Source organism: Stegostoma tigrinum, unplaced genomic scaffold, assembly GCF_030684315.1.
Source record: "Stegostoma tigrinum isolate sSteTig4 unplaced genomic scaffold, sSteTig4.hap1 scaffold_100, whole genome shotgun sequence".
Classification (NCBI taxonomy): Eukaryota; Metazoa; Chordata; class Chondrichthyes; order Orectolobiformes; family Stegostomatidae; genus Stegostoma; species Stegostoma tigrinum.
In genome coordinates, this window is record NW_026728052.1 from 685,769 (window position 1) to 972,633 (window position 286,865).

The following is a 286,865-nucleotide window of genomic DNA, read 5'->3' on the forward strand; positions in this document are numbered from 1 at the left end:
CCGCAGCCCTGACCGGCTCACAGGGACTGGTCCCCGCAGCCCTGACCGGCTCACAGGGACTGGTCCCCGCAGCCCTGACCGGCTCACAGGGACTGGTCCCCGCAGCCCTGACCCGCTCACAGGGACTGGTCCCCGCAGCCCTGACCCGCTCACAGCGACTTGTCCCCGCAGCCCTGACCCGCTCACAGGGACTGGCCCCCGCAGCCCTGACCCCCTGACAGCTATTTGCCACCGCAGCCCTCACCCGCTGACATGGACTGGCCCCCGCAGCCCTGTCCCGCTCACAGGGACTGGCCCTCGCAGCCCTGGCCCGCTCACAGGGACTGGCCCCCGCAGCCCTGGCCCGCTCCCAGCGACTGGCCCCCGCATCCCTGACCCGCTCACAGGGACTGGCCCCCGCAGCCCTCACCCGCTCACAGGGACTGGCCCCCGCAGCCATGACACGATCACAGGCACTGACCCCTGCAGCCCTGTCCCGCCACATTGACCGGCCCCCGCAGACCTGACCCGCTCACAGGGACTGGCCCGCGCAGCCCTGCCCGCTCACAGGGACTGGCCCCCGCAGCCCTGACCCGCTCACAGGTATCTTCCCCCGCTGCCCTGTCCCGCTGACAGCTTTTTGCCACCGCAGCCGTCACCCGCTCACAGGGAATGGCCCCCGCAGCCCCGTCCCACTGACAGCTATTTGCCACTGCAGCCCTGACCCGCTCACAGGTACTGTCCCCCGCAGCCCTGACCGGCTCACAGTGACTTGTCCCCGCAGCCCTGGCCGGCTCACAGGGACTGGTCCCCGCAGCCCTGACCCGCTCACAGGGACTGGTCCCCGCAGCCCTGACCCCCTGACAGGGACTGGTCCCCGCAGCCCTGACCCCCTGACAGCTATTTGCGACCGCAGCCCTCACCCCCTCACAGGGACTCGCCCCCGCAGCCATGACACGATCACAGGCACTGTCCCCCGCAGCCCTGTCCCGCCAAAGGGACTGGCCCCCGCAGCCCTGACCCGCTCACAGGCACTGGCCCCCGCAGCCCTGACCCTCTGACCGCTATTTGCCACCGCAGCCCTGACCAGCTGACAGGGACTGTCCCCCCCAGCCCTGTCCCGCCACAGGGACTGTCCCCCGCAGCCCTGGCCCGCTCACAGGCACTGGCCCGCGCAGCCCTGCCCGCTCACAGGGACAGGACCCCGCAGCCCTGACCCGGTCACAGGAATCTTCCCCCGCTGCCCTGTCCCGCTGACAGCTATTTGCCACCGCAGCCCTCACCCGCTCACAGGGAATGGCCCCCGCAGCCCCGTCCCGCTGACAGCTATTTGCCACCGCAGCCCTCACCCGCTCACAGGGACTGGCCCCCACAGCCATGACACGATCACAGGGACTGGTCCCCGCAGCCCTGACCGGCTCACAGGGACTGGTCCCCTCAGCCCTGACCCGCTCACAGGGACTGGTCCCCGCAGCCCTGACCCGCTCACAGGGACTGGTCCCCGCAGCACTGACCCGCTCACAGGGACTGGTCCCCGCAGCCCTGACCCGCTCACAGGGACTTGCCCCCGCAGCCCTGACCCCCTGACAGTTATTTGTCACCGCAGCCCTCACCCGCTCACAGGGACTGGCCCCCGCAGCCATGACACGATCACAGGGACTGGCCCCCGCAGCCCTGTCCCGCTGACATGGACTGGCCCCCGCAGCCCTGACCCTCTGACAGCTATTTGCCACCGCAGCCCTGACCCGCTAACATGGACTGTCCCCCGCAGCCCTGACCCGCTCACAGGGACTGGCCCCCGCAGCCCTGACCCGCTCACAGGGTCTGGCCCCCGCAGCCCTGACCCGCTCACAGTGACTGGCCCCCGCAGCCCTCACCCGCTCACAGGGACTGGCCCCCGCAGCCATGACACGATCACAGGCACTGTCCCCTGCAGCCCTGTCCCGCTGACCTGGACTGGCCCCCGCAGCCCTGTCCCGACACAGGGACTGGCCCCCGCAGCCCTTGCCCGCTCACAGGCACTGGCCCGCGCAGCCCTGCCCGCTCACAGGGACAGGCCCCCGCAGCCCTGACCCGGTCACAGGTATCTTCCCCCGCTGCCCTGTCCCGCTGACAGCTATTTGCCACCGCAGCCCTCACCCGCTCACAGGGAATGGCCCCCGCAGCCCAGTCCCGCTGACAGCTATTTGCCACCGCAGCCCTCACCCGCTCACAGGGACTGGCCCCCGCAGCCATGACACGATCACAGGGACTGGTCCCCGCAGCCCTGCCCGGCTCACAGGGACTGGTCCCCGCAGCCCTGACCCGCTCACAGGGACTGGTCCCCGCAGCCCTGACCCGCTCACAGGGACTGGTCCCCGCAGCACTGACCCGCTCACAGGGACTGGTCCCCGCAGCCCTGACCCGCTCACAGGGACTTGCCCCCGCAGCCCTGACCCCCTGACAGTTATTTGCCACCGCAGCCCTCACCCGCTCACAGGGACTGGCCCCCGCAGCCATGACACGATCACAGGCACTGTCCCCCGCAGCCCTGTCCCGCTGACATGGACTGGCCCCCGCAGCCCTGACCCTCTGACAGCTATTTGTCACCGCAGCCCTGACCCGCTAACATGGACTGTCCCCCGCAGCCCTGACCCGCTCACAGGGACTGGCCCCCGCAGCCCTGACCCCCTGACAGCTATTTGCGACCGCAGCCCTCCCCCCCTCACAGGGACGCGCCCCCGCAGCCATGACACGATCACAGGCACTGTCCCCCGCAGCCCTGTCCCGCCAAAGGGACTGGCCCCCGCAGCCCTGACCCGCTGACAGGGACTGGCCCCCGCAGCCCTGACCCCCTGAGAGCTATTCGTCACCGCAGCCCTGACCCGCTAACAGGGACTGTCCCCCGCAGCCCTGACCCGCTCACAGGGACTGGCCCCCGCAGCCCTGACCCGCTCACAGGGACTTGCCCCCGCAGCCCTGACCTGCTCACAGGGACTGGTCCCCGCAGCCCTGACCCGCTCACTGGGACTGGTCCCCGCAGCCCTGACCGGCTCACAGGGACTGTCCCCCGCAGTCCTGACCGGCTCACAGTGACTGGTCCCCGCAGCCCTGACCCGCTCACAGGGACTGGCCCCGCAGCCCTGACCCGCTCACAGGGACTGGTCCCCGCAGCCCTGACCCACTCACAGGGACTGGTCCCCGCAGCCCTGACCGGCTCACAGGGACTGGTCCCCGCAGCCCTGACCGGCTCACAGGGACTGGTCCCCGCAGCCCTGACCCGCTCACAGGGACTGGTCCCCGCAGCCCTGACCCGCTCACAGCGACTGGTCCCCGCAGCCCTGACCCGCTCACAGGGACTGGCCCCCGCAGCCCTGACCCCCTGACAGCTATTTGCCACCGCAGCCCTCACCCGCTGACATGGACTGGCCCCCGCAGCCCTGTCCCGCCTCAGGGACTGGCCCCCGCAGCCCTGGCCCGCTCACAGGGACTGGCCCCCGCAGCCCTGGCCCGCTCCCAGGGACTGGCCCCCGCATCCCTGACCCGCTCACAGGGACTGGCCCCCGCAGCCCTCACCCGCTCACAGGGACTGGCCCCCGCAGCCATGACACGATCACAGGCACTGACCCCTGCAGCCCTGTCCCGCCACAGGGACCGGCCCCCGCAGACCTGACCCGCTCACAGGGACTGGTCCGCGCAGCCCTGCCCGCTCACAGTGACTGGCCCCCGCAGCCCTGACCCGCTCACAGGTATCTTCCCCCGCTGCCCTGTCCCGCTGACAGCTTTTTGCCACCGCAGCCCTCACCCGCTCACAGGGAATGGCCCCCGCAGCCCCGTCCCACTGACAGCTATTTGCCACCGGAGCCCTGACCCGCTCACAGGTACTGTCCCCCGCAGCCCTGACCGGCTCACAGTGACTGGTCCCCGCAGCCCTCACCCCCTCACAGGTACTCGCCCCCGCAGCCATGACACGATCACAGGCACTGTCCCCCGCAGCCCTGTCCCGCCAAAGGGACTGGCCCCCGCAGCCCTGACCCGCTCACAGGCACTGGCCCCCGCAGCCCTGACCCTCTGACCGCTATTTGCCACCGCAGCCCTGACCCGCTGACAGGGACTGTCCCCCCTAGCCCTGACCCGCTCACAGGGACTGGCCCCCGCAACCCTGACCCGCTCACAGGGACTGGCCCCCGGAGCCCTGGCCCGCTCACAGGGACTGGTCCCCGCAGCCCTGACCCCCTGGCAGGGACTGGTCCCCGCAGCCCTGACCCGCTCACAGGGACTGGTCCCCGCAGCCCTGACCGGCTCACAGGGACTGGTCCCCGCAGCCCTGACCGGCTCACAGGGACTGGTCCCCGCAGCCCTGACCCGCTCACAGGGACTGGTCCCTGCAGCCCTGACCCGCTCACAGCGTTTGGTCCCCGCAGCCCTGACCCGCTCACAGGGACTGGCCCCCGCAGCCCTGACCCCCTGACAGCTATTTGCGAACGCAGCCCTCACCCCCTCACAGGGACTGGCCCCCGCAGCCATGACACGATCACAGGCACTGTCCCCCGCAGCCCTGTCCCGCTGACATGGACTGGCCCCCGCAGCCCTGTCCCGCCACAGGGACTGGCCCCCGCTGCCCAGTCCCGCTGACAGCTATTTGCCACCGCAGCCCTGACCCGCTCACAGGGACTGTCCCCCGCAGCCCTGACCCGCTCACGGGGACTGTCCCCCGCAGCCCTGACCCGCTCACAGGGTCTGTCCCCCGGAGCCCTGACCCGCTCACAGGGACTGGCCCCCGCAGCCCTGACCCGCTCACAGGGACTGGTCCCTGCTGCCCTGACCCCCTGACAGGGACTGGTCCCCGCAGCCCTGACCCGCTCACGGGGACTGGTCCCCGCAGCCCTGACCCGCTCACAGGGACTGTTCCCCGCAGCCCTAACCCGCTCACAGGGACTGGTCCCCGCAGCCCTTACCCGCTCACAGGGACTGGTCCCCGCAGCACTGACCCGCTCACAGGGACTGGTCCCCGCAGCCCTGACCCGCTCACAGGGACTTGCCCCCGCAGCCCTGACCCCCTGACAGTTATTTGCCACCGCAGCCCTCACCCGCTCACAGGGACTGGCCCCCGCAGCCATGACACGATCACAGGCACTGTCCCCCGCAGCCCTGTCCCGCTGACATGGACTGGCCCCCGCAGCCCTGACCCTCTGACAGCTATTTGCCACCGCAGCCCTGACCCGCTCACAGTGACTGGCCCCCGCAGCCCTCACCCGCTCACAGGGACTGGCCCCCGCAGCCATGACACGATCACAGGCACTGTCCCCTGCAGCCCTGTCCCGCTGACCTGGACTGGCCCCCGGAGCCCTGTCCCGCCACAGGGACTGGCCCCCGCAGCCCTGGCCCGCTCACAGGCACTGGCCCGCGCAGCCCTGCCCGCTCACAGGGACAGGCCCCCGCAGCCCTGACCCGGTCACAGGAATCTTCCCCCGCTGCCCTGTCCCACTGACAGCTATTTGCCACCGCAGCCCTCACCCGCTCACAGGGAATGGCCCCCGCAGCCCCGCCCCGCTGACAGCTATTTGCCACCGCAGCCCTCACCCGCTCACAGGGACTGGCCCCCCCAGCCATGACACGATCACAGGGACTGGTCCCCGCAGCCCTGCCCGGCTCACAGGGACTGGTCCCCGCAGCCCTGACCCGCTCACAGGGACTGGTCCCCGCAGCACTGACCCGCTCACAGGGACTGGTCCCCGCAGCCCTGACCCGCTCACAGGGACTGGTCCCCGCAGCCCTGACCCGCTCACAGGAACTGGTCCCCGCAGCACTGACCCGCTCACAGGGACTGGTCCCCGCAGCCCTGACCCGCTCACAGGGACTTGCCCCCGCATCCCTGACCCCCTGACAGTTATTTGCCACCGCAGCCCTCACCCGCTCACAGGGACTGGCCCCCGCAGCCATGACACGATTACAGGCACTTTCCCCCGCAGCCCTGTCCTGCTGACATGGACTGGCCCCCGCAGCCCTGACCCGCTAACATGGACTGTCCCCCGCAGCCCTGACCCGCTCACAGGGATTGGCCCCCGCAGCCCTGACCCGCTCACAGGGTCTGGCCCCCGCAGCCCTGACCCGCTCACAGTGACTGGCCCCCGCAGCCCTCACCCGCTCACAGGGACTGGCCCCCGCAGCCATGACACGATCACAGGCACTGTCCCCTGCAGCCCTGTCCCGCTGACCTGGACTGGCCCCCGCAGCCCTGTCCCGCCACAGGGACTGGCCCCCGCAGCCCTGGCCCACTCTCAGGCACTGGCCCGCGCAGCCCTGCCCGCTCACAGGGACAGGCCCCCGCAGCCCTGACCCGGTCACAGGTATCTTCCCCCGCTGCCCTGTCCCACTGACAGCTATTTGCCACCGCAGCCCTCACCCGCTCACAGGGAATGGCCCCCGCAGCCCCGTCCCGCTGACAGCTATTTGCCACCGCAGCCCTCACCCGCTCACAGGGACTGGCCCCCGCAGCCATGACACGATCACAGGGACTGGTCCCCGCAGCCCTGCCCGGCTCACAGGGACTGGTCCCCGCAGCCCTGACCCGCTCACAGGGACTGGTCCCCGCAGCCCTGACCCCCTGACAGGGACTGGTCCCCGCAGCCCTGACCCGCTCACAGGGACTGGTCCCCGCAGCCCTCACCCCCTCACAGGGACTGGCCCCCGCAGCCATGACACGATCACAGGCACTGTCCCCCGCAGCCCTGTCCCGCTGACATGGACTGGCCCCCGCAGCCCTGTCCCGCCACAGGGACTGACCCCCGCTGCCCAGTCCCGCTGACAACTATTTGCCACCACAGCCCTGACCCGCTCACAGGGACTGTCCCCCGCAGCCCTGACCCGCTCACAGGGACTGTCCCCCGCAGCCCTGACCCGCTCACAGGGACTGGCCCCCGCAGCCCTGACCCGCTCACGGGGACTGGTCCCCACAGCCCTGACCCCCTGAAAGCGACTGGGCCCCGCTGCCCTGACCCGCTCACAGGGACTGGTCCCCGCAGCCCTGACCCGCTCACAGGTACTGGTCCCCGCAGCCCTGACCCGCTCACAGGGACTGGTCCCCGCAGCCCTGACCCGCTCACAGGGACTGGTCCCCGCAGCCCTGACCCGCTCACAGGAACTGGTCCCCGCAGCACTGACCCGCTCACAGGGACTGGTCCCCGCAGCCCTGACCCGCTCACAGGGACTTGCCCCCGCAGCCCTGACCCCCTGACAGTTATTTGCCACCGCAGCCCTCACCCGCTCACAGGGACTGGCCCCCGCAGCCATGACACGATCACAGGCACTGTCCCCCGCAGCCCTGTCCCGCTGACATGGACTGGCCCCCGCAGCCCTGACCCCCTGACAGTTATTTGCCACCGCAGCCCTCACCCGCTCACAGGGACTGGCCCCTGCAGCCCTGGCCCGCTCACAGGGAGTGGCCCCCGCAGCCCTGGCCCGCTCACAGGGACTCGCCCCCGCAGCCCTGACCCGCTCACAGGGACTCGCCCCCGCAGCCCTCACCCGCTCACAGGGACTTGCCCCCGCAGCCATGACACGATCACAGGCACTGTCCCCTGCAGCCCTGTCCCGCTGACCTGGACTGGCCCCCGCAGCCCTGTCCCGCCACAGGGACTGGCCCCCGCAGCCCTGACCCGCTCACAGGGACTGGCCCGCGCAGCCCTGCCCGCTCACAGGGACTGGCCCCCGCAGCCCTGACCCGCTCACAGGTATCTTCCCCCGCTGCCCTGTCCCGCTGACAGCTATTTGCCACCGCAGTCCTCACCCGCTCACAGGGAATGGCCCCCGCAGCCGCGTCCCGCTGACAGGTATTTGCCACCGCAGCCCTGACCCGCTCAAAGGGACTGGCCCCCGCAGCCCTGACCCGCTCACAGGGACTGGCCCCCGCAGCCCTGGCCCGCTCACAGGGACTGGCCCCCGCAGCCCTGGCCCGCTCACAGGGACTGGCCCCCGCAGCCCTGCCCGCCACAGGGACTGGCCCCCGCTGCCCAGTCCCGCTGACAACTATTTGCCACCACAGCCCTGACCCGCTCACAGGGACTGTTCCCCGCAGCCCTGACCCGCTCACAGGGACTGTCCCCCGCAGCCCTGACCCGCTCACAGGGACTGGCCCCCGCAGCCCTGACCCGCTCACAGGGACTGGTCCCCACAGCCCTGACCCCCTGACAGCGACTGGGCCCCGCAGCCCTGACCCGCTCACAGGGACTGGTCCCCGCAGCCCTGACCCGCTCACAGGGACTGGTCCCCGCAGCCCTGACCCGCTCACAGGGACTGGTCCCCGCAGCCCTGACCCGCTCACAGGGACTGGTCCCCACAGCCCTGACCCGCTCACAGGGACTTGCCCCCGCAGCCCTGACCCCCTGACAGTTATTTGCCACCGCAGCCCTCACCCGCTCACAGGGACTGGCCCCCGCAGCCATGACACGATCACAGGCACTGTCCCCCGCAGCCCTGACCCGCTCACAGGGTCTGGCGCCCGCAGCCCTGACCCGCTCACAGGGACTGGCCCGCGCAGCCCTGACCCGCTCACAGGGTCTGGCCCCCGCAGCCCTGGCCCGCTCACAGGGACTGGCCCCCGCAGCCCTGACCCGCTCACAGGGACTGGCCTCCGCAGCCCTGGCCCGCTCACAGGGACTGGCCCCCGCAGCCCTGGCCCGCTCACAGGGACTGGCCCCCGCAGCCCTGACCCGCTCACAGGGACTGGCCCCCGCAGCCCTGGCCCGCTCACAGGGACTGGCCCCCGCAGCCATGGCCCGCTCACAGGGACTGGCCCCCGCAGCCCTGACCCGCTCACAGGGACTGGCCCGCGCAGCCCTGCCCGCTCACAGGGAGAGACCCCCGCAGCCCTGACCCGGTCACAGGTATCTTCCCCCGCTGCCCTGACCCGCTGACAGCTATTTGCCACCGCAGCCCTCACCCGCTCACAGGGAATGGCCCCCGCAGCCCCGTCCCGCTGACAGCTATTTGCCACCGCAGCCCTCACCCGCTCACAGGGACTGGCCCCCGCAGCCATGACACGATCACAGGGACTGGTCCCCGCAGTTCTGACCGGCTCACAGGGACTGGTCCCCGCAGCCCTGACCCGCTCACAGGGACTGGTCCCCGCAGCCCTGACCCCCTGACAGGGACTGGTCCCCGCAGCCCTGACCCGCTCACAGGGACTGGTCCCCGCAGCCCTCACCCCCTCACAGGGACTGGCCCCCGCAGCCATGACACGATCACAGGCACTGTCCCCCGCAGCCCTGTCCCGCTGACATGGACTGGCCCCCGCAGCCCTGTCCCGCCACAGGGACTGGCCCCCGCTGCCCAGTCCCGCTGACAACTATTTGCCACCACAGCCCTGACCCGCTCACAGGGACTGTTCCCCGCAGCCCTGACCCGCTCACAGGGACTGTCCCCCGCAGCCCTGACCTGCTCACAGGGACTGGCCCCCGCAGCCCTGACCCGCTCACAGGGACTGGTCCCCGCAGCCCTGACCCGCTCACAGGGACTGTTCCCCGCAGCCCTAACCCGCTCACAGGGACTGGTCCCCGCAGCCCTGACCCGCTCACAGGGTCTGGTCCCCGCAGCACTGACCCGCTCACAGGGACTGGTCCCCGCAGCCCTGACCCGCTCACAGGGACTTGCCCCCGCAGCCCTGACCCCCTGACAGTTATTTGCCACCGCAGCCCTCACCCGCTCACAGGGACTGGCCCCCGCAGCCATGACACGATCACAGGCACTGTCCCCCGCAGCCCTGTCCCGCTGACATGGACTGGCCCCCGCAGCCCTGACCCTCTGACAGCTATTTGCCACCGCAGCCCTGACCCGCTAACATGGACTGTCCCCCGCAGCCCTGACCCGCTCACAGGGACTGGCCCCCGCAGCCCTGACCCGCTCACAGGGTCTGGCCCCCGCAGCCCTGACCCGCTCACAGTGACTGGCCCCCGCAGCCCTCACCCGCTCACAGGGACTGGCCCCCGCAGCCATGACACGATCACAGGCACTGTCCCCTGCAGCCCTGTCCCGCTGACCTGGACTGGCCCCCGCAGCCCTGGCCCGCTCACAGGCACTGGCCCGCGCAGCCCTGCCCGCTCACAGGGACAGGCCCCCGCAGCCCTGACCCGGTCACAGGAATCTTCCCCCGCTGCCCTGTCCCACTGACAGCTATTTGCCACCGCAGCCCTCACCCGCTCACAGGGAATGGCCCCCGCAGCCCCGTCCCGCTGACAGCTATTTGCCACCGCAGCCCTCACCCGCTCACAGGGACTGGCCCCCGCAGCCATGACCCGCTCACAGGGACTGGTCCCCGCAGCCCTCACCCGCTCACAGGGACTGGTCCCCGCAGCCCTGACCCGCTCACAGGAACTGGTCCCCGCAGCACTGACCCGCTCACAGGGACTGGTCCCCGCAGCCCTGACCCGCTCACAGGGACTTGCCCCCGCAGCCCTGACCCCCTGACAGTTATTTGCCACCGCAGCCCTCACCCGCTCACAGGGACTGGCCCCCGCAGCCATGACACGATCACAGGCACTGTCCCCCGCAGCCCTGTCCCGCTGACATGGACTGGCCCCCGCAGCCCTGACCCCCTGACAGTTATTTGCCACCGCAGCCCTCACCCGCTCACAGGGACTGGCCCCTGCAGCCCTGGCCCGCTCACAGGGAGTGGCCCCCGCAGCCCTGGCCCGCTCACAGGGACTCGCCCCCGCAGCCCTGACCCGCTCACAGGGACTGGCCCCCGCAGCCCTCACCCGCTCACAGGGACTTGCCCCCGCAGCCATGACACGATCACAGGCACTGTCCCCTGCAGCCCTGTCCCGCTGACCTGGACTGGCCCCCGCAGCCCTGTCCCGCCACAGGGACTGGCCCCCGCAGCCCTGACCCGCTCACAGGGACTGGCCCGCGCAGCCCTGCCCGCTCACAGGGACTGGCCCCCGCAGCCCTGACCCGCTCACAGGTATCTTCCCCCGCTGCCCTGTCCCGCTGACAGCTATTTGCCACCGCAGTCCTCACCCGCTCACAGGGAATGGTCCCCGCAGCCGCGTCCCGCTGACAGCTATTTGCCACCGCAGCCCTGACCCGCTCAAAGGGACTGGCCCCCGCAGCCCTGACCCGCTCACAGGGACTGGCCCCCGCAGCCCTGGCCCGCTCACAGGGACTGGCCCCCGCAGCCCTGGCCCGGTCACAGGGACTGGCCCCCGCAGCCCTGGCCCGCTCACAGCGACTTGCCCCCGCAGCCCTGGCCCGCTCACAGGGACTGGCCCCCGCAGCCCAGGCCCGCTCACAGGGACTGGCCCCCGCAGCCCTGACCCCCTGACTGCTATTTGCCACTGCAGCCCTCACCCGCTCACAGGGACTGGCCCCCGCAGCCATGACACGATCACAGGCACTGTCCCCTGCAGCCCTGTCCCGCTGACCTGGACTGGCCCCCGCAGCCCTGTCCCGCCACAGGGACTGGCCCCCGCAGCCCTGGCCCGCTCACAGGCACTGGCCCGCGCAGCCCTGCCCGCTCACAGGGACTGGTCCCCGCAGCCCTGACCCGCTCACAGGGACTGGTCCCCGCAGCCCTGACCCCCTGACAGGGACTGGTCCCCGCAGCCCTGACCCGCTCACAGGGACTGGTCCCCGCAGCCCTCACCCCCTCACAGGGACTGGCCCCCGCAGCCATGACACGATCACAGGCACTGTCCCCCGCAGCCCTGTCCCGCTGACATGGACTGGCCCCCGCAGCCCTGCCCGCCACAGGGACTGGCCCCCGCTGCCCAGTCCCGCTGACAACTATTTGCCACCACATCCCTGACCCGCTCACAGGGACTGTTCCCCGCAGCCCTGACCCGCTCACAGGGACTGTCCCCCGCAGCCCTGACCCGCTCACAGGGACTGGCCCCCGCAGCCCTGACCCGCTCACAGGGACTGGTCCCCACAGCCCTGACCCCCTGACAGCGACTGGTCCCCGCAGCCCTGACCCGCTCACAGGGACTGGTCCCCGCAGCCCTGACCCGCTCACAGGGACTGGTCCCCGCAGCCCTGACCCGCTCACAGGGACTGGTCCCCACAGCCCTGACCCGCTCACAGGGACTTGCCCCCGCAGCCCTGACCCCCTGACAGTTATTTGCCACCGCAGCCCTCACCCGCTCACAGGGACTGGCCCCCGCAGCCATGACACGATCTCAGGCACTGTCCCCCGCAGCCCTGTCCCGCTGACATGGACTGGCCCCCGCAGCCCTGACCCTCTGACAGCTATTTGCCACGGCAGCCCTGACCCGCTAACAGGGACTGGCCCCCGCAGCCCTGACCCGCTCACAGGGACTGGCCCGCGCAGCCCTGACCCGCTCACAGGGTCTGGCCCCCGCAGCCCTGGCCCGCTCACAGGGACTGGCCCCCGCAGCCCTGACCCGCTCACAGGGACTGGCCCCCGCAGCCCTGGCCCGCTCACAGGGACTGGCCCCCGCGGCCCTGGCCCGCTCACAGGGACTGGCCCCCGCAGCCCTGACCCGCTCACAGGGACTGGCCCCCGCAGCCCTGGCCCGCTCACAGGGACTGGCCCCCGCAGCCCTGGCCCGCTCACAGGGACTGGCCCCCGCAGCCCTGACCCGCTCACAGGGACTGGCCCACGCAGCCCTGCCCGCTCACAGGGACAGGCCCCCGCAGCCCTGACCCGGTCACAGGTATCTTCCCCCGCTGCCCTGACCCGCTGACAGCTATTTGCCACCGCAGCCCTCACCCGCTCACAGGGAATGGCCCCCGCAGCCCCGTCCCGCTGACAGCTATTTGCCACCGCAGCCCTCACCCGCTCACAGGGACTGGCCCCCGCAGCCATGACACGATCACAGGGACTGGTCCCCGCAGTTCTGACCGGCTCACAGGGACTGGTCCCCGCAGCCCTGACCCGCTCACAGGGACTGGTCCCGCAGCCCTGACCCCCTGACAGGGACTGGTCCCCGCAGCCCTGACCCGCTCACAGGGACTGGTCCCCGCAGCCCTCACCCCCTCACAGGGACTGGCCCCCGCAGCCATGACACGATCACAGGCACTGTCCCCCGCAGCCCTGTCCCGCTGACATGGACTGGCCCCCGCAGCCCTGTCCCGCCACAGGGACTGGCCCCCGCTGCCCAGTCCCGCTGACAACTATTTGCCACCACAGCCCTGACCCGCTCACAGGGACTGTTCCCCGCAGCCCTGACCCGCTCACAGGGACTGTCCCCCGCAGCCCTGACCTGCTCACAGGGACTGGCCCCCGCAGCCCTGACCCGCTCACAGGGACTGGTCCCCACAGCCCTGACCCCCTGACAGCGACTGGGCCCCGCAGCCCTGACCCGCTCACAGGGACTGGTCCCCGCAGCCCTGACCCGCTCACAGGGACTGGTCCCCGCAGCCCTGACCCGCTCACAGGGACTGGTCCCCGCAGCCCTGACCCGCTCACAGGGACTGGTCCCCACAGCCCTGACCCGCTCACAGGGACTTGCCCCCGCAGCCCTGACCCCCTGACAGTGATTTGCCACCGCAGCCCTCACCCGCTCACAGGGACTGGCCCCCGCAGCCATGACACGATCACAGGCACTGTCCCCCGCAGCCCTGTCCCGCTGACATGGACTGGCCCCCGCAGCCCTGACCCTCTGACAGCTATTTGCCACGGCAGCCCTGACCCGCTAACAGGGACTGGCCCCCGCAGCCCTGACCCGCTCACAAGGACTGGCCCGCGCAGCCCAGACCCGCTCACAGGGACTGGCCCCCGCAGCCCTGACCGGCTCACAGGGACTGGCCCCCGCAGCCCTGGCCCGCTCAGAGGGACTGGCCCCCGCAGCCCTGACCCGCTCACAGGGACTGGCCCCCGCAGCCCTGGCCCGCTCACAGGGACTGGCCCCCGCAGCCCTGGCCCGCTCACAGGGACTGGCCCCCGCAGCCCTGACCCCCTGACAGCTATTTGCCACCGCAGCCCTCACCCGCTCACAGGGACTGTCCCCCGCAGCCCTGTCCCGCTGCCATGGACTGGCCGCCGCAGCCCTGTCCCGCCACTGGGACTGGCCCCTGCAGCCCTGACCCGCTCACAGGGACTGGCCCGCGCAGCCCTGCCCGCTCACAGGGACTGGCCCCGCAGCCCTGACCCTCTGACAGCTATTTGCCACCGCAGCCCTGACCCGCTAACAGGGACTGTCCCCCGCAGCCCTGACCCGCTCACAGGGACTGGCCCCCGCAGCCCTGACCCGCTCACAGGGACTGGCCCCCGCAGCCCTGACCGGCTCACAGGGACTGGTCCCCGCAGCCCTGACACCCTGACAGGGACTTGTCCCCGCAGCCCTGACCCGCTCACAGGGACTGGTCCCCGCAGCCCTGACCCGCTCACAGGGACTGGCCCGCGCACCCCTGCCCGCTCACAGGGACTGGCCCCGCAGCCCTGACCCTCTGACAGCTATTTGCCACCGCAGCCCTGACCCGCTCACAGGGACTGTCCCCCGCAGCCCTGACCCGCTCACAGGGACTGGCCCCCGCAGCCCTGACCCCCTGACAGCTACTTACCACCGCAGCCCTCACCCACTCACAGGGACTGGCCCCCGCAGCCATGACACGTTCACAGGCACTGTCCCCCGCAGCCCTGTCCCGCTGCCATGGACTGTCCCCCGCAGCCCTGTCCCGCCACTGGGACTGGCCCCCGCAGCCCTGACCCGCTCACAGGTACTGGCCCGCGCAGCCCAGCCCGCTGACAGGGACTGGCCCCCGCAGCCCTGACCCGCTGACAGGGACTGGTCCCCGCAGCCCTGACCACCTGACAGGGACTGGTCCCCGCAGCCCTGACCCGCTAACAGGGACTGGTCCCCGCAGCCCTGACCCGCTCACAGGGACTGGTCCCCGCAGCCCTGACCCGCTCACAGGGACTGGTCCCCGCAGCCCTGACCCGCTCACAGGGACTGGTCCCCGCAGCCCTGACCCGCTCACAGTGACTGGTCCCCGCAGCACTGACCCGCTCACAGCGACTGGTCCCCGCAGCCCTGACCCGCTCACAGGGACTTGCCCCCTGACATGATCACAGGCACTGTCCACCGCAGCCCTGCCCCGCTGACATCGACTGGGCCCCGCAGCCCTGACCCGCTAACAGGGACTGTCCCCCGCAGCCCTGACCTGCTCACAGGGACTGGCCCCCGCAGGCCTGACCCGCTCACAGGGACCGGCCCCCGCAGCCCTGACCCATTCACAGGGACTGGTCCCCGCAGCACTGACCCCCTGGTAGGGACTGGTCCCCGCAGCCCTGACCTGCTCACAGGGACTGGTCCACGCAGCCCTGACCCGCTCACAGGGACTGGTCCCCGCAGCCCTGACCCGCTCACAGGGACTGGTCCCCGCAGCCCTTACCCGCTCACAGGGACTGGTCCCCGCAGCCCTGACCCGCTCACAGGGACTGTCCCCCGCAGCCCTGACCCCCTGACAGCTATTTGCCACCGCAGCCCTCACCCGCTCACAGGGACTGGCCCCCGCAGCCATGACACGATCACAGGCACTGTCCCCCGCAGCCCTGTCCCGCTGCCATGGACTGGCCCCCGCAGCCCTGTCCCGCCACTGGGACTGGCCCCCGCAGCCCTGACCCGCTCACAGGAAATGGCCCGCGCAGCCCTGCCCGCTGACAGGGACTGGCCCCCGCAGCCCTGACCCGCTGACAGGGACTGGTCCCCGCAGCCCTGACCACCTGACATGGACTGGTCCCCGCAGCCCTGACCCGCTCACAGGGACTGGTCCCCACAGCCCTGACCCGCTCACAGGGACTGGTCCCCGCAGCCCTGACCCGCTCACAGGGACTCGTCCCCGCAGCCCTGACCCGCTCACAGGGACTGGTCCCCGCAGCCCTGTCCCGCTGACACCGATTTGCCACCTCGGCCCTGACCCCGCTCAGAGGGAATGTCCCCCGCAGCCCTGACCCGCTCACAGGGTCTGTCCCCCGCCGCCCTGACCCGCTCACAGGGACTGTCCCCCGCAGCCCTGACCCGCTCACAGGCACTGGCCCCCGCAGCCCTGACCCGCTCACAGGGACTGGTCCCCGCAGCACTGACCCCCTGGTAGGGACTGGTCCCCGCAGCCCTGACCCGCTCACAGGCACTGGCCCCCGCAGCCATGACGTGATCACAGGCACTGTCCACCGCAGCCCTGACCCGCTCACAGGGACTGGTCCCCGCAGCACTGACCCCCTGGTAGGGACTGGTCCCCGCAGCCCTGACCCACTGACGGTTATTTGCCACCGCAGCCCTCACCCGCTCACAGGGACTGGCCCCCGCAGCCATGACATGATCACAGGCACTGTCCACTGCAGCCCTGACCCGCTCACAGGGACTGGTCCCCGCAGCACTGACCCCCTGGTAGGGACTGGTCCCCGCAGCCCTGACCCGCTCACAGGGACTGGTCCCCGCAGCCCTGACCCGCTCACAGGGACTGGTCCCCGCAGCCCTGACCCGCTCACAGGGACTGGTCCCCGCAGCCCTGACCCGCTCACAGGGACTGTTCCCCGCAGCCCTGACACGCTCACAGGGACTGGTCCCCGCAGCCCTGACCCGCTCACAGGGACTGGCCCCCGCAGCCCTGACCCCCTGACAGCTATTTGCCACCGCAGCCCTCACCCGCTCACAGGGACTGTCCCCCGCAGCCCTGTCCCGCTGCCATGGACTGGCCGCCGCAGCCCTGTCCCGCCACTGGGACTGGCCCCTGCAGCCCTGACCCGCTCACAGGGACTGGCCCGCGCAGCCCTGCCCGCTCACAGGGACTGGCCCCGCAGCCCTGACCCTCTGACAGCTATTTGCCACCGCAGCCCTGACCCGCTAACAGGGACTGTCCCCCGCAGCCCTGACCCGCTCACAGGGACTGGCCCCCGCAGCCCTGACCCGCTCACAGGGACTGGCCCCCGCAGCCCTGACCGGCTCACAGTGACTGGTCCCCGCAGCCCTGACACCCTGACAGGGACTTGTTCCCGCAGCCCTGACCCGCTCACAGGGACTGGTCCCCGCAGCCCTGACCCGCTCACAGGGACTGGCCCGCGCACCCCTGCCCGCTCACAGGGACTGGCCCCGCAGCCCTGACCCTCTGACAGCTATTTGCCACCGCAGCCCTGACCCGCTAACAGGGACTGTCCCCCGCAGCCCTGACCCGCTCACAGGGACTGGCCCCCGCAGCCCTGACCCGCTCACAGGGACTGGCCCCCGCAGCCCTGACCGGCTCACAGGGACAGGTCCCCGCAGCCCTGACACCCTGACAGGGACTGGTCCCCGCAGCCCTGACCCGCTCACAGGGACTGGTCCCTGCAGCCCTGACCGGCTCACAGGGACTGGTCCCCGCAGCCGTGACCGGCTCACAGGGACTGGTCCCCGCAGCCCTGACCGGCTCACAGGGACTGGTCCCCGCAGCCCTGACCCGCTCACAGGGACTTGTCCCCGCAGCCCTGACCCCCTGACGGTTATTTGCCACCGCAGCCCTCACCCGCTCACAGGGACTGGCCCCCGCAGCCATGACATGATCACAGGCACTGTCCACCGCAGCCCTGTCCCGCTGACATCGACTGTGCCCCGCAGCCCTGACCCTCTGACAGCTATTTGCCACCGCAGCCCTGACCCGCTCACAGGGACTGGCCCCCGCAGCCCTGACCCCCTGACAGCTATTTGCCACCGCAGCCCTCACCCGCTCACAGGGACTGTCCCCCGCAGCCCTGTCCCGCTGCCATGGACTGGCCGCCGCAGCCCTGTCCCGCCACTGGGACTGGCCCCTGCAGCCCTGACCCGCTCACAGGGACTGGCCCGCGCAGCCCTGCCCGCTCACAGGGACTGGCCCCGCAGCCCTGACCCTCTGACAGCTATTTGCCACCGCAGCCCTGACCCGCTAACAGGGACTGTCCCCCGCAGCCCTGACCCGCTCACAGGGACTGGCCCCCGCAGCCCTGACCCGCTCACAGGGACTGGCCCCCGCAGCCCTGACCGGCTCACAGTGACTGGTCCCCGCAGCCCTGACACCCTGACAGGGACTTGTTCCCGCAGCCCTGACCCGCTCACAGGGACTGGTCCCCGCAGCCCTGACCCGCTCACAGGGACTGGCCCGCGCACCCCTGCCCGCTCACAGGGACTGGCCCCGCAGCCCTGACCCTCTGACAGCTATTTGCCACCGCAGCCCTGACCCGCTAACAGGGACTGTCCCCCGCAGCCCTGACCCGCTCACAGGGACTGGCCTCCGCAGCCCTGACCCGCTCACAGGGACTGGCCCCCGCAGCCCTGACCGGCTCACAGGGACAGGTCCCCGCAGCCCTGACACCCTGACAGGGACTGGTCCCCGCAGCCCTGACCCGCTCACAGGGACTGGTCCCTGCAGCCCTGACCGGCTCACAGGGACTGGTCCCCGCAGCCGTGACCGGCTCACAGGGACTGGTCCCCGCAGCCCTGACCGGCTCACAGGGACTGGTCCCCGCAGCCCTGACCCGCTCACAGGGACTTGTCCCCGCAGCCCTGACCCCCTGACGGTTATTTGCCACCGCAGCCCTCACCCGCTCACAGGGACTGGCCCCCGCAGCCATGACATGATCACAGGCACTGTCCACCGCAGCCCTGTCCCGCTGACATCGACTGTGCCCCGCAGCCCTGACCCTCTGACAGCTATTTGCCACCGCAGCCCTGACCCGCTAACAGGGACTGTCCCCCGCAGCCCTGACCCGCTCACAGGGACTGGCCCCCGCAGCCCTGACCCGCTCACAGGGACCGGCCCCCGCAGCCCTGACCCACTCACAGGGACTGATCCCCGCAGCACTGACCCCCTGGTAGGGACTGGTCCCCGCAGCCCTGACCAGCTCACAGGGACTGGTCCCCGCTGCCCTGACCCGCTCACAGGGACTGGTCCCCGCAGCCCTGACCCGCTCACAGGGACTGGTCCCCGCAGCCCTTACCCGCTCACAGGGACTGGTCCCCGCAGCCCTGACCCGCTCACAGGGACTGTCCCCCGCAGCCCTGACCCCCTGACAGCTATTTGCCACCGCAGCCCTCACCCGCTCACAGGGACTGGCCCCCGCAGCCATGACACGATCACAGGCACTGTCCCCCGCAGCCCTGTGCCGCTGCCATGGACTGGCCCCCGCAGCCCTGTCCCGACACTGGGACTGGCCCCCGCAGCCCTGACCCGCTCACAGGGACTGGCGCGCGCACCCCTGCCCGCTCACAGGGACTGGCCCCCGCAGCCCTGACCCGCTGACATGGACTCGTCCCCGCAGCCCTGACCACCTGACAGGGACTGGACCCCGCAGCCCTGACCCGCTCACAGGGACTGGTCCCCGCAGCCCTGACCCGCTCAGAGGGACTGGTCCCCGCAGCCCTGACCCGCTCACAGGGACTGGTCCCCGCAGCCCTGACCCGCTCACAGGGACTGGTCCCCGCAGCCCTGATCCGCTCACAGGCACTGTTCCCCGCAGCACTGACCCGCTCACAGCGACTGGTCCCCGCAGCCCTGACCCGCTCACAGGGACTTGCCCCCGCAGCCCTGACCCCCTGACGGTTATTTGCCACCGCAGCCCTCACCCGCTCACAGGGACTTGCCCCCGCAGCCATGACATGATCACAGGCACTGTCCACCGCAGCCCTGTCCCGCTGACATGGACTGGGCCCCGCAGCCCTGACCCTCTGACAGCTATTTGCCACCGCAGCCCTGACCCGCTAACAGGGACTGTCCCCCGCAGCCCTGACCCGCTCACAGGGACTGGCCCCGCAGCCCTGACCCGCTGACAGGGACTGGCCCCCGCAGCCCTGACCCGCTCACAGGGACTGGTCCCCGCAGCACTGACCCCCTGGTTGGGACTGGTCCCCGCAGCCCTGACCCGCTCACAGGGACTGGTCCCCGCAGCCCTGACCCGCTCACAGGGACTGGTCCCCGCAGCCCTGACCCGCTCACAGGGACTGGTCCCCGCAGCCCTTACCCGCTCACAGGGACTGGAGCCCGCAACCCTGACCCGCTCACAGGGACTGGCCCCCGCAGCCCTGACCCCCTGACAGCTATTTGCCACCGCAGCCCTCACCCGCTCAAAGGGACTGTCCCCCGCAGCCCTGTCCCGCTGCCATGGACTGGCCCCCGCAGCCCTGTCCCGCCACTGGGACTGGCCCCCGCAGCCCTGACCCGCTCACAGGGACTTGCCCGCGCAGCCCTGCCCGCTCACAGGGACTGGCCCCGCAGCCCTGACCCTCTGACAGCTATTTGCCACCGCAGCCCTGACCCGCTAACAGGGACTGTCCCCCGCAGCCCTGACCCGCTCACAGGGACTGGCCCCCGCAGCCCTGACCCGCTCACAGGGACTGGCCCCCGCAGCCCTGACCGGCTGACAGGGACTGGTCCCCGCAGCCCTGACCCGCTCACAGGGACTGGCCCGCGCACCCCTGCCCACTCACAGGGACTGGCCCCGCAGCCCTGACCCTCTGACAGCTATTTGCCACCGCAGCCCTGACCCGCTAACAGGGACTGTCCCCCGCAGCCCTGACCCGCTCACAGGGACTGTCCCCCGCAGCCCTGACCCGCTCACAGGGACTGTCCTCCGCAGCCCTGACCCGCTGACAGGGACTGGCCCCCGCAGCCCTGACCCGCTCACAGGGACTGGTCCCCGCAGCCCTGACCCCCTGACAGGGACTGGTCCCCGCAGCCCTGACCCGCTCACAGGGACTGGTCCCCGCAGCCCTGACCCGCTCACAGGGACTGGTCCCCGCAGCCCTGACCCGCTCACAGGGACTGGTCCCCGCAGCCCTGACCTGCTCACAGGGACTGGCCCCCGCAGCCCTGACCGTCTGACCGCTATTTGCCACCGCAGCCCTGACCCGCTCACAGGGACTGGCCCCCGCAGCCCTGACCCGCTCACAGGGACTGGTCCCCTCAGCCCTGACCCCCTGGCAGGGACTGCTCCCCGCAGCCCTGACCCGCTCACAGGGACTGGTCCCCGCAGCCCTGACCGGCTCACAGGGACTGGTCCCCGCAGCCCTGACCGGCTCACAGGGACTGGTCCCCGCAGCCCTGACCCGCTCACAGCGACTGGTCCCCGCAGCCCTGACCCGCTCACAGCGACTGGTCCCCGCAGCCCTGACCCGCTCACAGGGACTGGCCCCCGCAGCCCTGGCCCGCTCCCAGGGACTGGCCCCCGCAGCCCTGTCCCGCCACAGGGACCGGTCCCCGCAGCCCTGACCCGCTCACAGGGACTGGCCCGCGCAGCCCTGCCCGCTCACAGGGACTGGCCCCCGCGGCCCTGACCCGCTCACAGGTATCTTCCCCCGCTGCCCTGTCCCGCTGACAGCTATTTGCCACCGCAGCCCTCACCCGCTCACAGGGAATGGCCCCCGCAGCCCCGTCCCGCTGACAGCTATTTGCCACCGCAGCCCTGACCCGCTCACAGGGACTGGCCCCCGCAGCCCTGACCCGCTCACAGGGACTTGCCCCCGCAGCCCTGGCCCGCTCACAGGGACTGGCCCCCGCAGCCCTGGCCCGCTCACAGGGACTGGCCCCCGCAGCCCTGACCCGCTGACAGGGACTGTCCCCCGCAGCCCTGACCCGCTCACAGTGACTGGCCCCCGCAGCCCTGACCCGCTCAAATGGACTGGCCCCAGCAGCCCTACCCGCTCACAGGGACTGGTCCCCGCAGCCCTGACCCCCTGACAGGCACTGGTGCCCGCAGCCCTGACCCGCTCACAGGGACTTGTCCCCGCAGCCCTGACCCCCTGACAGGGACTGTCCCCGCATCCCTGACCCGCTCACAGGGACTGGTCCCCGCAGCCCTGACCCGCTCACAGGGACTGGTCCCCGCAGCCCTGACCGGCTCACTGGGACTGGTCCCCGCATCCCTGACCGGCTCACAGGGACTGGCCCCCGCAGCCCTGACCCGCTCACAGGGACTGGTCCCCGCTGCCCTGACCCGCTCACAGCGACTGGTCCCCGCAGCCCTGACCCGCTCACGGGACTGGCCCCCGCAGCCCTTCCCCGCTCACAGGGACTGGTCCCCGCAGCCCTGACCCGCTCACAGGGACTGGTCCCCGCAGCCCTGTCCCGCTGACATGGACTGGCCCCCGCTGCCCTGTCCCGCCACTGGGTCAGGCCCCCGCAGCCCTGACCCGCTCACAGGGACTGGCCCGCGCAGCCCTGCCCGCTCACAGGGACTGGCCCCGCAGCCCTGACCCTCTGACAGCTATTTGCCACCGCAGCCGTGACCCGCTAACAGGGACTGTCCCCCGCAGCCCTGACCCGCTCACAGGGACTGGTCCCCGCAGCCCTGACCCCCTGACAGGGACTGGTCCCCGCTCACAGGGACTGGTCCCCGCAGCCCTGACCCGCTCACAGGGACTGGTCCCCGCAGCCCAGACCGGCTCACTGGGACTGGTCCCCGCATCCCTGACCGACTCACAGGGACTGGTCCCCGCAGCCCTGACCGGCTCACAGGGACTGGTCCCCGCAGCCCTGACCCGCTCACAGGGACTGGTACCCGCAGCCCTGACCCGCTCACAGGGACTGGCCCCCGCAGCCCTGACCCCCTGACAGCTATTTGCCACCGCAGCCCTCACCCGCTCACGGGGACTGGCCCCCGCAGCCATGACACGATCACAGGCACTGTCCCCCGCAGCCCTGTCCCGCTGACATGGACTGGCCCCCGCAGCTCTGTCCCGCCACAGGGACTGGCCCCCGCAGCCCTGTCCCGCCACAGGGACTGGCCCCCGCAGCCCTGACCCGCTCACAGGGACTGGCCCCCGCAGCCCTGACCCTCTCACAGGGACTGTCCCCCGCAGCCCTGACCCGCTCACAGGGACTGTCCCCCCCAGCCCTGACCCGCTCACAGGGACTGGTCCCCGCAACCCTGACCCGCTCACAGGGACTGGTCCCCGCAGCCCTGTCCCGCCACTGGGACTGGCCCCCGCAGCCCTGACCCGCTCACAGGGACTGGCCCGCGCAGCCCTGCCCGCTCACAGGAACTGGCCCCGCAGCCGTGACCCTCTGACAGCTATTTGGCACCGCAGCCCTGACCCGCTAACAGGGACTGTCCCCCGCAGCCCTGACCCGCTCACAGGGACTGGCCCTCGCAGCCCTGACCCGCTCACAGGGACTGGCCCCCGCAGCCCTGACCCGCTCACAGGGTCTGGTCCCCGCAGCCCTGGCCCGCTCCCAGGGACTGGCCCCCGCAGCCCTGACCCCCTGACAGCTATTTGCCACCGCAGCCCTCACCCGCTCACAGGGTCTGGCCCCCGTAGCCATGACACGATCACAGGCACTGTCCCCTGCGGCCCTGTCGCCCTGACCTGGACTGGCCCCCGCAGCCCTGTCCCGCCACAGGGACTGGCCCCCGCAGCCCTGACCCGCTCACAGGGACTGGCCCGCGCAGCCCTGCCCGCTCACAGGGACTGGCCCCCGCAGCCCTGACCCGCTCACAGGTATCTTCCCCCGCTGCCCAGTCCCACTGACAGCTATTTGCCACCACAGCCCTCACCCGCTCACAGGGAATGGCCCCCGCAGCCCCGTCCCGCTGACAGCTATTTGCCACCGCCGCCCTCACCCGCTCACAGGGACTGGCCCCCGCAGCCCTCGCCCGCTCACAGGTACTGTCCCCCGCAGCCCTGTCCCGCTGACAGCTATTTGCCACTGCAGCCCTCACCCGCTCACAGGGAATGGCCCCCGCAGCCCCGTCCCGCTGACAGCTCTTTGCCACCGCAGCCCTTGCCCGCTCACAGGGACTGGCCCCCGCAGCCCTGTCCCGCTGACATGGACTGGCCCCCGCAGCCTTGTCACGCTGACATGGACTGTCCCCCGCAGCCCTGGCCCGCTCACAGGGACTGGCCCCCGCAGCCCTGGCCCGCTCACAGGGACTGGCCCCCGCAGCCCTGGCCCGCTCACAGGGACTGGCCCCCGCGGCCCTGGCCCACTCACAGGGACTGGCCCCCGCGGCCCTGGCCCCCTGACAGCTATTTGCCACCGCAGCCCTCACCCGCTCACAGAGAATGGCCCCCGCAGCCCCGTCCCGCTGACAGGTATTTGCCCCCGCAGCCCTCGCCCGCTCACAGGGACTGTCCCCCGCAGCCCTGTCCCGCTGACAGCTATTTGCCACCGCAGCCCTCACCCGCTCACAGGGAATGGCCCCCGCAGCCCCGTCCTGCTGACAGCTATTTGCCACGGCAGCCCTCGCCCGCTCACAGGGACTGGCCCCCGCAGCCCTCGCCCGCTCACAGGGACTGGCCCCCGCAGCCCTGTCCCGCTGACATGGACTGGCCCCCGCAGCCCTGTCCCGCTGACAGGGACTGGCCCCCGCAGCCCTGGCCCCCTGACAGATATTTGCCACCGCAGCCCTCACCCGCTCACAGGGAATGGCCCCCACATCCCCGTCCCGCTGACAGCTATTTGCCACGGCAGCCCTCGCCCGCTCACAGGGACTGGCCCCCGCAGCCCCGTCCCGCTGACAGCTATTTGCCACCGCAGCCCTCGCCCGCTCACAGGGACTGGCCCCCGCAGCCCTTTCCCGTTCACAGGGACTTGCCCCCTGCAGCCCTGACGTGCTCTCAGCGACTTTGCCCCCGCAGCCCTGACTTGCTCACAGGGACTTTGCCCCCTGCAGCCCTGACGTGCTCACAGCGACTTTGCCCCCTGCAGCCCTGACGTGCTCACAGCGACTTTGCCCCCGCAGCCCTGAGATGCTCACAGGGACTGGCCCCCGCACTCTTGACCCACTAACAGCGACTTGCCCCCGCTGTCTCGACCCGCTCACAGCGACTTGCCTCCTCTGTCCTGACCTGGTCACAGCGACTGGCTCCTGCAGTCCTGACCCACTCTCTACCACCCCACCCTCCTCCTCCTCCCCACCCACCCTCCTCCTTCTCCCCCCCGACACTCTTCCTCCATCCCCCCCTACACTCCTCTTCCTTACCCCCCCAACACCCCCTTCCTTCCACCCCCGCACCCTTCTCCTCCTTCCACCCCCCCACTCTCCTCCTCCTTCTACCCCCCCACTCTCCTCCTCCTTCCACCCCCCCACTCTCCTCCTCCTTCCACCCCCCACCCTCTTTCTCCTTCCACCCCCTATCCTCCCCCTCCTTCCACCCCCCCGCCCTCCTCTTCCTTCCACCCCCCAACCTCCTCTTCCTTTCCCCACCACCCTCCTCCACAACCTCCTTTGCCCCCACCCTCCCCCCACCCCCCTCGTTTCTCCCCCCAACCCCCCTCGTTTCTCCCCCCAACCCCCCTCGTTTCTCCCCCCAACCCTCCTCCTTTCTCCCCCCAAACCCCCTCCTTTCCCCCCCAACCCCCCTTTCCCCGACCACCCTCCTCCTTCCCCCCACCCTCCTCCTCCTTCCACCCCCTACCCTCATCCTCCTTCCACCCCCTACCCTCCTCCTCCTTCCACCCCCTACCCCCCTCCTCCTTCCACCCCCTACCCCACTCCTCCTTCCACCCCCTACCCTCCTCCTTCTCCTCCCCACCCTCCTCCTCCTCCCCACCCTCCTCCTCCCCACCCTCCTCCTCCTCCTTTCCTCCAACCCTCCTCCTTCCCCCCACCACCCTCCTCATTCCCCCCCCACCCTCCTCCTCCTCCTTTCCCCCCAACCCTCCTCCTTCCCCCTACCACCCTCCTCCTTCCACCTCCTACCCTCCTCCTCATTCCCCCCCCCACCCTCCTTCTCCCCCAACCCTCCTCTTGCTCCTCCTTTGTTATCACGGAGTAGGAGGAGGGTGGGGTGGAAGGAGGAGGAGTGGGCTGGGTGGCAATGGAGGAGTTGAGGAGGAGGAGGAGGAGGAGAGATCAGGGGAACTGCAGACGCTGGACAATCCACGTGAACAAACTGTGGAGCTGGATGAACAGAGCAGGCCAAGCAGCATCTCAGGAGCAAAAAGCTGACGTTTCGGGCCCAGACCCTTCATCGGAGATGGGGATGGGGAGAGGGAACTGGAATAAATAGGGAGAGAGGGAGAGGCGGACCGAAGGAGGAGAGAAAACAAGATGGGTAGAGAGGAGAGTATAGGTGAGGTCGGGAGAGGATAGGTCAGTCCAGGGAAGATGGATAGGTCAAGGAGGCAGAATGAGGTCGAGGTAGGAAATGGAGGTGTGGCTTGAGGTGGGACAGAGGGATGGGTGAGAGGAAGAAGAGATGCAGTGGGGGGAGGGGACGAGCTGAGCTGGTTTTGGGATGCAGTGTGGGGAGGGGATGAGCTGAGCTGGTTTTGGGATCCAGTGGGGGAAGGGGAGATTTTGAAGCTTGTTTTCTCTCCATCTTGGGTCCGCCTCCCCCTCTCGCCCTATTTATTCCAGTTCCCCCACCCCATCCCCGTCTGTGATACAGGGTCTGGGCCCGAAACGTCAGCTTTTCTGCTCCTGAGATGCTGCTTGGCCTGTTGTGTTCATCCAGCTCCACACTTTGTTAAGATAATAAAATGAGAGGCTGGATGAACACAGCAGGCCAAGCAGCATCTCAGGAGCACAAAAGCTGACGTTTCGGGCCTAGACCCTTCATCAGAGAGGGGGATGGGGGGAGGGAACTGGAATAAATAGGGAGAGAGGGGGAGGCGGACCGAAGATGGAGAGTAAAGAAGATAGGTGGAGAGAGTGTAGGTGGGGAGGTAGGGAGGGGACAGGTCAGTCCAGGGAAGACGGACAGGTCAAGGAGGTGGGATGAGGTTAGTAGGTAGCTGGGGGTGCGGCTTGGGGTGGGAGGAAGGGATGGGTGAGAGGAAGAACCGGTTAGGGAGGCAGAGACAGGTTGGACTGGTTTTGGGATGCAGTGGGTGGGGGGGAAGAGTTGGGCTGGTTGTGTGGTGCAGTGGGGGGAGGGGATGAACTGGGCTGGTTTAGGGATGCAGTAGGGGAAGGGGAGATTTTGAAACTGGTGAAGTCCACATTGATACCATATGGCTGCAGGGTTCCCAGGCGGAATATGAGTTGCTGTTCCTGCAACCTTCGGGTGGCATCATTGTGGCAGTGCAGGAGGCCCATGATGGACATGTCATCAAGAGAATGGGAGGGGGAGTGGAAATGGTTTGCGACTGGGAGGTGCAGTTGTTTGTTGCGAACTGAGCGGAGGTGTTCTGCAAAGCGGTCCCCAAGCCTCCGCTTGGTTTCCCCAATGTAGAGGAAGCCGCACCGGGTACAGTGGATGCAGTATACCACATTGGCAGATGTGCAGGTGAACCTATATCACAAACCATATCACAAACAGCAGAAATCACATCGATGCGGAACACCACTCGTCACTGAACTGCAGCCAGAAAAACAGCTTTCCACCACTGAGACGGCAAGAACTGCAGATGCTGGAATCAGAGTTAACCAAGTGTGGAGCTGGAGGAACGCAGCAGGTCAGGCAGCATCAGAGGAACAGGAAAGCTGACATTGTTGATGCTGCCTGGCCTGCTGTGTTCCTCCAGCCCTATACTGTGTTCTCTTTGTTCGCCTTCCACCGCTACCGTCTGCCTTATATGGGCAGGCCAAGTCACCACGGATCTCATGGATCTTAATCTTCTGGATGAGCATACCATGAGGGACCTTATTGAAAACGTTCGTAAAATCCATGTATATGTTATCAACTGTTCTACCCGAATTGATCACCCTTGTCACCTCCTTGAAAACTTCAACTGACTTGGTAAGACATAACCTGCCTCGCATAATACCATGCTGGCTGTCCCTTATTAGCCCATACTTTTGAGACATGAGACACTCACCAGTCTGTAGTTTCCTGGAAAGTCCCTCTTTTCCTGCTTGAACAGAGGAATGACTTTATCCACTCACCAGTCTCCGCAACCCCTCCAGTGCCTGGCAAGGATATCAGATCCTGTTGAAAGTGGTGTGTTGATGCATTTGTGTCATGATTGTGTTTTGTTTCAGCCCTAACATTGAAAGCAGTGTAAGAATGTCTTTGTGCAGCAGGCGAGGTGTGATGAGACTGAGCCTTCATACAATTGCAAGATGTTGAAAATTTGCCATTATTTATGAAAACAGTGATAAATTTCCATGATCAACATTTCTGTTACACTGCAATGATTATCCCGTGGCATGTAAAATGAGAAAGATACGATAAAATGAGACTGGGTCATATGCAGGGAGAATGTTTGCCTTTCATGTCTATCGAAGGAGTGAAATATTTCCATGAATCTAAAAGTCACTTTTCCGTTCATTGAAGGACACAATCATCGCCTTGGAAGCTTCATCACGATACTACTTTGCATTTCTGAAGAGGGAAGAAGAAATCAACATGCAAATTCAATTCCATGGTTTTGGAAGTCCCATTGAGAACACGATTCATTTGCGCCGGCATAATGCTCTGACCGAGAAAGAATTGAAGGTGAGTTTGTAGTTTAGAAGATCGCAGCAATTTATGCATCAACTTCTTCATCGATAATGTTCCATTGCTTTCAAACTGCATTTTCCACTCTGCGAGATAATAACTGTTAGAACAAGCAACAGCATCGGTAGATGGTCTATGGGGGATGCAATGTTACAAAACCCAATCCATTCAACAACATATTTCAGATATGTCAACAAATTAAATATTCCAGCACAGGATAAAACAAGGAAGATGAGAGTGAGGAGGCAATAGCTCTGATGACAAAAGAACAGAAATTTACCTTTATCCATTCGAGCAAAAAAGCAGGCACGCAAATAAATAATCATCTAACAATGCACATGTGCAACGGAGACTACAGGGGGACTAAAAATGCCGAATTGTTGTCATGCGTATTGCTGAAAGGATGATTGAAACAGAATCTGTGGTAAATTTGAAGAAATACAGATGATGCATCTCAGGATGTTGGAGGAAGAACATTTATGGACTGAGGCAAATTGTATTGCCCTTTTCAGGAGTTATTGGGTTCATAATGAATTGAAACACTTCCTTCTGTGCTGAAAGCTTTAGTTTAGTTGCAGCTGGATGACAATTTCTGTTCCTGGTAGTATTTCGCAAACTGTTAAAAGTGAATGTCACTGCACAGAATTCCAAACATGACTCCAATCAGTAGAGAAAATATCCAAGGGGTGTGATGAGTTGTATCCTCTCATGTTGAACAGCGCAGCTTCAGATACAATGGAGGCACTGATGATAATGTTCCAAGAATCCTTAGATTGTGGAAAATTCTCAGAGGATTGAAAGATGGTGAACATAACACCATTATTACAAAGATACTTTGACAAAATAGTAAGCAAGTATTGCCAATTTAGGTCAACCTGGGTAGATGTTCATGCCGGCAATGAAAGATGAAATAACAGGGTACTGAGTGTGCTATAACATCCGACAGAGTGAACATCCTTTCATAACGGGGAAATAATACTTGACAAACTTGCTACAGTGCTTTGAGAAGGAAACAAACATTACTGATGAAGGACCACCAGTTGATGTCGTACATTGAGATTTCAACAAAGCATTTGATAAGGTACAGCTCGTAAGGTGTCTCGAAGGAAAAGAGCCCGTGTGTTCAAGGGTAGTATGTTCGGATGGACAGAGGACTGCATCGTTAATAGAAGTAGAGTTGTAGCAGCAAGATGGTAACTTAAAAGTCATGTACGGCCACAGAGCGAATGCTGCGGAGGCCGTACACCTCATGTTGACTGGGTTGATTTCGGAAATGGCGTAGGGGATTGCTATGCTTAGGAAAGTTGGGCAGGCAGGGACTACGTTCATTGGCGTTTATAAGATTGAAAACAATCTTATTTTTTCAACATGTAAGATTCTTAAGAGGCTTGATAGTGTATATCCGTAGAGATTACTCCCATTTGTGAAAGATTTTATGACCAGAGGCCACATTTTCAAATTGGTTGCCCATTAATTCAGGGAAGAATTACTTCTTTCAGGTTGTAGCAATTTATTGAACACTTTAGCCAAGAAGGTTTTAGAGGTAATGCCATTAATCATATGCTAGGCTGTAACGGCCAGGTTAATTTTTAAATCAAGAAACAATGATAATGAGAAAAGGGTCTCGGCCTGAAACGTCAGCTTTTGTGCTCCTGAGATGCTGCTTGGCCTGCTGTGTTCATCCAGCTTCACACTTTGTTATCTTGGATTCTCCAGCATCTGCAGTTCCCATTATCAGTGATAATGAGAAAAGGGTAGTCTTTACAGTGGAAGATACTTCAAGGATCCCCTTATTACTAAAGAAAACAGGGAGGAATTAAACACATCACTACCACACCATCAGTACCATGAGAGAAGTAGCAGTCGACAATCTCATGGAGTGAAAGCAGATTAGACTCTTTGCCGTGATGGTTTACTTTCTAATATTCTAAACAATGAGCTTCAGAGTCGGTGTATGCATTGATTGTAATTTCCCAAAAAGGTTTAGATTCCAGAGAAGCATCTGAGGGCTGGAAAACTGCCGATGTGACATCCCTGTTTAAAAAGGAGAGAGGCAAAAAGAAGATAACTACAACCGAACCAGCCTAACATCTATTGTTGGTAATATGTGGCAATCAACTATGAAGAAAATAGTAGCAGAACATGTGGAAAATCAGAATCTAATCAAACAGAATCACCATAGCCTGATGAAAGAGAAATTATGTCTGGCTAATTTGTTTGGGTTTTTGGAGGAAGTTTTGGGAGGAGAATTAATAGAGGAAAACCAGTAAATGTGTTGTGTTTGGACTTGGAGAAAGCATTGAGAATGTACTCAAAAGTAATAAGCTAAGAGCTGAGGTTTTGAAGGTAGTATATTGCTATGGATCAGTATGCTCTGCACGTTCTGGAAGGAGACATGACATCTCGAGTGAAATGCACCAAGTGAATATATATTTTGGGGAACTTGGTGGCAATGCGGTAAGTCAGTGCAGAGGGTAAGAGGTGCCATTTGCTTGCTTTTTTTGCCTGATAGTTGGTAAGCATTTTTTTTGAGACAGGGTGAATTGAAGCCAGAATCAGGGACCGAGAGGGTGAACCAGTTTCATTGGTTGGTGATCGCTCCTGGTTTAAGAATCTATTATCGGTAGCTTTCAGATTGAAAGTAAATCGGAGAAATATTTCCAGGCTACAAACTAAAAGACCAGAATGTTTTCAAATCAAATTAAGATCGAAGTAATTGAAATGGAGATGCCAGGCCAGATGATGATTTGTACCTACATGACGGGCGAGTGGTCAGGCCCCATACTCCAGCTTAGGGTTGATGAACTGGAATGTCAGTTTTTACCAATCAACAAATCATGTGGGGGACAGTTACTGGGGAATGCTGTGCTTCAGGAGGCAGTCACACACCTCAGATTAACTCGCTGAAACTTGGTCAGTGGCCAATGACAAAGAACAGGGCAGGTGGAAGGATTCAGGATGTAGTGCAGAAGGAACCTTGGCCTTTGATCTTATCTAACAGGTTTGAGATTCTTTCTTCGTGTGTGGATGAGAGTGCAGGGTACAGGGAAGATGAGTAAACTGACTGTAGCACTGTGGTACAGGGGGACATTGAAGCGGGAATAAAAAGTGAAATCTAGTTATAATCAGAGGTAGTATAGTTAGGGGAATGAACACTGTTCGTTGTGACCAGGATCGAGAGTCTCGAAAGCAGTGTTGCCTGCCTGGTGCCCAGGTTCAGGATATTCCATCTCGGCTACAAAGGAACTTGAAGTGGGAGGAGTAGAAATCCAGCTATCATGGTCCACACAGGTACCATTGATATGGAAGAAAGAGGAAAGAGGTTCTCCTGAGGGATTATGAGCACCGAGGTGTTGAGGTGAGAAAGCAGAACCAGAATGGTAATAATCTCTGGATTATTATCTGAGCAATTTGGCACGGTGTGAACATAATTATAGATGTACATTGTTCAAATGGTGGCATGGCAGAAATGTGTTTGAATTCATGGGACATTGGCATCGGTATGGGGAAGGAGGGAGTTGTTCTGGTGTTCTCGGCTCGACGAGAATCATATTGGGATAAGTCTCCTGGCAAAATACAGACCTAGGCCTGGGGCTAGGGCGTTAAAATAAAAAGTGTGGAGTGGGTGAGCTCAGTTGCATGGAAAATTGTGGAAAAAGTTAGAAGCTGGTAAGTGCTCAGCAAAGTTTCCAGAGCAAGTAATAGGACAAAAAGTATGGAAATGGTCAGGAGTCTCACTTCAGCTGCAGCAGATAAGAAGGGTGGCTGTAAATGCCAGACTGAAGATCTTGTATTGAATTGCAGGGAGTGTATGAAACAAAGTGAATGAGTTTGTGGTGCAGATTGAAATTGACAGATACATCACTCTGGGTATCACAGAGAGGTGGTTGTTAGGGGATAAGTGTTGGGAACGAAATAGCCAATGATTCATGTCCGATAGAAAGAACAGGCAAATGGACAGAGATAACAAAGTGTGGAGCTGGATGAGCACAGCAGGCCAAGCAGCATCTCAGGAGCGTAAAAGCTGACGTTTTGTGCCGAGACCCTTCTACTTCTGTGTGTTCATCCTGCTGTGTTCATCCAGATCCACACTTTGTTATCTTGGATTCTGAAGCATCTGCAGTTCCTATTATCTCCGATACAAATGGACAGAGATGCCAGGGTTGGCTTGTCAGTAAGAAATGAGGTCGCGCTGAAGGAACCACAGCTCTTGTGCTTGTTTATTAATGACTTGGAGGAAAGAGGTGCATGTGCTGTGGCGAAATTTGTTGATGACTGAAAAAATATTTAGAAAGACAAGGCATGGCCCAGAAACAGAGATTTACCAGGATGTTACTTGGATCAGCATGTATTAGCTATAAGCAGGGTTTGGTGGAAATGCTGTGTCATGATACATGTAATGAGATCAACCATGATCTCACCGAATGATGGAGGAATATTCAATGGGCCAAATGACTTTTTTTGTGAGTCTTCTTGTTTGACAATGCATTCATGAAGGTGTTTTTTTTTCTCTCTTGGATAAGATGTGAAAATGAAATGTATACGAGATAATGGGAACTGCAGATGCTGGAGAATCCAAGACAACAAAATGTGAGGCTGGATGAACACAGCAGGCCAAGCAGCATCTCAGGAGCACAAAAGTGCTCCTGAGATGCTGCTTGGCCTGCTGTGTTCATCCAGCCTCACATTTTGTTGTCATGAAATGTATACACTTCCTTTTCATCTGGGAATAAATAATTGTTCTGAACGATTTCCATTGACTAATAGCAATCTGACAAGCTTCGCAATGTAAAGAGATTTTTAGCTTCTTTTTAATTGTAAAGGTATTCTTTGGAATTAATTTGGCATATATTATTTGCATCTCAGGAAGTATGTTCATCACTGCATCTCAAAAAGTGCTCTGTTGTATGACAGCAGCTTTTTAAAGCTCACTTCAATGGTTGTGATTTTGAGTTGCCATAACACACATTAAATTACACTGTTGGCCAATCTGTCCATGATTATTTCATTATGCTATGCTTCAAACAGACAAGGAAATATTGGTGATGCAATGAAGTGGTTGACTCTCAAATATAATTGCTGTTATAGTTTCCACTTGGAAGAAAGATTCACATCAAATTGACTGGTCAAGGAAATGGGACACTGACTGTGAGTACTTTGAATGTTCGAGTTATTCCTAAAATGAAAGTTATGACCTTGATGATTTCTCTTTCATGCAGATATGAAGAGACTCTTTTAAAATATCCTCTCGGTTAGTGGTTCAGGCATAAAAGTGCAATATGTATATTTATGTATATACATGTACATGCGTCATCTGAAAAGATAATGAGGAAAAATCACTTGTGACAAGGTGAGAATGAGTTATCCAGATAGTAAGAACTGCCAATGTTGGTGTCTGAGATAACACATTGTGGAGCTGGAGGAACACAGCAGGGCAGGCAGCATCAGAGGCTCAAGAAAGTTGGGGTTTTGGGTCAGGACCCTTCCTGAGAAATGGAGGGTGGAAGGGAGCTCAGAAACAAATAGTGTGGAGGGGGAGGAGGTGGTAGGGAAGGTAGGTGGGATGGTGATAAGTGAGTACTATCCAGATTGGAACAGATTTTCCCCAGGGGGTATTGAGTACGAATTCCAAATCACTCTCAAAATCTTAGTGACTGTTAACATTGATGTTTTTTGTCTGTGTGTTTCAGTAATTGCATGACAGTTGAATGGTTCGTTGAGAGTGAGGAACCTATGGACTCTCACACACCAAGATGGAATTTAGTTTGAAGAGTGACTTCAAAATAGTTGCTTGCTTTTAAAATCTTGACCGTTTTTGCTGTCCAGTTGAATGAATTTAGCTTCATACTGCTTCAATAGGAATTAGTGTTTAATAGGAACATATTTGTGAAACTTACAGTTCCGTAAGTTTTAGCATAAACTGGTGCAGCCTTTCGGTGCTTGCAAAAAGGCTCACCTCTCCATTAATACCGAAGGAAAATTGGAGTTTAAAAGTAAGTTCACCCGCTGTCAGGGAATGAAATGTTAATGTTGACTCGAACATAATTTTTAAAAAAGTCATATCTTTGTGTAACACTGAACTCAAATTAAAATTTGGATATGCTAGTTTTACAGATGGTTGGATATTGAATTCATTTTAAATGAGGGTGAAGATCACTTTAAATCCAGCATATTTGTGAAGAAAAGAAATAGCATGTCAAATAAAATTAACTGCATGACTCTTCATAGCCCTATCTGTAGAATTTCATTCTGAACTGTGAGACAGTTGTGACCCCATACTACCTCAGTGCTCATGGCAAGAGTAAGACTCCTGTTTGACGTGCTGTGCACTGCATGGAATGGCGGCAACATCAGATTCATTGATGCTTGAGAATCAAAAGAATATGACGATAAGATTTAAAATCAAAATTTCATTGAACACTTCAAGGAATGTATTACAGGAAGAGGGGGAAAGCATGTATGACTAATAGAAGGTGGTGGCGCAGATCACATAGACCTGTGTGCTAAAACTTATCACAAATTTCACATTGAATGGAACAGTTTAAACAGGCTGGAGGAAGCAGACATGCCAGCCCAAACTTTTTCAATTTGAGCATTCTGTTCATAAACATCAGCAAAATTGTTGGAAACATGTTTATTCTTTCTCTTTTATTGCACAGAACCATACGATTGGACTGTTTTGATGAGAAATTTAAAGATTACGTGTCCCATCCGTTTGACTCACCGTTTGGTACCACAGGTTGGTACGATCTTCGTTCGAGAAGGAAAGGGGATGTTCCAGATACAGAAAATCGTCAAACCATTTACTACAAAGTCCGTTTCTGATTAGTATTAATTAATGCAGTTAACATTTTTAGCTCGACATGATTGCACAATCGAGTCAATAAGAAAATTCCATCTGATATTCCACATAAATTTTAAGTGGATATTAAAGCAGCTCATTTCTTTTTCATGCCGTCTGCTGCTTTGAAGAATGGTTGTCTTATTGTCGAAATGTTTAGCTTTGACTCCATGGCTTCTTCCATTAGCTCACATTGAAACACATGTTTCTTCAGCCAAAAATGCACGTTTACCCGGTGTTGACTAACCTTCCCCTGAAATCCCCTGCGGTCGCTCCCCTGAAAAACAACTATACCGTTTTGGATACTGTTCCGGGGGACGACTTACCAGGGGTATGCAGTAGGGTGCAGGTCTCTGGCACAGAGTCTGTCCCTCTTGCACAGAAGGGAAGCGGGGATAGGAAGAGAGTGATAGTCATTGGGGACTCAATAGTGAGAGGGACTGATAGAAGATTTGCCGGGAACGAAAGAGACTCACGATTGGTGTGTTGCCTACCAGGTGCCAGGGTCTCTGATGTCTCGGATCGTCTCTTTCGGGTCACGAGGGGAGAGGGTGACCAGCCCCAAGTCGTGGTCCACATAGGCACCAACGGCATATGTAGAAAGAGGGATAGGGATGTCAGGCAGGATTTGAGGGAGCTAGGGTGGAAGCCGAGAGCTAGAACAAACAGAGTGGTCATCTCTGGTTTGTCACCCGTACCACATGATAACGAGGCAAAGAACAGGGAGAGATTTCAGCTGAAGACGTGGCTGCAGGGATGGTGCAGGTGGGAGGGCTTCAGGTACATGGATAATTGGGGCTCATTCTGGGGAAGGTGGTACCTGTACAAACAGGACGGTCTCCACTTGAATGAGAGGGGCACGAATATCCTGGGTGGGAAATTGGCTAGTGCCATTCGGGTGGATTTAAACGAGCTCAGAAGGGGGATGGGAAACTGAGGTGTAGTCCTCGTACACAGGAGGATGAGCGTAGGGAGGACATGGTCAGGACCTCACTGTCACAGAAGTGTGCTGGCAGACAGCAAGCTGGATTGAAGTTTGACGACTTTAATGCCGGGAGTATCCGGAATAATGTAGGTGAGCTTGCAGCTTGGATAGGTACCTGGGACTTCGATGTTGTGGCCATTTCGGAGGCATGGATAGAGCAGGGTCAGGAATGGATGTTGCAGGTTCTCGGGTTTAGATCTTTCATTAAGGTCTGGGAAGGTGGAAAAAGAGGGGGAGGTGTGGCTTTGTTGGTCAAGGACAGCATAACGGCGGCTGAAAGAACCTTTGAGGACTCATCTACTGAGGTGGTATGGGCTGAGGTTGCCAAGGAAGGTTTGTTGACTGAGTCAGTGTGGGTGTAAGTTCGGAACAGCAAGGCAGCAGTCACTTCACTGGGGGTTTTCTACAGACCCCAAATAGCAGTTGGGAGATCGAAGAACTCATTGGCCGGCAGATTGTTGAAAAGTGCAAACGTATCAGGGTTGTTGTTATGGGTGACTTCAACTTTCCCAATATAGATTGAAACTTCCTGAGTGCAGATGGTTTGGATGGAGCCGTTTTTGTCAGGTGTGTTCAGGAGGGTTTCCTGACTCAGTATGTGGACAGGCCGATGAAGCGGGAGGCCATTTTGGATTTGGTGCTCGGCGATGAGCCAGGACAGGTGTCAGATCTTGTGGTGGGAGAAGACTTTGGCGACAGTGACCGCAAGAGCCTCCCATTTACCATAGCCATGGAAAGGGAAAGGAGCAGTTACCAGGGGAAGATATTTCACTGGGGTCAACGAAACTATGATGCTATCAGACAGGAGTTGGGAAGTACAGATTGGGAGCAATTGTTCCACAGAAAGGGCGCAGCAGACATGTGGAGGCTGTTCAAGGAGCAGTTGTTGCGAGTGATGTATAAATTTGTTCCTCTGAGACCGGTAAGAAGGGGTAAGATTAAGGAGCCTTGGATGACGGGTACAGAGGTGCTTCTTGTCAAAAAGAAAAGGCAGCGTACGTAAGGTGGAGGAAGTGAGGGTCTGGCACAGCTTTAGAGTATTACAGGCCTGCTCGGAAGGAGCTCAAAAGATATTGCCTGTGCAATTGTTACCTGTTACAACCTTTGCGTCCACGCTTGCTCATTCAATGGTGTCAAGATGCCAGCAGTGCATGTACCTTCTCCATCCCCCAATGCCGTCAGCTCACACAAGACATAGTCCTTACTTAAAATCTTCTGATCAACCAAAGTTCATTGTAATGGACATTTTAGTTATCTGTCATGAAACGAAAACTGATTCTGACTGGCATGACCTGCAGTACAAATGAATATAATCTGCGAAATGAGATTTCTTATGGGCTTGCAGCCGCGACAAATAATTGCTTTTCAAAGACGTTGCATACATACATTTTTTTCTCCTATCACCTTAGATTATTTTTTTGTTTATGCATGTTGTGTGGGTTTCCAGTCAGGCCCATAAACACAGGTTGATGCCGTCACTGTTACAACACGGTATTGAAGGAGAATTTGTGATCTTTGGTGTTTCATTCCAGTGTCTGAAGGAGTGCACCATCACGCCACTTCAGAGCACTACTGGCGACGAATTGTTGCAAGTTTTCAAGTGTTACCGATTGTCACATAAAATATGGCCTTTTTGTTGTTGCACTATTCATCTTACCTGCACCATATCTCGTGTTTAGGCTTGGAAACTATTTCAAGTTTTTTGATTTACTTGTTCAAAATCATTTATGATTGTTGTCATGATATCTACAATATGTTATTTTGATTGGACATAGAGGATTGGATCTGTCTTAATGGAAATAATGTATGCGCTTATAAAAGCCCTTCTGGGCAAGGTAGTTGCTCACTGGTTAGAGCTGCTCATGCACTGGGGAGCCAATTGAGATTCCAGTCTTGGGTAAATATCTGTGTGGAATTGACACGTCCTCCCCGCGTCTGCGAGGGGTTTCTGCCAGGTGCTGCAGTTTCCTCCCATTGTTCAAAGATGTGCAGGTCCTTATATGTGATTTGTGAAGCATTTCTTAAATGTTTCAATCCTGCCAGCATCCAGTGCCTTGGACAAAATAACTGGAGATGAATAAAAGATACTGTGCCTTTTTTCACCATTTCCTGCTGGATTTTCATCAATCCTGCTTTATATCGGTGACAACTTCCATGACCTTTTTTGATGCTATGTCTGAATTGACAGTCTAGTTCCAAATATTTGTTGTGCAGTATTTCAAGGTCTCTGTTACAGCATACCCATGAATGTCCACTTCAAAAGATACTTCCATATCATAGAATCCCTACGGTGTGGAAACAAGCCCCTTTTGACCCAAGAGGTCCACAGCCACCTTCCAAAGAGCATCTCACCCTGACTCATCCCCCAACCCTTTCCTCAGTAACCCTACATTTCCCATGACTAACACACCTAATCTACACATCCCTAAACACAATGGGCAAGTTTGGCATGGCCCAGACACCTAGCCTGCACATCTTTGGACTGTGGGAGGAAACCAGAGCACCCAGCAGGAACCCGTGCAGGCTTGGGCAGAATGTACAAACTCCGCATAGAAAATCGTCCAACGGTGGGATCGAACCTGGGTCCCTGGCGCTGTGAGTCAGCAGTGCTAACCACTGAGCCACCGTGCTGCCCTTGGAGTTAGACAGAGCTTGCTTGTTCCTGGGTGGCCTCAAACTGCCAACCTCCACTTCGTGGCAAAAGTGCTGACCAACTGCACTCATCTTCACTGGTTTTTGCTTTTTATCATTGAATTCAATCCTTCAAACTCTATGATAAATATTTAAATTTCCATTGATATGTGAGCGTTGTTTTTAGTACGCAGTATTGGTTTATTATGTTTCATTGGTACATAATGAATATTGTATGTGTATGCAAATGGGCAAGTTGGTAATGATGCAGTCCACAGACCTGGAGGATAATAACACTGTCCTTCAATCGCCCACGATGCCCTCTGCAAATTGGTAGAAAACAAAAATTTCTATAAAATTCATCTCTCCTCCCGTCAGTCGATCAAAATTAATTCAGGATTTTGTACAGGCCAATAACCGTAAGATTACACGAGCCTAAACAAAACTACTGGCTCATATTAGTTCAGTAAAGTGAAAGGGCAACAATAGAGGTAGTAGGAACTGCAGATGCTGGAGAATCTGAGATAAGAAGGTGTAAAGCTGGATGAACACAGCAGGCCAAGCAGTATCATTCGGCTCTACACCTTGTTATCTCAGATTCTCCAGCGCCAATTTTCTGAAGCAGGGTCTCGTCCCGAAACATCAGCTTTCTTGCTTCTCTGATGCTGCTTGACCTGCTGTGTTCATCCAGCTCTCCACCTTGGGCAACAATAGAGTATGCTTTAAGTCACTAGGTATGTTACGTGGGTTTGTCTTCCTTAGGGTGGAGTTAGTGGAACCGAAAAAGATGTCTCCCTCACAGCGTTTGTGACAAAAGAATTGCATCGTTCCTTGGCGGCCTTTCAACAGAAGAATATTCAGAGATTTCACGAGTGGTAAGAATGTAACTTCTTTTACTTCTCTTTTTCTCACTTTTTCCAACAATTGGAAAATAGATTTTAGAAATAACATTGAGCTGATGAAGTGTGAAAAGAAGAATAATTCCAAGCAGTGGTGGGAGTTGGTCAGTGAGGTGGGAGGAGTGGATAGGTGGGAGAGAAGGCGGACAGGTCATGGAGGCGGGGATGAGGGGAGGAACTAGTCTTGGGATGAGGTTGGCGGGTGGGGAGATTTTGAGGGTGGCCAAGTCCACATTGAGGCTGTTGAGTTGGAAGCTCCCGAGGCGGAATATGAGGTGCTGCTCCTCCAGTTTCTGGGTGGTTTGGTTGTGACACTGGAAGAGGCCCAGGATGGACATGTCATTCAGGGAGTGGGAGGGGGAGTTGAAGTGATGCAATGATTTGGACATGAAAATAGAAGGTGTGGTTAGTAAGTTTCCCAATGATTGAAGGTGTCGTAGCCAGCCAAGAAGGTCACCTCAGAATACAATGGGACATTGACAAGGGCCAATAAACTGAGGAATGGCAGGTGGTGTTGAGGTTAGACAAATGTGAGGTGCTACATTTTGGAAAGGCAAATCAGGGCAGCACGCTGGAGTGCAGTTTCGTAGTTCCATCAAAGTACAGCCACCGGTAGAAAGGATATGAAGGAGACATTTGGTGTGCTCGCCTTTATCGGTCAGTGCATTGAGTATAGGAGTTGGGAGATCACTTAGCAGCCATGTAGGACGTTGGTTCGGCTGCTTTTGGAATACTGCAATCGATTTTGGTCTCCTTGCGAGAGGAAGGATGTCGGCGCAACATTGAGGGCCGAAGGGCCTGTTCTGCGCTGTATTGTTGTATGTTGTAAACTTGAAAGGGTTCAGAGAAGCTCTAAAAGGATGTTACCAGCATCGGAGGTTGGAGGTATACCGTGGGATTGAACAGGCAGCTATTTCTTGGAACTTTGGAGTTCAGGGCTGACCATATAGAAGTTTATACAATTACGAGGGACGTGGATAGAGCGAACAGCCAAGATCTTTTCCCCGGATTGCTGGAAGCCAAAACTGGAGGGAATAGGTTAAAAATGAGAGAGGGAAGATTTAAAATGGACCGGATTTTTTTCATAGTGGTGCATGTATGGAGTGAGCTGCCAGAGGAAGTGATGGAGGCTTGTACATTTAAAAGGCATGTGGATGGGTATATGAATAGGCTGGGTTGAGAGGAATATGGGCCAAATGCTGGCAAATGGGACTAAATTAATTTAGGATATCTGGTCAACATAGACAAATTGGGCCAAAGGATCTGTTTCCCGACTGTACATCTCTGTGATTCTAAGTGTCTTTTTTCTTAACCACGTGGCCCATAATTAGAAAAACGTGAATCAGGATTTGGGAATGTGACAATTCTAATTGGATCTGTTTGATGAAATTAACTCTGTAGGTAATGGTGGTTAATTTATGATTCGTCAAATTTGAGTTTATTGCAGCGTCCTATAGAATAGAGGAGACACATGTAATCAAAATTGAAAATCAAAACTTGGTAAAATTTTGCATTGGAAATACATGACCAACCATTGGAGGAGATTCATGACCATTGCATTCAAGTGAGAACAACAAATGTGATTCAGTGACTCAGTGAAACGGGATGCAGTGACTCAGTGAAATTGGATGCAGTGACTGAGTGAAATAGGATGCAGTGACTGAGTGAAGTGGGATGCAGTGACTGAGGGTAATGGGATGCAGTGACTGAGGGTAATGGGATGCAGTGACTGAGGACAATGGGATGCAGTGACTGAGGGTGATGTGATGCAGTGACTGAGTGAAATGGGATGCAGTGACTGAGGGAAATGGGATGCAGTGACTGGGAAATGGGATGCAGTGATTGATGGAAATGGGACGCAGTGACTGAGGGTAATGGGATGCAGTGACTGAGGGAAATGGGATGCAGTGACTGAGGGAAATGGGATGCAGTGACTGAGAGAAATGAGATGCCGAGACTGAGTGAACTGGGATGCAGTGACTGATGGAAATGGTATGCAGTGTCTGTTGGAAATGGGATCCTGCGACTGAAGGTAATGGGATGCAGTGACTGAGGGTAATGGGATGCAGTGACTGAGGGTAATGGGATGCAGTGACTGAGTGAAATGGGATGCAGTGACTGAGGGTAATGGGATGCAGTGACTGAGTGAAATGGGATGCAGTGACTGAGGGGAATCGGATGCAGTGAATGAGGACAATGGGATGCAGTGACTGAGGACAATCGGATGCAGTGACTGAGGGCAATGGGATGCAGTGACTGAGTGAAATGGGATTGCCGTGACTGTGGAAAGGAGATGCAGTGACTGAGGAAATGGGACACAGTGACAGATGGAAATGGGATGCCCTGACTGAGTGTAAAGTGAAGCATTGAGTGAAACGGGATGCAGTGGCTGTGTGAAATGGGATGCACTGGCTGTGTGAACTGGGATGCAGTGGCTGTGTGAACTGGGATGCAGTGACTGTGTGAATAGGGATGCAGTGACTGAGGGAAAGGAGATGCAGTGTCTGTTTGAAATGGGATGCTGTGACTCAAGTGAATGGGATGCCGTGACTGTGGGGAATGGGATGCAGTGACTGAGATAAATGGGATGCAGTGACTGAGATAAATGGGATGCAGTGACTGATGGAAATGGGATGCAGTGAATGTGGGAAATGGGATTCAGTGACTGTGGGGAATGGGATGCAGTGTCTGAGGGAAATGGAATTCAGTGACTGAGATAAATGGGATGCAGTAATTGGTGGAAATGGGATGCAGTGACTGAGGGAAATGGGATGCAGTGACTGTGTCAAATGGATGCAGTGACTGAGTGTAATGGGATGCAGTGACTGATCAAAATGGGATGCAGTGACTGACAGTAATTGGATGGAGTGACGGACGGTAATGGGATGCAGTGACTGAGGGAAACGGGACGCGGTGTCAGAGTGAAATAGGATGCAGTCAATGAGTGAAATGGCCTGCAGTGATTGAGTGAAGTGGGATGCAGTGACTGAGTTAAATGTGATGCAGAGGCTGAATGAAATGGGATGCAGTGACTGCTTGAAATGGGATGCAGTGACTGCTTGAAATGGGATGCAGTGACTGAGTGAAATGGGCTGCTGTGACTGAGTGAAATGGGCTGCTGTGACTGAGCGTAATGGGATCCAGTGACTGAGGGAAATGAGATGCAGTGTCTGTTTGAAATGGGATCCTGCGACTGAAGTTAATGGGATGCAGTGACTGAGTGAAATGGGATGCAGTGACTGAGTGAAATGGGATGCAGTGACTGAGTGAAGTGGGATGCAGTGACTGAGGGTAATGGGATGCAGTGACTGAGGACAATGGGATGCATTGACTGAGGGTAATGTGATGCAGTGACTGAGTGAAATGGGATGCAGTGACTGAGTGAAGTGGGATGCAGTGACTGAGGGTCATGGGATGCAGTGACTGAGGGTCATGGGATGCAGTGACTGAGGGTAATGTGATGCAGTGACTGAGGGAAATGGAATTCAGTGACTGAGATAAATGGGATGCAGTAATTGGTGGAAATGGGATGCAGTGACTGAGGGAAATGGGATGCAGTGACTGTGTCAAATGGATGCAGTGACTGAGTGTAATGGGATGCAGTGACTGATCAAAATGGGATGCAGTGACTGACAGTAATTGGATGGAGTGACGGACGGTAATGGGATGCAGTGACTGAGGGAAACGGGACGCGGTGTCAGAGTGAAATAGGATGCAGTCAATGAGTGAAATGGCCTGCAGTGATTGAGTGAAGTGGGATGCAGTGACTGAGTTAAATGTGATGCAGAGGCTGAATGAAATGGGATGCAGTGACTGCTTGAAATGGGATGCAGTGACTGCTTGAAATGGGATGCAGTGACTGAGTGAAATGGGCTGCTGTGACTGAGTGAAATGGGCTGCTGTGACTGAGCGTAATGGGATCCAGTGACTGAGGGAAATGAGATGCAGTGTCTGTTTGAAATGGGATCCTGCGACTGAAGTTAATGGGATGCAGTGACTGAGTGAAATGGGATGCAGTGACTGAGTGAAATGGGATGCAGTGACTGAGTGAAGTGGGATGCAGTGACTGAGGGTAATGGGATGCAGTGACTGAGGACAATGGGATGCATTGACTGAGGGTAATGTGATGCAGTGACTGAGTGAAATGGGATGCAGTGACTGAGTGAAGTGGGATGCAGTGACTGAGGGTAATGGGATGCAGTGACTGAGGGTAATGTGATGCAGTGACTGAGGGAAATGGGATGCAGTGACTGTGGGGAATGGGATGCAGTGACTGTGGGGAATGGGATGCAGTGATTGAGATAAATGGGATGCAGTGACTGATGGAAATGGGATTCAGTGACTGTGGGGAATGGGACGCAGTGACTGATGGAAATGGAATTCAGTGACTGAGATAAATGGGATGCAGTGAATGAGGGAACTGGGATTCAGTGACTGAGATGAATGGGACGCAGTGACTGATGGAAATGGGATGCAGTGACTGAGGGTAATGGGTTGCAGTCACTGAGTGAAATGGGATGCTGTGACACTGTGGAATGGGATGCAGTGACTCAGTGGAATGTGAAGCATTGACTGAGGGAAAGGAGATGCAGTGAATGTGGGAAATAGGATGCTCTGTCTGAGGGTAATGTGATGCAGTGACTGAGGTTAACGCGATGCAGTGACTGTGGTTAATGGGATGCAATGACTGAGGGAAATGGGATGCAGTGACTGATGGAAATCAGATGCACTGTCTGAGGGAAATGGGATGCAGTGTCTGAGGAAAATGGGATGCTGTGACTGAGCGTACTGGGATGCAGTGACTGAGGGTAATGGGATGTAGTGACTGATGGTAATGGGATGCAGTGACTGAGGTGAAATGGGCTGCAGACACTGAGTGAAATGACATGCAGTGATTGAGGAACGGAGGTGCAGTGACTGTGGGAAATGGGATGCAGTGACTGATGGAAATGGGATGCAGTGACTGAGGACCATTGGATGCAGTGACTGAGTGAACTGTGATTCAGTCACTGAGTGAACTATGATTCAGTCACTGAGTGAACTGTGATGCAGTGGCTGAGTGGAATGGGATGCAGTGACTGGGAAATGGGATGCAGTGATTGATGGAAATGGGATGCAGTGACTGAGGGAAATGGGATGCAGTGACTGAGGGAAATGGGATGCAGTGACTGAGGGAAATGGGATGCAGTGACTGAGAGAAATGAGATGCCGAGACTGAGTGAACTGGGATGCAGTGACTGATGGAAATGGTATGCAGTGTCTGTTGGAAATGGGATCCTGCGACTGAAGGTAATGGGATGCAGTGACTGAGGGTAATGGGATGCAGTGACTGATGGTAATGGGATGCAGTGACTGAGGTGAAATGGGCTGCAGACACTGAGTGAAATGACATGCAGTGATTGAGGAACGGAGATGCAGTGACTGTGGGAAATGGGATGCAGTGACTGATGGAAATGGGATGCAGTGACTGAGGACCATTGGATGCAGTGACTGAGTGAACTATGATTCAGTCACTGAGTGAACTATGATTCAGTCACTGAGTGAACTGTGATGCAGTGGCTGAGTGGAATGGGATGCAGTGACTGGGAAATGGGATGCAGTGATTGATGGAAATGGGACGCAGTGACTGAGGGAAATGGGATGCAGTGACTGAGGGAAATGGGATGCAGTGACTGAGGGAAATGGGATGCAGTGACTGAGAGAAATGAGATGCCGAGACTGAGTGAACTGGGATGCAGTGACTGATGGAAATGGTATGCAGTGTCTGTTGGAAATGGGATCCTGCGACTGAAGGTAATGGGATGCAGTGACTGAGGGTAATGGGATGCAGTGACTGAGGGTAATGGGATGCAGTGACTGAGTGAAATGGGATGCAGTGACTGAGGGTAATGGGATGCAGTGACTGAGTGAAATGGGATGCAGTGACTGAGGGGAATCGGATGCAGTGAATGAGGACAATGGGATGCAGTGACTGAGGACAATCGGATGCAGTGACTGAGGGCAATGGGATGCAGTGACTGAGTGAAATGGGATTGCCGTGACTGTGGAAAGGAGATGCAGTGACTGAGGAAATGGGACGCAGTGACAGATGGAAATGGGATGCCCTGACTGAGTGTAAAGTGAAGCATTGAGTGAAACGGGATGCAGTGGCTGTGTGAAATGGGATGCACTGGCTGTGTGAACTGGGATGCAGTGGCTGTGTGAACTGGGATGCAGTGACTGTGTGAATAGGGATGCAGTGACTGAGGGAAAGGAGATGCAGTGTCTGTTTGAAATGGGATGCTGTGACTCAAGTGAATGGGATGCCGTGACTGTGGGGAATGGGATGCAGTGACTGAGATAAATGGGATGCAGTGACTGAGATAAATGGGATGCAGTGACTGATGGAAATGGGATGCAGTGAATGTGGGAAATGGGATTCAGTGACTGTGGGGAATGGGATGCAGTGTCTGAGGGAAATGGGATGCAGTAATTGGTGGAAATGGGATGCAGTGACTGAGGGAAATGGGATGCAGTGACTGTGTCAAATGGATGCAGTGACTGAGTGTAATGGGATGCAGTGACTGATCAAAATGGGATGCAGTGACTGACAGTAATTGGATGGAGTGACTGACGGTAATGGGATGCAGTGACTGAGGGAAACGGGACGCGGTGTCAGAGTGAAATAGGATGCAGCCAATGAGTGAAATGGCCTGCAGTGATTGAGTGAAGTGGGATGCAGTGACTGAGTTAAATGTGATGCAGAGGCTGAATGAAATGGGATGCAGTGACTGCTTGAAATGGGATGCAGTGACTGCTTGAAATGGGATGCAGTGACTGAGTGAAATGGGCTGCTGTGACTGAGTGAAATGGGCTGCTGTGACTGAGCGTAATGGGATCCAGTGACTGAGGGAAATGAGATGCAGTGTCTGTTTGAAATGGGATCCTGCGACTGAAGTTAATGGGATGCAGTGACTGAGTGAAATGGGATGCAGTGACTGAGTGAAGTGGGATGCAGTGACTGAGGGTAATGGGATGCAGTGACTGAGGACAATGGGATGCATTGACTGAGGGTAATGTGATGCAGTGACTGAGTGAAATGGGATGCAGTGACTGAGTGAAGTGGGATGCAGTGACTGAGGGTAATGGGATGCAGTGACTGAGGGTAATGTGATGCAGTGACTGAGGGAAATGGGATGCAGTGACTGTGGGGAATGGGATGCAGTGACTGTGGGGAATGGGATGCAGTGATTGAGATAAATGGGATGCAGTGACTGATGGAAATGGGATTCAGTGACTGTGGGGAATGGGAAGCAGTGTCTGAGGGAAATGGAATTCAGTGACTGAGATAAATGGGATGCAGTGAATGAGGGAACTGGGATTCAGTGACTGAGATGAATGGGACGCAGTGACTGATGGAAATGGGATGCAGTGACTGAGGGTAATGGGTTGCAGTCACTGAGTGAAATGGGATGCTGTGACACTGTGGAATGGGATGCAGTGACTCAGTGGAATGTGAAGCATTGACTGAGGGAAAGGAGATGCAGTGAATGTGGGAAATAGGATGCTCTGTCTGAGGGTAATGTGATGCAGTGACTGAGGTTAACGCGATGCAGTGACTGTGGTTAATGGGATGCAATGACTGAGGGAAATGGGATGCAGTGACTGATGGAAATCAGATGCACTGTCTGAGGGAAATGGGATGCAGTGTCTGAGGAAAATGGGATGCTGTGACTGAGCGTACTGGGATGCAGTGACTGAGGGTAATGGGATGTAGTGACTGATGGTAATGGGATGCAGTGACTGAGGTGAAATGGGCTGCAGACACTGAGTGAAATGACATGCAGTGATTGAGGAACGGAGATGCAGTGACTGTGGGAAATGGGATGCAGTGACTGATGGAAATGGGATGCAGTGACTGAGGACCATTGGATGCAGTGACTGAGTGAACTGTGATTCAGTCACTGAGTGAACTATGATTCAGTCACTGAGTGAACTGTGATGCAGTGGCTGAGTGGAATGGGATGCAGTGACTGGGAAATGGGATGCAGTGATTGATGGAAATGGGACGCAGTGACTGAGGGAAATGGGATGCAGTGACTGAGGGAAATGGGATGCAGTGACTGAGGGAAATGGGATGCAGTGACTGAGAGAAATGAGATGCCGAGACTGAGTGAACTGGGATGCAGTGACTGATGGAAATGGTATGCAGTGTCTGTTGGAAATGGGATGCAGTGACTGGGAAATGGGATGCAGTGATTGATGGAAATGGGACGCAGTGACTGAGGGAAATGGGATGCAGTGACTGAGGGAAATGGGATGCAGTGACTGAGGGAAATGGGATGCAGTGACTGAGAGAAATGAGATGCCGAGACTGAGAGAAATGAGATGCCAAGACTGAGTGAACTGGGATGCAGTGACTGATGGAAATGGTATGCAGTGTCTGTTGGAAATGGGATCCTGCGACTGAAGTTAATGGGATGCAGTGACTGAGGGTAATGGCATGCAGTGACTGAGGGTAATGGGATGCAGTGACTGAGTGAAATGGGATGCAGTGACTGAGTGAAATGGGATGCAGTGACTGAGGGGAATCGGATGCAGTGACTGAGGACAATGGGATGCAGTGACTGAGGACAATCGGATGCAGTGACTGAGGGCAATGGGATGCAGTGACTGAGTGAAATGGGATTGCCGTGACTGTGGAAAGGAGATGCAGTGACTGAGGAAATGGGACGCAGTGACAGATGGAAATGGGATGCCCTGACTGAGTGTAAAGTGAAGCATTGAGTGAAACGGGATGCAGTGGCTGTGTGAAATGGGATGCACTGGCTGTGTGAACTGGGATGCAGTGGCTGTGTGAACTGGGATGCAGTGGCTGTGTGAACTGGGATGCAGTGGCTGTGTGAACTGGGATGCAGTGGCTGTGTGAACTGGGATGCAGTGACTGTGTGAACTGGGATGCAGTGACTGTGTGAATAGGGATGCAGTGACTGAGTGAAATGACATGCAGTGACTGTGGGACATGGGATGCATTGACTAAGGGACATGGGATGCAGTGACTGAGGGAAATGGGATGCAGTGACTGAGTGAAATGGGATGCAGTGACTGAGGGACGTGGGATGCAGTGAATGAGGGACATGGGATGCACTGACTGAGGGAAATGGGATGCAGTGACTGAGCGTAATGGGATGCAGTGACTGAGGGACGTGGGATGCAGTGAATGAGGGACGTGAGATGCAGTGACTGAGGGACATGGGATGCAGTGACTGAGGGAAATGTGATGCAGTGACTGAGGGAAATGAGATGCCGAGACTGAGTGAACTGGGATACACTGAGTGAAGGAAATGGTATGCAGTTTCTGTTGGAAATGGGATCCTGCGACTGAAGGTAATGGGATGCAGTGACTGAGGGTAATGGGATGCAGTGACTGAGTGAAGTGGGATGCAGTGACTGAGTGAAATGGGATGCAGTAACTGAGGGTAATGGGATGCAGTGACTGAGTGAAATGAGATGCTGTGACTGAGGGAAAAGGGATTCAGTATTTTTGGGAAGTAGGATGCAATCACTGAGTGAAATGCGATGCAGAGACTGAGGGAAAGGAGATGCTGTGACTGTGGGAAATGGGATGCAGTGAGTGTGGGAAATTGAAAGCAGCGTCTGTGAGATACGGAGAACAGTGAGTGATGAAAATGGGATGCAGTGACTGTGGTGAAGGAGATGCAGTGACTGAGTGAAATGGGATGCAGTGACTGACTGAAATGGGATGCAGTGACTACGTGAAATGGGATGCAGTGACTGATGGAAATTGGATGCAGTGACAGAGTGACATGAGCTGCAGTGTCTGAAGGAAATGTGATGCAGTGACTGAGGGAAATGGGATGCAGTGACTGAGGGAAATGGGATGCAGTGAGTGTGGGAAATTGAATTCATCGTCTGTTGGATACGGGAAACAGTGACTGATGGAAATGTGATGCAGTGACTGCTTGAAATGGGATGCATCAGTGAGTGCAATGGGATGCAGTGACTGGGTGAAATGGGATGCAGTGACTGATGGAAATTGGATGCAGTGACAGAGTGACATGAGCTGCAGTGTCTGAAGGAAATGTGATGCAGTGACTGAGGGAAATGGGATGCAGTGACTGACGGAAATGGGATGCAGTGACTGAGAGACATGGGATGCAGTGACACACGGACATGGGATGCAATGACGCACGGACATGGGATTCAGTGACTGAGGGAATTGGGATGCAGTGACTGAGGGAAATGGGATGCACTGACTGAGTGAAATGTGATTCAGTCACTGAGTGAAATGGGATGCAGTGACTGAGGGACATGGGAAGCAGTGACTGAGGGAAATGGGATGCAATCACTGAGTGAAATGCGATGCAGAGACTGAGGGAAAGGAGCTGCTGCCACGATGGGAAATGGGATGCAGTGAGTGTGGGAAATTGAATGCAGCGTCTGTGAGATACTGGGAACAGTGAGAGATGAAAATGGGATGCAGTGACTATGGTGAAGGAGATGCAGTGACTGAGTGAAATGTGATGCAGTGACTGAGTGAAATGGGATGCAGTGACTGAGTGAAATGGGATGCAGTGACTGAGGGAAATGGGTTGCAGTGACTGTGTGAAATGACATGCAGTGACTAAGTGAAATGGTAAGCACTGACTGAGTGAAATGCGATGCAGTGACTGAGTGAAATGAGATGCCTTGTTTGATGGAAATATGATGCAGTAACTGACGGAAATGAGATGCATTGACTGAGTGAAATGCGATGCACTGACTGATGGAAATTGGATGCAGTGACAGAGCGACATGAGCTGCAGTGACGAAGTGAAATGAGAAGCATAGAATGCACTGTCTGTGAGATACGAAATCAATGACTGATGGAAATGGGATGCACTGACTGTGGTGAAGGGGATGCAGCGACTGAGTGAAATGGGATGCACTGACTGACTGAAATGTGATGCAGTGACTGTGTGAAATGGGATGCAGTGACTGTGTGAAATGGGATGCAGTGACTGTGTGAAATGGGATGCAGTGACTGCGTGAAATGGGATGCAGTGACAGAGTGAACTCTGATGCAGTGACAGAGTGAAAGTGGATGCAGTGACAGAGTGAAATGGGATGCAGTGACTGAGTGAAATGGGATGCAGTGACTGAGTGAAAAGGGATGCAGTGACAGAGTGAAATGGGATGCAGTGACAGAGTGAAATGGGATGCAGTGACTGAGGGAAAAGGGATGCAGTGACTGCGTGAAATGCGACACAGTGACTCAGTGAAACGTGATTCCGTCACTGAGTGAAATGTGATTCCGTCACTGAGTGAAATATGATGCACTCACTGAGTGTACTGTGATTCAGTCACTGAGTGAACTGTGATGCAGTCACTGAGTGAAATAGGATGAAGTGGCTGAGTGAAATGGGATGCAGTGACTGAGTGAAATGAGATGCAGTGACTGAGTGAAATGAGATGCAGTGACTGAGTGAAATGGGAAGCAGTGACTGAGGGACATGGGATGCAGTGACTGAGGGACATGGGATGCAGTGACACACGGACATGGGATGCAGTGACACACGGACATGGGATGCAGTGACTGAGGGAAATGGGATGCAGTGACTGAGGGAAATGGGATGCAATCACTGAGTGAATTGCGATGCACAGACTGAGGGAAAGGAGATGCTGTGACGATGGGAAATGGGATGCAGTGAGTGTGGGAAATTGAATGCAGCGTCTGTGAGATAAGGGAAACAGTGACTGATGGAAACGGGATGCAGTGACTATGGTGAAGGAGATGCAGTGATTGAGTGAAATGGGATGCAGTGACTGAGTAAAATACGATTCAGTGACTGCGTGAAATGGGATGCAGTGACTGTGGTGAAGGAGATGCAGTGACTGAAGGAAATGGGATACAGTGACTGAGTGAAATGGGATGCAGTGATTGAGTGAAATGGGATGCAGTGACTGAGTGAAATGGGATGCAGTGACTGAGGGACATAGGAAGCAGTGACTGAGGGAAATGGGATGCAATCACTGAGTGAAATGCGATGCAGAGACTGAGGGAAAGGAGCTGCTGCCACGATGGGAAATGGGATGCAGTGAGTGTGGGAAATTGAATGCAGCGTCTGTGAGATACTGGGAACAGTGAGAGATGAAAATGGGATGCAGTGACTATGGTGAAGGAGATGCAGTGACTGAGTGAAATGTGATGCAGTGACTGAGTGAAATGGGATGCAGTGACTGAGTGAAATGGGATGCAGTGACTGAGGGAAATGGGTTGCAGTGACTGTGTGAAATGACATGCAGTGACTAAGTGAAATGGTAAGCACTGACTGAGTGAAATGCGATGCAGTGACTGAGTGAAATGAGATGCCTTGTTTGATGGAAATATGATGCAGTAACTGACGGAAATGAGATGCATTGACTGAGTGAAATGCGATGCACTGACTGATGGAAATTGGATGCAGTGACAGAGCGACATGAGCTGCAGTGACGAAGTGAAATGAGAAGCATAGAATGCACTGTCTGTGAGATACGAAATCAATGACTGATGGAAATGGGATGCACTGACTGTGGTGAAGGGGATGCAGCGACTGAGTGAAATGGGATGCACTGACTGACTGAAATGTGATGCAGTGACTGTGTGAAATGGGATGCAGTGACTGTGTGAAATGGGATGCAGTGACTGTGTGAAATGGGATGCAGTGACTGCGTGAAATGGGATGCAGTGACAGAGTGAACTCTGATGCAGTGACAGAGTGAAAGTGGATGCAGTGACAGAGTGAAATGGGATGCAGTGACTGAGTGAAATGGGATGCAGTGACTGAGTGAAAAGGGATGCAGTGACAGAGTGAAATGGGATGCAGTGACAGAGTGAAATGGGATGCAGTGACTGAGGGAAAAGGGATGCAGTGACTGCGTGAAATGCGACACAGTGACTCAGTGAAACGTGATTCCGTCACTGAGTGAAATGTGATTCCGTCACTGAGTGAAATATGATGCACTCACTGAGTGTACTGTGATTCAGTCACTGAGTGAACTGTGATGCAGTCACTGAGTGAAATAGGATGAAGTGGCTGAGTGAAATGGGATGCAGTGACTGAGTGAAATGAGATGCAGTGACTGAGTGAAATGAGATGCAGTGACTGAGTGAAATGGGAAGCAGTGACTGAGGGACATGGGATGCAGTGACTGAGGGACATGGGATGCAGTGACACACGGACATGGGATGCAGTGACACACGGACATGGGATGCAGTGACTGAGGGAAATGGGATGCAGTGACTGAGGGAAATGGGATGCAATCACTGAGTGAATTGCGATGCACAGACTGAGGGAAAGGAGATGCTGTGACGATGGGAAATGGGATGCAGTGAGTGTGGGAAATTGAATGCAGCGTCTGTGAGATAAGGGAAACAGTGACTGATGGAAACGGGATGCAGTGACTATGGTGAAGGAGATGCAGTGATTGAGTGAAATGGGATGCAGTGACTGAGTAAAATACGATTCAGTGACTGCGTGAAATGGGATGCAGTGACTGTGGTGAAGGAGATGCAGTGACTGAAGGAAATGGGATACAGTGACTGAGTGAAATGGGATGCAGTGATTGAGTGAAATGGGATGCAGTGACTGAGTGAAATGGGATGCAGTGACTGAGGGACATAGGAAGCAGTGACTGAGGGACATGGGATGCAGTGACTGACGGAAATGGGATGCAGTGACTGAGGGACATGGGACGCAGTGACTGAGTGAAATGAGATGCACTGTCTGATGGAAATGCGATGCAGTGACAGAGTGACATGAGCTGCAGTGACAGAGGTACTGGGAAGGAGTTTCTGAGTTAATAGGGAATCAGTGCCCGAGCGGGCATGGGGTGCAGTGACTGAGGGAAATGGGATACAGTGCCTGACCGAAAAGGGACGCAGTGACTGAGTGACATGGGATGCAGTGACTGAGTGACATGGGATGCAGTGACTGAGGGACATGGGATGCAGTGACGCACGGACATGGGATGCAGTGACACACGGACATGGGATGCAGTGACACACGGACATGGGATGCAGTGACTGAGGGAATTGGGATGCAGTGACTGAGTGAAATGCGATGCAGTCACTGAGTGCAATGTGATGCAGTGACTGAGTGAAATGTGATGCAGTGACTGCTTGAAATGGGATGCATCAGTGAGTGCAATGGGATGCAGTGACTGGGTGAAATGGGATGCAGTGACTGATGGAAATTGGATGCAGTGACTGAGGGAAATGGGATGCAGTGACTGAGGGAAATGGGATGCAGTCAGTGTGGGAAATTGAATTCATCGTCTGTGAGATACGGGAAACACTGACTGATGGAAATGTGATGCAGTGACTGCTTGAAATGGGATGCATCAGTGAGTGCAATGGGATGCAGTGACTGATGGAAATGTGATGCAGTGACTGCTTGAAATGGGATGCATCAGTGAGTGCAATGGGATGCAGTGACTGAGGGAAATGGCAGGCAGTGACTGACGGAAATGGGATGCAGTGACTGAGGGAAATGGGATGCAGTGACTGAGGGAAATGGGATGCAATCACTGAGTGAATTGCGATGCAGAGACTGAGGGAAAGGAGATGCTGTGACGATGGGAAATGGGATGCAGTGAGTGTGGGAAATTGAATGCAGCGTCTGTGAGATCAGGGAAACAGTGACTGATGGAAACGGGATGCAGTGACTTTGGTGAAGGAGATGCAGTGATTGAGTGAAATGGGATGCAGTGACTGAGTAAAATACGATTCAGTGACTGCGTGAAATGGGATGCAGTGACTGTGGTGAAGGAGAGGCAGTGACTGAAGGAAATGGGATACAGTGACTGAGTGAAATGGGATGCAGTGACTGAGTGAAATGGGATGCAGTGACTGAGGGACATGGGAAGCAGTGACTGAGGGACATGGGATGCAGTGACTGAGGGAAATGGGATGCCGTGACTGAGGGAAATGGGATGCGGTGACTGAGCGAAATGAGATGCACTGTCTGATGGAAATGCGATGCAGTGACAGAGTGACATGAGCTGCAGTGACAGAGGTACTGGGAAGGAGTGACTGAGTTAATAGGGAATCAGTGCCCGAGCGGGCTTTGGGTGCAGTGACTGAGGGAAATGGGATACAGTGCCTGACCGAAAAGGGCCGCACTGACTGAGTGAAATGGGATGCAGTGACTGAGGGACATGGGATGCAGTGACTGAGGGACATGAGATGCCGTGACTGAAGGACATGAGATGCAGTGACTGAGAGACATGGGATGCATTGACACACGGACATGGGATGCAGTGACGCACGGACATGGGATTCAGTGACTGAGGGAATTGGGATGCAGTGACTGAGGGAAATGGGATGCACTGACTGAGTGAAATGTGATTCAGTCACTGAGTGAAATGGGATGCAGTGACTGAGGGACATGGGAAGCAGTGACTGAGGGAAATGGGATGCAATCACTGAGTGAAATGCGATGCAGAGACTGAGGGAAAGGAGATGCTGCCACGATGGGAAATGGGATGCAGTGAGTGTGGGAAATTGAATGCAGCGTCTGTGAGATACTGGGAACAGTGAGAGATGAAAATGGGATGCAGTGACTATGGTGAAGGAGATGCAGTGACTGAGTGAAATGGGATGCAGTGATTGAGTGAAATGGGATGCGGTGACTGAGGGACATGGGAAGCAGTGACTGAGGGACATGGGAAGCAGTGACTGAGGGACATGGGATGCCGTGACTGAGGGACATGGGATGCCGTGACTGAGGGAAATGGGATGCAGTGACACACGGACATGGGATGCAGTGACACACGGACATGGGATGCAGTGACGCACGGACATGGGATTCAGTGACTGAGGGAATTGGGATGTAGTGACTGAGGGAAATGGGATGCACTGACTGAGGGAAATGGGATGCACTGACTGAGTGAAATGTGATTCAGTCACTGAGTGAAATGGGATGCAGTGACTGAGGGACATGGGACGCAGTGACTGAGTGAAATGAGATGCACTGTCTGATGGAAATGCGATGCAGTGACAGAGTGACATGAGCTGCAGTGACAGAGGTACTGGGAAGGAGTTTCTGAGTTAATAGGGAATCAGTGCCCGAGCGGGCATGGGGTGCAGTGACTGAGGGAAATGGGATACAGTGCCTGACCGAAAAGGGACGCAGTGACTGAGTGACATGGGATGCAGTGACTGAGGGACATGGGATGCAGTGACTGAGGGACATGGCATGCAGTGACTGAGGGACATGGGATGCAGTGACACACGGACATGGGATGCAGTGACACACGGACATGGGATGCAGTGACTGATGGAATTGGGATGCAGTGACTGAGTGAAATGGGATGCAGTGACTGAGTGAAATGCGATGCAGTTACTGAGTGCAATGTAATGCAGTGACTGAGTGAAATGTGATGCAGTCACTGAGGGACATGGGATGCAGTGACTGTGGGACATGGGATGCAGTGACACATGGACATGGGATGCAGTGACACATGGACATGGGATGCAGTGACTGAGGAAATTGGGATGCATTGACTGCGTGAAATGCGATGCAGTCACTGAGTGCAATGTGATGCAGTGACTGAGTGAAATGGGATGCATCAGTGAGTGCAATCGGATGCAGTGACTGGGTGATATGGGATGCAGTGACTGCGTGAAATGCGATGCAGTCACTGAGTGCAATGTGATGCAGTGACTGAGTGAAATGGGATGCATCAGTGAGTGCAATCGGATGCAGTGACTGGGTGAAATGGGATGCAGTGACTGATGGAAATTGGATGCAGTGACAGAGTGACATGAGCTGCAGTGTCTGAAGGAAATTGATGCAGTGACTGAGGGAAATGGGATGCAGTGACTGAGGGACATGGGATGCAGTGACTGAGGGACGTGAGATGCAGTGACTGAGAGACATGGGATGCAGTGACACACGGACATGGGATGCAGTGACACACGGACATGGGATGCAATGACTGATGGAATTGGGATGCAGTGACTGCGTGAAATGGGATGCAGTGACTGAGTGAAATGTGATGCAGTGACTGAGTGCAATGTGATGCAGTGACTGAGTGCAATGTGATGCAGTGACTGAGTGCAATGTGATGCAGTGACTGAGTGAAATGTGATGCAGTCACTGAGGGACATGGGATGCAGTGACTGAGGGACATGGGATGCACTGACACACGGACATGGGATGCAGTGACACATGGACATGGGATGCAGTGACTGAGGGAATTGGGATGCAGTGACTGCGTGAAATGCGATGCAGTCACTGAGTGCAATGTGATGCAGTGACTGAGTGAAATGGGATGCATCAGTGAGTGCAATCGGATGCAGTGACTGGGTGAAATGGGATGCAGTGACTGATGGAAATTGGATGCAGTGACAGAGTGACATGAGCTGCAGTGTCTGAAGGAAATGTGATGCAGTGACTGAGGGAAATGGGATGCAGTGACTGAGGGACATGGGATGCAGTGACTGAGGGACATGAGATGCAGTGACTGAGAGACATGGGATGCAGTGACACACGGACATGGGATGCAATGACTGATGGAATTGGGATGCAGTGACTGCGTGAAATGGGATGCAGTGACTGAGTGAAATGCGATGCAGTCACTGAGTGCAATGTGATGCAGTGACTGAGTGCAATGTGATGCAGTGACTGAGTGCAATGTGATGCAGTGACTGAGTGAAATGTGATGCAGTGACTGAGGGACATGGGATGCAGTGACTGAGGGACATGGGATGCAGTGACACACGGACATGGGATGCAGTGACACACGGACATGGGATGCAGTGACTGAGGGAATTGGGATGCAGTGACTGCGTGAAATGCGATGCAGTCACTGAGTGCAATGTGATGCAGTGACTGAGTGAAATGTGATGCAGTGACTGTGTGAAATGGGATGCAGTGGCTGAGTGAAATGGGATGCAGTGGCTGAGTGAAATGGGATGCAGTGGCTGAGTGAAATGGGATGCAGTGGCTGATGGAAATGAGATGCAGTGACTGATGGAAATTGGATGCAGTGACTGAGGGAAATGGGATGCAGTGACTGAGGGAAATGGGATGCAGTCAGTGTGGGAAATTGAATTCATCGTCTGTGAGATACGGGAAACACTGACTGATGGAAATGTGATGCAGTGACTGCTTGAAATGGGATGCATCAGTGAGTGCAATGGGATGCAGTGACTGATGGAAATGTGATGCAGTGACTGCTTGAAATGGGATGCATCAGTGAGTGCAATGGGATGCAGTGACTGAGGGAAATGGCAGGCAGTGACTGACGGAAATGGGATGCAGTGACTGAGGGAAATGGGATGCAGTGACTGAGGGAAATGGGATGCAATCACTGAGTGAATTGCGATGCAGAGACTGAGGGAAAGGAGATGCTGTGACGATGGGAAATGGGATGCAGTGAGTGTGGGAAATTGAATGCAGCGTCTGTGAGATCAGGGAAACAGTGACTGATGGAAACGGGATGCAGTGACTTTGGTGAAGGAGATGCAGTGATTGAGTGAAATGGGATGCAGTGACTGAGTAAAATACGATTCAGTGACTGCGTGAAATGGGATGCAGTGACTGTGGTGAAGGAGAGGCAGTGACTGAAGGAAATGGGATACAGTGACTGAGTGAAATGGGATGCAGTGACTGAGTGAAATGGGATGCAGTGACTGAGGGACATGGGAAGCAGTGACTGAGGGACATGGGATGCAGTGACTGAGGGAAATGGGATGCCGTGACTGAGGGAAATGGGATGCGGTGACTGAGCGAAATGAGATGCACTGTCTGATGGAAATGCGATGCAGTGACAGAGTGACATGAGCTGCAGTGACAGAGGTACTGGGAAGGAGTGACTGAGTTAATAGGGAATCAGTGCCCGAGCGGGCTTTGGGTGCAGTGACTGAGGGAAATGGGATACAGTGCCTGACCGAAAAGGGCCGCACTGACTGAGTGAAATGGGATGCAGTGACTGAGGGACATGGGATGCAGTGACTGAGGGACATGAGATGCCGTGACTGAAGGACATGAGATGCAGTGACTGAGAGACATGGGATGCATTGACACACGGACATGGGATGCAGTGACGCACGGACATGGGATTCAGTGACTGAGGGAATTGGGATGCAGTGACTGAGGGAAATGGGATGCACTGACTGAGTGAAATGTGATTCAGTCACTGAGTGAAATGGGATGCAGTGACTGAGGGACATGGGAAGCAGTGACTGAGGGAAATGGGATGCAATCACTGAGTGAAATGCGATGCAGAGACTGAGGGAAAGGAGATGCTGCCACGATGGGAAATGGGATGCAGTGAGTGTGGGAAATTGAATGCAGCGTCTGTGAGATACTGGGAACAGTGAGAGATGAAAATGGGATGCAGTGACTATGGTGAAGGAGATGCAGTGACTGAGTGAAATGGGATGCAGTGATTGAGTGAAATGGGATGCGGTGACTGAGGGACATGGGAAGCAGTGACTGAGGGACATGGGAAGCAGTGACTGAGGGACATGGGATGCCGTGACTGAGGGACATGGGATGCCGTGACTGAGGGAAATGGGATGCAGTGACACACGGACATGGGATGCAGTGACACACGGACATGGGATGCAGTGACGCACGGACATGGGATTCAGTGACTGAGGGAATTGGGATGTAGTGACTGAGGGAAATGGGATGCACTGACTGAGGGACATGGGATGCAGTGACTGAGGGAAATGGGATGCACTGACTGAGTGAAATGTGATTCAGTCACTGAGTGAAATGGGATGCAGTGACTGAGGGACATGGGACGCAGTGACTGAGTGAAATGAGATGCACTGTCTGATGGAAATGCGATGCAGTGACAGAGTGACATGAGCTGCAGTGACAGAGGTACTGGGAAGGAGTTTCTGAGTTAATAGGGAATCAGTGCCCGAGCGGGCATGGGGTGCAGTGACTGAGGGAAATGGGATACAGTGCCTGACCGAAAAGGGACGCAGTGACTGAGTGACATGGGATGCAGTGACTGAGGGACATGGGATGCAGTGACTGAGGGACATGGCATGCAGTGACTGAGGGACATGGGATGCAGTGACACACGGACATGGGATGCAGTGACACACGGACATGGGATGCAGTGACTGATGGAATTGGGATGCAGTGACTGAGTGAAATGGGATGCAGTGACTGAGTGAAATGCGATGCAGTTACTGAGTGCAATGTAATGCAGTGACTGAGTGAAATGTGATGCAGTCACTGAGGGACATGGGATGCAGTGACTGTGGGACATGGGATGCAGTGACACATGGACATGGGATGCAGTGACACATGGACATGGGATGCAGTGACTGAGGAAATTGGGATGCATTGACTGCGTGAAATGCGATGCAGTCACTGAGTGCAATGTGATGCAGTGACTGAGTGAAATGGGATGCATCAGTGAGTGCAATCGGATGCAGTGCCTGGGTGATATGGGATGCAGTGACTGCGTGAAATGCGATGCAGTCACTGAGTGCAATGTGATGCAGTGACTGAGTGAAATGGGATGCATCAGTGAGTGCAATCGGATGCAGTGACTGGGTGAAATGGGATGCAGTGACTGATGGAAATTGGATGCAGTGACAGAGTGACATGAGCTGCAGTGTCTGAAGGAAATTGATGCAGTGACTGAGGGAAATGGGATGCAGTGACTGAGGGACATGGGATGCAGTGACTGAGGGACGTGAGATGCAGTGACTGAGAGACATGGGATGCAGTGACACACGGACATGGGATGCAGTGACACACGGACATGGGATGCAATGACTGATGGAATTGGGATGCAGTGACTGCGTGAAATGGGATGCAGTGACTGAGTGAAATGTGATGCAGTGACTGAGTGCAATGTGATGCAGTGACTGAGTGCAATGTGATGCAGTGACTGAGTGCAATGTGATGCAGTGACTGAGTGAAATGTGATGCAGTCACTGAGGGACATGGGATGCAGTGACTGAGGGACATGGGATGCACTGACACACGGACATGGGATGCAGTGACACATGGACATGGGATGCAGTGACTGAGGGAATTGGGATGCAGTGACTGCGTGAAATGCGATGCAGTCACTGAGTGCAATGTGATGCAGTGACTGAGTGAAATGGGATGCATCAGTGAGTGCAATCGGATGCAGTGACTGGGTGAAATGGGATGCAGTGACTGATGGAAATTGGATGCAGTGACAGAGTGACATGAGCTGCAGTGTCTGAAGGAAATGTGATGCAGTGACTGAGGGAAATGGGATGCAGTGACTGAGGGACATGGGATGCAGTGACTGAGGGACATGAGATGCAGTGACTGAGAGACATGGGATGCAGTGACACACGGACATGGGATGCAATGACTGATGGAATTGGGATGCAGTGACTGCGTGAAATGGGATGCAGTGACTGAGTGAAATGCGATGCAGTCACTGAGTGCAATGTGATGCAGTGACTGAGTGCAATGTGATGCAGTGACTGAGTGCAATGTGATGCAGTGACTGAGTGAAATGTGATGCAGTGACTGAGGGACATGGGATGCAGTGACTGAGGGACATGGGATGCACTGACACACGGACATGGGATGCAGTGACACACGGACATGGGATGCAGTGACTGAGGGAATTGGGATGCAGTGACTGCGTGAAATGCGATGCAGTCACTGAGTGCAATGTGATGCAGTGACTGAGTGAAATGTGATGCAGTGACTGTGTGAAATGGGATGCAGTGGCTGAGTGAAATGGGATGCAGTGGCTGAGTGAAATGGGATGCAGTGGCTGAGTGAAATGGGATGCATTGACTGATGGAAATGAGATGCAGTAACTGAGGGAAATGGAATGCTGTGACTGAGGGTAATGGGATGCACCGTCTCAGTTCAATGAGATTCACTGTCTCAGTTAAATGGGATGAAGTGACTGAGTTAAATGCGATGCTCTGACTGAGGGAAATGGGATGCTGTGACTGATGGAAAGGAGACGCAGTGACTGTGGGAAATGGGTTGCAGTGACTGTGGGAAATGGGTTGCAGTGACTGTGGGAAATGGGAGGCAGTGATTGAGTGAAATGGGATGCAGTCACTGAGTGAAATGTGATGCAGTCACTGAGTGAAATGGGATGCTGTGACTCAGGGTAATGTGATGCAGTGACTGAGTGAAATGGGAAGCAGTGACTGAGTGAAATGGGATGCAGTGACTGAGTGAAATGGGATGCAGTGACTGAGTGAATGGGATGCAGTGACTGATGGTAATGGGATGCAGTGACTGAGGGAAATGGGATGTCGCGACTGATAGAAATGGGATGCAGTGACTGAGGGAAATGGTACGCACTGAGTGAGTGAAATGGGACGGAGTGACTGCATGAATTGGGAGGCAGTGACTGAGTGAAATGGGGTGCTGAGACTGAGTGAAATGTGATGCAGTTTCTGTCGGAAATGTGACGCAGATACTGAGGGAAATAGGATGCAGTGTCTGAGGAAAAGGAGATGCAGTGACTGTGTGAAATGGGTGCAGTCACTGTGCGAAATGGGTGCAGTCACTGTGTGAAATGGGTGCAGTCACTGTGTGAAATGGGATGCAGTGACTGAGTGAAATGGGATGCAGTGACGGATGGTAATGGGATGCAGTGACTGACAGAAATGTGATGCAGTGACTGACAGAAATGTGATGCAGTGACAGTGGGGAAATGCTATGCAGTGACTGAGGGAAATGAGATGCAGTGACTGACTGAAATGGTAGGGAGTGACTGACTGAAATGGTCGGGAGTGACTGACTGAAATGGTAGGGAGTGACTGACTGAAATGGTAGGGAGTGACTGACTGAAATGGTAGGGAGTGACTGACTGAAATGCGAGGGAGTGACTGAGTGAAATGCGAGGGAGTGACTGAGTGAAGTCGGAGGAAGTGACTAGGTGAAATGGGATGCAGTCCCTGAGTGAAATGGGATGCAGTCCCTGAGTGAAATGGGATGCTGTGACTGATGGAAATGGGATGCTGTGACTGAGGGTAATGTGATGCAGTGACTGAGGTTCATGGGAAGCAGTGACTGAGGGTCATGTGATGCAGTGAGTGAGGGCCATGGGAAGCGGTGACTGAGGGAAATGGTATGCAGTGACTGTGGGGAATAGGGTGCGGTGACTAAGGGAAATGGATGCACTGTCTCAGTTGAATAGGATTCACTGTCTCAGTTAAATAGGATGTAGTGACTGAGTCAAATGGGATGCAGTGACTGCGTGAAATGGGACGCAGTGACTGAGAGAAATGGGACGCAGTGACTGAGGGAAATAGGATGCAGTGACTGACTGAAATGGGAGGTAGTGACTGAGTGAAATGGGATGCAGTGACCGAGTAAAATAGGATGCAGTGACTGACTGAAATTGGAGGTAGTGACTGACTGAAATGGGACAGAGTGACTGAGTGAATTGGGAGGCAGTGACTGAGTGAAGTGGGTGGCTGTGACTGCGTGAAGTGGGAGGCTGTGACTGAGTGAAAAGTGATGCAGTGACTGAGTGAAATGCGATGCAGTGACTGAGTGAAATGGGATGCAGTGACTGATGGTAATGGGATGCAGTGACTGAGTGAAATGGGATGCAGTGACTGAGGGAAATGGGATGCGATGACTGAGGGAAATGGAATGCGGTGACTGTGGGGAATGGGGGGCGGTGACTGACGGAAACGGATGCACTGTCTCAGCTGAATCGTATTCACTGTCTCGGTTAAATGGGATGCAGTGACTGAAGGAAAGGAGATTCAGTGAATATGGCAAATGGGATGCAGTGACTGAGGGAAATGGGTTGCAGTGACTGACTAAAATGGGAGTGACTGAGTGAAATGGGAGGCAGTGACTGAGTGAAATGGGAGGCCGTGACTGAGTGAAATGGGAGGCCGTGACTGAGTGAAATGGGAGGCCGTGACTGAGTGAAATGGGAGGCTGTGACTGAGTGAAGTGGGAGGCAGTGACTGAGTTAAATGCGATGCAGTTAATGGCGGAAGGAGATGCAGTGACTATGGGAAATGGGATGCAGTGACTGAGGGTAATGGGATGCAGTGACTGAGTGAAATGGGGTGCTGTGACTGAGGGAAAGGAGATGCAGTGAATGTGGGAAATGGGATGCCGTGACTTAGGGAAATGGGATGCAGTGACTGACTGAAATGGGAGGGAGTGACTGAACGAAGTGGGAGGCATTGACTGACTGAAAAGGGAGGCAGTGACTGACTGAAATGGGAGGCAGTGACTGACTGAAATGGGAGGCAGTGACTGAGTGAAATGGGAGGCAGTGACTGAGTGAAATGGGATGCAGTGACTGAGGGAAAGGAGATGCAGTGAATGTGGGAAATGGGATGCCGTGACTTACGGAAATGGGATGCAGTGACTTAGGGAAATGGGATGCAGTGACTTACGGAAATGGGATGCAGTGACTTACTGAAATGGGAGGGAGTGACTGAACGAAGTGGGAGGCATTGACTGACTGAAATGGGAGGCAGTGACTGAGTGAAATGGGAGGCAGTGACTGAGTGAAATGGGAGGCAGTGACTGAGTGAAATGGGATGCAGTGACTGAGTGAAATGGGATGCTGTGACTGAGTGTAATGGGATGCAGTGACTGAGTGTAATGGGATGCAGTGACCGAGTGAAATGGGATGCAGTCACTGAGAGAAATGGGCTGCTGTGACTGATGGAAATTGGATGCTGTGACTGAGGGTAATGTGATTCAGTGATTGAGGGTAATGGGATGCAGTGACTGAGTGAAATGGGATGCAGTGACTGAGTGAAATGGGATGTAGTGACTGAGTGAAATAGGATGTAGTGACTGAGTGAAATGGGAAGCTGTGACTGAGGGTCATGGGAAGCTGTGACTGAGGGTCATGGGAAGCAGTGATTGAGGGTCATAGGATGCAGTGAGTGAGGGTCATGGGATGCAGTGACTGAAGGAAATGCGATGCGGTGACTGAGTGAAATGGGATGCGGTGACTGAGGAAATGGAATGCGGTGTCTGTGGGGAATAGGGTGCGGTGACTGAGGGAAATGGATGCACTGTCTCAGTTGAAGAGGATTCAATGTCTCCTTTAAATAGGATGCTGTGACTGAGTCAAATGGGATGCCGTGACTGAGTGAAATGGGATGCAATGGCTGAGTGAAAAGAGATGCATTGGCTGAGTGAAATGGGATGCAGTGGCTGAGTGAAATGGGATGCAGTGGCTGAGTGAAATGTGATTTCTGTGACCGAGGCTAATGGGATGCAGTGAATGTGGGAAATGGGATGCAGTGACTGAGGGAAATGGGATGCAGTGACTGACTGAAATGGGAGGGAGTGACTGAACGAAGTGGGAGGCATTGACTGACTGAAAAGGGAGGCAGTGACTGACTGAAATGGGAGGCAGTGACTGACTGAAATGGGAGGCAATGACTGAGTGAAATGGGAGGCAGTGACTGAGTGAAATGGGATGCAGTGACTGAGGGAAAGGAGATGCAGTGAATGTGGGAAATGGGATGCCGTGACTTACGGAAATGGGATGCAGTGACTTAGGGAAATGGGATGCAGTGACTTACGGAAATGGGATGCAGTGACTTAGGGAAATGGGATGCAGTGACTTACTGAAATGGGAGGGAGTGACTGAACGAAGTGGGAGGCATTGACTGACTGAAATGGGAGGCAGTGACTGAGTGAAATGGGAGGCAGTGACTGAGTGAAATGGGATGCAGTGACTGAGTGAAATGGGATGCAGTGACTGAGTGAAATGGGATGCTGTGACTGAGTGTAATGGGATGCAGTGACTGAGTGTAATGGGATGCAGTGACCGAGTGAAATGGGATGCAGTGACTGAGTGAAATGGGATGCAGTGACTGAGTGAATGGGATGCAGTGACTGATGGTAATGGGATGCAGTGACTGAGGGAAATGGGATGTCGCGACTGATAGAAATGGGATGCAGTGACTGAGGGAAATGGTACGCACTGAGTGAGTGAAATGGGACGGAGTGACTGCATGAATTGGGAGGCAGTGACTGAGTGAAATGGGGTGCTGAGACTGAGTGAAATGTGATGCAGTTTCTGTCGGAAATGTGACGCAGATACTGAGGGAAATAGGATGCAGTGTCTGAGGAAAAGGAGATGCAGTGACTGTGTGAAATGGGTGCAGTCACTGTGCGAAATGGGTGCAGTCACTGTGTGAAATGGGTGCAGTCACTGTGTGAAATGGGATGCAGTGACTGAGTGAAATGGGATGCAGTGACGGATGGTAATGGGATGCAGTGACTGACAGAAATGTGATGCAGTGACTGACAGAAATGTGATGCAGTGACAGTGGGGAAATGCTATGCAGTGACTGAGGGAAATGAGATGCAGTGACTGACTGAAATGGTAGGGAGTGACTGACTGAAATGGTCGGGAGTGACTGACTGAAATGGTAGGGAGTGACTGACTGAAATGGTAGGGAGTGACTGACTGAAATGCGAGGGAGTGACTGAGTGAAATGCGAGGGAGTGACTGAGTGAAGTCGGAGGAAGTGACTAGGTGAAATGGGATGCAGTCCCTGAGTGAAATGGGATGCAGTCCCTGAGTGAAATGGGATGCTGTGACTGATGGAAATGGGATGCTGTGACTGAGGGTAATGTGATGCAGTGACTGAGGTTCATGGGAAGCAGTGACTGAGGGTCATGTGATGCAGTGAGTGAGGGCCATGGGAAGCGGTGACTGAGGGAAATGGTATGCAGTGACTGTGGGGAATAGGGTGCGGTGACTAAGGGAAATGGATGCACTGTCTCAGTTGAATAGGATTCACTGTCTCAGTTAAATAGGATGTAGTGACTGAGTCAAATGGGATGCAGTGACTGCGTGAAATGGGACGCAGTGACTGAGAGAAATGGGACGCAGTGACTGAGGGAAATAGGATGCAGTGACTGACTGAAATGGGAGGTAGTGACTGAGTGAAATGGGATGCAGTGACCGAGTAAAATAGGATGCAGTGACTGACTGAAATTGGAGGTAGTGACTGACTGAAATGGGACAGAGTGACTGAGTGAATTGGGAGGCAGTGACTGAGTGAAGTGGGTGGCTGTGACTGCGTGAAGTGGGAGGCTGTGACTGAGTGAAAAGTGATGCAGTGACTGAGTGAAATGCGATGCAGTGACTGAGTGAAATGGGATGCAGTGACTGATGGTAATGGGATGCAGTGACTGAGTGAAATGGGATGCAGTGACTGAGGGAAATGGGATGCGATGACTGAGGGAAATGGAATGCGGTGACTGTGGGGAATGGGGGGCGGTGACTGACGGAAACGGATGCACTGTCTCAGCTGAATCGTATTCACTGTCTCGGTTAAATGGGATGCAGTGACTGAAGGAAAGGAGATTCAGTGAATATGGCAAATGGGATGCAGTGACTGAGGGAAATGGGTTGCAGTGACTGACTAAAATGGGAGTGACTGAGTGAAATGGGAGGCAGTGACTGAGTGAAATGGGAGGCCGTGACTGAGTGAAATGGGAGGCCGTGACTGAGTGAAATGGGAGGCCGTGACTGAGTGAAATGGGAGGCTGTGACTGAGTGAAGTGGGAGGCAGTGACTGAGTTAAATGCGATGCAGTTAATGGCGGAAGGAGATGCAGTGACTATGGGAAATGGGATGCAGTGACTGAGGGTAATGGGATGCAGTGACTGAGTGAAATGGGGTGCTGTGACTGAGGGAAAGGAGATGCAGTGAATGTGGGAAATGGGATGCCGTGACTTAGGGAAATGGGATGCAGTGACTGACTGAAATGGGAGGGAGTGACTGAACGAAGTGGGAGGCATTGACTGACTGAAAAGGGAGGCAGTGACTGACTGAAATGGGAGGCAGTGACTGACTGAAATGGGAGGCAGTGACTGAGTGAAATGGGAGGCAGTGACTGAGTGAAATGGGATGCAGTGACTGAGGGAAAGGAGATGCAGTGAATGTGGGAAATGGGATGCCGTGACTTACGGAAATGGGATGCAGTGACTTAGGGAAATGGGATGCAGTGACTTACGGAAATGGGATGCAGTGACTTACTGAAATGGGAGGGAGTGACTGAACGAAGTGGGAGGCATTGACTGACTGAAATGGGAGGCAGTGACTGAGTGAAATGGGAGGCAGTGACTGAGTGAAATGGGAGGCAGTGACTGAGTGAAATGGGATGCAGTGACTGAGTGAAATGGGATGCTGTGACTGAGTGTAATGGGATGCAGTGACTGAGTGTAATGGGATGCAGTGACCGAGTGAAATGGGATGCAGTCACTGAGAGAAATGGGCTGCTGTGACTGATGGAAATTGGATGCTGTGACTGAGGGTAATGTGATTCAGTGATTGAGGGTAATGGGATGCAGTGACTGAGTGAAATGGGATGCAGTGACTGAGTGAAATGGGATGTAGTGACTGAGTGAAATAGGATGTAGTGACTGAGTGAAATGGGAAGCTGTGACTGAGGGTCATGGGAAGCTGTGACTGAGGGTCATGGGAAGCAGTGATTGAGGGTCATAGGATGCAGTGAGTGAGGGTCATGGGATGCAGTGACTGAAGGAAATGCGATGCGGTGACTGAGTGAAATGGGATGCGGTGACTGAGGAAATGGAATGCGGTGTCTGTGGGGAATAGGGTGCGGTGACTGAGGGAAATGGATGCACTGTCTCAGTTGAAGAGGATTCAATGTCTCCTTTAAATAGGATGCTGTGACTGAGTCAAATGGGATGCCGTGACTGAGTGAAATGGGATGCAATGGCTGAGTGAAAAGAGATGCATTGGCTGAGTGAAATGGGATGCAGTGGCTGAGTGAAATGGGATGCAGTGGCTGAGTGAAATGTGATTTCTGTGACCGAGGCTAATGGGATGCAGTGAATGTGGGAAATGGGATGCAGTGACTGAGGGAAATGGGATGCAGTGACTGACTGAAATGGGAGGGAGTGACTGAACGAAGTGGGAGGCATTGACTGACTGAAAAGGGAGGCAGTGACTGACTGAAATGGGAGGCAGTGACTGACTGAAATGGGAGGCAATGACTGAGTGAAATGGGAGGCAGTGACTGAGTGAAATGGGATGCAGTGACTGAGGGAAAGGAGATGCAGTGAATGTGGGAAATGGGATGCCGTGACTTACGGAAATGGGATGCAGTGACTTAGGGAAATGGGATGCAGTGACTTACGGAAATGGGATGCAGTGACTTAGGGAAATGGGATGCAGTGACTTACTGAAATGGGAGGGAGTGACTGAACGAAGTGGGAGGCATTGACTGACTGAAATGGGAGGCAGTGACTGAGTGAAATGGGAGGCAGTGACTGAGTGAAATGGGATGCAGTGACTGAGTGAAATGGGATGCAGTGACTGAGTGAAATGGGATGCTGTGACTGAGTGTAATGGGATGCAGTGACTGAGTGTAATGGGATGCAGTGACCGAGTGAAATGGGATGCAGTCACTGAGAGAAATGGGCTGCTGTGACTGATGGAAATTGGATGCTGTGACTGAGGGTAATGTGATGCAGTGATTGAGGGTAATGGGATGCAGTGACTGAGTGAAATGGGATGCAGTGACTGAGTGAAATGGGATGTAGTGACTGAGTGAAATAGGATGTAGTGACTGAGTGAAATGGGAAGCTGTGACTGAGGGTCATGGGAAGCTGTGACTGAGGGTCATGGGAAGCAGTGATTGAGGGTCATAGGATGCAGTGAGTGAGGGTCATGGGATGCAGTGACTGAAGGAAATGCGATGCGGTGACTGAGTGAAATGGGATGCGGTGACTGAGGAAATGGAATGCGGTGTCTGTAGGGAATAGGGTGCGGTGACTGAGGGAAATGGATGCACTGTCTCAGTTGAAGAGGATTCAATGTCTCCTTTAAATAGGATGCTGTGACTGAGTCAAATGGGATGCCGTGACTGAGTGAAATGGGATGCAATGGCTGAGTGAAAAGAGATGCATTGGCTGAGTGAAATGGGATGCAGTGGCTGAGTGAAATGGGATGCAGTGGCTGAGTGAAATGTGATTTCTGTGACTGAGGCTAATGGGATGCAGTGAATGTGGGAAATGGGATGCAGTGACTGAGGAAAATGGGAAGCAGAGGCTGAGTGAAATGTGATTTCTGTGACTGAGGCTAATGGGATGCAGTGAATGTGGGAAATGGGATGCAGTGACTGAGGGAAATGGGAAGCAGTGACTAACTGAAATGAGAGGGAGTGACTGAAATGGGAGGGAGTGACTGACTGAAATGGGAGGGAGTGACTGACTGAAATGGGAGTCAGTGACTGAGTGAAGTGGGAGTCAGTGACTGAGTGAAGTGGGAGTCAGTGACTGAGTGGAACGGGATGCAGTGACTGTGTGGAACGGGATGCAGTGACTGAGTGAAACGGGATGCAGTGACTGAGTGAAACGGGATGCAGTGACTGAGGGTAATCTGATGCAGTGACTGAGGGTAATCTGATGCAGTGACTGAGGGTAATGGGATGCAGTGACTGAGTGACGTAGGAGGCAGTGACTGAGTGAAATGGGATGCAGTGACTGAGTGAAATGGGAAGCTGTGACTGATGGAAATTGGATGCTGTGAGTGAGGGTCATGGGATGCGGTGACTGATGGAAATGGGATGCGGTGTCTGAGTGAAATGGGATGCGGTGACTGAGGGGAATGGATGCACTGTGTCAGCTGAATAGGATTCACTGTCTCCGTTAAATAGGATGTAGTGACTGAGTCAAATGGGATGCCGTGGCTGAATGAAATGGGATGCAGTGGCTGAGTGAAATGGGATGCAGTGGCTGAGTGAAATGGGATGCAGTGACAGAGGGAAATGGGATGCCGTGACTGAGTGAAATTGAATGCAGTGACTGAGGGTCATGGGATGCAGTGAGTGAGGGTAATGGCACGCACTGACTGAGTGAACTGGGACGCAGTGACTGAGGGAAATGGGGTGCAGTGACTGAGTGTAATGGGATGCAGTGACTGAGTGACGTAGGAGGCAGTGACTGAGTAAAATGGGATGCAGTGACTGAGTGAAATGGGATGCAGTGACTGATAGAAAGGGGATGCAGTGACTGAGGGTAATGGGATGCAGTGACTGAGGGTAATGGGATGAAGTGACTGAGGGCAATGGGATGCAGTGAGTGAGGGTCATGGGAAGCGGTGACTGAGGGAAATGGTATGCGGTGACTGTGGGGAATAGGGTGCAGTGAATAAGGGAAATGGATGCACTGTCTCAGTTAAATGGGATGCAGTGACTGAGTGAAATGGGATGCTCTGACTGAGTGAAATGGGATGCTCTGACTGAGTGAAATGGAATGTAGTGACTGCGTGAAATGGGATGCCGTGACTGCGTGAAATAGGTTGCAGTCACTGCGTGAAATAGGATGCAGTGACTGAGTGAAATGGGATGCAGTGACTGAGTGAAATGAAATGCAGTGACTGAGGGAAAGGAGATGCAGTGACTGTGTGAAATGCGATGCAGTGACTGTGTGAAATGCGATGCAGTGACTGTGTGAAATGCGATGCAGTGACTGAGTGAAATGCGATGCAGTGACTGATGGAAACGGGATGCCTTGACTGTGTGAAATGTTATGCAGTGACTGTGGGAAAGGAGATGTAGTAACTTGGGGAATGGAGATGCAGTGACTGTTGGAAATGGGATGCAGTGATTGAGTGAAATGGGATTCAGTGACTGATGGAAATTGAGTGCAGTAACTGATGGAAATTGAATGCAGTGACTGCGTGAAATGGGATGCAGTGACTGCGTGAAATGGGATGCAGTGACTGCGGGAAATGGGATGCAGTGACTGAATGAAATGGGATGCAGTGAATGAGTGAAGTGAGATGCAGTGACTCATGGAAATTGAATGCAGTGACAGAGTGAAATGAGCTGCAGTGACTGTGTCAAGTGCGATGCAGTGTGTCATGGAAATGGGATGCAGTGAATGAGTGAAGTGAGATGCAGTGACTCATGGAAATTGGATGCAGTGACTGTGTGAAATTGGATGCAGTGACTGTGTGAAATTGGATGCAGTGAGTGAGGGAAATGGGATGCGGTGACAGAGTGAAATGGGATGCAGTGACAGATTGGAATGCGATGCAATCACTAAGTGTAATGCCATGCAGTGACTGAGTGGAATGCGTTGCAGTGTCTGAGTGAAATGCGATGCAGTGTCTGAGTGAAATGCGATGCAGTGACTGTGTGAAATGCGATGCAGTGTCTGAGTGAAATGCGATGCAGTGACTGTGTGAAATGCGATGCAGTGACTGTGAAATGCGATGCAGTGACTGATGGAAATGGGATGCCGTGACTGTGTGAAATGTTATGCAGTGACTGTGGGAAAGGAGATGCAGTAACTCGGGGAATGGAGATGCAGTGACTGTTGGAAATGGGATGCAGTGACTGAGTGAAATGGGATTCAGAGACTGAGTGAAAAGGGAGGCAGTGACTGATGGAAATGGGATGCAGTGACTGAGTGAAATGGGATGCAGTGACTGAGTGAAATGGGATTCACTGACTGAGGGAAATGGGATTCACTGACTGAGGGAAATGGGATGCAGTGACTCTGGAAATGGGATGCAGTACCTGACGGATATTGGATGCAGCGTCCGTGAGAAATGGGATGCAGTGACTGAGTGAAATGGGATGCAGTGACCAAGGGAAATGATGTGCAGTGACTCGGGGAAAGGAGATGCAGAGACTGTTGGAAATGGGATGGAGTGACTGAGGTAAATGTAATGCAGTGACTGAGTGAAATTCGACGCAGTGACTGAGGGAAGTGGGATGCAGTGACTGACTGAAATGGGATGCAGTGACTGAGCGAAATGGGATGCAGTGACCAATGGAGTTGGAGTGCAGTGACCACATCAGATTTGATACTGGGTCATGAGCCCGGCCAGGTGTTAGATTTCGAAGTTGGTGATCACCTTGGTGATAGCGATCAGAATTCTGTTATGTTTACTTTAGTGATGGAAAGGGATAGGTGTACACCACTGGGCAAGAGTTATATCTGGGTGAAAAGCAATTACGATGAGATTTGGCAAGATTTAGAGAGCATAGGATGGGGAAGGAAACTGCAGGGGATGGGCACAGTAGAAATGTGGAGCTTATTCAATGAAAAGCTCCTGTGCTTTCTAGATAAGTATGTACCTGTCAGGCAGGGAGGAAGCTGTAGAGCACGGAAGCCATGGTTTACGAAGGAAGTGGAATCTCTGGTCAAGAGGAAGCAGAAGGCTTCTGTTACTATAAGATGTGAATGCTCAGTTGGGGTGGTTGAAGGTTACAAGGTAGCCAGGAAAGACCGAAAGAGAGATCTCAGAAGAGCCAGGAGGAGACATGAGAAGTTGTTGGCGGACAGGATCAGGGTAAACCGTAAACTTTTCTGTCGGTATTTAAGGAATACAAGAATGACAAAAGTAAGATTAGGCCCAATTAAGGATAGTAGTGGTAAGTTGTGTGTGGAGTCAGATGAGATAGGGGAAGCGCTAAATGAATATTTTTCAACAGTATTCACTCTAGAAAACGACAATGTTGTCGAGGAGAATGCAGAGATACAGGCTACTGGACTAGGTGGGATTGAGGTTCACAAGGAAGAGGTATTTGAAATCCTACAGAGGGTGAAGATAGCTATGACCCCTGGGCCGGATGGGATTTATCCTCGGATCCTCGGGGAATCCGGGGAGGAGATTGCCGAGCCTTTGGCATTGATCTTTAACTCATCATTGTCTGCAGGAATAGTGCCAGATGACTGGAGGATAGCAATTGTGGTTCTCCTGTTCAAGAAGGGGAGTAGAGACAACCCTGGTAATTATCGGCCAGTGAGCCTTACCTCAGTTGTTGGTAAAGTGTTGGAAAAGGTTCTAAGGGATAGGATTTACAATCATCTAGAAAAGAATAAATTGATTAGGGATAGTCAGCACAGTTTTGTGAAGGGTAGGTCGTGCCTCACAAACCTTATTGAGTTCTTTGAGAAGGTGATCAAACAGGTAGATGAGAGTAAACTGGTTGATGTGGAGTATATGGATTTCAGCAAGGCATTCGATAAGGTTCCCCATAACAGACTATTGTACAAAATGCAGAGGAATGGAATTGTGGGAGATACAGCAGCTTGGATCAGAAATTGGCCTGCTGAAAGAAGACAGAGGGTGGTAGTTGATGGGAAACGTTCATCCTGGAGACCAGTTACTGGTGTTGTACCGCAAGGGTCGGTGTTGGGTCCACTGCTGTTTGTCATTTTTATAAATGACCTGGATGAGGGCGTAGAAGGATGAGTTAGTAAATTTGCAGACGACACTAAGATAGGTGGAGTTGTGGATAGTGACAAAGGATTGGTTGCAGAGAGACATAGATAAGCTGCAGAGCTGGGCTGAGAGGTGGCAAATGGAGTTTAATGCAGACAAGTGTGAGGTGATGCACTTCGGCAGGAGTAACCAGAAGGCAAAGTACCGGGCTAATGGTAAGATTCTTAGTAGTATAGATGAGCAGAGAGATCTCGGTGTCCATGAACACAGATCCTTGAAAGTTGCCACCCAGGTTGACAGGGCTGTTAAGAAGGCCTACAGTGTTTTAGCTTTGATTAATAGAGGGATCGAGTTCTGGAACCGAGAGGTTATGGTGAAGCTGTACAAAACTCTGGTGCGGCCGCACTTGGAGTATTGTATACAGTTCTGGTCACCGCATTATAAGAAGGATGTGGAAGCTTTGGAAAGGGTGCAGAGGAGATTTACGAGGATGTTGCCTGGTATGGAGGGAAGGTCTTACGAGGAAAGGCTGAGGGACTTGAGGGTGTTTTCATTAGAGAGAAGAAGGTTGAGAGGTGACTTAATTGAAACATATAAAATAATCAGAGGGTGAGATAGGGTGGATAGGAAGAGCCTTTTTCTTAGGGTGGTGACAGTGAGCATGAGGGGTCATGGCTTTAAATTGAGGGGTGAAAGATACAGGACAGATGTCAGAGGTAGTTTCTTTACTCAGAGAGTAGTAAGGGATTGGAACGCTTTGCCTGCAATGGTAGTAGATTCACCAACTTTCGGTACATTTAAGTGGTCATTGGACAAGCATATGGACGTACATGGAACAGTGCAGGTTAGATGGGCTTGAGTTCGGCATGACAGGTCGGCACAAGATCGAGGGCCGAAGGGCCTGTACTGTGCTGTAATGTTCTATGTTCTATGTTCTATGGCTAGCTCTCCCTGTGCTCCGTGTGATTTAACTTCCCTACTGGACCTCTGTGAGGAACCTTCTTGAACGCCTTACTGAAGCCCATATACGTCCATGTTTCTGCCTTCATCAATGCTCTTCATTACTACTTTAAAAAACTCATTCAAATTACATGAGTTATGATTTCCTGTGCACGTGTCCTTGGATCCCATGGACTGTTTCCTGTTCTAACAGTCTTCAAATGGGGGATCTTGTCAAAAGCTTTGCTGAAGCCCAAGTAGACTGTATCAAATGCATTGCCCTCATCCACACACCTAGTTAGCTCTTCAGTCATAGATTCATAGAGTCATACAGCACAGAATCAGGACCTTCAGCCCCAATCATCTGTACTGACCAGGTGTCCCAAACTTAACCGGTCTCATTTGCCTGCGTTTGGTATCCATCTAAACCTTTCCTCATTGTGTACCTGTCCAAATGTCTTTTAAATACAGTAATATTATCTGCCTCTACCACGTCTGTTGGCAGCTCATTGCATTCACGCACCACCCTCTGTGTGGGACAAGTTGCCTCTCGGGTCACTTTTAAATCTTTCCCCTTTCACATTTGAACCTCCTCCCTTCTAGCTTTGGACTCCCCGACCTTGGTTATTCCCCTTATCAATGCCCATCATGATTTTTTACACCTCTGGAAAGTCACCCCTTCGTCTCCGATACACCAGGGAAAAAGTCCGAGCCTATCCACCACTCCTCGTAAACCCTCCAGTCCCGGCAATGACCTTTTGTAATTATTTTTGCACTCTGTATAGTTTAACAGCATTCTTCCTACGGCAGGGTAACCAGAATTCACTGAAGTATTATGACATAGAACATTACAGCGCAGTACAGGCCCTTCAGCCCTCGATGTTGCGCCGACCTGTGAATCCAACCTGAAGCCCATCTAACCGACACTATTCCATTACCATCCATATATTTAGCAATGTTCATTTAAATGCCCTTAAACTTGGCAATCTACTCCTGTTGCAGGCAGGGCATTCCGCACCCATACTACTCTCTGAATAAAGAAACTCCCTCTGACATGTGTCCCATATCTATCTCACCTCAATTTAAACCTTTCTCCACTCGTGCTCGCCATCACCATCGAGGAAAAAGGCTGTCGCTGTCCACCCTATCTAATCCTCTGATTATCTTGTATGTCTCCATTCAATTGCCTCTTCACCTTCTTTTGACAAAAACAGCCTCAAGTCTCGAAGCTTTTCCTCATAAGACCTTCCTTCCACACCAGACAAGATCCTAAGAAACCCCCTCCAAATCCTTCGATAATGTGGCGATCAGAACTGTACGCAATACTCCAAGCGCGGCTGCACCAGTGTTTTGTACAGCTGCAACATGACCTCATGGCTCCGAAACTCAATCTCTGTACCAATAAAACCTAACACGTCGTACGCCTTTTGAACAAGCCTATCAATCTGCGTGGCAATTTTCAGGGATCTACACACATGGACACCGAGATCTCTCTGCTCATCCACACCACCAAGATTCTGGGCAGCACGGTGGCTCAGTGGTTCGCATTGCAGCCTCGGGCAATCGTCTGTGCGAAGTTTGCACGTTCTCCCCGTGTCTGCTTGCATTTCCTCCGGGTCCTCCGGTAAAGGCGGATAAGGGAGAGGAGGGGAATATGTGTCTGGTGGCGGCATCCTGCTGGTGGTGGTGGAAATGGTGCCTGATGTTTGTATGGATGTGGGCATGTGGGTTGATAGGTAAGGTCAAGTGGAAGCTTATTGTTGTCTTGGGAGGGAAGAGAAAAGGTGAGGGCAAAAGTGCGGGAGCTGGGTTGGACACAGTTGAGGGCCTTGTTGACCGCGGAGCCGGGGAATCCTCAGTTGAGGAAGAAGGTGGACATTTTGGAGGCTCCCTTGTTGATGTTGGCCTCATGAGAACATATTCGATGGAGATGGAGGAAGTGAGAGAAGAGGTTGGAGTCTTTACAGAAAGTGGGGTGTGAGGATATATAGACCAGGTAGCTGTGAGAGTCAGAGAGTTTGTAATGGATATTAGTGCGAAGCCTACCCCCAGGAATGGAAGCAGAAATGTTGAGGAAGGGAAGGGTGGAGTCAGAGATAGAGCAGGTGAAAGTGAGGGCAGGATGGAAATTGGAGGCGTAGTTGATGAAGTTTTCCAATTTCAGACAAGAGAGAGAAGCAGTCGGATGATATCATTGATGTATCGGAGAAAGTGTTGTGGGTGGGAATGTTCCACGTACCCCGTGAAGAGACAGGTATAACTCGGGCCCATGCAGGTGCCCGGAGCTGCTCCTCTTACCCGAAGAAAATGAGAGGAGTTAAAAAAGAAGTTGTTGAGGGTGAGGATGAGGTTGACCAAGTGGAGGAGGGTGGTGGTGGGAGGGGAATGTTCAGCTCTTTGCTCCAGGAAGAAGAGGACAGCCCGAAGAACCTCCCGGTGGGGAATGGATGTGTAAAGGAATTACACGTTCATGGTAAAGAGAACGCAGCTGGAACCGGCAAACTGATGTTTTTAAACCTGCATAAGATGTCAGAGTATTTCTGGATGTACGTGGGCAGGGCTTGGACCAGGGGACAGAAGATTGAGTCAAGGTCGGAAGAGATGAGTTCTGTGGGGCAGGAACAGGCTGAAACAATGGATCTGCCAGGACACTCTCATTTGTGGATTTTTAGGGGGCGTAGGAGCAACCTGTGGGGAGCTGTGGCCTTTCAGCTTGGAAACAGAGGGGGAAGATCACCGGATAGACCAAGATCAGTTACTGTAGTAGATACAATGGCCCGGTGCGGTCATGGTCCAGGAGAAGTTGGAGGAAGTATCTGAGAGCTGGCGCTCAGCCTCTGCAAGGTAGACTTCAGCTCACCAGACCACAGCAGCAGCACCTTATCGGCAGGCTTAATAACAAAGTCAGGGTGAGATATGAGTGCGTGGAGGGCAGTCAGTTGGGCAGGACGTAGGTTGGGTTTGGTGCGGGGAACAGAGAAATTGAGGTGATATCACATCGACAGTTCTCAATGAACAGATTGAGTGCACCTGCATCCCCACCTTAACAATTCTGCACTGAGGGGTGCCATTAACTGTATATTTTTCCATTATAGTTGATTTCCCAAAGTGGAGCATCTCACATTTAATGGATTAAAATCCACTTGCCGTTTCTGCAACTGATCTGTATCCTTTTATGACGTCTACACTCATCACGATTCTACCAATCATTCTATTGTCTGCAAACTTGCTAACCCATCCATCTATATTTTCACCTCAGTCATTTTGTATAGACCACAAACGGCAGAGGTCCCAGCACAGATCCCTGCGGAACACCAATCCTCCTGGATCTACAGCCTGAAAAGCACCTTTCCACCACTTGCCTCTGTCTTCTCTGGGCAAGCCAGTTGTGAATCCAAGCATCCAAGCCACCATGGACTCGGTGCATCTTAATTTTCTGGATGATCCGACCATGAGGCACCTTGTTGAAAGTATTGCTGAAATCCATGAAAACAATATCCACTGCTCTACCTTCATTGATCACATTCGTCACCTCCTCAAAAAATTCAGTCAAGTTCGTAAGACGTGACCTGCCCTGCACAAAGCCATGCTGACTGTCCCTAATTAGGCCATGCTGTTCCAAATACAGATAAATACAATCCCTAAGAATTCTCTCCAATAGCTTCCCAATGAACGATGAGAAACTCGCTAGTCGAGTTTCCTGGATTGACCCTATTTCCCTTCTTGAACAGAAGAAGAACATTTAGCAACTTGCTAATCCTCCAGTACCCCTCCAGTGGCTACCAAGGATACAAAGATCTTGCTGAATGCCCCGACAATCTCCTCTCTCACCTCGCTCAGAAACCTTGAGTAGATACCACTGGGTCCTGAGGACTTATCCACCTTAATGCTCTTTCTTGATTTCAAAATGCTGTTATCATTTTCGCATGCTCCACACAAATCCCACTATCCTCCATACCCTTCGCCTGAGTGAATAGTGATGCACAGTACTCATTTAGGATCTTGCCCACATCCTCTGCTTCCAAACACAAGTTCCCTCCTTTATCCTGAATGGTCGTACCTTCTTGCTATTTATCCCCTTGTTTTAGATGTATGCACAGAATGCCTTGGGATTTCCTTCAACCCTCCTTGCCAAGGTCATTTCATAGCCTTTCTTTTTCTGCTTTCTTTATGTCGGCCCTGTTCGATTTTAGCTTCGTAAACCTGACATATTTTTGTTTTTCCCTTTTGACGAACTTCACAACCTCCCCAATTATCCAAGGGTCTTTTACCTTGCCATCCTTGTCCTTCCTCCTTCCTGATCCTAAACTCATAAGCAGGCCTTTAAACAATTCCCATATGGCAAATGTGACAGCTCCTCCCAATTAACACACCCCAGCTCCTACCTAAAATTGATATAATTTACTCTTCCCCCAAGGTCCTGACTTATCCTTCTTCATAGCAATCTTAAAATTGAAGGAGTTGTGATCACTATTTCCAAAATGCTTTCCCACCCTTCTCACCAGTTACCTGACCAGGACAAAGTCCAGTATGGCCCATCTTCTATCCACACACTGTGTCAAGAAACTCTCTTGGATAGTCTTAACAAATTCAGCCTCATTTAAACTCTTGTTGTAAGGGAGTCCCAGTCAATACCGGGGAGGTTAAATTCACTGACTGTGACAACTCTGAGTTATTGCATCGTTTCAAAAGCTGCCTACATATTTGTTCCTCAGTGTGTCAGTGGCAACAGGGGAGCAGGCTATTAGTTTAATCTGATCAGAGTGAGTGTGTCTATCTTATTTTTCAATGCTACCTCTGTTGCCTCAGTGGGCAAGCCCTCCAGAATGTCCTTTCGAGGTGCAGATGTAACATTTCCCACAGGTTAGGAGTGCACCTCCTCCTTTTATCTTCCCCTCTATCTTGTCTGAAGCAATGAAACCCTGGAACATTGAGCAGCCAGTCCTGTCTCTGTCTCAACCAAGCCTCTGTAATGGCCTCAACATCAGAGTCCCATGTACTGATCCAGGCTCTAAGCTCATCTGCCTTACCTGTAATACTCCTGGCAGTGAAATAAACATATTTCAGCTTGTTCGTGCCATCATGTTCATGTACCTGTCTCTGACTGCCATTCTTTTCTGATTTATTGGTCCCAGCATGTACCTGCCATCAATTCATCTACTTGCTGACCTGCTGCTCTGGTTCCCAGCTGCCTGCCAGTCTTTAAATCCTCCCAAGTAGCACTAGCAAACCTCCCTGTGAGGGTATTTGTTCCCGTTCAGTTTAGGTGCAACCCATCCCTCTTAGACAGGTCACCCCTTGCCCAAGAAGCGGTCGCAATTATCCATGAACCTGAAAGCCTGCCCCCAGTACCAGCTCCTTAACCAATGCATTCATCTCTCACCTATCTTTCTCTGACTTAACTCACTAACATGTGGCACTCGTGGCAACCCATAAATTATTACCCTCTAGGTCCTGCCTTTCAGCCTCTTTGCTAACTCCTTGTACACAGTCCGGAGGATCACATCCCTCTTTCTACCTACGTCATTGGTACCAATGTGCAGAATGGCCTCTGGCTGCTCACCCTCCCCGTTAAGAATTTGTTGCAACCACTCAGAGATTTCCTTGACCTTGGCACCAGGGAGGCAACACACAGCCCTGGTATCTCAAATGTGGCTACAGAAACTATGCCCCCAACGAATGAGTCTCCAACCACGATCACTCACTTGGATTTACCTGACCCTGTCCCACAGCAGGGCGGTTTGTACAACGGACCTGGCTACTGCTGATTATATAACCGTTCCAGTTTGGTTTTAGATCAGTGTTAACCTTGATGAAGTGGATAGCCAAGCACCTCAGTGGTCTACAGTACAGGAGAAATAAATTCTGAAGCTCACGGATTCTGTGACAGTCAAAGACAAGCACTGAATTGTTCTAACCTCATTTCCAACACCTGGCCCATAGCCTTGCATGGCTTGGATAACACTTGCACATTTAAAAAAAATGTAAGGATGATGGTAAGGACATGGAATTTTGTGATATGGTCATATTCTCTCTTGTTGGAGCTGATTGCTGCTTAGCACTTGTATGGTGCAAATGTTACTTATCCTTTGTCAGGCCAAGCCTGATAATTGTCCAAGTCTCACTGTATTTTCTCATCGTTGACTTCACTGTTGGAAAAGTCATGAATTCTGCTGGACACCTGGACAATATTCAATGAACATTCATGTCTCCACTTTGGTTCAAGTGAAGACATGACTTCAACCAGTGCAGGTATCCAGTGAATGCCACTGACTCAACTTCCTATAACTCTGCTGAACACCACATTCAATCAGAAGTTGCCTTGGTGGAAATGACAGATTGCAGTTTCCTTCCTTTTCAAGCTCAGGATCTCTGATCATATTTGTGGTAAATCCTGAATGAGGTTGCGAGAAGTGTGGCATGACGAAAAGTGAACTGAGCCTCAGTGTGCAACTATTTGACAGCACTGTCATCCAGATGTTGCATTACTTTGCTGATGATTGAGAATACATTGAGGTCAGAATTGGTCAGGACAATTTGTCTGCCGATTGCGTGATAGGTCATCTTTCTCTGAAATGTGAGTGTTGCAAGTGTTTAAAAATGTACTGGAAAACATTTACTGTTGGTGTGGTGACGTTGGGGCACATTGTTCCAATACAGTTTGTGGGATGCTGCCAGGTGCCATGGCATTTACAGTATCCAGAACATTCAGTCTTGTCATTGCGTGAAATAATTTGAATTGCGTGTAAGTTGAGATCTGTGATGCCTCCTCAGGATGAGCGCAAGAAGATCATCCAGACTGATGCTATGAATCGTTTCATCTGCTCCTTCACCTTTTGCTCATAACATCTTGTAGTAACTCCATGTAGCCTGATGAGAAACTAAAGCTCATCTTGATTCATTTGCATTCGAAGGTGCCTATTTTTCCCAAACAAAAGGACCCATCACTGAGCGGGAAGTATGGAGAATGTTATAGACATCAGTGGTGAGATAATGCTGGATCTTGACCAGCAAAACCATTGTTGTGTTGTTGAAATGCAAACAAAAATCTATATGATGTAAACTTTATTCTCAGCTAATCCCTTTCTCAAATGACAGATTGTGATGTTGGTAACTGGAAAGCCTCCATTGTTGGAGGACGAGAAGCCGTATCTAATTGAAGCAGCACGGGCTTTTGCGATGACTGTGGAAACCACTGCTTATGCCTTGCTTCAAGCATTGTCAAGGAATGATTTTGACTATGCAACACCGATTGTGAGGTGGCTAACGATGCAACAGAACTATGGTGGTGGATTTCACTCGACGCAGGTAAATGCTTGAGATCACAACAACAGGCATTCAGATATTTCCATTGATCATGTTACTAACTGGTGGTTGTTGCAGTTTGCAATCAAACTGGACACTGCATTTTCATCTGCAGGTTTGGTGCATTGGCACAAATTCCAGTTCTTGAATGGTGTTAATCCTTGGTTAAATTCTTACATGCACTTTGCCTGTGCATCAGTTTTCCTTCAGGCATTGTCCTTGAAAACTATCTCTTTCTGCAAACCTTCACTTACTTGTCATAGGATCATTGAGGGACAGCATAATAGAGTGCCGTGGCAATGGAACAGACCCTTCAGCAAATTGTATGTGCCCTCACAAGATGCAAGTCCCTTACTATTCTAATCACATTTCCCAGCACTCGACCCAGAGCCTTGTATGCCTTGGTATCGCAAATGACCAATCAAAAACTTGTTAAGTGTTATCATGGTTTCTGCCTCTACCACCCACACAGTCGGTGCGTTCCACATTCTCACCACAGTTTGGGTGCAAAAACAAGTCAGTTTCCTCGAGAGATAGTAGGAACTTGCCAATTCTGGAGAATCTGAGAGAACAAGGAGTAGAACTGGATGAACACAGCGGGCCGAGCAGCATCAGAGAAGCAAGAAAGCTGACGTTTCGGGTCGACACCCTTCTTCAAATATGGTTGGGGGAGAAGGGGATTCTGAAAAAAATAGGGAGAAGTGGGGAGGCAGATAGAAGATTGGTAAAGGAGAAGTTAGGTGAACTGTCCTGTGCTGTCCACTCACTGTCCCCTGCTCCAGAATCATAGAATAAGAGAATACTTCAGAATTAGACCATCAGGCCATGAGACATAGGAGTGGAGGTAAGGCCATTCGGCCCATCAAGTCCACTCCGCCATTTAAATCATGGCTGATGGGCATTTCAACACCACTTCCCTGCACTCTCCGCGTAGCCCTTGATTCCTTTTGAGATCAAGAATTTGTCGATCTCTGCCTTGAAGGCGTCCAACATCCCGGCCTCCACTGCACTCTGCGGCAATGAATTCCACAAGCCCACCACTTTCTGCCTGAAGAAATGTCGTCTGATTTCAGTTTTAAATTGACCCCCTCGAATTTTAAGTCTGTGCCCACGGGTCCTCGTCTCCCCTCCTAACGGAAACAACCTCCTAGCGTCCACCTCTTCTAAACCATACATTATCTTGGAAGTTTTTATTAGTTCTCCCCTCAACCTTCAAAACTGTAGTGAGTACAATCCCAGGATCCTTAGCCATTCATCATAGGTTAAGCCTACCATTCCAGGGATCATCCGTGTGAATTGGACAAGCACTTCATTCCATTGTGTCTGTAACCACTGAAGCCACACTAAGTTCACATTCGGCTCATGTTTTAGCAATAGGCCCGTTGCCTTGAATGTTATTTCATTTTAAGTGCTGTACCAACCCTTTTTCTTTAATGTGAAAAGATTATCCACCACCTCAACTAAAGTCCCAGACAATGAATTCCAAACACCCAGCACCTTCTGGGTGTCTTTTCTTTCCTGAAATTCCTTCCCCCTGGCCCCCCGACCTCCCACCCCATGAATGGTCGTTCTGCTTCCCTCGCCTAGACCCATCAGAATGCAGACCATTTTTTCAGGACCTTCTTCAACCTTCTCTCTTCGGAAGAAAACAAGCCAACCTTATCCAGATAAAACAGTGATGCTGCCTGGCCTGCAGTGTTCCTCCAGCTCCACGCTGTGTTATCTCAGACTCCAGCATTGACAGTTCTTGTGATCTCAAACTTATCCAGACTCTCCATCGAGTTAAAATGCTTCACCCCCTCAGAACATCCTGATGAATGTCCTCCACACATGCTCAAATGCAATCACCTCTTTTCGATAATGAAGAGACCATTAGAACATAGAACATTACAGCGCAGTACAGGCCGTTCGGCCCTCGATGTTGTGCCGACCCGTCATACCGATCTGAAGCCCATCTGACCTACACTATTCCATGTACGTCCATATGCTTATCCAATGACGACTTAAATGTACCGAAAGTTGGCGAATCTACTACCGTTGCAGGCAAAGCGTTCCATTCCCTGACTACTCTCTGAGTAAAGAAACCACCTCTGACATCTGTCCTATGTCTTTCACCCCTCAATTTAAAGCTATTCTTTCACCCTTCAATTTAAAGCGAGAGCAGAACTGCACTCAGTCCTTCAGCTGGGGCCTAACCAAACTCCTGCACAGCTCTTCAGCCATTTGCTTTCCTAACTGTCCCTTTAAGCTGCCATGCCATGTTCAGCAATCTGTGCACAAGCACCCCAAGATAACACCATTGCTCTGACCTTCCTGGTGTCCTGGCATCCATTGAAAGATTCCTTGCCATGTTAGTTCTTCCAAATTGCATTACCATACACTTATCAGTGTTAACACTCCATCTACCACTGACCTGCCCATTTGACCAATGTATAACTTTGGATTGAACTTGCTGTATTTTCCTGGACCCCACGAGCTTTTACCTTCTTTGCCAGGCTCCCATGTGAGACCCTGTCCAAGTCTTTGCTGAAATCTGTTTTCACTGCATCAATTCCCATCTACACACTCCGTCACCTCTTTGAAAGGATCATCTAGGTTTGTGAGGCATGACCTCCCTCTGACAAAGCTATGCTGACCGTTGCTGATCAAACCCCGCTTCTTTCCAAGGAAATTAAGCCTGCCGTTCAGAATATTCTCCAATATTTTCCTATCTACTGATGTGATACTCTCCAGACTGTAATACTCTGCTTTATGTTTGTCATGCATTTTGATAAGCGGAACTATGTTACTTGTTCTCCAGGTAATTCTTCTGATTTTAAATTCACCGGATCACCTTACATGTCCCCAGTCTCTGTTAATTCTGCTCAGGAATTGTGTGCCGTAATGCTCCTTCTCACATGTAAAAGGTGATGTGAATTTCTTGTTTAACACCTGACAATTGCTGTCCAGTTCAAACCATACATTTGCCTCTTCATCCCTCATGAGACCTGGTTTTCCCTGGATTTTCTCTTTCGCTCTGAGACACTTGTAGAAGATTTTGAGATTCTCCCTGATCCTAATCCTGGTCACCAGCGTTCTGTTGCCCTCTATTTGTTCTCTTAATTGCTATGACAAGATCCCCCTGCACACCATACATCATCATCATGGTGGTTTCTCGCGGATGACAGTCTCCCACTCTCAGGCTGAATCTCCGGGTGGCTGTCCAGACCGATGCAGCTACCGTAGGCTCTGTTGCACTTGGGGCAGAACGCGGTCTTGGGAAGGGGTGAGGGGGTTGTTGATGTAGCTGCATGGCTTCCGCTGCTTCCAAATCAAGCCTCGAGGTGTTGATGCCTTCCCAGGTGCTCCTCAGGCGTCGGACCGTCTTCGGCCGGTGATTCTCGGTGTCTGCAGGAATGTTGCACTTCACCGTTGAGGCCTTGAGTTTATCACTGAGTGCTTCCTCTGCACATCTGGGTCTCGCCTGCTGTTTTGAAGCTGGGATTAGAACATGCGGGGAGTCTCGTGTCAGTCATACAGATGAAGTGTCCAGCCCATTGTGGCTGATCGAGGATGGTCAGTGCCTCAGTGCTGGGGATGTTGGCCTGGTTGACATTAGTGTGTCTACAGGGACTCTGTTGATTTATTCCCTTGATAACTGTTATACACCTCCCTTTTCCTTCTTATCTGATCCAAGAACAAAGAAAATTACAGCCCAGGAACAGGCCCTTCGACCCTCGAATCCTACGCCAATCGAGATCCTCTGTCTAAACCTGTCGTCTATTCTGTCAGGGTCTTTGCTCCCTGCCCATCCATGTACCTGTCCAGGTACATCTCAAAAGACCCTATCGTGTCTGCGTCTTCAAGCTCTGCTGGCAACGCATTCCAGGCACCCACCACCCTCTTCCTCAGGAACTTCCCTTGCATATCTCCTTGAAACTTTCCTCCTCTCGGTTTGAACTCATGACCCCTTGTAATTGAGTCAATAACTCTGGGGGAAAAAGCTTCTTGCTATCCACCTTGTCTGTATCCCTCATGATTTTGTAGCCCTCAATCAGGTTCCCCCCTCAATCTCCGTCTTTCTCATGAAAATAATCCGAATCTACTCAACCTCTCTTCATAGCTAGCACCCTCCATACCAGGCAACATCCTGGTTAACCTCCTCTGTACCCTCTCCAAAGCATCCACATTCTTTTGGTAATGAGGCGGCCAGAACTGGACGGAGTACTCCAAGTGTGGCCGAACCAAAGTCTTATACAACTGCAAAATGACCTGCCAACACTTGTACTCGATACCCCGTCCGATGAAGGAAAGCACACCATATGCCTTCTTAACCACTCTGTTGACCTGCATTGCCAACTTCATGGAACAATGGACCTGAACACCCAGATCTCCCTGAACATAAATTTTCAGGGAGAGGGGGAAGGCAGATTGAAGATGGACAGAGGGGAAGATAGGTGCAGAGGAGACAGACGAGCAATAAGGAAGGAGAGGAGCAAATATGAAGGAAGGCTAGCTAGTCATATTAGAAATCACAGTGAAAGCTTCTTTCAATACATAAGAAACAAACATGAGGCAAAAGTAGACACTGGGCCGCTCCAAATTGATGCTGGAAGGCTAGTGATGGGAGATAAGGAAGTAGCTGAAGGACTTAATAAGTACTTTGTGTCAGTCTTCACAGTGGAAGACATGAGTAGTATGCCAACAATTAGGGAGAGTCAGGGGGCAAAGTTGAGTATGGTAGGCATTAGAAAAGAGCAAGTGCTGGAAAAGCTAAAAAGTCTAAAAATTGCTAAATCTCCTGGCCCCGATGGGCTACATTGTAGAGTTCTGAGGAAGGTGGCTGAGGAAATAGCAGAGGCTTTGGATGTGATCTTTCAAAAGTCCCAGATGATTAGAAAATTGCTGTTGTAACCCCCTTGTTTAAGAAAGGATCAAGGCAAAGGATGGAAAATTACAGGCCAATTAACCTGACCTCGGTAGTTGATAAAATTCTTGAATCATTGTCAAGGATGAGATTTTGAAATTCCTGGAAGTGCAGGGTCAGATTAGAACAAGTCAGCATGGATTTAGTAAGGGGAGGTCGTGCCTGCCAAACCTGTTAGAATTCTTTGAAGAGGTAACAAGTATGTTAGACCGGGGAAACCCAGTAAATGTTGTCTATCTAGACTTCCAAAAGGCCTTTCATAAGTGTCTCACAGGAGGCTGCTGAGCAAGGTGAGGGCCCATGGTGTTTGAGATGAGCTACTGGCTTGGATTGAGGATTGGCTGTCTGATAGAAGGCAGAGAGTTGGGATAAAAGGCTGTTTTTCGGAATGGCAACCAGTGACGATTGGTGTCGCAGGTTTCGGTGTCGGGGCCGCAGCTGTTCACCTTACGTATTGATGATCTGGATGAAGGGACTGGGGTCATTCTGGCGAAGTTTTCCGATGATACGAAGATAGGTGGACAGGCAGGTAGTACTGAGGAGGTGGAGGGGCGGCAGAAAGAGTTAGACAGTTTAGGAGAGTGGTCCAGGAAATGACTGATGAAATTCAATGTGAGTAAATGTGGGGTTTTGCACTTTGGTAAGAAGAATACAGGCATGGACTATTTTCTAAATGGTGAGAAAATTCGTAAAGCTCAAGTACAAAGGAATCTAGAAGTGTTGGTCCAGGATTCTCTAAAGGTTAACTTGCAGGTAGAGTCCGTAATTAAGAAAGTGAATGTAATGTTGTCCTTTATCGCAAGAGGGTTGGAATATAAAAGCAGCGATGTGCTTCTGAGGCTTTATAAAGCTCTAGTTAAGCTCCATTTAGAATACCGTGTCCAATTTTGAGCCCCACAGCTCAGAAAGGACATACTAGCCCTGGAGCGTGTCCAGCGGAGATTCACACGGAATATCCCTGAAGTGGTAGGTTTGACATACGATGAACGGCGAAGGATCCTGGGATTGTACTCATCAGAGTTTAGAAGGTTGAGGGGAGATCTAATAGAAACTTACAACATAATGTCTGCCTTGGAAGGGGTGGACGCTAGGAAGTTGTTTCCGTGAGGCCGAGAGACGAGGACCCATGGGCACAGCCTTAAAATTAGAGGGGGTAAATTTCAAATGGAAATGAGATGACATTTGTAAAGCCAGAGAGTGGCGGGCTTGTGGAAATCATTGCCACGGAGTGCAGTCGGGGCCAGGACGTTGGATGCCTTCAAGGCAGAGATTGACAAATTCTTGATCTCACGAGGAATCAAGGGCAACGGGGAGAGTTCAGGGAAGTGGAGTTGAAATGCCCCTGAGCCATGATTTAAATGGTGGAGTGGACTTGATGGGCCGAATGGCCCTACTTCCACTCCGATGTCTTCTGGTCTTAAGTAAAAGGGGCGGACATGAAGCCAGTAGAGGTGAGTGTGGGTGTGGAGGTAGGGAGGGGATAGGTCAGTCTGGGGAGGACGGACAGGTCAAGGGGGCGGGAAGAGGTTAGTCGGTAGGGAATGGGGGTTTGGCTTGAGCTGGGAGGAAGGGAATCGGTAAGAGGAAGAACAGATTAGGGGACGAGCTGGGCTGGTTTTGGGATGCAGTGGTGGAAGGGGAGATTTTGGAGCTTGTGAAATCCACGTTGATACCATTGGTCTGCAGAGCTCCCAAGGCTCAGTTAAGGAAGGACAATAAACACTGGTCAGTCAGTCATACATCCAGCAAAAAAAGTTTATTTTTTTCAAAAAATAGGATGCATCTGTTAATCAAGTGGCAAAGCATTATCGAGTTTTGAGAAGATTTGTAGCTCAGGGTTGAGGTTCTGGATGTAAGATTGCTCACTGAGCTGGAAGGTTAGTTTGCAGACGTTTCGGCACCATTCCAGGTAAAATCATCAGTGAGCATCCGGAGTTAGGTCCCGCCTTCTCTTTAAGTGTTCCGGTTTCCTTGGGTTGGTGATGTCATTTCCGGTTCCTTTTCTCAGAGGATGGGAGATGGATTTGGCGCCAACGTGTTCTCCCGAGTGTAGTCTGTGTGTGGCATGAACTGCCAGAGGAGTGACAGAGGCTGTTATACTCACAGTATTTAGAAGTCACCTGCAGGGACACATGAATAGGAAGGGGCTGGAGGGATATGGGCTACAGGCTGGCAAACAGAACTAGTCAGTTACGGTATCTGGTCGGCCTGGAGGAGTTGGACTGAAGAGTCTGTTTCCCTGCTGTACAACTCGACGACTCTGTCTCTCTCTCTCCCATTTTCTCCAAACCCACCCCCCGCCACACACACACAATCTCTGTCTCTCCATCTCTCTGTGTGTGCCTCACTCTATGTCTCTGTCTCTCTCTGTCGTCTTGTCTCTGCCACCTCGCTGTGCACTTCTGTCTCTCTCCTCTCTCCGCTTTCACTCTGTCTCTTTGGTCTCTGTGTGCGCCCCTCTCTATCTCTCGTCTTGTATCTGGCTCCGTCTGTGTGTGCTCCTGCCGTTCTCTCTCCCCTGTCTCCTTGTCTCTCCGTCTCTCCCTGTGAACCTCTCTCTGTCCCCTCTCCCCCGCCCCTCTGTCTCTGTCTTCCTCTCTATCCGAGCCTCTCCACCCGCTCAGCAGGGAGCATTGTGAGTTTTTTGAACGAAGTTTAAAAATCTCTATTTAAACCCAACCCATCCGCAATCAGACTGCATTTCTAATCCCCTCTCTCTCTCACTCACACACACACACACACACACACAGAGAGTCTGTCTCTTTCTCCCTCTCAGTCAATCCCCTTCCTCTCCTGTTCCGACTCACGCCTTCCCCCCCCCTCCCTCGGCGACGAGTCCGCTGTCTGGATCCCTTTTCCCGGGAGGGTTCTGAGGACCCAGCTGTTCGGCAACGGGGATCATCGCACCACGCTCCCGTACCCCTACAACCTCCTGTTCTCCAGCGGCCTCCAGCATGACCACCGGGCTGGGAGCAGGCATCCGGGCTGCTGGAGCGCTCGCTGCTCAGTGGCTCGGCCCTGTGCCGGGAGCGGGGATCCGAGGGGGGAGAAGGCCTCTTCGCCCGGCGCCTGAGCACAGCTGCCTGGCACTGAGCCCGCGCTCCCCGAGCACCCGGCCGCAGGTCCGCGACGCCTTCCGTAGCTGAGCAGCCGACAACTATCTCCTACTGCAAGGTAAGCTGGGGGTGGTGGTTTGGGGTGAAGGGAGGGTTGGGGACATGAGCACGGTCCCTGTTTCACATCCTGCGCCGCTCCTATCCCAAAGCGAGGGGTTGGGAATGGATGTTTTGGGGGTGAGAATTCCCCTCCCCGGGTGAGGGGAAGGCTGGGGACATTGGGAGGGTGTCTATTATCCAGCCTTGCGCGGGTTTCCAGAGCCGACCAGCCTGCAGCTCTCGTACTACATGGTAAAGGGAAGGAGGCGGATGGGATGGGGTCGGGGTTGGAGGATTGCCGTCCTGGAAGTGATTGGACATGGGGAGAGTCACTATTGTACAGCCCAGTGACTGAGTGGCCTACAGCTACTGCAAAAGTGTCGGATTAGGAGAGGGGTGTTGTAGGGAGGTTTGGGGTCACGGGCAGCGCCGCTTTCTGCAGCCGAACAGCCATCGCCACAAGATTGGATGGGAGGGGGTGTTTTAGGAGCGAAGGGATGCCACCTCCCCCTGCCGCTGTGGGAAGTAGGATCTTTATCGCACAGCCCTCCGTAGTCGAATAGCACCCCGGCGACAAGGTGAGAAGACAGGAGGGGCTCCCAGGGATGAGGGAAGGACACAACCACTGTCAGTATAAGGTTAGGGGGTGATCATACCCCTTCCTGGGGCTGAGGGGAGCTCCTGATGCCCTGCGCCAAGCGAACAGCCAAGATGGAGCCGCAGCTCTCCGACCTCAAGGGGACCCTGTCTCAGAGGCTGGAGCATTTCTAGCTGGAGCTCTGAGGGAAAGGGTCATCGCACCCAAAACGCTACCTCGGGACTTTTTCTTCACAGATGCTGAGCATTTCCAGCAACTTGTGTTTGCATTTCCACCCGGAGGTGGGTTTGTGGAGAGACACCATGGGACGGGAATGGGTGTGGGGTTTGATGGGGCAGTCACAGAGACTGTCGAGAGAGAGAGAGGCAACCCCTGCGTCAGGGTTTGGAAAATCTCCGGCATTTCTTCATTTCTCTCTCAGCCGAAGGCGCTGCGTGCTTTGGTTTCCTTTGCTCTTGTACTCTCTCCCCCTGTGAATAAAGCCAGAGTGAGTTTGTGGGCGGAGAGAGAGAGAGAAGGGACAGAAAGATGGAAATAAGGGAACATGACAAGGGAGTGAAATTAGAGCCAGCAGAGGTGAGAGAGGGGGAGAGAATCAGAGGGAGGGAGGAAGAGCAAGAAAACACAAACAAAGGAGAATGGGGGGTAACAAGGTGTTGATGTGGATGAACACAGCAGGACAAGCAGCATCAGAGGCTCAGGGAAGCTGATGTCAGAGATGATGGGAACTGCAGATGCTGGAGAATCCAAGATAATAAAATGTGAGGCTGGATGAACACAGCAGACCAAGCAGCATCTCAGGAGCACAAAAGCTGACGTTTCGGGCCTAGACCCTTCATCAGAGAGGGGGACGGGGTGAGGGTTCTGGAATAAATAGGGAGAGAGGGGGAGGCGGACCGAAGATGGAGAGAAAAGAAGATAGGTGGAGAGAGTATAGGTTGGGAGGTAGGGAGGGGATAGGTCAGTCCCGGGAAGACGGACAGGTCAAGGAGGTGGGATAAGGTTAGTAGATAGATGGGGGTGCGGCTTGGGGTGGGAGGAAGGGATGGGTGAGAGGAAGAACAGGTTCGGGAGGCAGAGACAGGTTGGACTGGTTTTGGGATGCAGTGGGTGGAGGGGAAGAGCTGGGCTGGTTGTGTGGTGCAGTGGGGGGAGGGGAAGAACTGGGCTGGTTTAGGGATGCGGTGGGGGAAGGGGAGATTTTGAAACTGGTGAAGTCCGCATTGATACCATTAGGCTGCAGGGTTCCCAGGCGGAATATGAGTTGCTGTTCCTGCAACCTTCGGGTGGCTGGTATCATTGTGGCACTGCAGGAGGCCCATGATGGACATGTCATCTAAAGAATGGGAGGGGGAGTGGAAATGGTTTGCGACTGGGAGGTGCAGTTGTTTGTTGCGAACTGAGCGGAGGTGTTCTGCAAAGCGGTCCCCAAGCCTCCGCTTGGTTTCCCCAATGTAGAGGAAGCCACACCGGGTACAGTGGATGCAGTATACCACATTGGCAGATGTGCAGGTGAACCTCTGCTTAATGTGGAATGTCATCTTGGGGCCTGGGATAGGGGTGAGGGAGGTGGTGTGGGGGCAAGTGTAGCATTTCCTGCGGTTGCAGGGGAAGGTGCCGGGTGTGGTGGGGTTGGAGGGCAGTGTGGAGCGAACAAGGGAGTCATGGAGAGAGTGGTCTCTCCGGAAGGCAGACAGGGGTGGGGATGGAAAAATGTCTTGGGTGGCGGGGTCGGATTGTAGATGGCGGAAGTGTTGGAGGATGATGCGTTGTATCCGGAGGTTGGTGGGGTGGTGTGTGAGAACGAGGGGTATCCTCTTTGGGCGGTTGTGGCGGGGGCGGGGTGTGAGGGATGTGTTGCGGGAAATACGGGAGACGCGGTCACGGGCGTTCTCGATCACTGTGGGGGGAAAGTTGCGCTCCTTGAAGAACTTGGACATCTGGGATGTGCGGGAGTGGAATGTCTTATTGTGGGAGCAGATGCGGCGGAGGCGGAGGAATTGGGAATATGGGATGGAATTTTTGCAGGAGGGTGGGTGGGAGGAGGTGTATTCTAGGTAGCTGTGGGAGTCGGTGGGCTTGAAATGGACATCAGTTACAAGCTGGTTGCCTGAGATGGAGACTGAGAGGTCCAGGAAGGTGAGGGATGTGCTGGAGATGGCCCAGGTGAACTGAAGGTTGGGGTGGAAGGTGTTGGTGAAGTGGATGAACTGTTCGAGCTCCTCTGGGGAGCAAGAGGCGGCGCCGATACAGTCATCAGTGTACCGGAGGAAGAGGTGGGGTTTGGGTCCTGTGTAGGTGCGGAAGAGGGACTGTTCCACGTAACCTACAAAGAGGCAGGCATAGCTGGGGCCCATGCGGCTGCCCATGGCCACCCCCTTAGTCTGTAGGAAGTGGGAGGAGTCAAAAGAGAAGTTGTTGAGGGTGAGGACGAGTTCGGCTAGGCCGATGAGGGTGTCGGGGGATGGGGACTGGTCGGGCCTGCGGGACAGGAAGAAGCGGAGGGCCTGGAGGCCATCTGCATGCAGAATGCAGGTGTATAGGGACTGGACGTCCATGGTGAAGATGAGGTGTTGGGGGCCAGGGAATTTGACATCCTGGAGGAGGTGGAGGGCGTGGGTGGTGTCACGGACGTAGGTAGGGAGTTCCTGGACCAAAGGGGAGAAAATGGAGTCCAGATAGGTGGAGATGAGTTCGGTGGGGCAGGAACAGGCTGAGACGATGGGTCGACCAGGGCAGGCAGGTTTGTGGATTTTGGGAAGGAGATAGAAACAGGCCATGCGGGGTTGGGGAACAATGAGGTTGGAGGCTGTGGGTGGGAGGTCCCCAGAGGTGATGAGGTCATGAATGGTATTGGAGATGATGGTTTGGTGCTCGGGTGTGGGGTCATGAGCGAGGGGGCAGTAGGAGGTGGTGTCGGAGCGTTGGCGTCCGGCCTCGTCGATGTAGAGGTCAGTGCGCCATACTACCACTACGCCACCGTTGTCTGCGGGTTTGATGGTGAGGTTGGGGTTGGAGCGGAGGGCTGCCCGTTCTTCAGGGGAGATGTTGGAGTGGGTGAGAGGGGTGAAGAGATTGAGGCGGTTAATGTCTCGACGGCAGTTGGAGATGAAGAGGTCGAGGGAGGTTAGGAGGCCTGGGGGTGGTGTCCAGGAGGAGGACTTGTGTTGGAAGAGGGTGAAGGCGTCAGTGGAGGGAGTTTTAGGCTCCCGGTTGAAGAAGTAGGCGTGGATGCGAAGATGGCGGAAAAACTGCTCTATGTCCAATCGTGACTGGTATTGGTTGATTTGTGGTTGTACGGGGACAAAGGTGAGCCCCCTACTGAGGACTGACCGTTCGTCCTCAGTCAGTGGGAGGTCTGGGGAGACGGTGAACATGTGGCAGGGCTCAGTGTGTCTGTCTCCTCTGGGGTTGCTGGCTGTGGAGGCTGTGGGCGGAGCGATGAGGTCGTCGGCCGTGGGCGGGGTTCCGTCAGCCGTGGGCGGGGTTCCGTCGGCGGTTGGTGTATCGGGGGAGGCGGCAGCAGCTGCGGTGACGGTGGTGTGTGAGGTGTTGTACCTGGAAGTGGAGGTGGTGAGTGCAGCAGCGGTTCCGGAAGTGGTGTCGCCGGCGGAGGCGGATGTGACGTCATCGGTGGGGTCTCCGGCCGTGTCTTCATGGTCAATGGCGGCGGGGCAGGTACAGACTCGGGATTTGGGAGGCGCAGGAATCCTCTTGTGGGTGGCAGGGGCCCGTGAGTTGGTTGTACTTACGATTTTTGGTGTCCAGTAAAGCTGAGTGGAACTGGGTGTTCAGTCTGTGGAACCTGCGGCGGATAAAAAACAGCAGGGGTCCTTTGCAGGTCTGGGAGAGGAGGCTCTGAGCTGGGGCAGGCTGGATTGCAGTGTGTGGAGGTGCCGGCGCATGGCTGCGAGTGTCTGTTTCAGGAGTCGCAGGGAGAAACGCTTATCTAGGGTCTGAATATTCTGGGTGTCGAGGTGATGTCAGCGTGTCTGCTGTGTTCATTTCCCTTCCTCCTTACGCCCCCACCTCGTCCTGCTCCTTCCCCCCCGCCTCGTCCTGCTCCCTTCCCCCCCCCCCGTCCTGCTCCCTCCCCCCCCCTCGTCCTGCTCCCTTCTCCCCCCCTCGTCCTGCTCCCTTCTCCCCCCCTCGTGCGGCGCCCTTCTCCCCCCCTCGTGCGGCACCCTTCTCCCCCCCTCGTGCCGCGCCCTTCTCCCCCCCTCGTCCCGCGCCCTTCTCCCCCCCTCGTCCCGCGCCCTTCTCCCCCCCTGTATTGATCTCATCTTTGACTCAATACAAAAAACCAAAAAAATGAAACCCAATGAGATGAATTTTGGATCAGTAATTATACATGGCATAATTGGACAAAAAATGCACTGTTGTTAAAATAATTAGCAATTCAACCAGAAAGGCCACTAATGTGAATCATTTGAAATTACTTAATTGTATAGTTTTAGTATTTGACCACAAGATGGAGAATTCTGTTCAGGTGATGTTGTAGCTAGAAGATAGAAAGATGATAGAAATGTTTGGAGAGATATCGGCCAAGCACAGGCAGGTGGAACTAGTTGAGTTTGGGATTGTGATCAGCATAGACTGGTTGGACCAAAGGATCTTTTTTCATGCTGTATGACTCTATGAAACTCAAGCTTAATTGTTCGAAACTCACATTCAGACATATCTAACCTTTATCATAATCCTACAGAAAGATAGCGACTTTATCCCTCAGAATTGCAGACTCTTTAATTTTACATCCTCAAAGACATTTAGCAGCGATAGCATGGATTATAGAGTGAGTTGAGTAGATTGGTTCATTATTAATTCTTAACTGAATTTGATTTATTTTACATTTTTAGACAACATCAGGTGAAGATGTGCGTGATTTTAGCAAGGTGCTGAAAAATAAGTTCAGATCAAAGAAATACTTTGCCAAACATCCTCGCTTGGGTTATTTACCAGTACAAACAGTTCTAGAAGGCGAGAACCTTGAGACGTAAGTTTATTGATGTGCGATTTACTAATGTATCAATGCCCATTTGGGAGTTGACAAATATTGCAGCATTATTCATTCTGCAGCTTTGCAGGAGAGTGAGGTTGTCCATTTGCGCATATGTCAGAAGTACACAATACAAAAACAAGGGGGGCTTAACTGATATCATTGGTCCTCTCGCCTTCAAAACAGTGTAGTTCCTCAGAGAGTACATTTGCTGAGGACTTGTTGATACTGTCACTAACGTGCAACCTTCCTTGATATCTTTCTCTGTCCTCCAGTTCTGTCTTTAAAAACTACAATCAATTACTCTCTCCTGAAAAGAACCTTTGGCTGAACATAGAACAAAGAACAGTACAGGCCCTTCGGCCCACGATGTTGTGCCGTCCTATTATCCCATTAAGATCAAACTACCCTGCATACCCTTCATTTTACTGTCCTTCATGTGCCTATCCAAGAGTCGCTTAAAAGCCTCTAAATGTATCTGACTCCATTACCACTGCCAGCAGCGCATTCCACACACCCGCCACTCTCTGTGTAAAGAACTTAGGTCTGACATCTCCCCTGTTCCTTCCTCCAGTCACCTTAAAATTTCTCCCCCTCGTGATAGTCATTTCTGCTCTGGGAAAAAATCTCTGACTATCCACTCCAGCTATGCCTCTCATCATCTTGTGTACCTCTATCAAGTCACCTCTCATTCTTCTTTGCTCCAATGAAAAAAGTCCTCGCCCCCTCAACCCTTCCTCATAAGACCTGCCGTCCATTCCATGCAGCATCCTGCTAAATTTCCTCTGCACCCTCTCTAAAGCTTCCACATCCTCCCTGTAATGAAGCGACCAGAACTGAAGGCAATATTCCAAGCGCTGCTCCATCCCCATGAACGAATGCTGGATTCCAAATCTCTTTCCTCTTGATGCTTTAAATTCATTGCTGTCTTTCGTGTAATTTCATACTTGAATTCACCGGATCAACTTGCCCCTGCATTTCTGAGACGCTCACAGGGACCGGCCCCCGCAGCCCTCTCCCACTCACGGCGATTTGCCTCCGCAGCCCTCTCCCGCTGGCGGCAACCGGCCCCCGCAGCCCTGTCCCGCTCACTGCGATTTGCCCCCTGCAGCCCTGTCCTGCTCACGGGGACGGGCCCCCTGCAGCCCTATCCCGCTCAGGGGGACCGGCCCCCGCAGTACAGTCCTGCTCACGGGGACCTGCCCCCGCAGCACTGGCCCGCTCACGGCGATTTGCCCCCGCAGTCCTGACCCGCTCACGGCGATTTTCCCCCGCAGTCCTGACCCGCCCCCGCAGCCCTGTCCCCCTCAGAGGGACGGCCCCCCGCGGCCCTGTCCCGCCCACGGGCCCCGGCCCCCCGCAGCCCTGTCCCGCCCACGGGCCCCGGCCCCCCGCAGCCCTGTCCCGCCCACGGGCCCCGGCCCCCCGCAGCCCTGTCCCGCCCACGGGCCCCGGCCCCCCGGTCGGCATGGAGTAGTTGGACTGAAGGGTCTGTTTCACTGCTGTACAACTCTACGACTCTGCCTCTTTCTCTCTCTCTCCCATTTTCTCCAAACCCACCCCCTGCCCCACACACACAATCTCTGTCCCTCCATCTCTCTGTGTGTGCCTCACTCTATGTCTCTGTATCTCTCTCTCTGTCGTCTTGTCTCTGCCACTTCGCTGTGCACTTCTCTGTCTCTTTGGTCTGTGTGTGTGTGCGCCCCTCTGTCTCTCCTCTTGTCTCTGCCTCCCTCTGTGTGTGCTTCTGCCGTTCTCTCTCCCCTGTCTCTCCGTCTCTCCCTGTGACCTCTCTCTGCCCCCTCTCCCCCGCCCCCCTATCTTTCCCTGTGTCTCTCTTCCTCTCTGTCCGAGCCTCTCCACTCGCTCAGCAGGCAGCGTTCTGGGTTTCGTTCGAACAAAGTTTAAAAATCTCAGTTTAAACCCAACCCATCCACAATCAGACTGCATTTCTAATCCCCTCTCTCTCTCACACACACTCTGTCTCTTTCTCCCTCGCAGTCAATCCCCTTCCTCTCCTGTTCCTACTCACGCCTTTTTCCCCCTCTCCCTCGGCGACGAGTCCGCTGTCTGGATCCCTTTTCCCGGGAGGGGCTGAGGACCCAGGGTTTCGGCAGCGGGGATCATCGCACCACGCTCCTGGACCCCTACAACCCCCTGTTCTCCAGCGGCCTCCAGCATGACCACCGGGCTAGGAGCAGGCATCCGGGCTGCTGGAGCGCTCGCTGCTCATTGGCTCGGCCCTGCGCCGCCTTTGCCAGGAGCGGGGATCTGAGGTGGGAGAAGGCCTCTTTGCCCGGCTCCTGGGCACAGCTACCTGCCTGAACAGCTGCCTGGCACCGAGCCTGCGCTCCCCGAGTACCTGGCCGCGTTACGCGACGCCTTCCGTGGCTGAGCAGCCGACAACAATCTCCGACTGCAAGGTCACAGCGGGGTTTGGGGTGAAGGGAGGACTGGGGACATGAGCACGATCCCTGTTTCACACCCTGCGCCGCTCCTATCACAAAGCGAGGGGTTGGGAATGTATGTTTTGGGGGTGAGAATACCCCTCCCCGGGTGAGGGGAAGGCTGGGGACATTGGGAGGGTGTCTATTATACAGCCCTGCGCGGGTTTCCGTAGCAGAACTGCCTACAGCTCTCCGACTACAAGGTAAAGGGAAGGAGCGGGATGGGATGGGGTAGGCGTTGGAGGAGAGCCGTCCTGGAAGCGAGGGGACATGGTGAGAGTCACTATCGCACAGCCCTGTGACTGAGTGGCCTACAGCTACTGCAAAAGGGTCGTGGTGGGGGTTGGGTTCGGAGAGGGGTGTTGTCGGGAGGTTTGGGGTCATGGGCAGCGCTGCTTTCTGCAGCCGAACAGCCACTGCCACAAGATGAGATGGGAGGAGGTTGAGGAGTGAAGGGATGCCCCCTTCCCCCGCGGCTGTGGGAAGTGGGCTCTTTATCGCACCGCCCTCCGTAGCCAAATAGCACTCCGACGACCAGGTGAGAAGGCAAGAGGGGCTCCCGGGGATGAGGGAAGAACACAACCACTGTCAGTATAAGGTTAGGGGGTGAACATATCCCTTCCTGGGGCTGAGGGGAGCTCTTGATGCCCTGCGCCAAGCGAACAGCCGAGATCGACCCGCAGCTCTCCGACTACAAGGGGACCCTGTCCCAGAGGCTGGAGCATTTCTAGCCGGAGCTCGGAGAGAAAGGGTCATCGCACCCAAAATGCTACCTCGGTACTTTTTCTTCACAGATGCTGAGCATTTCCAGCAACTTGTGTTTGCATTTCTACCCGGAGGTGGGTTTGTGGAGAGTCACCATGGGACGCGAATGGGTGTGGGGTTGGGTGAGGCAGTGACAGAGACTGTCGAGAGAGAGGGAGAGAGGCAACTCCTGTGTCACGGTTTGGAAAATCTCTGGCAGTTCTTAATTTCCCTCTCAGCCGAAGGTGCTGTGTGCTTTGGTTTCCTTTCCTCTTGTACTCTCTCCCCCTGTTCATAAAGCCAGAGTGAGAGAGAGTGAATTTGTGGTGGGAGAGAGAAAAGGAACAGAAAGATGGAAATAAAGGAGCATGACAAGGGAGTGAAATTAGGGCCAGCAGAGGTGAGAGAGGGGGTGAGAATCAGAGGGAGGGAGGAAGAGCAAGAAAACACAAACGAAGGAGAATGGGAGGTAACGAGGTGTTCGTGAGCATGAACACAGCAGGACATGCAGCATCAGAGGCCAGGGAAGCTGATGTCAGGATGTCTGCTGTGTTCAACTCCTCCCCCCCCACTCCCCGCTCCTCCTCCTCCTTCCCCACCGTCCTCCTTCTCCTTCCCCTTCCCCACCGTCCTCCTTCTCCTTCCCCTTCCCGACCGTCGTCCTTCTCCTTCCCCTTCCCCACCGTCCTACTTCTCCTTCTTCCCCCGTCGTCCTCCTCCTTCCCCCCCCGCCACCGTCGTCCTCCTCCTTCTCCCTCCCCCACCGTCGTCCTCCTCCTTCCCCCCCCCACCGTCGTCCTCCTCCTTCCCCCCCCCCCCCACCGTCGTCCTCCTCCTTCCCCCCTCCACCGTCGTCCTTCTCCTTCCCCCCCCCTCCCCGGTCCTCCTCCTCCTCCCCCCACCCCCCGGTCCTCCTCCTCCTCCTCCCCCCCCCTCCCCGGTCCTCCTCCTCCTCCTTCCCCCCCGACCCCGGCCCTCCTCCTCCTCCTTCCCCCCCCCGCCCGGCCGCCGCCCTCCTTCTCTCTCCTCCCCCGTCCTCCTTCTCCTTCCCCCACCCCCCCCACCCCGTCCTCCTGCTCCTTGCCCCGTCCATTCATCCATCCATTCCTCCCTCCCTCCCTCCCTCCCTCCAGCGATCCATTCCTCCTTCCCTCCAGTCAGTCAAAACAACAAAGCAAATTTCAGCACACGAACAGGCCCTTTTGCCCTCCAAGCCTGCGCCGATCAAGATCCTCTGTCTAACCTCTCACCTGTTTGCTCACGTTCTGTGTCCATTTGCTCCCTGCCCGTCCGTGTACCTGTCCAAATATATCTTAAAAGATGCTAATGTGTCTGCGTCGCCCACCTCCACTGGCAATGCGTTCCAGGTGCCCACCAACCTCTCTGTAAAGAACTTTCCATGCATATCTCCCCTAAATTTTCCTCCTCTCACTTTAAACTCATGACCCCTAGTAATTGAGTCCTCCGCTCTGGGTGGCAAAAGCTTTTTGCTCTTCACCCTGTCTATACCCTCATGATTTTGTCGACCTCAATCAGGTCCCCCCCAATCTCCATCTTTCTCATGAAAATAATCCTAATCTACTCAACCTCTCTTTGTAGCTAGCACCCTCCTTACCAGGCAACATCCTGGTGAACCTCCTCTGTACCCTGTCCAAAGCGTTCACGTCCTTTTGGTAATGGACACAGTACTGTAAATGTGGCCGAACCAAAGTCCGATACAACTGCAACATGACCTGCCAACTCTTGTACTCAATACCCCGTCCAATGCCATATGCCGCCTTGACCACGCTATTGACCTGTATTGTCACCTTCAGGGAACAATGGACCTGAACGCCCAGATCTCTCTGTTCATCAATTTTCCCCATTTACTGTATAGTTTGTCCTTGAATGTGATCTTCCAAAATGCATCACCTCGCGTTTGCCTGGATTGAACTCCATCTGCCATTTATCTTCCCAACTCTCCAGTCTCTCTATGTTCTGCTGTAACCTCTGATCGTCCTCTTCACTATCGGCTTCTCCATTCCTCCCTTATAAGGTGATGAGTCAAGACTTAGGAGGCATAGAATGGGTTAGCAAAATGCAGGGGATGGGGACAATTGAATTGTGGAGCTGGTTTAAGGAACAGATATTGCGTGTTCTTGATAGGCACGTCCCTGTCAGGCAGGGAGGAAGCGATAAGCTAAGGGAACTGTGGTTAACTAAAAAAAACTTGTATCTCTAGTTAAGCAGAAGAGGGAGGCTGATGTGATGATGAGACCAGATGGTTCAGATGAGGTGATGGAGAGCTACAGATTAGCTGGGAAGGATTTAAAGAGAGAGTTAAGAAGAGCAAGGAGGGTGCATGAGCAGACATTGGCAGGTAAATAAAGGAGAACCCGAAAGCTTTCGATAGGTATGTGAGGAATAAGAGGATGTCTGGGGTAGGCATAGGGCCAGTCCAAGACAGAAGTGGGAAGTTGTGTGTGGACGCTGTGGAGATTGGAGAGGTGCTAAATGAATATTTCTCATCTGTTTTCACTGAGGGACAGGAGAATATTGTAGAGGAGGTGACTGAGTTAGAGGCACTAGAATTGAAAGGGTTAAGGTTAGTAAGGAGGAAGTGTTATCAATTCGACAAGGTGTGAAGGTAGATAAAACCCCTGGGCCTGATGGGATTTTTCCGAGGATTGCCTGGGAAGCGAGGGAGGAGGTGGTGGAGCCTTTGGCCTTGATCTTGGAGTCCTCATTGTCTACAGGTTTCGTACCAGAGGAGTGGAGGATTGCAAATGTTGTGCCCTTGTTCAAGAGGGGTAGTAGGAATGACCCAGGCAATTATAGACCTGTGAGCCTTGGGTGTGTTGGAGGAAAAATTTTGGAAAGGATTATAAGAGATAGGATTTATAATCATCTAGCAAGTAACAATGTGATTGGAGATAGTCAACATGGATACGTCAAAGGCAGGTCGTGTCTCAGAAACTTCATTGAATTTTTTGAGAAGGTGACCAAACATGTGGATGACGGTCGGGCAGTTGGCGTGGTGTACATGGACTTCAGTAAAGCCTTTGATAACTTTCCCCGTGGTAGGCTATTGGAGAAAATACAGAGGCACAGGATTGAGGGAGATTTAGCCATTTGGATTAGAAACTGGCTTTCGGTAAGAAGGCAACGAGTGCTGGTTGATGGAGAATATTCAGCCTGGAGTCTGATTACTAGTGGTGTGTCTCAAGGATTTGTTGTGAGACCACTGCTGTTTGTCATTTGTGTAAATGACTTGGACGCAGGCATTGGTGGATGGGTTAGTAAGTTTGCATATGACACTAAAGTTGGTGGAGTGGTGGACATTGTGGAAGAATGTTGCATGTTGTAGGGAGAATTGGATAAACTGCAGAATTGTCCCTAAAGTTGGCAAATGGAGATTAATACGGATAAATGTGAGGTGATTCACTTTGGGAGGACTAATAGGAAGGCAGAACACCGAGTCAAGGGAAAGATTCTTGACAGTGTAGGTGAGCAGAGGGATCTTGGTGTCCATGTGCATAGATTCCTGAAAATTGCTACCCAGGTAGATGGTGCTGTTCAGGAGTCTGATGGTGTGTTAGGTTGCAATGGTAGAAGGATTGAGTTCCGGAGACGTGATGTCATGCTGCAACTTACAAACACTAGTGCGGCCTCGGAATCGTTGGAACAGGTGCAGAGGAGGTTTACCAGGATGTTGCCTGGTCTGGAGCGAAGGTCTTGTGAAGAAAGGCTGAGGATCTTGGGTCTGTTCTCATTGGAGAGAAGGAGGCTAAGAGGGAGTTTAATAGAGATAATATAAGATGATCAGTGGTTTAGATAGGGTGGACAGTGAGAGTCTTCTTCCGAGGATGATGACTTCAGCTTGTACAAGGGGGTGCAGCTACACATTGAGGGGTGATGGTTTTAAGACAGATGTCAGAGGCAGGTTCTTTACTAAGAGAGTGTTAAGGGCGTGGAATGCTCTGCCTGCCAATGTTGTTAACTCAGCCACATGAGGGGCATTTAAACAGCCCTTGGATAAGCATATGGTTGACGATGGGGTAGTGCAGGGGAATGGGCTTAGATTAGTTCACAGCTCGGCGCAACGTGGAGGGCCGAAGGGCCTGTTCTGCGCTGTGTTGTTATATGTTCTATTACAGTTCACAGATTACTCTACCACACATTTTAGTGTTAAGTGTGAAGAGGATAATGAACGTCTGCAGAAGGACACAGAAAGTGTAAGTGAATGGACAAGGGTCTAGCAGATGGAGTGCAATGATGGAAAATGTGAGGCTATCCATTTTGGTGGCAATTCGGGCAAAATGGAGTATTACTTAAATGGTGAAAAATTGTAGCATGCTGCTATGCAGAGGGAGCTGGGCAGCCTTGTGTATGAAGCACAAAACGTTTGCAGACGCAGCTGGTAATTGAGGCAACAAATGGAATAGTGTCCTTTATTGCTCGAGTGATGCAGTTTAAAAATCGGGAGGGGATGCTCCAGTTGTATAGGGTGCTGGTGAGGCTTGATGTAGAGTAGTTTGTACCGTTTTAGTCTCCTCACTGGAGAAAGGATGTACTGGCACTGGAGGGGGTGCAAAGGAGCTTCACAAGATTGATTCTAGAATTGAAAATGTTGCTGTATGGGGAGAGTTTGAGGAGACTACGATTGCACTCACTGAAACTTCGAAGAATGAGGGATGTTCTAATAGCAACTTTTAAAATTACGAAAGAAATACACAGGAAAGGAGCACTGAAGTTGGTTCCACTGATGGGTGAAAGTACAACTCCGGGGCACAGCCTCAAAATAAGGGTGAACAGATTGAAGACTGAGTTGAGGATGAGCTTCTTCATCCAAAGGGTTGTGAATCTGTGGAATTCTCTGCCCAGTGAAACAGTTGAGGTTCCCTGGTTGAATGTTTTAAAGGCCAAGACAGATAGATCTTTGAACAGGAAAGGAATTGAGGATTTTGGTGAATGAGAGGGTAAGTGGAGCTGAGTCCGCAAAAAGATCAGTGATGACCTTATTGAATGGCGGAGCGAGCTGGAAGAGACAGATGACCTACTCCTGCTTTATTTCTTATGTCCATATGTCCTTAGATTGCCATCCTTGTCATTCCTCCTTCCCTGGAATAGGCCAGATCTGAACGCTGATCACTAGGTCTTTAAATAACTCCCACGTATCAAATGTCGACATGTAAAATAAAAGCTCCTCCCAATTAATACTGCTCTGCTCCTACCTGATACTCCTTCCCCCAATTTAGTAGCTTCCCCCAAGGTCCTGATAATTCATAGCTATCTTAAAATGTAAGAAGAGGCGATCACCTCGTTTGAAGAAGCTCCTGGTTCAGTGTTTTTCCCCATGTGGGAGTCAGCTACAGGTTTTCTTGTTCCAAGATTGGGGAGGAAATGGCCGAGTGGTATTATTACTGGACTGTTAATTCAGAGACTTAGATCACATTCTGGGGACCTGTGTTCAAATCCCAGCACAGCAGGTGGTGGAATTTGAATTGAATATAAAAGAAAATCATGAATGTAGAATCTCATGATGACCATGAATCCATTGCCAAATGTCAGAAAAACCCACCTGGTTCACTGATGTCCTTTAGAAAAGGAAACTGCCATCCTTACATGGTCTGGCCTACATGTGACTGCAGACCCACAGCCATATGATTGACTCTGAACTGACCCCTGGGCAATTAGGGATGGACAACAAACACTGCGTAGCTAGTGATGTCCTCCTCCCGTTAACAAATAAATACAATTGGATTCTACGTCTTCCGATCGAAGATCGTTTCTTGTTCTCACAGTAATTTCATCGCTGACAGTCAGTTTCCCTCCTGCCTGTCTTTTTGGAATGTCATGTCGCCCTGCACATTTACCTCCAGTGTTGATCTCCTTATAACCATGTCTTTGTAATAGCTCTCAAATCATGCCCGCCAACCTGTATGTGTGCTATTAATTTGTTGATTTTGTTCTGAATACAATGAGCATGTAAGCAAAGAGCCACTAATTTAGCTCTATAACTTTATTTCACCTCTTGACAGTATTTACAGCTGTTTTCTGTTTGTACATGCCGTCTTTTCCAATCCCACACTGAGTATTGTTATCTCAATAGTTCTTGAATGTCAGATCGTGTGTATTCCTGGGCGACTCTGCTCGTGTGGTCTATGGAGTTGTGGAGGTCACAGTTCTAGGACAGCCATTTCATAGGCCTATGCTGCAGGTTAGAAGAAAAGACAATCTCTTGCTCTGAGCTCTGCAAACCAGGGCAATGTCAAAAAGGAAACAAGGTCAAAAGAATTTCAACAAGAATCTCAAAATTAACTGCTGAATTCATATAAGCATTCCGGGGATCGCCCAACTTAGTGGCCACAACATCCCACTTTCTATTCTTCACAAACAATCCAAAGGCTGAACTATCCGTATCCCTCTTAACGGTTATGTTTTTTGAGCTAATTTCTTGTTTCTAACTTGTGTGTATTTGTGGTGCCTTCTGACTTCTTGCATTTAGCAATTGATAAACTCACTCTCTCACTAATTTAGTAAAACCTGGTTTTATAGAATCCCTGATGTGGAAACAGGCCATTCAGTTCAACAAGTCCGCAGCAACCTTGCAAAGAGCATCCCACCCAGACCCATCCCCATTCCCTACTCTATCCCTGTCAGCCTGCATTTCCCATGGCTAATATACCTAACCTACACGTATGTGGGCACTGTGGGTAATTCAGCATTCCCAATCCACCTAACCTGCACATCTCTGGACTGGTCAAAACAATGATTCAATATGAATTAGTTATAATGCAGCTGTTAACAGCAATCCTCCGTCCCTGTGTTGGAGCGAGATTTAACATTCAAGATCCAAAATGATACACTTGAACAAGGTAGTTCAAAACAGCCAGCTCTCTGATTGAGGTTGTTGACTTGCTCGCCGAGCTGGCTTGTTTTCATTGAGACGTTTCGTCACCATGATGTGTGACATCATCAGTAAAGCCTCCAGCGAAACAATGTTACTCTACTCTGTCTGGAATTTATACTGTCCGGTCTGTTACCATGAGTACTGTCATTTCGGGTTTTGATCTGTATGCTTTTGTATGTGGGGGTCCAATTGTATCTGTTTGTTGGCTGCATTATGGGTGGAGGATCACGCCTCTCATACGAAACTGGGACAAGGTAACCATAGTAGCCCAAGCCAAGCATAGACCCGCAGAGGGATTCTCGAGGCATGGTTCTCCACCCATTCTCCAATCTCACATTCTTGGTCTCTTCAGTTTGAATATGATCACTCAACCATAGCCTTTATGACAAACAACGTAGTCTTAGTTCCCATAATCTTCAAACAGGACTGTCCCGACAGATCCACTTGTTCTCATGATTTCGTCTTCTGTTGGAGGGATTCTGAAATGTCTGCATTCTTCCTCAACTGAGTATTCCTTGCGTTTGTGGTTGACAGAGCTCTCAGCTGTGTCCAACCCATCTCCTACACTTTGGCCTCACCCCTGATGATGTGCACTGGTCCTCAAAGCCCAACCCATCAATATCCACATCTAGAAGAACATCAGCCACGATTTCCAACAAGATTCCACCACCAGGCAAATATTCCCCTCCCCTCTCTTGTCAGCCTTCCGCAGAGACCATTCCGTCAGGACACCTCAGTCCACTCTTTATCCATTCGCAACACCTCCCCATTACCCGACAGCACTTTCCATGCCACCACAGAAGGCATAATATCTGTCCATTTACTTCCTCCCGCTTCACTATCCAAGGCTTCCAGGAGAAGCAGCGATTTACCCACACTTCACTCAATCTAGTCTACTGTATTCACTGCTCACAATATGGTCTCCCTCTGCATCGGGGAGACGAAACACAGACTGACCAACCACTTGGCAGAACACCTATATTCTGTCCATAAAAATGGCCCCAGGTTTCCAATTGCCTGTCACTTGAGCACTCCATCATGATCCCTGGCCAAAATCTCTGTCTCAGGCTTGCTGCAGTGCTCCAGTGAGTGCAAGCTAGAAGGAAAAAATCTCATGTTTGCGTTGCAGAACACCTCCGCTCGGTTTGCAATAAAGAACAGCACCTCCCAGTCGCGAACCATTTTAACTCCCCCTCCCATTCCTCAGACGACCTGTCCATCGTGGGCCTCCTGCAGTGCCACAATGGTGCCACCCAAAGAGTGCAGGAACAGCAACTCATATTCCGCTTGGGAACCCTGCAGCCCAATCGTATCGATGTGAAGTTCCCAAGCTTCAAAATCTCCCCTCCCCGACTGCATCCCAAAACGAGCCCAACTCATCCCCTCCCCCCACTGCATCCCAAAACCAGCCCAGCTTGTCCCGCCTCCCTAACCTGTTCTTCCTCTCACCTATCTCCTCCTCCCACCTCAAGCCGCACTTCCATTTCCTCCTGACTAACCTCATCCCGTTTGCTTGACCTGTCCGTCCTCCCTGGACTGACCTATCCTCTCCTGACCTTCCCACCGATACTCTCCTCTCCACCTATCTTCTTTTGTCTCCATCTTCGGTCCGCTTCCCCGTCTCTCTCCCTATTTATTTCGGAGCCCTCTCCCCAACACCCTCTCTGATGAACGGTCTAGGCCCGAAACGTCAGCTTTTGTGCTCCTGAGATGCTGCTTGGCCTGCTGTGTTCATCCAGCTTCACACTTTGTTATCTTGGATTCTCCAGCATCTGCAGTTCCCATTATCTCTGGATAAAGGAGAAGATAGGTGGAGAGGAGACAGACAGGTTAAAGAGGCGGTGGATGGAGCCAGTCAAGATGAGTGTACGTGGGGAGTTAGGGAGGGGATCGGTCAGTCCAGGGAGGACAAACAGGCTAAGGGGGTGGGATGAGGCTGGTAGGTTGGAGATGGGGGTAGGGCTTGAGGTGGGAGAGTGGATAGGTGGGAGGAAGTACAGGTTAGGGAGGTGAGGATGAGCTGGGCTGGTTTTGGGATGTAGGTGGGGAGGGGAAATTTTGAAGCTTGTGAAATCCACACTGATACCATTAGGCTGCAGGGTTCCCAAGCAAAATAAGTGGTACTGTTCCTGCAACCTTTGGGTGCCATCGTTGTGGTACTGCAGGAGGCCCAGGATGGACAGTCCATCTGAGGATTGGGAGGGGTAGTTAAAATGGTTGGCGACTGGGACGTGCAGTTGTTTAGTGTGAACCAAGCCTCCGCTTGGTTTCCCTGACGTAGAGGAGGACCACACAGGTAGTGGGAACTGCCGATGCTGGGGAGTCTGAGATAACAAAGTGTAGAGCTGGATGAATCAAGGGCTATGGGGAGAGTACAGGGAAGTGGAGTTGAAATGCCCATCAGCCATGATTCAGATGCCAGAGTGGACTTGATGGGCCAAATGGCCTTACTTCCACTCCTCTGTCTTATGGTCTTATGAACACAACAAGCCAAGCAGCATCATCCAGCTCTAAGATAATAAAATGTGAGGCTGGATTAACACAGCAGGCCAAGCAGCATCTCAGGCTCCTGAGATGCTGCTTGGCCTGCTGTGTTCATCCAGCCTCACATTTTATTATCTTGGAATTCTCCAGCATCTGCAGTTCCCATTATCTCTCATCATCCAGCTCTACACCTGTTATCTCAGATTCTTTTGTGTCCAATTCCTGACAAAAGATCTGGACCAAAAACGTCAGCTTTCCTACTCCTCTGATGCTGCTCAGCCTGCTGTGCTCATTCAGCTCGACACCTTGTTATCATAGAGACAGCACATGTTAGGTGTCTTTGCTACATCAAGTTTTCTGAGTGTCATAACCTATATGACAATGTGTATCAGCTCTGAACTTATTTGTATGTTGAAGCCATTCATGTAATTTGCATGTGAATAAATTTACATTTGGACTCTGGTGAAATACAAAGAAACCTAGACTTGTTTGAAAATTAAATCGACTTAATTAATTCAGTCATATAATTGGCATAAAAATATAAGAAATTAATCCTACTCAAAATCTTGGAGATGTGTTTGTTTGGCATGAGGGTATTGAAGGTGGAGATGTGGTAAATAAGTAGGAGCTTGATGTAGATGCCCTTGTTATCTGGACGTTCCAGAGATGTGTGTAAAGCCAAAGAGAGGACATCGACGATGGATCTGCTGCATCAGTAGGTGAATTGCAGTGGATCAAGGTAATGTGGGAGGGTGGAGTTGATGTGACCCATGACCAACCTCTCAAAGCACTTCATAGTGATGAAAATGGATGTAAGAGCCACTGGGCAGCAGTCATTTGAGGCTTCTGGAAAAATTTGCTGACGTTCAGTGCGGGGATCTTAAAGCTTTAGCATGAACATCAGAAAATTGGAGAAGCCTCGAGCATATGAGCCCAGGTAGCTGAGGGTAGGGAGGGCGGGAATTCCAGAAATCAAAGAGGGCAAGACACAGAGAGAGAGAGAGAGACGGAGATCATAGTGAAGAAATGATTAGCCTGGTAGGCAGTGGAAAATACATGATTTTCCATGGAACATGCAGACATCTTCGAAAAACAGGACATTGAGTTTTCAAAGTTTTGAAAATTAGTGTTATAGTTGATTTAGAGTGAATCAAATTGCTGTTCACACCATTGCCATCACCTTGCCCTTGTCAAGACAGACATGGATAAAGTTCTCAAAGCTGATAGAAAATTGAAAGCACTGGCATCCTGTGACGATGGTACGTTTCCTTCCTTTAAAAATAATGCTTGCAGCTTAATTGGCATAATAAAGAGCACAGGGGCTCTGTTTGACGCTGCCGCCTCACGGCACCAGCAACTTGGGTTCAATTCCACCCTTTGACTATCTGTGTGGAGTTTGCACATTCTTCATGTGTCCGCATGGGTTTTCTCTGGGTGCTCCAGTTTCCTCCCACAGTCAAAAGACGTGCAAGGTCGGTGGATTGGCCATGCTAAATTTCCCAAGGTGTTCAGTGATGTGTAGGTTAGGTGAGTTATGGGTGGATGGGTCTTGGTGGGATGCTTTGAGGGGCAGTGTGGTTGTGTTGGACTGACGGACCTGTTTCCACACTGTAAGGATTCTCTGATTCATGATTCTATGATTTTACTGAGCACAAAGGTACAATATTAGCCCGTCATATTTGTCTCACCTCTTGACACATTGACAAGAAAGCTTTAATTTCAGTTTCTGTGCATTTTCAATGTGTCTGCTGTCTCTAACAAGGCTTGACTGTATCTCCTTCTCGAATGCACATCTCCTGTCCCCTAACAAGTAGAGGTGTCACTTGCTTTTCATTCAGTACCATCAGTAAAACAATAGCCTCCATATTATAAGATAATAAAATGTGAGGCTGGATGAACACAGCAGGCCAAGCAGCATCTCAGGAGCACAAAAGCTGACGTTTCGGGCCTAGACCTTTCATGAAGGGTCTAGGCCCGAAACGTCAGCTTTTGTGCTCCTGAGATGCTGCTTGGCCTGCTGTGTTCATCCAGCCTCACATTTTATTATCTTGGAATTCTCCAGCATCTGCAGTTCCCATTATCTCTGATACTATTTTAGCCTCCATATTCTATCCAGCGGCTTCTATTAACACTCTCACACTGTTCTTTTTTACCTCCAGGTATTGACCACTCATCATTTCTTATTCCTCTCCTCATCTCATCTCTCTCACATACGCTCTCTCGATCTCTCCTCTCCCTATTCTCCCCCAACACTTCACTCAGGCACAAACAGAAGTTCACAGTCACACTATGTTGCACATGCATATCCTATCCCTCATGCACAAACATACTATCCACACACACTGACCACGGACAGACACACGCGGGCAGACACACACGGACAGACACACACACACAGAGTCACGTTCTCACTCATTCATACTCCATACTGTCATACAATCATGCATGGTCTTGCACACATTCCGTGGCACACTTGCATGCCCTGTTCGCAGGATCTTTTGCCAATGTTCATACACTCAACTACACACAGACACACACACACAAAACTCTCCCTCACACACTTGGGGTTACAAATTCACTTGCTCTCAAGCTCACTCGCTCTCACAGACACTCTCACTGCCTCATGCATGCTGTTACACTCGCTTTTGTGCTGACTCTCGTTTACACGCTCTTGAGCACAGTCACTGGCGCACACATTCTGTCCTGCGCACACTCACACTTTCGTGCACTGTCTTTGCACTCTTGAACACAATCATATGTTCACCTCTCTCTTGCACACAGTCAATTTGATTAGAGTATTCATTGTTACATATGCCTAGGTACAGTGAAAAGTTCTGTGATGCATGCAGTATAGACAGATCATACCATACAAGGTGCATTAGTGAAATGGAACATAATGACAGCAACAGAGAAGATGCACAGAGAGCAAGATCAAAATTAGATTTAAAATTTTAAGAGTTCTATTCAGATGTCCAATAACAGTGGTGAAGAAGCTTTTCTGGGATCTGTTCACACATGAATACAAAGTTTTTGACACCTTCCCTTCAGAAAAGGGTAGAAGAGAGTGTAATTGGCGGGTGAGAAAGACCTTTGATTATTTCAGTTGCTTTCCCGAGGCAGCAGGAAGTATAGGTGGAATGAATGAGTGGAAGGCTGATTTGCATGATGCACTGTGCTGTGTTCATGACTCTGGAGTCTGTTGTTTTCTTAGGAAGAACAGTTGCCAAACCATGCTATGATATGCATCCAGATAGGATGCTTTCTCTGGTACATCAATGAAAGTTGCCCTTTATATTTGAATTGCCTTAGCCTCCTGGGAAGTAGAGACATTGGTGTGCTTTTTTGCCCATTGCGACGATCTGGGTAGACCAGATTTTTCACAGTCATTGATGTGACTCCATTATGGTGTGTTAACCAGATCAACAATGTCATTAAAAATATCCTGAAGGAGGAGGACTGTAAGACGCAGCTCGATGTACACTTTGGTAAGATGAGTGATTAGGTCTTGCATCAAGTGTTCCGAGAGCTAGGCAGTGGATTAAATAGCAGAACCTCTAAAGTTGCAATCTCTGGATTATTCCTGGTGCCACATGCTGAGAAGGCAAGAAAAAGGGGAAGAAAACAGATGAATGCTTGGCTCAAGTGTTTGTGTTTGGGGAGGGATTTAGACACATGGATCTGAAGGACAATTTGTGGGGATGGTATATCCTCTGCAAGTTGGCTGGTCTGCAGCTGAAGCAGAAAGGAACCAAAATCCTTGCACAAGGGTTTGCTAATGTGGTGAGGAATTTAAGCTGTCGGCCTCCAAGCAGTGGGCAATTGAAGAGCAGGTAATTCACTGAGGGGTGAGAAAATAATAATATAAAGATTATATTCGGGGATTTCAACTGCACAACATTAATTGAGATAACATAAAAGTTTGACTTGGGAAATAATTCTTTAAATACATTTGAGAGATTATTTAACATCACCATGTAGACGAGCTTGTAAGGGACGGTGCAATGCTGGACCTACTTCTGGGACACAAAGGCAGTGTTCAAGGTGACAGTGGCTAAGTGCTTTAGTGATAGTGACCATGACAACAGAATTTTCAACGTGGGAGAGGAGATCTGTTTAAAAAAAAATGTTTTTGGTTTGGGGTAAGGCATATTTGACTGAAACAAGGCAGGATCTGGGTGTAATATTTTGGGAAGTTGGTTGAGGGCGAATCTACAGCAGAAAAGGAACTGGGAGAGTAAAGGCCAGCTATGTTCCGTTTTGGGTGAAATTTATGATCAACAAGCCTGGAGAACCCTGGATCTTGAGGAATGTTCAGGACATGTTTATGACAAGTGCAAAGGGAGCAAATGAATGGATGACTAGTGACGTATAAAAATGAAGTGTGAAGAAACGGTGGTGGCCAAGATTGGAAAGAATATCAAGATATTCTGCAGGCATATCAAGCAGGAGAATAACCAGGGAAAGAGTAGGGCCAATTAGAAACCGGGGTGTACGAAGGGTGATGGGGCAATCTGTGTTCAGAACTGAAGAGCATCGATACAGTCGACAAGTACCTCCCATCTGTCCTCCCTTCAAGGAGGAGCATTGATGTCTATAAAGCAGGAAGATGCAGGGTGAAATTGAAATTATTGGCTGGTTTAAAAGTGAACAAATCCCCACGCCCATATGAGTTGTTTCCAAGACTGCTGTGGGAGAAGAGAAAGAAAATCTCTTCAGAGATAGTAGGAACTGCAGATGCTGGATAATCTGAAGAAACAAGGTGTAGAGCTGGATGAGTGCAGCAGGCCAAGCAGCATTAGAGGAACAGGACGGCTGATGTTTGGAATCTGGACCCTTCTTCAGAAATGGGGCAGGGGAAGGGATTCTGAAATAAATATGGAGAGAGGGGGAGGCGGATTGAAGATGGATAGCTGAGAAGATAGTTCGAGAGGAGACAGACAGTTCGAAGCGGCGAGGATGAAACCAGTGAAGATGAGTGCTGGTGGGGGGTTAGAACATAGAACGATACAGCGCAGAACAGGCCCTTCGGGCTTTGTTGTTGCACAGACCAGTGAACTAATATAAGCCCACCCCGCGACACCAGCCCATCAGCACTCATCTGCTTACCCAAGGACTGTTTAAATGCCCCGAATGTGGCTGAGTGAACCACATTGGCCAGCAGGGCGATCCACGCCCTTACCACTCTCTGAGTAAAGAACCTGCCTCTGACATCTGTCTCAAATCTATTATCCCTGAATGTGAAGCTGTGCCCCTTTGTACAAGCTGAAGTCATCATTCTCGGAAAAAGACTCCCACTGCCCACCCGATCTAATCCACTGATCATCTTGTATGTCTCTATTAAATCCCCTCTTAACCTTCTTCTCTCCAATGAGAACAGACCCAAGTCCCTCAGCCTTTCTTCATAAGACCTTCACTCCAGACCAGGCAACATCCTGGTAAATCTCCTCTGAACCTTTTCCAATGCTTCCACATCCTTCCTGTAATGGGGCGACCTGAACTGCACGCAGTATTTCAAGTAAGGCCGCACTAGCTACATCTTTTAATATACTAGCACAGAGTACATCAGGTCCCAGATACCTATCGACCTTTAACCCCATTAGTTTCCCGAGCACCTTTTCTCTGGTGATATTTCTTGTCTGCTTTTTGCTCTTTGTTCACTAAATATTTTTGAGATGGTATTTGTGCCTTTTGCTGTGAAGACTGACATAAAGTATTTATTTGTCTCATTTGCCATTTCCTGATTCCCCATTATTATTTTTGCAGCCTCCATTCTTTAAGGGATCTGCGTTCACTTTGACCTCTTCCTTCCTTTTCATTTGTTTAAATAAGCTCTTATTGTCGGTTTCTTTTCTATTTCTCGGCTTTGAAATCTTTCCTTATTTCTGGTTTCCCACTAACCTTGGGCACTGACTGTTGAATTGGCAGAACATTGGAGAGAATGCTGAGGATATGGAAGTTTTGGTCTGGTGAATAGTACTCGACATGGTGCTGTTGCCCCCACTCCTGCTCAGGTGTCTCCCAGTTGAAATGCCAAATGGGACCCTGCCCATGCTCTTCACAGCTGCCCTGCAGCATTAAATGGCTGGAGGCAGGACATGGGGCGCCCTCTTGGATGGAAGTTCTACCTTGTAGAACTCCTGGCCACTTAGAGCCCAGAAGAGTCTGAAGTTGCTGATGGCTGGATGGCAGGTCCCGGACTAGAGGTGCGGAGTGGTCGAGGGTTGTTCGGGGTTGTTGAAACGTTGGATGAGAGTTTAAGGGCGTGAAGTGCCTTGGATCAGGCCAAGGGGCCTGTGGATGAGGATCCCCTACCAACTCAGTTTTTCGAGGCTGGATTGTGCATGTAAAGCTGACTGCCTTCCTGATTGACATCTATCTCCTTACGCAATAGAGGGGATCCCTTAAATTGCCATCAATTAGTCTCAGGAGGTCAAAGGATAGGCAGGCTGCTTGACAGTTCCCCAGAACTTCCACACATGTACACACAGTGCCCTCCAGATTTTATGTGTTTCTTCCCACCTTCGTATCTGTGGGATGGGGCTTTATAATGTAGCTCATGCAGTGCTAAAACAAAGAAGTTATCCTGAACCTTGAAATAGGACTGGAATGATACACCCAAATCTGGGACTAAACTTCAAGAGTAATAATTTTGGTAATATTGAGTAATAATGATGAAATTTACCCAACCTGTTTTAGGATTGTGACATTTTATCAACAAATTTAGCTAACGCTATTTTCATTGGAGTACAGGGGATTAATAAGTAGTTAATGGAGACATAAAGGATTATGATTGGTTGGGATAAGATAAACGTGGAGAGGCTGTGTTCCCATGGCTGGTGGATGATGTTACAAGGAGAAGGGAATGCATTCATGTTTTGGGGAAAAGATGTAGGGCGATGTCGAGGGGAATTTTTTTCAAGCAGTGAAGGTTCATGGGCCAGGATCTCTCTGCCTGTGAAAGGGTTAGAAGCCGAGAAAATCAACGATTTCACTCAGATGAATGCATATCTCTGGGAGCTTCATTCCTCATATTGCCATTAGATTTTATTTATGGAGGTTCTGTTGTATTTGGAGTGGTTCGATTGGCATTCCATGTTTTGACCATGTTTGCCAGATTTTGTTGGCATCATGTGAACTAAAATTGAATTGATACTTGTTTAACTACTAATTGTTTTTGGTAGACGCTGTAGAACATACCATGTGTATGACAAAAGAGCAAAATTATAAGAGAAATCTAGTTCAAAACCGAGGTAACAGAGCGCCTTTTTAAAATGAACAAGAATGTGTGATTAACACACTTCATAGCTGCAACCTAGTGTGATTTAAATGAATGCTGATTACCAGCAGTGAAATAGGGGTTGTAAGATCCACTATTTGAAACGAGTAAAGAGCCAATTAGTTTGTACTTTGGATTTGGATGTAGTGAGAATGCACGTCGGTTGAAAGAGATGGATGTTTTAGTTTAAATTGTACTGAGTCCTGCTTCATAAATATAAAGGAGGGCTTCATAACATACAAAGCTACTGTTCCTCCACCATTGTTCTGCAGAAATTACTGAACCAAACGACAGAATATGACCAGCATCATAAGACCATAAGACATAGGAGTGGAAGTGAGGCCATTCGGCCCATCAAGTCCACTCTGCAATTTAAATCATGGCTGATGGGCATTTCAACACCACTTCCCTGCACTCTCCCCCTCGCCCTTGATTCCTTTTGGGATCAAGAATTTGTCGATCTCTGCCTGGAAGGCATCCAACGTCCTGGCCTCCACTGCAATCTGCGGCAATGAATTCACAAGCCCACCACTCTGGCTGAAGACGTGTCGTCTCATTTCAGTTTTAAATTTACCCCCTCTAATTTTAAGGCTGTGCCCACGGGTCCTAGTCTCCCCGCCTAACGGAAACAACTTCCTAGTGTCCACCCCTTCTAAACCATACATTATCACTGACGGTTCCCGAGTTAGATTTGACATCGTGCATTTGAGAAGGAAATGGCCTGTTTCCTTCATTCCAGAGTACTTTTGTGAATCATTGTATTTATTTCTAGGCCAAATACAGGAATTAATTTTATTTGATAGCTCAATAAGTTAAAACTGTAATCAAAGTTAGTTTTCTTCCTCCTTTGTAGTGGATCTGTTGGAGTTGCACACAGCGCAACGCGTCTTTGATCAACACAAATTGACACAAACCGAGCAACTTCTGAATGTGACTGAAGTAATCAACTGTTTAACGTCCATTTATGATGTTTTGGAACAAAACCACAAGGACTTGGTCAATGTGCCACTCTGTGTCGACATGTGTCTGAACTGGCTGCTGAACGTATTTGATACGTATGTATGATTTACACTTTAATGTAGTATGTTTAGATTCTCCTAAGGTGCATTTAAACTGCATCCGACGGATTGGATTTTGATATGTATATGATCCGTTCAGTGAATATGAAGATTGTCGACTGATTAAAATCAATCCTGGTATTGTTGACATAAGGTTTCAGTATGTTCTAATTTCATTTCACTTAAACAGATAAAGTAGTTGAAAGTTTTAGCGATTTTTGTTTTAAATCGTAAAATTGAAACTGATATACTTTGGAATCCATTTGGTCAGATCTGTACAGGATCATGTAGACATCTCGACACTCTGATTGTAATGCTCTTCACGGTGACAAATGTTAGTGCTGGAGAAAGACGTGTATAAAGTACACAATATGAACATCATCCAGTTAATGTCAAGGAATAAACGGCCAGATGTAGAATAAATTTTTATGTGACCCTCAATCTCGTAGAGTCATACAGCATAGAAACACCGTGTCTATGCCTCCCAACATACACCAAGCTGCACTAATCTCATTTATCTGCACTTGTTCCACAGCCTACTTGACCGAGCATTTTAAATGCTCATCCCAGATGCTTTTTAAATGTTGAGAATACCTGCCTCAACTACCCTCTCAGGCAGCGTGCTCCATACGTCTACCACTTTTTAGATGAAAAAGCTTTTCCTCAGACTTCCTCCAAAGCATTTAATCCTCACCGTAAACTTGTGCCATCTGGTCTTAGACACATGTGCCATGGAGAAAGGATTCTCACAATGTATTCTGCCCGTGCCTGTCATAATTTTCTTTGCCTCAATCAGATCCCAACCCCAACCTCAGCCTCCTCTGCTCCAAGGAAAACAAACCCAGCATACCAGTCTATCTCATAACTGAGACTTTTTAACCTAGCCAGTATCTTGAAGAGCATTAACTGTGCCATTGTGGTATTTTCCAGACTAATTGTCGTTCAGCTTATCTCAGTCAGATTGTTTAGTAAACTCCATTTAGGAATAATGTTATGCACTTCACTTGGAAATGTATTAGGACTGTGACAGTATATTGGGGAATCCTTGCAAGCGGAGAGAATTTTATTTTCTTTCAGTCCAGGCTGGATACAATTCTAGGACTTGGCAATGGACGTCCAGGGTTAAACTTTCGGTGTCCTCCTATCCACCCCAATCACCTTGAATTTACCATTAATATAAAATTGAGCTTTGTCTGCATGAGATGTGTTCCAATATTAAATTGTTATTGCGACTGTCAATTTTGACATTCTTCATTAGGTGCGTACCCTTCATATTGATAGCAGCTCAAGCTGCTTCAGGATGTCAAAACCAAAATGTTGCCTTTTCCAGGGAAATTGTAGATATTGAGCTGAAATTCTCGCTAGGGAGCACTGAACGACATGCACTATTTCCCAGTACCACCTCATTAGTACTTATTCCCTTTTTCTACCTGCCAGACAGAAACTGGATGCTCCGAATTAACGACATGAAATTCTGAGTGGGTGTGTGGTGCTTCCACATTGCTCGATGCTCCTCTGCACCTCCAACTTGGGCACTAGTCCGCAGCATCTGCAGCCACACCCATCAGGATCACCCCATGTCCACAGTTTTGACATGTGACATGTTCCAGCCTCAGAACATCATGGCACATCACAGATCTGCTTTCAGTACTCTTCTGTACTTCATTGCTGCATTCTGGATTGCAGCAGCCCCCCTCATTGCAGTGCTACTGCCAGGGCACTTTTGGATGCAGGGACAGGCACCCATTCATGTATTGGGCCATGTTACACATCAGGACACCTTGCTTGAGCTCTCAACTCTCATTGTGTCCCTGCATGAATGCTAACAGCTCCTCTGCCTTGTCTTCATTTGCCTTGTCTTCTTAAGGTTTGCCCCTCCGCCACATCTAACAGACTCATAACGCTACTATGTTGATTAACTTTTTAGCATCGAGACCAAGCCAGACAGCTTGTCATGCTTGTTAGCAGTCATCAATCAAAGGAGTGGATGTGTTGCCGTTCAGCACCGTGATATGTTGATCTCACACCTGCAGTCTGTGCCAGCTGCAGAAGCACAGAAGGCATTGCATTGTCTCCAACCACATGGTCATGCTTCAGGTTCCGAGGGGAATGGTCTCCAGTCAAGCGAGGCACTTTCAGGCAGCAGATCTAGGTAACTCCAGGGCATTGTCTGATATCACTCGAGGGGCTTGGATGCAATTAGTTGGCTGCTCAGAATGACCATGGTCAGGACACTGTCGTCATAGGTTGTGAGAAGTCAAACATTAGACACCTCACTACCTGTGTTAGCTCTTTCTGCCCTACTGTGGGCTGTTTTTCCTGGAATGAAACAAAGGGAGGAATTGAGTGAGATGAAATGAGCTGGTGCATTTGTTAGTGCTCATGTATGTTTGGGAAGGGAGGTGAGGTCTCCTGGGTGAGAGCAAGAGGCACAGAGAACATACAGGAATAATAGCCTTGGGGCCTCAAGTAGACGAGAGCAAGCGAAGACAGACATTGAATGCTTTGGTGAGAATGGTATTACATGAGCTGTGCTGAAGGGTGGTGCAGAATTAGAGAGAGTGTGAATGTGAGGTAGCACAGACCAATGAGGATCCTCTTCCATTGGAGCAGAGGTCACTGATCCTGCAGCACTGCTGTATGGTTCTTTTGGTGGTTGAGACTGCATTGACACTGGACAGCCTCAGATGAGTCTGGCTGAATATTGTGTTGTGGCCTCCTGTGCTTGTGCTTGGGAAAGAGGACAGTCCTCCACTGCACCAATCCATCCACCAGGACCTCCAGGTCTCTAACTGTAAATAAGGTGCTAATTTCCCCTTTCCTGCCCTGTCTGGGACAATTGCTATGAACTGTACAAGGCAGTTCTGGATTCTGGGTATTTTACTGGTTCACAATAGCCTTTAAACATGGCACTAGTGCCAGTAATACCGGGATGTTTCAGTGGTGGCAAACACGTGCAGTTACGATGAGTGTAGAACTAACTAGCGTCGGCTGAGGGAGGCACTATAGGAGCATTGTTGCTAGTTATTGAATATGTTTGCAACAACAGAGTGGGAAAATTTGTTAGGTCTTTTGGAGAGATACTGTCCTTGCAGTGCAATAAAAATAACACTGAACTAACATTCCAGTGTTTTCGACCTTCAGATTTCAGAACAGATTTAGACCATTCAGCCCATTGAGTGGGATCTGTCATTCTCAACCTCCTGTGTCCTCACTAAGCAAGAACATATCTATCTATGCCTGAAATCAACTCTGACTTGGCCTCCACAGCTTTCTGCATCAATGAGTTCCACAGATTCACAACTTTCTGACTGAAGAAATTCCTCCTCACCTCCATCCTGAAAGGTGGTCCCTTTGACTCTGAGGCTGTGCCCTCAGGTCCTGGTCTCTCCTACTCGTGGAAACATCATCTCCATGTCCACTCTATCCAGTCCTGACTGACCTTCAGTGTGACCCCCTTCGTCCTTCTAAACTCCATCGAGTACAGACCCAGAGTTCTCAGCCACTCCTCACGTGACAGTGCCTTCATCCCCAGGATTATGTTTGAGAACCTCCTCTAGACCCTGACAAAGGCCAGCACATCCATCTTTAGATAGATGGCCAAAAACTGCTCTTAATATTCCAAATGCAAGATAACCAGAGCCTTACACAGCCTCAGCAATACATCTCTGCTCTTATATTTTTGCCGTCTTGAAATGAATGCTGATATTGCATTTGCCTTCCCAACTGCCAACTGAACCTGCATGTTAAAAGAATCCTGAACTGGGGCATCTTTGTGGTTCAGATTTCTGAAGCCTTTCCCCATTTAGAAAATAGTCTATGCCTGTACTTGCCCATCTCTACAGACTCTCTGTGACCTCCCCACTTCCTCAACACTACTTGCCTCTCCACCTATCGAAATGTCATCTGCAGACTTAGCAACAACGCCCTGTGGACAACAATACCATCAGTTCCTTTGTCGAGATTGCTAATGTATAACGTGAATGGCTGTAGTCTGATCTCTGATGAGTGCGGAACTCCTGTAGTTGCTGGCTGCCATCCTGAAAAAGACCCTTTTATTGCCACTCTCTGCATTCTGCCAGTTAGCCGATCCTCTGTCCATGCCAGTACCTACTCCCGAACACCATAAGCTCATTTTTTATTTTGAAGACTCCTGTGTGTCACCTTGTCAAAGGCTTTCTGGAATTCCAAATAGATAAAGTTCAATGGCTCTCTTTGGTTTTGACTCACTGGTTACATTCCCAAAGAAACTAACAGAGACCTTCCCTTGACAAAGTTGTGTTTTCTCAGCCCAATTTACCATGTATTTCCAAGTATTGCCATGTACTTCCAAGCATTGTCTGGTCTCATCCTTAATAATAGACTCTGAAATCTGACCCAATGACCAGCGCCAGGCTAACAGGTCTGTAATTTCTCATCTTTTGCCTCCCTCCATTTTAAACAGGGGTGTTATATTTGCCATTTTGCACTCCTTTGGGACCCACCCTGACTCCAGTAATTCCTGAAAGATCACCAATGGTCTTCTCACTTATCTCCTTCAGAACTCTGGGGGACAGTCCATCTGGTCCATGTAATTTACCATCTTCTCTGAATTATAGAATTCCTACAGAGCGGAAAGAGGCCATTGGGTCTGCACCACCTCCGCAAAGAACATCCCACCAAGACCCAGCCCTGTACTCTTTCCCGGCAAGCTCACATTTGCCACGGCTGATCCACCTTGCCTGCACATCTTTGGACTGTGGATGGAAATCAGAGCACCTGGCGGAGACACATGCAGACATGGAGAGAATGTACAAATTCCACACAGACCCTTCAGCTTCCCCTGTACCTTCTCCTTAGTGATGGCCACTGCACTCACTTCTGCTTCAGACTCCCTTAAAGCTCTACTACTGGTGCCTTCCAACCTCAAGACTGATGCAAAATACTTGTTCAGTTCCTCTGCCATTTCTTTGTTCCCCAACACTACTTATTTGGCCCCTCTTGAAATTTTCTTTGCATTTTCAGGGGTGTTTACAATAACAATATCTACTTTATAGTGTTGACAAATGGATTGTTTAGATCATCACAGAAACAATAAGCAAAATTCGTCAGTATTCTCATTTAACAATTATATATATTAATATCACAGTCAATGCATTTCCATCAGGTAAGCGCGTAGCTGGAACTTTCTAACCCGGCAGTTTTCACTTTTCTGTTCTTAACAAGAATACCTATTTATTACAACAGCATAGATTCTAGCTACAGACAGATGTTTACAAACATCTGTATGAATTAAAACTGTAAACCCCCTGTCAACTCATCTTCCTGCAGACAAACATAGAGTGGAGATGGATAAACCATGGATATTATAGGTGGAAAAAAATGCGAATTAAGTCCTAACTAAGTGGTCCCGGTTCACAGGATTTGCCAAGATGATCTTGAGAATGAAAAACAAATGAATAAATATCGCAGAGTGACTTATTATCTATTAAAGCATGTGTTGATGATATGGCATTGCTGTGATCATAAAATAGAACATTGTCCAATTTCCTGTGAGCATTACCGTAGTTTTCATTTGTATTCTCCATGTCGGGAACATATTTATTTGGTACTTTACTGACTAAGTGACGCTCGCTCATCTACAGTGTTCGGTTGCAAACAGCCAATATTTTATTATTCTAATTGAGTAACCATGGTTTGGAATTTTGTCATGGAAATGTATTTCACTTATGTTACTCTGCGTAATTGTAGCCAATCCTCCATTGGCAAAGAAACACACAACTACAGCAGTTAATAAAAGAAAGAACTGCATTTATGTAGCACATTTTATGGTCTCAGGCATAAAAAGTACTTTATAGGCAGCTAAACTACCTTTGAAATGTCGTCACTGATGTAGCATAAGAAAACCTGTTGTATTTAAAATAGTCAGAAGTAAAGAAATATGAAATGAAGTAATAATAAAAATAGTGAAAAAATATGAAATTATAAATGTGAAGAAATATAAAATCTCCAGTCCCTTGCGAGTGGAGACATAGAATCAGGAGATGTAGAGTCAGTATGGAGCGTACCAGGGAGGAGGCCATTCTGGATCTGGTGTTGTGCAACCAACCGGATTTGATCAGGGACCTCGAAGTAAAGGAGCCATGAGGAGGTAGTGACCATAATACAATAATTTTTGATCTGCAATTTGAGAGGGAGAAGGGAGAATTGGAAGTGTCAGTATTGTAGGAACGAGGGAGCTATGAGGGAGGAGCTGGCTAAAGTTCAATGGTTCAATACCCTCGCCGGGATGGCAGTGAAACAACAATGGCAGGTATTTCTGGATATAATGCAAAAGATGCAGGATCAGTTCATTCCAAGGAGGAAAAAAGATCCTAAGGGGAGGCAGGGATGGCCGTGGCTGACGAGAGAAGTTAAGGACTCTATAAAGATAAAAGAGAAGTAGTATAACCGAGCGAAGATTAGCGGGAAGCCGGAGGACTGGGAAGCTTTTCAAGAGCAACAGAAGATAACTAAAAAGGCAATACGCAGAGAATAAAATGAGGTACGAAGGAAAACTGGCGAAAAATATAAAGGAGGATAGTCAAAGTTTTTTTTAGGTGTGTGGAAAAAAAATGGTTAAGACTAAAATTGAGCCCTTGAAGACAGAAACGAGTGAATTTATTTAATGGGAACAAGGAAATGGCAGAAGAGTTGAATAGGTACTTTGGATCTGTCTTCACTAGGCAAGACACAAGCAATCTCCCAGATGTAATCGTGGCTGAAGGACCTAGGGTAATGGATGAACTGAAGGATATTTATATTAGGCAAGAAATGGTGTTGGATAGACTGTTGGGTCTGAAGGCTGATACGTCCTGATGGTCTGCATCCCAGGGTACTTAAGGAGGTGGCTCTAGAAATTGTGAACACATTGGTAATCATTTTCCAATGTTCTCTAGATTCAGGATCAGTTCCTGCGGATTGGAGGGTGGCTAATGTTGTCCCACTTTTCAAGAAAGGAGGGAGAGAGAAAATGGAAATTATCGACCGGTTAGCCAGACGTCAGTGGTGGGAAAGAATTATAAAATTAAATTGCGATTCATTTGGACAGCAGCAACAGGATAGGTCAGAGTCAGCATGGATTTACGAAGGGGAAATTGTGCTTGACTTATCTTCTGGAATTTTTTGGGAACGTAACTATGAAAATGGACGAGGGAAAACTCGTGGATGTAGTCTACCTGGACTTTCAGAAAGCCTTTGATAAAGTCCCACTTAGGAGATTAGTGAGCAAAATTCGGGCACATGGTATTGTGGGCAAAATACTGACTTTGGTTGTAAACTGGCTGTCTGACAGGAAGCAAAGACTAGTGATAAACGGGTCCCTTTCAGAATGGCAGGTGGTGACCAGTGGGGTACCACAAGGTTCGGTGCTGGGACAGCAGCTGTTTACAATATACATTAATGATATAGATGAAGGCATGAAAAGTAATGTTAGCAAATTTGCCAATGACACATAGCTGGGTGGCAGTGTGAAATATGAGGAGGATGTTATGAGAATACAGGGTGACTTCGACAGGCTAGGTGAGTGGACGGATGCATGACAGATGCTGTTTAATGTGGATAAATGTGTGGTTATCCACTTTGGTGACAAGAACAAGAAGGCAGATTACTATCGAAATGGAGTCAAGTTAGGTCAAGGGGAAGTACAACGAGATGCAGGTGTTCTTGTACATCAGTCAATGAACGCAAGCATGCAGGTACAGCAGGCAGTGAAGAAAGCCAATGGCATGCTGGCCTTCAAGAGGAATTGAGTATCGGAGCAAAGAGGTCCATCTGCAGCTGTACCGGGACATGGCTTAGAAGGATGAGAAGGGGTCTGATTGAGACGTATAAGATTATGAAAGGATTAGACACTCTGGAGGCAGGAACCATGTTTCTGCTGATGATTGAGTCCAGAACCAGAGGACACAGTATAAAAATAAGGGATAGGGCATTTAGAACAGAGTTGAGGAAAAACTTCTTCACCCAGAGAGTGGTGGATATATGGAATGCTCTGCCCCAGAAGGCAGTGGAGGGCAAGTCTCTGGACACTTTCAAGAAGAGATAGGTACAGCTTTTAAAGATAGTGGAATCAAGTATTATGGAGATAAGGCAGGGACAGGATACTGATTGTGGATGATCAGCCATGATTATAATGAATGGTGGTGCTGGCTCGAAGGGCCGAATGGCCTTATCCTGCCCCTGTTGTCTATTGTAAAAGTTAATTGTATAAGAATGATTAAGACGGTCCCTTTATGTATGGTGTTGGCAGCTTGTTCAGATAGGGAAAACAACATGGCTGATCTTGATTCCGCTCCTATTTGTTACACAGAAGCCTCTTCGAGCAATAATTCTTGAATGTTGATGGGACGTTGAAACACAGGTAGATTATCGTGATCACTTGTTGAAAATGGATAGCAGCTAGTAGTTCTCTTTCCACTCAACTAGTGACCAGTCGGCAATGGTCAAACAGTGCATAACCCAGAGATCACAAGCTCCCCTGAGACATGATGTCAGTTGAGTCTCATGAATAACTACCTGCAGATGGACTATCTGTAGATTAAACATGGTATTAAATCTCACATATACTGCTCTCAACCATTTTAATCAAAGTGTTTATCACTCGTTGCATCGAAACAGATCACACAAACTGAAATGGCATATGCACAAATACCAACATACAAGTTCTATATAGTGGCATTTTGTTTAAAGTTGTATTTATTAAATGAAAGGGTGGAGTATAATCTTCACAAATCATATTAAGATGCTGTAGAAATCTATGGAAGTGAGAAATTTGTTTTTTGATTCAATACATGTCTGACAAATGACAATTCAAAGAGATCTTTGTTTCAGCTCGAGTGGGTCGCGGAGTCGTCCTCATTCGGGGCATTTAAGTGACTATTAGACAGGCATATGGATGGTAGTTTAAGATAGGGGTGGAGGTTAGATAGACCTGAGGTTTAGGGTAAAAGTTCGGCAGAACATTGTGGGCTGAAGGGCCTGTACTGTTCGATGTTCTATGTATGTTATGCTGTATTCAAATAAGTAAAGTCAGTCATGACATTCTGCAACTTCCTTTTCCAGGGGTATGAGTGGAAGAATCAGAGTGCTTTCTTTGAAAATTGGCTTGACGTGACTCTTCAAGGATCATCTAGAGGAAAAATACAAGTGTCAGTACTAAATCTATCATTGCTGATACACATGTAAACTGTAGATTTAACTGTATGTAAACTTTGTTTAACAAACTAGCACACTCAATAAACTGACAAAAATTATACACCAGATGTTTACTGTATTCTCATAATCTCTGTGATGTCTGGTGAGGGTGCAAGTGAGAAGGCTCCCTGCCAGTAAGTTTTAGTTAAGGCAAAGTTGCTTCATTACTGAAGGTATTTATACTGTAAATGAAGGAGAACAGTGATGCATATATCCTGTGCATTATGTTCCGATTATTGAGTGTGTGTTTTTTTGTGCGTGTGCACCTATTGATCAACTGGAATTTTTGATTACTCAGCACATTCCTGGTACCACGGGTGCTGTTTAACAAAAGGTTTGCTGTATTAGTATATTTCTGTAATTAGTCATTACCACTATGAATGTTAAGTCATAACTTGGTCTGTGCAGAATCTGCACAGTGCATTCCTGCAAGATAAATGATGCGCTACATATGTATGATGCTATTGTTTCTCAAAGACACTAACCTTAGCAGCTGTTTTTGTTCCCAATCATGTTTTCATCATTAGAATACTGGGAAAAATATTCAGAACTGTGGTATGACTCAAGTGCTCAGTTGCAGCAGTGGTAACACTTAGTGTGAGGTTATGTTTTTGCCCATTTGTTGTGCTGTTTGTCAACAATGTATCTCACAAACTAATGGGCATATTTCATTGAAAGCTGGTACGTATGGGTATGGTCAAAGGAAGAACTGATTAGTTTTTGACAGATCCAGATTTATTTCTCTATTTTTTTAAAGCATCAGTTAAAATCGGTCGGATAGGCAAATGATCATCTTTCTGGAATATTGTTGATTGATTTAGAATGTTGTGGATTGTGTCAGCCCTGACAGTAGAATTTGTCCCAACTATCAAAATATGAGCAGATCTTTGAGAGCAGATTATCAAATTGGCCTGAAGCTTTCTCAGTGAGATGGAAGCTTTTAATAAAAAGGATTTATTTTGTTAGCCTTGCTTTTACAAAGAATCAGTCAAGTGGAGAAATGCCTCCAAGAAAAGCTGTGTAATTATAGACTCATGGATGTTTGTTGCACAGGAGGAGGCCGTGTGGTCTGTAGTTCCTGCACTACTCAACAAAGATCTGTCTACATTGAACTCACATGGCATTGATTTCCTTTTTGACTGTTTGGCCCATAGCCCTGGAGCCTACGGCAACACAAGTGAACATCTAAATACTGCTTAAATATTCAGACACTTTCTGAATCAGTCACACTTTCAGTCAGTGAACTCAGGACTCCCACCACACTGGGGTAAATAGGTTCTCCTCAACTCCCCTCCCCTGTCTACGAATGGAAAAAGCAACTTCCAGTTATCCTTTCTATGCCCTTCAAAATCTTAAACACCTTTACCAGGTCCCCTTGTCTGCTCCACTCTTGGCATCGGTCAGTTGGGCAGGTCAGTGGCAAATTGATATAGCCTGAAGAAGGAATAAGATAAGAGAGTACTTCATGTGGCAAAGCCTGTCATGCCCGATGGAGGACAGCAACGGCCGTCAGCAGTGAAGTCCACTGGCAAGGATGGGCGGGCCTGAGCCCAGCACAGGGGAATACGAGCCGTCACTGTGGAGCCCTCGTTCAGTGTGTCTGCAAACTCGTGGCTTCAGAAAGGACTGTAATGTTTGACTTTTTAAACTTTTGTTTTTATTTTTCTACTGTTATATTAAGAAGACTGTCGTGCTGAACTTGTTAACTTATTCATTTATTTTTCTAACATAGAACATGGAACGGTACAGCACAGTACAGGCCCTTCGGCCCACGATGTTGTACCGAACTTTTACCGTCATCCTAAGGTCTATCTAACCTCCACTCCTACCTTATACTGTCATTCATGTGCTTGACTAATAGCCGATTAAATGCCCCTAATGAGGCTGACTCCACTACCCTCTCCAGCATTGCATTCCACTCCCCTACGACTCTGAGTAAAGAAGGATGGATAAATTTTCTACATCTGCATCTAAAATTTCGTACCGAGGTACTTTGTACCTGAGATGGCACCGTCTGAGGTGACATTGTACTCTTGTACCCTGTATTGAATACATGTGATAATAAAACCTAAATCTAAATCTAATGCATAGCAGGACACTGGGAAGCTTAGAGGAGAAAAGGGATCCTGGGGTACTTGTTCATAAATTCCTGAAGGAGTCAGGTCAGGCTAATAAGGGTTGTTACAAAGACATATAGGACATCTCCCTTTATCAGTCGTGGCATAGATTGTAAGAGTGGGGAGGTCACTTTGGAGCTGTTTAAAAGTTTGGTTAGGCCACAGCTGGAGTCACGTGTGGAGTTTTGGTCACCACCCATTAGGAAGGATGTGATTGTACTGGAGGGAATGAAAAGGATGTTGCATGTGTTGGAGCATTTTAGCTGTGAAGAAAGGCTGGAAAAATTCAGATTATTTTCTGTGAAGCAGAGAACGTTTGGCGGGGTGAGTGGAGGTCCTGATAGAGGCATAGAAGATTATGAGAGGTATAGATAGGTTGAGTAGAAAGCATTGTTCCCCTTAGTTAAAGCATCAATAACAACAGGGCACAATTTTAAAGAGAAAGACGGGAAATTTAGAGGAGCTTTGCGGAAAATCATTTTCATCCAGAGTGTGGTAAAGGTCTGGAATGCATTGCCTGGGAGGGAAGTTGAAACAGGAAACCGTACAACCTTTGAAAAGTACTTGGATGAGCACTTGTAATGTCATAATATTTTTGAGAATGGTCTAGTGTGTAAAAATGTCGCAGTGTATTTTTAGAGGTACAGCCTTAGTGGGCTGTAGGACCTCTTCTGTACTCTATGATTCCATGAGAACCCCCAGCCCAGGCAGCATCTTGGTTTTTTCAGTAATCTCCAGGATCACACCCTTCATAGTGTGATCCCTTGCCTTGTTAGCCCTCCCGAGTTCGTTAGCTCACACTTTTCCTGGTTGAGTTCCAATTGCTGTGTCCCGCTGACCAGTCTGTTGATCTCCTCCTGAAGTTTATTCTTCCTGTCTGTCAACCAATTTGCCAATTTGCCAATTTGCCTTTGATTCCATGGCTGTTATTTACATGACCATTCCACCGATATCCTCCTCACTGAATTAGTGATTTGCTAGTGACACGGTCATACAAATTGTGTTTAAGCCCAAATGAAGAATATACATGACAAACTTCAAGGGTCCTTGTGGCAAGCCCTGCACAACCCCACTGAAAGCAAACATCCTGTCAAATAGACATCCCTCTACCATCAATCACCCTGTGCTCTCTGCCTCAGCCAGTTTTGGCTCCAGTGTGCCTCTTTGCCTTTGATCCCGTTGACTGTTGCTTTCTTGATCAGTCTGCCAAGGGGGACTTTACTAAGTCAACATCAAATGCAGAAGTTCATCAATCTTCCAACATCTCCTCAAATTTGGATCAAATTTCTGAAATGTGACCTCATCTTAACAAATCCATACTGACTATCCCTGATTAATTCATGCAAGTACATTCTACCCCTAAGAATGCCTCTTTGTAGCTTCTCCAGTGCTGAGATTATTCTGACTGGTCTTTAATTTCCTGGTCTGTTTCTTTGTCCGTTTGATAATAGTGGGACAATGTTAATAGTCCTTCATGACTTCACGTGTGATTGACAAGGGTTTGAAAATTGCTGCCAGGGGCCCAGATATCTCCTCCCTCACTTCCCTCGCTAACTGGTATACGTTTCAGTTCGGCCTGCAGATGTATCCACTTTTAAAGTTGCTAAACCAGCTGCATCTCCCTATGTCTTAACCTCTGATGTTCCGAGGTCCTCTGCCCTGATATCTATACTTGCAGTGTCCTTCTCCGTTGTAAAGATTGACGCAAAATATTCATTGAGGACAGTGCCCATGTTTTCCAGGTCCACACAAAGATTACCTCTGTGAAATGAATGAGGAGATATCAGAGAGTTTTGAGATTTACAATCAAGAAAGAAATTGACAAAATGACTTCCTTGGAGAATCATACAACATACATTGTCCATTGTTGTAAACAAACAGAAGTTTTTGTTTCCACAGTTGTTTGCAAATAGCCAATCAAGATCATAAAATAATCTTTTAACATAATTTACAAAACAAGGCAATTGAGGAAGATGTATTGGATGTATTGAACTCTCAACTACCTCCCTTAAGTTGAGGAATATCAATATTTTTCTTCTGGATAACTTTGGCAGATCTCTTCAAACAAGTCGCTGAACCCACAGATTTATGTGACCAACGAAGCCTGAGTCTTTTGCTTTACGATGCAGTCCAGATCCCTTGGCAGCTGGGTGAGGTAGCTTCATTTGGAGGCTGCAACATTGAACCAAGTATCCGCAGTTGCTTCCAACATGTAAGTGTGCTCTGCACCAATTCATAAGGTCAAGCGGGTCCACTTGCCAGTATGATTTTTGTGCTCATTTTTGGTTTGAATTGGTTCCAGAGGCCAACATGTACCACCACTAATCCAAGGCTATCATGTTGATAAGTAGTCAATGTTTTTATTAGATTAATGACAAAAAACAATGTCAGAAACCCCAGTGATAGTGTATGAGATACCATATCACTGAGGATAGCGGACGTAAGCTTGACATAATTAATCATGCAGCTGATCTTTTATTTCCCTCCAGGGCCAGAACAAACCAGAGATTGATGTTGAACGCTTTGTCGAGTGGATGAGATTGGAGCCTCAGTCCATGGTGTGGCTGCCTGTTCGACACCGTGTGGCAGCTGCTGAAACTGCAAAACATCAGGCTAAGTGTAACATCTGCAAAGAGTACCCAATCGTAGGTTTCAGGTGAGATGTGCAAACCAGCAGAAAGTTAGTGGGAATTAGTTTTTAAAGAAAGCTTTAACTTTAGATGTTCTATTGGAAACTCTGTCAGTAAATGATAACTGAAATCGTCAAAAATCCCAACAAATTTATGGACCAGAGAAGTAATTAGGATAAATTAAGTATCAACTTCTTTACCTTAATTTTTGTGAGAGGTGAATGCTGCATGTTTATGGTATTTTGTTCACAGTTGCATTGATCACAGACACTGTGGCTCAGAACGGATTGTAACTCGACTTGCGGTTGCTTCTGTAATTTGCAATTATTGGGAATTTACAGAAAGGCCTTTTTATTAGTCCTGTAATCAGTGTGTGTGCATCCTATGAAAGTGATTGCTGTGGTGTTGCTAAATGATCGATAAAACTTCTTGTCCATAATTAGTAAATTAAAATGCATATTTGGACAGGATTTCTAAGGGGTAATTGAACCTTTTTGGTTTACTATTCTCCTACATTTCTACGATTGACCATCTTGGAAAAGGTGCATGTTACTGCCATTGATCTGACCAAACAACTCCCTGTCTAAGAAGTGAGACCCCAACTGTGGATGAAACTATGACTGCCGTAACTAAGTAAAGAGCAACAGCGACCCGGAGTCAATTGAATTCCATCTGAAGCTTGAGGAATGGTGGCCTAACTCTGAAGGCCAAGATCTGTTAGCTTTTCATGGACTATGAGGAACAGGGCAGGATTTCACAGAATCTTTAAGATGCCATATCTTGTACAAAACTGAAGGAGAAATGTCAGATTGCTCAAAGAACCATGGGATCACCAGCCTTTCCATTGCTGGGAAGATTCTGGCAAGGTTACTTCTGAATAGGTTTATGCCACCATGGCAGATGAAAACCTTCCATGTGAAGGGAACTTTGTGAAAATGTTGGAGACAGAGCAGGACCAAATTACAGGAATGATTCCAGGGATGAGATATTTCATTATGAAAATTGACTGGGGGAGTTGTGACAGTTTTCCCCGACTTTCCTAGCATTTGTTTCTCCCCAAACAATTTACCGTTTCTTCAAAATAAAAAGAAATATGTAATTTAACTACTTAACTTGCATTCCTTCAAAGGTTGAAAATATCTAAACAAAAATGAACATTTCTCTTACTTCTTGTTCTTTCTTTATAGGTACCGCAGTCTCAAGCACTTCAATTCTGACATCTGCCAAAGCTGTTTCTTTTCGGGGCGCACATCAAAGGGACACAAGTTACATTGCCCCATGGTGGAGTACTGCACTCCGGTGAGTAATATATTATTCCACTTGATAGAATTGTTCCAATCAGTGGAAACTTAGGGATTTAACCATTTAAATACAATCTTCCCTCAAAGTTGAAGTAGTTTGCTAAAATGATAAAAGGCCAACAGCTTAAATCAGGCTTCAATACCAGAAATGCAATATTGTGCAGAAGCTCTTTGAGGTCAAGTTGAGGCTCAAGGAAGAATGTGTCATCACGCCCACCCTTTTCTCCAGCTTTGTCACCGCCATTCTTAATCTCGTGAAGAACAAGCTTCCCAGTGGCCTGGACAGGATTGATGGAAAACCTTTTAACCTCAACCAGTTGAAATCGAAGAAGAAAATGACACTGACCTCGCATATGGAACTTCAGTATGTGGTTCACAATGTCATTTCCGCTCTCAGAAGTCTTCAAATCTCCCTTAAGGCCTTTGCAGAAGTATACTGAAGAATTAGCCTCAACCTTAAATTTGCCACCCAGGTTGATCGGGTTGTTAAGAAGGCATACGGTGTGTTAGCTTTTATTCGTAGAGGGATTGAGTTTCAGAGCCATGAGGGCATGTTGCAGCTGTACAAAACTCTGGTGCAGCTGCACTTGGAGTATTACCTACAGTTCTGGTCACCGCATCACAGGAAGGATGTGGAAGCATTGGAAAAGGTGCAGAGGAGATTTATCATGATGTTGCCTGGTATGGAGGGAAGGCGTTTTGAGGAAAGGCTGAGGGACTTGAGGCTGTTTTCGTTAGAGAGAAGAAAATTAAGAGGCGACTTAATGGAACCGTACAAGATGATCAGAGCATTAGATAGGGTGGACAGTGAGAATCTTTTGGCTCGGATGGCCATGTTTGACACGGGCTGGACATAGCTTCAAATTGAGGGGTGATAGATATAGGACAGTGGTCAGAGGTAGGTTCTTTACTCAGAGAGTAGTAAGGGCGTGGAATGCCCTGCCTGCAACAGTAGTAGACTTGCCAACTTTTAGGGCATTTAAATGGTTGTTGGATAAACATATTGATGATAATGGAATAGTGTAGGTTTGTTGGACTTCAGGTTGGTTTCACAACATCAAGGCCGAAAGGGCCTGTACTGCGCTGTTATGTTCTGTGTTCGAACCTCAAGATGACTCAAATCCTTTACCAATCTGTCATGTTGTGATCCATCTTTTCATCAAAATTAATAGAGAAATCCTCCCAAATGTAGAACATTTCCCTTAGATGGGACGCTCTCTCTCTTTTAAGGCTGACATCGATACAGAGATTCTAACATTACGTCCAATCTGCGAGTGGCACCTTTGGACTCCTAAGGATGAGAATGCTCAATTGTGACATCTGTGCTGATCGCAAGATCCTTGAGTTCAAGGCATGCATCGTTCAGCCTCTTCTATATGACTGTGAAACCTGGATAACATAGAGCTGCCACTTCAAGACCCGTTCAGCACAGTTTTATCATGGATTCTCCACATCAGCGAGGAGGAAAAACCTCCCAGCATCAGCATTGACGCCATGATGATTTGAAACAAACCTCATTGGGATTGCCATGTACTTGGGATGCCTAAGTTATGACTACCAAAGTAAATTTTTGCCAACTCAAGGAAGGCATCTGAACAAGAAGAAGTCAAAGGAAGCATTTAAAAGACCTTGAAATGTTCCTTCAAGAAGTAGTACTTGGAGGTCAAAGTATGGATATCCCCATTCAGAAGAAACCAACTTGGGGGAATCTCCTGTATGAAGGCACATAATTCTTCATGAACACCAGACAAGAAGTTGAAGTGTGGGAAAGGAACTGGAGAAAGGAATGCCAATGTTCTCAAGGCCGAGACCACTTCCACCACTCCGAAAGACCTCCTAAACGTGTGGTCAGATATGTGGCTCCAGTTCAGGCTAATCAACCCGCACAGAGCTCAGGACCTGTGATATGGAATTTCCTAGCTGGGCAATCATACTTATCAGCCAGTGATGGTTCTTAATATTGTGCAGACTATGATTTGATCACAACTGAGTACTGTGTGTAGCTTTGAGCATTGCTATAGAAAGACCAGGTTTTATAGATTAATCAGAATGGTGCTACATGAGAAACTGGACTTAAGAAGAGATAGGTGATACTTAATTGTTATTTGTTTCTGGGCCACTGGCATCACTAACTGGGCCAGCATTTACTTCCCATCCTTAGTTACCCTTGTCATTGTTGAATCATTGTAGTCCATGTGCTGTAGGTAGACTCAGTCAGTCAGGGGCGAATTTCCAGGACTTTGACCCAGTGATAGTGAAAGAACAGCAATATATTTCCAAGTTGAGATGGTGAGTGGCTTAGACAGGGTGTTGTAGGTGGTGCTGTTCTCATATATCTGTTACCCTTGCCCTTGTAGCTGAAATTTGTCATAGGTTTGGAAAGTCCTATCTCAGGATCTTTTGCAGATTTCTCAGTGCATCTCATAGATGGTACACACTGCTGCTTTTGAGCACTGGAGGGAGTAGGTTGCTTTTTCCTGGATGGTGTTGAACTTGTTGAGTGCTTTTGCATCTGCACCCATCTAGGCAAGTGGGGAGTATTCCACCATTCTTCTGACTTGTTCCTGTAGCTGGTAGACAGGCCTGGGGAATCAGGAGGTGAGTTACTTGATGCAGTAATCCGAACTTTGGGCCTGCTCTTGTAGCCACTGCATTTAAATAGGAAGTCCAGTTGAATTTCTGTTCACTGGTAAAACCTGGGATTTTGATAGCGGACAATTCAGTGATGGTTACACCATTGAATGTCGAGGGACAATTTATGGATTTTCTCTTACTGGAGATGGTCATTACCTAGTATTTGTAAAGTATAAATGCGACTTGCCACTTAGCAGCCCAAGCCTAGACATCGTTCTGGCCTTGTTGCATTTGGACATGGACAGGTTCACTATCTGAGGAGTGGTGAATAATGCTGAATATTCTGCTATCTCTGGTGAACATCCCCACTTCTGAGCTTATGATGGAGAGAAGGTCATTGATAAGGCAGCTGAAGATGGTTAGGCTTAGGACTGTACTCTCAGGACCTCCTGCAGGTGACCTCCAACAACCAAAATGCCTCCCTTTAGGAGAGGCGATGACCTAATGGTATTATGGGAGATAATGGGAACTGCAGATGCTGGAGATTCCAAGATAATAAAATGTGAGGCTGGATGAACACAGCAGGCCAAGCAGCATCTCAGGAGCACAAAAGTCTCTGATGAAGGGTCTAGGCCCGAAACGTCAGCTTTTGTGCTCCTGAGATGCTGCTTGGCCTGCTGTGTTCATCCAGCCTCACATTTTATTACCTAATGGTATTATGACTGGACTAATAATCCAAACACTCAGGTAATGTGCTGAGGACTTGGTTCAAATTCCACGATGGCACATAATGGAATTTGAATTCAATGAAAATCTGGAATTAAGAGTCTAATGATGACCGTAAATCCATTGTCAATTGTTGGAAAAACCCATCTGATTCACTGATGTTCTTTAGGGAAGGAAACTGCGTCGCCTGGTGTGGCCTACATGGAACTCCAGATATCAGTTATGCAATTTGAGATGGGCAATAAAAGCTGGTCTAACCCGCAATGCCCTCTTTCCCATGAAAGAATGGAAAAAATATCGTCCTCTGTGCAGATATTATTCGAACCAGTGGTGAGTTTCTGCTGGATTCCCATCAGCTCCAGTTTTGGTAGCGCTCCTTGATGCCACACTCGGTCAAATGTAGCCATCCTTAGCTCACCTCCGGAATTCAACTCTTTCGACCATGTTTGAACAAAAGCTGTAATGAAGTCAGGAACTGATGAGGTGGCAGAATTGAGGATCTTGTACAGGGATCCGAGGGATGTGGCATATTGAGATTTCCAGAAAGAATTTGACCAGTTGCTGCATAAAAATGTGAACCAGAACGTTAGATCCAAGGGGATGAAGGGTAGAATATTGGTTTGAATAAAGGCCTGGCTAACTGACAGAAAGCTGAGTGTCAGGATAAATGAGTCTTTGCCTGGATGGTGAATTGTCACTAGTGGGGTGCTGCGGGTTCAGTTCTCTGACCTCAACTATTTGTAACCTATACAAATGATATGTAAGCAGAGACAAAATGTAACATAACAGAATGCATGGATGATTCTGAAATAGGTGGGACAACAGCCTGTGATGTGAAATAGAACATACAGAGCGGAACATTGACAGGCGAGGAGAATGGACCAGAATCTGGCAGGTGGTTTATGTGGATAAGCACAAGGCTTGCCTGTTTTGCCCAGGGGAAAAAAGGGCGAATTATTATTTAAATGGAAGGAAGATTCAAAGTCTGTTATCTGGCTGCCTTTGTGCATGAATAGCCGAAAGTGGGTATGCAGGTATAGCATAGCATAAGAAAGGCAGATGGAACTCTGGCATTTGTCACAAAAGGACTGGATCATTAAAGTAACAAAGTGTTTTTCCTCATACATTGGGTGTTGGTGAGACCAGAGTGTTGTGTCCAGTTTAGATCCCCTCACTGAGGATGGATACGTTTGTACTGGAGGCAGTTCGGAGGAGGTTTAACTGATTGATTCCAGGGATGAAAGGGCTGTCATATGAGAAGTGGCTGAGTAGCTTGCGCTTGTACTTGCTGGCGTTCGAAAGAGTGGTTCTGATTGAGGTATATAAAATAGTAAAGGGGATTGAAAAGATGGGCATTGAGCACATGTTCTGCATTGTGGAACAGTCTCAAACAAGAAGCTGTGGCTGTTGAGTGAGAGATGGAATGTTCAAAATGGAGATGAGGAGAGGGTTGTGAATCTGTGGAATTCATTGCCTCTGAATGCAATGGAGGCAGCACCAATCGACCGATCCAGGAAAGAAATAAATATGTTTCTGATGAAAAATAGGGATCAAGGGCCATGGGGAGCTGGCAGGAGAGTGGAGTTGAGATCAGGAAAAGATCAGCAACCACGACTAACAAGATAAGTCAGGGACAGGATGAAAGCAAAAGAAAAAGGATAAAATGTGGTGTAGGTGAGTGGGAAGCCAGAGGATTGGGAAGCCTTTCGAAAACTAGCAGAGGACAACTAAAAAGGCAATAAGGGGGAAGATGATGAAATATGAGGGCAATATTAATGAGGGTAATATTAAAAAAAAATTGCAGGAGTTTTTTTTCAGCTATAAAGGTAAGAGAGAGGCAAGAGTACAAATAAAGAGAAGAAAGAAAATTACAGCACAGGAACAGGCCCTTCGGCCCTCCAAGCCTGCGCCGATCGAGATCCTCTGTCTAACCTGTCACCTATTTTCTAAGGGTCTGTGTCCATTTGCTCCCTGCCCATCCATGTACCTGTCCATAAGACCTTAAGACAGAGGAGTGGAAGTAAGGCCATTCGGCCCATCCGGTCCACTCCACCATTTAAATCATGCCTGATGGGCATTTCAACACCACTTCGCTGCACTCTCCCTATAGCCCTTGATTCCTTTTGAGATCAAGAATTTGTTGATCTCTGCCTTGAAGGCATCTCACGTCCCGGCCTCCACTGCACTCTGCGGCAATGAATTCCACAAGCCCACCACTCTCTGGCTGAAGAAATGTCGTCTCATTTCAGTTTTAAATTTACCCCCTCTAATTTTAAGGCTGTGCCCACGTGTCCTAGTCTCCCCGCCTAACGGAAACAACTTCCGAGCGTCCACCCCTTCTAAACCATACATTATCTTGTAAGTTTCTATTAGATCGTCCCTCAACCTTCTGAACTCTAATGAGGACAATCCCAGGATCCTTAGCCGTTCATCATACATTAAACCTAGCATTCCAGGGATCATCCGTGTGAACCTCCGCTGGACACGCTCCAGGGCTAGTATGTCCTTCCTGAGGTGTTGTGCTCAAAATTGGACACAGTTTTCTAAATGGGGCCTAACTAGAGCCTTATAAAGCCTCAGAAGCACATGGCTGCTTTTATATTCCAACTCTCTTGAGATAAACGCCAACATTACATTCGCTTTCTTAATTACGGACTCGACCTTCAAGTTAACTTGTAGAGAATCCTGGACCAACACTCCCAGATCCCTTTGCACTTCTGATTTGCAAATTTTCTCACCATTTAGAAAATAGTCCATGCCTGTATTCTTTTTACCAAAGTGCAAAACCTCACATTTACTCACATTGAATTTCATCAGCCATTTCGTGGACCACTCTCCTAAACTGTCTACATCTTTCTGCAGCTTCCCCACCTCCTCAGTAGGACCTGTCTGTCCACCTATCTTCGTATCTTCGGCAAACTTCGCCAGAATGCCCCCAGTCCCTTCATCCAGATCAGTAACATATAAGGCGAACAGCTGTGGCCCCAAAACTGAACCCTGCGGGATAGCACTCGTCACCGGTTGCCATTCCGAAAAAGAGCCTTTTATCCCAACTCTCTGCCTTTTGTCAGACAGCCAATCCTCAATCCAACCCAGTACCTCACCTCGAACACCATGGGCCCTCACCTTGCTCAGCAGCCTCCCGTGAGGCACTGTATCAAAGGCCTTTTGGAAGTCTAGATGGACAACATTTACTGAGTTTCCCTGGTCTAACATACTTGTCACCTCTTCAAAGAATTCGAATAGGCATGACCTCCCCTGACTAAATCCATGCTGACTTGTTTTAATCTGACCCTGCACTTCCAGGAATTTAGAAATCTCATCCTTGACAATGGATTCTAGAATTTTACCAACAACCGAGATTAGGCTAATCGGCCTGTAATTTTCCATCTTTTGCCTTGATCCTTTCTTAAACAAGGGAGTTACAACAGAAATTTTCCAATCATCTGGGACTTTCCCTGACTCCAGTGACTTTTGAAAGATCACGACCAAAGCCTCTGCGATTTCCTCAGCCACCTCCCACCGAACTCTAGGATGTAGCCCATCGGGGCCAGGAGATTTATCAGTTTTTAGACCCTTGAGCTCTTCTAGCACTTGCTCTTTTGTAATGCCTACTGTACTCAACTCTGCCCCCGGCTCTCCCTAATTGTTGGCATACTACTCATGTCTTCCATTGTGAAGACTGACGCAAAGTACTTATTAAGGTCTTCAGCTATTTCCTTTTCTCCCATCAATAGCCTTCCAGAATCAATCTGGAGCAGCCCAATATCATCTTTTGCCTCTCGTTTGCTTCTTACGTATTGAAAAAAGCTTTGACTGTCATTTCTAATATTACTAGCTTGCCTACCTTCATATATGATCTTCTGCTTCCTGATTGCTCTCTTTGTGATCCTCTGTCTGTTTTTGTGGCCTTCCCAATCTTCTGATTTCCCAGTGCTCTTGGCCATTTTATAGGCTGTCTCTTTTTCTTTGATACATTTCCTGACTTCCTTTGTCAGATGTCCAATAGCAGCGGTGAAGAAGCTGCTGTTGGGGAAATAGAGGCATTGGTGTGCTGTTTTCACTCATTGCAACGATCTGGGTGGACCAGGAGAGATCGTTGGTGATCGTCACTCTCAACTATCTCCACCTCAGCAACATCTCTCACACTGTCTGATGCAGGCACTCACACGCTCACATTCTGTCGCCCATTCTGTCTGTCTGACTGTCTCTCTCTCTCCCTCATCGCCCATCTCTCTCTCTGTCCCTGTCTCCCTCCACCCCCCCCCCCCGACCAACCTCTCTGTCTTTGTCTCTCTCTCTCTCTCTCTCTCTCACACCAACTCATTGCTCAGTATTCCATGGTATCTCAATTGTTGGAAGAATTAACTTGCACTGAGCATGGATTTTCTCCCAATATAGTTATGACAAAGCAGAACCAATTCTGCCTTGAAGAAGAAAGGCAGGAGCCATAATAACTTGTGATTGTTTAGCTGAAGGAACCGTGCTGTGATATGCATCCAGATAGGATGCTTTCTGTGGTACATCAGTGAAAGTTGTCCTTGTGGACGCACAGAATTACCTTAGCCTCCTGGGAAGTAGAGACAATGGTGTGCTTTTTTGCCCATTGCAACAATCTGGGCGGACCGGTGAACAAATCTAAGCCCATCCCCCTACATGATCCCATTATCATCCATATCCAAGGACTGTTTAAATGCCCCTAATGTGGCTGAGCTAACTACATTGGCAGGCAGGGGGTTCCACGTCCTTACCACTCTGAGTAAAGAACCTGCCTCTGACATCTATCTCAAATCTATCACCCCTCAATGTTTAGCTGTGCCCCCTCATACAAGCTGACATCATCATCCTCGGATAAAGACCCTCACTGTCCACCCTATCTAATCCACTGATCATCTTGTATGTCTCTATTCAATCCCCTCTGAACCATCTTCTCTCCAACGAGAACAGACCCAAGTCCCTCAGCCTTTCTTCAGAAGTCCTTCACTCCAGACCAGGCAACATCCTGGTAAATCTCCTCTGCACCTTTCCAATGTTTCCACATCCTTCCTGGAATGGGGTGACCAGAACTGTACACAGTATTCCAAGTGAGACCGCACTAGCTTTTTGGACAGATGCAGCATGACATCACGGCTCTGGAACTCAATCCCTCGACCAATAAAACCTAATACATCGTAAGCCGCCTTAACAGCACGATCAAACTGGGTGGCAATTTTCAGGGATCTACGTACATGAACACCAAGATCCCTCTGCACAGCAACACTACCAAGAATCTTTCCATTGACCCAATATTCTGCCTTCCTATTATTCCTCCCAAAGTGAATCACCTCACATTTATCCACATTGTACTCCATTTGCCACCTTTCAGCCCAATTCTGCAGTTCATCCAAGTTTCCATGCAACCTGCAACATTCTTCCACATTGTCCACCACTCCACCGACTTTAGTGTCATCTGCAAACTTAGTAACCCATCTACCAATGCCTCCGTCCAAGTCATTTGTGAAAATGACAAACAGCAGTGGTCCCAAAACAGATCCTTGAGACACACCACTAGTAATCAGACTCCAGGCTGAATATTTTCCATCAACCACGACTGGTTGCCTTCTTACTGAAAGCCAGTTTCTAATCCAACCTGCTAAATCTCCCTCAATCCCATGTCTCCATGTTTTCTCCAGTAGCCTACCATGTAGAACCTTATCAAAGGCTTTACTGAAGTCCATGTCCACCACGTCAACTGCCCGACCCTCATCCACATGCTTCGTCAGCTTCTAAAATGACTCAGTGAGGTTTGTGAGACATGACTTGCCCTTGACAAATCCATGTTGACTATCTCCAATCAAATTGGTGCTTGCTCGATGATTATAATACCTATCTCTTATAACCCTTTCCAAAACATTTCCGACAACAGATGTAATGCTCAATGGTTTATAATTACCTGGGTCATCTCTACTGCCCTTCTTGAACAAAGGCACAACATTTGCAACCTTCCATTCCTCTGGTACTAAACCTGTAGACAATGAGGACTCAAAGATGAAGGCCAAAGGCTCCACCACCTCCTCCGTAGCCTCCCAGAGAATATCAAAGTTTCGAAGGAACTGATGCGTTGGATCCGGAGGTTGGTGGGGTGGTACGTGAGGACGAGGAAGACTTTGTTTTGGTTGTTGTTGTGGGGTGGGGTGAGACGGATTTGTTGCAGGAAATGCTGGAGACACGGTCGAGGGCGTTATCAACCACTGAGCGGGGGAAGTTGTGGTCCTTGAAAAATGAGGACATCTGAGATATACGAGAGTAGAATACCTCATCCTGGGAGCAGATGCAGAGTCAAAGGAATGGGGAAAGTGGATGAATTGTTGCGGGAATTTGGTGGGAGTTGGTGGACTTGAAATGGATATTTGTTTCTTGGTGGTTGGAAATAGAGAGGTCCAGGAAGGAGAGAGAGGTATCAGAGATTGTCCAGGTGAACTTAAAGTTCGGGAGGAAGGTGTTGCTGAAGTGGATGTTAGAGCCCCTTGTGGGAGCACGAGGCAGTGCCGATACAGTCATCAATGTAACGGAGGAAGACGTGGGGTTGAGGGCCAGTGTAGGTACGGAAGAGGGAGCGTTCCATGTAACCTACAAAGCGGCAGGCATAGCTTGGGCCCAGGTGGGTACACTGGCCACCCGCTTTGTCTGTAGGAAGTGGGAGGAATTGAAAGAGAAATTGTTGAGGGTTGTTCAAGAACCACAACATCCCCCTCCTCAATAGTCAAAAACGCCCTCAACCGTGTCACCCGCATTTCCCACAACTCATCCCTCATACCCGCTCCCCATAATAACTACCAAAACAGTGTCCTCCTCACCCTCACCTACCACCACACCAACCTCCGGATTCCATGCATCGTCCGCTCACACTTCTGCCATCTGCAATCCGACCCCACACCAAAGACATTTTTCCCTCCACACTTAGGTGACTCCCTTATCCGCTCCACACTCGCCTCCAGCACCCCCTACACCCAGCACTTTTCCCTATATATCCACAAATATTGTCATCATAATGTTTAAAATTCACTTGTCCCAATACCTCCCCCCTCACCCCCATCCCAGACCCCAGGAAGAATTTCCACATCAAACAGATGTTTACCTGCACATCTGCTAATGTGGTATACTGTATCCGCTGATCCCTTTGTGGCCCCCTCTACATCGGGAAAACCAAATGGAGGTTTGGGGACTGCTTTGCAAATCACCTATGCTCAATGCACTAAAGAACTGCACCTCCCAGTCGTGAACTGTTTTGACTCTCCCAATCCTCAGATAGGATGTCCATCCTGGGCCTCCTGCAGTGCCACAACGATGCCACCTGAAGGTTGCAGGAGCAGCACCTCGTATTGCGCTTGGGAACCCTGCGTCTCCGTGGAATCAATGTCGACTTCACAAGCTTTGAAATCTCCCCTCCCCCTCCCGCATCCCAAAACCAGCCCACCCTGCCACCTCAAGCCCCACCCCCATCTCCTACTTCCTAACCTCTTCCCGCCCCGGAGACCTGTTCGTCCTCCCCGGACTGACCTCTCCCCTCCCTACCTCCCCACCTACACTCACCTCTGCTGGCTCCATCCCCACCTCTTTAACTTGTCTGTCTCCTCTCCACCTATCTTCTCCTCTATCTATCTTCGATCCACCTCCCTCCTCTCCCTATTTATTTCAGAACCCTCTCCCCTCCCCCTTTTCTGATGAAAGGTCTCGGTCCAACATGTCAGCCTTTGTGCACCTAAGATGCTGCTTGGCCTGCTGTGTTCATCCAGCTGCACACTTTGTTGTGTCTATATCTCTTAAGAACCTCATTAAGTGAGTTCTAGAGAGAACTATGCAGGGTAGACTTTGGGTTTATCATTCTAACTTGCCAGCCCTGAAAGATGAAAGTTGGTTTATGTTGGATGTTTGTTTCATAGCTACGAAAGAGATCCTGAAAGGATTGTTCGTATCTTTTGTTGAGAATTTTACCCATTTAGTCACTCGAATCCTTCTCCTTTTTTAAAGTTTCCTTGGGAGTCATAAATTTCAAATATCTGCAGAATTTTATTCGGCTTGGCATTGGCTCTCCGTGATTCCCTGTTAATGGCTCCGCGACCTGCTAGCTAATTAGAGAATTTATCATTGATGTGCCTGTCATAAAATCTTTAGTCTTATACTTTCTATTCCCAATTTCAGGAGAAAGTCCAGAGAGACCTTTTAGAGGAAAGGGGTTTAGAAAGAACACTTAAGTTCTATAGATCAAAGTCATGAATAGTTGATAAATTATTTGCGCTTCATATTTCCAGAACCTACCCCGGAAGAGAGAGCCCAGAGAATTGCCAAAGCTGTCCGCAAACAGTCAATAGAAGTGAAAGAAACTTGGGAGCAATTGAAAACCCATGCGAGCAACTGGCAGAAACAGGTGGAAAAGGTGTTGGAGAAACTTCAAGAACTGCAGAAAGCTCTGGATGATCTTGAGGCTCATGTGATAACAGCTGAAGGGGTCCGCACTGATTGACAACCTGTGGGTGAACTGCTTATTGACTCATTGCAGGATCACATTGATAAAACCACAGTAAGTGCAATTACATTACACTTCACTTATGAACAGATGTAACCACAATGTTGTATCGAGACGATCAGTAATATGAGTAGTGAAGTAATATTGATTGAATGGTTGTTAACTTAATTTGCAAATTAAAACTTAGTTGAGCATGCCTTCTGATGATATCACATCGGTAATATTAGTATAATTGAGGATTCTATTAGTCAGTGACATCAGCTGAGTTATCTGCTTGTTGCCATGTTATCAGGATTAAAGGTAAAGCCTTACCACGCCATTTGGCCACTCCTTAGAGAGACACAACTGGTTATGATTTAACCTGAAGATCACCATGCCTCAGGCAAGTAGAGCGGTTGAGGCGAAGACCCTTTGTGGTAAGGTCACTGGTGTGGCAATTGAGCCCTCTCTGCAGGGCATCACTCTGCATCACAAACCAACCGTTCAGCCAACTGAATTTGAATAGAGTTTAGGATTGGAGAGCAATCCATGCAATTCTATTTTTTTGAATGAATGTTTCTCACTGGGACTATCTCACTGGCAAACTTTTTAAAAGCCAGCTCAGCCATACAGGCGAGATCAGTTCCTGATCTCAGCTGAATTTTTTGACCTGGGGTGGGTCAGCGTTAGGAGTTCAGTGATTGGAATGAATTCTCATGAAGTTAGCGAGAGGGATGCTACACGTGAATAAATCGATGTTTTGAAAAGCGGATGAGATATGAGCAATAGTTTAATTGATGTGGACGACCAGCCACAATCATCATCAACGGTGGAGCAGGCTTGAGCGGCCATGCAACATTGTGCTGCTGCTATTTGACTTGTTCTGTGGAAAGGAAGGAAAATGGTCAAAGTGTCAAAAATGCTGAAGACCGCATCATTCTACAACCTCAAAATTTGATTGTGTTCAGCATATTATCACTACTGGTACCCCTAAATCCTGGTCTATCATCTCAGCAGCTCGACTCTGCCCAAAAGCTGGTTACTTGTGACATTTTTGAAGCATCTTCCCAAGTCTGAAACTCATTTTTGCTTTTGTAGAATCAGAGTTGGCGTGTGGAAGGAGGTCTCCTGGCATATCATAGCTCTTTGAAATAACTCCCCAATTCGTCCCCCTCTGCTTGGCAATGACTTCAACCACTTATGTAATCTCTTTATTGGAGAGAAACTTTGAAGACATCTGAAAGGAGTATTAACGATCCCAGAATACAACTGAGCCTTATTAAGTTGTTAGTTCTGATGATCAAGAGCTTGATCAAAGAGGATTCTTTTAAAAAGTGCCTTAAAAGAGGAAATGTACAGAGGCTAAGAGGTGTCGGAAGTTAGTGAGTTTTGCGAAGATTTGTTGCTCAGGTTGAGGTTCTGGATGTGAGTTTGCTCGCTGAAGGTGTAGGAAGTCTCTTCTTGGGTTTGAAGCCTACACAATTAAATGTTTGGCAACCAGTAGTGGGCCGTTTGAAATCAAGAGTGGGCAAGAGGACATAATTAGACGAGTGCAGATATCCTGAATTATGGTTGGACTGGTGGAGATTACGAAAATAGCGATTGGCAGAGCCAAGGAACGATTTGGAAACAAAAATGAGAATTTAATAAAATTACTGTTAATACTATCAGTCAGGTAGAAAGTACAGAGAATAGGATTTGGTTCAAGATGAGACTCGGGCAGTGGAGATTTAGACGACATCAAGCTTTCAATGGGCAAATGTGGGACTCAAACAGGCAATGCATTGGAGTTGTCAGGTCCAGAAGTGAAGTAGTTCCAGATGAAGGTTTCACTGCTAATGAGTCAAGACAAGAGACAGGTAGGCAGTATTAAAAAGATGTAAAGAGACAGCTTTAGGGATTGCATGAATGTGTGGTCGGACGTTCATCGTGGGATAAACAAGATGCCAAGGTTGTGCTGAGACAAGTGTAACATAACATTGTTGCCAAGGAGGAGTAATGCAGTCCGTAGGAAGTGAATAGAGATTGGTGTGGGGACCACAAACAGTGGTCTTCCCACTTTTAAATTGTTATCTCTACGTAGTTGCGCAACTTTATGTTCTGTTCAAAAGGCTTTACTGACAAGAAAGCAGAAGTTAGCCATTTGTTTACTTGTCAATATATCTTGATTTTTCCACCATCTTCTCCAATTATGAACACAACATGTGCAGTGTACTAAGTGAACCATTCAAACCTTCAAAGGAAATGTTAAAATTGTGGAATATAAAGTTAAATTTATTTTATTGAAAATTTAAATAAATTACATGAAGGTTTGACCAAGACTGAAAGGAATTAGATGGAACACCAGATGAATAAAACAAGCAGTAGTAAGGTGGTATTAGCTGGATGTTCCTGAAGAAAGAGAACACAGCCAACCTTTCTTCCATCAGGGGGATTAATTGTGAGGTGTCAAACACAGTCGATTAAATCATTCGTTCTGTCTTTACTGCCAGACTGTACAATGAACATAGAACATAGAACAGTACAGCACAGCACAGCACAGGCCCTTCAGCCCACAATGTTGTGCCGACCATTGATCCTCATGTATGCACCCTCACATTTCTGTGACCATATGCATGTCCAGCAGTCTCTTAAATGACCCCAATGACCTTGCTTCCACAACTGCTGCTGGCAACGCATTCCATGCTCTCACAACTCTCTGTGTAAAGAACCCGCCTCTGACATCCCCTCTATACTTTCCACCAACCAGCTTAAAACTATGACCCCTCGTGCTAGCCATTTCTGCCCTGGGAAATAGTCTCTGGCTATCAACTCTATCTATGCCTCTCATTATCTTGTATACCTCAATTAGGTCCCCTCTCCTCCTCCTTTTCTCCAATGAAAAGAGACCGAGCTCAGTCAACCTCTCTTCATAAGATAAGCCCTCCAGTCCAGCCAGGACCCTGGTAAACCTCCTCGGAACCCTCTCCAAAGCATCCACATCTTTCCTATAATAGGGCGACCAGAACTGGATGCACTATTCCAAGTGCGGTCTAACCAAAGTTTTACAGAGCTGCAACAAGATCTCACGACTCTTAAACTCAATCCCCCTGTTAATGAAAGCCAAAACACCATATGCTTTCTTAACAACCCTGTCCACTTGGGCGGCCGTTTTAAGGGATCTCTGTATCTGCACACCAAGATCCCTCTGTTCCTCCACTCTGCCAAGAATCCTATCCTTAATCCTGTACTCAGCTTTCAAATTCAACCTTCCAAAATGCATCACCTCGCATTTATCCAGGTTGAACTCCATCTGCCACCTCTCAGCCCATCTCTGCATCCTGTCAATGTCCCGCTGCAGCCTACAACAGCCCTCAATACTGTCAACGACACCTCCGACCTTTGTGTCGTCTGCAAACTTGCTGACCCATCCTTCAATCCCCTCATCCAAGTCATTAATAAAAATTACAAACAGTAGAGGCCCAAGGACAGAGCCCTGTGGAACCCCACTCACGACTGACTTCCAGGCAGAATATTTTCCTTCTACTACCACTCGCTGTCTTCTGTTGGCCAGCCAATTCTGTATCCCAGCAGCTAAGTTCCCTTGTATCCCATTCCTCCTGACCTTCTGAATGAGCCTACCATGGGGAATACTATGGTTGTAATATTTCCTTTTTTAAAGGCTCAAGGTTAGACATACTTCTCATTTTATAAATTTTAAGAAGTTGGCTTATTGTCAAGTCATGGTAGGATTGAAAACATATCCTACAACTGTGTGAAGTCAGAAGTCACATGACACCAGCTTATAGTCCAACAGGTTCATTTCAATTCACACAAGCTATTGGAGTTCAGCCCCTTCATCAGGTGCAGTTCGTGAGGTGACCACACAGACACACAGCTTATAAGCAGAGAGATCAAAAGATCATAGAATTGGCCTGAGTGGAGTGTCAGATAATAACTCTTTCCAGGCGACCAAGAGTGTTAAAGGCAAGGAGAGTGTTTATAAAGTCAATGTCAGTGCTGTGTTGTCATGATAATCAGGCAGCGCAACAGGAATGTACAAGGTGACATCTCAGGTCAGACTCTGACTTGTAGTTTAGAGGCTTGTGTTCAGAATCTGTCGTAGAGTTTTAAACTTTATTTCAAAAGCAAGAATTTATAAGATACCACACTGACTGTAACTGCAAGTTGTGTGCTTCTTCAACAAAATATCTGCAAATAAACAAACGTCCTGGATGAAGACTTATTATCTGACACTCCACTCACACCAGTTGTATGATCTTTTGATCTCTCTGCTTATAAATTGTGTGTCTGTGTGTTTTCCTCTCTGACCGCATGTGATGAAGGGACTGCACTTCAAATCTTGTGTGATTTCAAATAAACCTGTCAGATTATAACCTGATGCCATGTGGCTTCTGACTTTGTCTATCCTAGTCCAACACCAGCACCTCCACATTATAAGTGTTTGGAACCAAGTCAGTGCAACAGGTACATGTCAAACATTTGACTTCGGAAGGATGCCTAGTGCCGACAAATTCATTAATAACAAAGGATTTCTCCATTGTGCCATCTATCGTAACATGCTGCGTCTCACAGTCATAATGAAAGGATGCCCACTTTAATTTAGCACGGCCAAGAATAGTTATGGACATTTTTAGCATGGGAGGAGGCCATTCAACCTATTTTATCTGTACCAGCTCTCTCCCAGAGCAACAAAATTAATCCTTTTCTCGAACTCATTCCACATATTTCACAGAATTGAAATATATAGGTACATAGTTAAGAGATTTTAACATCAAGTGAGCAGTTCTTGCACTTCACCTTGTCACTAAAAATGGAAAACGTGACTTCGAAAGAGTGGGTCTTTATTTTGTTCTGTTGTGATGATGAAGAAGATGCAAGTCCAAGTGCTGGAACTGGCCTCTTGAACTTTTCAACGTGTATAAAATGAATTCTGTGCGCATCGACTAAAAACAGTTTTATGGAAGGAAAAGGTACCTAAGAAGATTTGGTGTATTGTACTTGATGCTATTATACTCCAACCTGTGAAAACAGAACTCTACGACTGTGAGTGTTGAGATCTGAGAGGTTGCTATCTTGTTTGAATTTACATTGCTAAGTCTAGGCCTATTTTCCCAACAGCAAAATTGGTAATCCAGAAAGAAATGGATATTTGTCGCATTTGTTAGCTCTAAGTGTCTGGTCAAAGTTAGAGTACAGTTTCCTCATATACAGGTGCTTAACCTGCTTTTACAGTTTGAACATTTGTTGTGCCAATGAAAATTGTTTGAATGGTTTCACCTCCAGTTTTCTTCTTTATACATATTTAGTATTTTTCCATGGTAAGGACTGTCTGCAAAATCTGACATTGGGTTTTGAAAGACATCAGCCTTTATTTTGGAGAGATAATGGTAACTGCAGATGCTGGAGAATGCGAGATAACAATATGTCGAGCTGGATGAACACAGCAGGCCAAGCAGCATCTTAGGAGCACAAAATCTCACGTTTCGGGCCTCGACCCTTCATCAGAGAGGCTGAAGGGTCTAGACCCGAAACATCAGCTTTTGTGCTCCAGGGATGCTGCTTGGACTGCTGTGTTCATCCAGCTCCACACTTTGTTGTCTTAGATAGACTGGGCTTGTTTTTGCTGAGGTTGAGAAGAGTAAGGAGGTGATTTCCTTGAAGTATATATGATTCCGAATGGTCTTCATGAGGAATATGTAGAAAGATTTTTCCTATACTTTGGCGAGCGCTGAACTCGGGACACTTATGCAAAATTTGGACTTGCCACTTCAGGACAGATGAGCAGAGCATTTTTTCTCTGATAGTTGTATGACATTGGAACTAGCTGCCTCATAAGATGACAGAGTTGGGGTCATTGAATATTTTAAGGTGGACTTAGATTCTTGTAAGGCAGGGAAAAGGTCTTTGTTAATTGGAGTCATACCAAGCACAAAGGAAAACGTTTGTGATTGTTAGACATAGTCATTTCACCTCCAGAACATCTCTTTCAGCGTTCGTCAGGGCAGCATCCAAGGCCCAAACATCTGTGCTGCTTCAGCTTCTCTCTATAAAGTCAGAAGTGGGGATGTTCACTGATGACTCCACAATGTTCAGTACCATTACCATCTCCTTAGATAATAAAGCAGTCCATGTTTAAATGCAGCAAGACCAGTATATTATCCAGGCTTAGGCTGATAAGTGCTCGGTAATATTTGCACCACACAAGTGCCAAGCAATGGCCATCTCCAACAAGGGAGAATTTAGCCATCATCTCTTGATATTTATTGCTGTTACCATCGCTGCATCCCCCACTGTCAACATCAGAGGTGTTACTATTAACCAGAAACTGAACAAGATCGGCTACATAAATACTATGGATTCAAGAACAGGCCACCCCGTTGTAGAACATAGAACATAGAACATAGAACAGTACAGCACAGAACAGGCCCTTCAGCCCACAATGTTGTGCCGACCATTGATCCTCATGTATGCACCCTCAAATTTCTGTGACCATATACATGTCCAGCAGTCTCTTAAATGACCCCAATGACCTTGCTTCCACAACTGCTGCTGGCAACGCATTCCATGCTCTCACAACTCTCTGCGTAAAGAACCTGCCTCTGACATCCCCTCTATACTTTCCACCAACCAGCTTAAAACTATGACCCCTCGTGCTAGCCATTTCTGCCCTGGGAAATAGTCTCTGGCTATCAACTCTATCTATGCCTCTCATTATCTTGTATACCTCAATTAGGTCCCCTCTCCTCCTCCTTTTCTCCAATGAAAAGAGACCGAGCTCAGTCAACCTCTCTTCATAAGATAAGCCCTCCAGTCCAGGCAGCATCCTGGTAAACCTCCTCTGAACCCTCTCCAAAGCATCCACATCTTTCCTATAATAGGGCGCCCAGAACTGGACGCAGTATTCCAAGTGCGGTCTAACCAAAGTTTTATAGAGCTGCAACAAGATCTCACGACTCTTAAACTCAATCCCCCTGTTAATGAAAGCCAAAACACCATATGCTTTCTTAACAACCCTGTCCACTTGGGTGGCCATTTTAAGGGATCTATGTATCTGCACACCAAGATCCCTCTGTTCCTCCACGCTGTCAAGAATCCTATCCTTAATCCTGTACTCAGCTTTCAAATTCAACCTTCCAAAATGCATCACCTCGCATTTATCCAGGTTGAACTCCATCTGCCACCTCTCAGCCCATCTCTGCATCCTGTCAATGTCCCGCTGCAGCCTACAACAGCCCTCTACACTGTCAACGACACCTCCGACCTTTGTGTCGTCTGCAAACTTGCTGACCCATCCTTCAATTCCCTCGTCCAAGTCACTAATAAAAATTACAAACAGTAGAGGCCCAAGGACAGAGCCCTGTGGAACTCCACTCACCACTGACTTCCAGGCAGAATATTTTCCTTCTACTACCACTCGCTGTCTTCTGTTGGCCAGCCAATTCTGTATCCCAGCAGCTAAGTTCCCCTGTATCCCATTCCTCCTGACCTTCTGAATGAGCCTACCATGGGGAACCTTATCAAATGCCTTACTGAAGTCCATATACACCACATCCACAGCTCGACCCTCATCAACCTTTCTAGTCACATCCTCAAAAAACTCGATAAGGTTTGTAAGGCATGACCTACCCCTCACAAAGCCGTGTTGACTGTATTTGATCAAGCCATGCTCTTCCAGATGGTCATAAATCTTATCCCTCAGAATCCTTTCTAACACCTTGCAGACGACAGACGTGAGACTTACCGGTCTATAATTGCCGGGGATTTCCCTATTTCCTTTCTTGAAGAGAGGAATTACATTTGCCTCTCTCCAGTCCTCAGGTACGACTCCAGTGGAGAGCGAGGATGCAAAGATCTTCGCAAGTGGCGAAGCAATTGCATTTCTCGCTTCCCAAAGCAGCCGAGGACAAATCTGATCCGGGCCTGGCGACTTGTCAATCTTAATGTTTGACAAAATTTTCAGCACATCAGCTTCGTCTATCTCTATCCATTCCAGCATGCACACCTGCTCTTCAAAGGTTTCATTCACTACAAAGTTCGTTTCTTTCGTAAAGACAGAAGCAAAAAACTCATTTAGGGCTTCCCCTACCTCCTCAGGCTCCACACACAAGTTCCCTATGCTATCCCTGATCGGCCCTACTCTTTCTTTGATCATTCTCTTATTCCTCACGTAAGTGTAAAATGCCTTTGTGTTTTCCCGGATTCCTTCTGCCAAGCCTTTCTCGTGCCTCCTCCTGGCTCTCCTCAGACCATTTTTGAGCTCCTTCCTTGCCTGCATGTAATCCTCTCTAGCTGAACTTGACCTCCACCTTATGTAAGCTACCTTCTTCCTTTTCACTAGAAGCTCCACCGCTCTCGTCATCCAAGGTTCCTTAATCTTACCCCTTCTTGCCTGTCTCAGAGGGACATATTTACTCATCACTCCCAACAACTGTTCCTTAAACCATCTCCACATGTCTATAGTTCCCTTACCATGGAACAACTGCTCCCAGTCCATGCTTCCTAACTCATGTCTAATCACATCATAGTTTCCTCTTCCCCAATTAAATATCCTCCCATTTTGCCTAATCCTCTCCTTCTCCATAGCTATGTAGAACGTGAGGCAGTTATGGTCACTATCACCAAAATGCTCTCCCACCACAAGATCTGATACCTGCCCCAGCTCGTTTCCGAGCACCAAGTCTAGAATGGCCTCCCCTCGTCGGCCTGTCAACGTACTGCGGTAGGAAACCCTCCTGAACACACCTTACAAAAACAACTCCATTCAAATCTTCTGCTCGAAGGAGGTTCCAATCAATATTAGGAAAGTTAAAGTCACCCATTACAACAACCCTACTGCGTGCGCACTTTTCCAAAATCTGTCGACCTATGCTTTCTTCAATCTCCCTGCTGCTATTGGGGGGCCTGTAGTAAACCCCTAACGAGGTGACTACTCCCTTGCTGTTCCTAATTTCCACCCATACTGACTCAGTAGGCAGATCTTCCTCGACAAAGGAAGCTTCTGTAGCTGTGATACCCTCTCTGATTAGTAGTGCTACACCCCCTCCTCTTTTTCCCCCCTCCCTATTCTTTTTAAATGTTCTGAACCCTGGAAGATCCAGCAACCATTCCTGCCCATGAGAAACCCATGTCTCTGTTATGGCCACAACATCATAGCACCAGGTACTGATCCATGCTCTAAGTTCATCACTTTTATTCCTGATACTCCTTGCATTAAAGCAAACACACTTTAACCGATCCCTTGGTTCCTTCCCAGGAAAATCCTTCCCACTAGCTGGTCTACCTCCTGTTACTGCCTCACCTGCATCAACGCTCACCTCTGGTATACAGCTCAGGTTTAAACCCTCTCGAACTACTCGAGCAAACCTTCCACCCAGGACATTGGTCCCCTTCCAGTTCAGATGCAACCCGTCCTTCTTGTACAGGTCCCACCTTCCCCAGAAGGCATCCCAATTATCAACATATCTGAAGCCCTCCCTCCTACACCAGCTGCGTAGCCACGTGTTCAGCTGCGCCCGCTCCCTGTTCCTCACCTCGCTATCTCGTGGCACCGGTAGTAAACCAGAGAACGCTACTCTGTTCGTCCTGCTCTGCAGCTTCCATCCTAACTCCCTGAAATCACTTTTTATATCCTCAAACCTATTTCTGGCTATATCATTTGTGCCAATATGTGACACGATTTCTGGCTGTTCACCCTCCCGTTTTAGAACCTTATACACCCGATCGGAGACGTCCCGGACCCTGGCACCAGGGAGGCAACATACCTTCCGGGAATCCCGATCTTGCCCACAAAATCTCCTGTCGATTCCCCTAACTATCGAGTCCCCTACCACGAGTACTTTTCTATTCTGCCCCCTTCCCTTCTTTGTCACAGTGTCAGGCTCAGTGCCAGAGAACTGACTACTATGGCTTTCCTCTGGTAGGTCATCCCCCCCAGCAGTATCCAAAATGGTATACTTATTGCTGAGGGGAATGCCCACAGGGGATCTCTGCACTGTCTGTCTGTCCCCTTTCCTCCCCCTAACTGTAACCCATCTATCCTCGTCCTGAGCCTTAGGAGTGACCAACTCCCGGTAACTCCTCTCAATTACCCCCTCTGCCTCCCGAATGATCCGTAGTTCATCCAGCTCCAGCTCCATTTCCCTAACACGCCTTGCTGATATATATGGTCACTGCTTTCCTTCCCGGCTGCCCCTCTGGTCCTCGTCACTTCCTCTGCTGCTCCCGCTCCTTCTCTGAAAGAGGAAAAACACCGCTGCCCGCTACCGGTAAGTAATTTTAAAAATAAACTGCTTTACCTTAGCTGCAGTCTTCCGGGTCCGTCTTGCCTCCGCTGCTGCTCGCACTCTGTGTGCAGATGATTTTCGTCACTCCATTTTTACCAAGATTTAACTGGAAATTTGGGATTTGTCATATTTCTGAAGAGTCGAACAGCAGCATGCTTTTCTTTTCGTTAATTCTTTGTAATTTCTTGCAATTAAAACTTCTGTTGCCAGAAAAAGAAATGATGTGGCTGAGCGACTTTTTTCGAATGTCTTGTGAGAAGTGCCATTCAGAGGTGGTCACATTGTTACCTTCTGATCAGTCTGGATCAGTCGGGCTGGATATGAGATGAGGCTGGGGGTGGGAAGATTTTGAAGCAGGTACTTGAGAGAAAGCAGCCTCTCCCTACAGTCAAACCCTTTAACCCTGGCAATGTTCTTGTAAATCTTTTCTGAACCCTTTCAAATTTCACGACAACTTTCCTATAGCAAGGAAACCTGAATTGAATGCAGTATTCCAAAAATGGCCTAACCAATGTCCTTTGTAGCTGCAACATGACTTCCCAACTTCTATATTTAGTGCTGTGACCAAGAAAAGCAAGCATATTAAACACCTTCTTCTCTACCTGCAACTCCACTTTCAAGGAACTCTGAACCTGCTCCCCAAGTTTGTTTGGCGACACTGCTGAGGACCTCACCATTAAGTGTATAAGTTCTGCCCTGATTTTCCCAACCAAAACCTAAAACCATTTCTGCATTAAACCTAATTGTCTGCTATTTGCTTGGTGGTATATATAAAAAGGGAAGAGTTTATGCTTGTTCAGGCAACGCATACCCGACATCCAGAGGTTGATTTCCTAATGGCTTGAATTGGAACTGGTTAACAGATTGAGTTTTGGGATGCCTCAGGATGTCTTTATGTGTGATGTGCATCAGGCAGGTGTCAAATTGTAATTTCAAATGCAGTTCTGCATACAGATAGCATAAAGTAAGGAAGAAGAACAGGACTTAGTAGTATTATCCTTCAAAGCCTTTTTGAGTTGTTTTGTCCTGTTTTAGAACATAGAACATAGAACATAGAACAATACAGCGCAGAACAGGCCCTTCGGCCCTCGATGCTGTGCCGACCTGTGAACTAATCTAAGCCCCTGCCCCTACACTATCCCATCATTATCCATATGCATATCCAAGGACTGTTTAAATGCCCCTACTGTGGCTGAGTTAATTACATTGGCAGCAAGGGTGTTCCATGCCCTTACCACTCTCTGAGTAAAGAACTTGCCTCTGACACCTGTCTTAAATCTATCACCCCTCAATTTGTAGCTATGCCCCCTTGTACACAGCGTAGACACATTGTAGCCCATTCATCAGGAAGATCCACTGTGAAGCAAGTAACAGGTCTCCAGGCAAAAAAAAACACATAATCCTACATGGTGTGTTCTACACAACCCTAGCAGGCAAAGGGGGAATGTGATAGATCCTAAAATGTGGGATTATGGCAGTTGTCTTGCAAGGAGGAAGCTAAGGACATTGAGCAGAAAGGCCATCCCCTTCTGCATGATACAGCAGAGCAGCAAGAAATGCAATCCAGTCCCAACAAATGTGAATGGGGTACAAGGATTACCCATTTATGATAAGATATGGTGGTGCTCAAAGGCATGCAGTCTGTTTCTGTTCTTAGAGGCAAATGTAGTTTCCATGTATTTGTTTTTTTTTGTTTACTTTTGCTGCTGTTGAAGGCTTTCCTGTACGGGATGTCCCACATTGAACTGTAGGAGGATGCTGGAATCCATAGGGCTTTGGGGAAAGGGTAGCATTGAATCAGGCAGGTTTGTAAGGTGGGATGTGACTTAGGACAGGCAAGTTATGTAGGTTGGTGCTTACACAGCGATAGATGTACAAACCTGAACCTGCATGAGCAAATAAGTGTCAGCTATGCTGCTGTTGTGTTCTGAGCCAGCAGTCATGTGTGGTTACTGTATCAGCGCGTGCACAATGAAGGGCAAGTCAAGACTGTCAACAACTGACCAGTGCACAGCTAAAATTCAAAGATGGTGCCAGTTCGAGGGATCCCAAGAAATCCCAACAGTGCTAAGTACTTACACCTACATCGAGTAGGAGAATGTGACGAGTGGCATGCGATGGAGACGTGGTACATATCAGAAGGGCTCAAATCTTTTGTCTTCAATGAGGCAAGTTGAGATGATAACTCAAAAAAAACCTGCTAGGCCTCACAGACTGTCTGTGAAACTCACCAAAAATTGCAACAGATTTCTAGTAAGATTCAGCCCACAGGGAATTGGGTTAGAGGCAAGTTTCAACCCCGGTCTGTGTACGCTAGTGGGTTGAGGTACACATATGTTTCAGCATCGGTTCAAGCACCCATGTGCTGTGAAAGTCACCATCGAAGAATTAACCAGTCATCACCTTTTGTTGCAAGTAAAAGGTTTTCACTCTGAGTGGCGGAAGGAAGTTAGCAAGCCAATCAAAGAAAATGGACAAGAGAATTTTGACTAACCTGCGAGGACAAGAATCCCAAAATGAGCTTTTAATGATCTACTCTCCACAAATAACTCAGAGACTGATATGTATCAGTTTTAACTTTTATCTTTTTTGGACACACCACATTTCTAGCCTAATGTATACGTGGAGTATTGTTATTTATTCCTGCATTTAGTAACGAGCAAACTTTTTCATTAAACCAAAAAAGCATGGTTAAATTGGCTCCTTTTAAAGCACAAATTAAGTTGGGTCAGGGCAAAAGGTATCAATAAGGGAGGGGTTCCTTTCTAATAACTTTGCTGTGACCAACCTATATGAGCAGCTGAATAAAGAAAAGAAGTCCAGCACTTCTTTCCTCATCCAGAAGCTTGATAATTTGGGGAATCTTATCTAGAAGTGTATTAAATTAAGAAGCCTTTCTCAGGGACTGGTCATTACAGGTCTTCCCAAACTGACAGCAGAGATTATTGGATAAGAAATCAATTCTGTAGTTCATATTCCAGGAGTTTGCAATTGGACTGCTGATAAATATTGTATTTTTGGCCTTGTTAATTTTAAGGGAGAGATGTTGCATTGATACTAAATCTATTCTGTATCAATAACAGTCTGATTCTCCACATAATGTCCCCCAAACTGTGCATTTATTTTAACTCATTCACAGGATGAGGGCAGCATATTGGTCATTCCTAATTGCCCAGAGGGCAGTTAAGAGTCAACCACATTGCTGTGGGTTTGGAGTCACCAATTATGGATGGCAGTTTCCTTCCTGAAAGGACATTAGTGAACTAAATGGGTTTTTCCCCCACAATCAATGACGGATTCATAGTCATCATTAAATTCCTAATTCCAGATTTCTTTTAAAAATTGAATTCAAATTCCACCAATTTCCGGGTCCCCAGAACAATACCTGGATTAATATCCTAGTGATAATACCACTAGGCCATCCCATTGTATTTTATTAAGTTCATTCCATTAAAGCAATATCTTTGTTTGCACATTCCATTACCAATGATAGGTAAAGAGCACAACTACTGACAGCATCCACTGGTACTGGGAGACATGCAATTTTAATGTCCGAAAAGGAATATGCACGGAATGACAAGTCAATGGCAGTTTGACATTGACAGTTGCAAAATACAGGGGTAGCCTGTAAATTTAAACAGCTGTAGGCAGTGACTTTTACAGCACTAGTTACATGAGAAAATTGATTTATTTTTGTCAATATTGAATTTTTAACCAGTAATATTTCTGCTTTTAAAATTGGCATGCAAGGAGTTAACACCCAAGGCCACAAAGCTTTTGTCAGGCAAAAATTTAAACAGACAGTTGTCACAGATTGTTCTGCTCACAATGTAAATTTATTTCAACTCATGCAATGGAATCAGGTGTGTTAATTGGTTAAGGCTAACTGTCATTTGTAATCCTAAACACCTTGTGGTAATGCTGAAGATAATTTCACTGCTGGAGAAGACCACCATCATAATATATGGTCATTTAATCTGATTCAATCAAGTCCTGATTTACCAGAAGCCGAGGGAGAAATCTGCAGCATTATGAAGCAAAGCCATTTCACTAACAGAGACAGCAGGAACTACAGATGCTGAAGAATCTGAGATAACAAGGTGTAGAGCTAGACGAACACAGCAGGCCAAGCAGCACCAGAGGGGCAGGAAGGCCGACGCCCCGGGCCTGGACCCCCCCCCGACCCCTTTCTGAAGAAGGGTCTATGCCCGAAACGCCAGCCTCCCCGCCCCTCCGACGCTGCCCGGCCCGCTGTGTCCATCCAGCTCCACACCCCGTCATCCCATTTCACTAACAACCTGCTCTACTATCCCACTTCACCAACAAGCTGCTCCAATACCATCTCATCAATATCCTGCTCAAATCAAATATCATTTCACCAATAACCTGCTTCAAATACAATTTGTTGACAAACTACTCCAATACCATCTCACTAGCAGCCTGCTCCCATACCATCTCATCAAAAACTTGTTCTCATAACATCTCACCAACAAATTGCCCCAAATAATCTCTCCAATAACCTGCTCTATTACCATCTTACCAACTACCTGCTCCAGTATCCTCTTAGCAACAAATTTCTCCAGTACATCTCACCAACAACCTGTGCCAATACTATCTCACTAATAAGTATTCTAGAGCAGTGATCTGGACTCTCCAATCAGGGAGACATTATCACTTCAAAATTCCCCTCAAACTCACCATTACTGCAAACTGTAGCAGATTCCAAGTAATACCACAATACCTTCTTGGGGAAAAAACATGCTCTCAATAAATTCAACATTCACAGCATGCCTGAAAGCTTGAGAACAAAACAATCACACAGCGTGTGCGAGAGATAATGGGAACTGCAGATGCTGGAGAATCCAAGATAACAAAGTGTGGAGCTGGATGAACACAGCAGGCCAAGCAGCATCCCAGGAGCACAAAAGCCGACGCCCCGGGCCCAGGCCCCCCACCAGAAAAGGGGGACGGGGAGAGGACTCCGAAACAAATAGGGAGAGAGGGGGAGGCGGCCCCTTGACCTGTCCGTCTTCCCTGGACTGACCTATCCCCTCACTAGTTTTGTTACTTACTTCTACATTTATTAAATCCACTTTTTTTTAAAGCATTCTTTCACAGGATGAGAGCACTGCTGGCAAGGCTAACATTCATTTCCCATCCAGGAATGGCTTGGTGGGCCATTTTGGAAGTCAATAGAGAGTCAGCCATATCCCAGTGAATTTGAAGTCATATACCAGAATTGCTGAGGAAGGCAGATTCCCTTCCCTGAAGAATAGTTTAGTGAATTCAGTTTTCTGTTACAACAATTTATGATAGTTTCATCATCACTGTTACTTTTAACTCGAGATCTTTATTAATTGAATGTCATTTTCAGCAGATGCTTTTGTATTTTGTATTTAATATTAGGATGTTAGTTTTAATTTAATTTCTTCTTTACATTTAATCACTAATTTCAGGATATTTCTCAGATTTTATACGCTTCCTCTCCATTAGGTTTTTAAAGAAGAAATTGCCCCAGTCAAACAAGAAGTCAAAATATTAAATGATCTGGCCAGTCAGTTATCTCCACTTGATGTCTCTTTCTCTCCAAAGATTTCTCACCAGCTTGATGACTTAAATATGAGGTTGAAATTTATACAAGTAACAGTGAAAACATTTTCTAAACTCGCCAATCTGTTGTAGAAAGCATGTACAAATAATTTGGCTTCAAATATATGAGCAAGATAAAGAACCCTTTCAATTTAAGCAAGCAATTAATATTTTATTATCATGGTTCATGAAGTTATTTAGTTTTATAATATTTCTTTTCCAAAAATACAATGTTCTGGTCTGTAGTCTGCACTTTAGAATGTAATCGCAAAACAAAATCCAAATAGTGAGAGATGTGAGCATCCGAACTACAGTCTGAAATGGTTCCGGACTGGAACAATTTGAATATATTCATGATGAAGCTGCAGGTCGCAGATATTTTTCCCGATCCATCTAAAAGAATTTGGAATTGGACCATTGTGCTCACTGCTGTACACTTCAGTATTATGTATTGTTTCATATTTTAAGTCCCTGAGAAAGACAAACTTTAATGAATTACAACAAAGATATACTTGATACATTGAAGGAAAGAATGACATAAAATTGTGTGAACTGAATGTATTTCTTTCAACTGAGCAGATTTTGATTGATGTCAGCAAAGTAGTACATGAAAATATTCTTTATCCCATAAAGCCTCATGAAATGTTTTATTGAGCAAATTATTTCAGTCTTGTTCTGTGTCAGTAGCTTGCTTGGCCATTTAGCACAATAAAACTCCTTATCAGTTCTAGAAAGCAGACAAAAACATAAGAAATAGCACCAGGATCTGGATGTTCTACCTCTCGACCCTGCCTCACCGTCCGATAAGAACATGGCTGACCTGCCCAGGACTCAACTCCTCCTCCATACCAGCTTCTCAGAGCCCTCAACTTCTCTATTTCAAAAATCTTATCGACCACCTTGTTTAAATACTTTCAGTGATGTCCCTTTCACAATTCTCTTGTATTCTAAACAATCGCTACCTGCTGAGAGAAGAAATTCCTTTGCATCTCCGGTTTCAATAAATGTTCCCTTCTTCTGTAACTATGTTGCTGAGTTTGAGATTTCCACACTAATGGAAACATTGTCTTCACATCTAGCCTGTCAAGCCCCCTCAAAATTTTGTGTTTCAGTAAGATCACCCCTCATTCTTCTAAACTTGAATGAATAAAGACCTCCTGTGTAACCATTCTTGATAAATCATGATCCGATGAATCAGCCCAGTGAATCTCTTTTGAACTGCTTCCCATGGCTGTGTATCCTTTCTTGTATTTCTCCAAGTGTGACCTCCTCGATAGCCTGATCAGTTGCAAAAAAACTTGCCCATTTTTGAACTAAAACCTCCTTCCAATAAAGGCCAAAATTCCATTTGCCTTCTTAATTACTTGCATCACCATCGTCATGGCTCACATCAACTCCAACCTACCAAAGTGCTTTGATCCTTTGCAATTCACCTACCACTGCAACAGGTCTCCAGCTGATACCGTCTCCCTGGCCTGACAGTCATCCCTGGAATGTCTGGATAACAAGGATACCTACATCAGGCTGTTACTTATTGATCAGAGCACCACCTTCCACACTGTAATTCCAAACAATCTCCTCTCTAAACTCTGAGACCTACGCCTCAGCATCCCTCTCTGTAACAGGATTCTCGACTTCCTGACCCAGAGACCACAATCAGTAAGGATAGATGACAACACTTCCTCCACCGTAAGCCTCAACACCGGTGCCCAGCAGAGCTGCCCCTACTCTATACTCCTTATGGAATCATGACTGTGTGGCCCCAACTCCGTTTACAAGTTTGCTGATGATGCTTCCATTGTAGGTCGGACCTCAAACAACAATAAGTCAGATTACAGGAAAAACAATTGAGTGCTTGCTGGCATGATGGAAAGATAACAATCTGTCCATCAACATTGCAGAATGAAGGAGCTGGATATTGATTTCAGGAAGCTTCTGTCTGCAGCAATGGTGCTGAGGTGGAGATGGTTGATAGTGTGAAGCTCCTGGGAATGTTGCTCACCAACAATGTGTCCTGGTCTACCCATGTCAACATGATGGTCAAGGAGGCTAAGGAAATTCAGCATGTCCATGAGGACCCTACCTAATTTTGTAGATGCATCCTATCTGGATGCATCTCTGTGTGGTATGGCAGTTGCTGTTCCCAAGACTGCAAGAAGCTAAAGAGAATCATGAGCACAGCCCAATCCATCACGCAAACTAGCCTTCCATCCATTGACTCCATCTACACTTCCCACTGCCTTGGGAAAGCAACCAACATAATCAAAATACCCCCTCACTCTGGTTATACTTTCTTCCATCCTCTTCTGTCGGGCAGAGGATATTAGTTTGAATAAGCGTACAAATAGATTTAAGAACAGCCTCTTTCCTGTTGTGACTATTGAACGGACCTCTCAAATGTTAATTCTGATCTCTCTCTCTCAGCATCTTCTCTGTGGCTGTAAACACTGTATTCTGCACTTTGTACGGTATGATTTGCCTCTCCAGCATGCAAATCAACACTTTTCACAGTATCTCAGTACATGTGACAGCGATAAAGCAATCAGTCACCTGCATGCTGTTATGTGTTTCATGGACGAGAGCATCCAAGTCCCCTACCCTGCATTTTTTTAGAGTCCCCCTCTATTTAAGTAAGAGTCTATCTTTTGATTCTTCCTACCAAAGTGTACTTTCCTACAGAAAACTCTCTCTGCCAACTTTTTTCCGACTTGCTTGACCTGTCTATCCCCTTGCAGATTCTTTATGTCCTCATGACAACATTCCCTTACTCTATTTTTGTAGCATCAGCAAATTTGGATGGATTTATGCCTTGTCCCCTCCTCTAAGTTATGAACGTAGATAGTAAATAATTGTCGTCTTGGGACTGATCCCTGTAGCACTCCACTAGTTATGGCTTTCCGGCCTGATAAAGATGGTTAGAAAATAACTGGCTGAACCACTGAAATGAAAAATGTGAAAAATATGCACTTTCATTGTTTGTGAAATACTTAAATCAGATTGTATATAATAAAATATAAATATTACAGTAGTTCTTGATGAATTCAGTTTATCATTGAGCTTTATGAAAATTCTGAATATAGTTCATGATTTATGATAGCATCAGTTTTCATGCATCTTTATCTGAGAATTCAGCAGAACACCTCCGCTCAGTTCGCAACAAACAACTGCACCTCCCAGTCGCAAACCATTTCCACTCCCCCTCCCATTCTCTAGATGACATGTCCATCATGGGCCTCCTGCAGTGCCACATTGATGCCACCCGAAGGTTGCAGGAACAGCAACTCATATTCCGCCTGGGAACCCTGCAGCCTAATGGTATCAATGTGGACTTCACCAGTTTCAAAATCTCCCCTTCCCCTACTGCATCCCTAAACCAGCCCAGTTCGTCCCCTCCCCCCACTGCACCACACAACCAGCCCAGCTCTTCCCCCCCACCCACTGCATCCCAAAACCAGTCCAACCTGTCTCTGCCTCCCTAACCTGTTCTTCCTCTCACCCATCCCTTCCTCCCACCCCAAGCCGCACCCCCATCTACCTACTAACCTCATCCCACCTCCTTGACCTGTCCGTCTTCCCTGGACTGACCTATCCCCTCCCTACCTCCCCACCTATACTCTCTCCACCTATCTTCTTTACTCTCCATCTTTGGTCCGCCTCCCCCTCTCTCCCTATTTATTCCAGTTCCCTCTCCCCATCCCCCTCTCTGTTGAAGGGTCTAGGCCCGAAACGTCAGCTTTTGTGCTCCTGAGATGCTGCTTGGCCTGCTGTGTTCATCCAGCCTCACATTTTATTATCTTGGAACCCTCCAGCATCTGCAGTTCCCATTATCTCTGAGAATTCAGATTTGTTTTGTCAAAAATTGTGCTGTGCCACACATGATATTTGCTAAATCTGTCCGGTCCCAGCAGTTCAACTTGTTCAGTTTTGAGATAACTTTTGTAAGGACCCCACAGTTGAGCGACCTTGCGTTGATAGCGCACTACACACTTCTTGCATTGAAACAAATGCACCTCAGACCACCTGTCCGTCTGCATTCATCATCTGCTCTGTGTCTACTCTTCCTCTTAGTCACACTGACTTCGTTATCTAGTTCCTTACAGGCTGCAGTTATTATCTTGTTACTGCCCACTAACCTGTGCATTTGGTTCCCATCCCCCTGCCACATTAGTTTAAATCCTCCCCAACAGCATTAGCAAAAGCAGCCCCGAGGACATTGGCTCCCGGTGTAGACAGTCCAATTTGTAATAGTCCCGCCTCCCCCAGAACCGGTCCCAATGTCCCAAAAATCTGAACCCCTCCCTCATGCACCATCTCTCAAGCCACTCACTTGTCCTGCCTATTTCTTCATTTCTACTCTGACTAGCATGTGGCACTGGTAGCAATCCTGAGATTACTACCTCCTGAGGTCCTACCTTTTAACTTGGCTCCTAACTCCCTAAATTCTGCATGTAGAACCTCATTGTGTGTTTTTTTTAACCCATGTCATTGATGCCTATATGCACCATTACAGCTGGTTGTTCACCCTCCCCCTTTGGAATGTCCTGCAGTCGATCTGACACATCTCTGACCGGTGGACCTGGGAGGCAACATAGCATGTTTTTGACCATAGAACCGCCTATCTCCTCCCCTTACAATAGAATCCCCTGTGGCTATAGCCCTTCCACTCTTTTTCCTGTCCTTCCTGTTTTGGAGGGAGATGACCACAGGGGACACCACTGCCTTCCTGCTTTTTTTTCTGCCTTTTGGTCACCCATTCCCTTTCTCCCTCAGCTATCCTCATTAGCGATATGACCAATTTGCTGAATGTGCTATCGTGGATGCTCCAAAGTGAGTCCATCCACAGCTCCAGAGCCATCATGTGGTCTAACGAGAGCTGCAGCTAGACACACTTCCTGCCCGTGAAGGAGTCACGGACATCAGCCACGTCCTTGAGCTCCCACATTGAGCAAGAGCAGCATAACACAGGTCTGGGATCTCCTGCCATTTTTCGTCTTCAGCTCTACTTAGTGCTGCTATAATATCAAATATTAGATTAACGAAATGAATAAAATTGTACCATGTACACAGATCCTTGAAAGTTGCCAACCAGGTTGAGAGGGCTGTTAAGAAGGCATACAGTGTTTTAGCTTTTAATAATAGAGGGATCGAGTTCCGGAACCAAGAGGTTATGGTGAAGCGGTACAAAGCTCTGGCGCGGCTGCACTTGGAGAATTGTGTACAGTTCTGGTCACTGCATTATCAGAAGGACGTGGAAGCTTTGGAAAGGGTGCAGAGGAGATTTACTAGGATGTTGCCTGGTATGGAGGGAAGATCTTAGGAAAGGCTGAGGGACTTGAGGCTGTTTTCATTAGATAGAAGAAGGCTGAGAGGTGACTTAATTGAAGCATATAAAATAATCAGAGGGTTAGATAGGGTGGTGACGGCAAGCACGATGGGGCATAGTTTTAAATTGAGGGGTGAAAGATACAGGCCAGATGTCAGAGGTAGTTCCTCTACTCAGAGAGTAGTAAGGGAATGGAACGCTTTGTCTGCAACGGTAGTAGATTTGCCAACTTCAGGTACATTGAAGTCGTCATTGGATAAGCATATGGACGTACATGGAATAGTGTTGGTTAGATGGGCTTGAGATCGGTATGATAGGTCGACACAACATCGAGGGCCAAAGGGCCTGTACTGTGCTGTAATGTTCTCTGTTCTGTGTTCTATTTATTGTTGAATAGCAGCAGGAGGTGAGGAGGCAGAGACTGCATCCCTGAGGTCACGGAGGGAAGGAAAAGAGGCTGTTACTTAGAGATTGAGAAGCAGGAGAGGGCACAACCCAAAGGTTTGGGAGTGGAGAGAGGCTGCAAGTTAGAGGTCAAGGTGAGGAGAGGCATCAGTTGATGTAGTACATTAAATGTAATACAGAAAATTGTGAAGTGGTTAAGTTCGGTCGGAAAAACAGTACATAAAATGGAAGGAACCATTCTGAATGGGTGCAGAAACCTTCCATGCTGAGGGAACTTTGTGAAAATGTTGGAGACAGAGCAGGACCAAATTACAATAATGATTGCAGTGATGTGATATCTCATGAAAATTGATTAGAGGAATTGGGACAGCTTTCCTCGAAGATGCTAAGACTTAGAAGAGATTATGTTGAATCTTGCAAAATCATTTGAGGTCTGGTCAGAGCAGACGACGGGAAGACTTTCCTACCTTGTGACAGAATTGAGAATTGGATGCAGAGGTTTGCAGTGATTGACAAAAGAAGTAACTGCCCTGTAAGAAATAGCTTTATCACAGTCTATAGAATGCATTACCTGGAGGAGGCAGTTTCAGCAAAAGATGCAAGAGAGCATTAGTTGATTAATGAAAGAAAAATAATGTGCAGGGTAAGGAAAAGGCACAAATTTGTGATATGTATTTGGAGAGCTAGTTCAAACATGATGGACCAAATGGCTTCCTTTTACCGTGATTTGGACTGAAAATTTGTTTAAAGTAAAGTGTAATTGGCTCTGGGGCACGGCGGAAAAGGGTAAGGTAAACAGGACGTGAGTGATCGGAGACTTGATCGTTCGAGGGACAGATAGATGAGTTTGTAGCCACAATCAGGAATCCAAACACAGAACTTGCATGAAAGAACAAAGAAGAGGAATAGATTCAGTTGCCCCCAGTGAAGACTGTGACCACACCTTCACCCGCTGTGGGAGAATCTGCCTGATATGAACGAAGCAACCACCAACAGGTCCGCAACCAATGAGCACAACTTTCCTCGAGTGTTCATCCAGTGAGAAGCACCAAGAGGAAGGCAGCCTTTTTCCTACATTTTGTAAGCTTGACCATTTTGGAAGAGAGCCCCCCCTTCTCTGACATTCTGTTCTATAAAGATCAAATGTATTCATTCCTGATGTTGCATGAGGCCAGAGAACTTCTACAATTCTACCACACTGTTGCTTCCAAACCTGTTTCTTTACTTACCATCTCCTCAATGTTTCATATTCTCAATCTGCCCTCTGCCTGTCTTTGTTCAGAACGTTGTTCAGAAAAGTAATTCCTTTCATCCCTTTAACTTCCAAATTATGTTTGTTCCTCATGGAAACTGGTATTCTGCTTCACTTTATCTATTGCCTCGAAAATTCTGGACTAATGTGTAATTGACAGTGAGTTTCAGTGCTATTTATAATAGGATTAACTGAACTTAACCACTTCAGGGCATAATTTAATATTGCCTTGCACATCTCCAAAAAATTTTAAGAGCCTGCTGTTTGTACTTTTATGTTGGTTTTCATGGCTATTTAGTTTCTGCTCATACATTAATGAGTGCCCTAACTGCTTGCTGAGTCTTCGAGTTTGCCTTAATGACAGGAATCCTGAAAGCAATATCCTCTGTTTTGCACCATCTCATCATATTGATGAACTGCATTCTGTATCCAATTCTATCCATTCATCTGTTGATAATTTCACACTACATTGATCAAGTCCTTCCATTTCATTATGACATGTTCCATTCTTGCAAGGGATGTGGCTATCACCGGTGAAGGTATCATTTGTTGTCCTTCACTAATTGCTGTTGAACTGAGTGGATGGCTGGGAGGGTGGTTCAGAGCTACCTACATTGCTGTGGCTCTGCAGCCACATGTAGATCAGATGGGGTAAGGATGATCAAATTCTCCCCAAAAAGACATGAGTGGATCAGATGGATTTTTACCAACAATTGTTGATAGTTTCATGATAGCGTTACTGGAAATAACTTTTAGTTCTGGGTATTTTTTTAATGAATTGTAAATTTGACCAGCTGCAGTGTTTGAACATGAACCTACATTCTCCAGAGCATCAGCCTGGGTCTCTGGATTTTTAGTTCACTGTATTTGCCACTTGCCCACTGTCTCTCAGCCATTATTACAGTTTATTTCTTTGCTATTTTTTTCTCTTTCCCTGGAGAACTTCCCTTCTGCTGTCTGAGCTGAAAATGTGTATTGTTGCCTTTACAGCTTCACATGTTAGAATTGCTGCTCGTCAGATTTACCTTTTCCAGGAAGATTCTGGCAAGGTTACTTCTAAATAGGTTTATGCCACCATGGCAGATGAAAACCTCCAATACTATGGGAATGTTGTGAATATGTTGGATGCAGAGCAGAAGCAATTTACAATAATTCCAGGGATGTGATATCCCATGATGAAAATTGACTAGGGGAGTTGAGACAGTTTTCCTTGACTTTCCTAGCATTTGTTTCCTCCCAAACATTTTTCAGTTTCTTCAAAATAAAAAAATACATAATTAAACTACTAAACTTATAAAAGTAAGCGATGAGTGCAACTGGATAAAAGTAAAAGCAAAATGCAGATGAGCCTCTGAATTATTTGTGAGGAGCAAGTGCAAAGATGTAGCAGCTGTGATTGGATTGGGCCAGTAGCGTTGACCTTGATAGTTGAGCTGACAGTTTTGATGTTGATTTTGTAATCAAAATTCCTTTGTGATTACTTTTGAACTCACTGACAGCATGTGGAGGAAGAAGGGGTGATTCTATGTTTTTTCTGGTAGGATAGGGCTGTTAAAAATCGCTATTCTCAAAGCTGTGTCCCTCAGCACTCTGGGCCATATACCAGGACATTTTCTGCTAATAGTGACAGGCTCATTGTTGCATTCACTTTTTAACCTCTTTTTCATACATTTCTGGAGGCTAACACAGATATGCCTGAAAAAGGTGGCTGTTTGCTGACAGGGGTGCAGTCAGCCCCTCGGTCTGTCTTTTTAGGAGGTCTGTCCCTGTTTGAAATTTCTGTGATTCTTTACAGCATTACGTGGGCTTCTTGTAGGATCTTTTCAGTGAGTTCACATTTACAGTTTATACTTTCTGTAGCAGTCCTGTTTTTCTTTCAAAAGTGAGTAATTTTGAAATGCGAAGTGAAAAGAGGCCTGTTTGTATTTTGAAGCTCTGATCCACTGTCATAACACTGGTTTTGTTTTAAACATTCATTGAAAGTTTTATAATTCTGATCAGGTCAGGTATGAGTTGGTTGTGACATATATCTAACTCGAAGTTTGATATTTGACTATCGAAAATGTAAATTATTTTTATTCCTGTAATTGTATAAAGGGAATTAATTTCCAATGTTTAGGTACAAGGTATTGAGGAGTTAAGGGGACATTAGGAGAGAGTAAATATGTTATATCGTCTGTCATAGTGAGATTTGAAGCCAAGTCCCAAGGACATTAGCTTGTGGGTCTGGATTAATAGTCCGATGATATCACTACTCCACCCCCACCTGTAGAATTTTGTGTCTCTTGTTTGTCCACGATAGTTGTCCACCCTTAAAAATAAAATGATTTGACAACTTGAAGAGAAAATTATCTTTGCAGTATTGTATTCTCAGCTGATTCCTTTGAAGGATTCTTTCTGATATGTTTTGACAGCCTTTCTAATAACAAACGGTATTGGAGTTAATAAAACTGCCAAGGAATGAATGGGTCTTTATGCTATATTTATGGTCGAGTGGTCAAGCCACTACCAAACTGCTAGAATTTTAATCTGGGCCGGCCTAGAGCAGCTAATCATTTTTGATGAAAATTACACGCATAACCCCTGTAGGACAGAAGCAAAACAAACATGAAGCCTAAAGTGACTCTTTATAATGTTCCCTTCAGGGCTATTAAAACTATCCTGTACTTCTAATGAGGAAATATAATTTTTAAAATTAATTTATTTTCATACAAGTCATTCTGTATCCTCAGCACATAATGAGCTTGGCTTATGACAGTCAGCCAACCAACCGCCAACTTAGACGCTCTTAATCATCATTGTGGCCCCCTTTTTGAACTTGACCAGTGACACACAACTAAGATTAACAGCATGTACCTCTGCATCCTTTGCTTTGATTAGTAATGACATTGAGCTTACCAGCTTGGAGGTTCTGAGTCTCTGCTCATTATCAAGGAGCTTAGTTAGGTGCCGCTGAGTCAATTTTTGCATCACTATATTTATGTTATTTCAGCTTCTTGATGGTGTCGACGTCAGTAACTCTTGGAAGCCAATATTATCAGTACTTTTTCTAAATGGGCCTTGTGTTGCTGGCTAGGTGACTGTTTATTGCTCATGCCAAATTGCTTAGAAGGCAGTTAAGCGTAAACTATGATGCATGGCCGAGACTGAAGGGTTTGTTCTGTACCATATGATTCTGTGATTTTATGAATGCGAAGACTGGAATCACGTGTATCCTAGGCCAGGTTTCCTTCTGTGTCGGGCATTAGTGAACCAAATGGCAATTGAGAATGGTTTAATGGACACGTTCTGGCTAACTTTTTTATTGCTGACTTCCATTGAATTCAGGCTTCGGAAAGAATGCCAAGAGTAGGTACGTCAGCATTGCAGCATTCCCTCAACATTGCCATCATTTTGTGCTCAAGTCCTGGTTTGGAGCTTCAACCTAAAATTTCTAACTGGGTAGAGGGTGGAAAGAAGAGGATGACTGTGTCAGTGGAACAAAAATGACAGACACGGAGTTTTTTTTTCCTTAAATCATTCATGGAGTGTGTCCATTGTCCAATTCTAATTGCCTTTGAGAAGGTGAGAATAAGTCACTGCAGTCCATGTGATATGGGTATATCCCAATATGAATAGTATAGTATTTATGATTATTTGGAAAAGCACAGTTTGATTCGAAATAGCATGGCTTTCAGAGGGGTAGGTCAGGCCTCACAAGCCTTATTGAATTCTTTGAGGATGTGACAAAATACATCGATGAAGGTAGACCATGGATGTGGTGTCTATGGATTTTAGCAAGACATTTGATAAGCTTCAACATGGTAGGCTCAATCAGAAAGTAAGGAGGCATGAGATTCAGGGAAATTTGCCTGTCTGGATACATAGCTGGCTGCCCAATAGAAGACAGGTTGGTAGTAGATGGAAAGTATTCAGCTTGGAACTCGGTGACTCGTGGTGTTCCGCAGGGATCTGTTCTGGGACGCCTGCTGATTGTGATCTTTATAAACGATTTGGAAGAGGAAGTGGGAGGGTGGGTTACTAAGTTTGCCAATGACACAAAGGTTGTTGGAGTTGTGGATAGTGTGGAGGGCTGTTGCAGGTTGCAACAGGATGCAGAGCTGGGCAAAGAACTGGCAGATGGAATTCAAACCAGAAAAGTGTGAACTGATTTATTTTGTAAGTTCAAATTCAATGTAGATTACAGGGTTAATGGAAGTATGGAGAAACAGAGGGATCTTGGGGTCCATATCCAAAGCTCCCACCAAGTTGCTACCCAAGTTGAGAGGGTTTTTAAGAAGGCATATGGTGTGTTGGCTTTCATTGACAGGAGAATTGATTTTAAGAGCCATTAGGTTATGCTGCAGCTCTCTGAAACTCTGGTTACTCCACACTTGTATTTTTATGTTCAGCTTTTGTCGCCTCATTATAGGAGAGATGTGGAAGCTTTAGAGAGGGTGTAGAGGAGATTTAGCAAGATGCTCAAAATTATCGGAAGTCTGTCGAGAAGCTGGGCATGTCATGCTTCCGCACTGTTTGCGAGTTTGCAGCATTCATATGATGAATGTACTTGTTCAGAACTGAGGAAAGGTCACTGAAATGGTAACTCTGATTTTCCTTCACAGATGCTGCCAGGCCTGCTGAGCTTTTCCAGCAACTTCTGCTTTTATTTCTGATTTACAGCATCCGCTGTCCTCTTGGGTTTTCACTCAGAATTTTTAATTTGTCGCAGTGGAAGGGATCAAAAATTTTGTTTTTAAGAGGGACCTGAAATAATTCCGCAGAGCTGGTATCCTGTCACCAAGTCACCTTTTATTTACAAACTGAGAGTCCTTGACACTCAACCGACTCTTTCAGAGTGAGCAGGATGTCCGACACTCCAGTTCTTATCAATCAGCCAGGGCTTCCTGACTGGACCAGATTAAGCCCCATTCAGGAAACTCACTCTGTGCTGTCCATCTGGCTGACCTCATTACATTCAATATATTCCTCCCCTTCTGAGTTCAAGGACACAGGCTGGTTCTTTTTCTTTTGTGGTTTCTGGATGTTCTAGCGTCGGGTCAGGTTCCTCTAATCCTGTCTCGGATACGGGCAGAGTGTAATGTGCAGTAGCCTGCCTCTTGCACCGAGAGTATTTCGCAAGAAATCAGTTTTATTCTGCAAGCGGAAAAGGCGTCGAGGCAGTGACCATCTCAGATTCCGAGAATCTTGACGGAGAAGTCGAACACACATGTTCCCAAACTATTGGAAAGGCTGTCGAGGAGCTGGGCACGTTGTGCCCCTGCACTGTTTGCGAGTTTGCAGCAGTCTTGGTGACATTCTCGTTCAGGGCTGTTGCATCTACTTGATCTTTATATGTCATTCGACCTGACCTCACATTGACCATGCCCATTACTCATGCAGGTACATTCCTCTGGTTCCTACACCAAACATTATCCCCTGAAATAAACTCTCTCACTCAGCAGTCTCATGTCTGGCACTGGCTTTCCTGATGCCGTATCAACCTAGTTTGGTTAGCATGTAAAACAATACTTTTCACTGTGTCTGTCTACATGTGACGGTAATATGTCAAATCAAATCTCATTTATTACCTTCCCATGTATACAAAGGTGCATGCAGTGTGATATGTTAACCTTTGGAGTTTCACCAATAGCATTAATTCTCATTTCTGTTGCCTTTGAGCTTTTTTAATCAGCTTGCATTCCAATTGATATTTCACAGATTGTAGAGTTGTGGGTTATTTGTGTTGTGGACTCTTGCACATTGAAACTATGAATTTTGACTCTTTACTTTCATAACACGCTACTAATTATTTGCAACTAATCACAAATTCCTTTTAGTTTGTTGTTTGATTACGAAATATACATGGTGAAAGGATTTAGCGGAACTTTGTATGAAACCTGAACAGTAAATGAAGCTGTACAAAGCTTGATTTAGTCAAGACAAGAACTTTGGAACTTTGTATCCATGTTGTATGCAACAATGTACTTTATAAAGTAGGCCAGCAATATTCTGCTAAAGGTTTACTGCCTTTCTTTTAAGATTTGTTGGTGTTTGATACTGATTGCCTATTTGATATTAGTTGGAATGCTCTTTCACTAAAAGCTGTCCAGAATATTTTGATGCACTCCTGTGAACAATAAAGAAAGGCTTTGTGAAAAACTTAAAGACAGTGCATCCCTTCCACTCGTTTTAACAGGTTCAGCTAGGATCCAGCTGTGCTTAGTTTCAATTTGGCTTTGGATCCAATCTAATAATACTGTAAAGGAATATAAGAACCAAGGGCAGGAGAAGACTGTGCAGCCCACTGTGCCTGCTTCCTCATTCACTACAATTGTGGCTCATCTTGGGCTTCAAATTTGCTTTCCTGCTTGCTCCCTGAGTCCCTCGATTCCCTGAGAGAATGAAGGTAAATTTTGTTCTTAAGTACATTCAGTGAAAACACTTGATATATATTTGATTTTATCATTATGAGCCTGTTTTGAGCAGCATTTTCTTGGGACGTAAATTTTTTTTGGATTTGTCACAATCTATATTGGAAGAGCCTACTAGAGATTGAACCCCACTATTCCATAAATAATTGTAAATATGACGAGTGTAACCTCAAGGATTGTTAATGTCTGACTGTTACCGTTATTGAGGATAAAAGAAATTTTCTCCAGGCTTCATCAATTAATGGGGGAAAAAGTACATTTATTATTTTAAATGTATTCTTTAACAAGTGACAAAGTGGATTATTAATGATGAACATGTAAACTTAAACCATTCTACATTCAGGTGCAGACATGCATACACTTGTCACCAATAAGGTGGCAGGATAGTCAAGATGAACAGTTATTCTGCAGTATCGTGGGTGGGAGATATCAGTAAAAAGAACAAACCCTGCAGAACAAGACTCTCAGCCAAAAGCGGGGTAAATGAGGTGACTTTCTCACAGTTCCTCTGCTTTTTGACAATGGTGTCGTGTCACCGATCACCACATTGATCCTCAATTTGACAGTTGATCAATTGAACCTATGTCTGGGCTTGGATCAGAAAAAGGCCTGATTCCACACTGTAGGCATTCTAACACAAGTTTGATTTGTGTATGCTGAAAAGATTTTGGGCCAGAAAGTCCTCAGCAAAGACATTTTGGTTGAGAGTTATGTGCTGTGTTGAATTAATGTAGCGACTGCCACCCACTGTTGTAGAGTATAGCTGAAAAACAGATGAGTATGGAGGAACTGATGGGTACATCTCCAGCAAGGTAACAGCCTTTCAGGAAAATTGCGCAAGTAACTAGTAAAATTTGAGTGAGATTTTTTGGTAAATTATTCTTTAACTGAAGTGCGGAAAAATGTGAGCTCAGCGATTTTTTTTTGGTGATCAACTTCGACTCCATTATCCTGCATCACAATCAAATTCTAATATTTCTGAACTGAAGAATCATAGAATTTTACAGTATAGAAGGTGGCCATTTGGCCCACTCTGTCTGTACTGGCTCCTGAAAGAGCTACCCAGCTGTGTCTCTGTAGGCCTCTAAATTCAGCACTTTCAAATATATATCTCAGGAAGGGTCACCGGACCTGAGATGTTAATTCCAATTTCTCTTCACAGATGCTGTCAGGCCTGTTGATCTTTTCCAGCAACTTCTGTTTTTGTCAAGTAAAGAGATTTAGATTCTCCCTTACTGGAGATTGTCATTGCCTGACACTTTTTTGTAATGCATAATTCGTACCACTTGTCAGCCCTAGCCTAAACTTTGCCCAGGCCTTGCTGCATATGGACATGGACTGCAGTAATCAGTGCCTATACCCACTTCTGACTTTGTGAAGGAGTTACGTTCATTGATAAAGCAGCTGAAGCTGGTCAGACTGAGGAACTTTGCAGCGATGACCTGGTACTGAGCTGATGGATCTCCGGCAACCACAACCAATCCTGCCTTTTGCTGTCTATATCTCCAACTAGTCGGCCATTTCCCACCTGATTCCCAATTGACTTCAGTTTTCGGAAGGCTTTTTGATGTCAAGGTGAGTTACTTTTCTGTCACCTTTGGAAAACTATTCTTTTGTCTCTGTTTGGACCGAGATTGTATTAAAGTTAGAAGCTACGTTGGCCCTGATGGAACCCAAAATGAGCAACAGCAAGCCGGTTATTGTCCAGTTTCGGGTCCAGTTCTGAGGAACAGTCACTGGACCCGAAATGTTAGCTCTGATTAATTTCAGTCACACACAGTTAGAGAAACTACGCTATTCCAATCATAACATTAATTTATATAACCAAGCGCAACCTTGACTCGTACAATGAGTTAAAATTCTAGACTCGACCTCCAGTTACCCAGGTCATTCAGTACTTATCTCAGTCTTTTGATTGTGAACACTTTGTGGAGCTGTTTTATTAATTGTGTGGTGCTGTCATATGAACGGGAGCTGCCAGAGTTCGGCTTATAATTAGCTCTATGCAGTTGATTTCAGTCAAGTTTTCATTATGTTCAAGGAGATACAGTGAGTTGACTGACTTTTATTAAGAGCTGTGCAATTTTTACAGCCGTGTGTGTTTCTGCTGAAAGCAATATCTTTTGATTAATTGTATTGCGTGTGTCAAAAATGTGACAAGATTTAGTTCAGCACACAGTGTGATTCTGAGTTGAGTGGCTTAAAAAACTATTTACAGATTTGTGACCAACATGCTTAGTGAATTCTTTGTCCAGGGAAAGCTTTATGAATCTCAGTATTCGTAACATAATCTCAACTATGTAATTTATACCCATATTCCTGGGTTATGCTCTATCTTTCATTCAAATTACTTTATAATCCATTACATGGATAATTCAAGATAACAAAGTGTGAAGCTGGATGAGCACAGCAGGCCAAGCAGCATCTCAGGAGCACAAAAGCTGACGTTTCGGGCCTAGACCCTTCATCAGAGAGGGGGATGGGGAGAGGGTTCTGAAATAAATAGGGAGAGAAGGGGAGGCGGATCGAAGATGGAGAGAAAAGATGATAGGTGGAGAGGAGAGTATAGGTGGGGAGGTAGTAGGTGGGTAGGTCAGTCCAGAGAAGACGGAGAGGTCGAGAAGGCGGGATGAGGTAGTAGGTAGGAAATGGAGGTGCTGCTTGACCTGGGAGGAAGGGATAGGTGAGAGGAAGAACGGGTTAGGGAAGCGGAGACAAGTTGGGCTGGTTTTGGGATGCACTGTGGAGAGGGGAAGAACTGTGCTGGTTTTGGGATGCATTGGGAGAAGGGGAGATTTTGAAGCTTGTGAAGTCCACATTGATACCATTGGGCTGCAGGGTTTCCAAGCAGAATATGAGTTGCTGTTCTTGCAACCTTCAGGTGGCATCATTGTGGCACTGCAGGAGGCCCATGATGGACATGTCATCTAAAGAATGGGAGGGGGAGTGGAAATGGTTTGCAACTGGGAGGTGCAGTTGTTTATTGCGAACCAAGCAGAGGTGTTCTGCAAAGCGGTCCCGAAGCTTCCGGTTGGTTCCCCAATGTAGAGGAAGCCACACTGGGTACAATGGATACAGTATACCACATCGGCAGATGTGCAGGTGAACCTCTGCTTAATATGGAAGGTCATCTTGGGGCCTGGGATGCGGGTGAGGGAGGAGATATGGGGGCAAGTGTAGCTCTTCCTGCGGTTGCAGAGGAAGGTGCCGGGTGTGGTGGGGTTGGAGGGGAGTGTGGAGCGAACAAGGGAGTCATGGAGAGAGTGGTCTCTCCAGAAGGCAGACAAGGGTGGGGATGGAAAAATGGCTTGGGTGGTGGGGTTGGATTGTAGATGGCGGAAGTGTCGGAGGATGATGCGTTGTATCCGGAGGTTGGTGGGGTGGTGTGTGAGAACGAGGGGGATCCTCTTGTGGCGGTTGTGGTGGGGGCGTGGTGTGAGGGATGTGTTGCGGAAAACGCAGGCGACGCGGTCAAGGGCGTTCTCGACCACTGCGGGGGGAACGTTGCGGTCCTTGGGGAACGTGCACATCTGGGGTATGCGGGAGTGGAATGCCTCATCCTGGGAGCAGATGCGGCGGAGGCGGAGGAATTGGGAATAGGGGATGGAATTTTTGCAGGAGGGTGGGTGGGAGGAGGTGTATTCTAGGTAGCTGTGGGAGTCGGTGGGCTTGAAATGGACATCAGTTTCTAGCTGGTTACCTGAGATGGAGACTGAGAGGTCCAGGAAGGTGAGGGATGTGTTGGAGATGGCCCAGGTGAACTTGAGGTTGGGGTGGAAGGTGTTGGTGAAGTGGATGAACTGTTCGAGCTGCCCTGAGGAGCAAGTGGCGGTGCCGATACAGTCATCAATGTAACAGAGAAAGAGGTGGGGTTTGGGGTCTGTGTAGGTGCGGACGAGGGACTGTTCCATGTCACCTACAAAGAGGCAGCCATAGCTTGGGCCCAGGCAGGTACCCATGGCCACCTCCTTTGTCTGTAGGAAGTGGGAGGAATCGAAAGAGAAGTTGTTGAGGGTGAGGACAAGTTTGGCTAGGCGGATGAGGCTGTCGGTGGAGGGGGACTGGTCGGGCCTGCGGGACAGGAAGAAGCGGAGGGCTTTGAGGCCATCTGCATGCGGAATACAGGTGTATAGGGACTGGACGTCCATGGTGAAAATGAGGTGTTGGGGGCCAGGGGATTGGAAGTCCTGGAGGAGATGGAGGGCGTGGGTGGTGTCATAGACGTAGGTGGGGAGTTCCTGGACCAAGGGGGAGAAAATGGAGTCCAGATAGGTGTAGATGAGTTTGGTGGGGCAACAACGGGCTGAGACAATGGGTCGACCCAGGCAGGCAGGCTTGTGGATTTTGGGCAGGGCAGGCAGGTTTTTAACACAGCACAGGAGATTTGTTGAAACAGTATCTAATGGTAATTAGATTAAATCCTTTTCTTTATTCACTGCTCACTTCGGGAGTCATTCTGAGCTATTTCCCAGAAATGGCCATGTTAGGCAATCGAATTTGAATTTCTCAGCCAATATCTTTAACCAAAGTTATTGATGTTATGAACTACCTATTATGCTCATGAATTGGTTATTGTCTCATAGAGGCCTCTAGCTCAGGAAAGGAACCTTTGGCACTGTGCCTGTGAAAAACAGCCACCGAACTATTCTAATCCCATTTTACGGCATTTGTACCATTTGCCTTGTATGCCTTGGCGTAGCAAGTATCCACCTTTATTTCGTAAATCTTACGAGGGTTTCTGCCTCAGCCACCCTTACTGGCAGTGATCCCTGCACCCTCTTGGTAAAAACATTTTTCCTTTCATCCCTTATGAATCTCTTGCCCCTTACCTTAAATCTACGTGACCAGTCATTGATCCCTGCACCAAAGCGAAAAGTTTCTTTCTGTTTATGTCTCTCATAATTTTATACATTTCAATCATATTCTCCCTTCATCTGTTCTGTTCTATGGAAAACAACTTTAGACTGTTCAATCTTTCTTCATTTCAAAAACTCTTCACCTTGGACAGCATCCTGATAAATCTCCCCTGCACCTTCTCCAGTGCAGTGACATCCCCCCAACCCTTCACTGTGGATTCCAGACCTGTGCCCATTACGCTAGCTGTGTCCTAAACAATGTTTTGCATAGTTCCAGCATAACCACCCTACTCTTAAACTCAATGCCTTAGTTAGTAAAGGTAAGTGTCCCTTATGCCTTCTTCATTACTTTATCTACCCGACCTGATACCTTAAGGGACTGGTGTACATGTATATTAAAATCCCTGGGATCCTCAGTGCTTCCACCTTTCATCATATATTCCTATGCCTTATTTGTCCTGCTGAAGTGCATTCTCTCACGTGTATCCAGATTGAATTCCATTTGCTGCTGATTAGCCTATCTATATTCTCCTGTAATCTAAAGCTAACCTCCTCATGAATGACTACTCCACCAATTTTTGCACCATCTGCAAACTAACTGATCTGTCTTGCTGTATAGATATCTAAATTGTTTATAAATAACACAAACAGCAAAAAGTCCAACATTGATCCCTGCACTGAACACAGAATTCCAATCACCAAAACACCAAGCAATCATCATCCTCTGTTCTTTGCCATTCGACCAATTCCGGATCCGAGTAGCCAAATTTCCTCAGACCCCTTGGGCTATTCACTATTAGTCTTCCATTTGGGACATTGACAAAAGCCTTGCTAAAGCCCAAGTAGATTATTTCAAATGTAATCCCCTCTTGTACACACCTGGTTACTTCTTCAAAAAATGCAATCAAGTTATTCAGACATGGCCTCCCCTCAATAAAACCATGACTGCCCTGCCTTTCCAAGTGTGGATTAATTCTGTCCCACAGAATTGCTTCCAGTAGTTTCCTCACCTGAGGTGAGACTTACTTTTGTGTATCTTTATTTCAACATACAATTTTTATTCACTTTTGCGATATGGACATCCCTGCCTGTCTTGAGTTGCCCTTGAGAAAGTGGTGGTGAGTTGCTTTCTTAACCCGCTGCATGCCATGTGATATAGCTACTCTCGCAATGACATTAGGGAGGGAATTCCAGGATTTTGACTTGTTTTAAGCATTTATATGTACTTTATCATGAAATGCTGACAAGGTCAACAAGGAAATATAAGGATTCAAAAAGATTTATGGTCCTCATGAAGAAATGGTTAGGACTGGTAGACAGACCCTCAATAATTTGCCCAGAACTGCGTGCTGTGTGTTTGTTTGTCGGCCTTTTTCTAAAGCAGTTGATTCAAACAGTCTGATTGTAAAATTCTTTTCCGTACAAATGTTTGCTTTAAAATAAATAGAAGTAAAGAGAAGAATCCGTCTAGAATTAGATTTGATTTGTGTGTGGCTTTGAGAGTGATCTTGTCGTGAGTATGCTGTGAGATTACCCCAGAGACTCTGATATGCTAAAGTAATAGACTTTTGGAGACTGGCAACAACTGTTCTGCTTCTGTGCCACCACAAAAAATCAAATCTGTCTTGTTTAGAAATACTTGGAGGCGTCCTGTTGCTGTGCATCTGATTTGAAAACTGAAACATGCAAAAACATACTCTTAGCATTACCCTGAAAGATTCAACATAAAGTAATTTAACAGATTTCTTCTATTGTCTAGAATATCTTCTGAAATATTTGGTTTGTAAATGGGTAAGTCACAAAATTGTATCAGTGATGATGGGAACTGCAGATGCTGCAGAATCAGAGACAACCAAGTGTGGAGCTGGATGGACACCGAAGGCCAAGCAGCATTTTGACATTTTGACACATCCAGCATTGCTCAAGTGATTACCCACTGCAGTTTAGACACAACTTTATGAGCAGGCTTGTCATGAAAGACCAATTTAATCATCTAATAAGCAGTATGTTCTGGCTGAAATACTAAAATGATGAAAATCTTTGCAATTAGACAACTGTTTTACATTTTGCATTATGCATAGAAACGGACAAACAAGACGGTTGTGTTCTGAGGAGGGGTCACCCGACCCAAAACGTGAACTCTGATTTTTGTTCACAGATGCTGCCAGACCTGCTGAGCTTGTCCAGCAACTTCTGTTTTTGGTGTCATCTGATTTTCTTATTTTGTTTTGTCATGTTGATTCTTTGGAGCACATGTTTTTGAAGTTGAGCCTTCCTTCAGAAACGTCTCATTTGTTTTCACCAGCCATTTGCTGTGTTTGCCAGCAGTAAAGCCAAAATTTCTTTAATTTATTTCTTGTGAAGCATGCCTTCAACAACCTGAGTTTACCTTAGGGGTGTGCTGCACTTTTCCTCCAGGCTTGGCATTTTTCCCTGTATCCGAGTGCAGTTATCAAGTGCATTCCCATGAGAGCAGTTTAATCATGGCTTTTCTTATTTTGAATTTGCTGTTGTTTTGGGTGTATAGTTTGGCAGTCTGTCATTTGGTTGTTGTTCTGCTTTGGTTGGAAGGTTAAACTGATTACCTATAGCTGCTGTATTTGAGTTAGTATTTCTTTACCATTGAATCCATTGTACTTCTGAAATTTGACACAAATAGAATATAATTTCACTTTGTGACTTTGCTGTTAACACAGTACATGGAGGAAAGTATTGGCCAGACAATGCTGAGAGGATGTAGAGAATCTACAAACAATTGTCATAAGGGTTACGAATGTGATAACTCTAGCTGGCGTATGCCAGTTGAATTTCTTGTGTTAAATTGCTAGATTATGTTTTGGGGATATAATTCTGAAAATAATATCTTGCTGTATGGAAAAGAATATCCTTGAACACTGGTAGGTCAGTTGGAAGGCCAAGAAACACTGGGATTCCTGAAAGTAGAAGGAGAGAGAAAAATCAAAGCATTAATGAACCTGGCCCGAAGTCCATAATTGCCAGTGATACATCAGAGAATTTGTTGGTTACCTGGCTGCTGATGCACTAAAGCAGTAACACACAATAATGACGTAATAAAAAAACATTCAAAAATGAGACAGCATTGAAATACATTGAAATGAGACAGCATTTAATCTGCTCCCATTGTGATGAAAGTGTCTCGTCGATTTGTAACAAAATAGTTCCAGGTTGAATTAATAATCAGGGGCTACATTGTATCAACTCAACGTAAGAGTAGTTTGTCTGTGGGACCTTGGGATAGTAACGATAAAGATCACTCTTGTCTATGGTTCCTGATTTCTACTGGTATGTGCTGTGGCAATCTATCAGTTCAGAGATGAAAAGTGCAGAGCAAGGGAAGGAGATGCAGAAAGTAGTTCGTTCTTTCAATAAAATACTTTCCATTTCGCTTTGTTGAGAATGCAGTCTTCACTTTTGCAAGTGGCTTTAATAGCGTGTATTTCAGGTGTTGAGGGAGCCAAGGGATTTTATTTGTGATGTGCTGGTAATTGTTACGAGGAAATTATATTCTGGGAATATCTTGGTAATACAAATTGGAAACAGGTTAACTTTCAAATAAAGATCCAAAAAGATCCTCTGGTTGCTGGTTTGTTTCTGACTCAAAGGACATGTCTTTAAGGGCGGCATGGTGGTGCAGTGGTTAGCACCGCTGCCTCTTGGCACCAGGGACCCGGGTTTGATTCCAGACTTGGGTGACGGTCTGTGTGGAGTTTGCAAGTTCTCCCTGTGTCTGTGTGAGTTTTCTCCGGGTGCTCGGTTTACTCCAACTGTCCAAAGATGTGCGGGTTAGGTGGACTGGCCATGCTAAATTGCCCATCGTGTCCAGGGATGTGTAGATTAGGTGTGTTATAGGGGGATGGGTCTGGGTGGGATGTTCCAAGGATCCAACTGAACATTTTGGACCGAAGGGCCTGTCTCCACATTGTAAGGATTCTAAAACTTAAAGTTCATTACACTTAACCAAGGTCGGAGTAAAATACTGGAAATGATTGTGAGGAGTGAGGGTCGAACAGCTAATCTAATTAACATTGGCCAACATGTAGGTTTGGAAGGGGCAGTCTGGCTGACGAACCACTTTGAACTTTTAGAGGAAATCATGTTCCAGGTAGACTGTGGGAATTCCAAGATGCAGAAATAGGAGAAGGTCATTTGGATCTATGAGTCTGCTTCGCAATTCATTTAGATCATTACCTGATTTGACATATATCTAGACTTTAAAAAAGAAACTTCAGCAAAGTTCCATGTAACAGAGCTATTGAAGCTCATTGTGGGAGAATTAAAACAAAACACAGGAATGGATTAAAACTGGCTGAAGCGGTGAGTTTTCAGTTGAGAAGTGGTATCAAGATTGAGACTGGTAAGAGTACTTGCTGTGGCGTCCGAGGATCATGTTAGGATCTTGCCTATTTGTAGTTACCACCAACAACATGGACTCAGGGGTTTAATGAACTGGCCAAATTTTCTAACAGTGACAAACTGGTGGAGGGAAGGGTTTGACTAAATCTGAGATCAGATTTTTGAAAAATATGTCTACCACTTCAATGCACCACCTTTCTCCCTGACCAACATCTCTGTCTCCGGCTTGCTGCAGTGTCCTAGTGAAGCCCAGTGCAAGCTGGAGGAACAACACCTCATTTTGTGCTTGGGGACCCTCCAGCCCTCCGGACTCAATATTGAGTTGAATAATTTTTGGGCCGAAACTCTCCCATGTCCCAGCCTCCCCCACCCCACACACCAGGCCTTGTTACCACGTAGCCTCCCCCGACACACCCGCTATTGTTGATGACTAACAGTCCCCATTAACAACTATTCACCCTCCCAGCCTGATCATTAGCAAATCCTAAATCTGTCCAACTGTCTTTCTCTTTGGGCTCCACCCTGTTGATTGCTCCTGACCCCACCCACCTCCCCATTTTCTACCTATACAAACTGACGTTTTCCCAGCCACCATTCAGTTTTTCAAAACTAAAGTGCATGTTTAGGCCTGTACATTGGCATGTAAGTGAACCTGCTTCCATTTTCTCAGCTAATTCCATTTAGGAATCTATTTACATTGGGAGTTGGCCATAAGTTTTCAACTCGGAAATGTTTTTAGATTGCCCAGGGCAATTAATGTGCAGTTCATTGCAAAGTCAGAGAGTATTGAATTCAATGGATGGAGAGGAAGAGGCTTTCGTATGGAGGGATGATTATACAGTCAAAAGTATCTCATCAAAACAGGTTGGATTTGATGAAGGAACCCCGCCCACGGCCGACGCCAACGTAACCCCGCCCACGGCCGACGCCGATGGAACCCCGCCCACGGTTGACGACCTCATCGCTCTGCCCACAACCTCCACAGCCAGCAACCCCAGAGGAGACAGCCACACTGAACCCTGCCGCATCTTCACCATCCCCCCAGACCTCCCACTGACTGAGGACGAATGGTCAGTCCTTAATAAGGGCCTCACCTTTGTCCCCCTACAACCACACATCAACGAATACCAGTCACGATTGGACATAGAGCAGTTTTTCCGCCGTCTTCGCCTCCATGCCTACTTGTTCAACCGGGAACCTAACCCTCCCTCCACTGACCCCTTCACCCGCTTCCAACACAAGTCCTCCTCCTGGACACCACCCCCAGGCCTCCTACCCTCCCTCGACCTCTTCATCTCTAACTGCCGTCGAGACATTAACCGCCTCAACCTCTCCACCCCTCTCACCCACTCCAACCTCTCCCCTGCAGAACGGGCAGCCCTCCGCTCCAACCCCAACCCCACGATCAAACCTGCAGACAAGGGTGGCGCAACGGTAGTATGGCGCACTGACCTCTACATCGCCGAGGCCAGACGCCAACTCTCCGACACCACCTCCTACCGCCCCTCGATCATGACCCCACACCCGAGCACCAAACCATCATCTCCAACACCATTCATGACCTCATGACCTCATCACCTCAGGGGACCTCCCACCCATAGCCTCCAACCTCATTGTTCCCCAACCCTGCACGGCCCGTTTCTATCTCCTTCCCAAAATCCACAAACCTGCCTGCCCTGGTCGACCCATCGTCTCAGCCTGCTCCTGCCCCACCGAACTCATTTCCACCTATCTGGACTCCATTTTCTCCCCTTTGGTCCAGGAACTCCCTACCTACGTCCGTGACACCACCCACGCCCTCCACCTCCTCCAGGACTTCCAATTCCCTGGCCCCCAACACCTCATATTCACCATGCATGTCCAGTCCCTATACACCTGCATTCCGCATGCAGATGGCCTCCAGGCCCTCCGCTTCTTCCTGTCCCGCAGGCCCGACCAGTCCCCCTCCACCGACACCCTCATCGGCCTAGCCGAACTCGTCCTCACCCTCAACAACTTCTCTTTTGACTCCTCCCACTTCCTACAGACTAAGGGGGTGGCCATGGGCACCCGCATGGGCCTCAGCTATGCCTGCCTCTTTGTAGGTTACGTGGACCAGTCCCTCTTCCGCACCTACACAGGCCCCAAATCCCACCTCTTCCTCCGGTACATTGATGACTGTATCGGCGCCGCCTCTTGCTCCCCAGAGGAGCTCGAACAGTTTATCCACTTCACCAACACCTTCCACCCCAACCTTCAGTTCACCTGGGCCATCTCCAGCACATCCCTCACCTTCCTGGATCTCTCAGTCTCCATCTCAGGCAACCAGCTTGTAACTGATGTCCATTTCAAGCCCACTGACTCCCACAGCTACCTAGAATACACCTCCTCCCACCCACCCTCCTGCAAAAATTCCATCCCCTATTCCCAATTCCTCCGCCTCCACCGCATCTGCTCCCACGATGAGGCATTCCACTCCTGCACATCCTAGATGTCCAAGTTCTTCAAGGACCGCAGCTTTCCCCCCACAGTGATCGAGAACGCCCTTGACCGCGTCTCCCGTATTTCCCGCAACACATCCCTCACACCCTGCCTCCGCCACAACCGCCCAAAGAGGATCCCCCTCGTTCTCACACACCACCCCACCAACCTCCGGATACAACGCATCATCCTCCGACACTTGCGCCATCTACAATCCGACCCCACCACCCAAGACATTTTTCCATCCCCACCCCTGTCTGCTTTCCGGAGAGACCACTCTCTCCGTGACTCCCTTGTTCGCTCCACACTCCCCTCCAACCCCACCACACCCAGCACCTTCCCCTGCAACCGCACGAAATGCTACACTTGCCCCCACACCCCCTCCCTCACCCCTATCCCAGGCCCCATGATGACATTCCACATGAAACAGAGGTTCGCCTGCACATCTGCCAATGTGGTATACTGCATCCACTGTACCCGGTGTGGCTACCTCTACATTGGGGAAACCAAGCGGAGGCTTGGAGACCGCTTTGCAGAACACGTCCGCTCAGTTCGCAACGAACAACTGCACCTCCCAGTTGCAAACCATTTCCACTCCCCCTCCCATTCTCTTGATGACATGTCCATCATGGGCCTCCTGCAGTGCCACAATGATGCCACCCGAAGGTTGCAGGAACAGCAACTCATATTCCGCCTGGGAACCCTGCAGCCTAATGGTATCAATGTGGACTTCACAAGCTTCAAAATCTCCCCTTCCCCCACCGCATCCCTAAACCAGCCCAGTTCTTCCCCTCCCCCCACTGCACCACACAACCAGCCCAGCTCTTCCGCTCCACCCACTGCATCCCAAAACCAGTCCAACCTGTCTCTGCCTCCCTAACCTGTTCTTCCTCTCACCCATCCCTTCCACCCACCCCAAACCGCACCCCCATCTACCTACTAACCTCATCCCACCTCCTTGACCTGTCCATCTTCCCTGGACTGACCTATCCCCTCCCCACCTCCCCACCTATACTCTCTCCACCTATCTTCTTTTCTCTCCATCTTCGGTCCGCCTCCCCCTCTCTCCCTATTTATTCCAGTTCCCTCCCCCCATCCCCCTCTCTGATGAAGGGTCTAGGCCCGAGACATCAGCTTTTGAGCTCCTGAGATGCTGCTTGGCCTGCTGTGTTCATCCAGCCTCACATTTTATTATCTTGGATTCTCCAGCATCTGCAGTTCCTAATATCTCTGAAAGTACAAAATCCCGCTGTTTTTGTTCTCAATTCATGGTTTAATTTTGCAATCAGTGTCGTAAGCAGCAGATTAGTTCAGTCCTTGTGAAATTGAAGGCAATGCAACACTTTAATTGGTCACTTTTTAACATGGTCGGTTCTCAGACTGAGGAAATGGTGAATGTTGTTGATCTTTAATGCAATATAATGGAGGAGAGAAAAATCTGGACTACAGAGCCCACAGGAAGAAAATTATAATCTGTCAGTGCTGCCTCCATTAGAACAATGCCAAGTTAATCCCCATCCCCATATCGAACAATAGAAGTTTCCTGCATATCAGAACATACCCATTGAGTGGGGAACTGATGAATAATGCAGGAGCACCATCGGATTGAAATACTTTTATTCTCAGGATTTCAGAACGTGCTGGGATTTTTATTGCAAGCAATACTTGTGATGGAATATTCTTTTAATGTCAAAGTGCTGCAACAGTTTGGAAGAACCAATATTAAATGGATATTATTGCAGATAATATATGTGAATGAAATAAAATTGTTTGCTTAAGGTATTTTGTAATTCTAATTGAATGTCGCATTTTTGCATCTCAGTTGTCTTCTGTTTCTTATTTTTACAGAGCAGGTATTGTCCTGGTCACTTGTAATGCTGCCAATTCAAGATTAACTACATGGATGGTCTCTATCGGTTGCTTAATCACCAATGTCAGTTTGCAATCCTGAATCCAATATTGTCACTTCATCTTTCAGTTCTGTTGATAAGCAAAGTTTGAGATCAACAGCTTTCAGTTTACTATCTGGAAGTCAATCAGTGCAGATTTTGATGGTAAACCAGCGTTCTGTATGTAAAACTGCCTTGTTTAATTAGATTAGTTAGTTGAGATTCATTTTCGTGAAATGAATCCTAACTAAGCTTCATCTCTTCCTCATTCTGAACACATGCTATGTCATGCAATGGCTATTCAATTTTGCATTGGTGCCGGTTCAAACCATGTGTATTCCAACTACGGATTGATACAGATGAAATAGTACCATTTCCTTGTTAGTACCATTCTCGCCGTACAGTGTTTTGGCATTTCATTACGTTTCTGTGTACAGTTCTGAACCAGCCCCCTTGCCCCTGAGCTTGCCAAATGTCTCAATGTTGTCATGACATTGTCAAAGAATTCATTTCTTGGTAGATTCAGAGATAAATTAATGTAACCTAGTATGTGTTAATGCCTCTGCTGTAATCGGGCGAAATACTCAGGCCATTGTCTTAATTTTTCTCTCTTGTATTTATGTTGACCATGCCATTTGCTCCACTTACTGGGATTGGACTTGTTACAGAAGTGCTGAACGTCAACTTGCCAAATACAATTGGCTAAACAGTATGAGGCCAATCAGTCTCTTGAAACACTTTTGCTGTGCAATCAACATTCCAACATTATTTGACAATGAAAAATTACATACGTGCTTCAGAAGATTAGATTTGAAACAGAGATTTGTGAATATGAATGGAGCTATATATGTCTCCATCTCGGGCACCAACCTCAAGTCCACCTGGACTATCTCCAACACCTCCCTCACCTTCCTGGACCCCTCTATCTCCATCTCGGGCAACCACCTCGAAACTGATATCCATTTCAAGCCCACCGACTCCCACAGCGACCTAGGATACACCTCCTCCCACCCACCTTCCTGCAAAAATTACATCCCCTATTCCCAATTCCTTTGCCTTCGCCACATCTGCTCCCAGGACGAGGCATTCCATTCCCGTACACCTCGGATGTCCTCATTTTTCAAGGACCGCAACTCCCCCCAACCCATCCCACACCCCCGCAACCCCTCGCAGTGGTCAAGAACGCCCTCGACCGTGTCTCTCTCATTTCCTGTGACTCAACTCTCACACCCCGTCCCCGCAATAACCACCAAAAGAGAACCCCCTCATCCTCACATACCACCCTCCCAACCTCTGCCTACAATGTATCATCCTCTGACATTTCCACCATCTGCAATCTGACCTCACCACCAAAGACATTTTTCCTCCGACCATTGTCTACTTTCTGGAGAGACCACTCTCTCCATGACTCCCATGTCCGCTCCACACTCCCTTCCAACCCCACCACGCCCGGCATTTTCCCTGCAACCACAGGAAGTGCAACATGTGCCCCCACACCTCCTCCCTCACCCCCATCCAGGACCCAAGAAGACTTTCCACATCAAGCAGATGTTCAACTGCATATCTACCAATGTGGTATACTGCATCCGCTGGACCCATTGTGGACTCCTCAACATCGGGGAAACCAAGGAGAGACTTAGGTGTTCTGCAAAGCAGTCCCTATGCTCGGTTCACAACAAACAACTGCGCCTCCGAGTCGTGAACAATTTCAACTTCCCCTCCTATTCCTTAGACGACATGTCCATCCTGGGCCCCCTGCAGTGCCACAACAATGCCACCCGAAGGTTGCAGGAACAGCAACTCATATTCTGCTTGGGAACCCTGCAGCCCAAAGGTATCAATGCGGATTTCACAAGCTTCAAAATCTCCCCTCCCCCTACTGCATCCCAAAACAAGCCCAACTCGTCCCCGCCTCCCTCACCTGTTCTTCCTCTCACCTACCCCTTCCTCCCACCTCAAGCCACACCCCCATTTCCTACCTACTAACCTCACCTCTTGACCTGTCTGTCTTCCCCGGACTGACCTATCCCCTCCCTCCCTCGCCAACCTAACCTATCCCCTCCCTCCCTCCCCAACCTAACCTATCCCTTCCCTCCCTCCCCAACCTAACCTATCCCTTCCCTCCCGCCCCCCCCTCCCCTCCCTCTCCCCCTCCCCCCCCTCCCTCTCCCCCCTCCCTCTCCCCCTCCTCCCCTCCCTCTCCCCCTCCCCCCCCACCTCCCCCTCCCCCCCTCCCCCCCGACCTCCCCCTCCCTCCCCCCCACACCTCCCCCTCCCCACCTCCCCCTCCCTCCCTCCCTCCCCCCCCCTCCCTCCCTCCCTCCCCCCCCTCCCTCCCTCCCTCCCCCCCCCTCCCTCCCTCCCTCCCCACACCTCCCCCTCCCTCCCCCCACCTCCCCTCCCTCCCTCCCCCTCCCCCTCCCTCCCTCCCTCCCCCCACCTCCCCCTCCCTCCCTCCCCCCACCTCCCCCTCCCTCCCTCCCCCACCTCCCCCTCCCTCCCTCCCTCCCCTCCCCCCCCTTCCCCCCCTCCCTCCACGTCCCCCTCCCTCCCTCCCTCCCCTCCCCCTCCCTCCCCCCCCTTCCCCCCTTGCCTCCCCCCACCTCCCCCTCCCTCCCCCCACCTCCCCCTCCCTCCCTCCCTCCCCCCACCTCCCCCTCCCTCCCCCCACCTCCCCCTCCCTCCCTCCCTCCCCCCACCTCCCCCTCCCTCCCCCCACCTCCCCCTCCCTCCCTCTCTCCCCCCACCTCCCCCCACCTCCCCCCCTCCCCCCCACCTCCCCCTCCCTCCCTCCCCCTCCCCCCTCCCCCTCCCTCCCTCCCCCTCCCTCCCTCCCTCCCCCCCTCCCTCCCTCCCTCCCCCACCTCCCCCTCCCTCCCTCCCCCCACCTCCCCCTCCCTCCCTCCCTCCACCTCCCCCTCCCTCCCCTCCCCCTCCCTCCCCCCCTCCCCTCCCCCTCCCTCCCCTCCCCCCCTCCCCCTCCCTCCCTCCCCCCACCTCCCCCTCCCTCTCTCCCTCCCCCCACCTCCCCCTCCCTCTCTCCCTCCCCCCACCTCCCCCTCCCTCCCTCCCTCCCCCCACCTCCCCCCACCTCCCCCCCTCCCCCCACCTCCCCCTCCCTCCCTCCCCCCCTACCTCCCCCGCCTCCCTCCCCCTCCCCCTCCCCCTCCCTCCCTCCCTCCCCCCACCTCCCCCTGCCTCCCCCCACCTCCCCCTCCCTCCCTCCCCCCACCTCCCCCTCCCTCCCTCCCACCACCTCCCCCTCCCTCCCTCCCTCCCCCCACCTCCCCCCACCTCCCTCCCTCCCCCCACCTCCCCCCACCTCCCCCCCTCCCCCCACCTCCCCCTCCCTCCCTCCCCCCCTCCCCCTCCCTCCCCTCCCCCCCCTCCCCCTCCCTCCCCTCTCCCCCCTCCCCCTCCCTCCCCTCCCCCCCCTCCCTCCCTCCCTCCCCCCACCTCCCCTCCCTCCCTCCTCCCCCCACCTCCCCCTCCCTCCCTCCCCCCCCCTCCCCCCCCTACCTCCCCCCCTCCCCCCCCTCCCTCCCTCCCCCCCTCCCTCCCCCCCTTCCCCCCCTTCCCCCCCTTCCCCCCCTTCCCCCCTCCCTCCCCCCCTTCCCCCCCACCTCCCCCTCCCTCCCCCCCTCCCCACCTTCCTCCCCCCCTTCCCTCCCCCCCTTCCCTCCCCCCCCTTCCCCCCCTCCCTCCCCCCCTCCCCCCCCTCCCTCCCCCCCCGCCTTCCCTCCCTCCCCCCTCCCCCTCCCCCCCCACCTCCCCCCTCCCCCTCCCCCCCCACCCTCCCCCTCCCTCCCTCCCCCCCTCCCCCTCCCTCCCCCCCCCTCCCTCCCTCACCCCCCACCTCCCCCTCCCCTCCCTCCCCCCCCACCTCCCCCTCCCTCCCTCCCCCCCCACCTCCCCCTCCCTCCCTCCCCCCCCACCTCCCCCTCCCTCCCCCCCCACCTCCCCCTCCCTCCCTCCCCCCCACCTCCCCCTCCCTCCCTCCCCCCCCACCTCCCCCTCCCTCCCTCCCCCCCCACCTCCCCCTCCCTCCCTCCCCCCCACCTCCCCTCCCCCCCCACCTCCCCCTCCCTCCCTCCCCCCCCACCTCCCCCTCCCTCCCTCCCCCCCCACCTCCCCCTCCCTCCCTCCCCCCCACCTCCCTCCCCCCACCTCCCCCTCCCTCCCTCCCCCCCCACCTCACCCTCCCCCCCACCTCCCCCTCCCTCCCTCCCTCCCCCCACCTCCCCCTCCCCCCCCACCTCCCCTCCCTCCCTCCCCCCCACCTCCCCCTCCCTCCCCCTCCCTCCCTCCCCCCCCTTCCCCCCCTCCCTCCCCCCCTTCCTCCCCCCCCTTCCTCCCCCCCTCCTCCCCCTCCTTCCTCCCCCCTCCCTCCCCCTCTTCCTTCCCCCCTCCCTCCCCCCCTTCCTCCCCCCTCCTCCCCCCCCACCTCCCCCTCCCTCCCTCCCCCCCTCCCCCCTCCTCCCTCCCCCCCCACCTCCCCCTCCCTCCCTCCCCCCCCACCTCCCCCTCCCTCCCTCCTCCCCCTCCCTCCCTCCCCCCCCACCTCCCTCCCTCCCCCCCCACCTCCCTCCCTCCCCCTCCCTCCCTCCCTCCCCCCCCTTCCTCCCCCCCTCCCTCCCCCCTTCCTCCCCGCCTCCCCCCTCCCCCCCTCCCTCCCTCCCTCCCCCCCACCTCCCCCTCCCTCCCTCCCCCCCCACCTCCCTCCCCCCCCACCTCCCCCCCCACCTCCCCCCCCCCCATGTGGCAATTGAGCCCTCTGTTGGAGGGGATCACTCTGCATCACAAACCAACCGTTCAGCCAACTGAATTTGAATAGAGTTTAGGATTGGAGAGCAATCCATGCAATTGTATTTTTTTTAATGAATGTTTCTCACTGGCAAACTTTTAAAACCAGCTCAGCCATACAGGCGAGATCAGTTCCTGATCTCAGCTGAATTTTTTGATCTCAGGTGGGTCAGCATTAGGAGTTCAGTGATTGGAATGAATTCTCATGAATTTAGCGAGAGAGATATTACACGTGAATAGATCAATGTTTTGAAAAGCGGATGAGATATGAGCAAAAGTTTTTAATTGATGTGGAAGACCAGCCACAATCATCATCAACGGTGGAGCAGGCTTGAGCGGCCATGCAACATTGTGCTGCCGCTATTTGACTTGTTCTGTGAAGAGGAAGGAAAATGGTCAAAGTTTCAAAAATGCTGAAGACCACATCATTCTACAACCTCAAAATTTGATTGTGTTCAGCATATTATCACTACTGGTACCCTTAAATCCTGGTCTATCATCTCAGCAACTCTACTCTGCCCAAAAGCTGGTTACTTGTGAAATTTTTGAAGAATCTTCCCAAGTCTGAAAATCATTTTTTCTTTTTGTAGAATCAGAGTTGGCGTGTGGAAGGAGGTCTCCTGGCATTTCATAGCTCTTTGAAATAACTCCCCAATTCGTCCCCCTCTGCTGTGCACTGACTTCAACCACTTTCTAATCTCTTTAATGGATGGGAACTTTTGAAGGCATCCGGAATGAGTATTAATGATCCCAGAATACCACTGAGCCTTATTAAGTTGTTAGTTCTGATGATCAAGAGCTTGATCAAAGAGGATTCTTTTAAAAAGTGCCTTAAAAGAGGAAAGGTACAGAGGCTAAGAGGTGGAGGAAGTCTCTTCTTGGGTTTGAAGCCTACACAATTAAATGTTTGGCAACCAGTAGTGGGCCATTTAAAATCAAGAGTGGGCAAGAGGGCTTAATTAGATGAGTGCAGATATCCTGAAGTATGGTTGGACTGGTGGAGATTACCAAAATAGCGATAGGCAGAGCCAAGGAACAATTTGGAAACAAAAATGAGAATTTAATAAAATTACTGTTAATACTATCAGTTAGGTAGCAAGTACAGAGAATAGGATTTGGTTCAAGATGAGACTCGGGCAGTGGAGTTTTAGACGACCTCAAGTGTTCAATGGGCAAATGTGGAACTCTAGCAGGGAATGCATTGGACTTGTCACGTCCGGAAGTGAAGTAGTTCTAGTTGAAGGTTTCACTGCTAATGAGGCAAGACAAGAGACAGCTTTAGGGATTGCATGAATGTGTGGTCGGACGTTCATCATGGGATAAACAAGATGCCAAGGTTGTGCTGAGACAAGCGTAACATTACATTGTTGCCAAGGGGGAGTAATGCAGTCAGTAGGTAGTGAATAGAGATTGGTGTGGGGACCACAAGCAGTGGTCTTCCCAGTTTTAAATTGTTGTCTCTACATAGTTCCGCAACTTTATGTTCTGTTCAAAGAGCATGACTGACGAGAACGCAGAAGTTAGCCATTTGTTTACTTGTCAATATATCTTGATTTTTCCATCATGTTCTCCAATTATTTCCAAAACCTGTGCAGTGTACTAAGTGAACCATTCAAACCTTAAAAGGAAATGTTAAAATTGTGGAATAGAAAGTTAAATTTATTTTATTGAAAATTTAAATAAATTACATGAAGGTTTGACCAAGACTGAAAGGAATTAGATGGAACACCAGATGAATAAAACAAGCAGTAGTAAGGTGGTATTAGCTGGATGTTCCTGAAGAAAGAGAACACAGCCAACCTTTCTTCCATCAGGGAGATTAATTGTGTGGTGTCAGACACATTCGATTAAATCATTCCTTCTGTCTTTACTGTCTGACTGTACTATGGTTGTAATATTTCCTTTTTTAAAGGCTCAAGGTTCGACATACTTCTCATTTTATAAATTTTAAGAAGCTGGCTAATTATCAAGTCATGGTAGGATTGAAAACACATTCTATAACTGTTTGAAGTCAGAAGTCACATGACACCAGCTTGTCATCCAACAGGTTCATTTGAAATCTCACAAGCTTTTGGAGTGCGCCCCTCCATCAGGTGCAGTTAGTGAGATGACCACACAGACACACAGCTTATAAGCAGAGAGATCAAAAGATCATAGAATTGGCCTGAGTGGAGTGTCAGATAATAACTCTATGCAGGCGTCCAAGAGTGTTATAGGCAAGGAGAGTGTTTATACAGTCAATATCAGTGCTGTGCTGTCATGATAATCTGGCAGCGCAACAGGCATGTACAAAAGGTGACATCTCAGGTCAGACTCTGACTTGTAGTTGAGAGGCTTGTGTTCAGAATCTGTCTCAGAGTTTTAACCTTTATTTCAAAAGCAGGAATTTACAAGATGCCACACTGACTGACTGTAACTACAAGTTGTGTGCTTTTTCAACAAAATATCTGCAAATAAACAAACATCCTGGATGAAGACTTATTATCTGACACTCCACTCTCACCAGTTGTATGATCTTTTGATCTGTCTGCTTATAAATTGTGTGTCTGTGTGTTTTCCTCTCTGACCGCACGTGATGAAGGGACTGCATTCCAAAAGCTTGTGTGATTTCAAATAAACCTGTCAGATTATAACCTGATGCCATGTGACTTCTGACTTTGTCCATCCTAGTCCAACACCAGCACCTCCACATTATAAGTGTTTGGAACCAAGTCAGTGCAACAGGCATAGGTCGAACATTTGACTTTGGAAGGATGCCTCGTGTCGACAAATTCATTAATAACAAAGGATTTCTCCATTATGCCATCTTTCGTAACATGCTGCGTCTCACAGTCATAATGAAAGGATGCCCACTTCAATTTAGCAGCGCCAAGAACAGTTATGGACATTTTTAGCATGGGAGGAGGCCATTCAGCCTATTTTATCTGTACCAGCTCTCTCCCAGAGCAGCAAAATTAATCCTTTTCTCAAACTCATGCCACATATTTCACAGGATTGAAATATATAGGTACATAGTTAAGAGATTTTAACATCAAGTGAGCAGTTCTCGCACTTCACCTTGTCACTAAAAATTGAAAACGTGACTTACAAAGAGTGAGTCTTTATTTTGTTCTGTTGTGATGATGAAGAAGATGCAAGACAAAGTGTTGGAACTGGCCTCTGGAACTTAGAAACTTTTAAATGTGTTTATAAAATGAATTCTGTGCGCATTTACTAAAAGCAGTTTTATGGAAGGAAAAGGTACTAAAGAAGATTTGGTGTATTGCACTTGATGCTATTATACTCCAACCTGTGAAAACAGAACTCTACGACTGTGAGTGTTGAGTTCTGAGAGGGTGCTATCTTGTTTGAATTTACATTGCTAAGACTAGACCTATTTTCCCAACAGCAAAATTGGTAATCCAGCAAGAAATGGATATTGGTTTCTCGCATTTGTTGGCTGTAAGTGTCTGTATAAAGTTTGAGTCCAGTTTCCTTATATACAGGTGCTTAACCTGCTTATACAGTTTGAACATTTGTTGTGCCCATGAAAGTTTTTTGAATGGTTTCACCTCCAGTTTTTTTCTTTATACATATTTGGTATTTTTTTCAGGGTAAGGACTGCCTGCAAAATCTGAGATTGGGTTTTGAAAGACATCAGCTTTTATTTTGGAGATAATGGTAACTGTAGATGCTGGAGAATGCGAGATAACAACGTGTGGAGCTGGATGAACACAGCAGGCCAAGCAGCATCTCACGAGCACAAAAGCTGACGTTTCGGACCTCGACCCTTCATCAGAAAAGGGGGAGGGAGAGAGGGTTCTGAAATAAGTAGGGAGAGAGGGGGAGGCGGATCGAAGATGGATGGAGGAGAAGATAGGTGGAGAGGAGAGCATGGGTGGGGAGGTAGGGAGGGGATAGGTCAGTCTGGGGAGGCCGGACAGGTCAAGGGGGCGGGATGAGGTTAGTAGGTAGGAAATGGGGGTGCAGCATGAAGTGGGAGAGGGGAATAGGTGAGAGGAAGAATAGGTTAGGGAGGCGGGGACGAGCTGGGCTGATTTTGGGATGCAATGGGAGGACCGGAGATTTTGAAGCTTGTGAAATCCACATAGATACCATTGGGCTGCAAGTTTCCCAAGTGGACTATGAGTTGCTGTTCCTGCAACCTTCGGGTGGCATCATTATGGCACTGCAGGAGGCCCAGGATGGGCATGTCCTCTAAGGATTGGGAGGAGGAGTTGAAATGGTTCAATACTGGGAGGTGCAGTTGTTTATTGCAAACTGAGCATAGGTGTTCTGTAAAGCGGTCCCCAAGCCTCCGCATCGTTTCCCCAATGTAGAGGAAGCCACAACGGGTACAGCGGATGTTTTGGATATTTCTGAAGCATTGATTTTCATTCAAAGTTGGTTGGATTTTGCTGAAGCAATAGACATAACTCACTATGACGTAGACCATGTCAGAGATAACGTTTCGAGTCCTTTGACCCTTCCTCAGAACTCACTCTTCACTGATGCTGCCAGACCGGCTGAGCTTTCCCAGCAACTTCTGTTTTTGTTCCTGATTTACAGTGCCCACAGTTCTTTTGTTTTTATGACACAGACAAAACTTGATCTCTGCAGGTAGCATGATGCTGCATTCTCCAACTTCCATGCCTTTTTGTAATATAATATTGTCCTTTTAGTACAGAAGTGGCTTTTTTTTTGTTTGTTTTAACTTCTGCACATACTTTCTTTGCAGGTTAAAAGTCTGTGCCTTTTCAGTTCACTGCAGTGCTGCATAATGAAGACTTTCAACATTCTTATTTTAAAAAAGTAGAAAATCAGTGTTGTTTGTTTTCCAAAATGTGATGTGCAAGTGCAACACTTAACAGTGTGTTCATCAAACTATTGTTTCCTTTGATCTTTGTATTGCAGAAATTTCTAGAATCATTTCATATATATTTTCCTTGATATATTTTAGCAGCTTTCCTGGAGCAAGTCTGTTTTCCTTAGGATGAGACTAGTTTCAGACATACTCCCTTTATTATGAGATTTGATTGGGGTAAAGCGAGGAGGATTTTTATTCACTGAGACACACATGACTATATATTTAAAGCATTGGAAAATGCATCCTGTTCGGACTGTCATGTTATCTGGTGTTTGTACCAGGCTTTCTGATGAAGTGCAAATGATTAAGGATGCTAATGGATGCTATATGTTATTACAAGAGGAAATAAACATACAAGTAAGGATTTTGTGCCACAGTTATACATAGCATTGAAGCCATACCTCAATTATGGCATATAATATAAGTTGCCTCATTTAAGGAGGCAGTTCAGATTTAGGTTTACTAGAACAATACTTGCAATTAATGGGTTGTCTTATGAAGTAAGATCAGAAGGACTGGGAAGGATGAGAAGGACCTCCTCTCTACCTATCGTCTCTTCTCTCCATCTTCGGTCGGCCTCCCCCTCTCTCCCTATTTATTCCAGTTCCCTCTCCCCATCCCCCTCTCTGATGAAGAGTCTAGGCCCGAAACATCAGCTTTTGTGCTCCTGAGATGCTGCTTGGCCTGCTGTGTTCATCCAGCTCCACACTTGGTGATCTTAGAAGGACTGGGCTTGTTTTTGCTGAAGTTGAGAAGAGGAAGGAGGTGATTTCCTTGAAGTATATTTGATTCTGAATGGTCTTCACAAGGAATATGTAGAAGGATTTTTCCTATACTTTGGCGAGCGCAGAACTAGGGACACTTATGCAAAATTTGACGTTGCCACTTAAGGACAGATGAGCAGAGCATTTTTTTCTCTGATAGTTGTATGACATTGGAACTAGCTGCCTCCTAAGATGATAGAGTTGGGGTCATTGAATATTTTAAGGTGGATTTAGATTCTGGTAAGGCAGGGAAAAGGCCTCTATTAGTTGGAGTCATACCAAGCACAAAAGAAAAGGTTTGTGGTTGTTAGACATAGTCGTCTCACCTCCAGGACAACTCTGTAGGAGTTCCTCAGGGCAGTGTCCAGTGCCCAAACATCTATGCTGCTTCAGCATCCTTCTATAAAGTCAGAAGTGGGGATGTTTGCTGATGACTGCACAATGTTCAGTACCATTTCCAACTCCCTCGATAATAAAGCAGTCCATGTTCAAATGCAGCAAGACCAATATATTATCCAGGCTTAGGCTGTTACAGTGCGAGGTAACATTTGCACCACACGAGTGCCAAGCAATGGTCATCTCCAACAAGGGAGATTTTAGCCATCATCTCTTGACATTTAATGCTGCTACCATCGCCGACTCCCCTACCATCAACATCACGGGTGTTGGTGTTGACCAGAAACTGAACAAGATCAGCCACATAAATACTATGGATTCAAGAACAGGCCACCCTGTTGTGTGCAGGTGATTTTCATCACTCCATTTTTAACAAGATTTAACTGGAAATTTGGGATTTGTCATATTTCTGAAGAGTCGAACGGCAGCATGCTTTTCTTTTCGTTAATTCTTTGTAATTTATTGCATTTAAAACTCCTATTGCCAGAAAACGAAATTATGTGGCTGAGCGACTTCTTTCGAATGTCTTGTGAGAAGTGCCATTCAAAGGTTACACATTGTTACCTTGTGATCAGTTTGGATCAGTCGGGCAGGAAATAAGATGAGGCTGGGGGTGGGAAGATTTTGAAGCAGGTACTTCAGGGAAAGTAGCCTCTCCCTCCAGTCAAACCCTCCAACCCTGGCAATGTTCTTGTAAATCTTTTCTGAACCCTTTCAAGTTTCATGACAACTTTCCTATAGCAAGGAAGCCTGAATCGAATGCAGTATTCCAAAAATGGCCTAACCAATGTCCTTTGTAGCTGCAACGTGACTTCCTAACTTCTATATTGAGTGCTGTGACCAACAAAAGCAAGCATATTAAACACCTACTTCACTACCTGCAACTCCACTTTGAAGGAACTCTGAAACTGCACCCCAAGTTTGTTTGGCGACACTGCTGAGGACCTTACCTTTAAGTGTATAAGTTCTGCCCTGATTTGCCCACCAAAACCTAAAACCCTTTTCACATTAAACCTAATTGTCTGCTATTTGCTTGGTGGTATGTATAAAAAGGGAAGAGTTTATGCTTGTTCAGGCAACCCACACCCGACATTCAGAGGTTGTTTTCCTAATGGCTTGAATTGGAACTGCTTAACAGAATGAGTTTTGGGATGCCTCAGGATGTCTTTATATATGCTGTGCATCAGGCAGGTGTCAAATTGTAATTTCACATACAGTTCTGCATACAGATAGCATAACGTAAGAAAGAAGAACAGGACTAAGTAGAATTATCCTTCAAAGCCTTGTTGAGTTGATTTGTCCTGTTTTGTTACTTCTACATTTATTAAATCCACTTTTTTTAAAGCATTCTTTCACAGGATGAGGGCACTGCTGGCAAGGCTAACATTTGTTTCCCGTCCAGGAATGGCTTGGTGGGCCATTTTGGAAGTCAGTAGAGAGTCAGCCATATTCCTGTGAATTTGAAGTCATATACCAGAATTGCGAAGGAAAGCAGATTCTCTTCCCTAAAGAATACATTAGTGAATTCAGTTTTCTGTTACAAGAATCTATGATAGTTTCATCGTCACTGTTACTTTTAACTCGAGATCTTTATTAATTAAATGTCATTTCCAGCAGATGCTTTTGTATTTTATATTTAATATTAGGATTTTAGTTTTAACTTAATTTCTTATTAACATTTCATCATTAATTTCAGGATGTTTCTCAGATTTTGTATACTTCCTCTCCATGAGGCTTTTAAAGAAGAAATTGCCCCAGTCAAACAAGAAGTCAAAATATTAAATGATCTGGCCAGTCAGTTATCTCCACTTATGTCTCTTTATCTCCAAAGATTTCTCACCAACTTGATGACCTAAATATGAGGTGGAAATTCATACAGGTAACAATGAAAACATTTTCAAAGCCAGCCAATCTGTTGTAGAATGTACAAATGAAAGCGTGTACAAATAATTTGGCTTCAAACATATGAGCAAGATAAAGAACCCTTTCAATTGAAGCAAGCAATTAATATTTTATTATCATGGTTTATGAAGTTATTCAATTTTATAATATTTCTTTTTCAAAAATACAATGTTCTGGTCTGTAGTCTGCACTTTAGAATGGAGTCGCAAAACAAAATCCAAATAGTGAGAGATGTGAGCATCCAAACCACAGTCTGAAATGGTTCAGGACTGGAACAATTTGAATATATTCATGATGAAGCTGCAGGTAGCAGATATTTTTCCCAATCCATCTAAAAGAATTTGGAATTGGACCATTGTGATAACTGCGGTACACTTCAGTATTATGTATTGTTTCATATATTTTAAGTCCCTGAGGAAGACAAACTTGAATGAATTACAACAAAGATATACTTGATGCATTGAAGGGAAGAATGACACAAAATTGTATGAACTGCATGTATTTCTTCCAATTGAGCAGATTTTCATTGATGTCAGCAAAGTAGTACATGAAAATTTCCTTTATCCCAAAAGTCTCATGAAATGTTTTACTGAGCAAATTATTTCAGTCTCGTTCTGTGGCAGTAACTCGCTTGGCCATGTAGCACAGTAAAACTCCTTATCGGTTCTAGAAAGCAGACAAAAACATAAGAAATAGCACCAGGATCTGGATGTTCTTCCTCTCGACCCTGCCTCACCGTCCGATAAGAACATGGCTGACCTGCCCAGGACTCAACTCCTCTTCCATCCCAACTTCTCAGAGCGCTCAACTTCTCTATTTCAAAAATCTTATCGACCACCTTGTTTAAATACTTTCAGTGATCTACCTTTCACAATTCTCTTGTATTCTAAACAATCGCTACCTGCTGAGAGAAGAAATTCCTTTGCATCTCCGGTTTCAATAAATGTTCCCTTCTTCTGTAACTATGTTGCTGAGTTTGAGATTTCCACACTAATGGAAACATTGTCTTCACATCTAGCCTGTCAAGCCCCCTCAAAATTTTGTGTTTCAGTAAGATCACCCCTCATTCTTCTAAACTTGAATGAATAAAGACCTTCTGTGCAACCATTCTTGATAAATCATGATCCGATGAATCAGCCCAGTGAGTCTCTTTGGAACTGCTTCCCATGGCTGTGTATCCTTTCTTGTATTTCTCCAAGTGTGACCTCCTCAATAGCCTGATCAGTTGCAAAAAAGCTTCCCCATTTTTGAACTAAAACCTCCTTCCAATAAAGGCCAAAATTCCATTTGCCTTCTTAATTACTTGAATTACCATCGTCATGGCTCACCTCAAATCCAACCTACAAAAGTGCTTTGATCCTTTGCAATTCACCTCCCACTGCAACAGGTCTCCAGTTGGTACCGTCTCCCTGGCCTGACAGTCATCCCTGGAATGTCTGGATAACAAGGATACCTACATCAGGCTTATTGATCGGAGCTCCACCCTCCACACTAATTCCAAACAATCTCCTCTGAATCGGAGACCTAGGCCTCAGCATCCCTCTCTGTAACAGGATTCTTGACTTCCTCACCCAGAGACCGCAAACAGTAAGGATAGGTGACAACACTTCCTCCACCGTAAGCCTCAACACCGGTGCCCAGCAAAGCTGCGTACTCAGGCCCCTACTCTAGACTCTTTATGCAGTCATGACTTGTTGCCCCCAACTCCATTCACAATTGTGCTGATGACGCTTCCATTGTAGGTCGGACCTCAAACAACAATAAGTCAGATTACAGGAAAAGAAATTGAGTGCTTGCTGGCATGATGGAAAAATAACAATCTGTCCATCAACATAAGCAAAATGAAGGAGCTGGTCATTGATTTCAGGAAGCTTCTGTCTGCAGCAATGGATATCAGTTTGAATAAGCGTACAAATAGATTTAAGAACAGCCTCTTACCTGTTGTGACTTTTGAACGGACCTCTCAAATGTTAATTCTGATCTTTCTCTCTCTCTCTCAGCATCTTCTCTGTGGCTGTAACACTATTCTGCATGTTGTACGGTGTGATTTGCCTATACAGCATGCAAATCAACACTTTTCACAGTATTTCAGTACATGTGACAGCAAAAAAGCAATCAGTCACCTGCATGCTAGTATGTGTTTCATGGACTAGAGCATCCAAGTCCCCTACCGTGCATTTTTTTAAGAGTCCTCCTCTATTTAAGGAAGAGTCTATCTTTTGATTCTTCCTACCAAAGTGTACTTTCCTACATTAAACTCGATCTGCCAACTTTTTTCTGACTTGCTCGACCTGTCTATCCCCTTGCAGATTCTTTATGTCCTCATGACAACATTCCCTTACTCTATTTTTGTAGCATCAGCAAATTTGGATGGATTTATGCCTTGTCCCTTCCTCTAAGTTATGAATGTAGATAGTAAATAATTGTAGTTCTAGGACTGATCCCTGTGGCACTCCACCAGTTATGGCTTTCTGGCCTGATAAAGATGGTGGTTAGAAAATAATTGGCTGAACCACTGAAATGAAAAATGTGTAAAAATATGCACTTTCATTGTTTGTGAAATACTTAAATCAGATTGTAGATAATAAAATATAAATATTACAGTCGTTCTTGATGAATACAGTTTATCATTGAGCTTTATGAAAATTCTGAATATAGTTCATGATTTATGATAGCATCAGTTTTCATGCATCTTTATCTGAGAATTCAGATTTGTTTTGTCAAAAATTGTGCTGTACCACACATGATATTTGCTAAATCTGTCCTGTCCCAGCAGTTCAACTTGTTCAGTTTTGAGATAACTTTTGTAAGGACCCCACAGTTGAGCTACCTTGCGTTGATAGCTCACGACACACTTGTTGCATTGAAACAAATGCACCTCAGATCACCTGTCCGTCTGCATTCATCATCTGCTCTGTGTCTATTCTTCCTCTTAGTCACACTGACTTCATTATCTAGTTCCTTACAGGCTGTAGTTATTATCTTGTTACTGCCCACTAACCTGTGCATTTGGCTCCCATCCCCCTGACACACTAGTTTAAATCCTCCCCAACAGCATTAGCAAAAGCAGCCCCGAGGACATTGGCTCCAGGTGTAGACGGTCCAATTTGTAATAGTCCCACCTCCCCCAGAACCGGTCCCAATGTCCCAAAAATCTGAACCCCTCCCTCCTGCACCATCTCTCAAGCCACTCATTTATCCTGCCTATTTCTTCATTTCTACTCTGACAAGCATGTGGCACTGGTAGCAATCCTGAGATTACTACCTCTGAGGTCCTACTTTTTAACTTGGCTCCGAACTCCCTAAATTCTGCATGTAGCACCTCATTGTGTGTTTTTTTAACCCATATCATTGATGCCTATATGCACCATGACAGCTGGTTGTTCACCCTCCCCCTTCGGAATGTCCTACAGTCAATCTGACACATCTCTGACCGGTGGACCTGGGAGGCAACATAGCATGTTTTTGACCATAGAACCGCCTATCTCCTCCCCTTACAATAGAATCCCTGTGGCTATAGCCCTTCCACTCTTTTTCTTGCCCTTCCTGTTTTGGAGGGATATGACCACAGGGGACACCACTGCCTTCCTGCTTCTTTTTCTGCCTTTTGGTCACCCATTCCCTTTCTCCCTCAGCTATCCTCATTAGCGATATGACCAATTTGCTGAATGTACTATTGCGGATGCTCCAAAGTGAGTCCATCCACAGCTCCAGAGCCATCATGCGGTCTAACGAGAGCTGCAGCTGGACACGCTTCCTGCCCGTGAAGGAGTCACGGACATCAGACACGTCCCTGAGCTCCCACATTGAGCAAGAGCAGCATAACACGGGTCTGGGATCTCCTACCATTTTTAGTCTTAAGATCTACTTGGTGCTGCTATAACATCAAATATTAGATGAATGAAATGTAATAAAATTGTACCATGTACACAGATCCTTGCAAGTTACCAACCAGGTTGAGAGGGCTGTTAAGAAGGCATACAGTGTTTTAGCTTTTATTAATAGAGGGATCGAATTCTGGAACCAAGAGGTTATGGTGTAGCTGTAAAAGCTCTGCTGCAGCCGCATTTGGAGTATTGCGTCCAGTTCTGGTCACCGCATTATAAGAAGGATGTGGAAGCTTTGGAAAGTGTGCAGAGGAGATTTACTAGGATGTTGCCTGGTATGGAGCGAAGGTCTTACGAGGAAAGGCTGAGGGACTTGAGGCTGTTTTCATTAGAGAGAAGAAGGTTGAGAGGTGACTTAATTGAAACATCTAAAATAATCAGAGGAGTAGATAGGGTGGATCGGGAAAGCCTTTTCCTGGGATAGTGACGGTGAGCACGAGGGGGCATAGCTTTAAATTGAGGGGTGAAAAATACAGGACAGATGTCAGAGGTAGTTTCTTTACTCAGAGAGCAGGAAGGGAATGGAACGCTTTGCCTGCAACGGTAGTAGATTCGACAGCTTTAGGTACATTGAAGTTGTCATTGGATAAGCATTTGGACGTACATGGAATAGTGTTGGTTAGATGGGCTTGAGATCGGTATGGCAGGTCGGCACAACATCGAGGGCCGAAGGGCCTGTACTGTGCTGTTATGTTCTGTGTTCTATTTATTGTTGAACAGCAGCAGGAGGTGAGGAGGCAGAGACTGCGACCTTGAGGTCACGGAGGGAAGGAAAAAGAGGCTCTTACTTGGAGATTGAGAATCAGGAGAGGGCACAACCCAGAGGTTTGGGAGTGTAGTGAGGCTGCGAGTTTGAGGTCAAGGTGAGGAGAGGCACCAGTTGATGTAGTAGATTAAATGTAATACAGAAAATTGTGAAGTGGTTCAGTTTGGTTGGAAAAACAGTACATCAAATGGAAGGAACCATTCTGAATGGGTGCAGAAGCAGACAGGTTTTGCTGTTATGTGCATAAACCATTCAGTTAAACCACGGCTAGTCTCAACTTCAACTCTATTTGCCTGCTGAAAAGTCATGTCGACTCAAAACATTAGTTTGCTTTCTCTCCATGGCTGATGCCTGACCTACTGTGGTCTCCGGCATTTTTTGTCGTCAGTCTGTTTACCTCCCTTTCTTCTATATCCTTTCGTACCCTTAGCTATCAAAAATAATTTCAGTCACACACATTCTTATTGATCCAGCACCCACATTCTTTTACGAGAGAGTATTTGAGATCTTGACTGTTGTTTGTATTAAGATAAAAGTGCTTCCTGGTTTCAGTTCTGAATGGCTTGCCATTGAATCTCATATATTAATAGATAATCTCTGGATGCAAAATGTGTTGGGCAGAAAGGCTTATTTCCGTGCAGTGTGCCACCAAGATTCTAACTCCAGACAAACATATCCATCTTCTTTGCGCTCATTCTGACTCCTACGAGCAGGGAGCTTTCCCCCCATTCCCGTTAAAACCAGTTTTGCTCGGTTCCCTGGATGCCACATTTGGTCAAATGTGGCCTTGATGTCAAGAACAATCACTGTCGCCCTCACTCCCTCACCTCTTTTGTCCATGTTTGAACCAGGGCATCAATGAGGCCAGGAGCTGGGTGGCCCTGGTCGAAACCCAACTGAGTGTTAGTGAGTAGGTGATGCCTTTATTTTCACCTACTGTAGTCCCAATCATGCAACTATGTCAATTGCTGCCCCTGCCAAGCGCTGGAAGCCTCCCCAGCGTTATCCAGACAGCAGAAAATTTGTTTCAGGAAGACGAGGACCTGCCCTGTCAAATTTCATGTGGATGTGCTGTTGCACACGCACAGAGCGTGATTAAAGGGAGTCAGCATGGCTTTCTGAGGGACGAGTCATACCCTACAAATCTGACTGAGTTCTTTGAGGAGGTCATGAGACAGGTTGATGAGGGACGAGCAGTGGATGTGGTGTACATGGACATCAGCAAAGCATTTGATAAGGTTCCCCACGGCAGGCACTTTGATGAAGTCAGGAGGTATGGAAATCAGGGTGACTTGGCTGCCTGGATTCAGAATTGGTTGGCTGACAGGATGGAGAGAGTGGTTGTAGATGGTAAATATTCTGCTTGGAGGTCAGTGCTGAGTGGTGACCCGCAGGGTTCTGTTCTTGGGCCTCTGCTGTTTGTAGTTTTTAGAAATGACTTGGATGTGGAGGTTGAGGGGTGGGTTAGTATGTTTGCTGCTGACACAAAGGTTGGAGGTGCCATTGATAGTATCGGGTTATTTCAGGCTTCAGCGAGACATTGACAGTATGCAGAGGTGGGCTGAGAAATGGCAGATGGAGTTCAACCTGGATAAATGCGAGGTGATGCATTTTGGAAGGTCGAACTTAAATGCTGAATATAGGATGAAAGGCAGATTCTTTGCAGTGTTTAGGAATAGCGGGATCTTGGTGTTCAAGTGCAGAGCTCCCTCAAAGTTGCCACACAAGTGGATAAGGGTGTTAAGAAATCAGATGGTGTTTTGGCTTTCATTAACAGGGGGATCGAGTTTAAGAGCCGCGAGGTTATGCTGCAGCTGTACAAAACCCTGGTGAGACCACACTGGAATATTGTCTCCAGTTCCGGTTGCCCTATTATAGGAAAGATGTGGAGGCTTTGGAGAGGGTGCAAAGGAGGTTTACCAGGTTGAGGAGGTTGACTGAGCTCGGACTTTTCTCTCTGGAGAGAAGGAGGAAGAGAGGTGACCTGATCGAGGTGTACAAGGTAATGAGAGGCATGGATATAGTTGATAGGCAGAGACCTTTCCCCAGGGCAGGATTGACTGCCACGAGGCATAGTTTTAAGGTGTTAGGAGGAAGGTATAGAGGAGATGTCAGAGGGAGGTTCTTCACCCAGAGAGTTGTGAGTGCATGGAATACTTTGCCAGTGGTAGTGGTGGAAGCAGAGCCATTAGTGACATTTAAGCAACTGCTGGACATGCACATGGACGCAGTGAATTGAGGGGAATGTAAGTTAGGTTCGGTTATTTTTGGATTGGGATTATTCCACGGCACAACATCGTAGGCCGAAGGGCCTGCACTGTGCTATACTTTTCTATGTTCTATGTTGTGTGTAAGAGTCAGAAGCCCAGTTGTTAGTTGCTTGGCTCTTTAGCTCAGTAGCTACCCCTTAATTTTTTGATGGCCAAAAGTGGCTGGCAAAGCAGACTTGCAACTTGAAAGCATGATGACATTTGCCAGGATATGAAGCATTGACCTACATGGTTTTTTGCAGATGTCTATTGCTGCATCCATGTCTGTGAATGATTTGTGCAGCAGCCTTGAAGTTTTCAGAGTCCTTCAGAACTTAGATGTGGACCTTGGCAACTTTAAAGAAGTCTAAAAAATATCAACACACATACATTTTGGCAATGACTGGTATGAATATCGATAGAGAGTGGATAGCCAGAGACTTTTTCCGAGGGTGAAGGTAGTTCTTATGAGGAGGCATAGTTTAAAAGTAAGTGGAGGTAGATATAGGGAAGATGTGAGAAGTAGGTTCTTTACTCAGAGAGTGGCAGGAGCGTGGAATGCATTGCCAGAGAGGGGAGTGGAGTCAGCTTCATTAGGAGCATTTAAGCAGCTATTAGACAGGCATATGGATGATAGTATAAGGTAAGGGTGGAGGTTAACTCGACGTTAGGTTGAGGGTAAAAGCTCAGCACAACACTGTGTGCTGAAGGGCCTGTCCTGTGCTGTACTGTTCTATGTTTGTATGCTCTATGAATCCGTAAGTAATTAATCTGCAAGTAGCTGACAGTGTCTTTAAATAACTCTGGCAGAGGGGTTATTCATGTTCCTGGTGATCATACTTTCAGCAATGTGTCATTGAAGGACTTTAAGCGTTGAGCTCTGATATCCCAGTATTGGCAATATCTTGCCTCCTCTACATCATTTCATCAGGTATTTGCTGCATGCAACGTAGAATTGTCAGAATAGCATCCATGGCAACTTGCGTTTGATGTGTGCTCATGAGTCAAATATACAATTTCAGATCTCAAAACCCTTTGTGGCCCTGAAAAACCAGGCGGCAAGAATGCAGGCTTTACACCAAGCGTGATTATCTGAATCGTTTCCCTCCTACTATAAAGCTGACAGTGAGACTTCCGTGAGTTCCACCAGATGCTGTTTGCCAGTTATGACAAGAATTTCATGTCGCTTTTGACCACCTACATGAGGAATGGGTAACAAATGCTGGTCCTGTCAGTGATGTTCCCATCCCTGAAAATATGTGGAAATAAATTGAACCTAGTAGTTATCATTTCCTTTTACTGCGCCTTGTATTCTTCGGCAGATATTTATCCCCCTGTATTCATTGCAGAGTAGTTGAGCATGTGTTCCAATTGAAATCGTTTGTACTAACAGTTGGGAAAAATGTATCTAAAGATTTTTTTGAATGCAGGTGATTTAAACACCGTGCGTTTTTCTGCATATCGGCCAGCAATGAAGATCCGCCGACTCCAGAAAGCGCTCTGTTGTAAGTACATCCACACATTCCAGAATTTGTAATCTCGTGCTGTGTTTTGTTGTGAGCTTCCTTGCTTGCCTGTTGTCAGAAGTCATTGATTACAATTAGCTTGGTTTTGCAGTTGTTGAGACATCAGTTCGGCATGACCTTACAACCTTCCACTCAAAGGACGTTTGTCTATAAAGTTGCTGAAAATGCAATCTGATAAGGGCAGACAGGCATCTTAGACTAGAGTGAGTGAGGAAAGCAACAGGATGTCTTCTTAATGATTGGGAAACAACCACATGAAGGACCGAGGAGGACAGTGAATTAAAAGAGGAATGGTTTGTTTCAAATCAGGTACAGCAAAAGAAATTAAGAGAACGTAAGGAAGGTTGAAATTGAAAAGGCAAGTAATGGTTTATGTTCATTGGAAACCATCAACAACAAAAGTACAATGAAGAAAGTATTTGAGAAAATACAGAAGATTTCTTCAAATGAAAGGGAGACACTGTCTTCATGATATAGCACGGAGTGCAACTTTGGCGTTTAACCACATCATCCCTTGGCCTGAAGTCACTGTACTATTTACCCATTTTATAACAGAAAAATACTTTAATGATGAGTGTCATGGAGAATTTCAGCCCAGAATATAACCATATTCTGAGCAATTGCCACAACAGCTTAGAACATAGAACATAGAACATAGAACAGTACAGCACAGAACAGGCCCTTCAGCCCACAATGTTGTGCCGACCATTGATCCTCATGGATGCACCCTCAAATTTCTGTGACCATATGCATGTCCAGCAGTCTCTTAAATGACCCCAATGACCTTGCTTCCACAACTGCTGCTGGCAACGCATTCCATGCTCTCACAACTCTCTGCGTAAAGAACCTGCCTCTGACATCCCCTCTATACTTTCCACCAACCAGCTTAAAACTATGACCCCTCGTGCTAGCCATTTCTGCCCTGGGAAATAGTCTCTGGCTATCGACTCTATCTATGCCTCTCATTATCTTGTATACCTCAATTAGGTCCCCTCTCCTCCTCCTTTTCTCCAATGAAAAGAGACCGAGCTCAGTCAACCTCTCTTCATAAGATAAGCCCTCCAGTCCAGGCAGCATCCTGGTAAACCTCCTCTGAACCCTCTCCAAAGCATCCACATCTTTCCTATAATAGGGCGCCCAGAACTGGACGCAGTATTCCAAGTGCGGTCTAACCAAAGTTTTATAGAGCTGCAACAAGATCTCACGACTCTTAAACTCAATCCCCCTGTTAATGAAAGCCAAAACACCATATGCTTTCTTAACAACCCTGTCCACTTGGGTGGCCATTTTAAGGGATCTATGTATCTGCACACCAAGATCCCTCTGTTCCTCCACGCTGCCAAGAATCCTATCCTTAATCCTGTACTCAGCTTTCAAATTCGACCTTCCAAAATGCATCACCTCGCATTTATCCAGGTTGAACTCCATCTGCCACCTCTCAGCCCATCTCTGCATCCTGTCAATGTCCCGCTGCAGCCTACAACAGCCCTCTACACTGTCAACGACACCTCCGACCTTTGTGTCGTCTGCAAACTTGCTGACCCATCCTTCAATTACCTCGTCCAAGTCATTAATAAAAATTACAAACAGTAGAGGCCCAAGGACAGAGCCCTGTGGAACCCCACTCACCACTGACTTCCAGGCAGAATATTTTCCTTCTACTACCACTCGCTGTCTTCTGTTGGCCAGCCAATTCTGTATCCAAGCAGCTAAGTTCCCCTGTATCCCATTCCTCCTGACCTTCTGAATGAGCCTTCCATGGGGAACCTTCTGTGACATGACTTTATAAAACATCCCAAGGCATGTCATAGGAGCTTTATAGAGTAAAAATTGATACTGAGTACTGAAAGAGATCCGAAGGTAGATGATTGAAACCTCACCAAAGAGGTAGATTTTAAGGACTGTTTTGAAGGAGGAAACAATGATGCAGAAGTTCAGCAAGGTAATTCTAAAGTTTAGGCCCGAGGAAGTTGAATGTCAGGCTGTCGATGATGGAACAGCACAAATTGTGTTGAAAGGCTGGAATTAAAGGAGCTCATGTTCCTAGAGGGGCTACGAGTAGGACATTATCAGGGGATGTGCATGGGTGTTGCCAGGTCAGGGAGGGATTTGAAAGCCAGGACAGCAATGTGAAAACCAAGGCACTGCTTAACTGTGAGCCATTGTAGATCAGAGTGCGCAGAGAAAGATGGGTGAATGGAACTTGGTGCGTGTTAAGACAGAGTCAACGGACTTTTAAATGATGCCATGTTAAAGAAAAGGAGAACTTGGGAGGCCAACTTGATATTCATAAGAATGGTCATGTTCAGAGTTAATCAATGCGGTCGGGTTTCAAAACTAACGGACTTACCTGGGGCCAAATGTTGTGGATGTGAAAATAAGTAGACTTTGTGACATCAGGCCTATGTGGCCAGAATTTAAACTCTGGGTCAAAATAACAACTGGTACAATGAAAACTGGTAGCTAGCAAGCAGACCTCCTTTCAAGGACCAAAGATAATGGCTTCGTTCTGCACGAGATTTAATAGATGGAAACTGTCCGGTTATGTAGAGACAGTGGAAGAAATGAATGAGGGGGTGGTGAGATAGACCTAGGCATTGCCACCATGTATGTGGAAAGTGCAGTGCTTTCACATGATATTGCTCTGGGGCAGTGTTCAGATGAGAAAAGGAGTGGGATTTTACTGATTTGGCCAGACCTAGGTGATTCACACCCACAGCCATGCTGTCAAAGATTTGTGGATGCCAGAAAAACTGAACTTGACTGTTTGCAGTAAATGTACAGCATTTCAGATGTCACTTGATCCTGCAGATTGACTCCCTAGAATCTGCTTGTCAAATGATTTATATGGCTAAAAGGTTCAAGTATGAGTTTGCGCTGTGGAACTCATCTCGCACCAAAACTGGCCAGTTGTTATATCAAGATTTGGAGAAAGTATTAGTTTTTTGAAGAATGTTCTGATACAGAGAGAGCGACTAATAGTTTCCTGAAAAATCGTGGGGCATTGGCCAGGAAGTTTAACAAACAGTGGGGAAAAAAACAAACTTGACCTGAATCCTATGTTAAGTATATAATGGATTTGTTCGACAGTGAGGATATCAGAAGATATTCTCATTTTTAAGATTAGACACGCGGGATAATTTGGGTCGGATGCACTTCTTGAAGCGACCAGAAAGGTACAGAATTATCCATTGGATGTGAAAAATTTGAAATGAAGACAAAACTTTTTGAGGCTGGGGTGGGGAAGAAATGAAGGTCCGATTTTGCTCATTCAACCTCTCCCATGACAAAATGCACTTGTCGTGTCTATAAGATTGGTGACGGCACTTAAATGAAGAAAAATCAACATGGACATTTCTTCTGCTGTACATAAACCATGAACATTGAATCTCTTGGCAAGGATAATGTGACAGGGCATTTGAAAAGCCAAGTTATTGTAATTTGAATTAAGAGATCAGGCTGTAGAACCTGAGATCAATCTCAGAATAAAATGTAACAACAGCGATAGATGAGGAACCTCTTCACTCACAGAGAGGTGAACTTTGTAATTCTGTACTCCAGAAAATGTGGCGCCTCAGCCAAGAAGTATGCTCAGAACGGGGATTGACATGCTGGGGTAGTCAGTGAAGCACTATTAATGTCACAGGATTAGTAATCTGGAGGCCTGGGACAATGCTGTAGAGTATAGGCGTAAATTCCACTGTAACAGCTGATGGAATTTGAATTCAGTTCAATATAATTTTGGGGGTAGGTAGGAATGTGGAGCCGACATTGCAGTCAAGTCAGCCACGACCTTATTGAATGGTGAAGCAGGCTTGAGGGGGCCAGTTATCCAACACATGCTCAAATTGATATAATCATAAACAAAGCTGGTCTCAGTGATGGTTACACCGTCACTGTTACACTATTCACCGTTATAAAAACTTGACTCATTCACTTATGTTCTTTAAGAAAGGAGCTCTGCCATTCTTATTTGATCTCACCTCCATATGACTCCAGGTCCACAATAACGTGGTTGACACTTAACTGCACTCTGAAATAGTCAAACAATTTGGAGGAACTATGGATGGGCAGCAAATCCTGTCCTTGCTATTCCTGCTCCTTGTTGCTATGATTGTACATGCTTTAACATATTAACCAATTTCCTCTTTGAATCCATTTGAGGAGCAGTGTATATTTTGTATCGCTTGGTGATTCTCCAAGTATCTGATGGATTTTGCATAGTTCCTTCTACCTTCTAAATGTGAGCTCCTTCCAGTGTTTAACCTTTAAGGTAGGCAATCGTTCTCGAACCTTTTTGATTGAATGCCTACATATTAATAGCAATCACTAACCTATCTATTATTAATTGCACATTCATAATACAAAGGGCTACATGTAAAGAAGTGTTCTGATCATCTTTTTAAAAAGCTACTTCCTGACGGTTATCATGGAGATGAGATTAGATTCCCTGCAGTGTGGAAACAGGCACTTCAGCCCATCCCCCTATAACCCACACACACCCCTGAACACTATGGGCAATTTAGCATGGCCAATCCACTGAGTCAGCACATCTTTGGACTGTGGGAGGAAACCGGAGCACCCGGAGGAAACCCACGCAGACACGGGGAGAATGTGCAAACTCCACACAGTTACCTGAGGCTGGAATCGAACCCGGGTACTTGGTGCTGTGAGGCTGCAGTGCTAACCCGCTGAGCCACTGTGCTGCCCCGATGTGTGTATTTGCTTCTAACTGTGATATCTGTCAGTCCCTGGACTGGTGTTTGATACGGGCACTCACAATGTATATCCACTTGATCCAAATGCTCTTCTATTGTTAGCCTGATAAATCAAGAAAAGGTCTGGATCCTTTTGTATATTTTTCACATCACTATATAGTTGCGAGTTTCAAATTGCAATAAGTAAAAATTCATGACAAATAAAAGCATTCCAGAATTGTTTCGACTTGATGATAAATAGTGAATATCTTTTCTTGACTGCAGCTTTCCCGCCTATCAGTGCAGGGAGGCATTGCTTAGCAAGGTTGGAAGAGGAATATTACTGTTCCAATTAGTTACATTTAATTTATCACCATTGAAGCTCGCGTTAGTTAGTCTGCTTTTTTCCAATATATTTAATCTGAAGTTATGACAGATGATTTGGTTTGTAGATCTCCAATTACCTCTCTACTGTAGAACCCAGTTTTGAAACAATTGATATAAGGCACTTATTGTACTGTCACTGATGCTGTCATTATACTACCAGAGTATGGCTGTAATGCTGAATTACTTTAGCCTGCCTTCATGAAGCAGTGCAATCTTTCCTAGATAAGGATGAGGGGAAGGTGCACATAAAAGACTGATTTATAAAATTGAGATTCATGGAATATATAGGTCACTATCAAATTTGGTTAAAAAAGATGGCTGAAGGACAGAAGCAGCAAGTTATGATAAATAGATGAGAAGATCGCTATTAGCAGTTTCCCAAGTATTAGGACACTGATTTTTGGAGATAGATACATGATTTGAATTTGGGAATATGGCATACAGAAGGCCCTTCAGCCAATCAAGTCTATGCAAACCTAACTGCACTAATCCCACTTTGCAGCACTTGGAGAATAACCTTTAATTTCATGTGCTCATCCCAGCACTTTGTTAAAAGTTGTGAGCTCTCTTGTCTCAATGACCCTTCTGGGTAGTGCATTCCAGATTACCACCACCCTCTGGGTAAAAATATTTTTCCTCAAATCCCCTCTACATCTCCTGCCCTTCACCTCATAATTGTGTCTCCTTGTTATTGACCCTTCAACTAAGGATACAGCTGCTTGCTAACCTTGCCCCTCCTAATCTTCTGCACCTCAGTCACGTCCCTCCTCAGCCTTCTCTGCTCTAAAGACGACAACCTGAGCTTATCCAGCCAGTCTTCATAGCTGAAGTGCTCTGCCCCAGGCAATATCCTAGTGAATAATCTCTGCACCCCCTCCAATTCAATCACATCCTTCCAACAGCATGGTGATGAGAACTGCATACAGTTTTCCAACTTTGGCGAAACCACAGTTCTATACAATTCCAACGTAACCTTCCAGCTGAAACCATCTGTGCCATGACTGATAAAGGCAAGTTCTCAGCACGCATTCTTAATAATCCTGTTAACCTGTCCTGCCACCTTCAAGGTTCTGTGGACAAGCACCCCATGATCCGTCTGTGTCCCCTAAGCATCCTAGTGTCTTGCCATTCATTGAGTACCTCCTTGTCTTGTGACTTCTTCCGATGTGCATCACCTGATATGTTTCAGGATTAAATTCTGTCTGCCACTGATCTGCTCATCTGACCAACCCATCTATATCTCATTATGCTATATATATCACGAACAGTGAGGGACCCAATATGGAACATTGCAGTACGCCATTTGACACAAGCTTTCAGTCGCACAAACAGCCTTCTACCTCTGTGCTCTGTCTCGTACCACTATGCCATTTTAGAACTACCTTATCGCAACAGCCAGTGGTGCCAGATGTGTTTACCTTTATTATCAGTCTCACATGTGGGACCTTGTCAAAGGCGTTTTTGAAATCCATACAAACTACATCAGCTGCAATGTAAGCATAGAGCACAGAAGCAGAAATAGGCCATTCAGCCCTTTGAATCTGCCCTGCAATTCAAAGAGACCATGGCAGAACAGTTAATTGTATCAGAGATAATGGGAACTGCAGATGCTGGAGATTCCAAGATAATAAAATGTGAGGCTGGACGAACACAGCAGGCCAAGCAGCATCTCAGGAGCACAAAAGCTGACGTTTCGGGCCTAGACCCTTCATCAGAGAGGGGGATGGGGACAGGGAACTGGAATAAATAGGGAGAGAGGGGGAGGAGGACCGAAGATGGAGAGTAAAGAAGATAGGTGGAGAGAGTGTAGGTGGGGAGGTAGGGAGGGGATAGGTCAGTCCAGGGAAGACGGACAGGTCAAGGAGGTGGGATGAGGTTAGTAGGTAGCGGGGGGTGCGGCTTGGGGTGGGAGGAAGGGATGGGTGAGAGGAAGAACCGGTTAGGGAGGCAGAGACAGGTTGGACTGGTTTTGGGATGCAGTGGGTGGGGGGGAAGAGCTGGGCTGCTTGTGTGGTGCAGTGGGGGGAGGGGACGAACTGGGCTGGTTGAGGGATGCAGTAGGGGAAGGGGAGATTTTGAAACTGGTGAAGTCCACATTGATACCATATGGCTGCAGGGTTCCCAGGCGGAATATGAGTTGCTGTTCCTGCAACCTTCGGGTGGCATCATTGTGGCAGTGCAGGAGGCCCATGATGGACATGTCATCAAGAGAATGGGAGGGGGAGTGGAAATGGTTTGCGACTGGGAGGTGCAGTTGTTTTTTGCGAACTGAGCGGAGGTGTTCTGCAAAGCGGTCCCCAAGCCTCCGCTTGGTTTCCCCAATGTAGAGGAAGCCGCACCGGGTACAGTGGATGCAGTATACCACATTGGCAGATGTGCAGGTGAACCTCTGCTTGATGTGGAATGTCATCTTGGGGCCTGGGATGGGGGTGAGGGAGGAGGTGTGGGGACAAGTGTAGCATTTCCTGCGGTTCTCACACACCACCCTACCAACCTCCGGATGCAACGCATTATCCTCCGACACTTTCGCCATTTACAATCCGACCCCACCACCCAAGACATTTTTCCATCCCCTCCCCTGTCTGCTTTCCGGAGAGACCACTCTCTCCGTGACTCCCTTGTTCGCTCCACACTGCCCTCCAACCCCCCACCACACCCGGCACCTTCCCCTGCAACCGCAGGAAATGCTACACTTGTCCCCACACCTCCTCCCTCACCCCCATCCCAGGCCCCAAGATGACATTCCACATCAAGCAGAGGTTCACCTGCACATCTGCCAATGTGGTATACTGCATCCACTGTACCCAGTGCGGCTTCCTCTACATTGGGGAAACCAAGTGGAGGCTTGGGGACCGCTTTGCAGAACACCTCCGCTCAGTTCGCAAAAAACAACTGCACCTCCCAGTCGCAAACCATTTCCACTCCCCCTCCCATTCTCTTGATGACATGTCCATCATGGGCCTCCTGCACTGCCACAATGATGCCACCCGAAGGTTGCAGGAACAGCAACTCATATTCCGCCTGGGAACCCTGCAGCCATATGGTATCAATGTGGACTTCACCAGTTTCAAAATCTCCCCTTCCCCTACTGCATCCCTCAACCAGCCCAGTTCGTCCCCTCCCCCCACTGCACCACACAAGCAGCCCAGCTCTTCCCCCCCACCCACTGCATCCCAAAACCAGTCCAACCTGTCTCTGCCTCCCTAACCTGTTCTTCCTCTCACCCATCCCTTCCTCCCACCCCAAGCCGCACCCCCCGCTACCGACTAACCTCATCCCACCTCCTTGACCTGTCCGTCTTCCCTGGACTGACCTATCCCCTCCCTACCTCCCCACCTACACTCTCTCCACCTATCTTCTTTACTCTCCATCTTCGGTCCTCCTCCCCCTCTCTCCCTATTTATTCCAGTTCCCTGTCCCCATCCCCCTCTCTGATGAAGGGTCTAGGCCCGAAACGTCAGCTTTTGTGCTCCTGAGATGCTGCTTGGCCTGCTGTGTTCGTCCAGCCTCACATTTTATTATCTCAGAACAGTTAATTCTCAAGTCTACTTTCCTGCCTTTTCCCAATATCCGCTGTCTATCTCAACCTTAAATTTACTTCATGACCAGCCTCAATAGTCTTTTGTGGCAAAGAATTCCACAGATTTTCAACCCTCAGAGGGAAGAAATTCCTCCCAATCTCTGTCTTAAATGTGTGACCCCTTATTCTGAGATTATGCCCTCTGGTCCTAGATTCTCCCACAAGGGAAAACAAACTCTCTGCATCTAACCTGTCAAGAATCTTGTAAGTTTCAATCAGGTGGCGTCTCATTCTTCTGTATTACAACGAGAACAGACTCAATCTTCTTAACCTCCTGGAACTTATTTGAACTTCCTCCACATCCTTAGATATGTGTCCCAAAACTGTTCCGGTGTTACAGCTGAGATCTGACAATTGCCTCGTACAATTTTAACAAAACCTCTGTACTTTTATATTCCATTCCATTTGCCTTCCTCATTACCCAATGAACTTGGATACTTGCTTTTTGTGATTCGTAGACGAGAATATTTAAATCCCTCTGTTCTGTAGCTTTCTGCAGTCATTCTCCATTAAATAATAGCCAGCTTTTCTATTCTTCCTGCCAAAATACATTAGCTCAGATTTCCCTACATTATATTCCATCTGCTAAGTTTTTGCCCATTTGCTTAGCCTGTCAATATCTCTCTGCAGACTTTTTGATTAATCCTTACTAATTGCCTTCCCACATGGTTTTGTGTCATCAGCTACAGTATATTCTCTTTCGTCATTCAAGGCATTAATGTATTTCATAAATAATTGTGTCCCCAGCACTAATCTGTGCGGCGCTCTGCTAGCTGCAGGTTGCCAGTCTGCAAATGCCTCCCTTGTCCCAATTCTGTCTTCTATGAGTGAGCCAGTCCTCTGTTCATGATAATATACGACAGCAACATCATGGACTATTATCTTATTAAGTAGCCTAATGTGTTATAGCTTATCAAAACCCTTGTGAAAATCTGGGCACCTACATACCTTGCAAAATTGTATCAGAATTGTGAAGTGTGACCTCACTTTGATGAAGCCATGCTGATCAAACCTTGCATTTCCAAGTGGAGATGAATTCTCTCCTCCAGAATTTCCCCAGTTGTTTCCCTCCCACTGACGTGAGATTCATTGGTCTGTAATTCCTGATATATCTCTCTCTCGCTCCTTGAAAAATGGTACCACATTAGTTGTCCTCTACCAATTCCCCTGTAGCCAGAGAAGAATTGAAAGTTTGGGTCAGAGCCCCTGTAATTTCCTCTCATCTCTCATTGCAGCATACGATACAACCCCTTCAGACCGAGAGAATTATTTACTTTTAGGCCTGGCAAAGCCTCACTCCCTCCGTCAGTCTGCTCAAGTACCTCAGTCCCTGTCCCCAAGTTCTCTACCTCCATCTTCCTCCTCTTGAATGTAGACTAAAGTGAAACATTCTACCAGTGTCCTTCTGTACGGTATAAAGTTTGCCCCCGGACCCTAATGGGCCCCATTCTTTCTCTGGTTATCTTCTTCCCCTAAATGTACTTGTGAAATATCTTGGGATCTGTCAAATTTTATCTTCATGTTTTTTCATGCGCCTGTTTCCTCCGAACTGCTTTAAGTTCCCTCTGAGCTTTCTATACTCCACTGGGGCCTCCATCATTTGCTCCCTTTGCACCTACTGAAAGCCTTTTTTTTGTTCTTAACCAATTCTGAATATTCCTACACATCCAGGGTTCTTTGTCTTGTTATTTCCAAATTTCATCCCAAAGGAAACATGTTGGGCCTGTGCTTTCCCCATTTTCTTCTCAATCACACCTTCACTTTCTACTGTAGAATTTGCCAGACGTAGCTGAACCTGGTCTACTTTGGTCAGATCCTGCTTTATTTTAATAGCATCTGCCTTCCTCCAATCCAAAATTATTTTTTTTGCAAACTACCATTTTCTTTTTCATAACAGTGGTTGTTATCACTAAATTCTGCCCACTACCACCTTAAACAACTTGGCAACTTTGTTCCCAAGAATTAGATCTGGGACTGGACTGTCCCTTGATGGACCTTCTATATGTTGACACAATAAACTCTGCTGAACGCGTATTTAGAAATCCAACTCCTCTTTACACTCGATAACAAGGTGGACATTATTTTAAAATGAAAGGCAGTAGGTTTAAAGGGGATGAGGGGAAAACCTTTTTCACCCAGAGGGGTCTAAAATGCACTCTCTGGGATTATAGTTGAGACGGGAAATCTCAGAATCTTTAAAAAGCACTTGACGTGTCATTACGTTCAAGGCTATGACCTAGTGTGTTGACAGTGGGTCTAGTGTATTTCGTAGTATGTCCTTGATAGTGCAGACTCAGTGGGTTGAAGGGCCTCATATATTGTATGATTCACTGATTATGACTATCTCAAACAATGTTGAGGAAGTTGAAATCCCCTGGTATAGTTACCATCTTATTATTGCACACCTCAACATGAGTAATAGAGCGTGAAGTTCCAAAATTTACCACGATTGCCAAGCTTGCAGGAGCCCAAACAATGAGGATGATTCTGATCAGCTGCAATAGGCCACCAGAATGGGAAATGACACGGCAGATAGAGTTCAATACAGCAAAACGTGAGGGGATCTGGGATACAGTGTGGTTTAGTCAGCAGTGGCCCTCCTCCTGAGTCAGAAATGTTGGTGTGATTCTCACTCCGAGACAGAAGGACCCAGTATTCAGTGCAGGAAAGCAAACTTGTGTGGTAATGAATCCTCAGCCTGGATCGACGGGTTAGGTTAGTGGCAGATATATCTACGAAATCAAAAGATGATAATTGCAAAGAGTGGTGATCTTTGCTCACTGTTCTGAGTTCGGTCACTAGACCCGAAACGTTAACTCTATTTTTCCCTTCACGGATGCTGCCAGACCTACTGGGATTTTTCCAGCAACTTTGCTCTTGTTCTTTTTGTTGTTGATCAACTTGCATTGTGTTACCCCATATAAAATGTGAAATGTCAAAAGCAAAACAAAACGATGCATGAGGTGAAGCAGTTTAACTAAAGGGATAGTGGCAAACAATAAATACTCGAAAGACATTGTTCCAAAGAGTGTGTGAGGACTGAAAAACCCAGGAATGTAGGGGTCATAAAGCCATAAAATGAAGGAATGGAAGTAGGCTTTTTAGCCCATTGAATTTGCTTCACCATTCGATCAGATCATGGCTATCTCTGTTTTGAATATTCTTAGTAACCCAGCTTCAACAGGCCTCTGGAGTAAACAATGCCACAAAATCAAGCCATCAGAGGAAATAAATTCATTTTCATCCCTGTCTTAAATATGTCACACCTTATTCTGAGATGATGCCCTTTTGGTCGTAGATTCTCCTCCAAGAGGAACCAAACTTTCTGCATCGACACTAACAAGCCCCCTAAGAATCCTGTACGTTTTAATAAGGTAACCTTTTACTCTTCTAAATTCGAAAGAGTACAAGTCCAACCTATTTGACCTCCTTAGAAAGAAGATCCTTCTGTACCTAGAATCAACTTAGTTAACCTTCTCTGGACTGCCTCCAATGTTGAGATTTCTTTCCTTTGATGAAGGGCCAAAACTATTTGCTGTGTTTGATATGTGGTCTGTCTCGTACTTTGTATTGTTTCAGCAATACTTCCCTCTTCTTTTATTCCATTCCTTTTAAAGGCCAACAGGACACCTCCTTCTTAGTTGCTGAGCATGGTTGCTAACTTCTTATGATTCATGCACAAGGAGCTTCAAATTCCTCCTGCACTGCAGCTTTCTGCAATCTTTTTTCCATTTTAATAACATATAGCTCTTTTATTCTTCTTGCCAAAGTGCACAACCTGACATTTTCCACATTATATTCTATCCGCCAAGTTTGTGGCCATTCACTTTCCACGGAAACATAAGAAGTAGAATGAGAAATGGGCCATTTGGCCCTTCAGGCTTGCTTTATCATTCATTATGAATATATCCAATCATCCAACACAGTAGCCTGTTCCTCCTTTAACCTTATATCCTGTGATCCACTTAGTTCCAAGTGCTAAACCCAAACTCCTTTTTGAAACTGTGCAATGTTTTAGCATTGATTGATTTCTGTGGTAGTGAATTCTGTAGGCTCATCAGTCTCTGGGTGAAGAAATATCTCCTCATCTTAGTTTAAGGGTATGAAGAATGACTGTGACTCCTTTGTTCTGTACATCCCTGCCATCAAGAACATCTGCCCTCCATTTGACTTGTTTAGTCCTGGAAGAATTTTAAGCTTCGATGAGAAGCCCCTTCATTCTTCTGAATGCCAGTGGTATAATCTTATCTGACGCAACCTCTCCTAATATGCCAGTCTGCCTTCCAGGAATCAGTCTGCTAAACCTTTGCTGCACTGTCCCTAGAACAAGAGTGTGCTTCCTCAGATAAAGAGGCCGAAACTGCACGTAATATTCTTGGTATGTAATTGCAGCAAGACATCCCCACTCCTGAATGCAAATTCTCTCACTATGAAGGCCCTTCTGCTATTTGCCATCTTTACTGCTTGCTGCACCTGCATGCTTACCTTCAATGACTTAAGTACAGGTTTGCCCAGATCTTATTCTACATACCCATGTCTTAATTTATATCCATTCAGGTAATGATCTACCTTTCCGTTTTTGCTCCCAAAGTGAATAATCTCACATATATCCGTGTAATACTGTATCTGTCTCACATTTGCCCAGTCATTCAGCTTGTCCCAATGACACTGAAGCATCTCTGCATCCTCCTTACAGCTCACCCTCTCATCCAGCTTTGTGTCATCTGCAGATGTGGAGATAGTGCATTTGATTCCTTCGTTTGAATAGGTGGGTAGCCGGAGTCTGAGCACAGATCCTTGCGACACACCACCTGTCTCTGCCTTTGGAAAAAGACCATTTATTCCTATCCTTTGATACTTGCTGACCAGTTTTATTTCCATCTCAGTATATTGCGACAATCCCATGGGCTTTAATTTAAAGCACTAATCTCTTGTGTGGGATTTTGTTAAAAGCCTTCTGAAAGCCCAAAGAAGCCACATCTAGTGGTTCCCCCCTCATCAACTGAATGAGTTACATCCACAAAGAATCCCAAAAGATTGTCAAGTATGATTTCCCTCTATCCCTTTCATAAATCCATGCTGTCCCTGTTTGATCTTGCCACAGTTCAGCTGTTAAATATTTTATAGTAAAGAGACCTGAAATTCCTCCACCCAGAGAATCCATTGTTCCTGGTATTATGGCAGGGTGTGGGAATGTCCTTCGTTGCCTGAGGAGCCTGGTACCGCTAGAGAAACCGGGTTTCAAAACTTATGAAGAAATGGTAGGAATAGTGGCAGCTGAGAGATGAGCACCAACACAGACTCACAACTGCCATTGGTGCGAAAGAGCACTTCAATCAACAGCAAATTGCTGGTATAAATTAGTCGTATGCAGAAACTGCGGCAATAAAGGGCCCATTGAATGGGTGTGTTTGAGAAAGAAATATGAACAGTGTACAGCAAAAGTACTGAAAGTGAAGAGTTGGAAAAAAATCTACATGTAACAATGACAGCATGGATAATCTGCTAGTTTCACTGGGAGGACCATGGCTGGAAAAAAAATCAAACTCAGTTGGGTTGAACTAAGTTGCTTGTCAGATTCTGAAACTGATTCATTGCAAAATTCTAAAGAAGCGTGCAATTATTTTCATCGGGATCTGGGAGACATGGAGAAGACATCTGTCGAATTGAAAATCAAGTGTGAGAGTCCAGCAAAATGTTGCAAGGCAAGATCAGTGCCTCGTGCAATCAGACTAAAGCTTGAGGCAGAATTAAACCTACTTGACAGGGCTCAGAAAGGATTTCCAATGATGTTGCCAGGGTGGAGGATTTGAGCTATGGGGAGGCTGAATAGACTACTTTCCCTGCAGTTTTGGAGGCTGAGGGGTGAACTTGGAGGTTTATGAAATCATGAGGGGCATGGAGAGGATGAATAGCCAAGGTCTTTTCCTTCGAGTAGGGGAGTCAAAAACTAGAGGGCATAGCTTTAAGGTGAGGGGGAAAGATTTAAAATGAACGTAAGGGGCAACGTTTTCCAAGCCGAGGATGGTGTGTGTAAGGAATGAGCTGCTGGAGGAACTGGCGGAAGCAGGTACAATTAGAATATTTAAAAAGCACTTGGATGGGTACATGAATAGGAAGGGTTTAGAGGATATGGGCCAAATACTGGTAAATGGGATTAGAAAAATAAGGATATTCTGTTCACGTAGATGAGTTGGACCAAAGTGTTCTGTTTCCATGCTGTACGTCTCTATGACACTATGACCATAATTGAGTGACACTGGTCAAGATGGGAATCCTTGAATCCAAAAATGATTGGCCCACACCTATCATTCCACTGATAGATGGAGTATACATCTGCGCTGCTTACAAGTTCGCTACTAATCCAGCACTATGTGCTGAGCAGTATGCTTTGCTTGTAATCGATGACCTACTTGTTGGACCAGCTAGAGGTCTGCTTTTCAGTAAGATTGAACTTAGTCAAATCTATCTCCAGATTAATAGAGTTCCTGAGTCACGGAAATACTTGATTATTGTAACACGTAAAGTAGTATTCAATAACAAGAGATTTCCATTTGAAATCCATCCTTGCTTGGATTATTCTAACATGCCATGGATCAGATTTGAAGTGGATTGAAAGGAGTCTAGTGTTGCCAAGACAATATTTTACTCACAGGGAGAACCTAAAAAAGAGCACCCTCACAAGTTAGATTTGAAGAAGTGAGGAAAAATGACTATGATTTTAAAAAATAATTTCCATACAATACTAAGGCCATATCATTGATGCCGTGGGATTATACAAGCCCCCTTCAAAAGTAAAAACTGAAGTTCACTGTGGGATGCTGTAAATCAGAAACTGAGAGATTGCTGAAGGATTTTAGATTACCTTTGCCAAATGAGTTGACAACGAACAGTCCCTATGTAGACATTTTCTACTTCGAGCAAGTAGGGAACACTCTTTGGCAACGGTAGGACAAATTAAGAGAGACAGTCAAAATGACCCACGACTACGTGAGTGGTGGGTGTGGTACTGCAAAGGGAGCAACCGGAACTGAAACCATTTGTCACGTGGAAGCTAGAACTATCTATACAAGGAGGAGGTCTCCTGTGGGGAATGAGGGTCATCACTCCATCACAGCTAAGGAAACGCATGTTTAAAGGTCAGGATCGGGATTCCCGGAAGGTATGTTGCCTCCCTGGTGCCAGGGTCCGGGACGTCTCCGATCAGGTGTATAAGGTTCTAAAAGGGGAGGGCGAACAGCCAGAAATCGTGTTACGTATTGGCACTAATGATAAAGCCAGAAAAAGGATTGAGGATATAAAAAGTGATTTCAGGGAGTTAAGATGGAAGCTGCAAAGCAGGACGAACAGAGTAGTGTTCTCTTGTTTACTACCGGTGCCACGAGATAGCGAGGCGAGGAACAGGGAGCGGGCGCAGCTTAACACGTGGCAGCGCAGCTGGTGTAGGAGGGAGGGCTTCAGTTATGTAGACAATTGGGATGCCTTCTGGGGAAGGTGGGACGTGTACAAGACGGACGGGTTGCATCTGAACTGGAAGGGGACCAATGTCCTGGGTGGAAGGTTTGCTCGAGTAGTTCGAGACGGTTTAAACTAGTATGGCAGGGGGTTGGGAACCTGAGCTGTATACCAGAGGGGAGAGTTGATGCAGGTGAGGCAGTAGCAAGAGGTAGACCAGCTAGTGGGAAGGATTTTCCTGGGAAGGAACCAAGGGATCAGTTCAAGTGTGTTTGCTTTAATGCAAGGAGTATCAGGAATAAAAGTGATGAACTTAGAGCATGAATCAGTACCTGGTGCTATGTTGTTGTGGCCATAACAGAGACATGGGTTTCTCAGGGGCAGGAATGGTTGCTGGATGTTCCAGGGTTTAGAACATTTAAAAAGAATAGGGAGGGGGGAGAAAGAGGAGGGAGTGTAGCACTACTAATCAGAGATGGTATCACAGCTACAGAAGCTTCCATTGTCGAAGAAGATCTGCCTACTGAGTCAGTATGGGTGGAAATTGGGAACAGCAAGGGAGTAGTCACCTCGTTAGGGGTTTACTACAGGCCCCCCAATAGCAGCAGGGAGATTGAAGAAAGCAGAGGTCGGCAGATTTTGGACAAGTGCGGACGTAGTCATGTTGTTGTCATGGGTGACTTTAACTTTCCCAATATTGATTGGAACTTCCTTCGAGCAGAAGATTTGAATGGAGCTGTTTTTGTAAGGTGTGTTCAGGAGGGTTTCCTAACTCAGTACGTTGACAGGCCGATGAGGGGAGAGGCCATTCTAGACTTGGTGCTCGGAAACGAGCCGGGGCAGGTATCAGATCTTGTGGTGGAGAGCATTTTGGTGATAGTGACCATAACTGCCTCACATTCTACAGAGCTATGGAGACGGAGAGGATTAGGCAAAATGGGAGGATATTTAATTGGGGAAGAGGAAACTATGATGCGATTGGACATGAGTTAGGAAGCATGGACTGGGAGCAGTTGTTGCATGGTAAAGGCCCTATAGACATGTGGAGATGGTTTAAGGAACAGTTGTTGCGAGTGAAGAATAAATATTTCCCTCTGAGACAGGCAAGAAGGGGTAAGATAAAGGAACCTTGGATGACGAGAGCGGTGGAGCTTCTAGTGAAAAGGAAGGAGGTAGCTTACATTAGGTGGAGGAAGCTAGGGGCAAGCTCAGCTCTAGAGGATTACAGGCAGGCGAGGAAAGAGCTCAAAAATGGTCTGAGGAGAGCCAGGAGGGGGCACGAGAAAGGCTTGGCAGAACGGATTAGGGAGAACACAAAGGCATTTTACACTTAGGTGAGGAATAAGAGAATGGTCAAAGAAAGAGTCGGGCCGATCAGGGATAGCATAGGGAACTTGTGTGTGTGGAGTCTGAGGAGGTAGGGGAAGCCCTAAATGAGTTTTTTGCTTCTGTCTTTACGAAAGAAACGAACTTTGTAGTGAATGAAACCTTTGAAGAGCAGGTGTGCTTGCTGGAATGGAGAGAGATAGAGGAAGCTGATGTGCTGAAAATTTTGTCAAACATTAAGATTGACAAGCCGCCAGGCCTGGACCAGATTTGTCCCCGGCTGCTTTGGGAAACGAGAAATGCAATTGCTTCGCCACTTGCGAAGATCTTTGCATCCTCGCTCTCCACTGGAGTCGTACCTGAGGACTAGAGAGAGGCAAATGTAATTCCTCTCTTCAAGAAAGGAAATAGGGAAATCCCCGGCAATTACAGACCAGTAAGTCTCATGTCTGTCATCTGCAAGGTGTTAGAAAGGATTCTGAGGGATAGGATTTAAGACCATCTGGAAGAGCATGTCTTGATTAAATGCAGTCAACACAGCTTTGTGAGGGGCAGGTCATGCCTCACAAACCTTATCGAGTTCTTTGAGGATGTGACTAGAAAAGTTGATGAGGGTCGAGCTGTGGATGTGGTGTATATGGACTTCAGCAAGGCATTTGATAAGGTTCCCCATGGTAGGCTCATTCAGAAGGTCAGGAGGAATGGGATACAGGGGAACGTACCTGTCTGGATACAGGACTTGGATGAGGGGATTGAAGGATGGGTCAGCAAGTTTGCAGACGACACGAAGGTCGGAGGTGTTGTTGACAGTATAGAGGGCTGTTGTAGGCTGCAGCGGGACATTGACAGGATGCAGAGATGGGCTGAGAGGTGGCAGATGGAGTTCAACCTGGATAAATGCGAGGTGATGCATTTTGGAAGGTCAAATTTGAAAGCTGAGTACAGGATTAAGGATAGGATTCTTGGCAGTGTGGAGGAACAGAGGGATCTTGGTGTGCAGATACATAGATCCCTGAAAATGGCCACCCAAGTGGACAGGGTTGTTAAGAAAGCATATGGTGTTTTGGCTTTGATTAGCAGGGGGATTGAGTTTAACAGTTGTGAGATCTTGTTGCAGCTCTATAAAACTTTGGTTAGACCGCACTTGGAATACTGCATCCAGTTCTGGTCACCCTATTGTAGGAAAGATATGGATGCTTTGGAGTGGGTTCAGGGGAGGTTTACCAGGATGCTGCTTGGACTGGAGGGCTTATCTGACGAAGAGAGTTTGACTGAGTTCGGACTTTGTTCATTGGAGAAAAGGAGGAGGAGGAAAGGGGACCTAATTGAGGTATACAAGATAATGAGAGGCATAGATAGAGTTGATAGCCAGAGACTATTTCCCAGGGCAGAAATGGCTAACACGAGGGGTCATAGTTTTAAGTTGGTTGGAGGAAAGTAAAGAGGGGATGTCAGAGGAGGGTTCTTTACACAGAGAGTTGTGAGAGCATGGAATGCGTTGCCAGCAGCAGTTGTGGAAGCAAGGTCATTGGGGACATGTAAGAGACTGCTGGACATGCATATGGTCACAGAAATTTGAGGGTGCATACATGAGGATCAATGGCCGGCACAACATCGTGGGCTGAAGGGCCTGTTCTGTGCTGTACTGTTGTCTGTTCTATGTTCTAACTTTGGATTGTTGGACTCAAAGCATTGGCTTTGTTTTCTCTTCACTGATGCTGCCAGGCCTGTTGAGTTTTTTTGTTTCATAATCAAGCTTCTGCTTTTGAACATTTCAGCCTCCTGGTCGTTCTTGGAACTGAATAGCCTTCCCACTTATTTTTATGTCATCTGCAAACCTGGCAATAGTATGTTTGCTTCAAGTATATAAGTCAGTAATATTTTGACAATAAGTATGGATCCAGCACTGATCCCTGTGGTACTCCATTAGTTACACCTCCCTTCAGCCCAACTAACACTTCCGCCATCTACGATCCGACCCCAGCACCCAAGACATTTTTCCATCCCCACCCTTGTCTGCCTTCCCGAGTGACTCCCTTGTCCACTGCACACTCCCCTCCAATCCCACCACACCCAGCACGTTCCCGTGCAAACGCAGGAAGTGCTACACTTGCTCCCACACCTCCTCCCTCACCCCCATCCAAGGCCCCAAGATGACTTTCCATATTAAGCAGATGCTCACCTGCACATCTGCCAATGTAGTATACTGTATCCACTGTACCCGGTGTAGCTTCCTCTACATTGGGGAAACCAAGCGGAGGCTTGGGAAGCGCTTTGCAGAACACCTCCACTCGGTTCGCAATTTCGTGAGAGAGAAAAAGTTTGAGAGGTGACTTCATTGAAACATATAAAATAATCAGAGAGTTGGAGCCTTTATCCTTTATCCGGCAAGCACGAGGGGGCATAGCTTTAAATTGAGGGGTGAAAGATACCGGACAGATGTCAGTGGTGGTTTCTTTACTCAGAGAGTAGTAAGGGAATGGTACGCTTTGCCTGCAACAGTAGTAGATTCACCAACTTTAGGTACATTTAAGTCGTCATTGGATAAGCATATGGACATACATGGAATAGTGTAGGTTAGATGGGCTTCAGATCAGTATGACAGGTCGGCACAACATCAAGGGCCGAACGGCCTGTACTGTGCTGTAATGTTCTCTGTTCTATAAACACGTACACCCCCCAGTTGCGAACCATTTTAACTCCCCCTCCCATTCCTTAGACGACATGTCCATCATGGGCGTCCTGCAGTGCCATAATGATGCCACCCGAAGGTTGCAGGAACAGCCACTCATATTCCGCTTGGGAACCCTACAGCCCAATGGTATGAATGTGGGCTGCATAAGTTTTAAAATCTCCCCCTCCCCCACTGCACCCCAAAACCAGCCCAGCTCATCCCCTCCCCCCACTGCATCCCAAAACCAGCCCAGCTCATCCCCGCCTACCTAACCTGTTCTTCCTCTCACCTAACCCCTCCTCCCACCTCAAGCCACACCTCCATTTACCACTTACTAACCTCATCCCGCCTCCTTGATCTGTCTGTCCTCCCTGGACTGACCTATCCCCTCTCCACCTCCCCACCTACACTCTCCTCTCCACCTATCTTCTCCTCTATCCATCTTCGGTCCGCCTCCCCCTCTCTCCCTATTTATTTCAGAACCCTCTCCCCATCCCCATCTCTGATGAACAGTGTCGGCCCAAAACTTCAGCTTTTGTGCTCCTAAGATGCTACTTGGCCTAGACAATAAAATATGAGGCTGGATGAACACAGCAGGCCCAGCAGCGTCTCAGGAGCACAAAAGCTGACGTTTCGGGCCTAGACCCTTCATCAGAGTTTATTATCTTGGATTCTCCAGCATCTGCAGTTCCCATTGTCACTGCTACTTGGCCTGTTGTGTTCATCCAGCTTCACACTTTGTTATCTTGGATTCTCCAGCATCTGCAGTTCCCATTATCTCTCCCTTCAGCCCAACTGCCTATTTTCTATTCTTTGACCAATTCTGAAAACATGCTAATATACTATCCCAAAATTATGTGTTTTTTTTCTCATATTAGGTAAACTTAGGGCGATATTTTTTCAAGTGCCATTTTAAAATCCAAACACAATACTTCTACTGGTTCTGTTTTATCCATCCTGTCTGTTACTTACTCAAAGAATTTTTAAAAAATTGTCAGGCACAATTTCCCCACCATGAAGCCATGCTGACTTTGCTTGATTATATTATCTACTTCCACAGTTATGGACTAGACCAAGTCCCCAACACATATGTATCAAGGAGATAACCTAGACTCCAACTTTTATTTAAAGACAAGTCTCGGGTGCTGTGTTCTAGATGTAAATCGATTAGGCACACCACTCAGATTTAAGCAAAACCACTTTCCCCCGAGTTAAAATGCAAACAAAAGAAAGAAGAATTGAGATTAGTTTAACTCTACTGGAAAACTTAATTGAATAATATATTACTTAACTACCAAACAACAACTGTTCCAATATAATAATATCCCATAAACACACCTTGGCAAAGACAAAGTCAGTAAAACAGATTGTCTCACATGATTCTGGTCACAGAAAGAGAACCCCTGCTTTTAGCTGTAACGCAGAGAGAGATGGGGAGATACGGAGAGAGATAACAGCTTCCACGGCCAACTTCAAACCTCAACAACTGTCGAAATCTAAACTAAAACCTTGGTTCTGTGGGAGCCTGACATGACCCATTCATACTGAGATAGTAAGAACTGCCGATGCTGGAGAATCTGAGATAACAAGGTGTAGAGCTGCATGAACACAACAGGCCAAGCAGCATCAGAGGAGCAGGAAAGCTGATGTTTTGGGTCGAGACCCTTCTTCGGAAGTTACCCATCCCCAAGGCCTCTCGAGCTGTTTATTGGTTTAGAGAAGAACACAAGCCAGGACAAAATACACCTCTTAAAGCCATAGTATTGCCAGACCACATGACCTGCTGTTGCATCTTTTATAACAGACTGCAATATTTTCCTAATGAGAGGTTGCCTATTTTTTGTCATCCTTCCTTTTCATATGAAGTTGTTACATTGGCAGTATTCCAATCTACTGCTTGAAATGTTCCAGATTCCCGGGATATTTGGAAGATTACTGCTAGTGCATCCAGTATCTCTGGAGCTACATCTTTTAATATCCTAGTGCAGGGTACATCAGGTCCAGGATACCTATTGACCTTTAGCCCCATTAGTTTCCCGAGCACCTTTTCTCTGGTGATATTTCCTGTCTGCTTTTTGTACCTTGTTAAGTAAGTAATTTTGAGATTGTATTTGTTTCTTTTGCTATGGAGACTCATATGAAGTAATTATTTGTCTCATTTGCCATTTCCTGATTCCCCATTATTATTTTTGCAGCCTCCATTCTTTAAGGGATCTGCGTTCTCTTTGACCTCTTCCTTCCTTTTCATTTGTTTAAATAAGCTCTTATTGTCGGTTTCTTTTCTATTTCTCGGCTTTGAAATCTTTCCTTATTTCTGGTTTCCCACTAACCTTGGGCACTGACTGTTGAATTGGCAGAACATTGGAGAGAATGCTGAGGATATGGAAGTTTTGGTCTGGTGAATAGTACTCGACATGGTGCTGTTGCCCCCACTCCTGCTCAGGTGTCTCCCAGTTGAAATGCCAAATGGGACCCTGCCCATGCTCTTCACAGCTGCCCTGCAGCATTAAATGGCTGGAGGCAGGACATGGGGCGCCCTCTTGGATGGAAGTTCTACCTTGTAGAACTCCTGGCCACTTAGAGCCCAGAAGAGTCTGAAGTTGCTGATGGCTGGATGGCAGGTCCCGGACTAGAGGTGCGGAGTGGTCGAGGGTTGTTCGGGGTTGTTGAAACGTTGGATGAGAGTTTAAGGGCGTGAAGTGCCTTGGATCAGGCCAAGGGGCCTGTGGATGAGGATCCCCTACCAACTCAGTTTTTCGAGGCTGGATTGTGCATGTAAAGCTGACTGCCTTCCTGATTGACATCTATCTCCTTACGCAATAGAGGGGATCCCTTAAATTGCCATCAATTAGTCTCAGGAGGTCAAAGGATAGGCAGGCTGCTTGACAGTTCCCCAGAACTTCCACACATGTACACACAGTGCCCTCCAGATTTTATGTGTTTCTTCCCACTTTCGTATCTGTGGGATGGGGCTTTATAATGTAGCTCATGCAGTGCTAAAACAAAGAAGTTATCCTGAACCTTGAAATAGGACTGGAATGATACACCCAAATCTGGTGACTAAACTTAAAGAGTAATAATTTTGGTAATATTGAGTAATAATGATGAAATTTACCCAACTTGTTTTAAGAATGTGACATTTTATCAACAAATTTAACTAATGCTATTTTCATTGGAGTACAGGGGATTAATAAGTAGTGAATGGAGACATAAAGGATTATGATTGGTTGGGATAAGATAAACGTGGAAAGTCTGTGTTCCCATGGCTGATGGATGATGTTACAAGGAGAATGGAATACATTGATGTTTTGGGGAAAAGATGTAGGGGGATGTTAGGAGGAATTTTTTTCAAGCAGTGAAGGTTCATGGGCCAGGATCTTGCTGCCTGTGGAAGGGTTAGAAGCCGAGAAAATAAATGATTTCAGTCACATGAATGCATATCTCTGGGAGCTTCGTTCCTCATATTGCCATTAGATTTTATTTATGGAGGTTCTGTTATATTTAGAGTGGTTTGACTGGCATTCGATGTTTTGACAAAGTTTGCCAGATTTTGTTGGCATCATGTGAACTAACATTGAATTGATACTTGCTTAACTACTAATTATTTTTGGTAGACGCTGTAGAACATACCATATGTATGACAAAATAGCAAAATTACAAGAGAAATCTAGTTCAAAACCGAGGTAACAGAGCACCTTTTTAAAATTAACAAGAACATATAATTAACACACTTAATAGCTGTGGCATAGTGTGATTTAAAAGAATGCTGATGACCAGAAGTGAAATAAGGGTTGTAAGATCCACTATTTGAAACGGAGAAAGAGCCAATTAGATTGTACTTTGGATTTGGATGTAGTGAGAATGAACATCGCTTGAAAAAGATGGATGTTTCAGGTTAAATTGTTCTGAGTCCTGCTTCATAAATACAAAGGAGGGCTTCATGACATACAAAGCTACTGTTCCTCCACCATTGTTCTGCAGGAATTACTGAACCAAACAACAGTATATGACCAGCATCACTGACGGTTCCCTCGTTGGATTTGACATGTTGCATTTGAGAAGGAAATGGCCTGTTTCCATCATTCCAGAGTACTTTTGTGAATCCTTGTATTTATTTCTGGGCCAAATACAGGAATTAATTTTATTTAATAGCTCCAATAAGTTAAAACTGTAATCGAAGTTAGTTTTCTTCCTCCTTTGTCGTGTATCTGTTGGAGTTGCACACAGCACAACGCGTCTTGGCTCAACACAAATTGACACAAAATGAGCAACTTCTAAATGTGACTGAAGTAATCAACCGTTTAATGACCATTTATGATGGTTTGGAACAAAATCACAAGGACTTGGTCAACGTGCCACTCTGTGTCGAAATGTGTCTGAACTAGCTGCTGAACGTCTTTGATACCTATGTATGATTTACACTTTAATGTAGTAAGTTTAGATTGTCCTAAGGTGCACTAAACTGCATGCGACATATTGGATTTTGATATGTACAGGATCAGTTAAGTAAATGTGAAGATTGTCGACTGATTAAAATCAATCCGAGTATTGTTGACATAAGGTTTCAGTATGTTCTAGTTTCATTTCAGTTCAACAGATAAAGTAGTTGACAGTTTTAGCGACTTTTGTTTTAAATCAATAAAATTGAAACTGATATACTTTTGATTCCATTTGGTCAGATCTGCCCAGGATCATGTAGACATCTTGACATTCTGATTGTAATGCTCTTCACGGTGACAAATGTTAGTGCTAGAGAATGACGTGTATAAAATACACAATATGAACATCATCCAGTTAATGTCAAGGAATAAACGGCCAGATGTAGAATAAATTTTCATATGACCCTCAATCTCATAGAGTCATACAGCATAGAAACACCATATCTATGCCTACCAACAAACACCAAGCTGCACTAATCTCATTTGTCAACACTTGGTCCAGAGCCTACTTTGACCTAGCATTTTAAATGCTCATCCCAGATGCTTTTTAAATGTTGAGAATACCTGCATCAAAAACCCTCTCAGGCAGTGTGCTCCATATGTCTGCCACTTTTTAGATGAAAAAGCTTTTCCTCAGACTTCCTCCAAAGCATTTAATCCTCACCTTAAACTTGTGCCATCTGGTCTTAGACACATGTGCCATGGGGAATGGATTCTCACCATGTATTCTGCCCGTGCCTGTCATAATTTTCTATGCGTCAATCAGATCCCCACCCACACCTCCGCCTCCTCTGCTCCAAGGAAAACAAACCCAGCATACCAGTCTATCTCATAACTGAGACTTTTTAACCTAGCCAGTATCTTGAAGAGCATTAACTGTGCCATTGTGGTATTTTCCAGGCTAATTGTCCTTCAGCTTATCTCAGTCAGATTGTTTAGTAAACTCCATTCCGGAATAATGTTATGCACTTCACTTGGAAATGTATTAAGACTGTGACAGTATATTGGGGAATCCTTGCAAGCGGAGAGAATTTTATTTTCCTTCAGTCCAAGCTGGATATAATTCTAGGACTTGGAGATGAAAGTCCGGGGTTAATCTTTCGGTGTCCTTCTCTGCACCCGACATGACCTCCAATTTTTCATTTGTATAAAGTTGAGCTTTGTCTGCATGAGATGTGTTCCAATATTAAATCATTTTTGCGACTGTCAATTTTGACATTCTTCATTTGGTGAGTACCCGTCATATTGATTGCAGCTCAAGTTCCTTCTGGATGTCAAAACCAAAATGTTTCATTTTGCAGTAAAATTGCAGACATTGAGCAGAAATTCGCGCTAGGGAGCACAAAAAGGCATAGATTATTTCTCAGTACCACCCTCATTAATAATTATTCCCTTTTTCTACCTGCCAGACAGGAACTAGATGCTGAGAATTACCGAAATGAAATTCAGAGTGGGTGTGTGGTGCTTCCACATTGCTCAATGCTCCTCTGGATCCCCAACTTGGACACTAGTCACCAGCATCTCCAGCCACACCCATCAGTAGCACCCCATGTCCACAGTTTTGACATGTGGCATGTTCCAGCCTCAGCACATCATGGCACATCTCAGATCTGCTTTCAGTACTCTTCTGTACTTCATTGCTGAATTTTGGATTGCAGCAGCCCCCCTCATTGCAGTGCTGCTGCCAGGGCACTTTTATATGCAGGAACAGGCACCCATTCGTGTATTGGGCCACGTTACACATCAGGACACCTTGCTTGAGCTCTCCACTCTCATTTTGTCCCCGCATGAATGCTAACAGCTCCTCTGCCTTGTCTTCATTTGCCTTGTCTTTTTATGGGTTGCCCCCTCTGCCACATCTCACAGACTCATAATGCTAGTATATTGATTAACTTTTTGGCATCGAGACCAAGCCAGACAGCTTGTCATGTTTGTCAGCAGTCATCAATCAAAGGAGTGGATGTGTTGCCGTTCAGCACCGTGATATGTTGATCTCACACCTGCAGCATGTGCCAGCTGCAGAAGCACAGAATGCGTTGCATTGTCTCCAACCTCATGGTCATGCTTCATGTTCTGAGGGGAATGGTCTCCAGTCAAGGGAGGCAGTTTCAGGCAGCAGATCTAGCTAACTCCAGGGCATTGTCTGATATCACTCGAGGGGCTTGGATGCAATCAGTTGGCTGCTCAGAATGATCATGGTCAGGACACTATCCTCATAGGTTGTGAGAAGTCAAACGTTAGACACCTCACTACCTGTGTTGGCTCTTTCTGCCCTACTGTGGGCTGTTTTTCCTGGAATGAAACAAAGGGAGGGATTGAGTGAGATGAAATGAGCTGGTGCATTTGTTAGTGCTCATGTATGTTTGGGAAGGGAGGTGAGGTCTCCTGGGTGAGAGCAAGAGGCACAGAGAACATACAGGAATAATAGCCTTGGGGCCTCAAGTAGACGAGAGCAAGCGAAGACAGACATTGAATGCTTTGGTGAGAATGGTATTACATGAGCTGTGCTGAAGGGTGGTGCAGAATTAGAGAGAGTGTGAATGTGAGGTAGCACAGAACAATGAGGCTCTTCTTCTGTTGGAGCAGGGGTCACTGATCTTGCAGCAATGCTGGATGGTTCTTTTGGTGGTTGAGACTGCATTGACACTGGACAGCCTCAGATGAGTCTGGCCGAGTCTTGTGTCATGGCCTCCTGTGCTTGTCCTTGGGAAAGAGGACAGTTCTGCACTGCACCAATCCATCCACCAGGACTTCCAGGTCCCTAACTGTAAAATAAGGTGCTAATTTCCCCTTTCCTACCCTGTCTGGGACAAATGCTATGAACTGTACAAGGCAGTTCTGGATTCTGAGCATTTTACTGGTTCACAATAGCCTTTAAACATGGCACTAGTGCCAGTAATACCAGGATGTTCCAGTTACGATGAGTAGGAGAACTAACTAGCATCGGCTGAGAGAGGCACAATAGGAGCATTGTTGCCAGTTATTGAATAGGTTTGCCACAACAGCGTGAGAAAATCTGTTCGGTCTTTTGGAGAGCTACTGTCCTTGCAGTGCAATAAAAATGACACTGAACTGATTCATTCCAGTGTTTTAGACCTGAAGATTTAAGAACAGAATTAGACCATTCAGCCCATTGAGTGGGATCAATCATTCTCAATCCCATTCTCCTGTGTCCATACTAAGCAAGAACATATCTATCTACGCCTGAAATCAACTCTGACTTGGCCTTCACAGGTTTCTGCATCAACGAGTTCCACAGATTCACAACTTTCTGACTGAAGAAATTCCTCCTCATCTCCATCCTGAAGGGTAGTCCCTTTGACTCTGAGGCTGTGCCCCCAGGTCCTGGTCTCTCCTACTCGTGGAAACATCATCTCCATGACCACTCTATCCAGGCCTGAATTACCTTCAGTGTGACCCCCTTCATCCTTCTAAACTCCATCGAGTACAGACCCAGAGTTCTCAGCCATTCCTCACATGACAGTCCCTTCATCGCCAGGATTATGTTTGAGAACCTCCTCTAGACCCTGACAAAGGCCCGCACATCCTTCCTTAGACAGATGGCCAAAAACTGCTCTTAATATTCCAAATGCAATATGACCAGAGCCTTACACAGCCTCAGCAATACATCTCTGCTCTTGTATTTTTGCCGTATGGAAATGAATGCTGACATTGCATTTGCCTTCCCAACTGCCAACTGAACCTGCATGTTAAAAGAATCCTGAACTGGGGCATCTTTGTGCTTCAGATTTCTGAAGCCTTTCCCCATTTCGAAAATAGCCTATGCCTGTACTGCCACTTCTCTACAGACTCTCTGTGACCTCCCCACTTCCTCAACACTACTTGCCTCAAGTTGATGAGGGTCGAGCTGTGGATGTGGTGTATATGGACTTCAGTAAGGCATTTGATAAGGTTCCCCATGGTAGGCTCATTCAGAAGGTCAGGAGGAATGGGATACAGGGGAACTTAGCTGCTTGGATACAGAATTGGCTGGCCAACAGAAGACAGCGAGTGGTAGTAGAAGGAAAATATTCTGCCTGGAAGTCAGTGGTGAGTGGAGTTCCACAGGGCTCTGTCCTTGGGCCTCTACTGTTTGTAATTTTTATTAATGACTTGGACGAGGGGATTGAAGGATGGGTCAGCAAGTTTGCAGACGACACAAAGGTCGGCGGTGTCGTTGACAGTGTAGAGGGCTGTTGTAGGCTGCAGCGGGACATTGACAGGATGCAGAGATGGGCTGAGAGGTGGCAGATGGAGTTCAACCTGGATAAATGCGAGGTGATGCATTTTGGAAGGTCGAATTTGAAAGCTGAGTACAGGATTAAGGATAGGATTCTTGGCAGCGTGGAGGAACAGAGGGATCTTGGTGTGCAGATACATAGATCCCTTAAAATGGCCACCCAAGTGGACAGGGTTGTTAAGAAAGCATATGGTGTTTTGGCTTTCATTAACAGGGGGATTGAGTTTAAGAGTCGTGAGATCTTGTTGCAGCTCTATAAAACTTTGGTTAGACCGCACTTGGAATACTGCATCCAGTTCTGGGCGCCCTATTATAGGAAAGATGTGGATGCTTTGGAGAGGGTTCAGAGGAGGTTTACCAGGATGCTGCCTGGACTGGAGGGCTTATCTTATGAAGAGAGGTTGACTGAGCTCGGTCTCTTTTCATTGGAGAAAAGGAGGAGGAGAGGGGACCTAATTGAGGTATACAAGATAATGAGAGGCATAGATAGAGTTGATAGCCAGAGACTATTTCCCAGGGCAGAAATGGCTAGCACGAGGGGTCATAGTTTTAAGCTGTTTGGAGGAAAGTATAGAGGGGATGTCAGAGGCAGGTTCTTTACGCAGAGAGTTGTGGGAGCATGGAATGCGTTGCCAGCAGCAGTTGTGGAAGCAAGGTCATTGGGGTCATTTGAGAGACTGCTGGACATGTATATGGTCACAGAAATTTGAGGGTGCATACATGAGGATCAATGGTCGGCACAACATTGTGGGCTGAAGGGCCTGTTCTGTGCTGTACTGTTCTATGTTCTATGTTCTATGTTCTACTTGCCTCTCCACCTATCGAAATGTCATCTGCAAACTTAGCAACAACCCCCTGTGGACAACAATACCATTAGTTCCTTTGTCCAGATTGCTAATGTATAACGTGAATGGCTGTAGTCTGAACTCTGATGACTGTGGAACTCCTGTAGTTGCTGGCTGCCATCCTGCAAAAGACCCTTTTATTGCCACTCTCTGCATTCTGCCAGTTAGCCGATCCTCTATCCATGCCAGTACCTACTCCCTAACACCATAAGCTCATTTTTTTTATTTTGAAGCGTCCTGTGTGGCACCTTGTCAAAGGCTTTCTGAAAATCCAAACAGATAAAGTTCAATGGCTCTCTTTTGTTTTTACTCACTGGTTACATTCTCAAAGAATCTAACAGAGACCTTCCCTTGACAAAGTTGTGTTTTCTCAGCCCAATTTAACATGTAGTTCCAAGTATTACCATGTCCTTCCAAGTACTCTCCGATCTCATCCTTAATAATGGATTCTAAAATCTGACCTAATGACAGGCTAACAGGTTTTTCTCGTCTTTTAATTTCTTGTCTTTTGCCTCCCTCCATTTTAAACAGGGGTGTTATATTTGCCATTTTGTACTCCTTTGGGACCCACCCTGACTCCAGTAATTCCTGAAAGATCATCAATACCTGCATGGTCTTCTTACTTATCTCCTTCAGAACTCTGGGGGGCAGTCCATCTGGTCCATGTAATTTACCATCTTCTCGGAATTATAGAATTCCTACAGAGCGGAAAGAGGCCATTGGGTCTGCACCATCTCCGTCAAGAACATCCCACCAAGACCCAGCCCTGTACTGTGTCCCGGCAAGCTCACATTTGCCATGGCTGATCCACCTTGCCTGCACATCTTTGGACTGTGGATGGAAATCAGAGCACCTGGCGGAGACCCGTGCGGACATGGGGAGAATGTACAAATTCCACACAGACCCTTCAGCTTCCCCTGTACCTTCTCCTTAGTGATGGCCACCGCACTCACTTCTGCTTCAGACTCCCTTAAAGTTCTACTACTGGTGCCTTCCAACCTGAAGACTGATGCAAAATACTTGTTCAGTTCCTCTGCCATTTCTTTGTTCCCCAACACTACTTATTTGGCCCCTCTTGAAATTTTCTTTGGATTTACAGGGGTGTTTTACAATAACAATATCTACTTTATTGTGTTGACAAATGGATTGTTGAGATGATCACAGAAACAATAAGCAAAATTCATCAGTACTCTCAATTAACAATCATATATATATTAATATCACAATCAATGCATTTCCATCAGGTAAGCACGTAACTGGATCTTTCTAACCCGGCAGTTTTCACTTTTCATTTCTCAGATTTCACTCTCAGACAGAACAGTTGATGTAGTCACACTGTTCGTTAAAAATAGCATCCACTGTATTTTTCCCCATGTTGTAGCTCGTGGATTTGTGTAACCTTCATGTCTAGAATCTGTGTTCGTTTTCAAGGAATTTATTACTTTCGTGATTTCAGGTGTTACATTCAGAAGGGTACCATGCTGCAATTCGAGCCTGCTGTTTCCAGAGTAATCCCAATGTGGAAGATTTTAAAAAGTATGTAAATTTCCCTAATTTACCTGTCTTTTAGATCCAAACTGATGAAGACCACGGTCCAGGTTTCTGTTCTTAACAAGAATGCCTATTTATTGCAAATGCATGGATTCTCACTACAGACAGATATTTACAAAGATTGGACACATATATGTACAAATTAAAACTGTAAGGCCCCTGTAAACTCATCTTCCTGCAGACAAACTTCGAGGGGAGAAGGATAAAACATGGATATTATAGGTGGAAAAAAATTCTAAGTCAGCTGTTCAGTGGTCCCTGTTCACAGGATTTGCGAAGATGATCTTGAGGATATAAAACAAATGAATAAATATCCCAGATTGACTTATTATCTATTAAAACCTGTGTTGATGATATGGCATTGCTATGATCATAAAGTAGAACATTGTCCAAGTTCCTGTGAGCATTACCGTAGTTTTCATTTGTATTCTCCATGTCGGGAACATAGTTAATTTGTACTTTACTGACTAAGTGACCTTTGCTCATCTACAGTTCAGTTGCAAACAGGCAATATTTTATTATTCTAATTTCGTAACTTTGGTTTGGAATTTTGTCATGGGAAATGTATTTCACTTATGCTCCTCTGCGTAATTGTAGCCAATCCTCCATTGGCAAAGAAGCACACAACTACAGCAGTTAATAAAAGAAAGAACTGCATTTATGTAGCATATTTTATGGTCTCCGGTATAAAAAGTACTTTATAGGCAGCTAAACTACTTTTGAAATGTCGTCACTGATGTAGCATAAGAAAACATGTCGTATTTAAAATAGTCAGAAGTAAAGAAAATGAAATAATAAAGAAATAGTAAATAGTAAAATGAATATGAAATTATGAATGTAAAGAAATATAAAATCTTCAGCCCCTTGCGAGTGGAGACATAGAATCAGGAGATGCAGAGTCAGTATGGAGCCTACCAGGGAGGAGGCAATTCTGGATCTGGTGTTGGGCAACGAACTGGATTTGATCAGGGACCTCGAAGTAAGGAAGCCATTAGAGGTAGTGATGATAATATGATAAGTTTTAATCAGCAATTTGAGACGGAGAAGGGAGAATCGGAAGTGTCAGTATTGTAGTTGAACAAAGGGAACTATGGAGCGATGAGGGAGGAGCTGTCTAAAGTTCAATGGTTCAATACCGTAGCAGGGATGGCAGTGGAACAACAATGGCAGGTATTTCTGGATATAATGCACAAGGTGTAGGATCAGTTCATTCCAAAGAGCAAGAAAGATCCTAAGGGGAGGCAGGGACGGCCATGGCTGACGAGGGAAGTTAAGGACTCTATAAAGATAAAAGAGAAGTATAACATAGCAAAGATGAGTGGGAAGCCGGAGGACTGGGAAGGTTTTCAAGAGCAAAAGAAGTTGACTAAAAAGGCAATACGCAGAGAAAAAAATGAGGTACAAAGGAAAACTGACCAAAAATATTAAGGAGGATAGTAAGGATAACAAAGTGTGGAGCTGGATGAACACAGCAGGCCAAGCAGCATCTCAGGAGCACAAAAGCTGATGTTTCGGGCCTCGATGAAGGGTCTAGGCCCGAAACATCAGCTTTTGTGCTCCTGAGATGCTGCTTGGCCTGCTGTGTTCATCCAGCTCCACACTTTGTTATCTTGGATTCTTCAGCATCTGCAGTTCCCATTATCAAGGAGGATAGAAAAAGGTATGTGAAAAAAAAATGGTTAAGACTAGAATTGGGCCCTTGAAGACAGAAAAGAGTGAATTTATTATGGGGATCAAGGAAATAGCAGAAGAGTTGAATAGGTACTTTGGATCTGTCTTCACTAGGGAAGACACAAGCAATCTCCCAGATGTAATGGTGGCTGAAGGACGTAGGGTAATGGATGAACTGAAGGGTATTTATATTCATCAGGAAATGGTGTTGGGTCTGAAGGCTGCTAAGTCCCCGGTACCTGATGGTCTGCATCCCAGGGGACTTAAGGAGGTGGCTCTAGAAATCGTGAACGGATTGGTAATCATTTTCCCATGTTCTACAGATTCAGGATCAGTTCCTGCAGGTTGGAGGGTGGCTAATGTTGTCCCACTTTTCAAGAAAGGAGGGAGAGACAAAACAGGAAATTATAGACCGGTTAGCCTGACGGCAGTGGTGGGAACGATGCTGGAGTGAATTATAAAAGATGAAATTACAACTCATTTGGATAGCCGTAACAGGATAGGTCAGAGCCAGCATGGATTTACGAAGGGGAAATTGCGCTTGACTAATCTTCTGGAATTTTTTGAGGATGTAACTGTGAAGATGGACAAGCGAGAACCAGTGGATGGAGTGGACCAGGACTTTCAGAAAGCCTTTGATAAATTTCCACAGAGGAGATTAGTGAGCAAAATTAGGGCACATGTTATTGGGGGCAAAATACTGAGTTGGATTGAAAATTGGCTGTCTGACAGGAAGCAGAGAGTAGTGATAAACGGGTCCCTTTGGGAATGGCAGGCGGTGACCAGTGGGGTACCACAAGGTTCGGTGCTGGGACTGCAGCTGTTTACAATATACATTAATGATATAGATGAAGGCACTAAAAGTAATATTAGCAGATTTGTCAATGACACAAAGCTGGGCGGCAGTGTGAAATGTGAGGAGGATGTTATGAGAATACAGGGTGACTTGGACAGGCGAGGTGAGTGGACGGATGCATGGCAGATGCAGTTTAATGTGGACAAATGTGTGGTTATCCACCTTGGTGGAAAGAACAGGAAGGCAGATAACTATCAAAATGGAGTCAAGTTAGGTAAAGGGGAAGTACAACGAGATCTAGGTGTTCTTGTACAGAAGTCAATGAAAACAAGCACGCAGGTACAGCAGGCAGTGAAGAAAGCTCATGGCATGCTGGCATTCATAACAAGAGGAATTGAGTATCGGAGCAAAGAGGTCCTTCTGCAGCTGTACAGGGCCCTGGCTTACAAGGATGAGAGGGGGTCTGATTGAGATGTATAAGATTATTAAAGGATTGGACACTCTGGAGGCAGGAACCATGTTTCCGCTGACGGGTGAGTCCAGAACCAGAGGACACAGTTTAAAAATAAGGAGTAGGGCATTTAGAACAGAGTTGAGAAAAAAACTTCTTCACCCAGAGAGCGGTGGATGTATCGAATGCTCAGCCCCAGAAGGCAATAGAGGCACAAGTCTCTGGATCGTTTCAAGAAAGAGATGGATAGAGCTCTTAAAGATAATGGAATCAAGGGTTATGGGGATAAGGCAAGAACAGGATACTGATTGTGGATGATCAGCCATGATTATAATGAATGGTGGTGCTGGCTCGAAGGGCTGAATGGCCTACTTCTGCACCTGTTGTCTACTGTAAAAGTTAATTGTATAAGATTGATTCAGACGGTCCCATATTTCTGGTGTTGGCAGCTTGTTCAGATAGGGAAAAGAACATGGTTGATCTTGATGAAGGGCCTAGGCCCGAAACGTCAGCTTTTGTGCTCCTGAGATGCTGCTTGGCCTGCTGTGTTCATCCAGCCTCACATTTTATTATCTTGGAATCTCCAGCATCTGCAGTTCCCATTATCTCTGGTTGATCTTGATTCTGCTCCTGTTTGTGACACAGTAGCCTCTTCGAGCAACAATTCTTGAATGTTGATGGGACATTGAAACGCAGGTAGATTATCGTGATCACTTGTTGAAAATGGATAGCAGCCAGTAGTTCTCTTTGCTCTCAACCAGTGACCAGTAGGCAATGGTCAAACAGTACGTAACCCAGAGGACACAAGCCCCCCTGAGACATGATGTCAGTTGAGTCTCATGAATAACTACCTGCAGATGAGTTATCTGTAGATAAAGCATGGTATTAAATCTCACATACACTGCTCTCAACCATTTTAATCGAAGTATTTATCACTCGTTGCATAGAAACAGATCACACAAACTGAAATGGCATATGCGCAAATACCAACATAGAAGTTCTATATAGTAGCATTTTGTTTAAAGTTGTATTTATAAAATGAAAGGGTGAAATATTAATTTTCACAAATCATATTAAGGTGCTATAGAAATCTATGGAAGTGAGAAATTTGTTTTTTGATTCAATACATGTCTGACAAATGACAATTCAAAGAGATCTTTGTTTTAGCTCGAGTGGGTCGCGGAATCGTCCTCATTAGGGGCATTTAAGTGACTATTAGACAGGCATATGGATGGTAATATAAGATAGGGGTGGAGGTTTGATAGACCTGAGGTTTCGGGTAAAAGTTCGGCACAACATCGTGGGCTGAAGGGCCTGTACTGTTCGATGTTCTATGTATCTTATGCTGTATTCAAATCAGTAAAGTGAGTCAGTGACATTCTGCAATTTCCTTTTCCAGGGGTTGGAGTCGAAGAATCAGAGTGCTTTCTTTGAAAATTGTCTTGATCTGTCCATCCAAGCGTCAACTGGAGGAAAAATACAAGTGTCAGTACTAAATCTATCATTGCTGATACACTTGTAAACTGTAGGTTTAACTGGAGGTAAACTTTGTTTAATAAACTAGCACACTCAATAAACTGACAAAAATTACATACCAGATGTTTACTGTCTTCTCATAATCTCTGTGATGTCTGGTGAGGGTGCAAGTGAGAAGGCTCTCTGCCAGTAAGTTTTAGTTCACGCAAAGTTGCATCATTACTGAAGTTATTTATGCTGTAAATGAAGGAGAACAGTGATGTGTATATCCTGTGCATTATGTTCCTATTATCGAGTGTGTGTTTTTTGTGTGTGTGGACCTATTGATCAACTGGAATTTTTGATTATTCAGCACATTCCTGGGACCACAGGTGCTGTTTAACAAAAGGTTTGCTGTATTAGTATATTTCTGTATTTAGTCACTGCCACGATGAGTGTTAAATCATAACTTGGTCTGTGCAGAATGTGCACAGTGCATTCCTGCAAGATAAATGATGCGCTACATATGTATGATGCTATTGTTTCTCAAAGACACTAGCCTCAGCAGCTGTTTTTGTTCCCAATCATGTTTTCATCATTAGAATACTGGGAAAAATATTCAGAAGTGTGGTATGACTCTACTGCTCACTTGCAGCAGTGATAACACTTAATGTGAGGTCATGTTTTTGCCCATTTGTTGTTCTGTTGGTCAGCAATGTAACTCACAAACTAATGGGCATATTTCATTGAAAACTGATACATATGAGTATGGTCCAAGGAAGAACTGATTAGTTCTTGACAGATCTAGATTTATTTCTCTATTTTCTAAAGCATCTGTTAAAATTGGTAGGAACGGCAAATGATCATCTTTCTGGAATATTGTTGATTGATTTAGAATGTTGTGGATTGTGTCAGCCCTGATAGTAGAATTTGTCATAACTATCAAAATATGAGCAGATTTTTGAGAGCAGATTATCAAATTGGCCTGAAGCTTTCTCAGTGAGATGGAAGCTTTTAATAAAAGGATTTATTTTGTCGGCCTTGCATTTACAAAGAATCAGTCAAGTGGAGAAATGCCTCAAAGAAAAGCTGTGTAATTATAGACTCATGGATGTTTGGTGCACAGGAGGAGGCCGTGCGGTCCGTAGTTCCTGCACTGCTCAACAAAGCTCTGTCTACATTGAACTCACATGGCATTGATTTCCGTTTTGATTGTTTGGCCCATAGCCCTGGAGCCTACGGCAACACAAGTGAACATCTAAATACTGCTTAAATATTCAGACACTTTCTGAATCAGTCACACTTTCAGTCAGTGAGCTCAGGACTCCCACCACACTGGGAAAATAGGTTCTCCTCAGCTCCCCTCTTAGCTTTCTACCTGTGAACTTCAATCTGTGCCCCCTGTTTATTGACATGTCTACGAATGGAAAAAGCAACTTCCAGTTAACCTTTCCATGTCCTTCAAAATCTTAAACACCTTCACCATGTCCCCTAGTCTGCTCCAATCTTGGCATCGGTCAGATGGGCAGGTCAGTGGCGGATTGATGTAGCCTGAAGAAGGAATAAGATGAGAGTACTTAACGTGGCAAAGCCTGTCGTGCCCGATGGAGGTCAGCAATGGCAGTCAGCAGAGAAGTCCACCGGCAAGGATGGGCGGGCCCTAGCCCAACGCAGGGGAATACAAACCGTCACGGGGGAAGCCTCGTTCAGAGTGTCTGCAAATTCGTGGCTTAAGAAAGGACTGTAATGTTTGACTTTTTAAACTTTTGTTTTTATTTTTCTACTGTTATACTAAGAAGACTGTCGTGCTGAACTTTTTAACTTATTCATTTATTTTTCTAACATAGAACGTGGAACGGTACAGCGCAGTACAGGCCCTTCGGCCCACGATGTTGTATCAAACTTTTACCCTCATCCTAAGGTCTATCTAACCTCCACCCCTACCTTATATTGTCATCCATTTGCTTGTCTAATAGCCAATTAAATGCCCCTAATGAGGCTGACTTCACTACCCTCTCCGGCATTGCATTCCACTCCCCTACGACTCTGAGTAAAGAAGGATGGATACCTTTTCTACTTCTGCAACTAAAATTTCGTATCAAGGTACTTTGTCCCTGAGATGACACCGTCTGAGGTGACATTGTACTCTTGTACCGTGTATTGAATACATGTGATAATAAAACCTAAATCTAAATCTAATGCATAGCAGGACACTGGGAAGCTTAGAGGAGAAAAGGGATGCTGGGGTGCTTGTTCATAAATTCCTGAAGGGGTCAGGACAGGCTAGTAAGGGTTGTTACAAAGACATATGGGACATCTCCCTTTATCAGTCGTGGCGTAGATTCTAAGAATGGGGAGGTCACTTTGGAGCTGTTTAAAAGTTTGTTTCGGCCACAGCTGGAGTCGTGTGTGGCGTTTTGGTCACCACCCATTAGGCCTTGTTAGCCCTCCAGAGTTCGTTAGCCCACATTTTTCCTGGTTGAGTTCCAATTGCTGTGCCCAGCTGACCAGTCAGTTGATCTCCTCCTGAAGTTTATTCATCCTGCCTGTCAACCAATTTTAGATCCAGTGTGCCACTTTGCCTTTGATCCCATGGCTGTTATTTACATGACCATTCCACCGATATCCTCCTCACTGAATTAGTGATTTGCTAGCGACACGGTCATACACTCTGTGTTTAAGCTGAAATGATGAATCTCATTGACAAATTTCAAGGGCCCTTGTGGCAAGCCCTGCACAACCCCACTCAAAGCAAACATCCTGTCAGATAGATATCTCTCTACCGTCAATCACCCTGTGCTCTCTGCCTCAGCCAGTTTTGGCTCCAGTGTGCCTCTTTGCCTTTGATCCCGTTGACTGCTGTTTTCTTGATCACTCTGCCAAGGGGGGCTTTACTAAGTCCACATCAAATGCATAAGCTCATCAACACTCCAACATCTCCTCAAAAAAGGATCAAATTTCTGAAATGTGACCTCATCTTAACAAATCCATACTGACTATCCCTGATTAATTCATGCAAGTACATTCTACCCCTAAGAATGCCTCTTTATAGCTTCTCCAGTGCTGAGATTATTCTGACTGGCCATAAATTTCTTGGTCTGTTCCTCTCTCCGTTTGTTCATAGTAGGACAACGTTAATAGTCCCTAGAGTCAGTAATTAAGAAAGCGCATGTAATGTCGTTTATCTCAAGAGGGTTGGAATATAAAAGCAGCAATGTGCCTCTGAGGCTTTATAAGGCTCTCGTTAGGCCCCATTTAGAATACTGTGTCCAATTTTGGGCCCCATGCTTCAGGAAGGACATTCTAGCCCTGGAGCGTGTCCAGCGTAGATTCACATGGATGATCCCTGGAATGGTAGGTTTAGCGTATGATGAACGGCTGAGGATCCTGGGATTGTACTCATTAAAGTTTAGAAGGTCGAGGGGAGATCTAATAGAAACTTACAAGATAATGAATGGTTTAGAAGGGGTGGACGCTCGGAAGTTGTTTCCGTTAGGAGGGGAGACGAGGACCCGTGGGCACAGACTTAAAATTAGAGGGGGTAAATTTAAAACTGAAATGAGACAACATTTCTTCAGCCAGAGAGTGGTGGGCTTGTGGAATTCATTGCCGCAGAGTGCATGGAGGCCGGGTTGTTGGATGCCTTCAAGGCAGAGATCGACAAATTCTTGATCTCAAAAGGAATCAAGGGCTGCGGGGAGAGTGCAGGGAAGTGGTGTTGAAATGCCCATCATCCATGATTTAAATGGCGGAGTGGACTTCATGGGCCGAATGGCCCAACTTCGACTTGTATCTTGTGGTCTTAAGGGGCTGGACATGAAGCCATTAGAGGTGAGTGTAGGTGGGGAGGGAGGGAGGGGATAGGTCACTCTGGGGAGGACGAACAGGTCAAGGGGGTGGGAGGAGCTTCATAGGTAGGGAATGGGGCTTGGCTTGAGCTGGGAGGAGCAGATGGGTAAGAGGAAGAACAGATTAGGGAGGTGGGGACGAGATGGGCTAGTTTTGGGATGCAGTGGTGGGAGTGGAGATTTTGAAGCTTGTGAAATCCACATTGATAGCATTGGGCTGCAGAGTTCCCAAGGCTCAGTTAAGGAAGGACAACAAACATTGATCAGTCAGTCATACATCCAGCAAGAAAACTTTATTTTTTTAAAAAAATAGGATGCATCTGTTAATCAAGTGGCAAAGCATTATCGAGTTTTGAGAAGATTTGTAGCTCAGGGTTCAGGTTCTGGATGTAAGATTGCTCAATGAGCTGGAAGGTTAGTTTTCAGATGATTCGTCACCATTCCAGGTAAAATCATCAGTGAGCCTCCGGTGAAGCGCTGGAGTTCGGTCCCGCTTTCTCTTCAAGTGTTTCGGTTTCCTTGGGTTGGTGATGTCATTTCCTGTTCTTTCTCTCAGAGGATGGGAGATGGATTTGGAGCCAATGTGTCCTCCCTGGTGTAGTTTGTGTATGGAATGAACTGCCAGAGGCTATTATACTCACAGTATTTAAAAGTCACCTGCATGGACACATGAATAGGAAGGGTCTGGAGGGATATGGGCAACATGCTGGCAAATGGAACTAGTCAGTTACGATATCTGGTCGGCCTGAAGGGTTTGTTTCCCTGCTGTACAACTCTGCGACTCTGTCTCTTTGTCTCCCCCTCCCCCTCTCTCATTTGCTCCAGACCCACCCCCCACCACACACACAATCTCTGTCTCTCCATCTCTGTGTGTGTGCGCCTCACTCTCTGTCTGTCTGTGTCTCTCTCTCTCTCTCGCTGTGCACTTCTCTGTCTCTCTCCTTCTCTTTCACTGTCTCTTTGGTCTTTGTGTGTGTGTGCCCCTCTCTGTCTCTGCCTCCCTCTGTATGTGCTTCTGCCTTTCTCTCTCTCCGTCGACCCCCCACCCACTCTGCGCCGCCCCTCCCCCCGCCTTTTCCTCCATCTCTCTTACTCTCTAGCCGAGCCTCTCCACCCGCTCAGCAGGGAGCGTTGTGAGTTTCTTTCGAACAAAGTTTAAAGATCTCTGTTTGAACCCAACCCATCCGCAATCAGACTGCATTTCTAATCCCCCCCCCCCCCCTCTCTCTCTCTCTCTCTCTCTCTCTCTCTCTCTCACACACACACACACACACACACACACACACACACACTGTCTCTTTCTCCCTTTCAGTCAATCCCCTTCCTCTCCTGGTCCTACTCACGCCTTTTCCCACCCCCCGACTCTGCCTCGGCGATGAGTCCGCTGTCTGGATCCCTTTACCCAGGAGTGGGCTGAGGACCCAGCGGTTCGGCAGCGGGGATCATCGCACCACGCTCCTGGACCCCTACAACCTCCTGTTCTCCAGCGGCCTCCAGCATGACCACCGGGCTAGGAGCAGGCATCCGGGCTGCCGGAGCGCTCGCTGCTCAGTGGCTCAGCCCTGCGCCGCCTTTGCCGGGAGCGGGGATCCGAGGTGGGAGAAGGCCTCTTCGCCCGGCTCCTGGGCACAGCTACCTGCCTGAACAGCTGCCTGGCACCGAGCCTGCGCTCCCCGACCACCCGGCCGCGGGTCCGCGACGCCTTCCGGGGCTGAGTAGCCGAAAACTATCTCCTACTGCAAGGTGAGAGCGGGGTTTGGGGTGAAGGGAGGACTGGGGACATGAGCACGGTCCCTGTTTCACATCCTGCGCCGCTCCTATCACAAGGCGAGGGGTTGGGAATGTATGTTTTGGGGGTGAGAATAGCCCTCCTCGGGTGAGGGAAGGCTGGGGACATTGGGAGGGTGTCTATTATACAGCCCTGCGCGGGTTTCCGTAGCCGAACAGCCTACTGCTCTCGTACTACAAGGTAAAGGGAAGGAGGGGGTTGGAATGGGGTGGGGTTTCGAGGATAGCCGTCCTGGAAGTGAGAGGACATGGTGAGAGTCACTATTGTACAGCCCAGTGACTGAATGGCTTACAGCTACTGCAAAAGGGTCGGTTTAGGAGAGGGGTGTTGTAGGGAGGTTTGGGGTCACGGGCAGAGCTGCTTTCTGCAGCTGAACAGCTACTGCCACAAGATGAGATGGGAGAAGGTGTTTTCGGAGTGAGGGGATGCTCCCTCACCCCGCCGCTGTGGGAAGTAGGATCTTTATCGCACAGCACTCCGACGACAAGGTGGGAAGGCAGGAGGGGCTCCTGGGGATGAGGGAAGGACAGAACCAGGGTCAGTATAAGGTTAGGGGCTGAACAGACCCCTTCCAGGGGCTATGGGGAGCTCTTGATGCCCTGCACCAAGCGACCAGCCGAGATCGACCCGCAGCTCTCCGACTACAAGGGGACCCTGTCTCAGAGGCTGGAGCATTTCTAGCCGGAGCTCTGAGGGAAAGGGTCATCGCATCCAAAACGTTATCTCGGTACTTTTTCTTCACAGATGCTGAGCATTTTCAGCAACTTGTGTTTGCATTTCTACCCGGAGGTGGGTTTGTGGAGAGACACCATGGGAAGGGAATGGGTGTGGGGTTTGATGGGGCAGTCACAGAGACTGTCGAGAGAGAGAGAGAGGCAACCCCTGTGTCAGGGTTTGGAAAATCTCCGGCAGTGCTTCATTTCTCTCTCAGCCGAAGGCGCTGCGTGCTTTGGTTTCCTTTGCTCTTGTACTCTCTCCCCCTGTGAATAAAGCCAGAGTGAGAGAGAGAGAGTTTGTGGTGGGAGAGAGAAAAGGGACAGAAAGATGGAAATAAAGGAGCATGACAAGGGAGTGAAATTAGGGCCAGCAGAGGTGAGAGAGGGGGAGAGAATCAGAGTGAGGGAGGAAGAGTGATAAAACACAAACAAAAGAGAATGGGAGGTAACGAGGTGTTCATGAGCATGAAACAGCAGGACATGCAGCATCAGAGGCCAGGGAAGCTGATGTCAGCCTGTCTGCTGTGTTCATCTCCCTTCCTCCGTTCCCCCCCTCCTCCTGCCCCTTTGCCCCCCTCCTGCTGCCCCTTTGCCCCCCCACCCCCTCATCCTCCTGCCCCTTTGCCCCCACTCCTCCTGCCCCTTTGCCCCCCTCCTCCTCCTGCCCCTTTGCCCCCCCTCCTCCTCCTGCCCCTTTGCCCCCCCTCCTCCTCCTGCCCCTTTGCCCCCCCTTCCTCTTGCTCCCTCCATTCATCCATTCCTTCTTCCAGTCAGTCCTCGCTCCCTCCCTCCCTCGCTCCCTCCCTCCCTCGCTCCCTCCCACCAGCCATCCATTCCTCCCTCCCTCGCTCCCTCTAGTCAGTCAAAACAACTAAGAAAATTACAGCACAGGAACAGGTCCTTCAGCCCTCCAAGCCTGCGCCGATCAAGATCCTCTGTCTCACCTGTCACCTATTTTCTCACGGTCTGTGTCCATTTGCTCCCTGCCCATCCACGTGCCTGTCCAAATATATCTTAAAAGACGCTAACGTGTCTGCGTCTCCCACCTCCGCTGGCAACACGTTCCAGGTGCCCACCAACCTCTGTGTAAAGAACTTTCCATGCATATGTCCCTTAAACTTTGCTCCTCTCACTTTGAACTCATGACCCCTCATAATTGAGTCCTCCACTCTGTGGGTAAAAAGCTTTTTGCTGTTCACCCTGTCTATACCCTCATGATTTTGTGGACCTCAATCAGGTCCCCCCCAATCTCCATCTTTCTCATGAAAATAATCCTAGTCTACTCAACCTCTCTTCATGGCGAGCACCCTCCATACAAGGCAGCATCCTGGTGAACCTCCTCTGCACCCTCTCCAAAGCATCCACATCCTTTTGGTAATGTGGCGACTGGAACTGTGCACAGTAGTCCAAATGTGGCCAAACCAAAGTCCGATACAACTGCAACATGACCTTGGCAAGTCTTGTACTCAATACCCCATCCAATGAAGGAAAGTATGCCATATGCCTTCGAGACCACCCTATTGACCTGCGTTGTCACCTTCAGGGAACAATGGACCTGAACACCCAGATCTCTCTGTTCATCAATTTTCCCCAAGACTTTTCCATTTACTGTATAGTTCGTCCTTGAATTTGATCTTCCAAAATGCATCACCCTGCATTTGCCCGGATTGAACTCCATCTGCCATTTATCTGCCCAACTCTCCAGTCTACCTATGTTCTGCTGTAACCTCTGATAGTCCCCTTCACTATCGGCTTCTCCATTCCTCCCTTGTAGTGCGATTAGGCAAGACTAAGGAGGCATAGAATGGGTTAGCAAAATGCAGGGCAATGGGGACAATTGAATTGTGGAGCTGGTTTAAGGAGCAGATATTGCGTGTCCTTGATAGGTACGTCCCTGTCAGGCAGGGAGGAAGCGATCAGCTAAGGGAACCGTGGTTTACTAAAAAAATTGTATCTCTTGTTAAGCAGAAGAGGGAGGCTGATGTGACGATGAGACCAGATGGTTCACATGAGGTGATGGAGAGCTACAGATTAGTTAGGAAGGATTTAAAGAGAGAGTTAAGAAGAGCAAGGAGGGTACACGAGCAGACACTGGCAGGTAAATAAAGGAGACCCCGAAAGCTTTCGATAGGTATGTGAGGAATAAGAGGATGACTTGGGTAGGCATAGGGCCAGTCAAAGACAGAAGTGGGAAGTTGTGTGTGGACGCTGTGGAGATTGGAGAGGTGCTAAATTAATGTTTCTCATCTGTTTTCACTGAGGGACAGGAGAATATTGTAGAGGAGGTGACTGAGTTAGAGGCTACTAGAATTGAAAGGGTTAAGGTTAGTAAGGAGGAAGTGTCATCAATTCCACAACGTGTGACGGTAGGTAAAGCCCCTGGGCCTGATAGGATTTTTCCGAGGATTGTCTGGGATGCTAGGGAGGAGGTGGTGGAGCCTTTGGCCTTGATCTTGGAGTCCTCATTATCTACAGGTTTCGTACCAGAGGAGTGGAGGATTGCAAATGTTGTGCCCTTGTTCAAGAGGGGCAGTAGGAATGACCCAGGCAATTATAGACCTGTGAGCCTTAGGTGTGTTGCAGGAAAAATTTTGGAAAGGATTATAAGAGACAGGATTTATAATCATCCAACAAGCAACAACTTGATTGGAGATAGTCAGCATGGATTCGTCAAGGGCAGGTCGTGTCTCACAAACCTCACTGAGTTTTTTGAGAAGGTGACCAAACATGTGGATGAGGGTCGGGCAGTTGGCGTGGTGTACATGGACTTCAGTAAAGTCTTTGATAAGTTTCCCCATGGTAGGCTCTCGGAGAAAATACAGAGGCTCGGGATTGAGGGAGATTTAGCCATTTGGATTAGAAACTGGCTTTCGGTAAGAAGGCAACAAGTGGTGGTTGATGGAAAATATTCAGCCTGGAGTCCGGTTACGCGTGGTGTGCCTCAAGGATCTGTTTTGTGACCACTGCTGTTTGTCATTTGTATAAATGACTTGGACGCAGGAATTGGTGGATGGGTTTGTGAGTTTGCAGATGACACTAAAGTCGGTGGAGTGGTGGACAGTGTGGAAGAATGTTGCAGGTTGCAGGGAGACTTGGATAAACTGCAGAATTGTCCCGAAATTTGGCAAATGGAGATTAATATGGATAAATGTGAGGTGATTCACTTTGGGAGGAATAATAGGAAGGCAGAACACCGGGTCAACGGAAAGATTATTGGCAGTGTAGATGAGCAGAGGGATCTTGGTGTCCATCTACATAGATTCCTGAAAATTGCCACCCAGGTTGATAGTGCTGTTCAGAAGTCTGATGGTGTTTTAGGTTTCATTGGTAGAGGGATTGAGTTGCGGAGACGTGATGTCATGCTGCAACTCTACAAAACGCTAGTGCGGCCTCGGTTCGAATATTGCGTGGTCGCTCCATTACAGGAAGGATGTGGAATCGTTGGAACAGGTGCAGAGGAGATTTACCAGAATGTTGCCTGGTCTGGAGCGAAGGTCTCATGAAGAAAGGCTGAGGAACTTGGGTCCCTTCTCATTGGAGAGAAGGAGGCTCAGGGGGATTTAATAGAGATATACAAGATGGTCAGTGGATTAGATAGGGTGCACAGTGAGAGTCTTTTTCCGAGGATGATGACTTCAGCTTGTACAAGGGGGTGCAGCTACACATTGAGGGGTGATGGATTTAAGACAGATGTCAGAGGCAGGTTCTTTACTCAGAGAGTGGTAAGGGCGTGGAATGCCCTGCCTGCCAATGAAGTTAACTCAGCCACATGAGGGGCATTTAAACAGCCCTTGGATCAGCATATGTTTGACAATAGGATAGTGCAGGGGAATGGGCTTCGATTAGTTCACAGGTCGGCGTAACATGGAGAGCCGAAGGGCCTGTTCTGCGTTGTGTTCTTCTATGTTCAGTTACAGTTCACAGATTACTCTACCACTCATTTTAGTGTTGTGTGAAAAGGATAATGAACATCTGCAGAAGGACGCAGAAAGTGTCAGTGAATGGACAATGGCAGATGGAGTGCAACGATGGTAAATGTGAGACTCCATTTTGGTAGCAATTAGGGCAAAATGGAGTATTAGTTAAATGGTGAAAAATTGTAGCATGCTGCTATTCCCCGGTTGAATGTTTTAAAGGCCAAGACAGACAGATCTTTGAACAGCAAAGGAATTGAGTTTAAAAATCGGGAGGGGATGCTTAAGTTGTATAGGGTGCTGGTGAGGCTTGATGTCGAATAGTTTGTACAGTTTTAGTCTCCTCACTTGAGAAAGGATGTGCTGGCAGTGGAGGGGGTGCAAAGGAGCTTCACAAGATTGATTCCACAATTGAAAATGTTGCTGTATGGGGAGAGATTGAGGAGACTTGGATTGCACTCTCTGAGACTTCGAAGAATGAGGGGTGTTCTAATAGCACCTTTTAAAATGATGAAAGAAATAGATAGGAAAGAAACACGGAAGTTGTTTCCGCTGATGGGTGAAATTACAACCAGGCAGCACAGCCTCAAAATAAGGGTGAACAGTTTGAAGACTGAGTTGAGGATGAGCTTCTTCATCCAAAGGGTTGTGAATCTGTGGAATTCTCTGCTCAGTGAAACAGTCAAGGTTCCCTGGTTGAATGTTTTAAAGGCCAAGACAGATAGATCTTTGAACAGGAAAGGAATTGAGTGTTATGGTGAATGGGAGGGTAAGTGGAACTGAGTCCGCAAAAAGATCAGCGATGACCTTATTGAATGGCGGAGCGAGCTGGAAGAGACAGATGACCTACTCCTTTATTTCTTCTGTCCATATGTCCTTAGATTGCCATCCTTGTCATTCCTCCTTCCCTGGAATAGGCCAGTTCTGAACGCTGATCAGTAGGTCTTTAAATATCTCCCGCGTATCAAATGCCGACTTGTTCAATCAAAGCTCCTCCCAATTAATACTGCTCAGCTCCTACCTAATACTGATGTAATTTTCCTTCCCACAATTTCGTAGCTTCCCCCAAGGTCCTGATTATTCATAGCTATCTTAAAATGTAAGGAGAGGCGATCACCCCGTTTAAGAAGCTCCTGGTTCAGTGTTTTTCCCCATGTGGGAGTCAACTACAGGTTTTCTTGTTCCAAGGTTGGGGAGGAAATAGCCGATTGGTATTATTGCTGGACTGTTAATTCAGAGACTTAGATAACATTCTGGGGACCTGTGTTCAAATCCCAGCACAGCAGGTGGTGGAATTTGAATTGAATACAAAAGAAAATCATGAATGAAGAATCTAATGATGACCATGAATCCATTGTCAAATGTCAGAAAAACCCACCTGCTTCACTGATGTCCTTTCGGAAAGGAAACTGCCATCCTTACATGGTCTGGCCTACATGTGACTGCAGACCCACAGCCAGATGATTGACTCTGAACTGTCCCCTGGGCAATTCGGGATGGACAATAAACACTGCCGAGCTAGTGATGTCGTCCTCCCATTAGCAAATAAATAAAATTGGATTCTATGTCTTCCGATTGAAGATCGTTTCTTGTTCTCACAGTAATTTCATCGCTTAGTCAGTTTCCCTCTTGCCTGTCTTTTTGGAATGTCACGTAGCCCTGCACATTTACCTCCAGTGTTGATCGCCTTATAACCATGTCTTTGTAATAGCTCTCAAATCATGCCCGTCAACCTGTATGTGTGCTACGAATTTGTTGATTTTGTTCTGAATACAATGAGCACGCAAGCAAAGAGTCATTAATTTTGATTTATAACTTTATTTCACCTCTTGACACTATTTACAGCTGTTTTCTGTTTCTACATGCAGTCTTTTCCAGTCCCATGCTGAGTATTGTTATCCCAATAGTTCTTTAATGTCAGTGTGTGTGTATTCCTGGGCGACTATGCTCGTGTGGTCTACGGAGTTGTGGAGGTCACAGTTCTAGGACAGCCATTTCATAGGCCTCTGCTGCAGGTAAGAAGAAAAGAAAATCTCTTGCTCTGAGCTCTGCAAACCAGGGCAATGTCAAAAAGGAACCAAGGTCAAAAGTTTCAACAAGAATCTCAAAATTAACTGCTGAATTCACATAAGCATTCCGGGGATCGCCCAATGTAGTGGCCACAACATCCCACTTTCTATTCCTCACAAACAATCCAAAGGCTGAACTATCCGTATCCCTCTTAACGGTTATGTTTTTTGAGCTAATTTCTTGTTTCTAACTTGTGTGTATTTGTGGTGCCTTATGACTTCTTGCGTTTAGCAATTGATAAACTCACTTTCTCACTAATTCAGTAAAACCTAGTTTTATAGAATCCCCAGTGTGGAAACAGGCCATTCAGTTCAAGAAGTCCACAGCAACCCTACAAAGAGCATCCCACCCAGACCCATCCCCATTCCCTACTCTATCCCTGTCAGCCTGCATTTCCCATGGCTAATATACCTAACCTACACGTATGTGGGCAATGTGGGTAATTCAGCATTCCCAATCCACCTAACCTGCACATCTCTGGACTGGTCAAAACAATGATTCGATTTGAATTAGTTAGAATGCAGCTGTTAACAGTAATCCTCCGTCCCTGTGTTGGAGCGAGATTTAACATTCAAGATCAAAAATGAAACACTTGAACAAGGTAGCTCAAATTGAGGTTGTTGACTTGCTCGCCGAGCTGGCTTGTTTTCATTGAGACGTTTCGTCACCATGATTGGTGACATCACCAGTAGAGCCTCCAACGAAACAATGTTACTTTACTCTGTCTGGAATTTATACTGTCCGGTCTGTTACCATGAGTACTGTCATTTCGGGTTTTGATCTGTATGGGTTTGTATGTGCAGTCCAATTGTATCTGTTTGTTGGTTGCATTATGGGTGGAGAATCACGCCACTCATATGAAACTGGGACAAGGTAACCATAGTAGCCCAAGCCAAGTGTAGACACGCAGAGGAATTCCTAGAGGCATGGTTCTCCACCCATTCTGCAGGCTCACATTCTTGGTCTCTTCAGTTTGAATATGATCACTTAACCATATCCTTTATGACAAACAACAGAGTCTTACTTCCTAAAATCTTCAAACAGGACTGTCCAGACAGATCCACTTGTTCTCATGATATCGTCTTCTGTTGGAGGGCTTCCGAAATGTCTGCATTCTTCCTCAACTGAGCATTCCTTGCGTTCGTGGTTGACAGAGCTCTCGGCCATGTCCAACCCATGTCCTACACTTTGGCCTCACCCCTGATGAGGTACCCTGGTCCTCAATGACCAACCCATCAATATCCACATCGAGAAGAACATCAGCCACGATTTCTAACAAGATCCCACCACCAGGCATATATTCCCCTCCCCTCCCTTGTCAGCCTTCCGCAGGGACCATTCCATCAGGACACCTCGGTCCACTCCTGATCCGTTCACAACACCTCCCCATAACCCGACAGCACTTTGCATGCCACCACAGAAGGCATAACATCTGCCCATTTACTTCCTCCCGCTTCACTATCCAAGGCTTCCAGGGGAAGCAGCGATTTACCCACACTTCACTCAATCTAGTCTACTGTATTCACTGCTCTCAATATTGTCTCGCTCTGCATCGGGGAGACGAAACACAGACTGACCAACCACTTGGCTGAACACCTATATTCTGTCCATAAAAATGGCCCCAGGTTTCCAATTGCCTGTCACTTGAGCACCCCATCATGATCCCTGGCCAAAATCTCTGTCTCAGGCTTGCTGCAGTGCTCCAGTGAGTGCAAGGTTGAAGACAAAAATCTCATGTTTGCTTTGCAGAACACCTCCGCTCGGTTCGCAATCAACAACAGCACCTTCCAGTCGCCAACCATTTTAACTCCTTTAACTCCCCCTCCCATTCCTTAGACGGCATGTCCATCATGGGCCTCCTGCAGTGCCACAATGATGCCACCTGAAGGGGGCAGGAGCAGCAACTCATATTCCGCTTGGGAACCCTGCAGCCCAATGGTATCAATGTGAACTTCACAAGCTTCAAAGTCTCCCCTTCCCCCACTGCATCCCAAAACGAGCCCAACTGCATCCCAAAACCAGCCCAGCTTGTCCCACCTCCCTAACCTGTTCTTCCTCTCACCTATCCCCTCCTCCCACCTCAAGCCGCACCTCCATTTCGTACCGACTAACCTCGTCCCGTCTCCTTGACTTGTTCGTCCTCCCCGGACTGACCTATCCGCTCTCTACCTCCTCACCTACACTCATCTCTACTGGCTCCATCCACACCTCTTTAACTTGTCTGTCTCCTTTCCACCTATCTTCTCCTCTATCCATCTTCAATCCGCCTCCCCCTCTCTCCCTATTTATTTCAGAACCCTCTCCCCCTTCCCCTTTTCTGATGAAAGGTCTCAGCCCAACATCTAAGCTTTTGTGCTCCTGAGATGCTGCTTGGCCTGCTGTGTTCGTCCAGCTGCACACTTTGTGATCTCGATGTGTCTTAACAACCTCATTAAGTGAGTTCTGGAGAGAACTATGCAGGGGAGACTTAGGGTTTGTCATTCTAACTTGCCTGTCCTGAAAGATGAAAGTTGGTTTATTTTGGATGTTTGTTTCATAGCTATGAAAGATATCCTGAAAGGATTTTTCATATCTTTTGTTGAGAATTTTACCCGTTTAGTCACTCTAATCCTTTTCCTTTTTTAAAGTTTGCTTGGTAGTCATAAATTTCAAATATCGGCCGAATTTTATTCGGCTTTGTATTGGTTCTCCGTGATTCCCCGTTAATGGCTCCGTGACCTGCTAGCTAATTACAGAATTTATCATTGATGTGCCTGTCATAAAATCTTTAGTCTTATACTATGTATTCCCAATTTCAGGAGAAAGTCCAGAGACCTTTTAAAGGAAAGGGGTTTAGAAAGAACACTTAAGTTCTATAGATCCAAGTCATGAATAGTTGATAAATTATTTGCACTTCATATTTCCAGAATCTACCCCGGAAGAGAGAGCCCAGAGAATTGCCAAAGCTGTCTGCAAGCAGTCAATTGACGTGAAGGAAAATTGGGAGCAATTGAAAACCCATGCGAGCAACTGGCAGAACAAGGTGCAAAAGGCGTTAGAGAAACTTCAAGAACTGCAGAAAGCTCTGGATGATCTTGAGTCTCATGTGATAACAGCTGAGGGGGTCCACATTGATTGGCAACCTGTGAATGACCTGTTTATTGACGCATTGCAGGATCACATGGATAAAACCACAGTAAGTGCAATTACTTTACACTTCACTTATGAACAGATGTAACCGCAATGTTGTATCGAGACGATCAGTAATATGAGTAGTGAAGTAATATTGATTGAATGGTTGTTAACTTAATTTGTAAATTAAAACTTAGTTGAGCATGCCTTCTGATGATATCACATTGGTAATATGAGTATAATTGAGGATTTTATTGGTCAGTGACATCAAGTGAGTTATCTGCTTGTTGCCATGTTATCAGGACTAAAGGTGAAGTCTGACCACGCCATTTGGCCACTCCTTAGAGAGACACAACTGGTTATGATTTAACCTGAAGATCACCATGCCTCGGGCAAGTAAAGGGGTTGAGGCGAAGATCCTTTGTGGTAAGGTCACTGGTGTGGCAATTGAGCCCTCTCTGCAGGGCATCACTCTGCATCACAAACCAACTGTTCAGCCCACGGAATTTGAATAGAATTCTCATGAAGTTAGCGAGAGGGATACTACACGAGAGGGATACTACTGAATAGATCGATGTTTTGAAAAGCGGATGAGATATGAGCAAAAGTTTAATTGATGTGGAAGACCAGCCACAATCATCATCAATGGTGGAGCAAGCTTGAGCGGCCATGCAACATTGTGCTGCCGCTATTTGACTTGTTCAGTGGAAAGGAAGGAAGATGGTCCAAGTGTCAAAAATGCTGAAGACCACATCCTTGTACAACCTCAAAATTTGATTGTGTTCAGCATATTATCACTCCTGGTACCCCTAAATCCTGGTCTATCATCTCAGCAGCTTGACTCTGCCCAAAAGCTGGTTACTTGTGACATTTTTGAAGGATCTTCCCAAGTCTGAAAATCATTTTTGTTTTTGTGCAATCAGAGTTGGCCAGTGTGGAAGGAGGTCATTTGGCATATCATAGCTCTTTGAAATAACTCCCCAATTCGTCCCCCTCTGCTTGGCAATGACTTCAACCACTTATAAAATCTCTTTAATGGAGGGATACTTTGAAGACATCTGAAAGGAGTATTAACGATCCCAGAATACAACTGAGCCTTATTAAGTTGTTAGTTCAGATGATCAAGAGCTTGATCAAAGAGGATTGTTTGAAAAAGTGCCTTAAAAGAGGAAATGTACAGAGGCTAAGAGGTGTAGGAAGTTAGTGAGTTTTGAAAGATTTGTGCTCAGGTTGAGGTTCTGGATGCGAGTTTGCTCGCTGAAGGTGGAGGAAGTCTCTTCTTGGGTTTGAAGCCTACACAATTAAATGTTTGGCAACCAGTAGTGGGCCGTTTGAAATCAAGAGTGGGCAAGAGGACGTAATTAGACGAGTGCCGATATCCTCAAGTATGGTTGGATTGGTGGGGATTACCAAAGTAGCGATAGGCATAGCCAAGGAACGATTTGTAAACAAAAATGAGAATTCAATAAAATTACTGTTAATAGTATCAGTTAGGTGGAAAGTACAGAGAATAGGACTTGGTTCAAGATGAGACTCATGCACTGGAGTTTTAGATGACCTCAAGTGTTCAATGGGCAAAAGTGGGACTCCAGCAGGGAATGCATTGGTATTGTCAGGCCCAGAGTGAAGTAGTTCCAGATGAAGGTTTCACTGCTAATGAGCCAAGACAAGAGACAGGTAGGCAGGATTGAAAAGATGGAAAGAGACAGCTTCAGGGATTGCATGAATGTGTGGTCGGACGTTCATCGTGGGATAAACAAGATGCCAAGGTTGTGCTGAGACAAGCGTAACATTACATTGTTGCCAAGGCGGAGTAATGCAGTCAGTAGGCAGTGAATAGAGGTTGGTGTGGGGACCACAAACAGTGGTCTTCCCAGTTTTAAATTGTTATCTCTACATAGTTCCGCAACTTTATGTTCTGTTCAAAAGGCATTACTGACAAGAAAACAGAAGTTAGCCATTTGTTTACTTGTTAATATATCTTGATTTTTCCACCATCTTCTCCAATTATGAACACCACATGTGAAGTGTACTAAGTGAACCATTCAAACCTTCAAAGGAAATGTTAAAATTGTGGAATATAAAGTTAAATTTATTTTCTTGAAAATTTAAATAAATTACATGAAGGTTTGACCAAGACTGAAAGGAATTATATGGAACACCAGATGAATAAAACAAGCAGTAGTAAGGTGGTATTAGCTGAATGTTCCTGAAGAAAAAGAACACAGCCAACCTTTCTTCCATCAGGGGGATTAATTGTGTGGTGTCAGACACAGTTGATTAAATCATTCCTTCTGTCTTTACTGTCTGACTGTACTATGGTTGTAATATTTCCTTTTTTAAAGGCTCAAGGCTCGACATACTTCTCATTTTCTAAATTTTAAGAAGTTGGCTTCTTGTCAAGTCACGGTAGGACTGAAAACACAGTCTATGACTGTTTGAAGTCACATGACACCAGCTTATCGTCCAACAGGCTCATTTCAAGTCACACAAGCTTTTGGAGTGCAGCCCCTTCATCAGGTGCAGTTGGTGAGGTGACCACACAGACAAACAATTTATAAGCAGAGAGATCAAAAGATCATAGAATTGGCCTGAGTGGAGTGTCAGATAATAACTCTCTAACACTCTTGGTAGCCTGTATAAGCAAGTAAAGTGTTTATAAAGTCAATGTCAGTGCTGTGCTGTCATGATAATCAGGCAGCGCAACTGGAATGTACAAGGTGACATCTCGGGTCAGACTCTGACTTGTAGTTTAGAGGCTTGTGTTCAGAATCTGTCTTAGAGTTTTAACCTTTATTTCAAAACCAGGAATTTATAACACACCACACTGACTGTGACTACAAGCTGTGTGTTTCTTCAACAAAATATCTGCAACTAAACAAACATCCTGGATGAAGACTTATTATCTGACACTCCACTCACACCAGTTGTATGATCTTTTGATCTGTCTGCTTATAAATTGTGTGCCTGTGTGTTTTCCTCTCTGACCGCACGTGATGAAGGGACTGCACTTCAAAAGCTTGTGTGATTTCAAATAAACCTGTCAGATTATAACCTGATGCCATGTGGCTTCTGACTTTGTCCATCCTAGTCCAACACCAGCACCTCCACATTATAAGTGTTTGGAACCAAGTCAGTGCAACAGGCATAGGTCGAACATTTGACTTCGGAAGGATGCCTCGTGCTGAAAAGTTTATTAATAACAAAGGATTTCTCCATTATGCCATCTATCATAACATGCTGCGCCTCACAGTCATAATGAAAGGATGCCCACTTTAATTTAGCAGCGCCAAGAACAGTTATGGACATTTTTAGCATGGGAGAAGGCCATTCAACCTATTTTATCTGTACCAGCTCTCTCCCAGAGCAAAAAAATTAATCCTTTTCTCGAATTCATTCCACATATTTCACAGGATTGAAATATATAGGTACATAGTTAAGTGATTTTAACATCGAGTGAGCAGTTCTCGCACTTCACCTTGTCACTAACAATTGAAAACGTGACTTAGAAAGAGTGGGTCTTTATTTTGTTCTGTTGTGATGATGAAGAAGATGCAAGTCGAAGTGCTGGAACTGGCCTCTTGAACTTAGAAACATTTAAATGTGTATAAAATGAATTCTGTGCGCATCTATTACAAGCAGTTTTATGGAAGGAAAAGGTACCAAAGAAGATTTGGTGTATTGTACTTGATGCTATTATACTCCAACCTGTGAAAACAGAACTCTATGACTGTGAGTGTTGAGATCTGAGAGGGTGCTATCTTGTTTGAATTTACATTGCTAAGTCTAGGCCTATTTTCTCAACAGCAAAATTGGTAATCCAGAAAGAAATGGATGTTTCTCGCATTTGTTGGCTGTAAGTGTCTGTTTAAAGTTTGAGTACAGTGTCCTCATATACAGGTGCTTAACCTGCTTTTACAGTTTGAACATTTGTTGTGCCAATGAAAATTGTTTGAATGGTTTCACCTCCAGTTTTCTTCTTTGTACATATTTGGTATTTTTTCAGGTTAAGGACTGCCTGCAAAATCTGAGATTGGGTTTTGAAACACATCAACCTTTGCTTGCGAGAGATAATGGTAACTGCAGATGCTAGAGAATGCGAGATAACAATGTGTGGAGCTGGATGAACACAGCAGGCCAAGCAGCATCTCAGGAGCACAAAAGTTGACATTTCGGGCCTCGACCCTTCATGCGAGAGAACGTAACGTAAGAAAGAAGAACAGGACTAAGTAGTATTATCCTTCAAAGCCTTGTTGAGTTGATTTGTCCTGTTTTGTTCCTTACTTTTACATTTATTAAATCCACATTTTTTAAAGCATTCTTTCACAGGATGAGGGCACTGATAGCAAGGCTAACATTCATTTCCCATCCAGGAATGGCTTGGTAGGCCATTTTGGAAGTCAGTAGAGAGTCAACCATATTCCTGTGAATTTGAAGTCAGATACCAGAATTGTGAAGGGATGCAGATTCCCTTCCCGAAAGAATAGATTAGTGAATTCAGTTTTCTGTTAAAATAATTTATGATAGTTTCATCGTCACTGTTACTTTTAACTCGAGATCTTTATTAATTAAATGTCATTTCCAGCAGATGCTTTTGTATATTATATTTAATATTAGGATTTTAGTTTTAACTTAATTTCTTATTAACATTTAATCATTAATTTCAGGATGTTTCTCAGATTTTATACGCTTCCTCTCCATTAGGTTTTTAAAGAAGAAATTGCCCCAGTCAAACAAGAAGTCAAAATATTAAATGATCTGGGATGTCAGTTATCTCCGCTTGATGTCTCTTTCTCTCCAAAGATTTCTCACCAGCTTGATGACCTAAATATGAGGTTGAAATTTATACAGGTAACAGTGAAAACATTTTCTAAACTAGCCAATCTGTTGAAGAAAGTATGTCCAAATAATTTGGCTTCAAATATATGAGCAAGATAAAGAACCCTTTCAACTGAAGCAAGCAATTAATATTTTATTATCATGGTTTATGAAGTTATCCAATTTTATCATATTACTTTTTCAAAAATACAATGTTCTTGTCTGTAGTTTGCACTTTAGAATGTAATCGCAAAACAAAATCCAAATAGTGAGAGATGTGAGCATCCGAACTACAGTCTGAAATGGTTCAGGACTGGAACAATTTGAATATATTCAGGATGAAGCTGCAGGTAGCAGGTATTTTTCCCGATCCATCTAAAAGAATTTGGAATTGGAACATTGTGCTCACTGCTGTACACTTCAGTATTATGTATTGTTTCATATTTTAAGTCCCTGAGAAAGACATACTTTAATGAATTACAACCAAGATATACTTGATGCATTGAAGGGAAGAATGACATAAAGTTGTCTGAACTGCATGTATTTCTTTCAATTGAGCAGATTTTGATTGATGTCAGCAAAGTAGTAGATGAAAGTTTTATTTATCCCATAAAGCCGCATGAAATGTTTTATTGAGCAAATTATTTCAGTCTTGTTCTGTGTCAGCAGCTCGCTTGGCCATGTAGCACAATAAAACTCCTTATCGGTTCTAGCAAGCAGACAAAAACATAAATAGCACCAGGATCTGGATGTTCTACCTCTTGACCCTACCTCACCATCCGATAAGAGATGGCTGACCTGCCCAGGACTCAACTCCTCTTCTATACCAGCTTCTCAGACCGCTCAAGTTCTCTATTTCAAAAATCTTATCTACCACCTTCTTTAAATACTTCGAGTGATCTACCTTTCACAATTCTCTTGTATTCTAAACAATCGCTACCTGCTGAAAGAAGAAATTCCTTTGCATCTCAGGTTTCAATAAATGTTCCCTTCTTCTGTAACTATGTTGCTGAGTTTGAGATTTCCACAATAATGGAAACATTGTCTTCACATCTAGCCTGTCAAGCCCTCTCAAAATTTTGTGTTTCAGTAAGATCACCCCTCATTCTTCTAAACTTGAATGAATAAAGACCTTCTGTGCAACCATTCTTGATAAATCATGATCCGATGAATCAGCCCAGTGAGTCTCTTTTGAACTGCTTCCTATGGCTGTGTATCCTTTCTTGTATTTCTCCAAGTGTGACCTCCTCAATAGCCTGATCAGTTGCAAAAACACTTGCCCATTTTTAAACTGAAACCTCCTTACAATAAAGGCCAAAATTCCATTTGCCTTCTTAATTACTTGCATCGCCATCGTCATGGCTCACATCAACTCCAACCTACCAAAGTGCTTTGATCCTTTGCAATTCACCTACCACTGCAACAGGTCTCCAGCTGATACCGTCTCCCTGGCCTGACAGTCATCCCTGGAATGTCTGGATAACAAGGATACCTACATCAGTCTGTTACTTATTGATCAGAGCACCACCTTCCACACTGTAATTCCAAACAAACTCCTCTCTAAACTCTGAGACCTGCGCCTCAGCATCCCTCTGTGTAACAGGATTCTCGACTTCCTGACCCAGAGACCACAATCAGTAAGGATAGATGACAACACTTGCTCCACCGTAAGCCTCAACACCGGTGCCCAGCAAAGCTGCCCCTACTCTATACTCCTTATGCAATCATGACTGCGTGGCCCCAACTCCATTTACAAGTTTGCTGATGACGCTTCCATTGTAGGTCGGACCTCAAACAACAATAAGTGAGATTACAGGAAAAGCAATTGAGTGCTTGCTGGCATGATGGAAAGATAACAATCTGTCCATCAGCATAAGCAAAATGGAGGAGCTGGTCATTTTTTTCAGGAAGCTTCTGTCTGCAGCAATGGTGCTGAGGTGGAGATGGTTGATAGTGTGAAGTTCCTGGGAATGTTGCTCACCAACAATCTGTCCTGGCCAATCCATGTCGACATGATGGTCAAGGAGGCTAAGGAAATTCAGCATGTCCATGAGGACCCTACCTGTTTTTGTAGATGCATCCTATCTGGATGCATCACTGTGTGGTATGGCAGTTGCTGTTCCCAAGACTGCAAGAAGCGAAAGAGAATCATGAGCACAGCCCAATCCGTCACGCAAACTAGCCTTCCATCCATTGACTCCATCTACACTTCCCACTACCTTGAGAAAGCAACCAACATAATCAAAATACCCCCTCACTCTGATTATACTCTCTTCCGTCCTCTTCTGTCGGGCAGAGGATATCAGTTTGAATAAGCGTACAAATAGATTTAAGAACAGCCACTTTCCTGTTGTGACTTTTGAATGGACCTCTCAAATGTTAATTCTGATCTCTCTCTCTCAGCCTCTTCTCTCTGGCTGTAACACTATTCTGCACTTTGTACGGTGTGATTTGCCTACACAGCATGCAAATCAACACTTTTCACAGTATCTCAGTACATGTGTCAGCAACAAAGCAATCATTCACCTGCATGCTAGTATGTGTTTCATGGACGAGAGCATCCAAGTCCCCTACCATGCATTTTCTTTAGAGTCTATCTTTTGATCCTTCCTACCAAAGTGTACTTTCCGACATTAAACTCTCTCTGCCAACTTTTTTCCGACTTGCTTGACCTGTCTATCCCCTTGCAGATTCTTTCTGTCCTCATGACAACATTCCCTTACTCTATTTTTGTAGCATCAGCAAATTTGAATGAATTTATGCCTTGTCCCCTCCTCTAAGTTAGGAATATAGAGAGTAAATAATTCTCGTCCTTGGACTGATCCCTGTGGCACTCCACTAGTTATGGCTTTTCGGCCTGATAAAGATGGTGGTTAGAAAATAACTGGCTGAACCACTGAAATGAAAAATGTGAAAAAATATGCGTTTTCATTGTTTGTGAAATACTTAAATCAGATTGTAGATAATAAAATATAAATATTGCAGTAGTTCTTCATAGTTTCTCATTGAGCTTTCTGAGAATTCTGAATATAGTTCCTGATTTATGATAGCATCAGTTTTCATGCATCTTTGTCTGAGAATTCAGATTTGTTTTGTCAAAAATTGTGCTGTGCCACACATGATATTTGCTAAATCTGTCCTGTCCCAGCAGTTCAACTCGTTCAGTTTTGAGAACTTTTGTCAGGACCCCACAGTTGAGCTACCTTGCGTTGATAGCTCACTACACACTTCTTGCATTGAAACAAATGTACCTCAGACTACCTGTCCATCAGCGTTCATCATCTGCTCTGTGTCTACTCTTCCTCTTAGTCACACTGACTTCATTATCTAGTTCCTTACAGGCTGTAGTTATTATCTTGTTACTGCCCACTAACCTGTGCATTTGGCTCCCATCCCCCTGCCACATTACGAGGTCTTACGAGGAAAGGCTGAGGGACTTGAGGCTGTTTTCATTAGAGAGAAGAAGGCTGAGAGGTGACTTAATTGAAACATATAAAATAATCAGAGGGTTAGATGAGGTGGATAGGGAGAGCCTTTTTTCTGGATGGTGACGGCGAGCACGACGGGGCATAGCTTTAAATTGAGGGGTGAAAGATACAGGACAGATGTCAGAGGTAGTTTCTCGACTCGGAGAGTAGTAAGGGAATGGACCGCTTGGCCTGCAATGGTAGTAGATTTGCCAACTTCAGGTACATTCAAGTCGTCGTTGGATAAGCATATGGACGTACATGGAATAGTGTTGGTTAGATGGGCTTGAGATCGGTCTGACAGGTCGACACAACATCAAGGGCCGAAGGGCCTGTACTGTGCTGTAATGTTCTGTGTTCTGTGTTTTATTTATTGTTGAATAGCAGCAGGAGGTGAGGAGGCAGAGACTGCAACCCTGAGGTCACGGAGGGAAGGAAAAGAGGCTCTTACTTGGAGATTGAGAAGCAGGAGAGGGCACAACCCAGAGGTTTGGGAGTGGAGAGAGGCTGCAAGTTGGAGGTCAAGGTGAGGAGAGGCACCAGTTGATGTTGTAGATTAAATGTAATACAGAAAATTGTGAAGTGGTTAAGTTTGGTTCGAAAAACAGTACATAAAACAGAAGGAACCATTCTAAATGGGTGCAGAAGCAGACCGGTTTTGCTGTTCTGTGCATAAACCATTCAGTTAAACCACAGCTAGTCTGAGCTTCAACTCTGTTTACCTGCTGAAAAGTCATGTCGACTGAAAACATTAGCTTGCTTTCTCTCCATGGCTGCTTGCCTGACCTACTGTGGTCTCCGGCATTTTTTGTCGTCAGTCTGTTTACCTCCCTTTCTTCTATGTCCTTTCATAGCCTTAGCTATCAAAAATAATTTCAGTTACACTCATTGTTATTGATCCAGCACCCACATTCTTTTATGAGAGAGTATTTGAGATCTTGACTGTTGTTTGTATTAAGATACAAGTGCTTCCTGATTTCAGTTCTGAATGGCTTGCCATTGAATCTCATATATTAATAGATAATACTTCTGATAAGAAATGTTTTCAGAGTGTTATAGTGGAAGCTTCTATGTTTTGTGCATCCTCTATCTAGCCACCAGACTCAGAGTACCTGTTGGGACCATCCAAAAATGACTGAATATTTTCACTCATTCGGTCAGTAGATTGATAATAGGACTCTGGTTCTGTGCCACTGTCAGATCATTGTGACTCCAAAAGGTACCAAAGTAAATTCTGGATTCTAGGCAAATATACCTATGTGTTTAGATCTATTTAGATGCATTCCTGTCGGCTAAAAATACTTGAAATAATGTATAATTAGGAGTGACAGACAACATCTGTGACATTAAATGAAAAACAAGAACAAAGAACTTTGGTTCATATTTCAGCTTCGACAGGCACTAAACAACTAAAAGCACTGTATAACCAATGAAGTAATTTTTTGAAGTATGTTTGTAATGTCGGAAACACAGCAACAAATATATGCGCAGAAGGCTTTCACAAACAGAACTGTAAAAATGACCACTTACTTTGTGATATTGATTGAATGCTAAGTGTTGGCCAGAATGTAGATCCACTGAACTGAATACAGGTGGTTTGTGGGTAAGAAAGTCTTAACCCTTTGGACAAACCTAATTTTATTTGTAATTTATTAGCAATAACTGAATTGTGCAATTTAAGTTCAGAAGTTCCCAATTTTAAGTGGAGTTTTAACAAATTCACCTTTGAAGAGCGTTTGGGCTTGATGAACCCAAGTCTCAACTGAGTTAACTCAGCCTTTTGTGTTAGGGATGTATAAATTATCCATCTTAGGGGAGGCGATGGCCTCACGGTATTGTCACTGGACTGTTCATCCAGAGAGACAAATCATGTTCTGGGGACCTGGATTCAAATCCCGCTGTGGCAGATGGTGGAATTTGAATTCAATAAATATCCAGAATTCACAATCTGATGATGACCATGAATCCGTTGTTGCTTGTTGGAAAAGCTCAACAGGTTCACTAATGCCTTTTAGGGAAGGAAACTGCCATCCTTACCTGGCCTGGTCTGCATGTGACTCCAGACCCACAGCAATGTGGTTGACTTTTAACTGCCCTTTGGGTAATCAGGGCTGGGCAATAAATGCTGGCTCGCCAGTGACGCCCTCATCCCGAGGTTGAATCAAGAAAAAAAATTACGATTGCCTTTTCTAACTTCTCAGCCTTCAGTAATTGATTCTTCCAGTGCTAGAGAAGAAGTGGTGATTGTGGCTTATTCTCTTCCCATGGTTTAACATGATGCAACTGATGGTAAAGTTAATAAGCTTTATGAAAACATAAGTAAATATATATAATTAAATAAAAATAGCAAAGTCATTAATTAGAACTCGGCTACAACATGTAAGAGCTCCTGTGTTCCAGTATGGTCTGGTGCAAGCATGTTTGCTGTAAGCACTTAATGTTTGAGTAGCTTGTGTTTATGAGCTGGAGGCTGATCTAGGGATGCTGGGACACATCAGAAGGATTCTTTGCACCAAGAGGCAGTCACAGCCCTTAAGTTTGTGTTTGTCTGATTTGGTCAGTCTTCAGGCGCAGGAGAGGTCGATGGTGGAGGTTCATTACGCTAATACTGGGGAAAGTAGGACTGTCCTGTGGTGAGTTATGGATTCAACTGGGCCTGTGTTCATGAGAGTTTAAAAAGATGAGGGGGGGATCTGATTGAAATATAGAAAGTTGGAACTGAGCCAGATGAACTCAATGCAGGGAAGCTATTTTCCCTGTTTGTGGTGCTAGGACCAGGGGTCACAGTCTCAGAATTTGGGGTAGATCAGTTAGGACTAGGATGAGGACAACATCTCGTCATTCAAGCAGAGTGAATCTGTGAAATTTTCAACCACAGAAGACCATGGGGGCCATCACTGAATGTATTCAAGAACAAGACAAGGTGGCTCGGTGGCTCACCACTGCTGCCTCACAGTGCCACTGACCTGTTTTGATTCCACTCTTGGGTAACTATCCGTGTGGAGTTTGTACATTCTCCCTGTGTCAGTGTGGGTTTCCACCAGGTGCTCCGGTTTCTTCCCACAGTCCAAAAATATGCAGGCCAAGTGGATAAGGCATGGTAAATGCATAGTTACGGGGCAAGGATGGAGGGGCCAGTCTTGGACACGATGCACTTCGAAGGGTCAGTGTCGACTTAATCAGCTGAAAACATTTTGCATTGTAGGGATTCTTTGATTTTGTGATAGATTTTTAGATGTTAAAAGATTCAATAAGTATACAGGAAAGTGGGAATATGATATCGAGATGTAAGATCAGCCATGATCTTATTGAATGGTGGACTTGGCTTGAAGGGCTGATTGGCTTATTCCTGCTTCTAGTTTCCATGTTCTTCTGTGACTGAATGAGGCTGATAGCGGAACTAGAATGCCTGAGCTTTAGGGTGGATGTGCAAATTGACTATCGCACTGTGGTAAAAAACACACTTTCAAAGGGGCTTGATAAACGCAATGTAGTATAATCAGTGGGATTGACACTATTCTGTGTAGCAAAGAGTGAGAGTCTGTAACTGTGGAAGCCATTGCCACAGAAGACTGCGAAGGCTAAGTCATTGAGTGTATTTAAGACAGAGATAAATAGGTTTGTGGACAAGTAAGTGCATCAAGGGTTATGGGGAGAAGGCAGGAGAATGGGGTTCAGAAGTATGTCAGCCGTGCTTGAATGACAGAGCAGACTCAGTGTGCAGAATGGCCTAATTCTGCTCATATATCTTCGGGTCTTATTTGCTCAGACGGGAAAAGACCTTGCGGTGGGAGGTGGAGAATCCAGACATTGTAGGCAGGACAAAAAAAGAGTTTGTGAATAGTTGTAATGAGGAATTTGGCACCATGAAGCAGAGCCTTCAATGTCATAATCTCTGGATGCATAATGTGTTGGGCAGAAAGGCTTATTTCCATGCAGTGTGCCACCAAGATTCTAACTCCAGACAAACATATCCATCTTCTTTGCGCTCAATCTGACTCCTACGAGCAGGGAGCTTTCCCCCCATTCCCGTTAAAACCAGTTTTGCTCGGTTCCCTGGATGCCACATTTGGTCAAGTGTGGCCTTGATGTCAAGAACAATGACTGTCGCCCTCACTCCCTCACCTCGTTTGTCCATTTTTGAACCAGGGCATCAATGAGGCCAGGAGCTGGGTGGCCCTGGTAGAAACCCAACTGAGTGTTAGTGAGTAGGTGATGCCTTTATTTTCACCTACTGTAGTCCCAATCATGCAACTCTGTCAATTGCTGCCCCTGCCAAGCGCTGGAAGCCTCCCCAGAGTTATCCAGACAGCAGAAAATTTGTTTCAGGAAGACGAGGACCTGCCCTGTCAAATTTCATGTGGATGTGCTGTTGCACATGCACAGAGCGTGATTAAAGGGAGTCAGCATGGCTTTGTGACGGGCGGGTCATGCCTTACAAATCTGATTGGGTTCTTTGAGGAGGTCATGAGACCGGTTGACGAGGGGCGAGCAGTGGATGTGGTGTACATGGACATCAGCAAAGCATTTGATAAGGTTCCCCACGGCAGGCACTTTGATGAAGTCAGGAGGTATGGAAATCAGGGTGACTTGGCTGTCTGGATTCAGAATTGGTTGGCTGACAGGAGGCAGAGAGTGGTTGTAGATGGTAAATATTCTGCCTGGAGGTCAGTGCTGAGTGGTGACCCGCTGGGCTCTGTTCTTGGGCCTCTGCTCTTTGTAGTTTTTAGAAATGACTTGGATGTGGAGGTTGAGGGGTGGGTTAGTATGTTTGCTGCTGACACAAAGGTTGGAGGTGCCGTTGATAGTATTGAGGGCTATTGCAGGCTTCAGCGAGACATTGACAGGATGCAGAGGTGGGCTGAGAAATGGCAGATGGAGTTCAACCTGGATAAATGCGAGGTGATGCATTTTGGAAGGTCGAATTTAGATGCTGAATCTAGGATTAAAGGCAGATGCTCGGCAGTGTATAGGAATCGCGGAATCTTGGTGTTCAAGTGCATAGCTCCCTCAAAGTTGCCACACAAGTGGATAAGGTTGTTAAGAAAGCATATGGTGTTTTGGCTTTCATTGACAGGGGGATCGAGTTTTAGAGCCGCGAGGTTATGCTGCAGCTGTACAAAACCCTGGTGAGACCACACTGGAATATTGTGTCCAGTTCCGGTTGCCCTATTATAGGAAAGATGTGGAGGCTTTGGAGAGAGTGCAAAGGAGGTTTACCAGGTTGAGAAGGTTGACTGAGCTTGGACTTTGCTCTCTGGAGAGAAGGAGGAAGAGAGGTGACCTGCTCAAGGTGTACAAGGTAATGAGAGGAATGGATAGAGTCGATAGCCAGAGACTTTTCCCCAGGGCAGGATTGACTGCCACGAGGCATAGTTTTAAGGTGTTAGGAGGAAGGTATAGAGGAGATGTCAGAGGGAGGTTCTTCACCCAGAGAGTTGTGAGTGCATGGAATACTTTGCCAGTGGTAGTGGTGGAAGCAGAGCCATTAGTGACATTTAAGCAACTGCTGGACATGCACATGGACAGCAGTGAATTGAGGGGAATGTAAATTAGGTTAGGTTATTTTTGGAGTGGGATTATTCCACGGCACAACATGGTGGGCCGAAGGGCCTGTGCTGTGCTATACTTTTCTATGTTCTATGTTGTGTGTAAGAGTCAGAAGCCCAGTTGTTATTGGCTTGGCTCTTTAGCTCAGTAGCTATCCCTTAATTTTTTGATGGCCAAAAGTGGCTGGCAAAGCAGACTTGCAACTTGAAAGCATTATGACATTGGCCAGGATGTGAATCATTGACCTACATGGTTTTTTGCAGATGACTATTACTGCATCCATGTCTGTGAATGATTTGCGTAGCAGCCATGAAGTTTTCACAGAGTCCTTCAGAACTTAGATGTGGACCTTGGCAACTTTAAAGAAGTCTAAAAAATATCAACACACATCCATTTTGGCAATAACAGGTATGAACATCGATAGAGAGTGGATAGCCAGAGACTTTTTCCGAGGGTGAAGGTAGCTCTTATGAGGAGGCATAGTTTAAAAGTAAGTGGAGATAGATCTCGGGTAGACGTGAGAAGTAGGTTCTTTACTCAGAGAGTGGCAGAAGCGTGGAATGCATTGCCAGAGAGGGGAGTGGAGTCAGCTTCATTAGGAGCATTTAAGCAGCTATTAGACAGGCATATGGATGATAGTATAAGGTAAGGGTGGAGGTTAGCTAGACGTTAGGTTGAGGGTAAAAGCTCAGCACAACACTGTGGGCTGAAGGGCCAGTCCTGTGCTGTACTGTTGTATGTTTGTATGCTCTATGAATCCATCAGTAATTAATCTGCAAGTAGCTGACAGTGTCTTTAAATAACTCTGGCAGAGGGATTATTCATGTTCCTGGTGATCATACGTTCAGCAATGTGTCATTGAGGGACTTTAAGCATTGAGCTCTGATATCACAGTATTGGCAATATCTTGCCTCCTCGACATCATTTCATCAGATATTTGCTGCATGCAACATAGAATTGTCAGAATAGCATCCATGGCAACTTGCATTTGATGTGTGCTCATGAGTCAAATATACAATTTCAGATCTCAAAACCCTTTGTGGCCCTGAAAAACCAGGCGGCGAGATTGCAGACTTTACACCAAGCATGATTATCTGAATCTTTTCTCTCCTACTATAAAGCTGACAGTGAGACTTCCGTGAGTTCCACTGTATTCACCAGATGCTGTTTGCCAGTTATGACATGAATTTCATGTAGCTTTTGACCACCTACATGAGGAATGGGTAACAAATGCTGGTCCTGTCAGTGATGTTCCCATCCTTGAAAATATGTGGAAATAAATTGAACCTAGTAGTTATCATGTCCTTTTACTGTGCCTTGTATTCTTCAGCAGATATTTATCCCCCTGTATTCATTGCAGAGTAGTTGAGAATGTGTTCCAATTGAAATGGTTTGTACTAACAGTTAGGAAAAATGTATCTAAAGATTTTTTTGAATGCAGGTGATTTAAACACCGTGCGTTTTTCTGCATATCGGCCAGCAATGAAGATCCGCCGACTCCAGAAAGCACTCTGTTGTGAGTACATTCACACATTGCAGAATTTGTAATCTCGTGCTGTGTTTTGTTGTGAGCATCCTTGCTTGCCTGTTGTCAGATGTCATTGATTACAATTAGCTTGGTTTTGCAGTTGTTGAGACATCAGTTCGGCATGACCTTACAACCTTCCACTCAAAGGACGTTTGTCTATAAAGTTGCTGAAAATGCAATCTGATAAGGGCAGCCAGGCATCTTAGACTAGAGTGAATGAGGAAAGCAACAGGATGTCTTCTTAATGATTGGGAAACAACCACATGAAGGACCGAGGAGGACAGTGAATTAAAAGAGGAATGGTTTGTTTCAAATCAGGTACAGCAAAAGAAATTAAGAGAACGTAAGGAAGGTTGAAATTGAAAAGGCAAGTAATGGTTTATGTTCATTGGAAACCATCAACAACAAAAGTACAATGAAGAAAGTATTTGAGAAAATACAGAAGATTTCTTCAAATGAAAGGGAGACACTGTCTTCATGATGCCAATAGCACGGAGTGCAACTTTGGCGTTTAACCACATCATCCCTTGGCCTGAAGTCACTGTACTATTTACCCATTTTATAACAGAAAAATACTTCAATGATGAGTGTCATGGAGAATTTCAGCCCCGAATAAAACCATATTCTGAGCAATTGCCACAACAGCTTCTATGACATGACTTTATAAAACATCCCAAGGCATGTCATAGGAGCTTTATAGAGTAAAATTTGATACTGAGTATTGAAAGAGATCCGAAGGTAGATTGATTAAAACCTCATCAAAGAGGTAGATTTTAAGGACTGTTTTGAAGGAGGAAAGAATGATGCAGAGGTTCAGCAAGGTAATTCTATAAAGCTTAGGCTCCAAGAAGTTGAATGTAAAGCTGTCGATGATGGAACAGCACAAATTGTGTTGAGAGGCTGGAATGAAAGGCGTAAATGTGCCTAGAGGGGCTATGAGTTCGACATTGTCAGGGGATGTGCATGGGTGTTGCCAGGTCAGGGAGGGATATGAAAGCCAGGACAGCAATGTGAAAACCAAGGCACTGCTTAACTGTGAGCCATTGTAGATCAGAGTGCGCAGAGAAAGTTGGGTGAATGGAACTTGGTGCGTGTTAAGACAGAGTCAATGGACTTTGAAATGATGCCATGTTAAAGAAAAGGAGAACTTGGGAGGCCAACTTGATATTCATAAGAATGGTCATGTTCAGAGTTAATCAATGCGGTCGGGTTTCAAAACTAACGGACTTACCTGGGGCCAAATGTTGTGGATGTGAAAATAAGTAGACTTTGTGACATCAGGCCTATGTGGCCAGAATTTAAACTCTGGGTCAAAATAACAAAGGGTACAACGAAAACCAGTAGCTAGCAAGCAGACGTCCTTTCAAGGACCAAAGATAATGGCTTCGTTCTGTACCAGATTTAATAGATGGAAACTGTCCGGTTATGTAGAGACAGTGGAAGAAATGCATGAGGGGGTGGTGAGATAGACCTGGGCATTGCCACCATGTATGTGGAAAGTGCAGTGCATTCACATGATATTGCTCTGGGGCAGTGTTCAGATGAGAAAAGGAGTGGGATTTTACTGATTTGGCCAGACCTAGGTGATTCACACCCACAGCCATGCTGTCAAAGATTTGTGGATGCCAGAAAAACTGAACTTGACTGTTTGCAGTAAATGTACAGCATTTCAGATGTCACTTGATCCTGCAGATTGACTCCCTAGAATCTGCTTGTCAAATGATTTATATGGCTAAAAGGTTCAAGTATGAGTTTGCGCTGTGGAACTCATCTCGCACCGAAACTGGCCAGTTGTTATATCAAGATTTGGAGAAAGTATTAGTTTTTTGAAGAATGTTCTGATACAGAGAGAGAGACTAATAGTTTCTTGAGAAATCGTGGGGCATTGGCCAGGAAGTTAAACAAACAGTGGGGGGGAAAAAAACCTTGACCTGAATCCTATGTTAAGTATATAATGGATTAGTTCGACAGTGAGGATGTCAAAAGATATTCTCATTTTTAAGATGAGACGCTTGGGACAATTTGGGTCGGATGCACTTCTTGAAGCGACCAGAAAGGTACAGAATTATCCATTGGATGTGAAAAATTTGAAATGAAGACAAAACTTTTTGAGGCTGGGGTGGGGAAGAAATGAAGGTCCGATTTTGCTCCTTCAACCTCTCCCATGACAAAATGCACTTGTATAAGAATGGTGACTATAAGATTGGTGACGGCACTTAAATGAAGAAAAATCAACATGGACATTTCTTCTGCTGTATATATAACATTAACATTCAATCTCTTGGCAAGGATAATGTGACAGGGCGTTTGAAAAGCCAAGTTATTGTAATTTGAATTAAGAGATCAGGCTGTAGAACCTGAGATCAATCTCAGAATAAAATGTAACAACAGCGATAGATGAGGAACCTCTTCACTCACAGAGAGGTGAACTTTGTAATTCTGTACTCCAGAAAATGTGGCGCCTCAGCCAAGAAGTATGCTCAGAACGGGGATTGACATGCTGGGGTAGTCAGTGAAGCACTATTAATGTCACAGGATTAGTAATCTGGAGGCCTGGGACAATGCTGTAGAGTATAGGCGTAAATTCCACTGTAACAGCTGATGGAATTTGAATTCAGTTCAATATAATTTTGGGGGTAGGTAGGAATGTGGAGCCGACATTGCAGTCAAGTCAGCCACGACCTTATTGAATGGTGAAGCAGGCTTGAGGGGGCCAGTTATCCAACACATGCTCAAATTGATATAATCATAAACAAAGCTGGTCTCAGTGACGGTTACACTGTCACTGTTAAACTATTCACTGTTATAAAAACTTGACTCATTCACCGATGTTCTTTAAGAAAGGAGCTCTGCCATTCTTATTTGATCTCACCTCCATATGACTCCAGATCCACAATAATGTGGTTGACACTTAACTGCACTCTGAAATAGTCAAACAATTTGGAGGAACTATGGATGGGCAGCAAATCCTGTCCTTGCTATTCCTGCTCCTTGTTGCTATGACTGTACATGCTTTAACATATTAACCAATTTCCTCTTTGAATCCGTTTGAGGAGCAGTGTATATTTTGTATTGCTTGGTGATTCTCTAAGTATCTGATGGGTTTTGCATAGTTCCTTCTACCTTCTAAATGTGAGCCCCTTCCAGTGTTTAACCTTTTAAGGTAGGCAATCGTTCTCGAACCTTTTTGATTGAATGCCTACATATTAATAGCAATCACTAACCTATCTATTATTAATTGCATATTCATAATACAAAGGGCTACGTGTAAAGAAGTGTTCTAATCATCTTTTTAAAAAGCTCCTTCCTGACGCTTATCATGGAGATGAGATTAGATTCCCTACAGTGTGGAAACAGGCACTTCAGCCTAAGAAGTCCACACCGGCCCTTGTAGCATCCCACCCAGACCCATCCCCCTATCACCGACACACCACCCTGAACACCATGGGAAATTTAGCATGCCCAATCCACCAAGTCAGCGCATCTTTGGACCGTGGGAGGAAACCGGAGCACCCGGAGGAAACCCACGCAGACACGGGGAGAATGTGCAAACTCCACACAGACAGTTACTTGAGGCTGGAATCGAACCCGGGTACTAGGTGCTGTGAGGCTGCAGTGCTAACCCGCTGAGCCACTGTGCTGCCCCGATGTGTGTATTTGCTTCCAACTGTGATATCTGTTAGTCCCTGGACTGGTGTTTGATACGGGCACTCATAATGTATATCCACTTTATCCAAATGCTCTTCTATTGTTAGCCTGATAAATCAAGAAAAGGGCTGGATCCTTTTGTATATTTTTCACATCACATATTCATGATTTACATATAGTTGAGAGTTTCAAACTGCAATAATTAAACATGCATGATAGATAAAAGCATTCCAGAATTGTTTCGACTTGATGATAAATAGTGAATATCTTTTCTTGACTGCAGCTTTCCAGCCTATCAGTGCAGAAAGGCAGTGCTTAGCAAGGTTGGATGAGGAATATTACTGTTCCAATTAGTTACATTTAATTTATCACCATTGAAGCTCGCGTTAGTTAGTATGCTTTTTTCCAATATATTTAATCTGTAGTTATGACAGATGATTTGGTTTGTAGATCTCCAATTACCTCTCTACTGTAGAACCCAGTTTTGAAACAATTGATATAAGGCACTTATTGTACTGTCACTGATGCTGTCATTATACTACCAGAGTATGGCTGTAATGCTGAATTACTTCAGCCTGCTTTCATGAAGCAATGCAATCTTTCCTAGATAAGGATGAGGGGAAGGTGCACATAAAAGACTGATTTATAAAATTGAGATTCATGGAATATATAGGTCACTATCAAATTTGGTTAAAAAAGATGGCTGAAGGACAGAAGCAGCAAGTTATGATAAATAGATGAGAAGATCGCTATTAGCAGTTTCCCAAGTATTAGGACACTGATTTTTGGAGATAGATACATGATTTGAATTTGGGAATATGGCATACAGAAGGCCCTTCAGCCAATCAAGTCTATGCAAACCTAACTGCACTAATCCCACTTTGCAGCACTTGGAGAATAACCTTTAATTTCATGTGCTCATCCCAGTACTTTTCTACAAGTTGTGAGCTCTCTTGTCTCAACGACCCTTCTGGGTAGTGCATTCCAGATTACCACCACCCTCTGGGTAAAAATATTTTTCCTCAAATCCCCTCTACATCTCCTGCCCTTCACCTCATAATTGTGTCTCCTTGTTATTGACCCTTCAACTAAGGATACAGCTGCTTGCTGACCTTGCCCCTCCTAATCTTCTGCACATCAGTCACGTCCCTCCTCAGCCTTCTCTGCTCTAAAGACGACAAACTGAGCTTATCCAGCCAGTCTTCATAGCTGAAGTGCTCCGCCCCAGGCAATATCCGAGTGAATAATCTCTGCACCCTCTCCAATTCAATCACATCCTTCCAACAGCATGGTGATGAGAACTGCATACAGTATTCCAACTTTGGCTTAACCAAAGTTCTATACAATTCCAACTTAACCTTCCAGCTGAAACCATCTGTGCCATGACTGATAAAGGCAAGTTCTCAGCACGCATTCTTAATCATCGTGTTAACCTGTCCTGCCACCTTCAAGGATAATGGGAACTGCAGATGCTGGAGAATCCAAGATAATAAAATGTGAGGCTGGATGAACACAGCAGGCCAAGCAGCATCTCAGGAGCACAAAAGCTGACGTTTCGGGCCTAGACCCTTCATCAGAGAGGGGGATGGGGTGAGGGTTCTGGAATAAATAGGGAGAGATGGGGAGGCGGACCGAAGGTGGAGAGAGTATAGGTGGGGAGGTAGTGAGGGGATAGGTCAGTCCAGGGAAGACGGACAGGCAAAGGAGGTGGGATGAGGTTAGTAGGTAGATGGGGGTGCGGCTTGGGGTGGGAGGAAGGGATGGGTGAGAGGAAGAACAGGTTAGGGAGGCAGAGACAGGTTGGACTGGTTTTGGGATGCAGTGGGTGGGGGGGGAAGAGCTGGGCTGGTTGTGTGGTGCAGTGGGGGGAGGGGACGAACTGGGCTGGTTTAGGGATGCGGTGGGGGAAGGGGAGATTTTGAAACTGGTGAAGTCCACATTGATACCATTAGGCAGCAGGGTTCCCAGGTTCCCTCCTGCAGTGCCACAATGAATCGCAACAGACAACTGCACCTCCCAGTCGCAAACCACTTCCACTCCCCCTCCCATTCTTTAGATGACATGTCCATCATGGGCCTCCTGCAGTGCCACAATGATGCCACCCGTAGGTTGCAGGAACAGCAACTCATATTCCGCCTGGACTCTTTAATTTTACATCCTCAAAGACATTTAGCAGGGATAGCGTGGATTATAGAGTGAGTTGAGTAGATTGTTTCATTATTAATTCTTTACTAAATTTGATTTATATTACATTTTTAGACCACATCAGGTGAAGATGTGTGTGATTTCACCAAGGTGCTGAAAAATAACTTCAGATCAAAGAAATACTTTGCCAAACATCCTCGCTTGGGTTATTTACCACTACAAACAGTCCTAGAAGGTGAGAACCTTGAGATGTAAGTTTATTGATGTGAGATTTACTAATGTATCAATGCCCATTTGGGGGTTGACAAATATTGCCGCATTATTCATTCTGCAGCTTAGCAGGAGAGTGAGGTTGTCCATTTGCGCATATATCAGAAGTACACAATACAAAAACAAGGGGGGCTTAACTGATATCATTGGTCCTCTCGCCTTGAAAGCAGTGTAGTTACTCAGAGTGCATCTGCTGTGGACTTGTTGATACTGTCACTAACGTGCAACCTTCCTTGATATCTTTCTCTGTCCTCCAGTTCTGTCTTTAAAAACGACAATCAATTACCCTCTCCTCAAAAGAAAAGAACCTTTGGCTGAACATAGAACAAAGAACAGTACAGGCCTTCAGCCCGCAATGTTGTGCCGACCTATTATCCCACTCAGATCAAACTACCCTGCATACCCTTCATTTTACTATCCTTCATGTGCCTATCCAAGAGTCGCTTAAGAGTCTCTAAATGTATCTGACTCCACTCCCACTGCCAGCAGTGCATTCCACACACTCTCTGTGTAAAGAACCTACCTCTGACATCTCCCCTATTCCTTCCTCCAGTCACCTTAAAATTTCTCCCCCTCGTAATAGTCATTTCTGCTCTGGGAAAAAATCTCTGACTATCCACTCCAGCTATGCCTCTCATCATCTTGCATACCTCTACCAAGTCACCTATCATTCTTCTTTGCTCCAATGAAAAAAGTCCTCGCCCCCTCAACCCTACCTCATAAGACGTGCCGTCCATTCCATGCAGCATCCTGCTAAATCTCCTCTACACCCCCTCTAAAGCTTCCACATCCTCCCTATAATGAAGCGACCAAAACTGAAGGCAATATTCCAAGCGCTGCTCCATCCCCACGAACTAATGCTCTATTCCAAATCCCTTTCCTCTTGATGCTTCAAATTCCTTGCTGTCTTTCGTGTAATTTCATATTTGAATTCACCTGAACAAATTTCACCTGCAGCCCTGACCCACTAACAGCGATTTGCCCCCTCTGTCCTGACCCGCTCACAGTGATTTGCCCCCTCTGTCCTGACCTGCTTACAGCGACTTGCCCCCTCTGTCCTGACCCGCTCACAGCGACTTGCCTCTGCAGCCATGACCCGCTCCCAGCGACATGCCCTTGCAGTCCTGACCCGCTCCCAGCGACATGCCCTTGCAGTCCTGACCCGCTCCCAGCGACATGCCCTTGCAGTCCTGACCCGCTCCCAGCGACATGACTCTGCAGTCCTGACCTGCTCCCAAGTCAGCGACTTCGATGTTGTGGCCATTTCAGAGACATGGATGGAGCAGGGTCAGGAATGGATGTTGCAGGTTCCAGGGTTTAGATCTTTCATTAAGGTAAGGGAAGGTGGTAAAAGAGGGGGAGGTGTGGCTTTGTTGGTGAAAGACAGATCAGAGTCAACCGGTTGATGTCGTGTATATGGATGTCAGCAAGGTGTTTGATAAGGTTCCCCACAGTAGGCTATTTTGCAAAATGCAGAGGAATGGGATTGTGGGAGATATAGCAGTTTGGATCGGAAATTGGCTTGCTGAAAGAAGACAGAGGGTTGCAGTTGGTGAGAAATGTTCATCCTGGAGACCAGTTACTAGTGGTGTACCGCAAGGGGCGGTGTAGGGTCCACCGCTGTTTGTCATTTTTTTAAATGACCTGGATGAGGGCACAGAAGGATGGGTTAGTAAATTTGCAGACGACACGAAGGTCGGTGGAGTTGTGGATAGTGACGAAGGATGCTGTAGGTTGCAGAGAGACATAGATAAGCTGCAGAGCTGGGCTGAGAGGTGGCAAATGGTGTTTGATGCAGACAAGTGTGAGGTGATGCACTTTGGTAGGAGTAACCGAAAGGCAAAGTTCTGGGCTAATGGTAAGATTCTTTGTATTGCAGATGAGCAGAGAGATTTTGGTGTCCATGTACACAGATCCTTGAAAGTTGCCACCCAGGTTGACAGGGCTGTTAAGAAGGAATACAGTGTTTTACCTTTTATTGACAGAGGGATCGAGTTCCGGAACCAAGAGCTTATGGTGAAGCTGTACAAAACTCTGGTGCGGCCGCACTTGGAGTATTTTGTACAGTTCTGGTCGCTGCATTATAAGAAGGATGTGGAAGCTTTGGAAAGGGTGCAGAGGAGATTTACTAGGATGTTGCCTGGTATGGAGGAAAGGCTGAGGGACCTGAGGATGTTTTTGTGAGAGAGAAGAAGGTTGAGAGGTGACAATTGAAACATATAAAATAATCAGAGGGTTAGATAGGGTGGATATGAGAGCGTTTTTCCTAGGATGGTGACGGTGAGCACGAGGGGGCACAGCTTTAAATTGAGGGGTGAAAGATATAGGACAGACGTCAGAGGTAGTTTCTTTACTCAGAGTAGTAAGGGAATGGAATGCTTTGCATGCAACGGTAATAGATTTGCCAACTTCAGGTACATTTAAGTCATCATTGGATAAGCATATGGACGTACATGGAATAGTGTAGGTTAGATGGGTTTCAGATCGGTATGACAGGTCGTCACAACATCGAGGGCCAAAGGACCTGTGCTGTGCTGTAATGATCTATGTTCTATGAACGTATAACGGTGGCTGAAAGAACTTTTGAGGAGGACTCGTCTTTTGAGGTGGTATGGACTGAGGTTGCCGAGGAAGGGTTATCGACTGAGTCAGTATGGGTGGAAGTTAGGAACAGCAAGGGAGCAGCCACCTCACTGGGGGTGTTCTACAGACCCCCAAATCACAGTAGGGAGATCGAAGAACTCACTGGCCGGCCTATTGTTGAAAAGTGCAAACGTAGCAGGGTTGTTGTTATGAGTGACTTCAACTTTCCCAATGTAGATTGGAACCTCCTTCGTGCAGATGGTTTGGATGGAGCCGTTTTTGTCAGGTGTGTTCAGGAGGGTTTCCTTACTCAGTATGTGGACAGGCCAACGATGGGGGAGGCCATTTTGGATTTGGTGCTCGGCAATGAGCCAGGACAGGTGTCAGATCTCGTGGTGGGAGAACACTTTGGCGACAGTGACCACAACAGCCTGACATTTACCATAGCCATGGAAAGGGAAAGGAGCAGTTACCAGGGGAAGATATTTAACGGGGGAAAAGGAAACTATGACGCTATCAGACAGGAGTTGGGAAGTAGAGATTGGGAGCAATTGTTCCACAGAAAGGGCACAGCAGACATGTGGAGGCGGTTTAAGGAGCAGTTGTTGCGAGTGATGTATAAATTTGTTCCTCTGAGACAGGTAAGAAGGGGTAAGATTAAAGAACCTTGGATGACGGGTACAGAGGTGCTTCTTGTCAAAAAGCAAAAGGCAGCGTTCGTAAGGTGGAGGAAGCAAGGGTCCAGCACAGCTTTAGAGGATTACAGGCTTGCTCGGAAGGAGCTCAAAAGTGGACTGAGGAGGGCCAGGAGGGGGCAGGAAAAAGGCTTGGCAGGAAGGATTAGGGCGAACCCGAAGGCATTTTACTCATACGTGAGGAATAAGAGAATGATCAGGGAGAAGGTAGGGCTGATCAGGGATAGCATAGGGAACTTGTGCGTGGAGTCTGAGCAGATAGTGGAAGCCCAAAATGAGTTTTTTGCTTCGGTTTTCACTAAGGAAAGGGACGTTGTTGTGAATGAGAACTTTGAGGAGCAGGAAAACAGGCTTGAACAGATCAAGATTGAGGAAGTTGATGTGCTGGAATTTTGGCAAACATTAAGATTGATAAGTCCCCAGGGCCAGATCAGATTTATCCTAAGTTGCTCCGGAAAGCGAGAAAGGAGGTTGCTAAGCCGCTGGCCAAGATCTTTGCTTGCTCGTTTTCCATGGGAGTCGTATCGGAAGATTGGAAGGAGGCAAATGTTGTTCCTTTTTGCAAGAAAAGGAATAGGGAAATGCTTGAAAATTACAGACCAGTCAGTCGTCCGTCTTAGGTCTGCGGTCAACAAGATTTTGGAGAGAATTCTGAGGGATAGGATTGATGACTATTTGGAAAAGCATAGCATGATTAAAGGGAGTCAGCATGGCTTTGTGAGGGGCAGGTCATGCCTTACAAATCTTATTGCGTTCTTTGAGGAAGTCACGAGACAGGTTGACGAGGGTCGAGCAGTGGATGTGGTGTACATGGACTTGAGCGAGGCATTTGATCAGGTTCCCCATGGCAGGCTCATTCATAAAGCCAGGAGGTATGGGATACAGGGTGATTTAGCTGTCTGGATTCAGAATTGGTTGGCTGACAGGAGGCAGAGAGTGGTTGTAGATAGTAAGTATTCTGCCTGGAGGTCAGTGCTGAGTGGTGTCCCGCAAGGCTCTGTTCTTGGGCCTCTGCAGATTGTAGTTTTTATGAATGACTTGGACGAGGAGGTTGAGGGGTGGGTGAGTATGTTTACTGATGACACAAAGGTTGGAGGTGCCGTTGATAGTATTGAGGGCGATTGCAGGCTTCAGCGAGACATTGACAGTATGCAGAGCTGGGCTGAGAAATGGCAGATGGAGTTCACCCTGTATAAATGCGAAGTGATGCATTTTGGAAGGTTGAACTTAAATGCTGAATATAGGATTAAAGGCAGGATTCTCGGCACTGTGGAGAAACAGCGGGATCTTGGTGTTCAAGTGCATAGCTCACTCAAAGTTGCCACACAAGTGGATAAGGTTGTTAAGAAGGCATATGGTGTTTTGGCTTTCGTTAACAGGGGGATCGAGTTTAAGAGCCGTGAGGTTATGCTGCAGCTGTACAAAACCCTGGTGAGACCACACTTGGATTATTGTGTCCAGTTCTGGTCGTCCTGTTATAGGAAAGATGTGGAGGCTTTGGAGAGGATGCAAAGGAGGCTTTCCAGGAGCTGCCTGGACTGGAGGGCTTGTCTTACGAGGAGAGGTTGACTGAGCTTGGACTTTTCTCTCTGGAGAGAAGGAGGAAGAGAGGTGACCTGATCACAAGATAATGAGAGGCATGGATAGAGTCGATAGGCAGAGACTTTTCCCCAGGGCAGGTTTGCCTGCCTCGAGGGGTCATAGTTTTAAGGTGGTCGGAGGAAGGTCTAGAGGAGACGTCAGAGGGAGGTTCTTCACCCAGAGAGTTGTGAGCGCATGGAATAGTTTACCAGTGGTAGTCGTGGAAGCGGAGTCGGTAGTGACATTTAAGCAACTCCTGGACATGCACATGGACAGCAGTGAATTGAGGGGAATGTAGGTTAGGTTATTTTATTTTTGGATTAGGAATATTCCACGGCACAACATCGTGGGCTGAAGGGCCTGCACTATGCTGTGCTTTTCTATGTTCTATGTAGTTATAATCAGAGGCAGTGTAGTTAGGGGAATGAACACTGTTCGTTGTGACTAGGATCGAGAGTCTCGCAAGTAGTGTTGCCTGCCTGGTGCCCAGGTTCAGGATATTCCATCTCGGCAACAAAGGAACTTGAAGTGGGAGGAGTAGAAATCCAGCTATCGTGGTACACACATGTACCATTGATATGGAAGAAAGAGGAAAGAGGTTCTGCCGAGGGATTATGAGCACCGAGGTGCTGAATGAGAAAGCAGAACCTGAAAGGTTATAATCTCTGGATTCTTATCTGAGCAATTTGGCACGGTGTGAACAAAATTAAAGATGTAAATGCATTGTTCAAATGGTGGCATGGCAGAAAGGTGTTTGAATTCATGGGACATGGGCATCGCTTTGGGGAAGGAGGGAGTTGTTCTGGTGGTACAGACTCGATCAGAATCATTTTGGGACAAGTGTCCTGGCAAAAGACATAGATAATAAAATGTGAGGCTGGATGAACACAGGAGGCCAAGCAGCATCTCAGGAGCACAAAAGCTGACGTTTCGGGCCTAGACCCTTCTTCAGAGAGGGGGATGGGGACAGGGAACTGGAATAAATAGGGAGAGAGGGGGAGGAGGACCGAAGATGGAGAGTAAAGAAGATAGGTGGAGAGAGTGTAGGTGGGGAGGGAGGGAGGGGATAGGTCAGTCCAGGGAAGACGGACAGGTCAAGGAGGTGGGATGAGGTTAGTAGGTAGCTGGGGGTGCAGCTTTGGGTGGGAGGAAGGGATGGGTGAGAGGAAGAACCGGTTAGGGAGGCAGAGACAGGTTGGACTGGTTTTGGGATGCAGTGGGTGGGGGGGGAAGAGCTGGGCTGGTTGTGTGGTGCAGTGGGGGGAGGGACGAACTGGGCTGGTTTAGGGATGCGGTGGGGGAAGGGAAGATTTTGAAACTGGTGAAGTCCACATTGATACCATATGGCTGCAGGGTTCCCAGGCGGAATATGAGTTGCTGTTCCTGCAACCTTCGGGTGGCATCATTGTGGCAGTGCAGGAGGCCCATGATGGACATGTCATCAAGAGAATGGGAGGGGGAGTGGAAATGGTTTGCGACTGGGAGGTGCAGTTGTTTTTTGCGAACTGAGCGGAGGTGTTCTGCAAAGCGGTCCCCAAGCCTCCACTTGGTTTCCCCAATGTAGAGGAAGCCGCACTGGGTACAGTGGATGCAGTATACCACATTGGCAGATGTGCAGGTGAACCTCTGCTTGATGTGGAATGTCATCTTGGGGCCTGGGATGGGGGTGAGGGAGGAGGTGTGGGGACAAGTGTAGCATTTCCTGCGGTTGCAGGGGAAGGTGCCGGGTGTGGTGGGGGTTGGAGGGCAGTGTGGAGCGAACAAGGGAGTCACGGAGAGAGTGGTCTCTCCGGAAAGCTGACAGGGGAGGGGATGGAAAAATGTCTTGGGTGGTGGGGTCGGATTGTAAATGGCGGAAGTGTCGGAGGATAATGCGTTGTATCCGGAGGTTGGTAGGGTGGTGGTGTGAGAACGAGGGGGATCCTCTTGGGGCGGTTGTGGCGGGGGCGGGGTGTGAGGG

The 286,865-nt window shown here is 47.9% G+C and overlaps 1 protein-coding gene and 1 long non-coding RNA gene across 43 annotated transcripts in view; both read left to right on the forward strand.

Annotated features, from left to right (window-relative positions):
- The first annotated feature begins 39,422 nt into the window (after positions 1-39,422).
- On the forward strand, positions 39,423-243,563 carry LOC132207557 (utrophin-like). 16 transcript variants are annotated; one of them, XR_009443532.1, is made up of 11 exons: positions 94,203-94,354; positions 95,533-95,669; positions 116,369-116,570; positions 125,655-125,740; positions 129,958-130,115; positions 130,393-130,559; positions 131,721-131,832; positions 143,426-143,694; positions 174,268-174,462; positions 186,426-186,631; positions 187,135-187,831. XR_009443532.1 is itself a non-coding variant. In XM_059643515.1 (3 exons), the coding sequence occupies exons 1-3, from the start codon at positions 94,333-94,335 to the stop codon at positions 118,727-118,729; spliced, it is 453 nt and encodes a 150-aa protein (XP_059499498.1). In that variant the 5' UTR covers positions 94,203-94,332; the 3' UTR covers positions 118,730-118,744. The 16 variants fall into 16 exon arrangements, 2 of the variants coding, with proteins under 2 accessions (XP_059499498.1, XP_059499499.1); XR_009443530.1 differs by lacking the exons at positions 186,426-186,631; positions 187,135-187,831 and adding an exon at positions 243,117-243,563 and having other exon boundaries at positions 94,205-94,354; XR_009443531.1 differs by lacking the exon at positions 187,135-187,831 and having other exon boundaries at positions 94,205-94,354; positions 186,426-187,119.
- Positions 243,564-247,126: 3,563 nt separating this feature from the next.
- The window catches only part of LOC132207559 (uncharacterized), a 264,950-nt gene continuing 225,211 nt past the window's right edge, over positions 247,127-286,865 (forward strand). For 2 of the 27 annotated variants that reach the window (XR_009443556.1, XR_009443560.1), the window contains exons 1-8: positions 247,140-248,763; positions 255,308-255,454; positions 258,416-258,684; positions 262,627-262,826; positions 263,325-263,471; positions 267,290-267,431; positions 273,897-273,971; positions 279,891-280,011. This is a non-coding gene — a long non-coding RNA (uncharacterized LOC132207559). Of the gene's footprint in view, positions 248,764-250,318; positions 251,624-255,307; positions 255,455-258,415; positions 258,685-258,922; positions 259,047-262,427; positions 262,477-262,626; positions 262,827-263,324; positions 263,472-263,666; positions 263,796-267,289; positions 267,432-273,896; positions 273,972-279,890; positions 280,012-286,865 lie in introns of those variants that run through there. The other 25 variants (XR_009443552.1, XR_009443566.1, XR_009443543.1 and 22 more) reach the window with 22 other exon arrangements.

What these genes read in the sequence shown, in the direction of transcription:
- LOC132207557 (XM_059643515.1), top strand. Translation starts at nt 94,333, where the DNA reads ATGGTCAATGGCGGCGGGGCAG. An exon ending in GGTCAATGGCGGCGGGGCAG is followed by an intron (nt 94,355 to 116,368) that starts GTACAGACTCGG and finishes CCTCCTTTGTAG; the next exon opens with TGGATCTGTTGGAGTTGCAC. An exon ending in CTGCTGAACGTATTTGATAC is followed by an intron (nt 116,571 to 118,500) that starts GTATGTATGATT and finishes TTAACTTTTTAG; the next exon opens with CATCGAGACCAAGCCAGACA.